General features: G+C 43.7%; 2 protein-coding genes across 5 annotated transcripts; one reads left to right on the forward strand and one right to left on the reverse strand.

Moving 5' to 3' along the window:
• Positions 1–604: 604 nt before the first annotated feature.
• Positions 605–126,307, forward strand: BORCS5 (BLOC-1 related complex subunit 5). 2 transcript variants are annotated; one of them, XM_044993306.1, is made up of 4 exons: positions 605–1,024; positions 2,908–3,051; positions 93,038–93,195; positions 125,444–126,307. In XM_044993306.1, exons 1-4 carry the CDS (start codon positions 967–969, stop codon positions 125,672–125,674), a joined length of 591 nt encoding a protein of 196 aa, XP_044849241.1. In that variant the 5' UTR covers positions 605–966; the 3' UTR covers positions 125,675–126,307. The 2 variants fall into 2 exon arrangements, with proteins under 2 accessions (XP_044849241.1, XP_044849323.1); XM_044993388.1 differs by having other exon boundaries at positions 1,006–1,143.
• A 12,517-nt stretch (positions 126,308–138,824) lies between these two features.
• On the reverse strand, positions 138,825–235,027 carry DUSP16 (dual specificity phosphatase 16). 3 transcript variants are annotated; one of them, XM_044996041.1, is made up of 8 exons: positions 234,565–235,027; positions 211,061–211,158; positions 184,385–184,981; positions 182,968–183,106; positions 160,893–161,056; positions 152,539–152,698; positions 150,428–150,551; positions 138,825–143,116 (listed from the first exon to the last, which is right to left on the reverse strand). In XM_044996041.1, the coding sequence occupies exons 3-8, from the start codon at positions 184,613–184,615 to the stop codon at positions 141,937–141,939; spliced, it is 1,998 nt and encodes a 665-aa protein (XP_044851976.1). In that variant the 5' UTR covers positions 184,616–184,981; positions 211,061–211,158; positions 234,565–235,027; the 3' UTR covers positions 138,825–141,936. The 3 variants fall into 3 exon arrangements, with proteins under 3 accessions (XP_044851976.1, XP_044851966.1, XP_044851986.1); XM_044996031.1 differs by lacking the exon at positions 211,061–211,158; XM_044996051.1 differs by lacking the exons at positions 211,061–211,158; positions 234,565–235,027 and adding an exon at positions 193,261–193,388.
• Positions 235,028–268,578: the final 33,551 nt, after the last annotated feature.

Genomic DNA, 268,578 nt, shown 5'->3' on the forward strand with positions numbered 1-268,578 from the left:
GGCTCCAGGCACCAGCTAAGGAAGCAGGTACTTGGGGTGGCCAATGCAAAGGAGTGGCACTCTGTCCACTACTGGGGTGGCGCATCTGGGTCTTCTGTAGGAATTTGGCAGCAGGTCCCTCTCTTCCTCTGTGAGGTGCTGCGGAAGAGGAGGGGAGAGAGGGAAGGACTTGCTGCTGAAGAGTGGAGTGGTGCAATTGAGGTGCTACCAATTGGCGTTCCCCACCCCCCCACTTGGGGCAGCCAAAAACCTGGAGCTGGCCCTGAGGATCAGGGCCCAAGGATGTTCAGTACTCCAGTATACTCCGGCTCCCCCATCCCTTTCCTTTCTCATCTTAGTTAGCAGTTTAAAAGGCTCCTTTATTTCCTTTTCCAGTCCTCTCTCCTAATGACTCCCCTTTTCTCTCTCAGTGCATTAGGCAGGCAAGATGCTTGTTATCACTCTTTTCCTGCTCAAAAGCCCCCCACCGAAAAAAAACCCCAGCCGAGGATAAGGATAATAATATCACTGCTGCTGTCTGTGTGACATGAGGCAGTGAAGCTGGCCCTTTAAAACTGAGCCACTGAGCTCTCGCTCCTCCCAACTACTGCATGGGCGAGGCCTCCTCCTAACCCAGGAACAGAAACCTCCTCTTAGCACCCGGAAGCCATCTCTCTGCAGCCTGCACACAGGCGGCGCCAGCTGCAGCAGGAGGGAGTTGGGGGTGTGGGGTCTGAGGTGCTGTGTATGCACCGCAGCCCCCTCTCCCTAGTCGGCGGGACCAGAGGGAGAGCCCTGTGGCTACAGCAGTGAAAGGCCCGCGGGTGGGGGGAGGTTGCCTTTCAGTGCAGTGGCAGGTGCTTGGTTTCCAGGGCAGGTTGCTGTCCTTGGTTTCCCCCGGGGGAAGGAGTGGGTGGGGTATTTCCAGCAGCGAAGTGGTCCCAGGGAGAATCCTCCAGCGCAGCATCAGCAGCAGCAGCAGCCACCATGGGAGCTGAGCAAAGTGCAGAAGCTGAGAACCGGCCAAATGATCTGAGCACTTCAGGTCGGTCTCTCTGTGTCCGCCTCTCACCCCTTTGCTAGAGTCATAACCCACCAGTCAGAGGGGCATGAGGAAGTGGGTAGCAGCAGCATAAGCTCTGGTGTGCAGTCTGGATTTCTGGGGTGAGTTGGGTAGTGCTGGTTGTTAGGAGTGGCAGGGATTTTTGTGTACTCATTGTTTATACGTGGCTGGGTGATTATATGTATTACTGAGCCCTATGTGTTTGCATGGTGTTTTACAGGAGACTAAAATGACAGCCCCTGCTTATACATGTCTCAGGGATGCAACAAACTGACAGCAAGGGGAACAAAACACAATTTCTATAGCAAGGGAAAACAGCATTTGATGGTGGAGCCTTAGGGATGTGTGTGCAGTTTTTTCCCCTGCAGAAAGCAGCTAGTATATGCTGCTATAGTTCTTCCTCTTTATTCCTGTTGTAGTGGGTGATTGTGAAGAAGCATCTGTGTACGGAAGGATCAGGATGATAATAGCGTGGGTAACTTGTATTCAAGAGGTGGGAGACTGTTTGATCCCAAGGGGTGGCAAGGCAGAAGCATACTAAAATAGCTGTTAGGACTAAGATATGGGAATAGAATCAGAGATGTTGTTCAGAGTCTTGAAGGTGAGGATCAGCGTTACATTCATGCTGCGAAAGATGAAATGAAGAGGAAATTTTGTGCTCAGAGCAGAGGGAGAGAAACATCTGTCTAACTTTATCCCTACATGTTAGTGATCATATTGTGTATACTGGCAGATGTGTCTCAGGAGAGTGGGGGAATACTGCAGGTGACATGGCTACAGAGTGTCTTCTTTGCACGCTTCATCTCTCCAGCTGTGCTGCATGCTAATCAGATGGCCATGGGAGGATGGAGGAGCTTTAACCCCAGCCAAGATTCCTGGAGAGAGACTTCAGTAGAGTTTCTTTTATCTAATTTTCATCACATTGAGTAACAATATTAGTTTAAAACAAATAGCTGAAACACCATGTACATTCAGTTAACTGCAGAAAGTGACTGTAGCAGGAAATATTTTGAGGATTTTAAAAAACCCTAAATGTAATGGGATAGTGTCACCTTCAAAATCATGTGTTGTCAAAAATATCTTTACTTGTGTTACTAATAAGCCCTTTAGATTATTAAAAATGAAAGAAATATAAAAATACTGTATTTGCCTCTGTGTGTGTGTGTGTGTGTTTTATATGTACTTTTTTACATTTCTCTAGGTAGTGAATATTAACAAAGTCAGTTTCACTTTTATTCATGCCACTCTAAGATTCTTTAGGCTACAATATTTTGAGTTTCAAACGGTGCAGAAGATTGTTCACTTGTTTGAAACTAAGCCCTTAACTATTCGGGGGTGTGGTGTGTGTTAATGAAAACATTTGTTGTTCTTTGGCTTGTTTTTAATAACATTAAAATTTTGGGCCAAATTTAAGTTGATGGTGATGCGCTAAAATTTTAAGAAGTGCAGCATTGCTGGGTCTAAGTGACGGTTTGAAATGGCCCACGGCAGTTACTTTCTGATAGCTCAGTCTATTTTTAAGTAACAAATATTCTTTGTTCAGCATTCCATTGACTTTTAAAAAACCCTGGAATAATGCTGAATGTGATATAACCCAATATAAAAGTGTGTGTGTGATCTCTATCTATCAAGCAGAACCTCTTATCACCAGGGAAAGTAGAAGAGCACAGTGAAGTCCATTTCACTTACCTGGGAGGCACCTAGGTACTCCAGTGGTAGCTGTTACAGAAAACCTTATTATAGACAGACTGCACACACCACTGTCATGCTTTCTTGGCAAAAGATGAAGCAGATCAGTAGTGATAGCGTTAGCAGTGTACCTCTTTATTCATTTAAATGTTTGATTTACTTATTTTTCCCTACAGCATCTCCTTCTCCAGCCAAGCAACGAGCTAAAATGGATGATATTGTGGTGGTGGCTCCGGGAACACAGTCGTCGCGGAACGTAAGCAACGATCCTGATGTGATAAAATTGCAAGAGATTCCAACTTTCCAGCCCCTTTTGACAGGTAAGAGAGAATTCTGCCCCACCCCTGTACTTTTCACCCTTAGGAAACTCAGCAGGGGACACAACCCCATCTCTATCAGAGTCCAGGTTCCTGATGATCTAATCACTTCTCTTCTTTCCCCAATCTATGTTTTATGCCTTGCACCCATAAGCTCTACACTGCTGTGCTGTCCTGAGAAGTGGTGAGCAGGGGCAGTGGCGTAATGGGAATGGTGGAAGTTCTGCCTCTCCCAGAGGCCGTGGGCATGCTTCTGTGATTTCTAGAGACCTGGTTTAGTTGTTAGGTTGCCCAGCCTGGTGAGGGTACGTTAAAACTGTTTTTGACTTTTTGTTATTGGAGGCTATTGGAAAATAAAATGGGTAGAGAGAAAGTACCCACCCTTTGGGGCCTATGGAACATAATAGCGTCTCTTAGTATCAGTTCAAAACCTTTATTCCCACCACATCTTCTTCCTTCCCTTCACCCCATCCTTATTCTTTTGCCTGTTCTATTCCCCTTCTGAGCTGACCCTTCCTTTGTCCCAGCCGCTCAGTTGCTTTTCCGGTACTTTGTATGAAAGTGATACTCCACAGCTCTCCTGTCTGAGTGTGTTGCTGATAGGAGCACCATGTCTGTCTGTTACCTTGGTGTTGCCTGCATGCTATATAGCAGGGGTGGCCAAACCATGGCTTGTGAGCCATATGCAGCTCTTTTATAGTTAAAGTGTGACTTGTGGAGTCCTCGCTTCCCCCCCCCCCCGACTCCTCCAATTTCCACCTACTAGCCTTGTGGGGAGGGAGTGGGGGGCACAGTTTAAAGGTTTGCCCCCCCAACAACTTGAGTCATGCCCCCTCCCTCTTATTCTCAGTGGTCTCGCCCTCCAGCTCCCAGCTGTTTGCCACTGCCTCTCCTCACCACTGCAGCTCCCAGATTGCTGGCTCCAGCAGCTGCCGTTCAGGGTGAGGGCCCTGCGGCACCATGTAACCGAGCGGGGCCAGCAAATGCTGGCAAAAATCTGAGGGGGGGGGCATGTCACCCCACGTGCATCCCCACATGTTGCCTCTGGTTTTTGCCCGGTGGGGTGGAGGGTCTTGGAGCTCCAGCCCTAAGGGGTGTGTCTGCAGGGGCTCGGGGCTGAAGCTCTGAGCACCGGCAGGTGCCTCTGGCAGGGCTGAAGCCCCAAGCCCTGGCAGGTGCACCCTGGCTCCTGAACTTCTGAAGGTTGTCACACGTGGCTCGGAGAGTCAGTAAATTTGGCCACCCCCACTCTAGAGATTGCGAGTGTCCTAGACCAGTCTCTGAGTTTTGCGGTGCTGGGTTGTCTCTGAGCTGGGGAAGCCCTTTAGAGCTCTGTATGGTTATGCTTTGAGCTCTCAGGTGAGGCAAGTGGATGAATGCAACAGAAGTGACCTTGGAAGGATCCTTTCCAGCAAAAGGGAGGTAAGGTGGGCAAGGAGGGGAAGCAAATGGGTGGAGGTGAGGGAAAGGGATAAGTGAGGACACTTCATTTGGATTGGTATTCCCAGGGGGAGAAAAGAGACCACTGTGCTCCAAATAATCCATGTTTGTGACTTGCTTCAAAGCCTATCAGCACTGCTTCATAACTGGCTACAGTGCTGCTGAGTGGTGAGAGAGAATGCCATCAAAGGGTGAAGTGTTACCAGTTTGGTGCACTCTACCCTGGCCAGTCCACGAATCCAGAGACCAGGAAATGGAACCTGGATCCCACATAAGACCATGCAGAGAACTGAACACTAGGTCACTGGTGACCAGCCCCTTCCTCCCCTTTAAAAAAAAAAAATTATGCAGTTGTTTGCTAGGAAGTCTTTAGCTGTTTAATTGTTGCGACCATGTAGGTCATGCTGACATCTGTTAGCTCTTGGGCAGAGCTGCAAACTAGATTATATTGCACTGAATAAATAATTATATCCTGTCTCTCCAGCCCAAGTGTTGTATTTGTAAAACAAAATGTGTGTGATTCTTGCATTGAAATCACCGAAAGCAGCACGGCCTAGGCTAGAGCAGTGGACTGGGACTTGGGAGACCTGGGTTCTGCCACTAGCCTGCAGGGTGACCTTGGGAAGTCACTTCCCCTGGGTAAAATGGGGATAATGATACTGACCTCCTCTGCAACATGCTTTGAGAACTACTGATGGAAAAGTGCTATATAGGAACTAGGTATTACCACCTGGCATGCATCTGGGGAAATCTTGCTCTGTGTGTGTGGTTTACATAGAGGGAAGAACAGATTTGAAACCTAGCTCAAATCAGTGAAGAAAAGGAAACTGGGAATTAATTGTTTTATTAAAATTCACTTTTATTAAATCTTAGAAAAATTTAAGAAATGCTTAATGTAGTCAGCCGATATCTCCTTTGCCATTTGCGTTAGGGTTTGCTGACCTTGGTGCATTGTAGAAGTTATAATTGTACTTGGATGACTAGTCCTTGAACAGTTTGTCTCATATAACTGACATCCATCATAGGCTCTCTGTGCAAGCAAATCTTTACCTCTTTTTATTTCTTTTTTTTTTCCCTTTTAAAAAAAACCAAAACAACCCACGTATCTGTTGCAAGGAAGACATCTGGCCTCTTGAATGTTTTCTGGAGAACGCTGATAACCATTCAGTCTTTCAACATAAAAAATAAAATGAGGTGTATTTCTGTGAAATGTCTAGGGAGATTAATGTCCACTCGTCCCCTCCCCCGTCTTCTTTAATTGCTAGTAAAATTTGCATGAAAAACCAGGATTTCACTTATGGAAGAGCCGTGCTTCTGCTGTTTAATCCTCACCTGAAATCCTAATGTTCTATACTTGTGACTTCCATTAAGCTGTTGAGAAGAAGACTTTGATTTTGCACATTGCCGGTTATTATTTCAAGGGGGGAATGAGCAGCAAGCTCCAGTGGACTCTTAAGAGGCAGAGATCCTGTTTGCATACAAATACCCCTAGTAATAAACACAGGGAATCAAAATACAGGAAATGTGTTCTATTGTAGTTATCAGAGTGGTCTCTATGCAGCATGCTTGTCAGTTTTTATCCTGCGGCATCTGCAGCTCTTTAAATTCTGTTGTGGAATCACTTTGCCATTCTCAAATATATTTTTGAGTTGTGACTTTAACACACCCAATTTACCCTCCACTCCTATTTTAAATCAGTTTCTGTTGTACCAGTTAACAAAATTTATGTACCAGTGCTTTAAACTGGCAGTACCAAACTTCTTGTCTTCAGTAGGCATCCTCTGTGAGGAGAGCTGGAAATGGCTTCCTCAGGTACAAGACAATGCCCCTCTGAGGCAGTTATAGGAGTTTCAGGAGAACATCACAAGGGGCTTGTTCCTGGGACCTAACATACTCTTCAGTGCTGCCAGCTGAGTGGGGAGGAAGTGGGACATGTACTTGCATCTCTGAAATGGCAATGCAGCATGTTGCCACTAGACTGCCTCGCTGACCCAGTATGTGGTGCACTCTCTGTCTTCTGATTGTGTGAATGTAGTGCTGGTGAAAGATGATTCTCTCTTTGTATTTATGCTAGCACCTAAGAGCCCTAGTCACAGACCAGGATCCCTCTGTGCTAGGTTCTGTACAGACACAGAACAAAAAGACAATCCCTGTCTCCAAGAGCAAGGGTCTATTCGACAACCCAGGAGACTGAAGTCTTTAGAAGTTGTGTACACAGAATTTGTCCCTTAGCCATTGTCTGGCCTGATCTTGCATGTGATTCTCACCTAAATGCTCACTGGTCTCCGTGCTCAGTATATACGATCAATATGTAGCAAATGGAATTTTAATTGGGACCAAATACAAGGCAACTCAAAGTGGCTGACATTTTCAGAGTTAGCTAACAGACCCTTAAGATTTTTCTTTTTCAGTTTTTCCATATATGCTACTAAATACATCTCTACCCCGATATAATGTGGGTTCGCATACAATGCGGTAAAGCTTTGACACGCTGCTCTGAGCAGCGTGTTAAGGGTGCTGGACCAGGCTGGGGCTGAGGGATTTGATAAGGGGCAGAGGGTCTCGGGGGTGGTCATGGGCTCCCCCTGCCAATGTCTGGGGGGCAGGAGCTGTGGGATGGCACTTTTGGGGGCCCTGCAGTCCCAGAGTGGCCAAGGGGATTAGCGGGGGGCCGGGAGCACCCCGCTCTGCTTCCCTCGCCCCAGCCCCAGCTGTGTCGCTCGGGGGAGAGGACTTGGGGGAAGGGATTCCCCCCACACTCACCAGCAGCGGCGTAAGCGGAGCAGCCTGGCCCCAGCCCGCTCCACTCCACCAGCTCCTAGCCGCAGTGCTCCGCTTCCCACCGCCGGTGACTATGGGGGGTGTCCTTTCCCCAACCTCCCTGCACTCACCTGTGGCGGGAAGTGGAGCGCCACGGCTGGGAGGTGGCAGAGTGGAGCGGACTGGGGCTGCGTTGCTCCATTTCCCACTGCCACTGAATGCGGGGGGCGTCCTTTCCTCAACCTCCCCGCACTCACCGGCCGTGGGAAGCAGAGCAGCCCAGCCCCAGCCCGCTCCACTCCGCCAGCTCCCAGCCGTGGCGCTCCACTTCCTGCTGCAGGTGAGTGCAGGACCTTTCCCCAGCCACCCCCCAGCAACATGGCTGAGGCTGGGGCAAGGAAAGCGGAGTGTGCTGGGGCCACGTTGCTCCGCTTCCTGCTGCAGGTGAGTGCGGGGAGGGCATCCTTTCCCCAACCTCTCCGCACTCACCGGCGGCGGGAAGCAGAGCGCTGCGGCTGGGAGCTGGTGGAGTGGAGCGGACTGGGGCCGGGCTGCTCTGCTTCACGCCACTGCCGGTGAGTGCCTGTCGGAGGGAGGGGTGGATAGGGCTTGGAGCAGTCAGGGGACAGGGGGGTTGGGTAGGGGGTGGGATCCTGGGGGTGATTAGGGACGGGGGTCTCTGGAGGGGGCAGTCAGGGAACAAGGAACGGGGGCGGGCAAAGCAAGTTTGATATAACACGGTCTCACCTATAACGCGGTGAGATTTTTTTGTCTCCCGAGGACTGCGTTATATCGGGGTAGGGGTGTACAAGTATGAAGGTCATTCCCTAAATTTTATGCCACTTTCAAAATCTAATGCAGATTCTACAAACCCTTAACTCACATTACTGGTTCCAATCAAGTTAATGGAACTGATTAGTGTGAGGGTTTGGAATTAGTCATGGGATATGCACCCCAAATTAGTGTTTTCACAAAAAGCTTGGTCAGCAGAGGCCGAAAGTCATTGCCGTTTAACAACTGCTTCTCAGCGGCTAGTGGGCAGATATTCACATTAAAAGTTACACTAACTGGCATCCTTGTTGGAAGAGTCGTCAAGTCAGCATGGGGCCACACTATCCACTAGGCCCCAGAGATGGGTGATCCCTGTGGGTAAAGGGTTTTGAGGCAGGGCACTGTGTGGAAACTTGCACTGCACAGATTGTACTTGTGCTATGGATAAACAGAAGGCTTCATTTCCACTGTTTATTAACCCTGCATCTTTCACCAACACACAAAATTCACTTTTTAGTGACAGTATTAGGAAAATAGTCCATACCAGGAATGTTACTATATTGAGTTTTCTATGGCAACGCTGACCTGTCAGACCAATCCATAATACACACAATGCCGAGTCCTTCCTAGCACAAGAAGAGAATTAACCATTCTGAGCTTTATTTTCTCTTCCTAATTGCAGAGAAGATTCTTTACATCCAGTATCTTCACTGAGGCCTCAAACGATATACATCAATGAAAATATCACCCACTATGAAAACTACTTAAACCCAAATAGTGTGACACAGAACCATCTCTGGGTCTATTAACATGTCTTGTACCTGTCTGCTTAGGGACTGTAATGCATTGTAAGTGCTTAAATAATGGTCAAGATTTTCAAAAGTGATTGTTTTTTAGGTGCCTTAATACCCAAAATAAGGTTCACATTTTTAATGGTGAGGGTAATTAGCCAGTGGAACAGCTCACCAAGGGTTGTGGTGGATTGCCCCATCATTGGATATTTTAAAATCAAGGGTGGATGTTTGTATCTTTTAGAAAATCTCGCTCAAACAGGAAGCAATATGGAAGTGCTCTGTTGTGTGTTATGCAGGAGGTCAGACGAGATCAGGGGTTGGCAATTTTTCAAAGAGGAGGAGCCATTTTTTTTGTTTTTCTTTGACCAAAATATTTTGAGAACTGCAGCACACGCAAAGCTACTTGTAGAGTTAGAATTTATCAACTAATAATAATTGAACATAATAAAGTTGTTATAACTCACCAATACTTTTAATGTGACTTCTGCTGTTGGACATCTTTAGAGAGTTGCTCAATGTTTGGTGAATATGCCGTGATTTTCATTTTCAAGCAGGACTCAAGACAAACATCTTGCAGTTGGTACCTCAGTTTGTTTTTGATGAAATTCGTGTTGGAAAACACTTGTTCACAGAAGTAAGTTGAACCGAAGATTGAGAGAAGCCCAAATGCCATATTTCTTCAGCAGACTGTATGTATCCGGTAGACAATTCCAAATGTCGAATATAATCTGGTTTTGCCATTTAAGAACATCCATTTCAGACGACTTGTGTTGGAGCCCTAGGGTAGATTTCTGCCTTTCCAGATTTTCAGTGGACAAGATCAGTGACAAGATCTTTCAATTTTGAATTCCATAAATCCTTGTCCTGCAAGTCCGCTAATTCAAGTTCAAATTGTGCTCGATTGATTCCCACAAATGCTGAAAAATTCAATGCAGAAGTTTCAGCTTTAAGCGGTTTCAACAGAAATGACAAAGTGGCCTTTTCCCTTCTGAACTCGTGAAATCAGTCGGCAAATGCAGCTTGATGATGTTTCTGCAAGGAACCTAACGTCAATGTCAGTCATTTGTTTGTATTGCTTCAGTGTTGGGAAATGCACTAACATGCCCGTCTCTGTGTCCCTTACAAACAAAGACAGCTTTCGTTCAAATGAAAGAACTTCTTCCAAAAGTGAAATTGCAATATTTCCTTTTCCCCGTAGCTTCTACTTCAACACGTTTGAATGAGAAGTTAAATCCACCATGAAATTGAATTTCTGCAGCCAGTAAGGATCAGTTAGCACCACATATTTAAGGCCCTTTTCTCGGAGGAACATCCTAATTTCCTCAAGACGTGACACAAACCTCACCAGGACTGTATCTCTGGAAAGCTATCTTACCTTGTTATACATGAGAATATCAGAATATTGGCTGTAAACTTCTCGAAAAAGCTTGCCAAAACTGCCGATGATTGAGAGCCAGGGCCATCCTTAGGATTTATGGGGTCCTACGCAGTATTATTAAATTGGCGCCCATATGCCTGACTTGCTCTTAGCAACACAGACATAAGCTTACAGTATTGGAAAACTTGCCACATGCACTTTATTAAAAACAGTTTAATTGTGCCGCCTTCACCCCAACCTCTGCACTTTCCTCCCACCTGTGCCTCCAAACCCATCCCTGTGCTGCCAGCGTGGCCCCTCATCCAGGGATCTCTATCACAGATCCCTATGCCTAGCGATATCCCACCCACAGATGCCTGCCCACTGCCCAGCGCCCCCTTACAGCCGCCCCCCCATTCAATACCAAAAAATTAAATTCTGTGCACAATATTTTAAAATTCTTCAGATAAGGGGACTATCAAGGCCTTGCGGGGGGTGGTGTGGGGGGTCAGTCACCGACACAGGATTGAAATCCGGCTCCTCTAGCTGTACTAAGAGAGGGGCGGGGTACAACAGCAATGGGGGGGTGCAGTGCAATAGGGGAAACTCAAACAGGGGAGAAGCACAAGCGCACTGAAGGGGGCATGGGCGCACGAGGGGAGGGGCCAATCAGGGCGAGGGAGGGGCCGCAGGGGGGAGGGGAGCAACCAGGCTGGGAGTGGGGCAGAGGGACCAAGGGGCTGGCTTCAGTGCTGGGGCGGGACAAACAAAGCTGCAGAGGGAGACGGGCGGGGCAGGCAAGCAAACTGAAGCTGGGGAGGGGTAGAAGGCTACGAGGGGCAAATGGGGCAGGCAACAAGGGGCAAAGCTGGGGGCCTGTTGCAGAGGGGAAGGGGTCAGTCCAGGGGAGGGTGCTGGGGTGCGTGCACCCACGAGCACTTGTGCAAAGTCAAATGTTTGGCTGGCTGCTGCTGCAGGCCCAAACGGTGGCAATAGGGCGTGGCAGGCCAGGCGAGCAGCTGAGTCCCAGAGGCAGGAACTGAGGATAGGGACTTGGCAGTGAGATACCTCTGGGTATGGCTACACTTGCAAATTTGCAGCGCTGCAGCAGGGTGTGAAAAAACACCCTCTGCAGCGCTGCAAATTGCGGCGCTACAAAGCGCCAGTGTAGTCAAAGCTCCCCACAGGGAGCTGGAGTACGGACAGCGCTGGGAGAGCTCTCTCCCAGCGCTGGGGCTTTGACTACACTTAGCGCTTCAAAGCGCTGCCGCGGGAGCGCTTTGAAGCGCTAATGTAGCCATAGCCTGAGTGTGCATGGCAGAAGGCCACAGGGAAGGCTTTTACATGATGGCTGGGATGTCAGCCATGACCTGAAATCCATTTGAATGACAAAAAAAGAAATAGCTGATACTAATGGCTGAGTCCAGCGGTCATCCAGGCCCTTGCCTGCCACTGCTCTGGGCCATCAACTCCCAAATTGCCTTTCATTCTCCCTAAAACAGAGCGTTTCCCTCTAATCCTGAAAAGTAAAGGGGTGCTTGGGATGTGCAGTTTAATAAGAAAAGGAATTATAGTCAGGCACCAGTCTTCCCCTCCCTCCCCCTGATTTACACACCTGGTTGCCACACACAGCTCGGTGGGATTGTACTGGGTATAACTCAGCACGCAGTTTCAACAATGCTTCAACAGTGGGGCTGGAGCCATAAGCAGCCAAGTCTCATTTGAACAGTGGCTCTTGTTTTGGATTATTTAAGGCTGTTTTTAAAGGTATTTCCCACGGGTGAGGAAGAAGGTGCTGCATTCTTGAAGGGACCTTTAAAATCCCTCTCAACTCTGCACTGTTTAGAACTCTCCCTCGTTCAAAATCCATGGATCCACAAGAAAAAAAATCATGTCCCTTTTCCCTAAATAAAAGTTTTCAACTACTCCGGTTTTGTCAAGTGCGATTTCATCTTCCTTCCCAGCTAAGAGATTGCTCCCTCCCTTGCCTTCTGCAGCCCTGATTGCTACTTTTCTGCTCCAGGTACATCCCCCTCCTCCTTTTGTTTTAGTGTCAGTTTCCTCCTGTTGACCTTGGAATAGTGTGAATGGCCAGGAAAAGCAAACACCACCTTCTTTTATTTTCCTTTAACTTTCCCTCTTTCCCAGCCAGATTGTGTGTGCGCCTCTCCCTCCTCCCAGCCCACTGCTGCTGATCCCTGCCGGGCAAGGGAGGCGAGGAAAAGGTGACCTTCCAAAGAGGATCCAAAGGAGAGAAGAACAGGAGTACTTGTGGCACCTTAGAGACTAACAAATTTATTTCAGCATGAGCTTTCGTGAGCTACAGCTCACCTCTTCGGATGCATAGAATGGAACCAAAGGAGAGAGATTGCAGGGAGTTGTGGGCGGGGCAGAGCATGTGGGCAGGAGAGGGGAGAGGTGCAGATACAGTGTGAGGCTGCTGGAGCAGCTGCTCTCCCCTGGGCCCACCAGCCTGCTCCCCAGGAGGCCCTAGCACATTTGCTGCTTGCCAGACAAAGAACGCCCCCAGTCCAGCTCCCTGCAGCAATCCCCAGCCCAGTTCCTTCTCCGTCACCCTGTTCCCCGAAGTCCCGGGCCCAGCTATACCCTCATGAGCTTGGCTGCCTCCAGGTTCCCCCCCGGCTCTGTCTCCCCCCCCCGGCCTGGCCCGGCTCCCCCCAGCCACCTCCAGCCCGGTTCCTCCTCCCCCTCCCCCGAAGTCCTGTGCCTGGCTCTACCACCCCCCCCTCGAACTCAGCTCCCCCCCTCTCTTCCCAGCCTCTGGGTATTTGCCCCCTCCCCCTGCTCTTTTCCCAGAGCTCTCAGCTGGCGGGCTGAGGAGGGAGTGGGCAGAGGGGAGCGGTCAGGGGGTTGGGGGCTGGCCCAGTACGGGGGAGAAGCCGGAGAGGATTCCGCGCTGCTGCCACTGAGGGTGGTGCCTCAGATTTTTGGGTGCCCTACGCAGCTGCGTATGCCTAAGGACGGTCCTGTTGAGCAGGGGCGGCTCTACAAATTTGGCCGCCCCAAGCAGTCATGCCCGGGAGGCGCCCCCGAGCCGCGGGAGCAGCGGACCTCCCGCGGGCATGACTGCGGAGGGTCCGCTGGTCGCGCAGCTCGGCTGGACGTCCCGCAGCTGCGGGCGGTTCGCTGGTCCGGCGGCTCCGGTTGAGCTGCTGCAGGCATGCCTGCGGGAGGTCCAGCCGAGCCGCGGGACCAGTGAACCGTCCGCAGTCATGCTTGCGGGAGGTCCACTGGAGCCGCCGGCCGAGCGTCCCCTCCGCAGTCATGCCTGCGGCAGGTCCGCTGCTCCCGGGGCTCCGGTGGACCTCCCGCAGGCATGACTGCGGCAGGTCCGCCGGCCCAGCCTGCCGCCCCCCCGGGAAAGGGCCGCCCCAGGCGGGTGCTTGCCCCACTGGGCTCTGGAGCCGGCCCTGCTGTTGAGAGCGCTTGCCATTATGTTGTTAGCAATCTGCACGGCCATTTCCATTACTTTTGAGATTTCCTCTGGAAAAGGTTTGTGCACACAGCGCCCTCTGGTGGAGTATGCAGTGAAATGAAATTACATCATGCTCCATACTCTTATTTTTAAGTAAAGAAACTAAACCGTTGTGTGCCCCCTTCATGCTCGGTACTCCATCTGTAGCAATAGAAATTATTCTGTTCATGTCAGTCTCTTCGTGTATCAGACGTTTAGTGACAACAGATGCAACATCTTTGCCCTGAGTTTGTCGTTTGAGTGGCAATAACGCAATCAGCTGTTCTTGAGGACCTTGATCATTAACGTATCTGCCGAATAAGGCAACCTGAGCGATGTCTCATCGCAGGTAATAGAAAAACCTGGTGCTGATCTCATGTCATTAGCCTGCTGGCTGGTTACGTCTGTGGCCATCTTAATAGTTCTGTCCTTTACAGTCTTTGCAGATAATGGCATTTCTCTAATTTTCTTAACTATTTTATCTTTTTAAAATCGCCAAAGAGGTGCTCAGATGTTTTAATGAAACATTCTTTCACATATTCTCCATCTGTGAATGGCTTCCCTTGTTTGATGATTTCTTGAGCTGCCACGAAACTAGCAGTAGTGGTTCTGCTTGGTGCCTTATCTATTTAGCCAACGTACATCTTGCTCTGCTTTGCGTCGGAGCTCCTCTACTGCTTTTCTTCTCACATCACCAGCTGGAGAGGTTTCAGCAAACGTCCAGAGTTTCTTTCCAAAATGTCTTTCTAGGTTTGATTTCTTATTGTTGAATAGTTTCTCGTTGCAAATGAGTGGTAAGCGCCTCCCGGCCAGAGCCTGCACCTTGCACCTCCTCAAAAAATGGCTGCCTTCAAGGGGGCAGCCAAAGAGCCGTATTTGGCTCTGGAGCCACAGGTTGCCGATCTCTGGACTAGATGATCAAAACGGTTCCCTCTGGCCTTATGTGTGAATTCTTGGGTACTCAACTTGAAAAACCATGAAGGGGCCTGATTTTCAGAAAGCGCTGAACTCCCAACCCCTGAAAATCAGGTCCTGATAAGTCATTTTGGGCAACCAACTTGAGACCCATATCACTTGAAAATCTTGTCCAGTCTACTAGATTAATTTTTTGAGTTACCACAAGGTGGCACTCTTTGCTTCTTTACTGGGACATTGCAGTCTAATTTGGAGTGTCGTTTGTACAAATATCTCCCTGCATAGCAGCTACAACAGTAGATGATACAGTGCATCAATAAGAACTTAGGCTACATCTACACTACAGCTGAGATTGATGCTCTGAGATCGATCCACCGGCAGTCGATTTAGAGGGTCTAGTGAAGACCCGTCAAATCGACAGCAAATCCCTCTCCAGTCGACCCCTGTACTCTTCTCCTGACGAGAAGATGAAGGTAAGTAAATGAGAGAGTTTCTCCCATCGACCCCCTGCCCACCCCACAGTGTAGACCCCGAGGTAACTCGACCTAAGGTACGTTGAGTCCCGCTACATTATTCATGTAGCTGGAGTTGCGTGGTGTAGGTCAATTTACCACAGTAGTGTAGGCATAGCCTTAGAGTGTGCGTGGGGGAAAGAATATACATAAGTAAGGATAGATAAGAGTGAGCATCAGTGTATGGAACCAAGAAATCAGTTAATTACTCTTTTAGCACTGCAGTAACTCGTTGGGCTAACATGATGAACCAAGTTCAGATCAATTACAAATGGGCGCAACCCCATTAACTTTAGCACAGTTGTGTCTCCTTGTACTAGGTCTGACTTTTTGGCCTATTCGTACCCAAACTTTTATCCTTGCCCCATGTCCCAATCCACCCAGTCCCACCCAGGACTACTTTCCTAGTTCTGCTAAACCAGATTTTCACAGAACTGCCCTCCCAAAATTGTCTTTTCAGTGAGAACAAGTATGAAAAATATCAGCCTAAAAAAATTGTAAGCACCTGAAAACAAGGACTTGCAGTGAGCGATACCTTCTCAACTGCTGGTTCTGCCATTGTGCTACTGATATCAGAGGAATTGCCCTAAGTTTTGCTCATTCATTGCATGGGCAATAATGAATCGTACTGAATGATATTTGCTAACTTACTATTTTTAGCCAGACTCATCTGAATGTCCTTATTGTAGGCCATGAAGTGGCTATTGTGTTTCGTAAAATACCTTCTGGACGGACGATTAATTGTATGTTACTGAACTTGTCTCTTTTGTTTGAATCTGGATTTGTTAAAGGACTAGCTTTGCAGAAAGGGAGCCCTGTAGCTGTAGTATGGTTGTGCTCTATTTCTTTTTGTTAGTGTTTTTGGATTGGTAATGGACTACTGTTTACTGGTGGTAATTGTATTGTATTAAGGAAAATGTTTTCTCAACTTCAAAGAACAAATAAAATCCCCAGAGAGTAACTTAGATGAGTGAACACAGACTCTTTACAAATGAAAACCAGGATTGGTTGTATGTGTTTGCTAGACACCAGCTGGCTCTTTAGCTGATCCAGTTGGATGGATGATCTAATGGTGAATACCTTTATGATGTGTTCATTTTGAAGTCCTGTGCTGTGTTCCATCAGGGCTGCTTGTTGTGTGAGAATGGCATACATGTGTGGAGTATTATGGCTCTCTTCTAGATGCATGTACTTGTATATTTCAATTGAAACACTTGTAACTAAAACAACATTGTTAATAATTCAAAACAAAGTGATGGGAGCCATTACCCTGTTAATTTTGGCAGGTTTGTGATGGTATTTTCCTCTCCATTCTTTCCCCTCTCATTTCCTCCAGTGGAAATTCAACTCTCCAGTTGCTGTAATGGCAGTTTCCAATATAGTGTTTGCTCTATATGTGAATGAGTGAGTGGCTTCTGCTGAACCAGGTGTCCAAGACTGATGGGGAACATTCTAACCTCCATGCAGAGCTATTTGAGTTGCCTTCTTAATGTTCCATGCTAGGTGTGGCGCAAACCTCAAATAACTTTAAATGTACTTCCCCCTCACCCCCCATGCTAGTGAAATATGCTGGAATGATGGAACTGCTGCCGACTGCTTCTCATGCAGATCAATATCACTTTACTCTCTTCTTGTGCTCCCCCGTCTCTGTTGTATCCATCTGCTGTCTATAATTTTAGAGTAGGCCAGGGACCATCTTCATTATGTTTGCACGTTGCGTCACACAATGGGATCCTGGCCTCCGGGTGCTACCCCAATACAAATAATTAGGATGGTGTTCTAGTGTGGGTGGCATTTCTTACAAGCAGAACACTCAGTCCTTGCCCCATAGTATCTACAATTAAAGTTTTAACTTAACATAAGGGTTAGTAACAGACTCAAAAGTTGGGGTGAGACAGGGTGGAGGGGAGCAGAAGGAACTTAAATAGTTTGTGGCAAGAAGGAGACTCAAGATCTGTATCTGAAGGGTAGATACAGTGTGGTTAGTGCTGGTTTTGCCATAAACTGACCTGTTGGGAAAACTTAGCAATAAAGTGTGTCTGTCAAAACTAGTATCTTTGTTGGCATTTTTAGCAGAGCAGCCAAATAAAAGGCTGAGAGAATCCCAATGATGGGGAAACATGGAGCACTTCATACTGCTGTCACCATTCTTATACCTGTCCTGAGTGGACTTGTTGGTCTTTGGCCTCCAGAGATGTCAAACTGGCGTGAGAAGTGATTGACATCTTTCAGACAAAAATCCTTGTGTTGAAAACAGACCTTTTATTGAAAATAAAATGTTCTGTAAAGAAAAACTTAATTTTTCCTTTTATTTTGCTTGTGTGCAATGCTTTGACGCTACTTATTTTTAAAATATTAAATATATATCCATTTCAATAAGGTGGCTTTTTTATTTTTTTTAAAAAAAACCCAAACCTTATTGAAATCTGTATATTTTAGTTTACCAAAAGTTTTTGTATATGAAAATTTTGATAACTTTTGAGATGACGATTTAAAAAAATTCCCAAAACATTTTGGAAAAAATGCAAATAGGTAGTTTTTGAACCTTGCAAAGTGGAAACAACTTTGGAATTTTTGTTCATGTTTTGACTAGTCAGGTGCCTTTTGCGATCTCTGAGTTCATCTTTATAAAATATAACCTTAAAAAAGGCTGTGGGGGTGGGAAGGTCTTATTAACTTTCACCTACTTCCTTTTGCAAATAAAATTGCAAAATAAAACCCTTCACATTGCCCCTTCCATTGAATGAAACTGAGGCGTTCATGTGAGACTAAGGGGTGATATCTATTTTTTTTTAAAATCAGTATAGTCTGATCAATTCCAAAGGCTGTGTGGACACTCTTAAACTGATACAAACCTTTAATACAAAATAAGCGTATAGATAGAGTATTGTATTGGTTTAACTTAAATTGATTAAGAGGTGGAACTCCTTTGTGAAGGTAAGACCTCATAAATTGATTGCCTAATGGTGAATTACTGTGCAAAATGCAAAGTCTGGCAAAATCAGGACACATTTGTGGCTTTAAATTTTTGAGGTTAGTAGCTGAAACTCATGCTGTCATGGAGGTGCAATTTGTAAAGTCATGTGTGTTTGTGGGAGGGGGGAATGGGAGCTCTTGTTTCCATGCACTGTGATGTAGCGTCGCGAGAACACATTCCTCAAAGTTTGTGCACAGAGTGTCCCCCTGCCCTCCCCTCTTCCCCCCCCCCAAAAAAAGACTAGGGGCAAAGGGGTCAGATAGAAGTATGATTGGAGTTAGAGCTTTAAGTACAGATTATTATTGAGAGGAAGGAGTTGGTGGAGGATGTTAAAGGTATTGATGGCTTGTAGGTCTAGGACTAGGGTTTTGGGGGAGTGAGAGATACTGGAGGCAAAGAAGAAAGATAATATTCTGGTCCCTAGCCTGGGTTCATGTAAAAATGTACAAAATGTCTCAATTCTTCAGAAGATGGAGTTAAAATGGAGGAAAGCATACTGCTGAACTGCCAAAAATATAAAATTTAACTGAGAAAGAGGTACCTTATCTCCAAACAAAATTTAAATTATATTGTTCATACACAGAATATCCCATTTCACATGCTCAAAAACTCTGTCTTCAAAATTGATTTATTTCACAGATTTCCATGGAGACTTATAAATAAAGCCAAATTTGATAGTTCTCCCAATAGTGGTATTTAAGTTATTCATACACGTAATGTGTGAATGAGAGATGGGAAAAATGTGGGGATTGGGTTTTTTGTTTGTTTTAAGACCATGCATTACTCAGATGACTGAACTTGAACTAATTTTGCTTAAACTTCCCCAAAATATTTCACTTGAGGGTTGAGACCAAGTATGGAATGTGTCAGGCCAAAAAGAACTTGTTAGGGGCATTTGTGAATGATTGGAAACAGGGAGGAGAGGAATCCAGAATGGAAGTTGGAAGCCAACCTTACCTATAGTGAGCACCATGGGTGCCTTTTCTAGTTAGGAGATAAATGAAAGCGTTCCCCGAGGGAAATGGCAGAGTGTACTGGAATGACTGTTCCTCAACAAAGGCTGAGCCGTGCTGAAATTTTGTTTTCTATGAAGTTACCTTATTCACGTTAATGCCACTGTCTCTCTGTACCTCTGACCAGAACATGAAGAGGACAATATGTGTGTTCTTAAAAAACCAAAACCGTCCCCTTTTGGTTTGTACATTAAAGTTTGGGGGAAAATCGGGGAGGGATAGCTCAGTGGTTTGAGCATTGGCCTGCTAAATCCAGGGTTGTGAGTTCAATCCTTGAGGGGGCCATTTTAGGGATTTGGGGTAAAAGTCTGTCTGAGGGTTGGTCCTGCTTTGAGCAGGGGATTGGACTAGATGACCTCCTGAGGACCCTTCCAACCCTGATATTCTGTAATTCTGTGAGAAAGGGAATTTGGTGAGGAGGTCAGTGACAGAGCAGTTTTGGGTTAGTATTAGGTCAAGTGACAACATGAGTGAGATACTGATCCAGACATGTAGGTCAGATGAGAAAGTGAGAGGACGTGAGGTGTTATCTGCATGGAAGTGGAAGTTTCATAAAAGAATGCTGGAGAACTGGAAGAAGCAGATAGATGCCTGGTTTCATCCAAGAGGAAGAGCTGGGAGACTAGCAAACAGCTGCTATGCAGAAGGAGAGGAGGAAGACAATAGCCGGGTATTCTGAAAAGACCGAGGCAGGAGAAGTTGGAATTAGTGGTAGTGGGAGGAAGGTGATCTCAATGCTGCCACCACCACCAGATGGGTATGGTGCAGGAAGGCAGATATGGCATTGGAGTGAAAGAGCTAAGACTCTGAGGAAGCAAGGAGATAGAAAGAGCAGGAAATGGAAAAGATCATGAGTAGTAGCCATTTTTTGGGAGATGTGGTCTGAGTTTGAGAGAGGGAAAATATGATGGAGATTGTGGGAGGAGCCAAAGGAGTGTGGATGATGACAGAGCAAATGACTCCAAAGAGAAGAGGTGGAGGTATGAAGAGAATTTATAGTAACAAGAGACATAGTAGTAGGGAGGCGGGTGAGCTGGGAAAGTGGGGTTGTGGAGGAGAAGGGGAGAGTTAAGGGGGCATAAATCAATAGCCAGGAGATGCCTTGTCACAATCCTGTCAATCAGGTTTAGAAAGGAGTGAACAGATTAGAAGCCAATCCATTAAATTACTCAAATTGTAAACACAGTTAATGGAATTAATGAAGAGGAATTGAACACAATTAAATGGCATCCTAATCCAAAAAATGGCAGTGATAGGAGGGAGCACAATCAGCAGTGCAACAGAATTGGTTACACAGCTGGAATCAGTAAGGATAAATCAGTTAGAAAGCATCACCGGAGTTGATCAACTTAGATTCTAGTTTGTTGATGTTATGTCCCATTGCTTTGGTGACTGGATGGGAATCAGGAAAAGTATTTCCTAGTCCTAAACTATGCAATTCCTTGCAGCTTGAAAAGCAGCAGGTAAATGCTGGGGATGGAGTTTGGAGGTTGGGGGTATGAAGAAGGATTGAGTAGTAGAAGCTGGGTTATTATGTGAGTGGCAGCAGGGCTGGCTTCTTCCAGTAACTGACCATTCTGTAGTCATTGCTCCTATTGCTTTTATTGTTTTGTCTCACCAGTAATATCATGAGGGGTGTGTGTATGCGCGTATGCAGTAGATCGTCCATAATGCTTTGGAATATTTCTAGACATGATGTAAACGTGCATTAGTACTAACAAGAGGATTCCAGACACATCCACCAGCAAAGGGTTGAAGTGACTTATATCTCACTGAAAGGCCTGAAGTGCTGGGCCTTTCAGAACATGACTTGGCCCCTGCGTGAGTCTCTTGCGTGTAGGCAGAAAATGTTGCTACAGACAGACACTCAAATACTGCAGTGAAGAGGGATGCATAAGTACCCAGATAGATATGAGTAAATGTCTCAAATTCTGAAGAGCAATAAACTAGGAGACTTTCTAATAGTAAATGTCTGTAGTGCTGGATGAGCAACACAATGTGTTGTAATAGCATTTGGAGCAATGTTTAACGGGGACATGCTCAGGTTATAAATTATATTGTAATAGAGCCCAGATTTCCCCATGGTAAGAGACAGTGGACACTTGAGTCAGGGGTGGCTCTAGACATTTTTGCCACCCGTCATGCCGTGGGGGGCGCTCTGCCGGTTGCCAGTCCTGCGGCTTCAGTGGACCTCCCGCAGGTGTGCCTGCGGAGGGTCTGCTGGTCCCGCGGCTTCGGTGGAGCGGCGGGACCAGCAGACCCTCTGCAGGCAATCCATCCTCTTTGGAACCCCCTTTCAGGTAGTTGAAAGCAGCTATCAAATCCCCCCTCATTCTTCTCTTTTGCAGACTAAACAATCTCAGTTCCCTCAGCCTCTCCTCATAAGTCATGTGCTCCAGCCCCCTAATCATTTTTGTTGCCCTTCGCTGGACTCTTTCCAATTTATCCACATCCTTCTTGTAGTGTGGGGCCCAAAACTGGACACAGTACTCCAAATGAGGCCTCACCAGTGCTGAATAGAGGGGAACGATCACATCCCTCGATCTGCTGGAAATGCCCCTACTTATACAACCCAAAATGCCATTAGCCTTCTTGGCAACAAGGGCACACTGTTGACTCATATTCAGCTTTTCGTCCACCGTAACCCCTAGGTCCTTTTCTGCAGAACTGCTGCCCAGCCATTCGGTCCCTAGTCTGTAGCAGTGCATGGGATTCTTCCGTCCTAAGTGCAGGACTCTGCACTTGTCCTTGTTGAACCTCATCATATTTCTTTTGGCCCAATCCTCTAATTTGTCTAGGTCCCTCTGTATCCTATCCCTACCCTCCAGCGTATCAACCACTCCTCCCAGTTTAGTGTCATCTGGAAACTTGCTAAGGGTGCAGTCCACACCATCCTCCAGATCGTTAATGAAGATATTGAACAAAACCGGCCCCAGCACCGACCCTTGGGGCACTCCACTTGATACTGGCTGCCAACTAGACATGGAACCATTGATCACTACCCGTTGAGCCCGACCATCTAGCCAGTTTTCTATCCACCTTACCGTCCATTCATCGAGCCCATACTTTTTTAACTTGCTGGCAAGAATACTGTGGGAGACTGTATCAAAAGCTTTGCTAAAGTCCAGAAATAGCACATCCACTGCTTTCCCCTCATCCACAGAGCTGGTTATCTCATCATAGAAGGCAATTAGGTTAGTCAGGCATGACTTGCCCTTGGTGAATCCATGCTGATTGTTCCTGATCACTTTCCCCTCCTTTAAGTGGTTCAGAATTGATTCCTTGAGGACCTGTTCCATGATTTTTCCAGGGACTGAGGTGAGACTGACTGGCCTGTAGTTCCCTGGATTTTCCTTCTTCCCTTTTTTAAAGATGGGCACTACATTAGCTTTTTTCCAGTCATCTGGGACCTCCCCCGATCGCCATGATTTTTCAAAGATAATGGCCAATGGCTCTGCAATCTCATCGGCCAACTCCTTTAGCACCCTCGGATGCAGCGCATCCATCCCCATGGACTTGTGCTCGTCCAGCTTTTCTAAATAGTCCGGAACTACTTCTTTCTCCACAGAGAGCTGGTCACCTCCTCCCCATACCGTGCTGCAGAGTGCAGCTGTCTGGGAGCTGACCTTGTCTGTGAAGACAGAGGCAAAAAAAGCATTGAGTACACTAGCTTTCTCCACATCCTCTGTCACTAGGTTCCCTTCCTCATTTAGCACGGGGCCCACACTTTCCTTGACTTTCTTGTTGCTAACATACCTGAAGAAACCCTTCTTGTTACTCCTAACATCTCTGGCTAGCTGCAACTCCAAGTGTGATTTGGCCTTCCTAGTTTCACTCCTGCATGCCTGAGCAATACTTTTATACTCCTCCCTGGTTATTTGTCCAATCTTCCACTTCTTGTAAGCTGTTTTTTTGTGTTTAAGACGAGCAAGGATTTCACTGTTAAGCCAAGCTGGTCGCCTGCCATATTTACTTTTCTTCCTACACATCGGGATGGTTTGTTCCTGCAGCCTCAATAAGGATTCTTTAAAATACAGCCAGCTTTCCTTGACTCATGTTATTATGTTTCCCCGTCATGTTATTCTCCCAGGTGACTTTGCCCATCAGTTCCCTGAGGGAGTCGAAGTCTGCTTTTCTGAAGTCCAGGGTCTCTGTTCTACTGCTCTCCTTTCTTCCTTGTGTCAGGATCCTGAACTCAACCATCTCATGGTCACTCCTCCCAGGTTCCCATCCACTATTGCTTCCTCTACTATTTCTTCCCTGTTTGTGAGCAGCAGGTCAAGAAGAGCTTTTCCCCTAGTTGGTTCCTCCAGCACTTGCACCAGGAAATTGTCCCCTACACTTCCCAGAAACTTCCTGGATTGTCTGTGCACTGCTGTATTGCTCTCCCAGCAGATATCGGGGTGATTAAAGTCACCCAGGAGAACCAGGGCCTGTGATCTAGCAACTTCTGTTAGTTGCTGGAAGAAAGCCTCGTCCACCTCATCCCCCTGGTCTGGTGGTCTGTAGCAGACTCCCACCACGACATTACCCTTGTTGTTCACACTTCTAAATTTAATCCAGAGACTCTCAGGTTTTTCTGCAATTTCATACTGGAGCTCTGAGCAGTCATACTGCTCCCTTACATACAATGCAACTCCCCCACCTTTTCTGCCCTGCCTATCCTTCCTGAACAGTTTATATCCATCCATGACAGTACTCCAATCATGTGAGTTATCCCACCAAGTCTCTGTTATTCCAATTACATCATAATTCCTTGACTGTGCCAGGACTTCTAGTTCTCCCTGCTTGTTCCCCAGGCTTCTTGCATTTGTGTATAGACATGTAAGATAACTCACTGATCGTCCTGGTGTCCCAGAATGGGGCAGGAGCCCTCCCCTCTTGCACTCACCTATTTGTGCTTTCTCCCAATATCCCACTTCCCCACTTACCTCGGGGCTTTGGTCTCCTTCCCTCGGTGAACCTAGTTTAAAGCCCTCCTCACTAGGTTAGCCAGCCTGCTTGCGAAGATGCTCTTCCCTCTCTTCGTGAGGTGAAGCCCGTCTCTGCCTAGCAATCCTTCTTCTTGGAAGACCATCCCATGGTCAAAGAATCCAAACCCTTCTCTCCGACACCATCTGCGTAGCCATTCGTTGATTTCCACGATTCGACGGTCTCTACCCTGGCCTTTTCCTGCCACAGGGAGGATAGATGAGAACACCACTTGCGCCTCAAACTCCTTTATCCTTCTTCCCAGAGCCACGTAGTCTGCAGTGATACGCTCAAGGTCATTCTTGGCAGTATCATTGGTGCGCACGTGGAGAAGCAGGAAGGGGTAGCGATCCGAGGGCTTGATGAGTCTCGGCAGTCTCTCCATCACATCTTGAATCCTAGCCCCTGGCAAGCAGCACACCTCTCGGTTTTCCCGGTCAGGGCGGCAGATAGATGACTCAGTCCCCCTGAGGAGAGAGTCCCCGACCACCACCACCCTTCTCCTCCTCCTCTTGGGAGTGGTGGTCGTGGAACCCCCATTCCTAGGACGGTGCATCTCATGCCTTCCAATCAGTGGAGTCTCCTTCTGCTCTGTTCCCTCAGATGTATCATCCACTCCACTCTCTGCACTAGTACCTGCGGAGAGAACATGAAAACGGTTGCTCACCTGTATCTGTGTTTCTGGTACATGGATGTTTTTGGTACTCTTTCCTCTTCTGGAAGTCACATGCCGCCAATTTTCCTCGCTGGCCTTCTGTCCCCGCTGCGTAGCCTGCTCTGAATCTTCAGAACATTGTGCCCGCTGAAGCTGATCCTGACGTCTATCCAGGAAATCCTCATTTTCTTTTATGGAATGCAGGGTTGATATTCGTTTCTCCAGACCTTGAATCTTCTCTTCCAATATGGAGATCAGCTTGCACTTTGTACAGACAAAGTCGCTTCTGTCCTGTGGAAGGAAAACAAACATGGCACATCCTGTGCAGGTCACAACAGCGGATCGCTCAGCATCCATAGTCTCTTCCTTCTAAGAGCTTCCTTACTTGTGGCAGATGCTACTCAGAGAAACCTGTGAGGGGGGGCCTCGGTAGGCTCTCTCCAGGCGAACTCCCAGGCAAACTCCTTCTGTTTGCCTCTCTGCTGTTCGCTGCTCAGCTGGTTCGCAGCTGACTGCCTTTTTATAACAGGCAGGGGGGGGAGGGATAGCTCAGTGGTTTGAGCAGTGGCCTGCTAAACCCAGGGTTGTGAGTTCAGTCCCTGAGGGGGCCACTTAGGGATCTGGGGCAAAAATTGGTCCTGCTAGTGAAGGCAGGGGGCTGGACTCAATGACCTTTCATGGTCCCTTCCAGTTCTAGGAGATTGGTATCTCTCCAATTATTACCTATTACCTTTGTAAAGGCTTGATCCTGGACTACGTGTCTCAGTTGCTAACGATCTTGCCAGAGGGTCATAGGTTCAGCTCTCATGCTGTTTCTTGGGTTTATACCTAGTGCTGATGCAACAGTCCATTGTGGGATCGGTTTAAGATGCAGTCCTTCAGCTGTGACATTGAACTTTCATTGGACTTTTATGAATAGGCGTAACTTGACTTATATTTGTGGGGGCAGCTCGCCTCAAGCCAATGGGGCTGTGCATCAGGGAGCAAATTCTACGCTGGCCTGAAGCTTGTAGGTTGGGGAGGGCAACACCCCTCAGTCTCCTCCAAACTACACCCGTGCTTCTATGATTATTTTATTAATCATACTATAGATGTGCATAGCAATTTGCAAACTAGTAAAATATGGCAGATAAGCTGCAAGATTCTAAGTGCTAAATTAGATGTGGTATAGGGAGTGAGAACATTGGACAAAAGGAGTGAGGAAGGGGAAGGAATGGGCATACGTGGTCTGAAGTTTGTGTAATGCATATTCAGGGTGAAATCCTGGCTGTGTTGAAATGGATGTAAAAGCTTCCATACATGTCAGCGGGGCCAGGCTCTCACTTTGGTGAGTATTTATGTATTTATTTAAAAATCAATTTGGCATAGTAATGGATGTCATTTGAAAAATAGCTGGGTTTTGGAACGGGAGAGGGAGGTTGCAGTGGCAAACTGCACAAGAAATGGGCAAAAAACACTTTGATCTAAGAACTCAAAACACTTCTGGAAAAGACTGTGGAGATAACACTGGATTTTTGGGTACTGTTGCCTTTCTATTTCTATACAAAAAAGCCTTGCATACTCAAGGCTACCTATCAGCTGTTGTTACAGAGTGCATAATGGCAGCTTCACTTGTCTACACAGTGAGTGCGCAACCAAAACATTATTCCACAAAGAACAGTGATGTGAGATCGCCTGTTTCACAATGACTTGGTTATAAAGTACAAAATGGAACATAATGTAATGTCTTCTAATTGCCTATTGTACTGGAGTAGCATTTGGAGTAGATTTAAAGGCCCTATACAGATAGAAGACAGACAGAAGGGTTAATGATGCAGGGAAATCTGAGTCTTTCTTCCATTTTATCAGTCAAAAGTGAGATGCATGTTTCAGAGCAAAGTCTACTCAGTGCCTTTTTTTTTTTTTTATAATAGCTGGCCTGTATTAAGACTCCCTACCTCTAGAAAATGTTAGGTATATTCTAATTCAACGAAAAGCAAGGTTTTCAGAATGAAGGCTGCAGTTCTGTTTTTAAGGCTGATTAAATCCTTGACAGAATAGGAATATCACTAACAATCAGACAGAAATAATGGACTGCAGAACTGCATTTCCGCCTTGCAATGAATTATTTGAGAATCCTAGGTAGTGAAGCGTGTTTAATTTTTCACCCTGCTATATCAACTTTGAAAGGCTTGGCCCACCCATGTGAAAGCCACAATAAAATGGTATGATATTTCAACAGTTGCATTATTGCCTTTGAATCTCACTATATTCTGCACTGTGATTGGGACAACACATCACAAGCACCCTCTAATCTCTTCTATTAGGGAAGGCATGTATATTTCATGCTTCACTAATGAAACACATCAGGGCTGTTTCGGTGCAGCATTTCAGTTTTGCTCCTACATTTCCTGCCTCTTCATTTTGTTCTGACATCCATGTCAAATACTAGTACAGTAATTCAAATTGATATTGTTTAGCAAACATTCAACCAGCAGATGTCACTATAATACAAAAAGATGGAATATGAAAATATCTGGAAGTATTCTTGAAACTATACATGAAAACTGTTTCTCTTTTAGGAGAAAATGAAAGTGTGTCTTTAACAGTTTGCAAGTTTATATTATTTTTACTAAGCTATCTTGGCCTGTGCAGCCAGGTTGGTAACTGGCTTTGATACAAGTTAGTTCCTCCTATATCTAAGACCTTTTACATAGGCTGAGCCTGCTGCATATAACCAAGACATGACTGATTTTAGGATCAGTCAAGGGGGAATGGTATGAAAACAGTACTCTCTGTGGCAGTTGTTCAGAAGTTGGAATCTGCAATGTTCAATATAGAGTCTCAGACAGAAGACTTTGCATTAATTTTCTCTTCCATTGTTGATACCCTTATTGAGTATTTTTGTTTATTAATCATACTGGTGTTTTAATATAATGATACAGAAGATTATTGGTGCTTAAGGCATTCAGGAAACCTGAGTTCAGTTTCTGTCTCCACTTCAGAGTTCCTGTGTGACTTAGGGCAAAGTCGCTTTATCTTTCTGTGTCGCGTCCCCATCTGTAAAATGGGGATAATATTTCCCTACTTCACAGGCATATTGTGAACATAAGTACATTAAAGATTGAGGTACGCAGGTACTATGGTAATGAGGGTTATGTAAGTACCTTAGATTAGATAATAGCTCTTGCAAAGACTTATGTCTGTAGTTTTGCATGTTGTGAGTCATCCCATTCACTTCAGTAAGACTACTTGCAGGGTGCAGAAATAGACAAATGCATAAATCTTTGCAGAATATAAGACTTCAGCCTTTTTTTAAAGGCTATTCTAACTGAATAAAATGTTCCTCCATCTCTAGTCATCAGACACACCTAGTCAGCTTGAAGTCCAGTGCTCTGCTAATTCCTGTCATTTACGTGTGCGTGCGCATGTGTGTAATGTCTAGAATCTTCATCTCTGTTGCCTTAGATGTGTCATAAGGACATTTTTATCCAAAATCTATAAGCCCTTCTGCTTCAAAAGAGATTTATATGCCTATCTTTCATTAACATGTTAGTGGGAGGTGTATACTAGAACATCCAGGCATCAGCTGGAGAAGTATGCTCTTTATTACAGGCTGTCCAACCTTTGCGCCACCAACAGATGGTTTGACAATATAGCAAGAATTTGAGGTTATACCTAATTTGCATATAACTGCTTGATATACATATGCAAAACCTTAATACTTACTTAGACTTGTCTTCAGTGAGACATTAACGGAAATTGTGTGTGTGTGTGTTCACAATGTGCAATTGGTTGCCTTTGTCCTGATATTGCTGTTACACAGAGAAGATAGGCATGGACTGCATTCAAAAGACTTGCAGGTTTTGCTTCTTAAGCACTCCTGCTTTTGGTATAATCTGACTAGATTTGCTCAGTCTCTCCTTAAAACTCACTACTTCTGCAAAGCCTTTCTAAACTAATTCACAAGTTAGGGGCAGGAGGGAAGCTCTGTTTAATGTTAACGCCTCTTTCCCCTCATCCCCTTCCCAAAATGAAACAAAAACAAAAAGAAGCGAAATCCCTTCAACAAAATACCCAGTCTCTGGGCTTCCCAAGAGCAGTAATCTTCTCCTCTTCTTCATGTCTTTCCCGCTATCTCTCTCCCAACAAGGTATCCTTTGTGTCTTGATTTAATTTAGAGTACAAGCCCTTGTGGAAGGCTGTCTGCAATAGCAGGGGACTGGATTTGATGACCAAGGAAAGTTCCCTTTCAGTCTTATGTCATAGGTTTTTTTTTAACTCAATTCTGACCTTCCCAGAATAACTATTGTATATACTCGTTCATAAGCCGAATATTTTTGGTAAAAAAGTGGCGCATCAAAGAGCGGGGGTCAGCTTATAAACGGGTCTACACCAAAATGTGATGATTTTAAACTCTTATGGAATCATTGAATTGAATATCTAATACATTGTCATTTTGTTTATCTGGAGTATCCACAGGCATGGAGCCCCTCAGCTTCCTGTGGCTGCGGTTCACCGTTCCCAGCCACTTCCCGCAGCTCCCATTGGTTGGGAACGGCGAACCGTGGCCACAGGGAGCTGAGGGGCTCCAGGCCTGCGGATGCTCCAGGTAAACAAAACGTCCCGACCCGCCAGCGGCTTACCCTGACAGCCCTGGAGCCAAAGTTTGCCAACCCATTTATTGATGTCAATAATGCAGCCTTTTAAAGTTGCAAAGGCTTTGTTTAGTGGACTAGATTGGCTTGAAATTAATACTAAAAGAGCATGCTGCAGATCTGCATGACATTTGACCCATGCATTTCACAAAATGCTACACCTTACAAGCCAGTCAGAAAAATACAATGAACGATATTGCTATAGCAGTGATGTCAGTCCGCTTCTGTGTAATTTGATCTCTTTATGCATTTCTACCAATGGACCTCATAAATCTCGAGCCAATATGAAAATATAACGTGCAGAATTGATGAAATCTCTAATAAAATTTAAATAGCCTGTTATCACCACAGACATGCCAATCTACAGGGCTGCTTTGAAATAAACAAACAATAATAATAATTTGACAGTGATAAAGCAGGTGACATTCCTATGTAAAGTCCTACAAAATCTATAACTACACCTTTACTCTGATATAATGTGACCCGATATAACACTAGCGCTCTGGGGGGCGGGGCTGCTTTACTGCGTTATATCCGGCAGTGGGGCTCGGACAGAGATTTAAAGGGCCCAGGGCTCCCCACAGCGGCTGGAGCCCGGGGCTCTTTAAATCACTTCTGGAGCCCTGCCGCCGCTACCCCGGGGCTCCGGCCGTGGGGCTTAGGCGGCTCTTTAAAGGGCCCAGGGCTCTGGCTGCTGCGGGAGCCCTGGGCCCTTTAAATCACCATCGGCGCCCCTCCGCCGCTATCCCGATATAACGCGGTTTCACCTACAACGCGGTAAGATTTTTTGGCTCCCAAGGACTGCATTATATCGGGGTAGAGGTGTATAATAACAATCTATTTTCATACTAGTATTTAAAATGAACAATGGTGAAATCAGAAGAAAATGGTCTGCTTATCACACAGTGTTCAAACATAAAGTAGTTGAATATGCAGAAGCAAATAATAATTGCGCCGCTGCTCATGAATTCTGTATCAATGAGAAACAAGTAAGAGAATGGCGAAAAAATAGAACAACACTAAAAGACATGCCAAGAAGCAAGACAAAATGTTTAGCGATGTGCGCTTCATTTCCTGAGCTGGAGAAAGGTCTCAATAATTGGGTTGTTGAATGTTGACAAAATGGGTACATTGTCACTAGAACTGGAATTCGTCTGCGTGTTCTGGACGAGAAATACAAGTCAGTAAAGCCGTCAATGTTTGTCGCATCAGCGGGTGGTGTACTTGTTTCGTGAACCATCATGGTCTCTGTCTTCGTCAGTGAACAAAGATAGCGCAAAAGCTGCCGAGAGATGTGGAAGAAAAAATCAAATCTTTCCAAAGGTTCATTATAAAATATTGAAAGTCATATGCATTTGAGCTGTCACAAATAGGAAATATGGATGAAACACCGATGACATTCGATCTCCCGAGCAACAGAACGGTAACCAGTGTTGGTGGAAAAAACAGTTTTAATTAAAACCATTGGCCATGACAAAATCCATTTTACGGTGGTTTTATCGTGTTTGGCCAATGGATCAAAGCTCCTTCCTGTTGTTTTTTAAAAGAAAACCTTGCCTAAAAGCATGACATTTCTTGCTGGTGTCATTGTACGTGCACATGAAAAGGGATGGATGGATGAAAGTGGGACTATTGAATGGCTGGAAAAAGTGTGGAATAAGAGACCAGGAGCACTTTTCAAGAAACCTGCTATGCTCGTTTTGGACATGTTCAGGGCACACAAGACGGATGAGATGAAAAATGTGGCCAAAAATATGAAAACTACTTTGGCTGTAATACCTGGAGGCTTAACTTCAGTTCTACAACCGCTTGATGTCTGCCTGAACAAACCCTTTAAAGACAGGCTACGCAAAATGTGGTCTGAATGGATATGCTCAGGCATGGCAAAGTTGACAAAAGGCGGGAATCTTATGAAGCCCGAAATCAATCTGGTTGCCCAATGGATCAAGGATGCATGGGTGTCCATTCCCTCGGAAATGATAGAAAAAACATTTTGGAAATGCTGTATCAGTAGTGCACTCAACGTGTCAGAAGATGAAGCAATATTTGATGATGACACAACAGAAGCTGATGATGAGAAGGAATCTGAGTCTGAAGACGACACTGTCGAAATCTACGATGACAATGCAGGTGCAGCTGTGATTGAAGCCGAGTTTAATGAACTGTTTGAATCAGAGACTGATTCAGACTTCGAAGGATTTTAAGACTTTTTAAAGTTTCATATTGTTCTAAGTTACTTGTTTTAAATATCCATTTCATGATTTTAAATATTGACAGTAATTTTGAAGGTGAATACATATTCAGTTACTATAACAACAACAGTTTTTTTGGTTAGATTACATTAAAATAATTCTAGCAAAACTTTTGAGTGTTTCTTGTTACACCAACTTTTAAAATATAGCAGGGGTCGGAAAACTTTGGCTCCTGGCCCATTAGGGTAAGTTGCTGGTGGATGTTTTGTTTACTTGGAGCATCTGCAGGCACAGAGCCCCTCAGCTCCCAGTGGCTGCGGTTTGCTGTTCCCAGCCAATGGGAGCTGCGGGAAGTGGCGCCACTTCCTGCAGCTCCCATTGGCTGGGAACGGCAAACTGCGGCCACTGGGAGCTGAGGGGCTAAGTGCCTGTGAATGCTTCAAGTAAACAAAACATCCACCAGCAACTTACCCTAATGGGCCAGGAGCCAAAGTTTGCCAAGCCCTGAAATATAGGGTTGGCTTATGAAAGGGTCATACAGTTTTTGCTATTTTTATCTATCCATCCAGTGGGATCGGCTTATAAATGAACGGGCTAATGAACGAGTATATACGGTAGTTATTTAAACAGCATTACTGCTGTTGCACACTAGTGCATTTGAAGATCAGAATCAGGCCCCCTGTCTTTTTGTTGTTTATCTGAGGAGTGCTGTTCACAACTACTGTAGTATATACTGGATTTTTTTCAAGCATTCTTTTCCCAATGTGATCTGCTTATATGTTGAACCATTATAAGGTGGGCTTCACAGTGGCCAGCAGGGGAAAGAAGCATCTTTAATTTGAAGAGACTGTAGAAATGCTGTAATAATATTCACTCAGATGTGCTGCCATGATTAGCCCTCTGCTGTTAATCAGCTTGGGTGCACCTGAAAGGACTGTGATAAGAACTCAGCCACACTAATAACAAGAGACAGATGTTGCTGTACATGTTGTTATCTCATTTTTATAATGAGTTTTAACTAAAAATCAGCTAGGCATTTAAAACATTGCTTTATTTTTTCCACTTCTATATGTTCTCTAGTAAGATAACCAAGACAGAGGGCCAAATTCTGCCTTTCAAAATCACTGTGATAAGCTGAGGCAGAATTTTATTTTTAAGAGTGACAAAAGCTCTACCAAAACAGATGTTTTGATAAGAGCATATACATCTGTTATGCCTCTTCCATTTCCCACTGTATATTAAGCCTTATTCTTATATCTCAAAATATATAACCAACAGTAAGCAGTTAATCACATAAATGGTTGGATTGTATATTCAAATACAAGCCTCATCTCCAAACAGGAGATTGAGTAGAATACCTACACTGTTTGTTTTTATTACCTGTTGTCTGGAGATGTTGCTATTGTCACGCTGTCTAGAGTGGCTCACAACTGTGTGTGACAAAGTCAGGTCAGACTGTCAGAAAATAAGGCAGACACCCCAAACTGGTGGTATATTCTATACTTAGATTTCACCAAGCCAGTAATAAATGTGCACTCCTGGATCACTATACCTGTCTTACCATGGAATCTCAAACAGTCCCCTTAGGCACTCCAGCCTATCCTGTTACCCAGACAAATTGGACTTAATAATAGTGGTCACATAAACCAAAAATCACACCACATCAGGTTACCCCCAATCCCAAAGGATTAGTCACTTACCCCAGATCAATTTGGTACTCTGGATCTCACACCAAAATGATGATGATGCCACACCCCCACAACTGAACACTCTAGAAAAGCTTCAAGAGAAAAGGGCTTGGAACGGGGATAGGGATCACAAGCTGCAAAGCAAGTGTAGCTTGTGCCTTGAGAATCTGCAAGCCTGCTTGCATCCACAATCAGGGTGAGAGATTGTTAATTCAAATCCTATCCTTCTAGTATATTAAGTTTAGTTTGCGTTTTTGTTTATTTACTAGGCGATCTGCTTTGATCTGTTTGCTATCACTTATACTCACTTAAAATATATCTTTTGTAGTTAATCAAATTATTTTATATTTTAATCTAAACCAGTAAGTTTGGAGTGAAGTACTTGGGAATCTTAGCTCAAGGGGCAGGGGCTGTTGCATTTCCACTCCATGTTGAGGGAGGGGCGAACTCTGTGAGTTTATATTGTATAAATCCCTGTGCAGTGCAAGACGGTACAATTTTAGGTTTATACTCCAGAGGGGGGAATGTGTGCCTGGGGAGCTGGGGGCTATCTTAGTTGTAGCCTCTCTATTGTTGGTTCATGCAGTAGCTGGTTAGAGAGCCTACATGTAACTGCAGCTGGGTGTGTCCCTATCTGTGTGAATGCTGGTGGAAGTGTAGGACTGGGAGTGGGTCTGCAGCTTGTCACAGCAGCAGTGTGAGAGGGAGCCCAGACTGGTTAGTCAGAAGGCTCAGTGGTACCCCAGTTCCAGGTGGCACCCCAGGGGGAACTCATCACAGATAGCACTCTTCTTTATTTACATTTCGAAGGTTCCAGTCGTTTTTGATGGGTAATTTAATTACAGGGATATATACAATGTAAAAGGTAATGTAATAGCAAACAACAATCCTTCATTAGTTTTCTTGAAGTTTACACCTCGAGTTGATTCTCATTTTAACACTCTCTCACACTTTTGGTCTAGGGTTAACTATGTAAAGGGATATACATAATATAATGTGACAGCAATCAACAGGTTATAGATAAGTGAAGACAATACCATTAACATTTCCTTTGAACTAAACTAACACACAAGTGAATTGGCCTGATTACATTACAATATCTTTTGACGCTCCTTTGATATGAGTGAATAGGCCTGCGACTTTGTCCTGAGCTGCACCAGGGTAGACAGTATCAGAATTTATTGCAAAGCTGGAGCCTTGGATGTCTGGCAGGGTGCTATTAAAATTACTCTCATTAGTCTATTTGAAATTTTCTGTTGTTTTGCATTCCCTCTGCTACAGGTCTGTCTCTTTAGTGTCCCACCATGTAGAAGGTACTATGTGAGACCTTACATTGGATATTGAACTAAGTGGTGAAGATGGAGGTCTTGTTGTTGTTCTTAAGTTCTTCCCCAAATCTGTGTAGGTTGTGTTAATTGAAATCTTTCGCAAGCTCTGAAGCACGTTGGTGTTTTGGTGGCAAGAGAGAACAGGTCACTGTATCAGCGATACCCAAGCTTTGCCCAACCTAGTGCCATGCTTGCAACTTGTCAGATGCTATGATTAGTACAAAATAGTATTGATTGCACATACCCTCTTCTTCAGCATAGAGGTGGATTCCCAGCATGCATTCACTTTGATCAAGATGGAGCATTGCATAGTGCAACCTGTATTAAAGATGAGCAGGAAATTGGGCTGTATTTTGGAATTCTGGACTGCATTTGGCTTATGGGCTGAACTTCAGCTACACTGAAATTACATAAAGTGCAAGCCCTTGGACTGCTATTCCCGGTTCCTCCAATCATTTATTTGACATTTTATCAATATAACTAAACACAATAACAAACACAAGATCATAGGTTAATCTTCACTGCCTGCAGCAGGTTTTGGCTTGTGTAATTTCCTAATAAAGACAACTGGGGATGAGAATTAGACTTGGGACCAATTTAATATATGAACCACAAATCATTTCAAGGATACAGATGGCTAGTCTGATAAATGAATTTTTCACACTGTGAATCTAATTAAATTAACTGTGATCCCTGTAAAGACACATTGTCATGCAGGCATTTTGACTGAGACACAGCATATCTCGATAGTTAACAAAAGAGAAGAGTTCAGTTCATGTCTTAAAATTAACTTTTATTTAGTCTTTCATAACTCACTGACTGTAATGTGGTATTGAGTATTGATGAGTCGGTAGATTTGTATATATGGTAAGTAGAAGACATCTGTCTGCTTCTGGCTGTACCTCTTGGATTAGTATAATAGTATTCTCTATTTTTAAGATCTGGATAGTACAGCATCTGTTGATATCAGTGTAGACCAGTGGTTCTCAAACTTTTTTTTCCATAGACCACTTGAAAATTGCTGAGGGTCTCGGCGGACCACTTAATAATCTTTCCAAATGTTGTTTATACCATTAGCTAACTATTGTAAAGCACTTTGGATAAAAACACTATATTAAAAACCCCTTAATAATAATTGTGGGTTTTTTTGTTCTACAAATAAAAGCACAGAACTCATATTTTAATATCAGTAGTCTTACCTTTCTAATATGATGGATATACCCTCTCTCCCCCGCCATGGTAGCCCCTGAGCTGGTAAGGACAGCGAGTGTCTCTCTCTCTCTCTCTCTCCCCCACCGCAGCAGCCCCCACATAGCTGAGTCTGGGAAGGAGGGCTGTCTTTCCCTGGCAGCTGCAGCCCTGGAGCTGGGGAAAGTCGCCTCTTTCTCTGGCTGCCGTAGCCCTGCACATCCCAAATTCCCCCCACCCCTTCTTCTCACCCACTGTCCCCTCCCAACTATCGCCTCTTCCCCCCAAGGCCACCACCTGACCTTACATGTGTGTCTTCTCCAGGATCCAGGCACCTAATTAGTGGAGCCTCATCTGCGTGGCTCTACTAATTAGGTGGGTGGCCCTTCATTCTCTTGTGTGTGTCCGCCCAGGCATGCATCTTAGAGGGAACTATTTGCGGACCACCTGAATGGAGCTCGCGGACCACTGGTGGTCCGCGGACCACAGTTTGGGAACCTCTGTAGATACTAACCAAACTATGAAACACAGTAGCAAAGTCTTTTGCAACACCATTGTATTTAATCCCTTCTTGGAGAGATTGCAGAAACAGTTGTCCTCATCAGATGTTACTGTAGGAGGTTTAAAAAATCTTTATTATAAGTCAGAGGGATTTTGATGGTTTTGTCACTTCTGGGCATCTGTAATTCTGAAATTTGCATGAATGTACTTGAAAGATGTGCATGTCTGTGGGAGGGGGGCCAAGTTATGCTAGAAACACCGAAAGAAGAGTTAATCTGAATGAAAATTCTAACTTTTTTTCCTTAAAAAATTTAATAACATTAAGAGGGAATTGATGAGAACATCCAGTGTCTTGTTATAACTAGTAGGAAGCAATACGAATACTACAGAACTTTCTAGAAGCCTAGAGGGAAATAGATGGAGTCACTGACTGGAAAGAGTTGTGGAATCAACTGTCACTGGATGTTGGCCAGATGACTAGTCAGGATTATAAAGTGGTATGGACGCTTAATTTGCTAGAATCTAGAAATTTGTGGAAGGTGAGCAGGGTTATTGAAAACATGGTTCTGTTGAAGCTGGCTAACTCCATCTTATGTTTTCTGGCTTTGTAGTGTGGCATTGCATATAGGTTGTATCTCATTCTAATTGTAGAAAGTACAAAAGTTGCTGATCAATATTGCAAATGGGTGACTTAGTATTTGGTAATTATCAGGTATTGGTGTGTGACTGTCAGAGTCAATATGACTAAATTTGAAGGCAGTGACAGGAAACAAGCAATTGAATAGAGTGAAGTAATGAAAACAGATACAGTCTTCTAACATAAGAGTCAAGAGTTGTTAAGTAGCAAGATAGAAAGGAGTCATGCTCCTTTCAAAAGTGCAGAAAATCTATTTCTTCTTCAAGATCAAATATGTGATTGAATGAAACTCTCTTTTCTGGAATGGAAAGGAAGACATTGAGTTTAATAATCCTGCAGGTGTGACATTTTTTATGCTATCAAAGTTGCTTACTGAGGACTATAATAAGTCCTCAGCATCAGCTTAATTCAGGAGCAGGTGCTGCTCATTTTGACACCCAAGAAATGGCAATAATTAGTCACAAGTTACACTATAGAAAGAACTGAATGGGAAAGGCTTGAACTTGATGGGAAAGTTGCAACCTTCTTTTATACTAACAATATTGCCTTCAGTGTAGCACCAAACTTGGAGTGGGGAAGAAATCGGATTTCCTTTTCATAGGAGAATCAGTGGTGATTTTTAATATTTCCTGTTCTGAAATGTAGCAAAACCAAAAATGTCTTAAATACCCTGAAAAACAAAATCTGACACCCCCGTCCCCCCAGGTTATTTCAGGATGACTGAAACATTTTGTTTCAGTATAATCAAAATGGTTTGTATTTTATATAAAATAAATTAAATTGAAATGAAAAGTAATTTCAAATGGAAAATTGAGATATTCCATTCTGAAAAGGCTGAAACAGACTGTCTTGACCATGTCACTTTTTCAGTTTTACTTTTGAAACGAGCTTTTTTTTGTAATTGATGCATTTTCACTAAATGTTTTGCTTATGACAAATCACCATTTTCCGAGGAGTGGAGTGGTGGGAGTTCTATCAGAAAATTTCTGATGAGCTCTAACCAAACTGTCAGGTTAAAGAAGCAACTGGAGTCCTTTACCCTGGATATACTTTTCCAGATAAACTAAAACTTGCAGGATCACTACTGCAAGTGAAGAAAGGGGGACCATAAGGGTATCATTATGATTATGTAGTTGTAGTCTGACCCCCTGCAGAGCACAAGCCATAGATTTCATTCTGTGACTGACTGGTGACTTAACTGGTTCACTTTAACTCGTGGCGAAGCTAGACTGTGTCTTTTTTAGAAAGACACCCATTCTTGCTTTAAAGATTCTAAGCGATGAAAATTTTACCACATCTCTTAGTAATTTGTTCCAGTGGTTTAACTACCCTCACTGTTAAAATTTTGCATTTAATATAAAGGTAGAAGTAAAAGAATCAGGACTGTCACTAATGCAAGGTGGTTGGTCAACATAAGAATTGACTCCATGGTCACAAGTATCCTAAAGTATTTCTATATAATGCTATAGAGTCTATATCTGAGTGACAAAAAACACAGAATATTGTGTCCAAGTTGAATGGAAAGTGTGGCAAATCATGTAGAGAAGATGGCAATGTAAAAATGAATGGCTTTGCATGCCAGTGTTAACTACTCTGTCAATTTATTTTTTATCAACGAAGGCACTTAATATAGTCACGTAGGACTAACTGGAGCATCAAAAGATCATGTCTCTGGAGTAATTACATTTTGCATGTGATAGACATCAGTAGGCTAGCAAGGAGGTTCTTATGAAAGGCTAGCCTGGCAAGAACCAGTCCATGTGCTGAAGTTGTACCAGTTTTGTTGCATCAATAATAATAAAAATAAAATAAACCAGCCCCTACTACACATCAGCAGACCTGCACAATGAATCAACAAAGGTGCATGGGATAGACTGTAGGTCAGTCAGAGATAGCACTTAAATGTCATCCCGCAGTAACAGGAGTGATGTGAATAAAGTAATCTCCAAAGAGAGAGATTCTGAAGTGGATAGGGGACCGGATTAATCTAGCAATAATATTCAGATAGCACAAGGTACAGGAATGGAGAGACTACAGGGTTGATGCTTGGCTCGTATAGATTGTCATAACTCTGTGGGCATCAATGGAGCTGAAACAATTTACACCAGCTAAGGTTGTGCACCTTGGAATGTATATGAAAAACATGCCATCTGAGTACAAGTGGTACTCAAAATGGTAAGTGTTAGCATCCTATGTGCTTGAGAAAAAGAAAAGGACCTAAGCCAGGAGCATTCACTAAACCAATCATGAGAAAAAAGTTAGATGGAAGCTACAAACCACAGGCAACAAATGTTTAGAAAGGTAGGACTTCAGTCAAGAGACTGTCCTGTCCTGGATACCAGATACTGAGAAGAAGTTGAGATAAAAGCATCTTGTGATCTATTGTGTCAAATGCTGCAAACAAGTTCAGTAGAATCCAGGCAGATGATGGTCCACTCGATTTTTAACTATAGTAAGATCATTATACACATCTTAAATAAGGCAGTTTTTCTTTTGAATGTATTGCTCATAACATTGATTTAAGGGGGTCAAACTCAACAAGGAGTTATGGGAAAAGGTAATTCACATTTCTGCATTCAGGACAAAGAGTAACACAAAAATCATTTAAATATCAATTCAGACGTACAGTCGAACCCATTTATCTCGACCTCGGTTAACTTGCCAATCCTATTAACTCGAGGTTTTACAAGTGGAACCGCCAAACTCCCTCTTTATCTTATGGGTTTCTCATCCGTTATGTCGATTTGCCGAACCCTAATATCTCGAGCCCGGCTCCCCGCGTCCCCAGCCGCCCGCTCCCTGGCTCTCCAGACGCGCGGTTCCCCAGCCGCCCGCTCCCCGCGTCCCCAGCCGCCCGCCCCCGCATACCCGGTCTCTGCCCGTCCCCGCCCGCCCGGCCCCGCATACCCGGTCCCTGCCCGTCCCCACCCGGCCCCGCATACCTGGTCCCCGCTTTGCCTGCCCCCTGCCCGCCCGGCTCCGCTTCGCCGGTCCCCGCTTTGCCGCCCGCCCCTCCGCCCGGCTCCGCTTCGCCGCCCGCCTGCCCGGCCCCGCATACCCGGTCCCTGCCCGGCCCCGCCCGGCCCCGCATACCTGGTCCCCGCTTTGCCTTGCCCCCGGTCCCCGCTTCGCCGGCCCCTCCGCCCGGCTCCGCTTCGCCGCCCGCCTGCCCGGCCCGCATACCCGGTCCCTGCCCGTCCCCGCCAGCCCGGCCCCGCGTACCCGGTCCCTGCCCGTCCCCGCCCGGCCCCGCATACCTGGTCCCCGCTTCGCCTGCCGCCCGCCCACCCGGCTCTGCTTCACCGGTCCCCGCTTTGCCGCCCGCCCCTCCGCCCGGCTCCGCTTCGCCGCCCGCCTGCCCGGCCCGCATACCCGGTCCCTGCCCGTCCCCGCCAGCCCCCCGCCGCCCGCCCCGCAAACCCGGGCCCAGCCCGTCCCCGCCCCCCCGCCCCGGCCCCTCCGCCCGGCTCCGCTTCGCCGCCCGCCTGCCCGGCCCCGCATACCCGGTCCCTGCCCGTCCCCGCCAGCCCGGCCCCGCGTACCCGGTCCCTGCCCGTCCCCGCCCGGCCCCGCATACCTGGTCCCCGCTTCGCCTGCCGCCCGCCCACCCGGCTCTGCTTCACCGGTCCCCGCTTTGCCGCCCGCCCCTCCGCCCGGCTCCGCTTCGCCGCCCGCCTGCCCGGCCCCGCATACCCGGTCCCTGCCCGTCCCCGCCAGCCCGGCCCCGCGTACCCGGTCCCTGCCCGTCCCCGCCCGGCCCCGCATACCTGGTCCCCGCTTCGCCTGCCGCCCGCCCACCCGGCTCTGCTTCACCGGTCCCCGCTTTGCCGCCCGCCCCTCCGCCCGGCTTCGCTTCGCCGCCCGCCCGCCCCGCATACCCGGTCCCTGCCCGTCCCCGCCGCCCGGCCCCGCATACCCGGTCCCTGCCCGGCCCCGCCCGCCCGGCCCCGCATACCCGGTCCCTGCCCTTCCCCGCCGCCCGGCCCCGCCTACCCGGTCCCTGCCCGTCCCCGCCCGCCCGGCCCCGCATACCCGGTCCCTGCCCGGCCCCGCCGCCCGGCCCCGCATACCCGGTCCCCGCCTCGCCGCCCGCTCGCCCGCCCCGCTTACCCGGTCCCCGCTTCGCCTGCCGCCCGGCCCGCTTACCCGGTCCCGCTTCGCCTGCTGCCCAGCCCGCTTACCGGGGCCCGCTTCTTTGGCTGCCCGGCTCCGGGTCCCCGTCCCGCTTCGCCGGATCCAGCCACGTGCAGGCACCGCGGTAAGGGGGCAGGGAGGGGGTGTTGGAGAGAGGGCAGGGGAGTTCAGGGGTGGGGGGGGTGGATAGGGGTTTATCTCGATCATCGGTTATCTGGACTATTTTTGGCAAAACCCTAGGCCGGCGACATAACAGGGTTCAACTGTATTTCTTAAAAAAACAAAACCAAAGAAACAACCAAAACCAAAAACCCAACAACCCCTAGAACATCTTAAAGCACCAACTAATTTAAACTCCATCAGAAAAACAGCAGACAATAAGAAGTCGATACTAATATGACTGACTACTGGTACAATTTTAAGGTGAAAGGAAGAAGAAATAGGATAACTGTCTCACCAGAAGAACAAAAAAAAAATACAGTAATTCTTTTAGGGGACAATTGCTGCACTGGCAGGAGCAGCCTAGATGACCTACTACAGCCTTTTCCAGCTCAAACATTTTATTTCATTCTGAGTTACCTCAGACCATAGACTCAGATTTAAGTATGCAAACTTAAGGCAGCATTTTCTAAAACTCATTTTTCATAAATAGTTTGTTGATGGGCCCATAAAAAATATTTTTGGCTGGAAAAAATGCAAATTGTGGAATTGGGTGGTAATATCTTGATAATCTGATAGCACTCTGACCTACCACCCCCATCAGAGGCTGCAACATAGGATGGACAGCCTTGAAATTAAGGCCAAGCCGTTCAACTTTAAAAATCATTGTTTGGTCCTGAGTGCTCTTGACAGATTTTTCAGTTCACTGGCTGTTACAATGATTTTTCCTTATGTGTTGGCAGGGCCGGCTCTAGGTTTTTTGCAGCCCCAAGCAAAAACAATTTTGGCTGCCCCCCGTCCCAGCCCTGGGCTCCCCCCCGCAGCCCCCTGCTGCCCCAGCCCTAGGCTCTCCCCCCTGCCGCCCCAGCGCTGGGCTTCCCCCTTCCCCCCCCCCCAGTGTCCTCCCCCCACCCCGCTGCCGCCTCAGTCCTGGGCTCCCCCTTCCCCCCCACCAGTGCCCCCCACACACACACCTCCTGCCGCCACCCACAGCCCTGGGTCACTGGTAACTAACTCCCAGGGCAGGTAATTCAGCAGGAATTTTGGATGTGCACAAAACACAGACAGGATTGTTTCCCATATGGTTACAGAGCTGCAGTAAAGTGGAACAATTTTCAGCTTGTGTGATTGGAGGATATCTGGATGCATATTATAAGACTGTCCTCCATAAATGAGGAAAAGTTGAGGTGCCTTTATTATTCTTTTGTTCCACTCTTTCTTTCTATGGGGAATTTGCCAATGCAATATCACTGTCTTCCTTTTAAACAAACAAACAAACAAAAAGGCAATGGCTGTTGAAAATAGCAATTCCAGTCCTAATAACCACTGGGAAGCATTTCTTGCTCAATTTTATCCTACTTTTTCTACAGCAAGTTACAGTGGATCTGTATATTTGATTTGGGAGAAATGAAGTAACAGCTGCCCAAACTGAGCTTGAGCACTCCTGAATTTTGAGGTGTTCAAATCTGGAAGGCAGGTGCTGGGTGTGTGTGTGGGGGTGGGGCGTGGGGGCTGTGGCTCTGCGGGGGAGCACGGCAGCATGTATGCAGCAGCGTGTCTGGGGGGGCGTGGGGGCTATGCGCTCCGCAGGGGAGCACAGCAGCATGTATGCAGCAGCGTGTCTGGAGCTGCGCGGAGCCAGACACACTGGTCTGAGTGGCACGGTAAGGGGGCTGGGGGGTTGGAGAAGGGGTAGGGGGTTCCGGGGGGGCAGTCAAGGGAAAGGGAGCGGGGGGGTTGGATGGGTTGGGGTTTCTGTGGGGGGGCAGTCGGAGGGAGTGGATGGTGGCAGGGTGGGGCTACCCTCCCCATGGAGTGTCCTGTTTTTTGAATGTTAAAATATGGTCTCCCTACCATTCACAGCACACTGCCGCATGAGGTCCCCCTCCTTCCTTTCCAGTTGGTAGTGGCCAAGAGAATGCTGGGAAATATAGTTCTTCCCCTGCTCCAGGGCTGGCTGTATAAGCAGGGAGCTAACCAAGGAACTACAGCTCCCAGAGCCCCCTGTTGGTTCTCAACTCCCATGCCGCCCCTGCAAATGGGCTGCCCCAAGCAGGTGCTTGCTTTCTGGTGCCTAGAGCCGCCCCTGTGTGTTGGTATCATAAAGACTTAAAAGAAAGCATCTGCTCCGATTCTGGCACTGTGCTGGTTATTAGTCAGAACCTTTGCAATAGGAGTCATGCTGGCACCGTGTTTAAAATTAATGAAACACTTACCTTAATGGTTCTTCGGTAAATATGTTACCAAACTAGATTCTGGTCTCCAGAAAGGGAAGAACAAGTTCTGCACCATCACAGAATTTATTGGGTGACTTAGACTTCAAGGCAGATGTGCCCACTTCAGTAATTGTTTTAGGACTTCAAAAATGCTGAGGAGGTGTGTCCTAAAGGAATGAGATGTGTGACCCCAAAGTAGGGTGACCAGATGTCCTGATATTATAGGGACAGTCCTGGTATTTGGGGCTTTTTCTTATATAGGCACCTATTACTCCCCACCCCCTGTCCCGATTTTTCACACTTTGTCTGCTCACCCTACAGCAAGGATTTGTCTATGTTTGCGGTGGTGTGTAAGGTATTGTAGCTGTATGCTGCAGTGAAAAGTAGGCTGCATCCACACTGAGATGTGAGGCCTTTCCCTACTGCCCCCAGCTGCTGGAGCCTTGCACTGTCCTGGGGACAGACCTCCAGAAGTGGGCAGGCAGGAGGACACTAGAGAGCTAAAATTAGCAGTGAGATGTGAGAGGCACTGCTTTGGTGTGCAGAGAGCTTTGTAGGGTATATATCCTAAGGTTCTAGTGTGTCTTTACTCTCCTAAGCAGTGCCTCACCATCTGCACTGCTTATTTATACCCATGCTAGTGGGGTGTGCAGTGTTTGTGCTCTGCATGCTGCATTCTGTGTAGACATAACCCAAGATACTACAATGAGAATTTTCTTGGCTCAATTTCAGACTCTTCCTCGGTCATTAGCATCTAATTTTGTGTGTGTGTGTGAGAAAATATTTGATTTGACTTAGATATTTGGTTCAGTTAGTCTCCACTGGTAGGAATAAATGGAGAAGTTTGATTAAACGCTTCATTTTTTTTCCCAAAGGTAGGAAAACATAATCCTATTCAAGAAGCTCTATTGTGAGAGGACTCTGCTTAAAAACCTGCTGACTCTATATGAAACCTTTATTTAGAAATTGTTCTGAAGATATCTTATTCTGGGTCTTCTTCCTTAATTTTAATTCCAAGGGCATAGCATGAAGCATTTGCTGCTTTAGCAACTCTTTCTGCTTGTTAATGATACTTTTCAGTTTTAGAGAGCACAATGTAGATACGCGGTATTGTGCTGAGCTATTTTTACTTTTTACTCTTCTAAAGATGTGGGGTGTTCTGACATCTCCTCTTTTCTATCTTACCAAATTCAAGATAACGATGTTCACTGAATATTAGCCAATGTAAGTATTTGACCAATGAGTAGAACAAATTGTATTAATCCTACAGTGTGGGAGAGAGCAGAATCTCTCTCCCCTGCTACCTCTAGGTGTTCTCTACATAGGGAGTTATTCAACAATTCCTGATTAACTCAGTCTGTGGATGCTTTTATTTTGGAATAAAAACACCTTATTCTGAATTAACTTTAATCCACTCTACCCTCTACATTTACCTTAATTCAGTAGATTAGGTTAATTTGGAATAAGTGAGTTAATCAACAATATTTAATGTATTTAAACTCACACACATCATTCCAGATTGATATTCATATGTAGACAAAGCCCTCAGCCCGTGCTCCCAGGTTTAAAATGATACTCAGCTGCGTATGTCTATTGACAGTTATTGCTGCCTATGCTCACCCTTAGCAATGCCTCTGTCCACCCTTTCTGCCTATCCTGACAAAGTAAACTTATTTCTGTCGGTGTTCTTCAGCTGGTCATTTTATCTCTAATATGTACAGGTGTGCACATGCACACACATGGACTAGAAGGGATGGCTCAGAGTTGAGTGGCAAAAATGTTTAGAGAGATGTAAAGATTTCTTTATACTGGAATTGTTCAGATATGAGATGAATAAGAGAGGGATATGATAGAGGTTTACAGAATAATGAAGAATATAGTGAAGATAAATCAAATTCTCCCTACTTACCATTTCTCATAATGTGAGAACAAGGGGAGATTGACTGACTGTATTGAAAGACAATGAACTTAAATATTTTACTCACTTTCACTAGAGATCTTCGAAGCCAAGATTTCAATAGGTTTAAAAAAGTTAGATTTTTTTATATGGATAATGAGAACATCCACAGTTACACCAGGTTAAATAAAAAGATTTTTAAAACAGGTAAACCCTAATATTTCTACATATAAACCACTTACTAACTTCTCCTGTGGGCAGGTTATTCAATAGTTGTTCAATGTGGAAATTCTTGCTCTGAAGCAGCTGCTATTGGAAACATTTAGACGTGTGTTCTATTATATTATAACACTAGTCAAAATGATAGTTTAAATAAAATGATTTTGTGGAATTGGCATTTTTCTGATGGAAGACTGTTCCCCTGGAAAATTTTTGACCAGCTCTCCTCCGTGTGGGTGTGGGTATGGGTGTGTGTTTAAATGGGCTCAATCTTCTGTTTGTTCCTTTGACTGCACTTATTTAAGGAATAATATTTACTTTGCATTTTTGCCCCTTACCTTTCTTCACCGGTCTCATTCGCTGTAGTATTTGCTGACACATGTCCTTGTTACAGGTGACTCAACAGCTAAATGGGTGCTCTCTTCTGCAAAGCCTTTGAGAAATAGATAGGTCACAGGGATTGAGTGCACACAGTTGGATTCTTGGCTGCTGCTATTCTGTAAGCACTACATGTCAGCAAAACAGAACACTTAAATAAATAAATAAAAGGCCAGAAAATTTGAATTCCTTTTCTGAACACAAAAGAGAGGACTTCTGCCAAAGTCCTAGCTGCAGTGTATCATGGCATCGTAGTCTGTTATATTTTAAAGTGCACTTGCATTCAGTGTGATAGTAAGATAAGAACTACACCTCTACCCCGATATAACACCACCCGATATAACACAAATTCGGATATAACGCAATAAAGCAGTGCTCGGGGCGGGGGCTGCGCGCTCCGGAAGATCAAATCAAGTTCAATATAACACAGTTTCACCTATAACGCGGTGAGATTTTTTGGATCCTGAGGACAGTGTTATAGCGAGGTAGAGGTGTATTTCAGTTGGATGAAATGCCATTGCAGTCCTCAAGGACAAATCTACCCCTCTAATTTCTGGATCTCTGTTTTTATACATTTCTTGCTTTAAGGTGAAAAAAGCCATCCTGCTGGTAAGAACTTAGATTAAGCTACATTGATTAGAATGTAGTAGTTTGCCCAGAGCCATTGCTTCTCCAGTTTACGTTCTCAGCTGTGAGACGTGTTCTCTTGAGGTTAAGCCATCACCTGCTCATTCGTGTAGAGCTTCTTTACAAGTGTCTTTCGCTCCTATGAGCCTCACTCTGCTGCAAATCAGGAATTCTGTGTAGCTAGTATTTTTCTGTTTTGTTTAATTATGGCAGAATAGGTTCAACAAATGTGTTTAATCATGCAAAGGAGAGATCAGAAAATTTAATTAAGGCTTTTAATTTGTTCAGTATTTCTCCAGGGAAAAAGTCCTTAAAGTGGAAGTAAGGTTAAGAACAAATATGGGTAATTTATTATTTTATTTCTTAAATTGTTGTTGTAAAAAAAACAAACCTGAATTTCTAATGGTCAGTTAAGATTAAAATTTAAAAGAAAATCAAAGAAATAAAAGGATGGAAATCAATTAAGGCAGCCAAATTACCACAAAAAGATGGGGAAAAAACATGGACTCTTGTCATGTTTTCTGCTGCTTTACCCTGTGTAACAAAGGTCTGAAATGCTTGTGTTTGTTCCTGGTTGTTGTTTCCTATTTGTTCTTTACATTAGCGGTTCATATCTTATCTACCTGAAGGGACTTGTCCACACTACAAAACTTCACCAAGTTTGGGTTGTGAAAAATAGTTAGCTGACCACAGTCTAATTAGGACAAATCACGTTCAATATCATGTTTGCTAATTGTGGTTAAACCCTGGTCCCACCAGTGAGTTCGTCAACAAAATCAAGGAAGACCAGATTTGACATTTCTGAAACTTCTGGCTTAATAAACATGCAGGGAAAATGGGTTGCTTATAGTAATAAATCTTCAAGATCTTATATACCATAAAAGCAATAAAATAGGCACAACCCTAACATTTTTTTTCCATGTCAGGTCTCCTTGAACTTTGCCCCCCAAGACACTCTCTGGATGGAAAAAAACAAGCCTGAAACAATCATAGCCAACCAAATGCAAAATTGCCTCATGTCTAGTTGAGAGTACTACTTCAGAGTAGAGGCAAGGAAGTAGTAATACTTCATTAAACATCTCTGATATTGTTTGCAACTCAAAATTGTAGATAGTACTCAATTACCTCCATTATACAAATCTCAAATTATGAAGAATCCAAAACTGATGAAGGGATTTGAAAAATACTAGGCTTCTGAATAAATGCTAATGAAATCAAATATAGACAGTTGGTGACGGCATAAAATTGTTCTTATATATGTGTGAAAGGGTAATATAAAGGTGGGGTGGGATCACTTACTCTGTCTGATTCTAGTGTCTCAAGGTGCAACAGCTGAAACTAAAAAGAAAGTATGGTGAGTTTAAAGCACCAATCCTGAAATGTACAATATGAGAGTAGGCTGTTATTTTCAGTGGCCCTTCATGAAGCTGAAGCAGTCTGCCTGTGCTTTGTACATTGCAGGATTGGGATTTAAGTGAGGATGTGCCTGGTAATGTTCTTGATGCACTGTTAACTCTCTAAAGGTATATGGAGGCGATGGTGTTTTTCAAAATCTTAATGCAGGATCATGTGCTTGACTGTCCCTCAGTGTCCAGGGTGATTGCCATAGAACCCTACTTTAACACAATTTACTACATTTTGGAACAAAGTAGTAATAAAACCGTATCCAGAATGATGATATATAGTAAAATAAGCACCACTTGCTATAGGCTGGTTCTGCTGTGGTTATAATATTACTCTCTTATTTCAGGACATTAGCACCTACATTTAACTTGACTTTTAAAATTTTTATTTTGAATACTTTGAGTAGAGTAGATAAAACGCTTACGGGACATTAGTATAAAAATCTGACTCCATTGCATAGAGTAAGTTGAACAAGCTGCCTTGGGTTATTTATTTTAATCCTATTAGTAGGCCTTCTAGGCTTCTTCTTTGATTGTACTAAAGGTATCAAACTCTTAGAGTCAGAGTGATATGGGATTTTCCTTCTGCGTGATGACAAGTTTAAATAAAAGACAAGATTTCCAAAAGTGGCTAGTGATTTTGCATACTCAACTTGAGATACCTTTACAGGGGCCTAATTTTTTTCAGAAATTGGAACCCTATAAGGTGTCTCATTGGATGTCCTGTAATGGAAATACCCCCAAACCACTAGTCGCTGCCGAAAATCTTGGCCATCATTTTCATTCTTAGTTGTCCCACTATTTTAAATACAAATAAATGGCTTAGTTGCTTAGTCATGTTCTGATCCAGGCCTTTAGAACAGTGGGTTTCAACATTTCTTCATTTGTGGACCCATTTCAAATGGAGATGCAGCTCCCTTTGGAAACCTTAGACATTGTCTGCAGACCCCCCAGAGCTACATGAACCACAGGTTGAAAACCTCTGCTTTGGAATAATGCTGCTTTCACAGAGACATGATTCAGTGCATCACTGAACTGCTGATTTCCCCTCGGACAGCTCTTCTGGAATGCAGTTCACTAAACTTTCCTTTCAGTCCCTCTCTAAAGAAACTGCATCCAATAGTTAAGTTTGATTTTGGCCACTGATAGTAAACTTGTACCTCCAGTATGGTTTTGGAAAAATAACATGGTAAGGACATATGCCCTGGGTTTTTTAATATGCATTTAAATCCTATCGGAATTGGACTTGTTGCCTTTGAATATTATATTCCTGTTCTAATAAAATAAGTGAAGCATGACAAATTGCAGTTAATGAGAGCCTTACCGTGAAAGCTTTAAGAAGGCAAAATACTAGTGAAGTGCAATGAGAGTTTGGTTTTTGCTATGGCTGCAGGATTGATCCCTTTTTGCTCTGTTTAGGGTGTTCAGAATGTGTTTGACCTTTGCGGCTGATTGGGATGTGGCCAAAATGAAGTAGCTTTCTATTTGGATGGCATCTTTTAACAGAGAGGTGATGGGGACAGTTTGATGTCTTTTCCAAGGGAAAAATGAGACCACCTGCACTGTAGCTGGGGTTTGGGTGAATTCTGCAATGTGTGCCCAACAAGCTAGTCATATTGCTTTAGGTGAAATAATGCCCTCTGTCTACTGGCAGCACTTGCAAGGCGTAATTAGTCTCAGTTTTAGGTGATACTCTTGCAGTGTATATTATCTATCTCAGCTGAACTGCCTGATCATAAAATCAAACAAAATACATTTTCACTAGCTGTATTTTTGTAGTGTATGTAGAAAAACAAAATTAGCCTTTTTTTTTAGCCATAGTTGCAACTGTTCTGAATGTCAAAGGTTATAATATGTATTAATGATTATTTTCCCAAGTCATTAAGTATCCTGTTTATCGTTAACAGATCTTTATTCCCCAGATAGGTATGCAATTTGACATTATCATTAATGATAAATTATTGATTTTAATTACTTTCAGGCTATGACACCAGTGGTGGTTTTTTGTTTTTTTGTTTTTTTTTGAGATACAAGCTCATTGTGCCGAATAGCAGACTGTGAGATTTTTATTATTGACATTTGCCAGGACAGTATGGCTCATTGATGCACAATTGCATGAAAGGGGAGAGCTAGCACTGGTTCACATCATATGCATTTTACTTGATGAATATCAACTGGCTAGGGAATGCTGGACGGTGAGAGAGTGTGCCATGAATTCAGGCATACTCTAGAAAAATCTACAAGATTGTCTACTCGCAATGAGTGTTTAAGAGTAGGATGTGGACACTAAATAGCTTTCCTGGTCCCTTCCTCTGCATTTTCTTTGGCCAGCAGAATGAGTGAATTGCTTCAGGGGGCAGTCAGTCTTGCACATTCTCATTTCACATCTGTTTATTGGTCTTCTACATGAGATTCCAGGCCCTCTGCAGAACTATTCTTAAACAGGTGGTCACCCCGGTTACTCTTGACAAATGTTAACATGTTCAAAAGAATTAGACAGTAATTTTTAATAAAAAAACAGAGGCTCAGTACTTAAGTGAGGAAGGTGACTGTTGCATTGCTCCATCGTTTGAGCACCCTAATTAGACTGTGGAACTGATTGCCACAGAAAACTGAGGCCAATAATTTTGCAAGATTAAAAAAGGGAAGGGACACTTATGTGGATAGTAAGAATATCCAGAGTTGTTATAATTTGTGATAATGAAGTTTGGAAGGGAAAATAAACCTCGTGCTTTGGGGCTTATGCCAGTCTTTAATTATTAGAAATCAGGCTGAGACCTAATGTAGAGTTGGGGATAGATTATCCCAGATCTGCCTACTGTGGGGTTGTTTCACCTTCTTCTGAAGCATCTGATACTGGCTATTGTTGGAGGCAGGGCATCTGGACTAGAGATGGCTCTCAGGTTTGATCCCGTATTTGTAGTTCTTATGTTCCTAAACCTACTTACTGAATGTGTAGATCAGTAGTAATTTGAAGATTCTCGGACACATGAGGCAACATATCAGGGTTTGATTTGCACTGTGGTGCCCATCTGAGATCCCAAAACTTTGTCTGAATTGAAGTCTACAGAGTTAACTTCCAGCCTGTGTAGCAGGACCCAAAGATATCTAAAAACGCATCTGTTTCTGTTGTAGTATAAATGACTGAGTGCACATGCATGCTTATTGGCCAATATTTTGGAACGTCTTAAAAATTACATTAGATCAGTGGTTCTCAACCTATTAATCATTGCGGCCCACAGTGTGTTACCTAGGCCGCAGGTTGAGAATCACAGCACCCCCGCACACATACTGCTATGCCCAGCTCCCCCAGTCCAGAGACCCCTACACAGAGTGGGGCCAGGAGCAGAGCCCCAGTGATGGGGCTGGGCGGCAGGGAGCCCAGATCCTGTTGGGTGGGGCCGGGCAGCAGCCTCGACCTGACCCCGCCACCAGTCCTGACTCCCACTCCCGCCGTTCAGTTCCCGGAAGCGGCTGGCACGTACCTATGGCCCCTGTGGGGAGGACAGGGGGTCTCCACGCACTGCCCCTGCCTTGAGCGCCAACTCCACAGCTCCCATTGGCTGGGAACTGGGGCCAGTGGGAACTGCGGGGGCAGTGCCTGCAGGCAGGGGCAGCATGTGGATACCCCTGGCCCCCTTGCCTGGGAGCCGCTGCTAGAGGGATGTGTCGGTCGTTTTCGGGAGCCATCCGAGGTAAGCGCTGCACCGCCCCCACATCCTAACCCCCTTGCCCAGCCCAGAGCCCACACTCCTCACCTTGCACCCAAACTCCCTCCCAGAGCCTGCATCCTGCACCACCTCCCGCATCCAAACTCCCTCCCACACCCCCCCTGCACCCCAACCCCCTGCCCCAGACTCAGCCCAGAGGCCCCCCCCCCACCTCCCAAGCCCAACCCCTCCTGCACCTCAATCCCCTGCACCAGCCTGGTGAAAGTGAGTGAGGGTGGGGGAGAATGAGTGACAGAGGGAGGAAGGGGGGCTGGAGTGAGTGGGGGATGGGGCCTTGGAGAAGGGGCAGGGTAGGGGTGTGGCCTTGGGGGAAGGGGTGGGGCAGTGCAGAGGCAATGGAATTTGGGATTGTGCGATTAGACAGTTGGCAACCCTACCCGATCTGCTTCTGGGGGCCGAGTGGCAGCCCTGACCCTGGACCCTGCTGCAGGGGGCTGGGTGGCAGCCCTGACCCAACCTCTGCCACTGACCCCCGCCATGCGGGGCCGAGCGGCAGCCTCGACTCCGAACCTTGCTGTGTGGGGCTGGTCTGCAGCCCCGAGCCTGCTGCAGGGGGGACGCCCTTTGGCACACAGCTGGGCCGCAGCTGTGTGCTAATTAGGCCATGGGTTGAAAACCACTGCATTAGATGATAGTTTGGCTTAAAGTGGCAAATGCAAATAAATACCGTGTTAAAAGTTTTTTGTCTTTAAATATTGTGACACTTCTCTTCGGGTACCAAGAACTGTGAGCCACTGTTACCCTCTCAACCTCAGTAAATGAGAGTTTTGCTGCTCCTAAGCTATGTGCCAACTTTCTGACACTCCAGCTTGTCTGCCTGGCTAGCAAACTCTACATCACCGTTTCTCAACCTTTTTCTTTCTGAGGCCCCCACAACATGCTATAAAAACTCCACGAGCCACCAGTATCACAACTGTTTTTCGGCCAGGGCTGGCATTACGGGGTAGCCAGCAGGGCACTTGCCCAGGGCCTCACACCACAGGGGTCCCCGCAAAGCTAAGTTGCTCAGGCTTCGGCTTCAGCCCCAGGTGGCAGGGCTGGGAGCCTTGGGCCTCAGCCCCACCCTGTGAGGCTTCAGCTTTCTGCCCTGGGCCCCAGCAAGCTGGCCCTGCTTGGTGGCCACCCAGAAACCTGCTTGCAACCCCACAGAGGGCCCTGGACCCCTAGTTGAGAACCTACAGGACTCTGGCAGCCCAAACATTTGTCTTGCAGGTAACAACCAGTGAACCCCAATTCCTGAGGTCTCCAGACAAGTGTCTCTCTGCAGTGTCCAGTCCTTCTCCCTGGACACTCGCAGGGGTTATTTAGTTCGCTGCCTCCATAGAGATAGCATGCACATCAACCTGTTAGGCTAGCTGAGTATTCACTCTCCAGTTTAATACACAGCAAGGAGATGATTTTGTACTAATAAACTTATTCTTGTTTTAACAAAGAACAGAGATTTAAGTGATAATAGGTAAGGATGAAAGAGACGGGTGTGGTTAAAATTAAAACAAAACACCCTTTCTAGTGACTAAACCTTCATTTCAGCAAGTTACAGTCTTTATCTAAGCAGGTTTCTCAACTATAGTCAGATTCCAGCTGTTCTTGCCTCCCAGGTCAAGAGGATCCTCCTTTCATGAATTCAAAGGGCGCTGTTCTCCTTTGTCCCCACAGATTTCTCCCTAGCTAGAAAACATGAGTCTTTAAAAATTTGGATTGATATTGAAAAGACCTACAGGAGAAAAACGTTCAGCAATTTGAACTAATTTTGAGATCCCACAACCTACCTGAGGTCCGTCCCTTCCCTCATAACTGTTGCTTATTATGAGGGTTGGCAGAAATTGGTGTGTTGAATTATAAACCTTGTTATTGCTTGGAGGAGAATTTTCAAATTTTCATTTGATTATTGTTTTTAAAAGTCTTCTTTCTGACCAAGAAGGAAGCGATCCAGTCCTTAATAATTAAGCACTGTGAACCTAAACTTCCCAACGGATTTCAATATTTACAAGAAAGCTATATGAAGAAATGTCAGTTTTGTCCTATGAAGGTCATGGATGTTATGTACATGGTTTTTATCACAGCTTGTTCTATTTAAATTGACAGTCATCGGCTTTGTGGAAGGCAAAAACTGGTGATAAGATGTTTTATCGGCATTCCTGCTGAGCTAATTAGCCCCTTTAGACAGTGTTGCAGTGTATGTGTTACTGTATGTCCTGAATAAGTGTTTGTTTTGTCCATGAGTATACAGTATAGATAGCTGCAGTAAAATAATTCGTCACCTCTCCCATTACACTGGAGTTTTATTTGGCTAAACGGGCAGCTCCAACAAATTCTGTTGTCTGCATAAACTGAGACAAAACAACCCAAGGCTGCTAAGATGTGTTGGTAAGCAATCTAATTATAGTGGCATTTGGCCTGTTATAGTCAAGCTCATTTCATTATTTCTCTGTTTCATATTTCTGTGACCCAACATCCCATTTCTAGATGTTTGAAACACTTGTAAAAATATGCTGTGAACTACAATTTGGTGGAGAAAGGTTTAAGTCCGGAAATGAACAAACCTGTGAAAATTGCCTGAATTTCTGTCAGGGATAGGGAAGATGTGTATTATCTCCACTGCCTTCCCTTTTGAAAATTGTAAAATAGATCTGTTCTCTCCCTTTTAAAAAATTAAATTACAGTAACCCCAGTGCAACAAATTGAGATTGCTAGTTTCAGATGTATTTTTGTGCTCCTGTAATTTTAAAAACATTTTCCTCCAAACTGAACTCTTATAAGGCTGTTTTGTGTGTGTGGGAAAAGCTTCCCTATCTGAGCCTCATGGCTTTCATGTAAGAATTCAGTGTTAACAATTAATGCACTCTGTCTTTTAAAAATAAATAAATTCCTGAGGCGTTTCTTCCATAAACAGATGTAAAGACCTGTTCTTGGATCAATTCCCCCCCTCCCCCCCCTCCCCGGGAGCTTATGTGCATAGCTGCATCCCTGGGGTAGTGTTGCATGTCCAGTTACGGCATCACGTTGTCCTTTCTATGACAGCCCAATGTGGTACTGGTGCCCCATATTGTCTATAGCCTGACAGTACTTGGGGACAAGCAGCATAAAAATACCAGAGGACAATTCATGAAGTGTGTGTTTGTGGAGCTGAGATTTACGGGAGCAGCCATTTGAGAGTGGAGGAGGGAGAGAGAATGTTCATTCACTTACACTAGTAGGCAGCCATCTATTCCCATTGTCTTTCTGAAGAATCAAATAGATTAATTTACTGGGCCTTCTGCTCAAAACTATTTATTTGTATTGCTTTAGTGCTGAGGAATCCCAGTCATGGACCACCATTGTGCCGGGTGCTGTGCAAATGTGTTTCTGCCAAATTAGCTGCTGGCTCTTGTTTTAAATAAAACAAAAACATTTATGTTTACAATTTCAAATAGAATGTGATGTAGAGCAGTGGTTCTCAATGACTGGACCATGGACCGGCGCCAGTCCCTGAGATCTCCCTGACACAGTTTTTGAAGGCAGCAAGCTGGTCCCTGGTATCAAAAAGGTTAAGAGACGCTGATGTAGAGCATATGAGATTCTGAAGATTCATATCTGGTAATTCCTGTGCTTCTGCCTGAAAAATGAACATTCTTCCCATCAGAAACTGTATGTGATAAAATTGGTATCATTTTGCTGTTCAGTGAGATGTTGCGTATGCCTTATGCAGCAGCCTTATTCGGGGCTTGCTTTGGAACATACCGGTCTGTCGCATCTTACGTGCATTTAACATGCGCAATTTCAGCTTTACGCGGTCGGCAAAAATTAAAAAAAAGAGAAAAATAACAATGTTAATACTGTACCTGTAGTGCGGGCGATTCCACCCGCCATTCAACTCAATGTAATTTTGACTATACGCGGTTTTCACTTTATGCGCTAACCGTGGAACTGAACCCCCGCGTAAGATGGGACTTGCCTGTACTCCTGCCTGGCCTTGATTGCAGTTGTTACCTGTACTAAGCACTTATTGCCTGATAGTCTAAAGTACTGCTGCTTCCATTGTCTTAAGTGGGAGCAGCAAGGGATTCAGTACGTTAAAAAATCAGGTAATGAGTTCAGGAAACGCTTTTGGTTGCATTATCAGTGTTACAGAGGAGATGCTAAGAACACTTAGGCCAGCTTTTAAAAATCTGTTCTTTCTTGCATTGGCAAATGCAAAGGGCCTTATTTGTGAATGTGCAGGCACAATCAGGTACTTACTTAGATGTCTAAATGGTATTAACTGCATCTGCTAAGAATGGTGGGTGTTAAAAAAATAAAGAGGATGGGCTGGTGAAGCCAGTCTGAAAATCAGGTCCCTAAAATATTTTGACATAGTAGAAAAGGGAGGAAAAGAATTTTTTTTTATGGTCCGTGTTATAGATGGGGAAAAAATAATCTTCCTAGCAATATAGACTTTCTCAGTACTTACAGACCTCAGTACAGGTGGTATGTGTTAATGATGATACTTGACAGTGATTGCGCCTGACTCTCATTTTAAAGATAATTAACTTCTGTCCCGGATTAAGCTAAAAGGATGTTGTTTGTTGTTAAAAGCTGCTCTGACCAGCTGCAACCTTTTCATGAACACCAGAGGAGTCTGCAGGGCTTGTTTCCTGCAAGAGAGGAAGCCTGTAGGCAGATGCTACCAGGACTTCTCCCTTTAATTACAACAATCTAGATTCTTTCTTTCCCTTTTGGTGAGTTATATAAATTGATTTTTTCACTCTCCGCACCGGCTGAAGACAATCAATGATTCAGGTGCACTCTCAATACACTAGTTCTGCTGGAGTATGAAGGCTCATAAAATTCCTTTTGCTTAAAGTGGGCTTAGACACAGTGTTGTCATAAGTCAGGGAGAGTAAATGGCTGCTCTTGGTCTGTTGGTTGATTATTAGGCCAGCTGGGAACCCCTAAATCCCTTTCTCAGCAGAGGTCAGGCCAAGCAGCTGCAATACCTCGGGCAGCACTGGTTGCCTGAAGGCAACTGGCTGATGGGTGCCTCAGAGTTCTACCAGGAGCAGCCTAAAAAGCTGAGGGAGAGAAAGGAACATCTTGTTCCTTCTGTCCCAATAATTGGGGCAATTTGTGGGGAGTGAGCAGGGAGAAACAAAACCCCACCCTTAAGAAGGGAGAGAGACAGCCAGGAAGGTAGAGGGGAAGGAGAATTTATGGAAGAGAAAAATCTAGGGTGCTGGTGGAGAAATGCCCCAGTGAAAGGAATAGCATCTGGGATTTGTGTCTCTTCTCTTCTCTCCCTGCTTGCTCCCACCACTGCCTGTGAATGGAGCCTTTCCCCACACACATGGGATGCAGGAAGATACAGGCCCATTCATTTTTGGCGATGCTAAGCAATCTCAAAGAAATTCAGAAGGTATCCAAAGAGGTGTGTAGGGTTGAACTCAGAATTGCTCTTCATTCTTGTTTTGTAGACTTTCTGCCTGCCCCCAGTATCGCTCTTTACCTGCTGAAAGAGAAGCAATTTGACTCCTGTTACAAAGTGTTTTCCTTGCTCTAATGTGAGCACAGTGGAATCTTATAATTTTTTTATTTTTATTTTTTTTATTTGCAATGCTACGGTGGCCCCAGGTCTAGGAAATGTGGTGGGTTTAATGTATTGTGACTTGCACAAACAACAGGAAAGTGTCAGAAAACAAACAGTGAAAACAAAACGCAGCCAGTAATCTTGTGGCGTTGGAACAGAGCAAATGTTTGTCAGAGTGAGATTCTACTGGACATCACTGAATAAGAATGAGTTGAGGTCACACTTGGCAAGATTGGGAGCTCATTCCCCTTCCCCCCCCACCCGCCATTCAAACAGCACAGCATCGCCAAGGGGAAAAGGGAGAGGAAAGAGGAAGGGGGAGAGAGAGCTGTTTGCTGTAAACTGAACTAATAAAAAATATATAAAAGCTTTGTTTGTTTTGTTGGAAGGAGTCTTGAGTCCTAGGACATAAATAGACAAAGGTTAAGGATGCGTGCGAGCCCCTCCTACACTGCAGCTATGAAGAATTGTACACAGATCTCTGCAGAATGTTGCATAACTGCTTTGAATCTTTTCCAGTAAAGAGTGCTACGGATTCATTCCTCAAATACTTATTCAAACATACCTTTAATGGATTTTAATGGGAGTTTTTGCTTGTGTGACCTTTGGTAACTTCCGTGCTTTGAAAATTTATATGATGCACTCTGTGTAACTTGCATATGCTTCTTGTGTTAAAACTTGGTTGCATGTTATATAACATAAGTAACACAATTTTAATTACAAAAAGAGATGCTAAGATGTACAGTGAAACAAAAAGTATGCCCTCTAATGTATAACATCTGAAAGCTAGGAAGCAGCAGTAATTGGTGTATTCTTCACAAGCGTACAGACAGTACTGGATGTGAATCTGACAGACAGCAGTGGATTTTAAATGGCCTCAGAAATGGGGTAGATTTGCTGAAGTGAATTTAGTAGTGGTTTATTATTAATTGTACTACTGTAGCATACAGGAGCCCTAGTCACGGAGCAGGACTCCATTGTGCAAGGTACTGTACAAACACGGAACAAGATGGTCTGTATTCTAATTGCAAGTCGTAACTTGCTCCCCTTTGTTATCCTAACCTCCCTTCTCCTAGAAGAACAGAAAAGGATTGTTAACATATAATCTAAGGGTTTATCTATTTGGAAATGTACTGGCATAACTCCCTGTATGGACACCCTCATTCCAGAATAAGAGTGCCTTTTTTCTAGTTTAGCTTATACCACTTCCAAAGTGACACAAACTAAATCAGAAAAAGGAACTCTTATTCCAGAATATCCATGTAAGGAGTTATGCCATTATAGTTTTATCAATGTAATTATTTTGGTAAATTTCCCATGTAAACAAGCCCACAGTGCCAGATTTTTAAAATCTGGCTTTCTTTAACTGACAGATCAGTTAATGTCATGTAGGTGTCTTCTTTGATAAGGTTGCAAATTGTGCCTGCAACAGAGAGGTTATTTGAGTTGCCATTAAAATCTGGACCCAGACATTACAAATATAATTACAGTGTGTCTGAAACCCCCCCAACTCTTCCTCCTTCCTTGTTTATTGTCCCATAGCAGATGATGTCATCATACAACCCTAAAATACAGCAAGGAGTGCAAGGAAACATTATCTGGTCTGTTCAAGGCATTTGATGTGTTTTCCCTCTAATGGTTAAGAGTATGGCCACCTACTCAGAGGACTCTTCATTTATTTATTGGGACTTTTCAAACATTTTTGGTCAGATTTTTTTTTTCCAAAGCTGAGCACCTCCAATGGGATTTATGGATGCTTAGCACTCCTACAAATTGGGCAGCTTGTTCTAAAAATGTAAATGATTTGTAAACAATGTGGGGATCTTAAACTTATTTTCAGCAAATTGTTGTCACTTTGTCTTTAAAAGCATTGGTTAAATTTATGCTAGTATAAGCAGGCATAATGCTACATCTGACCCCTTAGCTTTATAATTCTCTCCTATCTGGAAATGTTTTTGATTTGATGACTTCCTGACAGGCGCACACTATATCATTCAAAAGGTCCTGCTGATGTGTGATGGATTGAGTAGAAATGAGCACTTTGTTATGCTGAGTGACCTTATTAGAAATACTTACACGTCTTTTAACCTGCAATGATTCATTTGTGGGTATGGGCACAGAGTAATACATCACTTCAGTGTACACTGGCTAGACAGAGGCCAGCAGTGGCATTCAGACTCAGGGCAGTTACAAAAGAAGGCTGTGTGACTTCCAAAGAATGGTCAAGTTTGTCATGTTTTCTGTTTCCATAATTATAAGGATTATCAAAGTAAAATTCTTCACTGAGCAATTGCTCTACATGGATCTCCTTGACCCCATTATCATGGCTAAAGGAGAGAAAGAAAATAAACACTGTATATTGCATGCATAGGTGCTGGAATGAGGGGTGCTGGGGGTGCTGCTGCACCCCTTGGCTTGAAGTGGATTCCATCAAATACAGGGTTTACAGTTTGGTTCAATGGTTCTCAGCACCCCCACTATACAAATTGTTCCAATGAGAGCTGCTGGAAGCAGTGCGGGCCGAGGGACTTACTGGCCGCCACTTCCAGCAGCTCCCACTGGCCTGGAGCAGCGAACTGCAGCCACTGGGAGCCACGATTGGCTGAGCCTGCGGACACGGCAGGTACAAACTGGCCCGGCCTGCAAGGGGCTTTCCCTGCACAAGCGGCGGAACAAGTTTGGGAACCATTGATTTAAGAGGTCTGCACCACTGAACCCTAATATGTCTCTGGTACTTACAGCAATATCCCATCTCTCTGCGGTACAATGGATGTGTCCCCCTCTGCCCTATGGCTCTCCGCAGTGGGCCTGTTGTAACCCTTGGATGCTGTCATGTACAGTTTGACAGCCTTTACTCACTCATGGAGGGAGCATAAACAGACACATTCTCCTCAGCCTCCACTGCCACCATCACAACCATAAGAAGAAAGATTTGAGGAGCAGGAAGCAAGGGCTGATAAGAGTGCCCCCTCTCCCCCTTACAAATGTATCCTCATCATCACCTGATAAGGCTGTCATGTCTCCACTACCATCTATGGTGGATGACGTCAAACAGTTTTGATAAGGTAACAAATTGTGCCTGCAACAGAGAGGTTATTTGAGTTGCCATTAAAATCTGGACCCAGAGACATTACAAATATAATTACAGTGTGTCTGAAAACCCCCCAACTCTTCCTCCTTCCTTGTTTATTGTCCCATAGCAGATGATGTCATCATACAACCTAAAATACAGCAAGGAGTGCACAGTGCATTGCCGATGTGCTTCAGATTCCATTAAAGGAGGTTCAGGATTCACAGAATAAACTCCTGGACATTTTACACACTTTAGCTTCTACACACATAGCCATCCCTGTCAGTAAGCATTACTGGAGCCTGCTAAGACCTTTCGGCAGATTCCACTGTCTGCACCACCCACTTTCAAGTGTGTGGATAAAAAACACTATGTTCCAGCTAGGGATTGAGTTTTTATTTTCTCATCCTGCACTGAACTGCCTGATTAGTGAATGAAGTTACTGAACATAGTTCGACACCACAATGCTAAGTCTACTCTTTACTGCAAGGACCAAAGGAGGCTTGACCTCTTCGGTTGTAAAATTTTCTCTTCAGTTTCAAATAGCAAAAATTAGGTGCTTATGTCAAAATATGATTATATGAACTACAATACACTTAATGCCTTTATTGACCATCTACCAGAGGAACATTGTGAGCAAATCAAGGCCTTTATCCAGAAGGGCCAACTTTTAGTAAGAACATCATTGCAGGCTTCCTTAGATGCAGCAGATGCTGCATCCTGATGTATTTCAAACGCAGTTATGATGCGGCAAGCATCTTGCTTAGAGCTATTGGGCTTCCCTAGGGAGGTGCAGAGTACTGCAGAGGTGAGGACCTTCCTTTTGACGGTCATAAATAGTTTGCAAAGTCTACAGATGACTCCTTTCACATCTTGGCTTCGGCTCAGTCCTCAAACCTCCGCAAGAAGTTGTTTTGAATGTTTAGGGCACATGGTAGCTTATGTATTTATAACTCAGCATGCCATGGGGATAGCTCAGGGGGGTCTATATACCAAAAAAGCACAGTATGGACAAACAGGTGTCTGTCCCTTTCTGGGTTCTATGGTCACTTGACTGGTAGAAGGACCCTTCAAGGTCTGTGCAGGAGTCCCATTTTCTTAAAGATCCTCCTCCTGTCCTCATAACGTCAGACACATCTCTCTTGGGGTGGGGAGGCACATCTGGGGTCTCTCACAATCAAGGGCAAATGGTCATTCCAAGACCAGCTTCTCCACATCAAATTTCTAAGAAAGCTTGCATGCACTTCCTTCCTCTCATCAGAGCCATGTCTATCAAGATCATGACAGATAACATGGCCTGCATGTTCTACGTGAATTGTCAAGGCAGGGCGCATTCCTACTCACTTTGTGCCAAAGCAGTAAAATGCTGTAATTTGGTGCACAGCCAACCACATACTCATCTCAGCTTCTTACCTTCTGGGTATACAGAACATCATGGCCAATGACCTCAGCAGACACGTCTCCCAGAGTTACAAGTGACATTTGGATTCATGAGTCCTCAACAGCCTATTTTTAACTTGAGGATTTCCAGAAGTGGATCTTTTTTGCCACTGCAGCCAACACAAAACAAGAAATTTTGCTGAGATGGGAACTAGGTCCTCAGTCAAGGGGGGGATGCCTTCCTCATCTCATGGACAAGAGGTCATCTCTACATGTATCCACCAACACCATTACATTTGAAAGTACTGAACAAGATCAAGCAAGACAAGTCCAGGATCATTCTAATTGCACTGATCTGGCTGAGACAAATTTGGTATCCGTACCTCATTCAGCTGCTTCTTGTCCACCATTGAAACTTCCAACCAGTTGCACTCTGTTGTCTTAGCATTCTGGTCAGACACTTCACTCCAATCTGCAGATTCTGTGACTCCAGGCATAGCTCTTGGATGCTTTTTGTGTATGGAGGCCTCCTGTTAAATAGAGGTACAACAGGTATTATTTAATAGCAGAAAGACATCTGCGAGAGATAGTTACCTCCAGAAATAGAAGAGATTTCATCACCGATTTACGCATCGACAAGTTTCTCCAGTTCACTCTTCTCTTTCCACTGCCCTTGACTACCTGTTGAAATTTAAAAGATCAGATCTTGTCACAAGTTCACTTGGCCGTTATCCCAGCCTTTCACTCACTGATAGATTTATATTTTTTTCCTCACCCCATAACTTCAAGGCTTATCACAGGACCTGGGAACTTTTTTCCACAGATTAGAGAATCTCCCCTGTATGGGACTTGAACTTTTTTCTTAGTAGCCTTATGAAACACCTCTTTGAGTCACTAAGTATGTGTTAATTGCTTCACTTATCTATGAAAACAGTTTCCATGGTGACCATCACTTCCATCCAGAGGGTCGGAGAACTGGGGGCTTTCATGGTGGATCCTCCTATCATAGTGTTGCTGGGTTGTTTTTTAAGGACAAGGTACCATTGTGGCAACATCCCACATTTCAGGTGTCCTCTGAATTTCTCATAAACCAGACTATTCAACTTCTAGGTTTTTTCCTGAAACCACATCACCTAGGCAGGAATTTGCCTTCCATAATTTAGATGTCAGAAGAGCATTAGCCTTCTATCTAGACAGAACCAAATCTTTCCAAAAGTCTCCTAGACTACTTATTTCAGTTGTGGACAGGTCCAAGGGATCTGCAGTCTCCACCCAGAGACTCTCAAGATGGACTTGGGGTGTATTATTTCATATTATGACTGCTGATATTCAACCTCCTTCTGGAGTGTTAGCTCATTCTGCAAAGTCACAATCTACATTTGGAACATATTTAAGTAATGCAGCATTTGCTGAAGTCTGCAGAACTGTAACTTGGACCTCTGTACATACTTTCTCCAGCCATTACATTCTGGTTCATACCTTTAGATCCAAAACTGTAGTTGGAACCTAGTTCTGTCTTAAAGACAAGGCTCTGTTCTGAAGCTTCCTCTTCCTGTTGGGGATACTGCTGGGCAGTCACCTGAAGTGGGGTACCCAAAGGGACACTACTCAAAGTGGAAGGAGAGGTTACCTACCTTGTGCAGTAACGAACAACTGTTGAGATGTGTCCCCCTGTGAGTGCTTCCCGTCTGCTTCAGAGTTTTCCCTTATAGGCTTTGTGGTGCAGAAGGAACTGAGGGCAGTTCATACATGCAACCCTAGAGAGCCTTGGTATGGGGCATGAGGATGTGCAGGGTGCATGCATGGGCCATACAGGCAATGCCACCAAAAATCTCAGATCAAAGGTGCCTGGGTACATGAAGAGAAGCACCCACAGGGACATAGTTCTTGAAGAACTTCAGTTACTTCACAAGTTGAGTAACTCTCCTACTTTACTGAATTGGGGCTTATGATAGTAAACCAAGACTGGAAATAGCTTATGGGACTGCCAGAGAACCCCACAGTACATTTCTTTGCTGAACTGCTAGCACTTTCCTCATACGTGTTCTCTTTTCATATTTAAGCCATCCATATGGTCCCTATCTCCCGGACTTGAGTTTACAAATTGACTTTGTAACACTGAGAAGGTGACTTTTGTTGAAATAACTAAATATTGTTACTGTCTCCACTAAAAATAAATATATTCTCAGACATTAAATTGAATCAGAGATCCTTAACTGCAAAGGGCCAAATTCTCCACCTTATTCACATCGAGTGGGGTTCTGTGAGTAACCCCATAGTACAGTAAGGCACTACTCCAGGAGAATAAAGGTGGCACTGTAGGGCCAGATGAACTAAAAGATTAATTACTTGGTTTGTCTTAATGTTGACATTTTTGGTTTAAGTGATAGGCCTGGTGGTAGATTTCATGGTAAACATGAAAACTGTCTTGACTTCCCTCCTCTGAGATGCAACATCAGAGGCAAGTCCATTATTTATGGACCTTGCCCTCTCTGTTTCTCTGTCTCTCTGTCTGCCTGCATACAAAACCTACCAAAACAAGACAGTCCATTGCACATGCTTCTCCTCTGGGGAGTGGGTGAGAGAACAAAGACGTTACAGATGTATACTTATGTTGCTTAATGCACTACTGGAGGGCGGTTGGATACTACAATGATGCGTGTGGTATAAGAACCTATATAAAATATAATATTTAATGCTCCTAAGGCTACCATGCAGAGCATAAAGCACTCAAGACGTTAAAGGGACACTGTCAACTTGGATTTTTCTTAACCAATTAAAAAAAAAAAAGGTCTCTCCTTAAATAGCAGTAGCATGCTCTGAATTTTTTTAGAAGGCCCTTAATATTGTGTTGTAAGGGTTTTTTCTGCTAACTGATTTGGTACAGTGCCATAGTCACAGTATCGTTGGAGGTTATTGTATGCAGGAAGAATTTAGGGGAGATTTGAAACACAAGTTTAGGCTTGTGCTTCTGCTGCATGTCATGTGCAGATTAAGACATATTTCAGAATAGACTTATATTTCTTATATACTGCTCTAACTTCTATATTTGATATAGTGAACAATGGCCATGTATTTCATAACTTCGTTTTTTTTAAAAAAGAGAGAATTTGATAACATACCGCTTCAGAAGGCAGTAATAATGTGGACAGACGCACTGCATGTGCTCCAAAACATCATGAGCTTACATGAATAGAATACCTCTAAGTGGATTTCTCATGGATGCTCACATTAGAGGAACATTGATTCAATAATCAATGCAAATGTGAAGTCCATCTTGAACTGAATTTACACTAAAACTCTTGACCAACTAGTGCCTAGTGGTGCAAGTAGAAATAATTTCCTGCCGGTACTGCAGTCATGGGAGGGACACAAGGGGGGGGGCACATTACCTCCCCATGTGACCCTCCATGTGATTCTTCCCTGCCCTGCACCCAGCCTGGGGCCACCACGCTCTCTCTGGCCCCTCCAACACCCCCCTTACCTGTCTAAAATTTTACAACTCCATTTGTTAAACAGATGCAGTTGTAAAATGATTCTTTGGGCCCCTGGTGCCACCTGTACTTCCAGGGGTCATTGAGTATCCAGCAGCACCCCAAATTAAAAACTTCTTAAATGAAAGAAGGCTAGGAAGGACAATCATCTCACTTTCCCTTAACACACGATCAGCACCTCCCTTATGTCCAAACTAAGCTTCTGTGCCCATACAGTCAGCTTCTTCATAGCATTGTTTGAGGAGGACACTAAGGACCAACTCCTGTGCCTTTGACTTGGTCCTGATTTGGTAAAACAAAAATACGTATGCTAACAAACTTAAACAAAGCTTTCGTTTAAGTTTGTTAGCATATGTATTGTGCTGTTAAGAATGAATAGGATTCAGCGAACATTTCCTAGTCAGACTGGTCATTCTCCATCTCTGGTCAGCACTGGCAGCTACTGAGTCACTCAGGGCCGGTGCAAGGATGTTTCGTGCCCTAGGCTAAACTTCCACCTTGTCCCCCCCCCTGCACCCCCGCCCTGTGGTGCCCCCCTTGCGGCAGCTCCCCACCCTCTGCCCTGAGGCACCCCCCCGCCCCAGCTCACCCCTGCTCCACGCACGAGCACCCCGTCGCTGCTTCACTTCTCCCGCCTCCCAGGCTTGCGGCGCCTAAGCTGATTGGTGCCGCAAGCCTGGGAGGCAGGAGAAGTGAAGCAGCCACGGTGCGCTTGGGGAGGAGGTGGGGCGGGGGTGAGCTGGGGTGGGGAGTTCCCCTGCGTGCCGCCCCCCCTACTTGCTGCAGGCGGCCCTCCCCGTGCTCCCCTACCCCAGCTCTCTCCACCTAAATGCCGGCGGCGACCGGGGCGGCCAAAGATCTGGCCACTGCGGTCGCTGCTGAAGCAAATGGCGCCCCCTAAATCTTAGTGCCCTAGGCGACCGCCTAGGTCGCCTAAATGGTTGCACCAGCCCTGGAATCACTGCTCCCCTGCTCCAGCCCTCCCACCCCTGCAACAGAATGCTTACAGCCGCCCCCTCCCCAGCTAGATTTTCTGCTGTTGGGAGCCCTCTGCCAGGATCTGCATCAGTGGATAGAGTCCCTAGTGTGTACTCATAAATTACCAGGATGATGACTAGTAATTTGATTGTTAATTATTCTTCTAATATTTAAGGTACTTAATTTGTTTTTGATTTATTCCTGTATATAAATTAGCATAGAATTTATTTTACACTGGAGTGTTTTGCAGACCCACAGATTGTGAAATGGCATGGAACTTACATTCTGTATCTTCCACCAACACAGAAAAACCAAGAAGCCATATTTCTGACTCAGAATTTGAAATCTAAGAGTCATGCAGTCAGCATATTTCTTCACTGACTATATGCATCTCTAACATTTTAAATCAGTGTTGCTGTGGCTCCCGGGTGAGCTGTCCCATTGCCCTTTCTCTCTCTCCCAGTCTCTCATATGCAACATCTTTCAAGTGACAGGCCTACAAGCATTCTCCCAAGCATCTGCTTTACTCCTACATTGGGCAGTTGGACAGGTGTCACACATTTGACAGTACTAATTAACTGCCTCAGTTTCCCCATCTTGGATGGAAGGTGAAACACAGCATGCCTCAGCTCTGCCTGAATTTCCTTGATAAGAGCAGCCAGTGAACTGGCTTCCTTGGGGACTGAATCTGGCCTCAGGGAGATTACACTTGAGCCAGTGTGATTCACACCTCTCCTGTGGGAATGGGTGGGTGGAGACTCTCTCTCCTCCCATTCATGTGCTTATTCACAGATACTGGGGAAGCCACTTCCTTCCCATCAAATGTCTTAGTCACATTTTGCTCCTTTCCCCCTGTGGCAGCAAGGAAAGGAGCAGAGCACAGCCCCGCCCCTTCAGCCGTGTCCTCTGGCGGGGCTATGCAGTTCTGGGAGGCCACAGGAGGGGGTGGAGCTGCTGGCATGGGGCCGTCTAGTGGCCCAACATCTTTCCGGTACCTCATACCAGCTAGAACTCTCTTGCAGGTATAGGGTACTGGAGGGTACCGCCATACTTGTACTCCTGCTTGTGCCTAATATGTGTTGGGATACTTTACCAACATCCCAGTGTCTCAACCACACTGTGCAATATGGAAAAAGTTCCCCCAGGGTCAGGGCCGGCTCTAGGTTTTTTGCTGCCCCAAGCAAAAAAAATTTTTGCTGCCCCCCATCCCAGCCCTGGGCTCCCCCCCATACCCGCTGCTGCCCCAGCCCTGGGCTCTTCCCACCCACCCACACTCCCTGCCGCCCCAGAGCTGGGCTCCCCCCTTCCCCCCCACCAGTGCCCCCCCACACCACCTGCCGCCCCAGCCCTGGGCTCTCCCCCCCCCCACACACCTGCACCCTCCTTCCGCCGCAGCCCTGGGTCACTGGTAACTTGCTCCCAGGGCAGGTACATCAGCAGGAATTTTAGATGTGCACAGAACAGACAGGATTGGTTCCCATATGGTTACAGAACTGCAGTAAAGTGGAACAATTTTCAGCTTGTGTGATTGGAGGATATCTGGATGCATATTATAAGACTGTCCTCCATAAATGAGGAAAAGTTGAGATGCCTTTATTATTCTTTTGTTCCACTCTTTCTTTCTGTGGGGAATTTGCCAATGCAGTATCACTGTCTTCCTTTTAAACAAACAAACAAAAAGGCAATGGCTGTTGAAAATAGCAATTCCAGTCCTAATAACCACTGGGAAGCATTTCTTGCTCAATTTTATCCTACTTTTTCTACAGCAAGTTACAGTGGATCTGTATATTTGATTTGGGAGAAATGAAGTAACAGCTGCCCAAACTGAGCTTGAGCACTCCTGAATTTTGAGATGTTCAAATCTGGAAGGCAGGTGCTGGGTGTGGGGGGGGGGCGGGGGGCTGTGGGCTCCGCAGGGGAGCACGGCAGCATGTATGCAGCAGCGTGTCTGGAGCTGCGCGGAGCCAGACACGCTGGTCTGAGTGGCACGGTAAGGGGGCTGGGGGTTTGGAGAAGGGGTAGGGGGTTCCGGTGGGGCAGTCAAGGGTCAGGGAGCGGGGGGGGTTGGATGGGAGAGGGTTCGGGGGGGCGGTCAGGGGCAGGGAGAAGGGGGTATTAGATGGGTCAGGGGTTCGGGGGGGCACTCAGGGGACAGGCAGCGGTTGGATAGGCATGGGAGTCCCAGGGGTTTGTCAGGGGACAGGTAGGGGGTGGGGTCCTGGAGGAAGTTGGGAGGAGGTCTCAGGAGGGGGCAGTTGAGGAGAAGGAGAAGGGAGGCTTAGATAGGGAGTGGGGTCCCAAGGGGCAGTTAGGGGCAGGGGTCCCAGGGGGGGCAATCAGGGGACAGGGAGCGGGGTGTGTGTGGATGGGTTGGGGTCTTTGTGGGGGGCAGTCGGAGGGAGTGGATGGTGGCAGGGTGGTGCTACCCCCCTCCCCGTGGAGTGTCCTGTTTTTTGAATATTAAAATATGGTTCACTACCATCCACAGTGCAACTCTCCACTCACAGCACACTGCAGCGTGAAGTCCCCCTCTTTCCTTTCCAGTAGTGCCCAAGGGAATGCTGGGAAATGTAGTTCTTTCCCTGCTCCAGGGCTGGCTCTATAGGCAGGGAGCTAACCAAGGAACTACAGCTCCCAAAGCCCCCTGTTGGTTCTTTTGCCGCCCCTGCAAATTGGCTGCCCCAAGCAGGTGCTTGCTTTGCTGGTGCCTAGAGCCGCCCATGCCCAGAGTGAATTCACATACTGGTAACTCTGTATACATTACACCTGCACAGCTAAGAGTCTTCCAGGTGCAAATGACATTTCAAGTGTCAGGCTTTCCAGACCTTGAATTGCAGTATTTGAGGAGGAAAAACAATTTCTTCCACACCATATGAATTGCAGTGATTTCCAGTACTTTTACTAGTAACACTCTGACCAAGGTGTTTTTGTTGTTTGTTTCCACTTTCCCCCAGACTTCGTGGTATCGGACCCTTGTTAATTTTTATTACCCTGTGCCAATAGTATTCACTCTCTTATACCAATATTTTAACTTTTCTATGGTGATACGGGAAGGCAAACTCTCTTGTTCTATGTTACTCTTTTACTTTATGTAGCATACATTTCACTCATTATTTTTGCCTTTTACCTTTCTATAGTAGAAAAGTTACTTTATTTTGTATATTGGTGTTCCTACAGCATCTCTGTGAGCTTCGTTTTAGTGCAATATACCACTCCTGAAAAGCTCAACTCCCATGCCAATTCCGTCAAGCTCCCTCCAGTTTCATTGTGCCCCACTTTATCTGGCTTAAGCATTTTTAAAGTTTTACTTTTTTATCTATAAAGTCCTTTAATAGTTTTTAATAATTTTTGACCAAAGCCCAGCGACTGCAGAGTTGGTGCAATTTTTAATAATTCTTAGCACATTAATATAATTGAACAACATTTTAATAGATTTAATGCTGTCCTCAGTTGGATTAGTTTTTAATTTAGGGCATTTCAGTTTTTTATACAGCTGCTTTAGAGTTACCACCTGTCCAGTTTTTAGCCAGACAGTTTTTGGCTTATGTGTCTGGGTGCCAGTTAGGGTTTCCAGGTGCCCAGTTTTTGGGGACCTGGCAACTCTAAATGGCACCGGAACCAAAAGTCTGGTTCCCGCAGGGCAGGGGAAGGTGCTGGGTCATTAACCCACACCAGTCCTTGTTCAGCTGGGGCTCTCCCCTACCTGCAGGTAGGCTCCTTGAGATGATCCTGCAAGCCTTTGGGGGAGAGGAGCGGGTGAAGGGGGTGGGGTCTTGAAAGAGGCAGTGAAGGGGGTAGGGCTTTGGAAGAGGTGGTGAAGGAGTCTGGTTACTAGGAATTAGAAAGGTGGCAACCCTAAGTTCTTTAGTTTTAATACAATTATTCTTTTTCCATTTACAAAATGCTACCACACAGGTTTTTACTTTTTAATAACACTTACCATACACTACAGTTAAATAGAACTTGGATAAAATTGATAATGGTTAAGCTCCATTTTTTATGTTCACTGATCTTTCTCGGTGCTGGGTTGGTTTTTGTTTTTAAAGCACACAGCCATCTGAAAAAGAAAATACAACCTATTGTGGCTCCTCTTTGAAGCTTCTGTAGGATTTTAATTAAATAGCATATTTTATTTACATTTGTTTGACTCTTTTTATGGTAGACACTACATGCCTCATGGGAATGAACTTTTCTTCAGTAGTGCAATCCTTACCCTTTAGTTGCTGTAAAATTGTTACCTATATTAATTTTTACATGAAGTGTAAATGTTTTGTGACTATAGAGGTTTTTTTCATGTACCCCTATCAAAGTGATTGATTGATTACTTAGAGCCATGGTAAGGTTCAGTGTTCCTAATATTGTTAATCTTGTGACCCCCGCCTTCCCCCTCACCACCACTCTCCTGCAGTTACTTCAGAGGTGCACTATCTCTTTATTTTCCTCTTGCAGCTCTTTTAGCTGCTGCTGTTTTAATACAAAAGGATTTCGAGTTTTTTTCCCTTCTATTCTGGTTCTGGCTGTCCCTGCCACAGCCACAACTACAGTGTAGTCCAGGGGTCGGCAACCTTTCAGAAGTGGTGTGCCAAGTCTTCATTTATTCACTCTAATTTAAGGTTTTGCATGCCACTAATACATTTGAACGTTTTTAGAAGGTCTCTTTCTATAAGTCTGTAATATATAACTAAACTATTGTATGTAAAGTAAATAAGGTTTTTAAAATATTTAAGAAGCTTTATTTAAAATTAAAGTAAAATGCAGAGCCCCCCAGACCAGTGGCCAGGACCCGGGCAGTGTGAGTGCCACTGAAAATCAGCTCACGTGCCGCCTTTGGCACGCGTGCCATAGGTTGCCTACCCCTGGTCTAGTCCTTATTTAAAAAGATGTTGAACTTCATAATAACACCGAGGTACTCAAATTAACAAATGCTAAAAAAAAAAGAATTTAGCAAAGACTACCAGGAAATATTGTCAGCTGCTCAAAAAGTGTCTGTCAGTTTTTGCAACTTTGAATGAAAGATAAATTAATTTTTAGTGGAATTATTTAAAAGCCAGTTTATTTCTACATATAAAATGGGGTTTTACAAGCCAGGAATCTGTGTTTAGGTCCTTACCATTTTGCATAATTACACAACTATATTTGCATTTCTTTAAATATTTTGCTCAACACTCCTTGTGTTGCTCTAATTATTTTTTACACAACTGTCCTTAGATTACATTTCCTACTTATACATTTAGAGGCAGCCAAGTTAAAAGGAAATAAGGAGTTTCCATTTGAGTAATTTTGACTAAATTGTCCACTGTCAAATAATCCAAATCAGATTGTCTCTCTGCCTACAGCGGTCATTTACAAATGGTTATTTACAGACTGCTGCTTTGGGGAAAGGGCCCATTTTCCTTCAGAATGACTGTAAAGCAGTGTTTCCCAAACTTGGGACGCCGTTTGTTTAGGGAAAGCCCCTAGAGGGCCGAGCCGGTTTGTTTACCTGCCGCGTCCGCAGGTCCAGCCGATCGCGGCTCCCACTGACCACAGTTCGCTGCTCCAGACCAATGGGAGCTGCTGGAAGCAGCGGCCAGTACGTCCCTCGGCCCGCGCTGGTTACAGCAGCTCCCATTGGCCTGGAGCATCGAACTGCGGCCAGTGGGAGCCGCGATCGGCTGGACCTGCGGACACAGCAGGTAAACAGACTGGCCTGGCCCGCCAGGGGCTTTCCCTACACAAGCGGCGTCCCAAGTTTGGGAAACACTGCTCTAAAGGGTTTTAGGGACAAAAGCGTAGTGGTTGTCACCACCTGACCTCCCTTGCATAATTTGACTATCAAGGTTTCACTGGGCGAGAGTGCATTAAGTTGTACTTCCATAACCAGGTTGTATTATGAAGCTAAGCATTCTTTTTTCCCTTTCTTATTTAATGTTACATTTAATACTTTTACTACACTAGCCTGCTTAATCGCTTCAGCACTTTGTAAAGTTCTAAATGCTCCCTTTAATTCTTCATTCTCTCTCTTTAAATTACTTACTTATTTTCTAAACTGACACATTTCTCAACGGATTTTCTGTCGGGAGTTCTGAGATTATCTTTGTGCTTTTATGCACTCAGTCTTTAGCTACAATTACTGTTTTTTCTCTGATCGTCCTGCGGTCTTTTTTTTTTTTTTTATAAGGTTTAGTGGCAATTAACAGATCTTTTTGCTGGCCTTTGCCAAGCATTCTTTTACCTATGTATTCTACATTTTTTTTTAATTTCCTTTATGTTGTTGAATTTTTCTTTAGTAGAGAATTTTATAATATAATTTACTATTTTAGAAGGGCTTTCATTTCTTGTTCAATACTATTTGCTGGAGTTCCTTTTTCACCTGGTCCCAGTCTCCCCTTATCACTTCCCAGGGAGTCCATGGGGACCTCCTTTAGATCTAATACACTTCTCCAGTGCCCTGGAAACCTTCTTAAATTTGAACCCTTCCAATGCCATTGCTAAACTGTTTGGTTGCAATTTTTGATAGCAAAGCTACACACATATTCCAGACAAATGGAACCCGAGTGACAGCACCACTAGGTTGGGATTCCCTCTGAGACCTCTTTCCACTTGGCTTCCCAAGAACTCAGTTTGACTCCAGATTTCGTCACTTAGATATCTTTATTTGGCATGTAGCAAAGCAACTCTGAGTTGATCAAACTCGAGCGTAGAAGGTGTGTATAGGGCGTACCAGGCAGCACAGAAAATTTCTTCCTTTATATACATTTACACATTATGTTGCTTTCACTATATATTGCATTACACATTTTGAGATTGACTTTGTTACTTTGTAGGAACCAATCCCTGTACAGCATGCTTTGTCCACACATGACTTACTCTTTATCTCATCTTATGTTCCAGGCTTATCTTGTCCACTGTTGTTTTGTCCACTGTAAATGGTTCCTTGGGTGGTGTTCCCCCTTATCTTAGCTAGTACAGGCATTCTGTCTCTTAGGTAAATGGGTCAGTAAGCTATTTTAGTTAGCACAGACATTCTGTTTCCACCCTGCGAATTCATTTACCTCCTAATCCTGTCTCCCAAAAAATGAAGCTTCATCCATGTCTAATTACTCATGTCAAGCCAGGCCTACAGTATGCAGCCTAATAATTCCCATCTTCACAATCTTTCTGATTTTAGGACTATTGATTAAGAAATATTTGTTTTACGTGTTCCATGGAACATTATATGCTTACTCATCCATCCCATGAACGATCTAAATTACAGTGTAAACAGCCGGAGCTCCCTTTCTCCCATCCAAGTTCTAAATCATTATTTAAGGGAATCACCACATATTGTAGATCTGTACTTACTAATGTGATTTGTTTTTTTGAATATTTTCTTAGCAAAATCATTTTTAGTAATTGAGTAACCAAGACATTTTCTGGGTTGGTTTGGTAAGCATATCTGCTCCAGGTACTGTTTCTCTCCAGCCCCCCCCCCCCATTCATTCCTATGTAGATACCTGTCTACTATAGCTCTTTGTGTCATCAGAAGAAAGCAAAAATGCCTTGGGGTGTGTTTTTTCATTTTTGTTTGTTTGTTGGGCTCCCACTTCCCTTACTTTAGGTGGAATTAATACCTGTATCTCTCTCTTAGCTTGTATCAACTGCATTTTTGATTAAAAGAAGCCAGTACATCTAGTCTGTCTTAAAGGGTCATGTAACAGGGTGTGTAGAGTTAGCAGCTGACTCAACACCCTGTAACTCTAACAGCACCAACGGAGATTGAGTGGGTTCTAACTAGAAGGTCAATTAACTGAGCAGAGCTACATCTGAGGGGCAGGCAACCTCCACAGCTGGGAGCATATAAATTGAGAGGAAGGAAGTGCTGGTAGGGAGCTGAGAGCTCTTGTTCAGCTCTGTGTAAGCTCGAAAGCTCGTCTCTTTCACCAGTAGAAGTTGTTCCAGTAGAAGATGTACAGTTGAACCCTGTTATGTCGCCGGCCTAGGGGTTTGCCAGAAAGCGTCGAGATAACCGATGATCGAGATAAACAACCCCCCCCCCCCTGAACTCCCCTGCCCTCTCTCCAACACCCTCTCCCTGCCCCCTTACCGCGCTGCCTGCACGTGGCTGGATCCGGCGAAGCGGGACGGGGAAGCGGGGCCGGGCGGCCGTGGACGGGGACCCGGAGCCGGGCAGCCAAAGAAGCGGGACCCGGTAAGCGGGCCGGGCGGCAGGCGAAGCGGGACCCGGTAAGCGGGCCGGGCGGCAGGCGAAGCGGGACCGGGTAAGCAGGGCCGGGCGGCAGGCGAAGCGGGACCGGGTAAGCGGGGCCGGCCGGGCGGGCGGCAGGCGAAGCGGGGACCGGGTATGCAGGGCCGGGCGGGCGGGGAAGCGGGGCCGGGCGGGCGGGCGGCGAAGCGGGGACCGGGGAAGCGGGGCCGGGCGGGCGGGGACGCGGGGAACCGCGGGGCTGGGGACGCGGGGCTGGGGAGCCGGGGAGCGGGCGGCCGGGGACGCGGGGAGCCGGGCGTCTGGGGAACTGCGCGGCTGGGGAGCCGGGGAGCGGGCGGCTGGGGACACGGTGGGTCGGGGACGCGGGGAGCCGGGCGGCTGGGGACGCGGGGCGGGAGCCGGGCGGCCGGGGACGCGGGGCCAGGGCAGGAGTCGCGCGGCCGGGGACGCGGGGCCAGGGCAGGAGTCGCGTGGCCGGGGAGGGATGCGGCAGGAGCCGGGCAGGGCCGCCGGCGGAGTTAGTAGTTTGCCGGTAAGTGGCAAATTCGGCGCTCTTCTGTGCTCGAGATATTAGGGTTTGGCGAGATTAAAGAATCGACATAACCGATGAGAAACCGATAAGACAAAGAGGGAGTTTGGCGGTTCCACTTCTAAAACGTCGACTTAATAAGATTGGCAAGTTAACCGAGGTCGAGATAAATGGGTTCGACTGTACTTTGTGTCTCTACCAACACAGCTACAACACTGCAAACTAGAAACATAAAATGCCATTTCTGTTCTTTTCTCGATTAGAATCTATGTTTTTATCCTTGCTCTAGTGTTGTCACTTCTCTTTCTGGCAAACATTGGTTCTCCTCTCTGATCCCCACCATGGTTTGTTTTTTTAATTCCTTTCTTGTGCACCAGCAGAGTTCGTGCAATGAACCTGTGCTCTCTCTGTTAGTGAAGAACTAGCTCAGTACAAAACAAAATTGCATCCAACCTAAGCAAGGGGGGAGGCAAATCCATTTGAAGTCCCATGAAGACTTAAACTAGCTGAAGAGCTGTCACAGGATCATTACCAAAAAATCTCCGGGGAGGCAAGTTTTTGTTGTTGTTGTTTTTCTTTAAATATTTATTGTGAACCTGGCTGAGATTCCCATCACATAAAAAGTGTTAAGGTAGGTCGAATTCTGGACATGAACTTCAGGACAATATCCCTTTCACTGTTGTATTAAAGGAACAACAAAGCATTACTGTCTCTGTTAACCTTTTAAATTAGAAGTTTGCCAACATTTTATCGTCTAGCGTGAAGGGACCTTTAGTATCAGACCACCTGCTGTGATCAGATGACTCATTCCTGTGGGGCTCGTTCTGCAGTGGCTCATTCTGCAGTGGCTCTTGTCTCCTCTTCAATATCAAGAGGAGGGACAAGGGTGCAATCAACCATATTTTAATTTGAATAACTTTTTTTAAAAAAAATAGGGAACTAAATAATGGTCCAGATCTTGTGGAGCTGTGCAGCTCAAATAGCGGTGGTGCAAAGGTGGATTTAAGGCACACGGTTCTGCACTCCTGGCTTGTCTGTGAACCAGTGTGGTTCTTTGGCATACATTGTAGCAGCAAGGCTAATTAAGAGGGCTGTTCTAATTTGTAGTAACTGTCAGTGGGAGAGTTTTGTGGGTAGAGTAACTGAGGTGGGACTCGGAGCCCTGGGTGCAGTTTCTGGCACAGCCGCAGACTTCCTTGGGCAGGTAACGTAATCCATTTTGTGCCTCAGTTCCCCATTTGTAAAATGGGGATGCTACTTCTCTACCACCTGAGGTGTTGGTGGTGCATAAAATGTAGTAACGATTGTGAGGCTTTCTTTCTATCCACTTATATGCCCCTCATCACAATACCATTTGAGAGTGCCTCCAAGGGGCTGATGTGACAGCTAAGCCTAGGGAGGCACCAGCTGTGCCATCTTTTCTCCACCTACACATTACACTGACTCAAACACCAGACCTCCCCTACAGTGGAGGGATTTCCCCCATTGCGATCTATGGTGGCTTCATGGCCACCTTGCTCTCCTGGTGCAGCATAAGCAGCTGCATTGTCACTAATGCCAATTCAGTATACTTCTATTGAGGTGCAGATTTTAAAATATGATGGTGTGCAGCCCTGCCATATAGAATTCAGGGTGCTCTTCAAATTAGTTGTTTGGTGGTATTCAAAGTTGTGGTCTTTTGGAAGAGCTCAGTTTTAGCACAGTCCTTTCAGAACTTTGAATTTAAAATCCTGCTTGCTGCTTGTAAGTAGAACCTCCTGAGGTGGCTGCAGTCCTGGGGAGCAATGAGATTTGAGCCTTTTCAGCAGCTCAAGCTGAAAGCTGAGGAACTTGCCTCAGAAAATGCTGATTTTTGACCACGAACTCAATGAAGTTCAAGACAATATGAAATGTGCCTCTTCACATTGCTTTCTCATAGCACAGCATAGCTCCCACCCACTGGTGTGCACCGACAACCCATAGCTAATCACCACCTATTACTCTGCCCACTTTCAGAATGTGGAGATGAACAAAGAAAGGAAATTCTAACCCTTTCTACTTGTGAGAGAAGTGAAAAATCAAGTTACCTTGTAGACCATTCATATAGACTTGAAAATTTGTAAGGTGCTTTGGTAACTTGGTGATGGAAAGTGTTTAAAAATTGAGGTTGGCCAGAAAAAAAAAAAAGCTTTATCTCTTTTGAAAGGGGTTATTCCCACTGAAGATACAGCACTTGTTCTATTTCAGGACTATCATGAGATATCCAATCTTAAATCTGACATTTTATGTATAGGTAAACAATTTTTTGTTTAGTATAGGTGTATTAAATGGATTGGATATAATTTTCCTCTCCTAAGTCTTTATCGGTTGGACTCATGTGTCACCAGGCGTTATAGCCAGAAAAAGGCAAATACTCTGATAACATTTTGAAAAAAAATCCTGTCCAGAACATTTCTTTCTTCATTTCTGTGAAATACGGGCCATGGCACATATAGAGCTCATGAAAGTGTGGTGTTGCACTGCTAAAAGGTTTCATTCTTTGGCTTTGTCACTCTGTGACTAATGCAGCCATCCTAAACTCAAGCTGGTAAAACCTTCATAGCACATCTTCATGTAATCCCCTAAATATCAAATCTAATTGAGGACTAAGTGCTCACAAATCTGTGTTTTAAAAATAGAAGATGGAGGCAACCAAAATGTCACAATATAGCAAATCATCCAAAAACAATGGTTTTAACCAATTTTTTTTTAAGAAAGACTGTCATCCGAATGAAATCTGTGCATGAAGCTGTAGCCCATGACACAAATGAAAGTGGTTGAGTGTTAAATTACTGCAGAAGAAAAAGGGTTTAAAATGGAAAATGCCAGCTAAGCTTGTAGCATTTACAAATCGCTGCTGCTCTTCTTTGTATTTTACTGAATACATGTAATGTACCAGTAATAGGCTTAAATTACTCTTCCTAGTACTCATCATGCAAACTGCCAGTACTCTAATTTCCACTGTCTCTGCTTCCATTAAGAGACCTACCGGGTGACCATCTAGGAAAAATATTACTAAATAGAGAAAATGAAGCTGTATTTCAATATGCATACAAAAGCTAAGTGGCAGGTTACATATCACCAAACCAAAGCAGACAGGTAACTTCTAAGTCATCAGGTCTGACTGCATCCTTGTCTTTTCCCAAAGGGGGCAACAGCTGTGAATCTTGGTTAAGTTGGTTATAGGCTATGTGGAGAAATGAACCTCCTGAGGTAATGGCCAAATTCTTTTAAATAATCTTGTTAGAGAACCTAAGAGAGAGAATCAAGTGATAGTAAGAGCCTGAGTGAGTGTGTGTGTGTGAATAATGGAAAGAAACCGAGAAACGCAGACAATGATTCACAGGAAGTCAAGCATGGTGAAGTTTATTGAGATTGGAAAATGGGGGCACTTACAAAATAAAGTCAGGAACGCGGAATAAAGCTTGTAGGCAAGGCAACAGAGGAGAGTGGCTATGAACTGTAGCTGTAAAAGACTTTTAAAATGTCTTCTGTAATACATATATTAAAACAAATGAAACAATGAAAGACATTTGAAAATAATAAATTCAAAACCTTCCCAGCACCATTAGCAAGATTTTGGCTCTCCCAGTGCCAGGGAATTAACACGCAGAAAACACGCTGCTGTGCAGGCTACCTGCATTGTATATAGTATTGCTGTGGGGACAGTAACCTCCATGGGGCTGCTACGCAGCTTCCTTCACAGAGAGTGTGTGGAGCCTTGACTCTGGGGGGCCCACATCCTAAAGTGAGCTGATGTAGAGGGAGAATTAATTTGCCCCAGGTAAAGGACTGGTGCTAATTCCCCCCTGTCTAGACTATGACAGAACCAGAGACGGGGGGAGGGATAGCTCAGTGGTTTGAGCATTGGCCTGCTAAACCCAGGGTTGTGAGTTCAATCCTTGAGGGGGCCACTTAGGGATCTGGGGCAAAAATTGGTCCTGCTAGTGAAGGCAGGGGCTGGACTCGATGACCTTTCAAGGTCCCTTCCAGTTCTAGGAGATTGGTATATCTCCAATTATTACCTTTAATTGTGATTTTCATATTTCAGTCTCTGGTTGATCCTGGGGCACTGAAACTACACACTGCTCCCTACTCACAGCTAGTGACAGATCCACAATCTAACCCTAAATAAGGAGAATCTGATACTTGTAAGGATAGGTTAGAGAGTACTGCATAGCAAATTTATGAGGGAAGGGCAGAAATATTGTTTGACAGAACCCTAATAGAAAAGAGAGACCTAGACATATAAGGTAAACCATTCTAAACGAATGATAAGAAAACAATGTAGAGATCTTTCTCCACTCGTGTACCCCACTATTATTGTGAGGTACCTTAATGGGTATTTCTGTTATCCTCTGAAGCATCAAGTCTGAGCAATGGCTAAAGACAGGAATGGGACATGCAGGACAATGGGATGGGATGATCAACTCTGTCGACTGATTTATGTCAGTGCAGCCAAATGAGAGAGCACCATGACCAAACCCAGTTATCTGGTCCTGCACCTTATGTAACAAGCTGGTCCTGATGAGACTTTTTTACATGCACTTTTTAGATTGCTATCCAGATTCAAGGCCTATGTTGCTCACCTGCCCGCAGTTGGTGAGGGAAATAATTGGACTTGCAAACCAAAAGAGCTTCCCACAAGAATTCCAAGATGGTTTTGAGAATGAATGTTAATAATCCCCTCTCTCTCCTCCTCCCTCTCACCCCAATGAGGATAAATCTAAGATCTTTGTGAGATTTTAGCAGGTTTGGCCATTTCACTTAAAGTTGGAGGTCTTTCCCCTCTTCATTCACACCGGACTGCATCCAGGAAGTCTTCAGAGACTTGATGGGGTGGCAGTGTGATAGGGGACTGGTCTGGGGCTTGAGAGACCTGGGTTCAGTTCAGCTCCTGGCTCTGCCGTTCTGCCACTCTCATGCTGGGTGACCTCAGGCAAGTCACTTCCCTCCATTTGCCTTAGTTTCCCCTTCCATAACATGGGTATAATGATACCGACCTTTGTTCTGTGCTTTGAGATCTAACGATGAAAAGTGCTGTATAAGAACTAGCTGGTATTATCGTTATTATAGATAGGTTAATTTTAAGTGGCTGAGACCTTCATGACAGTTTTTTGGAGGAGGAAGGGGGATTTAAAATGTAACTTTAAAGAAAAAAAGTGTGGCGTTAAAATGTTCAGGGGAAAATGTTGTAAAAATAGTTAAATCTACATAGACATTGTCCCCCACTTCCCCCAGGAGGTACAAATAGATACATTCCTAGCTTAAGCAAGTTTACAGACATTCTTGTAATTTCTAGCTCCACGATTTCCCTGCCATTTTTTAAACTGTAGCTTGTGTCTCAGAAAAATTAAAGTGCAAACTCAAATACTAGACTAGCTGAATCTGTACATGAGTCCTTCAGTGAGTAACCTGTACATCAGTCCTTCTTCTTGCCATTGTGTGAATGTGAACTGCATTGGGGCAATTGAGGAATGAACTCCTACGACACTCAAGGCAAATCAGTGTTTAGTCCTAACTTATTTGGCAGTGTTTCCTTAAATGTTCTGTCCCATTTATCCCTAACAATCATATCTTTGTCTTAAGCTACGTCAACACTGTAATTTGCAGTTCCTGCAGACATATTTGTGTTAACTGTACTCTAGGTAGGTTGGTAAAAAGAGCAGTGAAAATGCAGTGGTGTGGACTTCAGTCTGGGCTGCATAAGCATGGATGTACCTCCAGGGGGACAGGTGGGCTTGTAGGGTGTAACTGCACTGCAATAAAAGACCACTGGGCATGGCTGCGGCTGGCCCGGGTCAATTGACACAGGCTCATGGGGCTTGGGCTGTGGGGCTAAAAATTACAGTATAGACATTTGGCCTTGGGCTGGAACCTGGTGTCTGAGGCTCTGTGAGAGAGGAGGGCCACAGAGCCCAGGCTCCAGCCCGAGCATCTACACTGCAATTTTTAGCCTTGAGGCCTATGAGCCCAAGTCATTTGATCCGGGCTTGTGACTTGGTGCCACAGGTTTTTTATTGCAGTGTAGAAGTGCCTGTAGAGCACCTGTAGTGAATCCTGTACCACTGTGTTCTCATTGCAGTTCTTAGCAAGCTAGCACAGATATATACACACACACACACACCGGTAATGCAAAGTGCTCCACTTAGGAAGGAAAAATCAGTTTCACACATACAAAATGGGAAGAGACTGTCTAGAAAGGAGTACGGCAGAAAGGGATCTAGGGGTTATAGTGGACCACAAGCTAAATATGAGTCGTCAGTGTGATTCTGTTGCAAAAAAAGCAAACGTGATTCTACGATGCATTAACAGGTGTGTTGTGAGCAAGATACGAGAAGTCATTTTTCTGCTCTACTCTGCGCTGGTTAGGCTTCAACTGGAGTATTGTGTCCAGTTCTGGGCACCGCATTTCAAGAAAGGTTGGAGAAATTGGAGAGGGTCCAGAGAAGAGCAACAAGAATGATTAAAGGTCTTGAGAACATGACCTATGAAGGAAGGCTGAAAGAATTGGGTTTGTTTAGTTTGGAAAAGAGAAGACTGAGGGGGGACATGATAACAGTTTTCAGGTAGCTAAAAGGATGTCATAAGGAGGAGAGAGAAAACTTGTTCTCCTTAGCCTCTAAGGATAGAACAAGAAGCAATGGGCTTAAACTGCAGCAAGGAAGGTTTAGGTTGGACATTAGGAAAAAGTTCCTAACTATCAGGGTGGTTAAACACTGGAATAAATTGCCTAGGGGGTTGTGGAATCTCCATCTCTGGAGATATTTAAGAGTAGGTTAGATAAATGTCTATCAGGGATTGTCTAGACAGTATTTGGTCCTGCCATGAGAGCAGGGGACTGGACTCAATGACCTCTCGAGGTCCCTTCTAGTCCTAGAATCTATGAATCTAAATCTAAATTTCATCTTGAAAACAAGGACTCTCCAATAATTTTTTCTCTTCTGTTAGTAGCTGCTGTTGATATACCAATAATGTACATAGCCGTATCTTTTTGCCTACAATCATCATTGGTTAGCCCCAATGAGCTGTCAGTAGTTTGATAATAAGACAAATTAGCTGGTGTTCCCCCCCCCCTTCCCTCCAAAGTACTGGAGAGGGAAAGGGGATGGTCTTGTGGTTAAGGCATTGGACAGGGACTTTGAAATCTGGATTCTGTTCCTGGCTCCGCTACAGCTATTCCTGTGCAACATTGGATAAGTCACCTTATCTCCCTGTATCTCAGTTCCGTTTTACGAGGATAGTCATGTTTTATTTCTTCTTCTCTGTGTATTTATAGAGTACTTAGAATAATGGGGCTCTGGTCTTGGCTGCGGCCTTCTAAGTGCTACTATAATACAAATCATAATAATGGGTCTTTGATCAGTTTAGATGTGTTTTAAAGACACTTTCCTGAATAATAAAAGCAGCTTGTTGGTTTTGTTTATATCACTTGCACATCTTGCCACTTTTCCGTGTGGCTCTCTCAAACATTTTTTTTCAGTGTTAGATTTATTTTTATATTTTCAAGTCTGTGGCAGGAAGTGGGACATACAGTATTGCAAATATGTAGAAGAAAGCACCCTTTGTAAACCACCTCTGAGCCCCAGAAGTGGAGAATCAACATGGAGCTGGACTGGGCAGCAGCTTGGCTGTGTGTGGCTGGCTTAGCACAGCTATGTTTGTGCCATCAGACTAGTGTGTGTTTTTCATACCTGTAGCTTTTAAAGAAAGGTATTGGCTGGCACAACATTTTCCAAAGTTCTGGCCACTGCTGATGACTTTTCCATGGTACAAACCATTCAACAATCTGCACGCACACAGAGACATATATAATGACTGTATGCTGGACTTATGAAGTATTCACTCTCGTTATTCACGTTTTTGTTTTTCTAATCATTATAGAGTACAAGGATTCCAATAATGCAAATGGTGAAGCGTTACCATTGTTTAAATGTGGGAGTTTAAATTCTGTATGTCTACAGCATCACTAAAATACTTTTTGGTGTATAGTAATGAGTTGGGGGTCCCATTGTGCTAAGCACTCTACAAACATAAAATAAGAGGCAGTAATCCTTGCTTCAAGGAACTGAAAAGCTAGGGCCTTGATTATGCATATGCTTAGTTTTACATTAATTAGCTCTACTGTAGGCCTATTTACCTAGGTGGATAACATTGATCACATACAAAGCTCTGCAGGATTGGGGCCTAAATAAAGACAAGATGTACCAGGTAGGTGTAGCACAGGCCACCCTGGGAGGAAGACAGAGTTTTCTGTAACTGGATTCCCTTTTACTGAAATTGTTCCAAATAGCTAATTATAAACTTCTTAATGTGACTTCCACAGTCTTGTTAGGCAGAGGTCTGGGATGGTGGTGGTGCCTTAATCAGGGGCGGCTCTAGACATTTTGCCGCCTCAAGCACGGCAGCATGCTGCGGGGGGCGCTCTACCAGTCGCTGGTCCCGCGGCTCCGGTGGACCTCCCGCAGCCGTGCCTGTGGAGGGTCCGCTGGTCCCGCGGCTCCGGTGGATCTCCCGCAGCTGTGCCTGCGGAGGGTCCTCTGGTCCCGCGGCTCCGGCAGAGCAACCGGCAGAGCGCCCCCTGCGGCATGCCGCCCCAAGCACGCGCTTGGTGTGCTGGGGCCTGGAGCCGCCCCAGCCGTAATATAATGCAGAATATGTAAAGATCACATAGTGGTCTGGTCCCCAAAAATTTACTTCTAGGGAAAAAGCGGGAGAGGGAAGGGGAAGGGAAAATAAGGGGTTCCTCAATGGTAATGTTTTTGCTGCTGAACTGAAAGGACTTGTGTTCTCACAGTGTACCAGGGAATGGTCTCAGGTTTAGACATTACAGTGTCAGCATTGAAGCATACCGTTGATAGTGAGCGGGTGCTGGTGCTCCACCGTTAGAGCTGTCACCTGTTTTAAAAAAAAAGAAAAGAAAAAAAAGAGACATGAGATGATTTCCCGTCTGCTCATCTTTGGGGGGCTACAACTGCAGAAGTTAAAGATCACAAGGTGCTTTTTCAACGAGAGGGCTGAGGCAGATGCAGCCTCCTGTTTCAATGGGTGCACTATGCTAACCTGTCAGAGGGGCACTGACCATCTACAAGAGCACTAGCTGCCCCAGCACTGCAACCCTAATCCCATCCCAGTGTAGAGAGGCAACAGGGCCAAACCTGAGTGGCGTTGCGACCCTTTGTGCCAGGTCACCACACCCGGAGCAGGAAGTTAAACCCAGCCCTGTGGGACAGGAGCTACCACTGCATGGTGAATGCGGAGGGGGCTCATTCTCCAGTCCCTCTTTGCCTCCACCCCGGGGCCTCCCCTCTGCACCCAGCTGAGAGAAATGTATGTTTTCCTGTTTAATTGATGTCAAGATTTCTGTAGGGGCAACTGAACCATGCTAAAGCTGCCTTGGAGAGGGCTAGAAATTGCTGTTCCAGCCAACATTCCTGGTCACAGTAAAAACTTGTTAAATGTTCCTGGCTGCATATAAGCTGTTGTTGCTCACATAATGGCTGCACAGTTTGCCTATAGTCATTGCACTACCTCATCCAACTGCAAAGCATTTAAAAATACATGGAGCATAAAGCCAAATTTTATTTTAGAATGGATGCGTAAGGGCCGAGATGCAGGCTGCCAGGTCTAGTGGTTGGAGCTGGAATCAGAATCAGGGAGTTGAGCCAAGGGTCAGGATTAGAGTCAGAGACCGCGGGCAAGGAATCTGGCAAGAAGGCAAGGTCCAATGTAGCACCCACTTGTGCGGACAAAATCCTGTGCCTCTCTTTGGGTTTAAATAGGAAGCTCTGACCAATCGGCGTTCACGGTGTTCCTTCAGTCAGGCTGAGGGAAGAAGCCCTTCCTGATGTAACTTCAGGTCTCATGGTCTCTCCTGCTCAGCTGGTTAATAATGGGCTGCTGGCTGGGAGCAGAGAAGCAACAGTTGGCTGAGGACCCAGGTCCAAAACCTGTGCGATCATGACCGAATCCATATTTTATTACAAGATCTCTTAAAATTACACTTTTAAGATAAATTTGTGGGTAACAAGAGTTTGCATTATCTATGTTTGAGTTTACAGATTTCTACATAATCAGCAGTGGGTTAAAGTGTGATATCTTGCAATTCTTAGTGCCTTTGATCTGGTCTACACTACATGGTTAGGTCAATGTAAGCTGCCTTGCGTCGACTAGCTGTGGAAGTGTCTTCACTTGAATTTGGCTCCCGCCAACTTAAGCGCCTCTCTGCGCTGATTTAGTAACACCACCTCCCCAAGTGGCGTAGAGTTGTGGTCAATGTAATTAGGTCAATTGCTTACATCGACTGTTACTGGCTTTCAAGAACCATCCCACAATGGCTGACGCTGAAAATACAATCAATACAAGTGCTCCTGGTGAGGTTGTGTACCACCACCACCACAAGGAGCCAAGCGCACATGTGCGCACAAGTGATTTAATAACTGTGGTGGCTGTCTGCTGATGTAAGGTTAGGTTGACGTAATTTTGTAGTGTAGATATGGCCTTAGATTTACTAACTTGGTTTTTAAGGTAAGTAATGAAAGCGGCAACATTTTAATGTTCAATATGTACATTTTTTTCCATCGCTACATGAATGTTCATCTGTCCAGGGTCTGTGGTGTGCCTGAGAGCTGGAAGGAACACAGGGATTTCCAAAGCATAGTGAGACAAGTTCTGGTGCATTATACCTGTGTCTGCAACAGTTATTGAAGTAAAGAAGTTGGACAGCCTGGCCATTTCTCCTGACTCTAAAACTGGTTAAACTTAGTATTTTGAGGCTATAAAGAGGCACTTCCATTCAGAGAACCTTTTATAGATGAAGAATACTATTTAAATTCACAGTATTTATAAGTTCTGCAAACCAGACTTCTTGTCTGTTTGGAAGTATTTAAAAACAACCGACTCCCCTGTCCCCCCATACACAGAGGACTATTTCTTTCACTAAGTTAAGCTTTAAAATAATTTAAAGTAGAGACAACAAGAGATTTACCAGCAAGTCCACTGTCTCCAATCTAGTCCAGGTCATATTGATCAAGAATTGGGACTCAAGGCTGCTGGGGAAATACTGAATGGGTCCATCAAAGCTGGTTTGTTCACCTGGACACTGAGAGAAATTGCTGTGCTGGAGCAGTTTGAAGCAGCTAAGCAGGAAGAGAAGGGGTGTTTGTGGGGCTGTGTGCTAGGAATTGACTATAGACGGTAGGATCCATAGTCATTTAATTTGTGCAGCAATGTGCGCAACTGTAGCAGGTCTTGCCTAATTGTGCTCCGAGGGTGAAATTCAGAGGACTTAACAAAAGGCCTATGCAATGCTTGAAGCCTGCTTCTCAAAGGCATAAGTGGGGCATATCCTGTGTGGCCCTCTGCAAAGGGGTGAATTTTTAGAAGAGCCTTCTATTGCTTGTTGCACAAACCAAATGATTATGGATCCTGCCACCAGTCTTCAATACTAGGCCAATAACAGGTTATCAATAAAGCATTTTGTGTATCACCATGGCTAGAAATGGGTACTACTGGATTTGCCCTTTCCAGTGAGATGCAGCCTTTGGTTTCTAGTTCTGATAAATATTGAGATAATGAACTTTAAGACAGTGACGTTATGCTAGTTTTAGATAACTTATTTCTAGTGTGTTGCTTTGAATTTTTCTGACTCTTGAGGTTCGTGCAGTTGGACTCATGATGTGAAGGAAGGCTAGCTTAACTTGTGGAGGGAGATAACAAATAGTGCCATTAATGTTAGAAAAAAGAGCGCCACAAAATGCTTCTAATATAGCTTTTCTGTAAAATATCTGGCACTTGTTGGAATGCCTTGTATAGCTCCTGAGGAGCTTTCTTCTTTTGTGAGTAATGTGTGCATCTCAAACTCTCATGCTGATTAAAATCTTCATAATAAGACCACACCATCATGTACTGTCCCTAATATCGTGTATTCTGTCATATATAAAATGTCAGCAGCAGAAGTGTTGATTCCTTTTTGTGTCCTGTCTGCTTGGGACTAGGACTAACAAAATGCCAGGATATGTAGCTAAGTGAAAATCCAGTAATTCATGTTGCTTTTCAGCCTGCAAAGTGAGCTGGCACGTCTCAGGATCGTATATTAAATCAGTTGAATGTTACTGTAATTGGTTAACGTGTTATGCACATATATTTACAGTACTGGTATTATAAGGATCTCTTCAGGAAACTCCTGCGTTGTCCCTCTGGCTTCATAGAAATGGCTTCATATTAACAGTTTTCTTCTGCTCACTAGGATGTGATTTGTTGTAACTGTAAACTGTAAAACTATAAACTGGAACCAGCAAGATGATGACTAACTAGGAGGGAAATGGTTTTAACATGCCTCTGCTTTGCCAAGGAATATGAAAACAATGAGAGCTTTGTCAAGTCTGTGGGTCAACTAGCCTACTAGTGATATATGGTGTTTTTGTAAGCATGCCACATTTTGCTTTTTTTTTTTTTTTTTTTTTAAGTGCCGTTTAGCAGCTGAAATGTGATTTCCCATCTGTTTGCCCCAACAACTGCTGAACATCACCTTCATGGTTGTGTGTTGTTTAGTGATCGGACACATCCTGAGTAACATAGAAGCTGACTCCTCTTGGTCCTCTCTGGCAGGCGTGTAGTGCGGTCTGCCTTTATTTAATTATTTTGCAGTATTTTGAAAAGCTAGGAATGTGGACAGATAGCAATTGCCAAGACATTTTGCATCCATACACTACAGCTCCTCAACCCTGCAGTAGTCCTTTCCCCTCACCCCAGTGTTTTGCTCCTTGATTCTCTGTAACCCACTTCTCCCTTTCTTTCCAGTTAGTCATGACTAAGGCTAAGTTTTTGTCACGGATCTTTTTAGTAAAAGTCACGGACAGGTCACGGGCAGTAAAGAAAAATGCACGGAAGCCGTGACCTGTTCCTGACTTTTACTAAAAAGATCTGTGACAAAATGGGGATTTGCGGGTCCCCACACCACCTGCAGCGGGGCAGCTGCGTGGCGGCTTGGAGCTCTGGGGGCCCCCACCACAAGTTGGGTGTTGGAGCTTCAGGGTCCCCTGCTGCCCAGAGCTAGGAGCTCCAGGGTCCCCTCTGACTGCAGCAGCTGGGGGCTCTGGCGCAGCCCTGCTGCCCGCAGTGCCGGAGGTCCCCCGCCAGCCATGGCAACCGGGAGCTCCGTGAAGTGTCCCTGCCGCTCGCGGCTGCCGGGGTCCCCCCGCCAGCCGCAGTGGCCAGGAGCTGTGAGGTGGCGGGGGAACCTGCAGCTCCTGACTGCTGCAGGCTGAAGTCATGGAGGTCACAGGAAGTCATGGATTCTGTGACTAAATCATAGCCTTAGTCATAATGCACTTTCCATATGCCTTGCCCCTACCTGTCTTTCAGGACAAACTGCAGCACTTCATGTGCCAAACATCCTATCTGCTGGGGCCCAAGCTGTATTAAAACTAATGAGCTTCCCTACTTGGAAGCCTTATGGCAAACTGTGTGTACACCATCCATTGCTAGTCATCAGAAGCCAAATTCTGTAATAGGAAGGGGCCTATTTAGTAGGGAGTTCAAAGCTTGGGCCAAGGCTTTAAAAAGTAACTAGTGATTTAAGAGAGACCTTAAAAGAGGCTTGCCTTTTAGAAAGTTCAGCGCATCCCTCCCCTTTGAAAATTAAGAAGTCTCAAATTGGGCACCCAAATCACTAGTCACTTCTGGAAAATCTTGGCCTTGGAACTCCCACTATTCCTCCTTCACGCATGCACTTCTAAAACTGAAGTGTTTACGGTCTCTTCCATGAAGAATTAAGGTGACTTACTGTCAACATAATCTGCTCTCTTGAAGCAATTTAGAAGTTAATAACTTGCTAAAAATGCAGTGAATTAATGAAACGTTAATATTCATAGCACAAATTCCATAGCAGTAGTCAGTAAGTTTTTAAAAACAATAAATAACTGATCATTTTATAGCTGATGGAGACTTGGAGCAGCTAGTCCAACAGAGAACATCACATGCCCATTTCAGCCTGTTGGTACTAACTCTGATTGTTTTTCAGATGGATGGAAGATTGCCATGTGAGTTAAATTTACCTGTAATGGCACACGTCATCAACCTGAGTCCAGAAATCCTAGAGAGGTGCTGAATCCTATCCCCACCCCCTCAAAAAACAGCATCCAGCTCTTCTTGAACTGATTTACACTACTTGTTTTTTTATTGCTACCTCATAAACTGGTGCTGGATTGTATTTCAACCAGTGATGAAACACTGCAGGGTAGACTAGATGACCCTTGCAGTCCCTTCTAACACTATGATTCTATGATGTATTGTTTTAATAAATAAACTCTGTCTGAACAGTTAACATTCCTCCTCTTTCACTTCAGCCCATGATATCCTGGGTAGTGAGTTACAGGCTCTTTCTTATATTTTAAGTATCTTTTAATTGCTTTTCACAGTACGGAACTGATACAAGATATGTCTATAAGCTTAAGAGCCATAAAAGGAACATGTTATCCATGTTGCAGTCTTTATCCTAGCTATCTTTGCAAATTCCAACAAACAGCTTGAAAAGAGATATTTAAGAGTAGGTTAGATAAATGTCTATCAGGGATGGTCTAGACAGTATTTGGTCCTGCCATGAGGGCAGGGGACTGGACTCGATGACCTCTCGAGGTCCCTTCCAGCCCTACAATTTATGAATCTATGAAAGTTCCCCAAATACCTATACAAAACTTTAACCTTAAACTTCAATATCCTAAACGATATGTAACTTCTCCTCTACTGGTTGGAGGTTGGTGAGTAAGCAGTAATAAATGTAAGTTTTAGGATGCATCAGGCGAGGTATTTCCAGAAAAGATAAGGAGATGTTAGTACCGTTATACAAGGCACTGGTGAGACCTCATCTGGAATACTGTGTGCAGTTCTGGTCTCCCATGTTTAAGAAGGATTAATTGAAACTGGAACAGGTTCAGAGACGGACTACTAGGATGATCCAAGGAATGGAAAACCTGTCTTATGAAAGGAGACTCAAAGAGCTTGGCTTGTTTAGCCTAACCAAAAGAAGGTTGAGGGGGGATATGATTGCTCTTTATAAATATATCAGAGGGATTAATATTAGGGAGGGAGAGGAATTATTTAAGCTTAGTACCAATGTGGACACAAGAACAAATGGATATAAACTGGACACTAGGAAGCTTAGACTTGAAATTAGACGAAGGTTTCTAACCATTAGAGGAGTGAAGTTCTAGAACATCCTTCCAAGGGGAGTAGTGGGGGCAAAAGACATATCTGGCTTTAAGACTAAGCTTGATAAGTTTATGGAAGGGATGGTATGATGGGATAGCCTAATTTGGGAAATTAATTTGGCAATTGATCTTTGATTATCAGCAGGTAAGTATGCCCAGTGGTCTGTGATGGGATGTTAGATGGGATGGGATCTGAGTTACTACAGAGAATTCTTTCCTGGGTGCTGGCTGGTGAGTCTTGCCCACATGCTCAGGGTTTAACTGATCGCCGTATTTGGGGTCGGGAAGGAATTTTCCTCCAGGGCAGATTGGCAGAGACCCTGGAGGTTTTTCACCTTCCTCTGCAGCATGGGGCATGGGTCACTTGCTGGAGGATTCTCTGCAGCTTGAGGTCTTCAAACCACAATTTGAGGACTTCAGTAACTCAGACATAGGTTAGGGGTTTGTTATAGAAGTGGATGGGTGAGATTGTGTGGCCTGCATTGTGCAGGAGGTCAGACTAGATGATCATAATGGTCCCTTCTGACCTTAAAGTCTATGAGTCTAAATGAAATTATTTGGCCTGGGGCATCAGGTTTTTGGCTGCTTCCAAGAGCAGGATGGCACCTCAGTGACCAGTGGTCTGATCTAGGATGGGGAATGCTATGTCGTGCCTATGTGAACATCCTGTAAGACACAAGCTGGCCATGGTAATCAGACTTTATCCTGGTTCTGTGTCATGAGATGTTTGCTCTCATTACTTTTAAGAAGTTTGGAGTTAAACAGATCCAGATCTAAAACATGCTTGAAGTCACACACATAAGGAATCCTATCCGCTTCAGTGAGATTAAAATTATACACAAGCTTTACTATTCGAGAATCAAGGGTGAAATCCTCCTGGGCCCACTGAAGTCTATGGGAGTTTTTCCATTAAATTCAGTGGAACCAGGATTTCACCTGAGGTTGGTTTGTCTTTCAGAATGTAAATGACAAAGACCATTACTCACTGTGTTAATATGGTTTCAGTGACATACGTTTAGTTTTTATCAACCCAAGCAACTGTATTGGGCACAAAGTTGGGGCAAAAGGATGAATTCTGACAGGCAGTGAGGTGAGGGAAGGATGATTTTGGGAGGAGAGAAACTAGACTCTGTTGAGGGAACCTCTGTTGTGGAACTTTTTTCTCTAATAGATACTGCTAAGTAGAGCTAATTAAATAACTGATGGCTAATTTAGTAGAATAAATAATTCTTTTATTTCTGATTGTGACTGATCTGTAACCAGATAAACTTGAGAAAAAATACATTTGTCAAACAAGTTGATTCTTGATCTGTAGCTTGTTCATAAACCATTTTCTGGCAAGTATTTGATATTTGAAATTCCAGCTATTTCTAATAGGCATATTGGTCATATAGCATTGTTTCAATTTCCTGGCTGGGTGGACTCTTAGAAGTAGTTTCTGATTCAAAATACTCACAATTATCAATTTGAAATCTGCCTTCTCTGTTTGTTTGCTTTTTTCAATGGATATTCCTGACAGTAAACTAGATTGCCTGTGAATACTCACAGGCAATGAGCACAAACGAGATGCAAGTGCAGTCAAACTAAATTTATTTAGCAGTTCTGACAGATATTATCGGAAAACTGTTTGTGGTATTTGCCTATCCCAGCTCCAGTTCTAGAAGGTGTGCTTAGCCTGAACAGGGAAAAAGTTTAACTAAACCAGCATTAAAACTAGAACAAAACAGTAGGAAATAGTACAAGGAGGAGTTTAGTAGTACTAGTATAATTTCTTCCTTATAAAAAAAAAGTTATATCAAACTGCCACAGTTGAAATCAGAAGAGGATCTCAAGTTAGACTCCTTTTGATACAAATAATATGGGATTGCTTAGAAGAATATTCTCTGTGAGGGCCCCACAACTCTGGAAGTTGATTTCCCAGTGTTGCCAACTCACATTTTTATCATGAGGGCAGGTCTACACTAAGGGCGGGGGTCGAATTAGGGTACGCAAATTCAACTACGTGAATAGCGTAGCTGAATTCGAAGTACCCTAATTCGAACAACTCACCCGTCCAGACGCGGCGGGGTCGAACTCTGCGGCTCCCCCGTCGACTCCGCCAACTCCTTTTGCCGAGGTGGAGTACCAGAGTCGACCGCGGCGCTTCCGGAGTTCGAACTATCGCGTCTAGATCAGACGCGATAGTTCGAACTCCGAAAAATCGAACTCTCCGCGTCGAACCGGCAGGTAAGTGTAGACATACCCTGAGTCTCAGTCCCTCGCGTCATGTGATTAGTTGAGAATCTCAACTTTCATTTAAAGAAAAAAGTGAATGTCTAGTCCTCAGGATTGTGGAGGAAAGCTTGAAAACATGACTCAATAGCATTCTGGAGTCTCAAAAGCAGAAAGCAAACAAAAAATACAGGCCCCTGCCTCTTTTGTTTTAAAAGAAGATTTCAACTCATTATTTTCTTTGTGGAGGCCTGACTTGTGACATGGAAACTCTTGTGGTTGGCAGTATTGTCTTTTTGGTCCAAAATAGCCTGAATCTGATGACCTTTTGGGAATGTTTCAAAGCTTACCTCTTTCCTCCCCTTCCAAAATTTGAAAATGTTGGGGGAATTATTAAAAGTGGGGAATTGTTTGAGGAGGAAGGAAGGGGATTTAAATTCTTAGGTAACCCACCACCAGCAAATCATGCTATCTGAAATTGTGCTGCTGCACTTAGAATATGTTTAAGTTATGTCAAGGATCCTGTTTTAGCACTTTTTTATATTGCATTATTTATTTTAGCTGCATCTTTTCAGTACACACTTTTGGTTCCCCCCCCCTCTTTCTTCTCTCTTGACTATATTACATCATCCAAGGCCATCTAATAGTTTTTAATCCTGAATTAATTTTAATTACCTCTTAAAGGTTTCCTTCTTTTTGGCAGGTTTGTTCCACTGCTGATCTTTCACAGCTCAGTTGTGTGTTATTAGCTGTTTAAGCAGTCAGATTAATTCCATTATTTCCCATCTCTTCTAGGACTGCTCAGTGGGCAGACTTCTCCTACAAACAGCAAATTGGAGAAGCTGGACTCTCAGCAAGTGTTACAGCTGTGCCTACGATACCAAGATCACCTTCATCAATGTGCAGAAGCTGTTGCCTTTGATCAGAATGCTCTAGTGAAACGAATCAAAGAGGTATGCTGTACAATAGGTGTATGCTTTCAGAGAGGGAGATAGCTGGGGTTGAACTAGGACTAGCTCAACAGCTATAGCAGTGCTTGCTATCTATCACCTTAAGTCATTTGCAGTAATCCCTTAGGTTCTTCTTTCAAAGAGAAACTTTAAAGGTGTGTGTGTGTGAGAGAGAGACACTGAGTATCCCCTTGGCTTGAGCAATGGGCACCCTAACCCTTACTGGTGAAAGATTTGTCATATGAGACTAGATCGTTGGACCAATATCCTGCCTCATGTAGTGTCCAGTTCCTGACGTTCGAGGCAAATGTACACTGACCAGCACTTCTAATGCGCCTGCCCAACATGGTTCTCAAATTTTCCTTGTTTACTGCGTGCCGTTTTGTGAGAGAATCTCTTGTGGACCCTCCTTCTCTCCCAGTGCCTGTTAACCCCAGCTGGTTAATTCTCAAAGTGATTCAATATGGAGACCAGCAAAAAGGGCTTCATGGAGCACGGCTTATAACTAAGCCAATGTTTGAGAATCAATGACCTGGTCAGTTAAGCAATGGCACACATGGGAAGGAAATTATTCCTGATGCAAACAGCATACACCTTGAAGCCTGCAATTGGATTATTCTTGTATGTATACTTACTAGTGTTGTCAATGGCCATAAGACCATACAGATTTCAGAAGTTAAGGTACAGTGCAAGGGTGAGAGAGCTCTTAGAACAGCATGTCTGTCAATAAACATATCCATGGGTGGATAATCCAACCCAAAGCATAGTGGAACTCGCTTGGGAATGTTTCTTTTGACAAGAGTAAATGGTGTCACCAAGACCAAATGCACTTTAGTACCAACGGGGTGGAGTTTGATGAGCAGGTGATTAATTTGTACCAGCTCCCCATAAACAGTGACCTTGTTTTGTTGTTCTATTGGCTCAGGATTAAGAAACCCCATAATATGAACTGGATAATAAATGTGATTAATGGGCTGTTTTGGAGAATTGCTGTGTTTTCATGATGTGCTGAGCCCAAAATATCATGGGAACCATACCAAAAAAAACAAACAAAAAAAATCCCCTTTTCTACTTTGGTGAGTGAAGATATAAAGCCAGCTATTACGCAAGATGTAAAGATACTTGCAGATGTTGGTGACTCAGATCACATAAATCCAGAACTTATTTAAATTGCCAATTTAATGACAGTACAGTGCATTAATTCAAATAGTTTGTAATTCTTTTGGCCATTAGAATGCAAGGTCCAGTATCAAACTAATTTGAACGACTGGTAGACTCTACAGCTGGCTTCTGATGCAGTTTCACTTTCTGTAGATGGGTTTATTTTATGCATGGTAGGTGGCATGGCTACCACTCGACTTAATGATTATGATGCTTTCATTTGGTTCATAATACCTTACTCTGAGGGAAGGTGTTAACTTAGGCTATAGCAGGCTCAGTAGCTGTATTGAGGCCCTGGTCTATGTACAGTTTTTTGTATCAACACGGGTATGATTGTTTTGATCAAAATAGGGTGTTTGCACAGCTGAAAAGGTTTTTTTTTTACAGCAAGATAATTAATGCAGATAAACATGTAGGAAAGAAGTTACTAGCTAAGAAAAACCCTTGGATAACAGATTAAATCATTGCTCTGGTGAGTGAAAGAAGGAAAGTAAAAGCACAAAGATTGACATCAGAAGAAGAGGAACACCAAAGACTAAATAAAATGATAAAGAATAAAGGCAGATTAGCAAAGTATAAATGGTTGAATGAGAAATGCACAAAAATTGAACAGCTGGATAAAGAGAACAAATAAAATGAGATATAGCAAAAGATAAATCTTTGATTACAGAAGAAAAATAATCAATATGTCCCTTAAGGAAAAAAGTGGATAATATATGACAGACCTTAAAGACAAGAATGAGACATGGGGAGAATATGTCAAGGAACTATATTGTGATGATAGACCTGAAAAACCTCAAATGAGCCCACCAGAAATGGGTGAAGAAATCATAGCATCAATAAAAGGACTTCTGAATGGAAAAGCATAGCTTGTCATGTGATACCAGCTGAATTGTTGGAAAGAATAGGGGATGAAGGCTTTAAAGCCCTCTCAGAGGTAATGAATGTTTGAGACAGGAGAATTGACGGAAGATTTTATAATCTCACTTTGTATCCAAATCCCAAAAAAGAACAATGCGATGGATTGTAAAGAATACAGAACAATCAGCCTCATGTCACATGTCTTTAAGATACTCTTGTGAGTTGTTCAAGGCTGTATAAAATAAAAGATTGATAATGAAATAAATGAACAGCAATACAGCTTCAAACGCGGAAAGCCACGATAAATGACTTCATGAACTTGAAGCTCATATTAGAAAGATCATTTGAAATGGGGAAAACAGTATACCATATATACTCATTCATAAGCCGATTTTTTTTTAGTAAAAAGGGCAGCACCAGAGAAGGGGGTTGGCTTACGAACAGGTATAGAGAGGGAGAGGTGGGATACAGCCCCTCTCCCCCAACAGAGGGAGCAAGGAGAGGCAGCACAGCCAGCAGAGCCAGAAGGGAAGAGGCGTGGCCAGAGTCTCTCTGCTTCTGGCCACGCTGCTCTCCCCCCAGCCTCCGAAGCAGCTGCAGCTCCGGGGCTGGCAGGCTGCTGCCGTGCTGCTCGGCCCTGCCCCCCAGAACAGGCTGTGGCCATGCTGCCTGGGCACTGGATCATGCTGCGGCCTTGCTGCCCAGCCCAGCCCGCTGGAACATGCTGCGCCACCCGGTCTGACCCGCCGGAGCAGGCTGCAGCCGCGCTGCCCAGCCTGCTGGAGCAGCTCCAGCCAGGCCAGAGACATCCTCCCCTGGCCCTCCCCAGATACGGTGGGATGGGATGGGATGGGATGGGGAGAGTGTGGGGGTCCCCACTAAAGCGCGTGAATTCGGCAGAGTGCATCCACAGTACCGAGGCTAGCATCGAATGTCGGAGCGGTGCACTGTGGTAGCTATTCCACAGTTCCTGCAGTCTCTGCTGCCCATTGGAATTGTGGGTTAAACTCCCAGTGCATCATGGGGCAAAAACATTCTCGCAGGTTTTTCTGGGTGTCTGCCGTCACTTGCTTCTCCCTCCATGAAAGCTACAGCAGACGCCATACTACCAGCAGACGGTGCAGCACGGTGCACCGCCTGTCTCCTGGTACTATGAATCCACCTCGCATGTCCTCTCGTCTTTTTATCTACTCATTCATCTAGCCATTTCCCGCCTTTTTTCGACTACCATGAACAGAGCTGCACAGCTTCCCCCACTTTTTCCATGTTGTCTGTCCTGGGCTCATGTGGAAGCTACAGAAGGCAACAAGTCCTTGCTGTTTTTCGGCCATCGTGAACAGAGCAGCAAACTCTGCTCACGCTTCCGCTGCAAACTCTGCTCTCCCACTCTTGCAGCTCTAACGAGCTTCCTGACTCCGTGAAAGCTACAGAAGACAACCATTTACCACCTCTTATCGGCCATCTTGAACCGAACAGCTCGTTTCACACTCTTTTTCCAGGATTATCCGTGCAGGCGCCATAGCGCGGCAAGCATGGAGCCCACTCAGATCTCCGCTGCAGTTTTGACCATTCTAAATACCTCGCGCATTATCCAGCAGTATGTGCAGTACCTGCAAAACCGGGCGAGGAAGCGAAGACAACACAATTACTATACTGATGAGGACATGGACACAGACGTTCCTAGAAGCACGGCATGTGGCGATTCGGAGATCATGGTGGCATTGGGCCTGGTTCATGCTGTGGAACGCCGATTCTGGGCCCGGGAAACAAGCACAGACTGGTGGGACCGCATAGTGTTGCAGGTCTGGGATGATTCCCAGTGCTGCGAAACTTTCGTATGCGTAGGGCCACTTTCATAGAACTTTGTGTCTTGCTGTCCCCTGCCCTGAAGCGCAAAGACACCAAAATGAGAGCAGCCCTCACAGTTGAGAAGCGAGTGGCCATAGCACTGTGGAAGCTTGCAACGCCCGACAGCTACCGGTCAGTCAGGAATCAGTTTGGAGTGGGCAAATCTACTGTGGGGGCTGCAGTGCTGCAAGTAGCCAACGCTATCACTGACCAGGTGCTATCAAGGGTAGTGACTCTGGGAAATGTGCAGACCATTGTGGATGGCTTTAATGCGCTGGGGTTCCCTAACTGCAGCGGGGCGACAGAAGGAACACATATCCCCAACTTGGCCCCGGCATACCGTGGTGGCCAGTACATAAACCGCAAGGGATACTTTTCCATGGTGCTGCAAGCACTGGTGAATCACAAGGGACATTTCAGCAACATCAACGTGGGATGGCTGGGAAAGGTGCATGACGCTCACATCTTCAGGAACTCTTGTCTGTTTGAACAGCTGCAGGAAGGGACTTACTTCCCAGACCAGAAAATGACTGTTGGGGATGTTGAAATGCCTAGAGTTATCCTTGGGGACCCAGCCTACCCCTTAATGCCATGGCTCATGAAGTCCTACACAGGCACCCTGGACAGTAGTAAGGAGCAGTTCAACTATAGGCTGAGTAAGTGCAGAATGGTGGTAGAATGTGCTTTTGGACGTTCGAAAGCGCGCTGGCGCAGTTTACTGACTCGGTTAGATCTCAGCACAACCAATATTCCAATTGTAATTGCTGTTTGTTGCGTGCTCCACAATCTCTGTGAGAGTAAGGGGGAGACGTTTATGGTGGGGTGGGAGATTGAGGCAACTCGCCTGGTGGCCAGTTTCACACAGCCAGACAACAGGGCGCATCAGAGAAGCTTTGAAAGCCAGTTTCCTGAGTGGTCAGGGTACGGTGTGACAGTTGTGTTTGTTTCTCTTGAAGGTACCTGCCCCCTATATATATAAAAGGAAATAAAGTCTAAATTGTTTAAAAACTGTTCTTTATTATTTGTTGCACAATACATTGAGAGAAATCAGAAGGCAGACTGGGGGAGGGGAGGGGGTTTGGGTTAGGGGGTGGAGGAGGGGGCAAGGACAAGTCGAGAAACCAAATAAAAGATTTGCATATGCCAGCTTTTTGCTGCTTGGGTGATCCTCTGGGGTTGAGTGTGTGGGTCCCCGTAGCCTCCCCACTCGTGTTCTTGGGCATCTGGGTGAGGAGGCTATGGAACTTGGGGAGGAGGGAGGACGGTTATACAGGGGCTGCAGCGGCAGTCTGTGTTCTTGCTGCCTTTCCCGCATTAGATCCACCATACAGGGGAGCATGTCAGTTTGCTCCTCCGTGAGCTTGACCATAGCATCCTGCCTGCTCTCATTGCGCGCGTCCCTCCTCTCTTCTCGTTCCTGTAACGCTTTACGGGACTCTGCAATTGTTTGCCTCCACGCATTCAGTTGGGCCCTATCAGTGCGGGAGGACTGCATGAGCTCAGTGAACGTGTCTTCCCGACTTCGTTTTTTCCACCTTCTAATCTGGACCAGCCTCTGGGACGGAGTAGATAGGGCCCGGGTTGAAACATTTGCATCTGCGGGACGAGAAAAAGGGAGAGTAGTATTTTAAAATATACATTTCAGAGAACAAAGGGGACACTTTGGTATGAGTAAGCCATCACACAGAGCCGGGCAACAGAATTCAGCTTGCAGGTAGCCTAGGGCACGCGGGGTTCTGCTTCTTCTACATTCATTTCAGTGTTTTCAAACTGGTGGGACCCCTTTCCCATAGCAAGCAGTGCCTGGTGGGTTTGCCAGAAAGGAGGGCCTGTGGGCTCTCTGGGATGATCACGTCGCACAACACCCACCGCATGGCTCCCTTGAGGCTCTGAGCAGGGATGAGCCCTTTAAACTATAAGCAAACAGCCCAACGCGGCTGAGTTTCCCCCCTGCCCCCCCACCGCGTGGCTCCGATCAAGCTCTCACTCACCAGAAGTACCTTCTCCAGGGCCATGGTCCGGGAGCCCGCCTTGAGAGTGGGGGGAGGCTGTTGGCTCCAGTGTTAAGCATAGTTCCTGGCTAGGGGGGGAAACGGATTCCCCACTTGCTGCCTGTCCACCGTCCTCCTCTTCATTCTCCAATGACTCTTCCTCCTCGCTCTGTGCAACTCCCCCCTTGCAGGTGTCCACGGACAGTGGTGGAGTAGTGGTGGCATCACCCCCCATAATTGCATGGAGCTCACAGTAAAAGCGGAATGTATGGGGCTGTGACCCAGAGCGCCCGTTTGCCTCCCTGGCTTTTTGGTACGCTTGCCTGAGCTCCTTGATTTTTGTACGACACTGCTCTGTGTCCCTGGAGTAGCCTCTTTCCATCATGGCCCTGGAGACTTTAGCATACGTATTTGCATTCCTTTTTTTTTTGGAACATAGTTCTGCCATAACAGACTCGTCTCCCCAACATGCAGTGAGATCCAGTACCTCCCGTTCGGACCATGCTGGAGCTCGTCTGCGAATCCGGGACTGCGTGATCTCTTGTGATGGTGGACTCTGCATGGTCACCTGTGATAGTGGAGTGTGCTTACAGTCACCTGTGCTGATGGTGACCAAACAGGAAATGAAATTCAAAAGTTCCCGGGGCTTTTCCTGTCCACCTGGCTAGTGCATCGGAGTTGAGAGTGTTGTCCAGAGCGGTCACAAGGGAACATTCTGGGATAGCTCCCGGAGGCCAATAACGTTGAATTGCATCCACAATAGCTTTAACCTGGGATTGCGATCTCGATTTAAGCGCTACTCCACTTGCCAAGGTGGAGTACAGAAATCGATTTAAAGAGCCCTTTAAATCAAAAAAGCCGGTTTGGTCATGTGGACAGAATCATTTTTTTTCAAATTAACTCGGCTAATTCCAAAATAACAGACTAGGCCTAAGAAAGGTCAACCATAGATTGGGGTACGTTGTTGACCTCACCTAATAACAGTGCAGTAAAAATCACCTGCAACTTGTCTTCACTGGGTTTTTAGAGTCAGATAGCTATCTGACTGTAAAAAAACAAACAAACAAAAAACTAAACCAAAAAAAAACCACCTTTCCTTTTTTGGCAATGAAGACATAACCCTAGTTAAACCACTCTGCAAGACCCCTATTAAAGATCCCTTAGGCCAACTCTATACTACAGACTTTTTTGACACAAGTTGCCTCGGTGTACAGCCATCAGCTATTGTATATTGCTTAGGCACCTGCACCTTGGATACTTGGTTGGTGTTGTGTGTATGCACGAGCGGTTGCATTGATGTAAAATATATTACACCATGGATAGGGATCCCAGTGGGCTCTGAACTGCCATCCAGCTCAGTGCCTTGTGGGACATTTTCGTAGTGCTTTGTGGGATACCATCCATTTGCCCATGGATTTCTGAGAGCTAGGGATCAAGTTCCCACCATGCCACTTTCTCCATCCCATCCTATAATTTTGTGCCATTTAAAAAAACAACAACCACCTCCCACAGTCCTGCATTATGCTTTTCAGTCTCTGCCATCTTTCTGGCAGAAGTGTGGACCCTACATAGTTCAGCACAATTCTCATGAGTGTTGCTGATACAGGACACACAATTTGCAGAACTGTGTGTGTGTGATGAGGACGATGCAGAGATGTTCAAGCACAGTAACTGGATGCTGATGGGCACAGCAAAATAAAAAAGGCGAGGCTGTTGCTGGTATTCATGGAACAGCTCCACGCCACTGCTTCTGGCCTAGAAAAATGAGCACTGATTGGTGGGATTGCATCATATTGGGGGGTTGGAAAAACAAGCAGTGGCTGCAACATTTTTGAATGCTAAAGGCCATGTTCCAGGATCTGTGTGCTGAGCTCAACCCACCCTCCAGCGCATGCACACCAGAACGACAGCTACATTGGTAGTGGAGAAGCAAGGGGGGATTCTGCTCTGAATACTTGTGACACCGCCGTATTGCTACCAGTCAATGGGTAATTAGTTTGGTTTGGAAAATCCACAGTAAGGGCTATTGTTATCCAAGAGGGTAAGGCTCTTAATTGTCTCTTGCTATACTGGATTGTGACTCTCTGTAAAATGCAGGAGATATTGAATGGATTAGGGCTTCCAAACTGCATGATAGATGGCATGCATATCCCTATTCTGGCACCAGCCCACCTTGCCATTGAGATTATCAACAGAAAGGCATACTTTCCTGTGGTTTTGCAAACCCTGTATCACCGGAGATGCATCACTGTTATCAGTGTGGGCCAGTCAGGGAAGGTGCATGACATCTGCATCCTTAAGAACACAGGACTTTGCAAGCATGGATACATCTCCTCAGCTGGTGCATTATCATTGGGGAAGTTGAAATGCCAGTTACTGATTCTGTGGGATCCAGCCTATCCCTTGTTTCCCTGGCTTAGGTAGCTCTAATTGGCCACCTCAGCAGCACCAAGGAAAGATTCAACTACTGGTTTAGCAAGTGCAGAATGACTGGAATTATGCTTTTGGTAAACTGAAGGGATGCTGTCGTTATCTGCTCACTAGATTGGATCTCAGTGAGGGAAATAGCCCCATTGTTATTGCTGCATGTTGTATGCTCCATAATATCTGTGAGGCGAAAAGTGAAAAGCTACTGCCAGGGTGGAGGAGTTAGGTGGAGTGGCTGTCTGCTGAATTTGAACAACCATACACAAGGGCTATTAGAAGAACCTATCATGGAGCTGTACAGCTCAAGGAGGCCTTAAATGACAATTTTAATAGTTAGGCACATTTAAATGTTTTCTGATGAACATGTTATGAAACAGTTCATGTGTCTGTTATTGCCTGCTGCTGTAAATTCTTTAATGTATGGTACAAACTAGGAAATCTGGGTGGGTTATTGGCCCCCGCAATGAATTCCTCAATGTGTGGTGTAAACTGGTAAAGATAATTTGAGTTTCCAGAAATAGAACTTTGTATACAAAAAACCAGGGCAACAAAAGTAAAATGCAAACAAACATACAAGATAAAAACAGCATGCCAACATGAACCATAATTTAAATCCTCACATTCAAATTTGAAGTAAACAGTAATTGTTGTGACGGGTTGGACCCCCCTTTCTGGGATGCCATCTGATATATTGGGATTTCACTGAGCCTGCTTGCTCCATTAGCCTGGGCTCCCTCTCCGTGTTTTGCTGAATGAGGCTCTCCGGCCTCTGGCAGCACACACACACAGGTAGGGACGCACCAGCTGTAGAATCACACAGTCTGCAAACAGCGCTCTATGAGAAGACTCAGCTAGGAAATCGTCCAGCACTCAAGTGCAGCTCCCCTCTCGAAAGTACATCCAAAATAATATTGTCTTGCACTGTAGAGAAATCTGTATAACGTAAGCTCATAAATTCGCTCCCTCCCTTAATGTGGAGGATGATATGCACAACTTCTCTCCCCATTAGGAATTGCACAAACTTGTTAATAATTAACAAAACAAGTTTATTAACTGTAAAAGGCAGATTTTAAGTGATTATAAGGGATAGCAAACAGACCAAAGCAGATTACTAAGCAAATAAAACAAAATACTCATATTAAGCTTAAGATCTTAAAGAGACTGGTTTCAAGAAGTAATTTCTCACCCTAAATGTTGTTTTAGGCAAGTTGCAGAGTTTCTGTAGCTTAGAATTCCAGGTATTTCTCTTCACAGGCTTGACTTCTCTGTCTCAGTCTGGACTCAGCCCTCGCCTTTCCCACAGCTCAGTTCCTTTGTCTCTTCAGGCACTTTCAGCAGTCTTTCTTCTTGGGCAAGAAGGCAATGGAGAAGTACCCTGTTTGCCTTAATCCGCAGTCTTAAATAAGATTTACATGAGGCGGGAATCTTTTGTTTCCCAGTCTTGATCTCCCCGTCCTTTTAGTGGAAAATTACTAGAAGTCCAAGCTGGTGTTTAGTACCAGGTGACAGGACCACCTGACCTATTAGTGTCACAGCTATGTCCCAGGGCACCTCTCAGGAAGGAGAGAGATTAGTATCTTTAAAGTCTTATTGTTTCTTCCTAATGACCCATCAAGGCTGATGGGGCCTGTTGTCTGATGGGTGTCTCCCAAATACACACACAGTTGTAATTGTTACATAGTTAATATTCCTAACTTCAGATTCAGAAATGATACATGCATACAAATTGGATAATCATATTCAGTAAATCATAACCTTTCCAATGATAACTTACAAGACCCATCTTGCATAAAATATACCTCAGTTATGCCATATCCATATCATAAGCATATTTCCATAAAGAATATGGGGTGTAACATCACAGATGTGTCTGAGCCTGTGTTTTCACAGGTTGGTGTATAGTTCTCCTTGTTTTTCCCAGCGTGGAGTGGTAGAGGTAGAGATGTACACCATGCTCCCATCTATTATTTTGAGTGGTATTGGGGGAATTGCCCATGCAAGTCTCCAAAGATTGGAAAGGCTACTGATTCAGGGGTCTTTGGACATGTATATCAGAAGTGCTCTGCAATGTGTTAGTTTGTTGCCTGGTACATTTCCTGATGTGCCCCTTGGTCCTTTTTCCCTTCTCATGGAACAACCGAACCCTTAATTCTCAAGCCTCCTCCATGGTCAAGTCACATGGCCACTCTACTCATTGTGCTCATGAGCTGAGGCCTAGAGGCCTAGAGGAGCTCACCAAACATACCCTCCCTCAGTCTCCTTCTTTCTTTTGCTGATAAGGGTCAGATGTTTGGAAGTCATGGAAGAAGGATCTCTCGAGGTCACCATACCAGAGGCTACTGATTAAAAGAGACAGACACACCATTGGATGTCAGTATTTTTGTGGCTGTTCCATAGTTGTGCTTGCACCGCCTCTTCTCCCCATAGGTTATGGAGATCAAAGATTACTTTCCTGCTCCAGGCAGGAACTTGTCTAGTAGCGTGTTCTCTTTGTTTGGAGCTGGCAGTTAGATGCACACAGCCGAAGTGAGCTGGTAGGTGTGCTTACCAAGGTAGGCAATCGGGAAAAGGCATTTCAAAAACAGGTAGGTGGGCGTCTTGTCTCTGTGACCCCAGGGCAATGGAGTTCAAAATTGTTACTGGAGCAGCCATTGTTATGAGGTCAGGGGCATTGTGGGAGAGCTGCTGGAGGACTCTTAGGGTCGACACAACTAATGCAGTGTTTTCACTTGCATGGCTCTGACCTAAGGAGGTCGATTTGTGGCTCTGCATCAAGGAGGTGGCTTTATTGTATCGCTGTAATGGGATGCATGTGTTGGCAGGAGACAAATTTTGGTGTAGGCACATTCATAACTAGGTCTACACAAGCTGACTTAGGTTGACCAAAGTTTGTAGTGTAGACCAAGGCTTATACTGGTAGAGCTTATTCCTGTAAAGCCACCTTTATACTGGTGTAACTGCGTCCGCACTAGGGAGGGTTGTACTGCTTTAACTAAACCAGTATAGTGAAGTGGCACAACTGTTGTGTGTAGACAAGCCCTACGGGCTTGAAGTTGTACCAGTTTAACTGAAAACTGTTTTGTAAACCAATACAAGTTTGTTTGGATGCTTTTACTTTGGCTTAAACCTGGCTTAATTTGGTTCAACCTCTTAAACTGATTAAACCAATACAACTTCAACCCGTGCAGCTTCTGTTTGTAGACAAGGCCTAGGGAAATAGCTAACATGTAAAAAATGACCTAAGATAATTTAAGCAATGTGATTTTAAACAATACTTTGCACAACAAACAGTCCTTGAATACAAACATCTTAATGTGGTTTCTAAACTCAACTTGCCTTGACTACACTAAGTTCAATGCCCTGTTTAAAAGACTGTTAGCTATCATGTTTTAAAACCAGGACAGTTTTTTCCTAATCTAGAAATTTGAGCCCTGACTCCTTTAAATTAATTCCCTGTTAAAATTATTTTTCACTCTGTGTCACACATGAATTATTGACATCTGAATCACCATCTGTCACAATATTGCTTGCATTCACCATTGCTTGTTACATGACTGCCAAACTGCAATTAAAACATCTTTCTTTCTTTTTTTTCTGACTGAAAAACTACAGAAAGAACAACTTAGATTTTTGTGTGTCAGATTGTGGAACTTTAATTCTGTGTTGTGGCACTTGATATCACCTGTCAGTTTTCCATCAAAATGACTTGTGTAGGTTTGTCTGGGTGGTATATCTGCCCTTTAGTGGATTGCAATATTGTGTAGGATGAAAACTGGCAGCTTGTTGGATTAATTATTACACAGTTGATTTCTGTGGCCATGCTGTTCAAACAGACTGGGAGCTGGTTTGCAGAAGCTTGAGTACTGACAATATGGGAATAAAATAGGTTTCTTTGTAATGTCTACACTAGGGGGAAAAGTATATTTTTAAGACAGAATAGTTAGTAAATTGTAAAATCTTAGTGTACACAGGACAAGTTATAGTTAACCTTTATTTAATAAGTGTAGGTGACCCTCCATTCCTCCCCAGAGAGAGCTGCATTTCTATGGTGGGTGAAGTTACTCTTGTGTAAGAGGTTTTTGGTGTACAGAGGTTTCAGGCAGAAATCTGTATTTTACCTTGACCTGCTAAACTGAGGCAAAATAACAACTTGTCCTGTCTACACTAGGATTTTCCAGTGTGTTAGCTATTCAATAATAAAAACACACCTTTTTAGTGCCTATATACACACACTAGGAAAAAAGAGCTTAATTGTCTTCTTTTACATTCCTGTCTATAGTAGAGAGTTAGTCTGGAGATATTTCCAACTCTGTTACTGGCTCTCTCTCTCTCTCCCTCCCTCCCTCTAGCCTTGTGGGAGTTACTAATGGTCTGATTTTCAGAGTTGCAACCCTAGTAGCTATTAAAGTTGATTCACCGCACCTTAGAAAATCAGACCATGAGGCCTCAGTTTCCTGATCTTTAAAATGGAGTAAATAATATTTCAAAGAGATTCTGTGAGGATTCGTTTCAAGACAAACACTGTCCAAGTGCTAAGTATTTATTATTTCAACCAAGCAGATTTTTTTGCAAGTTGTTCTTCTATCTGTACAAGAATCTTTGAAGCTTTGATTTTAAAAGAGAACCAAGACCATTACTGAGAGGTTTCTCATGAAGATCATCGTTTGCGTTTTAAAGTGAAAAGGTGTTTATGTAAAATACCCTGTCAAAATGAACATCATTAAGTTTGCAGGCTGCAGGTTCAATTATTATTATTCAGAGTCTCACCCCCCTGGAGCCAACAGATGTTCCTTTTCCTTTCCATAAGGCCTAGGAAAGTCTACTATAACTTTTCAAATGGAGATGCTAAGCTTTGCCACTCTTAGAAAGGGTTAGATGTACTGCAAGTCAGGAACAGACAAGAGGGGAGTGCAAGAATGTCACATAGCTCAAGTGAACAAGCTCTCCATCTCTGCTCCTTACCCCTTTTGAGAACAGAATTAACATGTTTCCTACAAACTAAGAAGTAGGAGGAGAACGAGAAACAAGTTGTTCAAATTACTGGGTATCAAGTTTGAGTGATGGAACCTCTGAATTAGTCACTTTGTCCAGCCCCTCCTTTTTCCATTCTGAGGTAAAGTCCTCTTGGGGAAAACAAACGAACAAAAAGCTCACCCACCTTCATTTCCAGAAGATTCGCCTTTTAAGATTTTATGTCCATCCTCCCTCCACTCCAGGGCTTAAGTACTCCAGCAATTTTTTCCTATGAGGCTGCACTTCCACTATGGAAGAAACTTCTTTTGACTTCAGGAAGGCCTCGTGGAAAGCTGAGGCATCCTAATCTGTTCCCCCAACAAGCTTTTCTGTGGCCACAAACAGAGGATTATGATACCATGCAAAGAAGGGGTCTCTAAAATATCCCTATTAATTGTCTCTTTCTATACTGAACAGTCCAAGTCTTTTAAATTTCTCCTCATATGGAAGGAGTTCCATACTCCTAATCATCTTTGTTGTCCTTTTCTTTACCTTTTCCAAGCCTAATATATCTTTTCTGAGATGGAGCAACCAGAACTATATGCAGTATTCAAGGGGTAGCTGAACTGTGGATTTAATTTACTCCTGAGGGAATTCTGCACCAAAAAAATTAAAAATTATGTGCACAATATTTTAAAATTCTGCAAATTTTATTTGTCAATAAATAAATGTGTCTCCAGCATGGCAGTGGGGAGCACAGGCCACTGGCTGCATTGAGGTGGGAGATAACCCTGAAGCCCCCACTTCCCCCAGTATAGGGACTTGGCAGTGAGGCTGCACTGGACCCTGACATAGTGCAAGGGCTGAGCGTGCCCCAGAAACACCCCGGGCTCTGCTCCAGGTGCACAAGGTGTGGGGTGGGCAGGCTCAGCCCAGGAGGATCCAAGTGTGGAGGGGCTTAGTGTGGGGGGGATCTAGGTGTGGGTGAGAGGTTTCTGTGTGGGGCAGTTTGGGTGTGAGCAGCTCAGTGGGAGAACTGGATGCACAGAGACTTGTTGGAGGGTTGTGGGTGAAGGGACAGTGGGACTGCAGGGGATCCAGGTGAAGGTGATGGGGGCTCAGGAAGGGAGAGCTGGGTATGGGGAGAAGGGCCTTGGCGGGGCGGGGGGTCTGGCTGCTGGGAGTGTGGGGCTTGATGGGATGGGGGTCAGAGTGCAGCTGGTTGGGGATCAGTGGGGTGGGGCTCTGGGTGTGAGGGGCTTGTCAGAGGGGTCCAGGTGGGGGTTCAATGGGCTGCTTAACAGGGGAGCCCCAGCTGCTGCAGAGGGGATGCAGCATGCCGGGCTGCTGCTTCCCACCGCGATGCCCCTCTCCCCTTTTCTTCTCCATCCCCTTCCCCTCCTCATTCCCCTCCCCCTGCCCTATTCCACTCCCTCTTCCTTCCCCACTGCCTCTTCCCCTCACCTCCTCTTCCCTCATTTCCCCCACCCCACTTTACCCATCCCCACCGCGGGCATTCACTGTTGCACAGAATAGAGAACAGGAAGGCTCCCAGCACACAGAAGGGGAGAACAACTGGCACTAGGACCCAGGAGGCGGTGTTCAGCTGCAGAGTCAGCGGAGCCCAGACACAGCCTCCTTCAGCTGGGCAGCTCTGCGCTTGCAGAATGTGGGGTGAAGTGGCATGTAACCCTGTGTGCCCCCCCATGCCTCGCCTGTTTTGAGGGGGGCAACCCCCCCCCAAAAACTGCGCCCATGGTTGCCCACCGCCTTCCCCTCCCCTGCGCGACTTCCCTTTGCTTCCCTGCCATTTTCTGCAGGGAAACACAGGGAGTTGGTGGGGGGCGGGGGAGGAGCATTTTCTGTAGGTATGCAGTTATGCAGAATCCTCCCAGGAGTAATTTATATAGTGGCATTATGATATTTTCTGTCGTCTTATCTATCCCTTTCCTAATGGTTCCTAACATTCTGTTAGTTTTTTTGATTGCCACTGAACATTAAGCAGATCTTTTCTTGATTAACAGCTAATTTAGACCTCATCATTTTGTGTGTATAGTTGGGATTGTTTTCCAATGTGCAATACTTTGCATTTATCAACATGGAAGTTCATCTGCCATTTTGTTGCCCAATGACCCAGTTTTGTGAGAACCGTTTGTAACTTCACAGTCTGCTTTGCACTTAACTATCTTGAGTAATTTAGCATTATCTGCAGACTTTATTTAGCACCTCACTGTTTACTCCCTTTTCGAGATCATTTACGAATATGTTGAACAGCACAGATCCCAGTACAGACCATTGGGAGACCCCACTATTTACCACTTTCCCTTGTAAGAACTGACCATTTATTCCTACCTTTTGTCTCCTATCTTTTAACTAGTTACTGATCCATGAGAAGACCTTCCCTCTTATCCTATGACTGCTTACTTTGCTTAAGACCTGTTGGTATGGGACCTTGTCAAAGGCTTTCTGAAAGTCCAAGTACACTATATCTACTGGATCACCCTTGTCCACATGCTTGCTGATACCCTGAAAGAATTCTAATAGATTGGCGAGGCATGATTTCCATTTACAAATGCCATGTTGACTCTTCCCCAACATACTGTATTCGTTTATGTTTCTAATTCTGTTCTTTACTATAGTTTTGACCAATTTGCTTGGTACTGAAGTTAGGCTTACTGGCCTGTAATTGCCAGGATCACCTCTGGAGTGTTTTTTAAAAATCAACATTACATTAACCAACATTTCCCCCTACAAGGATGTTAAATATAATTACATTAATTAAATATAATTAATATAATATAATTACATCATGGTTGCTATTACTGAGAGGTTCAGCTATATGCACCTCTTGGACCAGATTCTGTATTACACTTTAATGTGATTCTCTCAGATAGGTGAGTCCCAAGGTATTTAGGCCTTTTATAGATCAAAAATACTACTACTTTAATTTTTCCGTGCAGATCCCAGGGCCCCAGTGTCATGTAGTCTAGTGTGATATCTCATTTAACAAGTGAGCAGTCACATTCCATGACGAGCTTTGGTTTGAATGGATTTTAGGGGCAGCCCATGTTAATGCATCTGGAAAAGACTTGTCTCACAGATACCCCTTTTTAAGTCCATGCCGAATATTTTGTAAAAGAACTGACTGAATGGTTTATTATTTGGAATCAACTAGGGAGTTTTCCTGCTAATTTGGAAAAATCTGCAATATTAAGAATTGCAATACCTTTTTTCTGAAATCTGAATCAATTGAACAAAATCCAGTGACAGGGAGACAATTGACTGATAAATTGCTTAAGTCAAAGGACTAATTTTATGATGTTTTTGTGTACCAAATGTAGTAATCTTGTGGCAAAAAATAGCAGCAGGTAAATACCTCATAGAATTGGGTAAGAACATACTGTTTGAACTGTTCGTGGTAGCAAGTTTTGTTAACTCCTGTAATTTTGCTGAAGACAGAAAAGCTTGTTCTTTCCTACAGTAAGTAATCACCCATAACTGTTAAAATAGTGTAATTTAATACTTCCTGAAGAGGTTTAAAATCTAAAAAGGGACAATCTGCAGCTCAGACTAGGAAGTCAGGAACCTAGTGATGATTCAGATTTCACAAATCTCATGATAACAATCAAACTAATAACTTTGAGGTTGGTTATTATCCTGTAAACTGTCTGGCACTTGCACTGACAGCCAGTTCTACCCTGTGTAGATTGTTACTAAGGCTTCTAGTATAGTAATGTCCCTGTAGCATGAGTTGCACAGATTAATCTTATGATACATAAGAAAGCACTGAATTTTACTAGGTTTAAATGCTTTGCCTTTTTTATTTGAATGTGGGGTTTTATAGATGGTAGGAAGAAAAATGGAAGACCCCGAAAGGACTGTAAATACCTGGGGAGGAGAGGTGGGGAAATAGGGAATGAAGTAATTAATACTAAGTGATATTTTGTGGTGTTCCAGTCTAGATCTGAGCTAAGTGCAGTTACAGTGAAATTTATTTTGGTCCATTCTTACAATTTTGACTTTATAAATGTGTTTGAGTCAGCACTGGGTTAAACTTCCCTTAATACAGCGCTAACCCATCACTCAACAGATCCAGATAAAGGGACACTAAGTAAATGTTTGACCTTCCAGTTGTTCTTAACTTGCAACTTCACTCTTAATCACCATAATAAAAGGCAAGAAGAAGAATAGAGCTAGCACATGTGCAGTGACAGTGGACAGTGGTTGTCCACAACACACATTTCTGTGAGGCCTTCAAGAACTTGGGTGTGTTTTTAGTGACACAATACAACACTGAGAACAGGACTCTCTAACATTAGATGTATTTAAGATGTACAACACATAATTTTGTTTTCAGGAGGCTTCATAGCATCATTTAGTGATGTGAGAGATCTGTCACATCTTACTTTGAGTCTGTTTTGTTAAGGGGATGCTAGTTGGTTAGAAATATGGAAGTGCTGAATAGAGGTCATGAGAAAAAGATAGGTTGTTATAGTCAGGATTTGTGGAAGGCCCAGAAATGCACCCTGTACATGGCAACCTAGAGAAAAAGTTCACATTAAAAATTACAGAAGTTAATTTAAAAAAACCGCTTTGGTGTTGCTTTAAGTAAAATATATGCACAACCTACATCCAAAAATATGAATGACCTTGGCTAACAGACTCTGCAGTCCTGGCTAAACCTTAGCTAAGACACTCTGCAGCTCAGACACTATAATGATGAAGGATCATGTAGATGAACGTAGAGAAACGCCACTGAAATAACTGGAGCTTTTGAGGCATGGAATTTGGCCCTTTGTGTGTAGTTCAGGTTCCAGTGTACTTTTTCAAATCCTAGTAGGACTTTTACATCCAATTAGAATTAATGCTTCTTTTCCCCCTAGCTCAGATTACATCTCTACAGAGCATGGATTGAATGAGTCCTTGGCATTGTTTGCAGGGAAGATAGGTTATATAAATGGAAAAGGAGGGGGTTGAGGTGGGTTTTGGTCTTGGAAGTGGTAAACAAAACCTGAAATCATCTGCTTTGCAAATGTTGGCCTGGTAACACTCCAGAAAAAAAACTATCCACAATTGCTTTTGCACAGCAGGGTTCAGGCTTCCTGGATCTCTTGTGTGTTGTGTTATGCACTGACCAGGTTACTCACCCTGTATGTTTTTCATTTTCAAGCATATAAGATAGGGAGAAATTCCACCATCAAGAAATCATCATGATGTTGTGTTAACCTTGCATAACATTATCAGAAATGTAATTCGCCAAACACGTTTTCTCTAGCTTCTGACAGAGAGAAGGTCTGTCTTCAGCTTGGAGTGTATTTATTTAAAAGAATTTCCACACCAGCTCATCATGACTAATATTCCGTGCAGTCATGTTCCTATCTGTCATTTTCAGATGTGATTTATGTGCAGCTGCAAGAAGAAACTCATTCAGTCATAGCCAGGCACCTGACAGTGCACAGTGGAGGCCGTTTATGTTAAAGGGCATTGTTCTAATAAGTGAGTTTTGCAGAATAAAGATATGCTTCTAATTGCAGTGTTCTCTGAGCCACAGCAGGGATAGAGGTTGAAAGCCTGCAGAGAAGGCAATGGGGACAAGAGAAACCTGCAAAAACCAAAATTTTGGGCCATGTCATTGGGATCTGCAAGGTTATTACTTAAAAGAAAAAAATCTTTGTGCCACCAGGGAAATTTCAAGAGGGGTTGGAAATGACAAAGCATTTTTTTGTGGAATATGTTTTTCTACCACTGTCAACGTGGCAAACGCTGCTTTAAAAATTTGCCTCAAAGCTCAAGAGTCATGAAACTTTCATTATATTGTCTCTTCTCATATTAAATCTTGAAACTATGAAAAAAATGTGAGTGGCACAAGTGAGGACAAAATTGAGATCAAATTTAGAAGCTGTGACCTCAACCTCCCATTGCTCAAGGTGTATTCACGTAAAAGTGCTATAAAATCCCACTGGCTCAGGACTAGGAATCATTCATTTTTATTATACTATTTTTTGCACAGTGTCTTGAAAAGGAGAAGGTAGTGTCCAGTGCTGATCTGAATCCTCCCTTGACTAAGTTAACATCCTCATTCTGGTCAGCAGCATGGGTCAGAAATAATTGTGGGATGAAATGCAACTATTCAGTGTGTGCAAAATGTCCCAAAATGCCATGAATTGTGTGATGGCTGTCAGGGTATCCAAGGCTGAGAGTCATCTTGTAACCACTGCCTCCATCAGGAGGGTGTCAGCCTGTTGGCCACTCAAGCACTTTCCTCTGGGCGCTGCCAGTCCTTGTTTTCCCTTGCAAGTTAACAATAGATGCTCCCCAGTTGCAGAGGCCCTTTGAAGCATTCCCCTATAGTGGTCAGCCCCTTCTCCACTGAACATTCCCAGAAATACCAGGTCTGCCATCCCCCACATGTAGACACAAGCTCGTATGATTCATCTCAGGATCAACACCTTGCTTAATATCACAGCATTTATATATATTTATAGTGAAAACCAGAATACATTTATTCTCACAGATTCAAGTGATAGAGAACAAGAATATTGGAAACAAATGGTTACATAAAACAAAATCATGACACACTTTCTAGAGCTTAAACATAACTAACAGGCTTACCTCCTGTCTAAAGAAGTTTCTCTCATCCCCAAAGTCCTCTGCAGCATTTCAGCCAAGGTTGGCTGGGATCCCATTTTCATTAATGTAAACGGGCAGTGTGTTTATTTCCCACCTGTGGTGTTTGCTTTGCTTTCTAGTTATAGCCTCAAAGTTCCTTGTGTGTACTCTGAGACTGTGTGAGCCCACGTGGCTTCTTGTTCTTGTATGCTGTTGCCCTGTTGATTTCACATCTCTTCGATAACAATGCTGGCTTAATTTACATATGACAGGGAAAGGTGAATAAACATCTCTTATCTGGCAGAAAACCCGTTTCTTCACCTCCGCTGGTGACTCATGTCTTGATACAAAATCTAAGGACATGTTCTCAGTACATACACATAATTCCTTAAATACATTTCACAATGATATTAATGACCAGTGTGACCCTGGCTTTCATTTAAGACCTCACTTGACATTTTTTGGTGAACCAGAGTGGACATACCAATGTCAAGACATTCCTGTAGTCCCCATACCAGTTGGCATTAAGGGATTCTTGGGTCACACCTCCCCCCTTATGTTGATGTAGTGGGGTTAGCCACTGGCTGATCCATAGTTGTCTGGCCATAACTCTCTTGCCTGGACAAGACATCTTCCACTATATACTCTCTCCCTTTAATATGTACAATTGCCACATCATAGTCTTAGAGCAATGTCAGGTGTAGTAGTTTGGCACTGGTACCTGTGGTTCGATGTAGCCATACCAAAAGAGAGAATGGCCTGTCAGGATCCTAAATTTTCTGGTAAATAGCTAGGACCGTAACTGATTGATTGCCCACATACACCTCTACTCTGGTATAACACGGCCTGATATAACGTGGGTTCGCATACAACGCAGTAAAGCTCTGACACGCTGCTCTGAGCAGCATGTTAAGGGTGCCGGGCCAGGCCGGGGCTGAGGGGTTCAATAAGGGGCAGAGGGTCTCAGGGGCAGTCAGTGTGGACGTTGTGCAGTCTATATGGGTTTATAAAAATATGGTAATAAGTGAATATAATGTAACTGGAATATGCTTCATGCAAAAGGTCTCTTGTAAGGTATCATTACGAAGCTTATAATCTACTGAGTGTGTTCATCCTATTGGTATAAATGTACCACTCTTGTATCTGGGACTAGAAATATGAAATATAACTCTGAGGGCCTATTGTAATTATGCAAAGCGTGGGCCATTAATGGTGGTTTGGAATCTTAATGGCTCCCATCAACCAGGACAATTGACTGGGGCTCTGTTTGCAAGCAAGCCTGCCTGTGAGTCAGGCTGGGGCCTTGGCTACACTTGCAAATTTGCAGCGCTGCAGCAGGGTGTGAAAACACACCCTCTCCAGCGCTGCAAATTGCGGCGCTGCAAAGCGCCAGTGTGGTCAAAGCCCCAGCGCTGGGAGCGCGGCTCCCAGCGCTGTCCGTTATTCCCCACAGGGAGGTGGAGCACGGACAGCGCTGGGAGAGCTCTCTCCCAGCGCTGGCGCTTTGACTACACTTAGCGCTTCAAAGCGCTGCTGCGGCAGCACTGCCGCAGCAGCGCTTTGAAGTGCAAGTGTAGCCATAGCCTGGGAGGAATGAAGGCTCGGGGTCTTACAGTGACATGTGATCATGTCACATGAACTGGAATCCATCTTTAACCTGGTGCTTTTCGTGTGTGTGTGTGTGTGTGTGTGTGTGTGAGAGAGAGAGAGAGAGACAAAGGATTCCCGCCTTATGCAAAAGATATATAAAGGGGTGGAAGAGAACAAAGGAGGAGCCATCATGAAGAATCCCCTTGCTACCACCTAAGCTGGAACAAGAGCTGTACCAGGGGAAAGAATTGTGCCCAGGCCTGGAAGGTGTCCAGTCTGAGGAAAGAACTTACTGAAGCATCTCTGAGGGTGAGATTATCTGTATTTAGTTTGATTAGACATAGATTTGCGTGTTTTATTTTATTTTGCTTGGTGACTTACTTTGTTCTGTCTGTTACTACTTTGAACCTCTTAAATCCTACTTTCTGTATTTAATAACATCACTTTTTACTCATTAATTAGCTCAGAGTATGTATTAATACCTGGGGGAGCAAACAACTGTGCATATCTCCCTATCAGTGTTATAGAGGGCGAACAATTTATGAGTTTACCCTGCATACGTTTTATACAGGGTAAAATGGATTTATTTGGGTTTAGATCCCATTGGGAGTTGGGCATCTGAGTGCTAAAGACAAGCACACTTCTGTGAGCTGTTTTCAGGTAAGCCTGCAGCTTTAGGGCAAGTAATTCAGACCCTGGGTCTTTGTTGGAGCAGATGGGAGTGTCCGGCTCAGCAAGACAGGGTGCTGGAGTCATGAGCTGGCAGGGAAAACAGGAGCAGAGGTAGTCTTGGCACATCAGGTGGCAGCTCCTAGCGGGGTTTCTGTGATCCAACCTGTCACAGTCAGGGGCTCCCCACTAGGGTCTGGGGGGCAGGAGCTGTGGGAGGGCACTTTTGGGGGCCCTGCAGTCCCAGTGTGGCCCGGGGGATTAGCGGGGGACTGGGAGCAGCCCGCTCTGCTTCCCTCGCCCCGGCCCCAGCCGTGTCGCTCGGGGGAGGGGGCTTGGGGGAAGGGATCCCCCCTGCACTCACCAGCAGCGGCAGAAGTGGAGCAGCCTGGCCCCAGCCCGCTCCACTCCGCCAGCTCCCAGCTGCAGCGCTCTGCTTCCTGCTACAGGTGAGTGCGGAGGGCATCCTTTCCCCAACCTCCCCACACTCATCTGTGGCGGGAAGCGGAGCACTGCAGCTGGGAGGTGGCAGAGTGGAGTGGGCTGGGGCCGCGTTGCTCCGCTTCCTGCCGCCAGTGAGTGCGGAGGGCGTCCTTTCCCCAACCTCCCTGCACTTACTGGCAGCGGGAAGCGGAGCAGCCCAGCCCCAGCCAGCTCCACTCCGCCAGCTCCCAGCCGTGGTGCTCCACTTTCCGCCACAGGTGAGTGCAGGACCTTTCCCCAGCTGCCCCCCAGCGACACGGCTAGGGCCGGGGCAAGGAAAGCGGAGCGGGCTGGGGCTGTGTCACTCCCCTTCCCGCCACAGGTGAGTGCGGGGGGGCATCCTTTCCCCAACCTCCCCGCACTCACCAGTGGCAGGAAGCGGAGCGCCGTGGCTGGGAGCTGGCGGACTGGGGCCGGGCTGCTACGCTTCCCGCTGCTGCCGGTGAGTGCCTGTCAGGGGGCGTGTGTGTGTGGGGGTATGGATAGGGGTTGGAGCAGTCAGGGGACAGGGGGTTGGGTAGGGGGTAGGGTCCTGGGGGTGATTAGGGATGTGAGTCTCTGGAGGGGGTGGTTAGGGAACAAGGAATGGGGGCAGGGTGGGGGGCAAAGCAAGTTTGATATAACGTGGTCTCACCTATAACGCAGTGAGATTTTTTTGTCTCCCGAGGACCGCGTTATATCGGGGTAGAGGTGTAATAGCATAATAATCTTTTTTCTATGACAGAATAATTCTGTTCAGTAGATCTCAGTTTTTTATTAAAGAAAGCAGTGGGATGCTTTTTGTTACTTCCCTGTTTGCATCAGTACCACACTTAAACCAGTGTCTGCATCAGTATGTATTTCAAGTATTTTGTCAAAACCTGTTCTGGCCAGTCCAGGTTTTCTTGACAAGGTTTTATTTGCCTCATCAAAACCTTTCTGACAAGCTTTTGTCCACGCTACTTTATTTGTCTTTGTCTTTTTGCACAAGTCTGCCATAGCAGACACCGTGTCACTGAAACCACATACAGATCGGCAATAGTAGTTAGCCACGCCTATGAAAGACTGGATTTGCTTTTTAGTCTGCAATCTAGGCCAGTTAACAATAGATTCCACTTTCAAGATAAATTTGGCCACTGTCTACCCTGTGTCCCAAATAAGGGATTTGACTGTGCCTATTTTACATACTCTCACCTTTCATAGTGAGACTTGGCTCTCTGAGTTTTGTCAGCACAATTCCCAAGTGGTTTTTATGATCTGACCAAGACTTGCTAACTATTAGGACATCATCAATATAAGCCCATACAAAGTCTGTAACTCATTTAACGCTTTATTAACGAGCCTCTGAAAGGTGGCTCCTGCATTAATTAACTCAAAAGGTTACACTTTGAACTCATAAAGTCCCAAAAAAGCAATGAAAGTGGTTTTTTTTTCTGTGCTTCGCTGTCTAATGGGATTTACCAATATCCTTTAGTGAAGTCAAGAGTACGTAAGTAAAATTTTGCCTTGCCTAAACATATCGTCAATTCAGGGCATAGGATATGAATCAGGTACTGTGATAGCATTAAGTTTTCTGTAATCAACACAAAACCTTGTAGTCCCGTCCTTCTTAGGAACCATTATGATGGTGAGGCCCAGGATTGTTTGACTCTTTAATTAGCCCTATTTCTAGCATACTTTGTATTTCCTGATGAATTTATTCATGCGTTTTCCCAATGGTCTGATATGGCCTGCTAGGGGCAGGCTGGGGCCCCACAGAGTATGTCTGTACTGCAGTAGAACATCCGTGGTTGTCCCGTGTCAGCTGACTGAGGCTTACAGTGCTCAGGCTGTGGGACTATAAAGTTGCAGTGCAGATATTCAGCTCAGGCTGGAGCCCAAGCTTTGGGACCCGGTGGAGGTGGGGTTCTGTTTTGTGCCTTTTTACAAGGAGTAACATCAAATGATCATTCACAGGCATTGTGGTCATACCATGCTTTTACTGAGGTTCAGCTGAACCATTTCCATCAGACTTCAGATCTTTCCTAAGCTTCTGCATATGTTCAGTCACTGGTTCCCCCTGAGCCTCAGTGCCACCCTCCAGGAGTCCCTGATGAGACCTCTGACCTTTCTCCCATAGAAGAGAGCATATGGGATGAACCCAGTGGACTCTTGGGGTACTTCCCTCTAAGCAATTAACACACAGGGTGGGTAACATTATAGCCCAGCCATTTGCCCTTTTGTTTGCATATATTCCCATCATATTTTTTTAGAATCCCATTGAAGCTTTCAACTAAACTGTTCATGGGTGATATGGGGAAGAGCTCAGCTGTTTTACCTGATACATCCTCCCTAATGCAGTAAGCAGCTGAGACATGCAATTTGACTCACTATCTGATAAGATTTCTTTTGGAAAACTTCACTGAATATAGTGAACAAAGCCCCAGCCATTGTTTCAGCCTCTATAGTAGACAGAGCAACTGCCTCTGGGTATCTTGTGGTGTGTCCACCATTACTGACATATATTTCTTGTCTCTCTGAATTGCCTGGGACATTGGCCCAACAATATCTATGGCCACCCTGAAAAAGTGTTTCCTTGATTATTGGTAATGAGTGCAAGGGGCCTTGGGGGGCCTGTGACGATGCGGTTCTGGCAAGACCCAACTGAGAGTGCCAATTCAGGACCAATTGCTTAAACAGGGCAGTTACAGCCCAAGACTGGGGTTTTTCCACCTCTAAAGCAAACCAAACCAGCCAGACAAAGAGGACATTGGTTTCACCCCACTGGCTAACCACAAGTTACACAAGCAATTTCCTTAGACACTCCAGTTTCCCAGTATCACCACCAGTGCCACTCGTCCTGGGGATGGCTGGTTATGAAAACCAACACCCCAATAAAAGAAAACGGTTCTCTTGATCCCAAAGAATCAAGCCCCAGACCCAGGTCAATATACAAATCAGATCTTACCCACAAATCATGCTGTTGCCAATCCTTTAGAATCTAAAATCTAAAGGTTTATTCATAAAAGGAAAAAGATAGAGATGAGAGCTGGAATTGGTTAAATGGAATCAATTACATACAGTAATGGTAAAGTTCTTGGTTCAGGCTTGTAGCAGTGATGAAGTAAACTGCAGGTTTAAATCAAGTCTCTGGAGTACGTCCCCCGCTGGGATGGATCATCAGTCCTTCGTTCAGAGCTTCAGTTTGTAGCAAAGTTCCTCCAGAGGTAAGAAGCAGGATTGAAGACCAGATGGAGATGAGGCATCAGCTTTTTATAGTATTTTCCAGGTGTAAGAACCTCTTTGTCCTTACTGTGGAAAATTACAGCAAAATGGAGTCTGGAGTCACATGGGCAAGTTCCTGCATACTTTGCTGAGTTAAAAGGCGTATCTGCCTTCTCTCCATGGGTCAATTGTGTAGCTGATGGTCCTTAATGGGCCATCAAGCAGGCTAGGCAGAGCTAGCACCAACTTGTCTGGGATGTCTCTCAGAAGCACAGCACAAATTTGAAATACAGACAGTATAGAGCCAGTACTCATAACTTCAACTACAAAATGATACATACATATAGACAGCATAATCATAACCAGCAACCCATAACCTGGTCTTAGACACCTTATATGACCCCCTTTACATAAGATTTGGTGCCACTACAGGACCTTGGTTGCAACCATGTTCTATATGGTCCCAGATTATATCAATAACGTCACAGGACCTTACAGGCTTTTTCCACTTCTGACATAAGTCACAAGTATTTCTTTCCCTCATTCTGAATATTGGGCCATAAATACTCAGAATATTGAGCTGCCTTTAACTTTTCATACATCCTCTCTGATGCCAAGTGACTTGCACAAGGATATTCGTGGGTTAGTAACATTAATTCCCCACAATTCGCAGTGGGCACAGTCAGTTGTTTGTAGGGCTCCCCAGGCCTTCTATTTCCCCCCCAAGTGTGCTTTTCTGTACATCCTTCCCTCTTGTACAAAAAAACTTCTCCTGTTTTCTTGATTTGGGGCTTGATGAATATGGTTCCTTTTATGCTTTCTAGGGAGAGTCTGCAGGTATGTCTACACTACCCGCCGGATCGGTGGGCAGCGATCAATCCAGCTGGGGGTCGATTTATCATGTCTACTCTAGATGCGATAAATCGACCCCTGAGCGCTCTCCCGTCAACTCCTGTACTCCACCACCACAAGAGGCGTAGGCGGAGTCGACGGGGGAGCGGCAGCAGTCAACTCAACGTAGTGAAGACACCATGGTAAGTTGATCTAAGTACGTCAACTTCAGCTATGTTATTCATGTAGCTGAAGTTGTATAACTTAGATTGATTCCCCCATCCCCCTCACTCAGTGTAGACCAGGCCTGCTTCCTGTTCAATATCAAAAACTGTTTGGTTTTTGCTTGCAAGGAAGTCTGGCACAGGTAAGGGGAAAGGCTCTCCCTCCTCCTGCAAAAGGTTACACTTTGAGACACAAAACTATCATCTTCTGATAAAGAGAGAGAATCCACCTTTCCTTCCTCAGTGTTAACTTCTGGGAACTCAGAGACATATTCCTTTTTACTATGGGTCATAATAGTAACAGCTTTGGGCAGGAAGAGCATATCATTACCAACCAGCACATCAGCTGGTAAATTCTCAAGAACTCCCACTTTTAAGTTACCCCTTAAACCTTCCCATACCAATAGAATGCATGCTAAAGGCACTGTCATTTTAACCTGACCTAACAATAGCAGATTCACTTCTTCCCCAGAAAGCATGTTGCTTTCCTGAATTGCATCTCTCCTGATTAGGGAGATCTGAGCATCACTGTTTTGTTAGCCTTGACAGACTTTGCCATTTACTTTGGCCATTTTAATGAACTCTTTGTCCACCTCTGAGAAGTCAGACCTGACAGAGTTAACTGAGTTCCTTCTGCCACCACTGAAATTTCTGACTCCAGGGTAGATATATTAACTTGAACAGATTGTTGAGTGTTTGGAACTACCATTCATAGGACATTCCCTTTTCATGTGATCAGGGGAAGCACATGAGTAACACTTTCTGGGACCATCTTCTTGGGCTGGGGTCCTAGGAGGAGAGTGGTACTGGGGTCGGGTGGACTTCACTTCCCCCTTCCTTATTCCTACGGACAAACCAGGGACCCACTTTTACTCCAAATCTTTGTCCTTCTCCTTGGGGCCTGCGCTCCCTGCATTGCCTTGCTCGTACGTATACGTCAGCTGTTTCTGCAGCTGCTTCTACTGATACAGGAGTTTTCTCTCACACAGCAGTTCACACTTCTTCAGTGCAAACCTCGGAGAACTGCTCTTGAGCTATTAAATCCACCAGTTGTCACGGGTGTTTGCCCCTTTACTTTTAATCTGTTTTTTTTCTTCAAATAATCCACCATTTTATGCACATATTCTCCTTGACTTAATTTATCAATCATTTTAAGGTTCCTCAATAGGAGGCAATAAGCTTCTGGTGTAATTTGAAACCTTTTTAATGGAAACAGTTTAAAAACATCACATTTCGTATAGCTTCACTTGCATCCATATCATTAAACACTTGTAATGCTTTCCCCATCAGCTTGGAGAACACAACAGTCATTCTCTGGTCCTCAGCGATGTTCTGCACACTGCGGATCCTTTTCAAGGTGGTCAAATATTCCTCAGTGCAGCAAGTTTCCTAGTAATGAGGTCACAATTTGCCCCAGCTGTGTGATCTTTGGAGAGCACTGCTTACTGGGTGTTGTATCTGCATCTCCAGCATCCTGTGTACGTGTTCACTCTCCTCATGTTTTTGCTCGTCCATCTGCATGGCTCCCTCATGTACAGCTTCTTGGGCTAATCTCTCTGACTCTTGGTCTTTGGCGCTCTCTGCAGCTGCTCGCCTCTGGTGCTCTTGTTCCTTTTCTGCTATCAGCTTCATCCTGGTGAGCTCCAACTTCATGGCTATTTCGCTGAGGGATATGCCAGGCTGTTTTTTCCCCTTTGCTCTCAGGCCCTTTTGTTGGCTCACCCTGATCCTTTATCCATCCATCCTGCTTGCTCGTTTTATATTTTCTATTGTTCTCTTTCCCTTACCTGAAATGAACAGAAAACAACAAACTTTTCTTTGTCTATTCCCAATCTTCTCTCTTGTGAAGCTCTTAGAATCTAGTTTGCAAGTGCTGGGATTGTGATCTTTAGTTAACCAACAAACTGTGTATCAGTCCTGCTGAGTCCACCATTGTGATGGCTCTCGGGGGACCCGGGACTGAACGCCACCTTGTTACGCCCCTGCCTCATCATGAGGGAGGCTTGTGCTTAATTGGGTGTCAGTTTCCAGCCCCAGCCCATTAGCCACCCAAGCACTCTCCTTTGAGTTCTGCAGGCCCTTACTTTGCCTTGCAGGTTAACAATAGGGGCACCCCAGCCCCCGAGTCCCTTTTGAAACGTTCCCCTATAGTGTGTTCAGTCCGGTCTCCACTGAATGCTCACAGTAATACCAGGTCTGCTGGCCCCAAAGGAACAATACACACCAGATGGAATGATTCAGCTCAGGATCAGCACCTTGCTTAACATCACAGCACTTAGATATATTTAGAGTGAAAATCAGAATACGTGTTATCAACGATTCAAATGAGAGAAAGTAAGAATAAAACAAAATCATAACACGTTCTCTAGAGCCTAACCTTAACAAAGTTAATCTCCTGTCTAAAGAAGTTTCTCACCTCCAAAGTCCTCTGCAGCTTTTCAACCACGGTTGGCTGAGATCCAGTTTTCATGAATGTAAACCCACTGCCTGTTTACTTCTTAGGTGCATGAACTGTTATCTCTACATTACTGGCCCAGTGACCAGGGCACTGGACTAGAAACCAGCAGACCCAGATTCTATTGCTGACTCTGCCGTTGACTTGCAAAAGAACGTGTTTAAAAAACATTGGGCTTGTACTTGTTTTTACTATGTTATACTGTTAAGACTTACGTTTTTATGCGAGGGTGGGGGAAAAAAACCTGTTTTACTTTAGAAATGCACAATCAGGGAAGCCTAGATTTAGCAGGAGGAATTCTTTTGGACAGGAGGAGGGAAGGGAGGAAGTCTTGGAGGATGCGTATTTTGAGTTCTTGCACCCTAACTGATAAATACTTCCTTTTCCCCAAGTCCCAGTTAAGAAGGACTGTTGTGTTGCTCGCTCTCTGGTCTGGCACTTGGGAAGTTTGTGTTTAGTTCTGGACTCTGATGCAGACTTCTTATTTGTCCTTGGGCATGTTGCTTAAGACCATTAAGGTGAAGGAAAAGACACCCATTGACTTCAGAGATGCAGCTTGCCCTGTAACAGTGACAGGCCCAAATACACAGATAGGCATTGGCATCAGAAACAGATGTTAACACACAACATTATTTTTTAAACAGTTTGATCATTTCCCCTCAATCAGTTGCACAAATCTCCCCCTCTTGTGAGATCACTAGCTGTGCAGTTGCCATAGTCTTCCAGAGTAGACAAAACCTGAATTACTAATGTGGAAAAAAACAACCACCACGTGAACCCACCCACTTCTTTTGGGGGGTGGGGGACAGGCTCTTTTTTTAGCCTGTGTTTGTACATCCTAAGTAGCACAAGCCCGTTATTTTTTCTTCTTTGCAGGTCAAGTGTAAACTTTCTGTGCCTCCACTTCCATAAATGGGGATAATGATACTTACATTCACAAAGTGCCCAGAGATCTATTAATCAAGTGCCCTATATAGAAGCTAATAATTCTGATTATTTGATTGTTTACTATGTTCAAACCTTTGGTAAAGATAAGCTTTGCCTGTTGCTTGGGGTTTTGAGGCCATGTGAAGAATGTAACTTTAAACCCAGGGGCGATTTCTACTTCGGACCCCGTGTTGCTGTGTTGAATGAGGCATGCTGACTTCTGAAAGGATTCCAACTGGCTACCATACCGCAGCACTCTCATTGGGTGGCTCATTTTGAAACACTGGATTGAATGTACTTCCATCCCAAGCCGACCTGGTGGTGATCTGCTTTTACACACTACAATTTACAGAGCTCGCATCAAAGTGTTAAGCTGGAGTTTTAATGGAAACCCCTAAGCAGGCTTAAATTGTTTCCACACTATTTGGAGTTTCCTGCTCTGCTGGCTTTTATTTTGTCCCATGTGTGAATGGGTAGAGGGAGGAGTTCACAGGAAAGAACGGAGGGGAAAGTAAGGATTTCAGCCTGAGAGTGACAGAAAGCAGGCTAGAAAGAATTAAAGGTTAACTGATACAGTATCCGGCACTGGTGGAGGTGATAGAAAAAATGCTCCTAAATCTGCATGGCAGTTAAACAGACACATATTATTTTAATACTGCTTGTAACTTCAGTTCCTTAGCAAAATATTTTTTCCTGACTACTTTTGCCTCGATTCCTTCCCTGCTGTTTTTCTTCCTGAGCTCTTGCCAGACATTGCTGGTGTAGACTGCATCAACTGGATTCAACGGTCATTTAACAAAACCTTGGCTGACTCCTCCTCTCTTTTGTCTTGGAGACATCCCCCCGCCATTCACAAGCAGGACTTTGGGGCAGCTAAACAGTCTGCTCCCAGAGTATCCTTCCCTAGTGCATGCTGGGACAAGACCTCAGTTGTTAAGTGAGTGCTGTGTGGGAAAATGTACAGTGCAGACGTGATCAGCAAAGCTGGCTAGTTTGTACATCACTGTTGAACCAGTTACTGGGGTCAACACCCTATTAGTTAAAGTGAGCAATCTTGGCCAAGCTTGTTCACACCATCAGAACAACAGAAAGCAGTGCTGGTTGAGGAAACAGGAAAGGAGTTCCACGATCAAAAATGCTTTTCTTCCTCCCCATATTACAGTAGTGTGACAGGATTCCTGAAACTCACTGCAGTGATGTTGCCAATTTACGTGGCACAATGGTAACTTGAACTGGTGACAATGAGAGCAGAAGGCCTGTGGGCTAAAGTTAAGCCATCATGCCCGCTTTCTCCTCTTCAGCGGGTAGCCACCACCTAGCATTTTTTCATTCGTGACTGAGGAGGTAGTTTTCTGCGGAGACTGAATGTAGTACTTTCACAATTCTGTATATTTATCCTACTTCAGGTGATGATTGAGGACTCCCACTTACCAATGTTGCATGCCAGAGACAAGACCTGTGCCCAAGTGCTTGGAAATACCAGAGTTTGAATAGTCAGCAAACTGAAATGCGTGCAAGTGTGTGATCATATGCCTGAGCCATTGCAGGGTTGGGTATTTTGGGGTCTTAGATGGTTTGGAATGTAAATACTCCCAACTGCTGTGAATGAGAGAGATGTATACACTAGATCTGTCAATATTCAAAATCCTTTAAAAAAAAAAAAAAGGAATTATCCTGTCATGCATTCGTTATAAATGACTAACAGCTGGAACACTTAATAGGTTTTAAAATTGTAGATTAGAAAGCTGGGAGCAGGTGATGCATTGTGAATTACTTTGAAGATGAAATTACCAATATAAATGCAAAGTGCTATTTCAGCACTAACTCATCCATACCATTTCCATGATAGGTAGGTACATATTATATCTGATATTATAGATGGGCAAGAGGGAGCTCCTAGAGAAGCTTGTTTTTATAGCTACTGGGAGATCTGGCAGAGTGACAAATGCACTTGATCACTGGTAAGAGTCACATGCCCCACTGAAAGGCATTTGGAAACTCCAGCCTAACGTGGCCCTCTCTGTTTTGTTTTTAAATAGATGGATCTCTCAGTGGAAACTCTCTATAGCTTCATGCAGGAGCGCCAGAAAAGGTACGCCAAGTATGCAGAGCAGATCCAAAAGGTCAACGAGATGTCTGCGATCCTCCGCCGCATACAGATGGGCATTGACCAGACGGTCCCTCTCATGGAGAAGCTGAACAGCATGCTGCCTGAAAGCGAGAGGCTGGAACCCTTCACCATGAAACCTGACAGGGAGCTCAAGTTATAGTCTCTCCAAACTCCCTTTCCTCACCTTCTCATTCAAACATTCAGCACAACGACACGCTTCCAGCACGCCCAATTGGCAGTCACTTGGAACAGACCGCTTTGCTGCCTGACTTTTTGCCAGGCTTTAAGAGGAAGAGCTGTCTCAGCTGCCAGAACTGTGAATTGAAACAGTACAGCCAGGAATAAAGGAGCTCCCTATTCGGATTGTTTGGAGAAGAAAATTTACCCTTCCTTTATCCCCATAGCACCGCCATCTGTATTGAAACATGTGCTTCATTCCTGTAACTAGATTCAGTCTCAAAGAGGAGCGATTCCTCCACCTGATCTTTTTAGAAAAATTTCAAAGGGGTATTGGGTGTAATAAACCCTGTAATGTGCTTTCCATGCCACTGGAGAGGTGGACAATTAGATGGCTGGCAGATATTTACAACATTCCCCAGCCCTGGAAACATGTATATTTTATAGGTGAAAATGTGGAGCCAGGAACAGGCTTATTAAATCTGCCTGTTGTTGTAATTAACATGGTTTGCATGGCAAAGTTTCCCATTCAGTTCTAGTCAGCTTCTCTTTCCTTGAGGCTCCTATTTTATGGTCTTACTAATTTATGGGGCTGTAAATGAATAACTGTTCCAGTTCCATGTGTCTGTGTCATTATTGTTATACAGGCCGTGCTCTAGCCCCCCACGTAGTGATGCTAATCCAGCCCATTTACCTCAGAGCAATTCTATCGAAACCTTGGCATCCTTTGGTTTTGCATCAGGAGATAAATGTGTTGGGAGCCTTTAACATGCTGGTCAGATTGTTTGCTGCTGCCTTTAGCTGGAAGACTGTAGTTATATCTTTGAAGGGAGGCTGAAGTGTCCATTGAGCTTGGTGTGTTGGCTCAGCTGCCTTCGTTCTGAGAGCAGTTGTGAGTGCAGTGTTTCGTGACTAAAACCACACCGCCCTTTGGGATTATGCTCCGCAAACTGCTCCAAAGGCAACAGGACGTTCTCACTCTATTGCAAACACCATGCAGCTCTGCAAGGGAGGCAGTGTGCTCGTGCGGGTAGAGCTCTGCTCTGGGACATAGACAGCAGGGTTCTATTCCTGGCTCTTTCTATTCCTGGCTCTTGCCTGCTGAGTGACCTTTGGCAGGTCAGTGCACCTCTCTGGGCCATGGTTTCTCCGTCTCTAAAATGGGGGTAATGATACTTTACTCGCCTTTGTACAGTACTTTGAGATCTCTAGATGAACGGTGCTGTGTAAGCCACAAATATGTAATGATCTGAATAGCTGCTTCATGATTAGAGTTAACTGAAAAGTGAGGAACCCTTCCCTGCTTTTGGCTTGTAGCGACCTGAGAAAAGAAATCAAGGCCTACAATCAGGCCCAAACGTGTGCTTGTTACTTTAATCACAAAATGTCACTGAGGGTGAAACACACACCTGTACTTGGCTTGGGTAGTCACTACACCATTCCACAGGGCGCATGCTGCAGCAGGCCTGGATCTTGGAATCCTGAAGCAGGGTGTGATTCCTGTTGGCTGCTTTGAATGCTAGTAGTGTATTCGCAGTTCTGTTTGAGAGCCTCCTGTGACAGCCTCCCCATGTAGTGGATGGTTAGGTTATTTACCCAAAGGTTTTTTTGAATGCTTCCTACGGGGCTTTGAAAACATTATTGTGTAGAGAATTTACTCAGCCAAAGTTTGTGTCTAAGCACTGGTGAATAAGAGTGACTCAGGCTCCTGTCAATATTAATTGCTGCCTGTTGGCAGCAAGCTGCTTATTGTTCTCTTTTGTTGCATCACCTAAGGCCAGGTGGTTTGTATTGGTATCCATATTGCAGAGTGCAGCCCACTTTGACTTATATTTGAAACATAGCAATGGTTGGACTCAAGCCCTCTGAACATTGTGTGGGAATAGAGTCCCTTTGAAATGAGGAACAATTAATGGTTCAGATTTGGCAAAAGATTTATTGGCAGGATACATGCAAGTAAAGGCAGCTTAACGGACCCAGTTCTCCACTGTTTTATACCGTGTGTACTTGTGAGCAAAACGCTGCCAAATCAGAATTCTCCCCTTCCTCACACCAATGGTAGCATTTTACAACAGCTTTGCACTAGTTCTAATGACAACAAAGTTCAAGGCAAGGGGGAATCAGGCCCCAAGGTCCTGGGCTTTTTCCTAGATTGTCAAGACACAAGTCAAAAGCCATATAACACACATTGCCTCTGTAGTGGAGAGATCCATTTGCTAAATTGGGGAGCACTGTAATAAGATCCCTTATGCACCTTGGCGCAACCCTGATCTCTGCCCACTATTCCATCATCCCTGGGTGTCTGACATTCCCTCAAGCAGCTTCAGACAGCTGCCATATTTCCTTAAATCAACCTGACACACAAGTATTACCTCCTCTCTCAAGTTACACTGGCTTGAGATCGAGGATGGGCAATATTCAGTCCTAAACCAATGACGAGTTGAATGATCGATATCCCACAACTGTGCAGAGCTAGGAGCAGGAGGCTTATACCACTGGGTAGGTCACAAGATACCAGAGCTTACATTTTGTTAGGTCTTTTTTTAGAAGGTAGGTACTGTAAATGTTTTCTCTCCCATAAAGGCCTGGACAGTTGGACTCCTGGTATTAAGGTATTAGGTCAAAGAGGCAATATATCCTGTGGCTCCTCAGTCTATTTTGTCTCTCTAAGTGTGGTGCACACGCGCATACACAACACTTACCATCTTCTAAGTACTTTCCATTATTGCTCCTTGCAGCACAAGTGAGGCAGGTGTCTTGAGTATTCTCTCCGTTTTACTACAGCTGCAGCAACTAAGGCAGTGATGTAATTTGCTGCAGATGACACAATGTTCCCTCTAATTTTTAACGTCCATGTGCTGAATTAATTTTGTTACGTGCACCAGTATGGAGGTGATGTGTGATGGGGGTGGGGTTGAAGGGTTTGGAGTGTGGGGAGGGGGCTCCGGCTGGGGGTGCGGGCTCTGGGGTGAGGCTGGAGATGAGAGGTTTGGGATGCAGGCTGCCCTGGGGCTGCAGCGGGGAGAGAGGACTCCCCCCAGCCCTTGTCACAGCAGCCTGGGGCTGAGGGAGAGGCACCTTTCCCTGGCCACAGCAGCTCCGGGACCGGGGGAGAGGTGCTTCTCCCTGCCTCTGTGGCGCTTGATAGCCTGCCGTATGGCCGCACAGCTTAGAGGGAACTTAGATGCCACAGCAAATCAGCAACTTCTTAATTTATGCAAAGTGGTCTGATTGTGAAAAAAAATCTTATTTGTGAGAATCTGGTTGTATAGCTCTCTGGACGCTGCTGAGCACCCTGTTAATGCTTTATAAATAGCAAGGAAACAACAATGTGGCAGGCAGGCATCAGTGTCGGGTATCAAAACAAACCAGTAACAATAGTAGCTTAATTGGAAAATATAACGGCCCTGATGCCAAACATCTTCAAAGTGTCAGCCATTCTATTCAATGGGTGGCACAGAAAGCGTACGTGTGACGATTGCTTTGTAAAATGTTCTCCAATCGTTCACAATTTTATTTCATTTCTCCACCTTTAGATTTTGTAACCCATAAGTCTTTAGACCACTTGCGGTGGGAAAGCTACTCCTTTCTATAGCTCCATAAGCTGCTGCTTTGGTCATTTTGCTGCTGTTGGTTTTCTTAACTGTTGCTGCTCTCCAGTTTCCTCCACATCCTGCTTATTGGCTTCATCTCAGACATATGCGATACTCAAGGTGTTAGATGCTCTTTTCTCCCTTCATGCTGTTTAGTATGGCATTTGGTGTAAGCCTGGAGTCCCCAGCCTACTAATGCAATTCCTTTTCCAAACCTCCTCCCAAACAGCATCAAAAATAGTCCCAATAACGCTCTCCGTTATGCCATCCATGAACCACAGCTGGCCAGTAGTTCTGGAAGAGATTCAGCCCCACACCCTGACACTAGTCATACTCAAAGGTGACTGTAAAAGGAAAATAAACATTCCTGTCCTTTGCTGCTGCATTATGATGTTAAAAAAGGCTGATGGTTGGGGGTTGCTAAAAAATTCTTGGTGCATGTTTCTTTTGTTTTAAACTAGAAATATTAGTCCTTGGCCTCCTGTTATTGATTGAAAATCCTCTGGAGAACAAGGTGGGTTTCTGATATCATAGGGCCGTGGTTCTCAGCCAGGGGTATATGTACTCTAAGGGTACACAGAGGTGTTCCCGGGGGTACCTCCGCTCATCAGATACTTGCCTAGTTTTACAACAGGCAACATAATAAGCACTAGCGAAGTCAGTGCAAACTAAAATTTCATACAGACAATGACTTGTTTATACGGCTCTAAATACTATACACTGACATGTAAGTACAATATTTATATGCCTATTGATTTATTTTATAATTATATGGTGAAAATGAGAAAGTAAGCAATTTTTCAGTAACAGTGTGCTGTGACACCTTTGTATTTTTATGTCTGATTTTGTAATCAAGTCGTTTAAATGAAGTGAAACTTGGGGTACACAACACAAATCAGAATCCTGAAAGGGGTACAGTAGTCTGGAAAGGTTGAGAACCACTGTCATGCGGGATTGAAACTTGAGTAGATTTTCTAAACATTGTGTGTTTTAGTAACACCTATTTAACTCAAACTCTTTCCTTTTGGAGAAAGGAAGGTTACTTACTTTACAGTAACTGGAGTTCTTCGAGATGTGTGATCCCTATGGGTATACCACTGTGGGTCTGCATGGGCTCCATGCACTGAGACCGTCCATGCCTTTGTCACCTCATGCTCTGACCCAAGGGCATAAGGGATGGCGTAGCCTGACCACCTCTCCAATTCCTTTTCTACTGTGAATCACCTTAGGAAAGGACCTGAAGCAGAGGAGAAGGCGGGTAGGCAGCGAAATACCCATAGGGACCATACATCTCAGAGAACTCCAGTTACTGCAAGATAAATAACCTTCTTTTCTTCTTTGAGTGGTGGTCCCTATGGCGTACTCCACTGAGGATGACTCACATAGTATTCATAGAGGAGGAGGGTGCGGGGAACCATGCTGCACCACAGACTGCAGGACCACTGTACCACACTGAAGGATGTGCTTGTACCAGACTGTAATATCCAGGAGGGGAACACCCTGAAGAGAAGTCACTGAGGTAGCCTGAGCTCTAGCCAAGTGAGCCCTCCACCCCTTGAAGGGAAAGAGTCTCTCCATCAGCTCATAGCAGAGCAAGAAGCAATCTGAGATCTATTTAGAAAGTCTCTGTGAGGAGATTGCTTCCTCTTCCATCCTCTCAGTAATGGAAACAAAGAATCTCAGAGATTTCCAGAAGGATTTTCTCCTTTGCAGGTAGAAAACTAAGGCACAGCAGACATACAGAGACTGGCGCTTCCTGTCTTCTTTGGTTGGTGTTGTGAGGGTTTTGGATAGAAAACAGGCAGGTATATGATCTGAGTCAAGAGGAGTTCAGAGGGAATGCTGGGAATGAACTTGGGGTGGAACCTCAAAGAAACCGTCCTTATGAATGAACTTGTCTGGAGGGTCTGCCATAAGGGCGCCGAGCTCACCGAGTCTTGTGGAGGTGATTGCAGTCAGGAAGGCCACCTTCCGAGACTGATTAAAAGGAGCAGGAAGCCAAATTTTCAAAAGGAGGATTTATGAGCGCTGACAACACCAGATTGAGGTCCCGGGTTGGTGCCAGTTCTGGTACCAGAGGAAATGTTCTAGTAAGTCCCTTTCAAAAACCTTAAAGTTGTAGGGTGGGTGAAGACTGAATAGTATGGAAGGTGTTGATTGCTGTGAAATGCACACAGTAAGCTGAGAGATAGGCCTGAGTTCTTTAGGGAAAGGAGGTAGTCCAAAATGCTAGGGCTCTGAGTGCTTTGGAGGTATTGGACAACGTTGGCACCAGATAGAAAATCTTTCCATTTAACGGTGTAACATTTTCTCATGGAGATCTTCCTGCTGTTATTAGAAGATGTGTTGTACCCCTGTGAACATGTCACTTCCTGGGAGGCTCATAAGTTCTCTGATGGTAAAAGGGGTGAGGAGCAGGACGTAGTTTATAAGGAGATAGTTTGGAGTACTTCTCCAAGGTGCTGGGGTGTAAATACCAGAGGAGTAGATGGTTGCACAGGAGTCTTTAAGAGTGTGAAGAGACTTATCAGTTTTCTCACTAAGTAGATTGTTGCTGTGACTCATCTCTTGTGAGTACCTCTTGTCAGCGAGGTGCAAACCTGCACTCTCTGCTTGCGGTGCCCCCTGTCAGCTGTTGCCCTCATTAGGTGGGTCTTCAGTGGCTCAGCCCTACAACGAAGTCACACACAATCTAAACACATGAAGGAACCTTTCCTGGGGTGAAAGGTCCAACAGGACCTGTCCCTGTTACCTTGTTACTGTCTTTAGCCCTGTTGCTGGGCTCAGTCCTCAGCCCATTCTGGGCTACCTTTAAGTCTGTCTCTGCCCTGGTAGAGAGCAGTTCCCGCAGGGCTTTCACCCTGGAGATTCTAAGTCCTGCCCTTCACTTGCGCATCTAAACAAGCCTTATCCCCTTCTCAGGGCTTTGGCCACACCAGGCCCACCCAGTACTCCAGATCCTGACCCAGGGACCCTATAAACAGCAGCCAGGTGATGCTTCCTGCAGTAGTTGCTGCCGCTATTCCCTAGGCCACTTCCCACGTAGCCCCTTCCTCTTCTTGGGTTCTTGGTCCCATTTGAGCAGGGTCTGTCCTAGGGCTCCTTGTCTGGAGAGTTTCCCAGTCTCTATCATGATTTCTCAGGGTCTTCTCTCAGGCATTTTTGCCTGGCGAGCTTGTAACAATCCTATCCCTACTTGAGCAGGGATTCTCCCTAGTCTCTTTACCTGTGGAGTTTTACAGTTCCTTAGTCCATCTTCACCCTTCTGGTCCCAGCCAGCAACTGAACTGCTCGGGCCCTGCAGTGCCTTTCAACTGAGCCTGCTGCATTCTGATTGGCTGCGTTCCTGCAGCCTTTCTAGGTAGGCCTGGAGGGTACACAGCCAAAAGTTTGCCAAAGCTCTGGAGAGGACAGTGTGTAAGTCTGGCCTGCCACCATCCCTATGCTGTAGAGGAAAGATGTGGTTGGGCTTGCTTGAAGTCACGCGGCACTAGAGTGTGTGAAACCCAGATAGATGTCCGAGCAGGGGCTGTGGTAGTCAGGACCAGCTCCAGGCAGCAGCGAAGGAAGCAGGTGCTTGGGGCGGCCAATGGAAAGGGGTGGCAGGTCCGGGTCTTCAGCAGCGAGTCCCTCAGTCCCTCTCTTCCTCTTTGAGCTGCTGCCGAAAAAGAGGGAAAAAGCTGGAGCCGGCCCTGGTGGTAGTGAGACATTGGACAAAGTTCAACATCGTGTTGCTTCAGCCACCAGAGAAGTGCTGGCCTATGGCTCCTTATAATTTTAAATATTTGATTTAAAAAAAATTAAAACCATTTGGAGGAGGATTAGCTCAACGAATGATTAGTGAGTTTATCCTTCCACTAAGAAAAATAGTTCCAAACTGGAGGAGAAAAGAGCAGGGGAAGGTTATAAACAATGTTTAAAGAAATAGGGAAAAATACTGAGTGTTTTCATTTCTCTTTTCGCTCTCCATTTGGAAGGTTCCCTGGTCGAGTTGGGTCCCCTGTCCAGCCCTCCAGAAGCCAGGAAGCCTTTCAGCAGCAGTTTGTCTCAACAGGCACCTGCAGCTCCTGCTCTAACAGCCATTCAATAGTCCAATTTTAGTTAAAGTAGCACAGAGGTAAAAGAGAGTAGAGGGCCAGAAATGGCTGCTGAAAGGGAATCCTAGCACTGTTGGGTTGGAGGGTGCCCCATTTTTGCCTCCTCCCCTTCCACAGTCTGCCTCAGATCTTTGTGCCCTCAATAATTCTGCCCCTTCTTTCTTCAGTTTAACATAAAGGGCATAAGATCATTCAGTAATAGTCACAGCTGTGGGATGGATAGGTGAATGTGTCAGCAGTGACTGGTTTACAGCTTTGAATGAGCCATCTGATGCCATACTGATTTCTGTTCAATCTGTCTGCACCTTACTAGCCTGTGGTCATCTGGTACAGATAGGGGTGTCTAGTATAGCTTCGGGAGTGAAAAAGTCTGGATGGGACATTATTATAGAACTGTATTGGGAAGAGAGGAAGGGTGGCTTAATGCTTAGGGTGCTAGCCTGGGACTTGGGAGACCAAGGTTCAATTTTCTGCTACACACAGACGTCCTGTGTGATGTTGGGCAAGTCGCTTATTCTCTCTGTGCCTCAGTTCCCCATGTGTAAAATGGGGATAATATCCCTGCCCTACCTCACAGAGGTACTGTGAGGATAACTATGTTAAATATTGTGAGGTGCTCAGGTACAATAGTAATGGAGGCCATAGGAGTAGCTAAGATAGGGGATGGTCATGTTCTACCATAACCTAACTGTGCACTGGGATGGTGAAACAGGTAGTGTAGATGCAATCCTGGCCCACCAACACTTTAGTGTTGCTTCAGTGGTTTATGTTATTAGGTATCTCTCTCTCTATATATATATCATAAAGCTAGAAGGGACCCTGAAAGGTCATCAAGTCCAGCCCCCTGCCTTCACTAGCAGGACCAAATACTGATTTTGCCCCAGATCCCTAGGTGCCCCCCTCAAGGACTAAACTCACAACCCTGGGTTTAGCAGGCCAATGCTCAAACCTCTGAGCTCCCCCCACTTATTGAGTGAGGTTGATTGTCCAGCAGTTTATTTAAGGCCATAAGAGAGTTGTGTGTGTTTGTTTACTAAATGCAGCTTCCTCCAGTGCTAGGCAACAGGAGGATTTCTCACGGTGGGCTGTTGTCTAAGGACATTTTCAAATCGCTCTAGCCCAGGAGACAACCTTGACTTGAAATATTTATTTGGTTTGGCACTGTTTAGGTTTTATTAATAAATGAAGGATGTGTGATTCATGCTGGAACCTCCCCTGTGGTGACTTCTTCAGGGGGGGAAAACTTTTTATCTTTAGACATACTGTCCAGTTCCTGTACGTTATCCTGGGGGTGGAGGTCTTTAACCCTGTTCTGTGTTTTATGACGCATATCCTTTGAAGGTAACCGTCTCATTCTGAAAAATGCTTGGAGTTCAGCTGTGGGGTAATCCTGTAGTGATTCAGCCAGCAGCCATCTAAGCTGCAGGAGAGTGCTCTAAGTACAGAAGTGTTCATTAATCACACTAGGTCTGTATTAGCTTTTCACACATGCACTATTAGTTTGGCAACAGGTTTTCTGCATGATAATTTCTAGCTTCAAACTACAGCACTGGGCCTCTAGCCTGTTCAGCAGGAGGGTTGACCATTGACCCCTGGCATTTGCTACTATAAGCATAGTTAGCTACTACTGTACTGGTGGTGTGTTTATCTCCTGGTGTAAAGGTGTGTTACTGGGCAATGGGTTTAGTGTCATACGTTTAGGACTGAATTGTGTGCAGCTGAAGGACTTGAAACATCTGCTAAAGTTCTTTCACTAAGTCTCATTTCTGCTGTGGAGGGAGGGAAGGAGATGGAGTAGGATTGTTCACGGAGAGACAAGGAATTCACAGGTGGGGAAATGCAGGCTGCACCTCCCTGATCAACCCGTAACAGCGACCAGCCAGCTAGAAGACCAAGGGCTAAAAGGAAAAAGCGAGTGAGTCTGCCTGCATACATTGGGCTTGAGATAGGAAAACGGCAAACAATGCAAAAACTCCCCTTGGTGCTGGGGTTTTGAACAATACAGAATACAAATTGGTTTAACAAATATTTAAGTGATTGTGGGATGTTACCACAATTGTAGTCCAGGCACCTGGAAGTCCTATTTTCTCACAGGAGTCTGTCACTGTAACCCAGCTGTGACCTGGAATGGCCATCTTTCAAGGTAGGGTCCATTCCTGAACTGAGAACCACTCAGGCAGTAAGCCCCCTGTACCCACAGAGCCCCAGCACTGTTCAGGGCACTACATGTGGGGTAGGTGTGTGTTCGCATGGAGTCAGTTGCAGTTTCAAGGCCTTCATTTTTTTCTCCATGCCAGTTCAGTCTTTGACCTCTCCGACCCTGCCAGAGCAAAGCAGTGACTTAATCAAAGGCTCTGTTGCTGTAATCTGTAGTACCATCGTCAGAGCTTTACCTCGGCCAGTTCCCAAACAGTAAGTAGAATTACATGTTCAAAAATTTCCCATAAGCTAAATATATAATGTAAATGACTAATTGTCAGCACCTCCCTCTAATAGGACAACTCTATAATCTTTCAATCTCTTTTGCAGCAGTTGATAAGCCTAATTACACTCCAGCTTTTTAAAAAGGCAGCACTTTAAGGGAAAGGGTGGAACTGCTGAATACTAGAAATAGCCCCCTTTTTCTTTTCTGTTTATAACAGCTGTCCTTAATAGTCTGGCAGTATAAACTGTAATGGAAAATTTGTTTCTAGAAACTCTAATATGTCTTACGTATGACAATTCCACCTCAAAGACCTGAATTCCAGTTGAACTTCAAGTAGTACTCTAGAGGGGTAGTTTGCCAGGAACTCAGTTGTCCAATAAGGATCATTAGGAGCAGAATTCTTTTGGGCTTCAAAATAAATTGTGTTGTGGGATGGGTGTTTACTGTGATCACCACAGTATTACAACAATGGAATATTCTTTACCTCAGCAGGAATTTAAAGGTTAAACAAATGCAAGGGAGTTTGGTGAGGGAATAGCATGGTAACTAAAAAACCCAACTATTGAATTTAAACTTCAGATACATTTTTGCTCAGCTTTAATGTGAGAGAGAGGCAGGAGCTCCTAGCGAGAACTCTGATTTTCAGAACTGTTCAGCCTTGGTCTAACTCTGCTCCTACTGAAGACAGGGGCCATAGAGTTAGGCCAATACTGAGTGCTTTTGAAAACACCCCCCCTTGGAGATTTTTCATAAACAAGATAAGCACTGATCAAATCAGGTTGTGTGGTTGCTGTGTTCATAATTAGCAGCAGCTTGTTCCACTGCCCTTCACTGCTTACAGCAAGTTACAGTTTTGACAGATGAACACACTGCACACACACACTTTGGGAAGCTTGAACAATCTGCAAAAATGTCTCTATAGAAGTGTTAAGAGAGCAGTAAGTAATACCTATAAAGTAAAGCATTTCAAATTTGTTAAGTTCCTTACACTCAACAGCACAACATTGCCTTTTTCTGCATTATGGAGTTCTCTTGTTTGTGACTGGAGATGTAGACCAAGTCATCCACTAGAATCTGGACTGAACAACCCAGGTCTGAAACTTGGCCTTGAGATGAAGCTAAAGGCATGTCTACACAGCAACTAGACAGCCAGGGCTCAGGCTGCAGGGCTGGAATTGGAGCCTGGGCTCCAGAGCCCTGAGAGGTCAGAGCATCCCAGAGCTTAGGCTCCAGACTGAGCCTGGAAATCTACACAGCAATGAAACAGCCCCATGTTTTTCTTTGCTGTGTAGACAGGTTCCACAGGTGAAAAGGCAGTGCATTTAATCAGTAGGCTACCAGACCCCTGAAATAGTAGGAGGCAGATTTGAGAATGTTGTTAGAACTGGCTTGTGGCACCATGCAAGCTGCTGATGCAGCTGATGAAGGTTTGGTGAGTCCAATTGTATTTCATCTCCTTCCTTTCTGCCAGAGAGGGCTTGGGGGTCTCTTGGTGCAGTGCTCTGATGGCACCAGCATGGAGCACAGGAGGGTGGGTGTGGGGAGAGGAGTACAATAAATCATGCAACGGCTGGGTGGTGTATGCAGAGTGGGTGTGAGGAACAATTGGAAGATAAGCAGACTCATTTTGAAACTACTCTTGTTCCTTTTAAGGTCTATTTCTCAAGGAGAACTCAAGTGCAAAATGTTGTTCTATTTAAATCAGAACTTGACTTGCTGGGGGCAGAGTGAAGTTGAGTGAGAGCAGACACTGCAAGGTTTTCAAAATGTGCATTTTTCTTCATATAAGAACATGAAGCAGTTTAGATGAGACGTCGCTCTTGCCCTATTTTTTTTCCTGTATTGGATTCAGGCATTTATTTAGCACTGGCTGTTTGTTTTCAGAAAGCCAGCACAAAGTAAGATTGCTAGTTACATGGTGCTACTACCTCCTAGGGAAGGGGAAATACAGAAACTTTACCGTTTCCCTTTTAATATTGTAAATGGAACTTGTCTTAAAAAAACAAACAAAAAAACCTGCTGAATTTTGGGTGGATAGTTAGGAATGATTTTAATAAGCTGGCAAGCAAGGGTTTGTAGGAGTCATTATAGCCTCCAGTGGCATCACCCTTGACTCAGGGGTGCTGGAACAATGTGTGTAGTGGGGGTGCTGAGAGCTATTGAACCAAAAACTGTAAACCCTGTATATGATGGAATCCACTTCATGCCAGGGGGTGCAGCAGCACCAACGCCTTGACCAGCTGGTAGGTTGACATCTCAGCCAAAGAAACAGCCTCATCCTCAGTTCAGTACTGGAAGAGTTTAATCTTACTTGCTTTTCCCAGAAAAAAAGCAGCACACTTACTGTATAACTGCTACCAAAGGTGAGGCCAGGCTGGCATGTCCACTGTCCCCTCATGTGTCTCTCCCCCTCAGCAGCAAGAAGGTACTGTGTGCACACACCTGCACATGCAGCATCAGTCAAGGCAGTGATCTGTCATGCTAAACAAACTCGGGGAAGGGCAGCATGAGAGCATAGCACATGAGGCATGCCCTTGGCCCCTAGGTAATTTAAACAGTGAAATAGTTGCTGCAAGACCAGTAGCACAGCTGTTCTACAAAGCCTCAGACTATCCACTTGGGGGACTGGATTACTGCCTTGTAAAGCAAGTACCACTGGGCAATTGTGTTTAACAATAATAGACAGTTGAAAAGGTTAACACAAGGATACAACAGCTGTTGCTGTTCTAATGGGTAGAGGGGGTGTGGTAACAGGCAAGAACACCAAATGATTACTGAAGATGTAGAATCACTACTGCCTGCTAGGTGTGACTAAGCTCAGTTAAAGTTCAACATTTGTTCGCCTCCACTTCAACAAAGCTACCCAGTCTGTAATTAATACGTAGATGACCAGAAGCAGCCGTTGGGAAAGTTCACAATGCATACAGGAGATCCAGCCTCCTGGTTGCTTGGAGCTGTGTTGTATGCAGACAGGTTGTATGCATGCTCTGCAGCTGACTGCAAAAAGTCTCACAGCCATTCTATAGAAACAGGTACCACTTCTGATTTTATTTCATCATAACATACAAGTAATGCTCATAACACATCAAGATGAGAAACTCATCTTTGAACCATTTAAACAGCTTGCCATACACCAAAGAACATTATATTCAGATTAAACATTTACACACACCTCCCCCCAGCCTCCATCTCACTTTCCAAACTTCTTAAACCCATTTTCTAGCATCTCTCAGGTACAGGATACGAGTACAGAAATGAGCTAAGGAGATACCACTACTAGACAGGCTCCAAGGCTTCTTTCTCCCATGGTGGTGTGCTCAACAGCCCAAGCCAATAGACTGCTGATCCTGCAGCCATGACTTAACTGTTGATTGGAAGATGTTTGGAATTATGAGGAGTTGCAATGAGACCAGATTTCAGTTGCCAAGAAAGAGGGTTTAAAAAAAAAAAATCTAGCAGAAGCCTGGAAGATCTCAGCTTTGTTTCTGCTGGCAGGGATGTCTTTAAAATACTTTCCAAACCCCATTCTTATGAAATATTTGATTTGAAACGATTACTTAAAAAAAGTGGTTGTAACTGAAATCTGGTTTACATGAGATCTCATAAATGGATCACATGTATCCTGTATATTACACACATTGTGTGTGTTTATATGCTGAACAATCACTTTCACTTGCTATATCAAACAAGTGGCAGTATGGGCAGTGATTAGCCAAGACCTGATATGCTCTACAATGTGGTATTAACCTACATGCTTGCCCAAACTACCCTCTCTTCCTGCATTTCATACACACTAACAAACACAGTCTATGGATTCAACCATTCCAGTTGCAGTCTGTGTGTCTCGCACTCTTTAGGATCAAGTTAATCAACTCTGTAGCTTTCTCTCAGTGCTAGTTTTAAAAAAGTCCATCATAGGACATTTAAGTCACATCCTAGCCACAAACAAAACGAAAAAGACACAATCCTGTCCATTTCTCAATATAGTAAAACCTGAGATTTGAGTCACCAACTAGCTACTCTTAAAGAACAAAAACAAGCTGCTGACTTGAACTAGGGCTTCAGTGACTACCAGATCTTAACTGACAAAACCTCAGCCAACTGCTTTAAAAAGCAGTTAATCATTATGAAGTATTTTATATTTTCAGCTGCCTGCACTGAAACTGTACAAACAGTGGGTCCTACACGTCTCCCTCTCCCCTACACCTACTGCAGGACACTGTAGGGATCTGGAGAATTTTCACTTTGTGATCTTTGTCACAACACTGGACTGAATGACGAAGCAGGTTAGACCCCTGCGTATCATCTGTTGTTTTAATACCATAATCCTCTAACAAAGCATATAAAGTGGCTGGGGGAAGTGGCAGCCAGAGTACCACAAGAATCACAGGCTGGAGAGAGAAAGCAGCTGGTTTTCTCCCTCTCAGAATAAATAAAAATAAAATAAATGAACAAGCCCTATCTCTGTCCCCTCTGACAGCAAGGATATGACAAGATCTTCCCTAGCAGGAATCTCCAATAGGTAGTTAAGGCTCTGAAACAGGTACTGGCCAGCAACAACAAAAGCAGCAGTGGCAGGATTTACAACTCTCGCCATCAGCAAAACTATGTTGTATTAACACAGAAGGCCTACAGTGGGGACAGAGACAGAACCGCAATGGCCAGATTCTCAGGTTAGCTTAGAACATGTCATGGGAAATTCTTTTATCTCCAGCACTTGGTCTTGATTTTTCTTTTTAAATCTTATTTCTTTAAATGCCATCTTCTATCCCCAGCCCATGAAGGATAGTAATGTGGAACCCCTTCTGTCCCTCTTGGATGATTGAGACTCTCTCTTATCAGACTGCCCCACTTCTCATCTGAAGTTCGTGGGTCCGACAAGGTTTGAGGATTGAAGAAGGGATATGTACATGACTAGGTATGTGCGAATCCTCAAGATTTGGGCAAGGATGTGGAAGCAATTACTTTTTTCTTTTTTTAAAAAAGGTGGGAAGTAGAGACTAAGCCTTCCCCTTTTGGGAAAGGGAAAAGCACAGATGGGGCAATTCTCATACTGTTGCTACATTTGTAGAGGACAAATCCAAGGCTCCTACCAATTTTCTTTAAAAAAAAACAAAAAACTGCTCTCTCCTCACCAATTAATTTTCAGTAGACAAAGGGATGGTGCTACTTGCACCCAGCCACTTATCTCTTGCACATAGCCCTAAATATTATCCACCATTCATGCTACCAGCATTCAGTTCTTCCTTTAGTATCAGGTTTAGAGGTGACAGATCCACACCTCAAAAGCCAACTTCATAATCACACACTAAAAAAACCCTGTCTGGTTTTGTGTTAAAAGGAACGGGGGAGTGAGCACATTTGAGAAGATTAAATTTTACCACTGGTCTCTAAGCCAACTGAGAAACTTGTGCGTAGACAGCTTTAAATCAGTCTCACTGTGTGGCCAGTCATCTATTCACACTGCTTGCAAACTGACTACCAGAGAATGGGTAGCCATGAAAGCTTTATTTTATGAGGTATGATTTTGCTCTAAAGCAGCTTTCTGGCAAGTCACCTCAAACCTGTCCATTAGAATGATAGTTACATCAATATTTACATTGTCTGAGCTTTGTTTTTAGCCCAGCCCTGCTGTGATCAGTCATCACTTGTTTGGATTCATAACTAGACTCTGTCCCTAAGGAAAAGGATCTCTCTCCAGAAGTCGGCTCAGTCTCAGGGCTAGGGTGCATTGTTGATTTCGGGGGGAAGGGAGGGTTTGAAGAGGGGTGCTAGAATTCATTTTTGTGATTTTGAGTCATGTGTGTCAGTGGAACCAGGGAGATGGCCTGTCAGTCACTAAGAAAGCTTTGTTTAAAGGAGGTGCAATTTGTCACGTATAATTGCTTCACCTGTCAGGGAAAGCTTCTGAAACATCTGGCCTTCCACCTTAAGTGGGAGGGAGAGAAAAAACAAAAAAAATACAGCGGCTCTCCCCCATGCAGATTTTAGTTTGTCATGTCTGGTATAAATCTATTCATTGCCTTCACACTGAAGCCCCAGTTTTTAAAAAAATTTCAGATTTACAGGGAATTGTTTTAAACAACGGGAAAAATAAGCCAGCTACAGTGTCACAATTGTCTGCCATTTCTCAGGATACCTCAATGATTTCCATGCTGCCCGAAAAGCTAGACTGGCTGCCCACTTTCCCCAGTTCCTCTCGAGATCGGTTTTCTGACATGATGCTCTCCCCAAATTCCATCTGGCAGCTTCTTCGCTTAAACTGCTTTTCAAAGGAGCTTTCCTCATGCCAGCTGCGCCTTGAGTCACCTCTGTCACTCTGCTTCTGCCTCCTGCGCACAGCACTGGCCTGGTCACAGCCAGTGGGCAACTGGCTGCAGCTGTAAGCAGAGTAAGTGGCGCTGCTCCCGTAGATTGCAGAAGCAGAGTAGAAGTGTGAGGATTCCGTAGCAAAATACCAGCTGTTGGTAAGGGATGTGGTGGATGTCTGAGGAGCTAAAATGTCAGAGTGCCAGCCTTTCAGGCCCAGCCCAGCAGCAGACTTTCCCACATGTTGCTGACTGGTGGAAAGACCAAACAGGAAGTTTGTTCTGTAGTTGTCTTCCATGCTCCCACTCCGATGCAGTGGGTACAACAGTGACCTTTGAATTGTGCTGCCGCTGCCGGTCCTCCCCATGTGCTGCCGCTTGCTCTGGCTGTCCAGCTGCCAGGCGTTTTGAGGTTTCTCGGGAGGATTGGCCACCTCTTTATCGGGGCTGGTCTCTGGTGTCTGTTCTGAAACTTCCTGGACAGGGGAGAACTGACACAGCTTGTTGCCGCCATCTAGAATACTACAAACATTCAACTGCTTTAAAGTGTCCTCTGCCGCTGCAAAACCCTGCACCGATGCAGTCACACAGCTGCTGCTTGCTGAGTAGGATACTGATTTGATATCCAAAGAAAAGGAGCGCTTCAGTCTGTTGCTATCTTCTACCTTCTCAGAGGACACATGGAGTCCATTTATGCCCTGTACCAGCAGGCTATCCTCAAATCCTGGCAAGTGCGAGCATGGCAGACTCCCAGAGTCCATTGGCTTCTGCTCCACAGGCTCGGAGGTAGAGTTAGTGCCAAGCTGATTAGTGGAGAGGCCACTGCTCTGTCCACTCTCGGGGACCAGTCCATGCTCACTGCTTTTTTCCAAATGCAAACGTTTCAGCTTGCTAATTGGTCCAGGCTGCCCAGTCTGGTTCTTAATCTTCTTCTCAAAATCCAGAAGCTGGCCCAGGAAATTGAAGTTGGGAGAAATTGTTGCCCTTTTTTCTTTCACAAATCTAAAGAGAAAATGCAAGAATTATTTAAAACCCCTACTGTTTAAAATGTGACTAATATTCCCACTAAGAGTACGAGGCTTACAGTCCTTGGGGTGTCTTGATCCTTGTTAAGATCACTTGGAGTTAAGTTCAAAGAAGCACTACTAATGGATGCATGGGAGAGGCAGGGACAGCAATGAATTGAACGACTCAAACGTAAGCAACTAGACAACCCAAAATATTCTCTCTCCTTTTTACACTTTACATAGCTCTTTTTGAAGAGGGGGGAAAAGGTGCCTTTATTTTTGCTTCCTCACTATATATAAAAGTGTTATTCTGTGCAAGTTTTTACTTCAGATTCTCTGGTTCTGGATACTCTGTTTTGCTGGGATTTTTTTTAAGAGCCTGTCAGACCTTCTTCGTATATTAAAAGAAAAGAGTTCTTCATTCCCTCCCCCCTGGTAGATCACCTTTAACCCCCTCTCAATATTTTAAATTAGTTTCTCTTGCTAATATTAGCATTGTCTGACCACCTCTCTATCCTGTTTTTATCTTCTTGTAGGCAGGGTCAGCCTGTTCTGCAATATGTTGGGCCTAATTTGTGCAACAAGGACCACTGGTTTCTATGATGCATCAATCTTTCTATCTTCAGCCAACTGAACATTAATTGACTTTTATATCATTTGATTAATTAAATCTAAAAATGCAACACAGTTGGGCTATGTCAACATTTCAGAATTTTTCAGAAATAGATTCTCCCCAGCTCCTTAGCTGGCAATTTTGTAAAAATTTGCTTCATGCCTGTTCAGTAAAGCACTGAAACTCCTCCTTACATCCTATTGAAATCAATGGAATTTATGTACATTCTTAAATTTAAGCATCCAGTATTGAACCGGATGAACTTAAAATATATAATGTTAAGGAAGTATATTTGCTAAATTAGAATCCAAAAGTAAACAGAGGTTCAATATTGAAGTTTTGGCAAACACTTCCTCAGAAGTTATATACAGTTACTTCTTGACAACTTGTTTGATTTACATTGTAGGCCATGAATACTACCTGTTCTTTACAGGCTCTAAACAGTTACCATTGTCAATGTACGTGCCAACATAGGAGTCCAACCCCACCTTCCCACCCTTGTGTGATTCCAGGAATGAAAACACAAGTAACAAAATGGCAGGAGCAATCACAAAAAGACAGTATAAGTGGGAGTGGCAGCAAATGCATCTGTCCCTGTGATCATGTATTTGGGTGGGAAGAGAAAATATAAAAACCCACCAGGGAAAGGCAAAAATCTGGAAGTCTAGGAAATAGGGCGAGGAAGAGTATTAAAAGAGGAGCAAAAACCATCAAGGACTGGTGAACTCTAGAGGAAAGTCATTGTCTCTTACACACATGCACATGTGGAAAAGTAAAACACTCAAAATATACTACGATATTAAAAAAGCTAAACACAAAGAAGTCTCAAGAAACTGTTCCAGTCCGACTAAAACAGAAAAATCCATATAACTAAGTTATAGAACCATGAAATAACGAACTACAAAAACACAAGAGAGATTGCTTTTTTTGTTTGGTTTGCAGTAGCCACCGCTACCAGTCATGGAGAGGACCTGGAACCTTTTGATTACAGTGTATGCGGACCCTTTCAGTGCTAATCCTGTGACTAGTGAAAATAGGCATAATAATAATAATAATAATTAATAATACAGTCGAACCCATTTATCTCGACCTCGGTTAACTTGCCAACCCTATTAAGTCGACGTTTTAGTAGTGGAACCGCCAAACTCCCTCTTTGTCTTACCGGTTTCTCATCGGTTATGTCGATTCTTTAATCTCGCCGAACCCTAATATCTGGAGCACAGAAGAGCTTTTGCCACTAACCGAGGTCGAGATAAATGGGTTCGACTGTAACTCCGGCGGCGGCCCTGCCCGGCTCCTGCCGCATCCCTCCCCGGCCACGCGACTCCTGCCCTAGCCTCCCCGCTTCGCCGCCCGCCCATCCGCCCGACCCCGCTCCGCTTCCCCGTCCCGCTTCGCCGGATCCAGCCACGTGCAGGCACCGCGGTAAGGGGGCAGGGAGGGGGTGTTGGAGAGAGGGCAGGGGAGTTCAGGGGTGGGGGGGTGGATAGGGGTTTATCTCGATCATCGGTTATCTGGACTATTTTTGGCAAACCCCTAGGCCGGCGACATAACAGGGTTCAACTGTAATTTGAATTGGAAGATCAGACAATGAGCATAAAATGGCAGCTGACACTACCACCCTCACACATGCATCCTCTGGCAGCTGGGAGAAATGGTACATCCTGCAGACGATTCTCCAGCTCTAAATCTCCTGAGCAAGGAACTTGAAGTATTCATTCTAATGTGTTCAGGAATTCAGTCATTGATGTCATACCATCTTTGTTCTAATTGTTTTCCTCTCTGCTGGTTGCTCTGGTTGGATTAACCCAGTAGCTTCTTTCCATCTTGTTGGCACTTCTGCCCTGTGTGCTGCTAGAGGCCCTCAAAGCTGTTTTTAAAGGGACACTACCACCTTGAAACCAGTCAGTTAAGGAAAATATAGTAGTTCTGCATACATAGAAGACAACATGCCAGTTTGGGGTTTTATAAGCATGTTCATTGTTTCTTTAATCAGACAAAATGGATTGATTTTAGTCATTTTTGCTGTTTCTGCTTATACAGTAGTCAGATGTGCAAAATAAACTAGAGAAAATACTTTGATCCTTCACTTGGATTTTACTTGTAACAAATGTAAATCTAAGGTTTCAGACAAGTTATTTTATAGTTGCTTATCTTCTATCTTTCACTAATTCAGAAAATAAAATATGCACTTTGTAGATTTTTAAAAGCTTTGCACCAAAACCAACGCTAACCAATTGCGTTAAAAAAAAAAAGTCCTTTACCACAACTCTGCACAGAAGTTTTAGACTTGATTGACAGTGACATGCTAGAATTCATTGCAAAAGTTTGGAGAAAGCACTCCTTCAATTGACTGAGTGCTTATAGCCAATAAGAAATTTCATTAGAAAAGGTGTTAGACTTCCGTCATGCATACAACTCCAGTTTAATTTCTCCCAATGTTGCCAACCTAAAGTGACTAACAGAATCTCAGTCTGCCTTGTAAAACAGGTAATCACTGCACATAAACCATGTATTTTTTGTCTCTGTCCTGTCTAATTTCTAGTTTGTTCATCAGCATCCCGTATTTGTGCCACTTTCACCATATCTAATGGAAGTTCCTTTGCATTAGTAGGTTTCTAACTAGTTCTGAGGAGATGCAGTGTTCAGATCTTACATGATACATCTCCCACATTCTGTAAAGAGCAGCCTTTAAAAACTAGAGTTTCTATCCCTCCCTAATGAAATATTGGTTACATCCAGAAGAAATTCTGCCACTCAAATAGAAGTTACTCACAGGCAAATTTTCAAATACCCTTCTTCCCATCACAGCGACACCTGTAGTAATTTGCAAGGTGTGTCTACCAGCTCGGCAACAGCTGTTCAAAATTATGTTCTTGGGAGCTTAAAGTGCACATTACAGGGTATGTCTACACTACGGGATTATTCCGATTTTACATAAACCGGTTTTGTAAGACAGATTGTATAAAGTCGAGTGCACGCGGCCACACTAAGCACATTAATTCGGCGGTGTGTGTCCATGTACCAAGGCTAGCGTCGATTTCCGGAGCGTTGCACTGTGGGTAGCTATCCCGTAGTTCCCGCAGTCTCCCCTGCCCATTGGAATTCTGGGTTGAGATCCCAATGCAAAAACAGTGTCGCGGGTGATACTGGGTCAATGTCGTCACTCAATCCTTCCTCCGGGAAAGCAACGGCAGACAATCATTTCACACCCTTTTTCCCTGGATTGCCCTGGCAGACGCCATAGCATGGCAATTATGGAGCCCGTTTTGCCTTTTGTCACTGTCACCGTATGTGTACTGGATGCTGCCGACAGACGCGGTACTGCACTGCTACACAGCAGCATTCATTTGCCTTTGCAAGATAGCAGAGACAGTTACCAGTCATATTGCACCATCTACCATTGTAAATTGGCGATGAGATGACGGTTATCAGTCGTTCTGTACCGTCTGCTGCTATCATGGGTGCTCCTGGCTGGCCTCGCTGAGGTTGGCCGGGGGCACATAGGCAAAAATGGGAATGACTCCCCGGGTCATTCCCTTCCTATGTTTTGTCTAAAAATAGAGTCAGTCCAGCCTAGAATATGGGGCAAGTGTACTAGAGAACCAGAGAGCACAGCCGCTCCGTGTCAGAGCCCCAGACATCCCGCAGAAATGATGAGCTGCATGCCATTCTAGGGGGTGCCCCAGCAACAACCCCACCCGTTGCTTCCCTCCTCCCCCAACCCTCCTGGGCTACCGTGGCAGTGTCCCCCCATTTGTGTGATGAAGTAATAAAGAATGCAGGAATAAGAAAAACAGACATTTTAGTGAGATAAAATGAGGGGGAGGAAGCCTCCAGCTGCTATGATAGTCCAGACAGGACATTAAAGGATGGGGGGGGGGGGAGGAGATCAGCCTCCCGCTGCTGTGATAGTCTAGGCAGTACAGAATCTTTTCTTTAGACATGACGGGGGGGGGGGGAGGGGCTGATGGAGCTCAGGCCCCAGTTGCTATGATGAGGACGGTTACCAGCCGTTCTGTACCATCTGCTGGGAATGACCAGGAGTCATTCCTATTTTTACCCAGGCGCCCCTGGCAGACCTCACCGAGGCCAGCCAGGAGCACTCACAGGATGACGAGGAGGACGGATACCAGTCCTTTTGTACCGTACCGTCTGCCACCGGGGAGGGGAGGGGAGAGGATGCTGCTGTTTAGCGCTGCAGCACCCCGTCTACCAGCAGAATGCAGTAGACATAAGGTGACACTGAAAAAAGGCGAGAAACAATTTTTTTCCCTTTTCTTTTTGGGGGACGGGGGCGGGGGGGGAAGGGTGTAAATTGACGACATACACCCTGAAACACCCGGGAAAATGTTTTTAACCCTTCAGGCATTTGGAGCCCAGCCAAGAATGCAAATGCTTTTCGGAGACTGCGGGATAGCTGGAGTCCTCAGTACCCCCTCCCTCCCTCCCTCCCTCCATGAGGGTCCATTTGATTCTTTGGCTTTCCGTTACGCTTCTCACACAGCACTGTGCTGAGTCCCTGCTGTGGCCTCTGTCTATCATAGCCTGGAGATTTTTTCAAATGCTTTGTCATTTCGTCTTCTGTAACGGAGCTCTGATAGAACAGATTTGTCTCCCCATACAGCGATCAGATCCAGTATCTCCCGTACGGTCCATGCTGGAGCTATTTTTGGATTTGGGACTGCATCGCCACCTGTGCTGATCAGAGCTCCACGCTGGGCAAACAGGAAATGAAATTCAAAAGTTCGCGGGGCTTTTCCTATCTACCTGGCCAGTGCATCCAAGTTCAGATTGCTTTCCAGAGTGGTCACAATGGTGCACTGTGGGATACCGCCCGGAGGCCAATACCGTCAATTTGCGGCCACACTAACCCTAATCCGACATGGCAATACCGATTTCAGCGCTACTCCTCTCGTCGGGGAGGAGTACAGAAACCGGTTTAAAGAGCCCTTTATATTGATATAAAGGGCCTCATTGTGTGGATGGGTGCAGGGTTAAATCGGTTTAACGCTGCTAAATTTGGTTTAAACGCATAGTGTAGACCAGGCTACAGATAATAATGTACTCACAAGTGAATGAAAAGAAAGCCAGGTTGGCTTTCTGTGGCATTGAGAACAAAATGTTTGTCAAATGAAGTACAAAAATGGTGGTAACAAGCCTGTGTTCAACCTTCCCGAAGCATTCACAGTCAAACTAGATTCCAAACTTGCCGACTCATGTGAAACAGAGCTCAATTCTTGTACAAAATCCTTGGCTGCCCAAAGAACGGTTACTTCAAAAGATTTTCAGAATGATCGTTGATGGACTTCAGTGGCAACAAATGATTCATCTTTCAGTTTTCTTAATTCCTAGAAGACCTTCACTGCAGCCATTTGTGAACATCATCCAATACCACCGGTAAATCATTAGATTCAATCTAGCATTTTAAAAAGTGCACACACTAGATAAACAACATTTGCTATTCTGGTTTCTCTCCTCTCTCTTTGTGGCTTATATTGGCACAGACTACTAGATGGTGGCCTATATGTGGTCTCATCTGTGTATTCTATTTCTTCCTAGCTATTACTACTATTTAACATTCTACCCCTTACCTACTCTGAGCAGAGGCCAAGACTATATTCTGCAGTTGGGAGCTAACTGCCACACACCCACATCAATGGGTAGGGGAACTTGATGGGGCCAGTGGTGAAAGGGGGATAGTCCCAGGAACAAGGGAGGGAGACACTCACCGAGGGACAAGAGGTAGCTTCTCCCTCTGGGGTCTCTGACACCCATTGGCAAGCGGGGGGAGAAAGGTACTGACTGGCCACCATTCCCCAGCTCTCAGGATTTAGCTCAGCACAGGGCTCTTTTGGCTCCATTTCAGCAGCTCACCCTACCCACCCGAAGCAGAAATGGGAACCTGCTCCGACAGATGCTGATAGACTAAACAGGGTCTAGGCAATCACCTGTTTAGGGGATCAGGAAGGAATTTTTTCTCTCATGGACCAACTGGCAGAGGACCAGGGAGTTTTTTGCCTTCTTTGTGGCACCTTCAAGCCACAGTGGGTTAACTAGCAATGTGCTTAGTACCTAACCAAGTAGAGTTTATTTGTTGCAACTTGCGGCCCATTTCCAGTGCAGTTAAAAGAATAAAATGAATGGTTCCCACAAGTAAAATAGCTGGAATTTTGGTGGTGGGCCTTGGGCTCATGTGATAGGTAAGACCTTGTGGCCCTCGCAGGCCAAGGTCCCTAGCCTGCTGCAGCCTCTGTCCTCCTTGTGGGGGTGGGGTGGTGGTGTAGGGAGGCTAGGACTCAGAGCAGGGAGTAGGAGGGGTCGGCTGAAGAAAGCCACCCCACGTTATGGGTTATATGGTAAGAAGCCCTGTAACCCCACACTGGAACCAATTAAATGCCTGGTATAGGAAAGTATGGGTGATGGGTGGGTAGTGCTCCTCCTGTATTAAAAAGTTTAATAAAAGTTGCAGCCTGCTGCTTCATTCCATGCATGTGTCTGTCTACATCAATGTTAGGTTTTTACTTCCTACAAAACAACGGCAGGGCTGAGTCTGCAGGAAGCCCATATTTAAAGCAAGAGCAACTTCTGGCATTCTTGGATGAAGAGGAAAGAGTACATGATGAAATAATGTTAATAAGTTTCAAGCTGACAAGCACAAAAGCTCATTTAAAAGGAAAAGTCTATCCTTACCTGTAGGCTTCATCAAGGGACATATCCATTCTCTTCATGATGTATGCAATTGCAATTGTGGCAGAGCGGGAGATCCCCGCTAAACAGTGCACTAAAACTCGCCCATTTGAGGCTTTTGCTTTCTCTGTACAATAAAAAGAAAAATTCACGAAGTGTCACTGTCAATGGCACAGGGTGATGAAATATTTAAAAGCTCCCTGTTGAAATGACAGAACTTTAAAATTCATTCTTTATACCAGATCCCATGGAAGCTTCAAGCAGAAATCAGTGTTATGACTGATACATTCTCTTTCATTGCATGTACCCATGTTGATCTGTTCTTGTATTAAGAATATTACTGTATACTTACAGCATTACAGAAACCATCTCATGATGCACTAAATAATAATCCTGACAAGGACTCAGTGGGAGGGATTTGTTCCCATTTTATATATGAATAAAATGCAACACAAATTAAACGATTTGACCAAGTTCACGTGGTGGGTCAGTGTCAAAGCTGAGAGCAGGACCTGAAAGTGCAGCTCTCTTGGCTTCCTCCCTCTTGCTCTAAACACAATGCTCTCTCCTCAAAAAAAAAAAAAGACTGATGGAGCAGTAGCTTTGTTGTCCTGCACCCAATGAACTCAATGGGAGCTTAATCATAGTTCAAGCTCTTCATGCAGATTTAAAAAAAAAATTATAAATAAAAAATAAAGGAAACCTGTAACATTTACAAACACAAACACACCCACACCTTTGTTTTGGATCAGAAAGGAGGTGATACAAGAGAAGGGAAAAGAGAGGAGCTCAAAACTTTTATCTTTCCATTTCCTTTGAAGCCAAAATTTACGTTTATACTGAACTCATACTTAGAGCAACGATTTAAAAATTTTAGTTGCATCACATGGTATGTGACCCGGGGGAATTCTATGATCTAGGCTAAGACTTATGCAAAAGCTAAGTCGGTGCCAACTGTCCTTTTACTCTGTGCTGGAGAAAGCAACAGCACTGTAAGGCTTTCAAAGTCACTATAAAATTGTTTATTTGTTTAAAGCCTTCTGTCCAATTGTACAGAAAATCTGTGGTTACGTTTCTTAGCTTTTGGATAAGCTTATTTTTACAAAAATCCTAAATCTGAAGCCAAATTTGACCCACCTATGTCCCTTTAAGAAAGATTATGGCAGAGTTCTTTGTTCACACATGACATTTATGTAATGCTACATGTGTGTTCAGCAGGAATCTGCAATTGGCGCTTAACTCTACTTTCCTTTTTATGGCACTGCTATGGTATGTGCTGATGCTCTTACTGCTTCCAGGACCTTAAAAATCCCCTCTGCAAATTGTCAGCAGAAGTACCTTTCTTAACTGTTAGTGTGATGGAGAGAGGCAGGCTGTTTTCTAGCCAACAGAGAGACCATGTAGGTAGGGTACAGCATTACTTATTCCAAAGATTACCAGCTAACGAACGTTTTCTGATGGCAGAATGATTGCATATATTTATATATTTTAAACACACATGCACACTTATATTTATACATGTAATTTTGTTCCTGTATGTGGCATTGCCTTTTATGCTGATAAATGCAGCTGAACTACTTTAAAACCCAACAACGTTTCAACGTAACTGTAACCACTTAGGAGAAAGTCTTCTGTGTCAACTCCATAAAAACATCTCTTTCCCCTCACCCCACCCGCATAAGCAAAATGTCAGTATATACAGAGAATGAACAAAAATAATGAAAATATTATTGTGCTATTATATAAAGTTGATGGTGCCTGAATAGCATGTTCAGATCTACTCATTCTACCTCAAAATAAGTATAGCAGAAAGGAAAGGGGTTCACAGATAGGCAAGAACATAATTAGAGCCAGAGAGACCTGAGTTGGAGCAGAAGTTGAAGGTTTGGGACTGCTGAGTTTAGAGAGGAGATGTATGGGTAGGGATACAAGAGTGGTATATAAAATGACAATTGCAATATGGAAGGTAGATCAGGTGCTTCTGTTTACTTTCTCATAATAAAAGACAATGAGACACTTAGCAAAAAAAAATAATAAAAGAATTAAAATGGATAAAAACGCTTTAAAAATACATGGCATAATTAGCATAGAACTATTTTAGCTCATCTTCTTACCAATAAAATCAACTGATTTGTCTAACCAAGGCAAAATTTTCTCGCAGAAGCTGTCATTCACGGGAACTCTCAAGAAATGAGACTCCGGGATAAAGTCAGGCTTTGGACAGGTATTGCTTGCGTTTAATACATAACCAATAGCATTCTGCTGCATCAGCTCCTATAAGAGACAAAGATCAAGAGTGAAAAAAATACAGCCCTATCTCTGGCAGGTAAAAAAAATTAAGCATATAAAAGTAATCCTGAGCCTACTTGGAGTGTTACTTAACTGGAAGCTAGATCAGACTTCCTATTTGCATAATTCTAACTATGTTAGACATAAGAATGGCCATACTGGGTCAGACCAAAGTTCCATCTAGCCCAGTATCCTGTATTCCAACAGCGGCCAATGCCAGGTGCCCCAGAGGGATTGAGCAGAACAGACAGACAATCAAGTGATCCATCCCCTGTTGCCCTTCCCAGCTTCTGGAAAAACTTCTGTGTTGGATTATCTTGCTAAAAACGATCTGATCAAGACACACTTAAACGGATGGAATGATTACATACTCATAAGGGGAGACTTACAAAAGAAGGAGAGGGGAAACCCCTCCACTATTCTAAAGTGTAAAGCGTTGTTAATAGGAGAGGTGGAATTCGCTGCCATTTTTGTTAAAATATATGTTCGTTTGGTGGCAACAGAACTGGCACTCCCAGCATGTCCAGTATTAACTGGCTTACTTACCATATATGTAGTTCTGGGTTACCTGTCACAGAATAAAGTTACCCTCTCAGTGAGGGCATAAAAGAGGGGTCAATGAAAAGTGTGAAATGAATCTGATAGCTCTCATACTGCTAATACAATAGAAGAACGATCCCTAAAATGCATGTAACTTATTAGCAATTCCAATTTTTTGTTGTTGCAGTCAATATTCTCTGCATTTTTGCACGTATAATGGCTAAAACTATGTTTATGTCATGGAGGTTGTGGAAGTGACGGAATCTGTGATTTCTAGAGTCTCCGTGACATTTTCTGCTTCAGCCCCAGGAGCTAGCAACCAGCAGGGCCCTGACAGGGTTCCAGTGACAGGGGGCCCCCTGCAAGGTTCCAGCGACAGGTGACAGACTCCTGAGATGGCCCTCCTTGGGGTTCCAGTAACAGGCAACAGCCTCGTGCAGGGGGAGGGGGACACCTCGAGTGAGCGGCTGGGGGTGTCTCGTTTTCTCTTTGGGAAATATGGTGACCCTGCAGCTCCCAGCCACTGTGGTGGAGGGGGGGCCCCCTGCAGCTTCCAGCTGCGTCAGGCAGAGAGGGAACCCCATAGCTCCCAGCTACCCAGGTGGCGGGAGAAACCATGGAGCTGCAGCAGGAAAAGTCACAGACAGGTCACGGCTTCAGTGAATTTTTGTTTATTGACTGTGACCTGTCCATGACTAACAAAAAACAACCATGACAAAATCTTAGCCTTAATAATGGCAAGTGAAAACATCCCTGCTAGAACGAACACTTTCATCACCAAATAATAAGTTAACCACCTCCCCAGTTGGCTAGGATATCCCTGGCTTCTAAGAGTTGTATGAAGGTAGGTTCTGCATATAAATCAGTCTACTCTGGTTAGTGAAGAGCTAAAGGCCCCGATCAGGAATACATTTTCCCAACATCTGTCAGAATCGGGGCTTTTTCATCCTAGCTTCCTGGCTCTGCCACAAACTTCTTTTGTGAGCTTGGGCAAATCACAGCTAGATCCACAAAGGGACTTACACACTCAAGTCCAACATTTAGGCAGCACTGAGATCCTCAAATCTCCCATTCAGCTGCTGCCTAATCCTATAGGCATTTGAAGTCCCCATGCACCTAAGTTTCTGCTGGTGGCCTGTGCAAACCTGCCTAAATCCTGATGCTGCTGAGCTGCTTGGTGCTCTAGCTCATGATTAAACCCCAGGGGATTTCAAAAGTAGGCGGTCCCCACCTGTCTCACCTGCAGGGCCCAATCAGGCATGCTCTGAGCTTGCCTACCAACTGGATTGGGCCCTAAACCAAAGACATCTGACACGTGACCAGATCTGGGGAGAGGTTGGGGGGCGGTGGTAGGGTCAGAGAAAGAAAGAGTGTGTGTGTGTGATGCGCTCACCTTATTCCAACAGAACTGTCGAGAGGCTAGAGGTAAAGAGAGTGTGAGCTAAAGAGGAAGTCTTCCCCCATTCTGACTTGCTGTACTGAGTAAAATTCAGCCTAAAACATGAGTTATAAGTGTGGCTTCGGGACTTGTGCAAGCTCTCTGCTGCGGGGTGAATATTCTCCAAAGAACAGTGATGAGCAGCACGCTTATAAGCACATTCAAACCCTTCCAGCTGGGATTTTCAAAAGGCAGATTGGGGTGGAGAGGTGTGTGTGTGTGTGTGTGTGTGTGTGTGTGTGTGTGTGTGTGGTGTGTGTGTGTGTGTGAGAAATTAATTGCTGCACAGCTTTATATGTGTTTAAAAATAATTGATACAGCTGTCACATTAAGGCTGGGATTTACATGTAAGCACATTCAGTAAGAAAAATGTTGGTCTAGCAATTTAAATATTTTTAAAATATACAGTTTACAGCAATTAGTGCCCCCACCCCCCATTACTGTATCTTCCCAAACAGCTGGCTCTTAAGATGTCTGCAGACTTGATCTTTTGTCCATTAAATTCATTTCTCTCTTTTCCTGTTTGCATACCCAGTTCTATTTTTAAAAGAGAAATCAGTTTGGCAGTAGTAAACTTGTAGGTTTGTGTAATTGTATTTTTTGGCGCAGTAGAAGGATATAACTTCTTAGGGATTAAACAGAACACAAACACATACTTGGCAAGTTGCACACTTTAACTATTGATCATACAACCCTCTTTACTACTATATTTGAGACTCTTGTGTAGCCAGGGACCTAGAGAAATGTGAGGAATACAGCACAATGTTTCCAACAGGGAGCATGTATCAATGTTTCCTCCACAAGAGTCAATAAATAAATAGTTTGCTTAAAACACACACAGAAAAGACATTTGTCCTCTGAAGAGTTACTGTGCCAAATCTGGAAGTTAATTCAGTCATTCCAACATGAAACAGACATTTTAGTCCTGATGTGCGTGCCAAGCTCAATGCTACCCTAACCAGGGGGTTGGGAATGGGGTCTGGCAGGGGTGGGCATGGGCATGATATTTTTAAGTTTGAGTCAAGGTTGCTTGACTCCCCCATCAATGCAAATGCTAAAAGAAAAAAAAATTACCAAATTCAGATCACTAAGAACAACACAGGTCACCAACTCACGTAAGTTCTCCTAAATGTTACAGGAATGCTGCTGCCATTTGCAGTTCGACAGTGTACCTCACTTACTTTCACATGCCTGTACAAAAATCACACACAGAACCACACTCAATATAATTTATAAAAGCCACACCGGGGGGGGGGGGGGGGGGGGGAATGAATTTATTGCCAACCACCATTGCTGGAGTTTGAGATGGTTTGTTCAGGATGAGGGAAGAGATATACGAGCTGTGGAAGGGGAACTGCTGAGTGAATGTAGATGGGGTGTTAAATGGCTTCTTTTTTAGCTTTTTCATAGGGTGTTGGTGGGCCACTCACTCTAAGATTTTTGGTGAGGAACTGATTATGGAAATTGGAATGGAGAGGATGGCATAGAACAGCGCATTCCAAGCCTATGTGTATTTGAGTTAAAAGAGTTGGTGCTCATCTTTGGGACTAGGCCTAAAGAAAGAAGTTACGATTCCCTGTGTTTGGGATATCAATCATTCACAGAGCTGCAGACTATAATGTAATAACCAGAACAGTGACTTCACTGTAAGGCACCCAAGAGGAAGAAATGAATTATGATGGGAGGAAGATCCAGAAATCCTAATATTAACTATTACGTGAAAAGGAGGTAAAGGCTCTTTTATCAAGTTATTTACATTTTGTGACTTAATTTTAAGATTAAACAATGACTACCCTAAAATGCCATATTTTTCCAAGACACAAAAGCCAGGTCTAGAAAAACAAAAATAGTTTTGTAAGGAGCAAAGCAAAAAGCTTTTACAGTTACTTATATAAAATGTGCTTATGAAATATACATGAGCCTGAGCAACTCTTGCTTACACCTGAAAACACAGACTTGTACGTTATATGCCATCCTTTGAAAGAGACACAGGCAGGTAAAATGTAGGTTGTGTCCTTACACAAAAATTTAAGATTAACAAAAACAGAGTGTGTTTGGATCTAAATACCCTCTTGTAACACTTTTGCAAATACTCAACTTTGCCTTAAATGTTTTGAGACCCAGAAAGTGGAACTGACTAGTCAGTTTTCATTATCCAAAAATATAAAGGGTTAACAAGAGCCTGACTTTACAAATGTTTATACCCAACTTTGCTTGCATGCACAGTCTGACTGATTTCGATGGGTCTGCTCATACGAGTAAAAGATAAATGCCTAAATATTTCCAGTGCCAGGCCTCAAGTACTAAATTCATAATGGGTACACGAGAAGCATTTCTGAACTTTGTACCTATTTCTAATTTAAACCCTAAAAAACTATCCAATATAAAATCCTAAAATAGAAATAGGTGTTCTCTTAAAATATTTGTTTAAAAAAAACTGTAACGTCAATAAAGTGAACATGTAAAGAATCACTGTGACTTTGTAAAGAAGCTGCAAATTTTTATGACTAACAAAAATTGAAACTACACATTTCTGCATGCCTTACCTTTACATAAGTGATACTATTTACCAACTATACATATGAATCAGAAACATTGTGAATATTGTTTTAATTAGTCTAGGTTGGGGATTACTGGTAACTTCAGATTGCAAGGTACAAAAAACTTCTGCAACAGGATAAAATGTTTAGTTTCTCCCAGGAGTCTCACATAAGACTACAGAGGACAACATTCAGCAAGCTTGCCAAGTGATGTGTCAGAGACTCCTCCAGCCCCATAAACTAGACTGAATCATCTACAGGCTCCAATATCCACAGCTGAATCTTATGGCAGATTTATAATTCATTTTGCAGAATATTTTGGATAAGTTTCAGTGATGTAGAGATCAGTTGGTCTGGTTGGGACTGCTCACAACACAGACAATCGATGATCAGAGAGCACTTAGAAGGCAAAAGCAAGATCAATAGAGGCCCGTGAATTTTATAGAATTTGGGATTTCCCTGCAGAATTGCCCACATATTTTCCTGCACTTTCCACAATTTAAAAACGTGAACAAGAAGCCTATCTTCTCATCCTAATAAGGGCCTTGTCTTGTAACCTGAAGTAGCAGACACAGAAGCCGAGCTGTCAGTCGGGGGCATGCAATCCTAATGGCTGCCTCAGAGAAAGTTCTTCTGCCACTTGTCACTAAGTTTGGTTCCCTTCCTTCCTTCCTTCCTTCCAGCAGCGAGTCCTCATTTTCATCCCTTTAGAATTTTTTTTTTTAAATAATCCGTCTCTTCTAGATTGCTCTCCTTATAAGCACACTCTCAACAGTCATATCCTGGCGCTAGAGAGAGGCTGTGAAAGTGGCCCTTTCATCTAGGCAATCAAGCATTGGAGGTTCTTATCACGGTGAGCCCTCTTCCAACTTGTTCTCTGAAACGTAGTACCTCACATGTCCATCACTGTTGGTACTAGCAGACTGCCAGAAAACTGAGGTGCTCAGGAAAGCTAAATGAAGAAGGCTGTTGGCATCTCCCACCAAAGAGAAGGAAAGTCTCTTTCTGCTGCTAAATCACCTGGGAAGGTGTCAATGGGATTCCAGATGCAGAGATCTTCCTTTTGCTCTCTCAGCTACATAGAGAAGGCAGAAAAGGCTACAGATATTCAAGGTGAAAGCCTTGGTACAGACTTGCCCGAAGAGGCAAGTCACCAGGACAATAAGCAGAGGGCCATCAATACCCTTAAAAACTACCTACTTACTGCAGGGTAAGCCCCATCAGAGATGTCTAGCTCACAATAGGAGTCTTCCACCTTTTGTTCAGAGAAAGAGAGAGAGAGAGCGCGAGAGCGAGAGAGAGGACAACGTATGATGGACAAATAGGTCTGAGATCATAAGATGCAGCTTTGCCCTGGAACTGATAAGAAACCCAAAAGACAGTTCCTAGTTTCTGCTAGAACTTCTAGCAAACTGATAAATGAAGAAATTAATAATCTATCCAGGACGGGGACAGAAGAACCAATTGGGGGGAGAGAGATTCTGGAGACTTTATTCTACCTTTTATGTGGCTCTCCAAAGGAAATGGAAAGTGGATAGTGATTATACACCTGAATTCCCTCAACAGATAGATGAAGAAACGCAGGATTTGATGGAATTCTATGGTCCCACTTTAGCTCTAGTCATGGACAACTGAAGGACTTTTATCAATCTAGTGGCCACATACCTTTACATCAAGATCAGCAATTCTCATGGCATGTTCCCCTGCTTCTGCTGAACCAAAAAAGAAAAGAAAAGAAAAAAGAAAGAGAGAGACAGACAGACAGACACCCACCCAGGGCTCTCACAGACAACCCCTCCACTCTGAAAGGATTCACTCCCCTTACCCCACACCCATTTCTCACCACCAAAGTTAACCCAAGCTTTGTCCTTGAAGATTACACATACAACAACTGTGCAAGTACTTTCCTCCCTTTACAGGCATTAATTTATTGTAAGTGTGGAGAAGAGCTTCTTTTTTCCCCTCCAGGATTATTCACTGGCTAGGGGCCACTACGGGCATAACAAATAGCAAAGCCTTTAGTGTCTCAGAACCAGATGGATAACATGAGAGCAAGAGTTCTGTCCCTCATCCTGAATGCAGGGACCTTGATCAGGAACCTGGTGGGGCTGCTGAGCAGGACTTTGCCATGTCTGGACATGACCCTCCTTGGGGATCATTGTGTATTTAAAATAATCAGAATAGAAAATAAAGCCTCTTGGAGAAGTTCCATGGGTTTGTGGCAAGGCAAAAAAGAAAATCTTTGATTTGTACTGTCCTGGGACCACTAAGAATATACACGCTAAGAAAAATGATAAATTGCTCAGACATCCACCAAAAACAAGTTGGGTCTAAACTGCTGGCTTGTTGCACAGTAAAATATGTGCAAGTTTTAAAAGAAATATCTCAAGTGAATATAATCGCCATGGACTATCCTCCATACTGGCTGCTTTCTTTATGTGTTGTGGAAAAAAGTAACTAGTAAATTGCCTGTACTGCAAGGACTCCATTAAAATAATGGATCTAAAAAGCCATGAACAATACCTTATTAAAAACAGACTGAAAAGCAGATAAAAACAGAAGGAACTGGAAAGAATCTAATTATGGTAAAGGGATCTGAATGTGATAGAATTACAGGCCTGTTAAGACTGGAACAAGTTTTTACACGCATACGAAACTGGACATTCCTTACTTGGGTGAAGAGGCAACCTGTTAGGGACAGGGAAAAAACCCCTTTTGTGGGTCTTAGATAGTTCTCACAGCTCAATATTTAAACACCTTGTAAATAGCAGTTGTCAAATGGGAATAAACTGGAATTTTGAGAAAGAGGGAAGGTTTTGTCCCCCCTTAATTTCAACATAAAACAAAAGTTATTACCTGGTGAGGTGACATGAGGGCTGAAGCACGAGCCAGGGACGTAGATAGTTCATGTATGCACATAGGGCAATAGAAATTAGATATTGAGGAAGCTTTTAGATAAATCATGAGCCTGGCCCCCTGCAAGAACATTTAGTTCCCCCACAGAAGGTGTAATTGGCTAGTTTAAAGACACTGCAGAGCTGCTGATTTTAGGAAAGTAGCCAAGGAACAGCGATCTATTAAACTTATTTATACTTGTGATCAGTGTTTTACCGTGATTACAGTGCTATAGTACAGATGAATTTAAAAGGCCCAATGGACTGTCCAAGACTTTATATTTTATAAGGTGACTTTACAGAAGGATATATACAGTAATATCTCCTTACAAGATGCCCGGTGATTCAAAGAGATTTTTCCTAGCACTTCTAGAAAATACATGAAATAATTTTTTTTGTCCTGTACTTGCCATCAGTACACTTGTGTTCATGACTTGTATGTTTCCCAGAAGAACTAGTTGGAGCCACACATAAAGCTAGTTCAACTTCTTCAGTGACAGATGATTGATTTCCCGTTGGTTGGTAGATTGCTGAAATAGGTATCACATAGCTGACTGAGGTTAAGCCACACAAGTCTGCCAATTGCATTTACGCAAGGTGTTTTGCAGTTGTACTGCTGTATCACCACAATGCACTCACAAAACACTGAGACGCAATTATTTCAGAAAGCGTGATCTGTATATTTTTTTGTTTTGTTTTAAAGCAACTCTTTTCACTCCTGAAAACTACACATCCATGGCCGTAAATAATAATTTCGAAGTACCCACCTTGTTGAGGACATCTCGCTGGCAACCAAGGTAAAGATGAGGCAGGATTCTGGTTGGACCAATGTTGGAGACAGGTAAGCAAGGTTGAGAAATACAAGTAGGGACTAGAACAGATTTTCCTTCACAGAGGCCAGGGAAACAGCCAGAGAATTCAGCAAACCCACCTAAGAAAAGCAAAAACCCGAGTTTCAGTTCAGTGGGGAAAGTGCAAGTCAAAGCCATGTAAAAGTATTTTAGTGTACCCCACTGTCAATTCTCAACACACACAAATAATCTGGGGGTGGGGAGCAGTGATGGGATGCAGCTGGAAAACCCTAGAGAAGCAAGTTGATAGAGCTGAATATGCATCTTTGCCACAGCTGCTGTGACTGCCTGTATATAATCCAGCACAGAGTCTTGCCTCATATGCCCCCTCACCAACCAATTATATAAAGATCTAAAAGAATCCTGCAATGTTTCTTCTCTTCATTACCTTAAAAACTTGAGGTACCTCTCAATTCTCAACATTTACTTGTGGAATGGAGACAACAAAAAATAGCCCCCCAAAAGATATCCGATCACCTAGAATTAGCAATGACATTGTCCCTTTCCCCTTGAGCCAAGGCTTTAATAATTCACTGCAATCACTGTCACAGCAATGGAAAGGAGAAGGATGGGTCATCGGTACAGGGTTTATAAAGGTGTTAAAATGCATGGTTAGCGGAATGAACACTGACTGCAGAATTTTTCTATTATCCTAGCCTTGTGCCCCAACAAAAAAATTCAGCCCGTCTCCCTGCAGACCTCACATTTCAAAGCTGCAACAAGTAGAAACTTCTAAGATTTTTTTTTTTTTAAATAAAGGAAGAAAGTAAAAATCTAGATTCTGGGATTCCCCTGGCAGATGGTCAGTAAAAGTAACAAGAATCTTGACTAACTGGTCCCTCATTCATTCTGGTTAATGCTTTAGATTCTCTGCACATTATGGTTACCCTAGTATTTTTATTAAAGTTTTCTCCTTGTTACATTATCACATATGTAGACTGGCTGCTAGTGTTTTAATCACAGTATTGTTTAAGTCTGCTCAAAGAAGGTCTGACCGACACTAGGACTAAAACCCCAGTGGTTACCACTGACCTGTCTACACTAGCATTCCCACCATTCATGTAGCTCTGCTGGTAGGAAATATGAAGATAAATGCTGGTGCAGACAAGGTTAAGACTGTTAGCCACAAACATGTAAGCACAGTTCAAGATCTATTCCTTTCTCCTGTGTGGGCAGGAGAACTGTGCTAGTGTTAAAAACCCATGCTATATGCTCCATCTGCACTGGCCTTACAGAGTTTAAAAATCATGCTTCAACATAGTTGTTGGCAAACATGTGCTAGCAAAATCTGGCTAGCTAGCATGCTGGAAACCAAATTAAACTAAAGCATGGGCTTTTTACTCTCATGCCTCATGAACAAATTTACATATTACCATTAAAAAGTACTCAGCCACTTATTCAGTACACCTGTTTATTTGCCAATGCTATATCAAAGTTAGACAGTAAGTATGATACAAATCAAGATAAAAGAGAAGTCTCATTTTGTTATGTTAGGAATAGAGTATTAGCCAAAGATCTCAATCAGTCTTCAATAACTGAGTGCTAAATATTAGTCTCCAAAATATTATTCTTTATCCAAATGACTTGCCGGTAACAAGCTCAGCTGAAGAGAGGTTTACATTAGAAGAGTTTCATTGATGGTATTCTCTTAGAGCTTGTCTGCACTGGTAAGTTACTGCGCAGTAAAGCAGCTTTTTGCACTCAAACTGCAGACGTGGGTCCACACTGCCAAACCACTTTGTGCGCAGAAACTCCTCTGTTGCAGCGCTGCAAAAAAACCACCTCCATGAGAGTCGTAAGGTTATTTGCACAGAGGCTCCAGCGCTCTATTGCCAGTGTGGACACTTGATTGCTTTCTGCGCTGTAATTGGCCTCCAGAGCTGTCCTATAATGCCTCAAGTGACCGCTCGGCTCATTGTTTTGAACTCAGCTGCCCTGGAGACATGCGCTCCTCCCCCATTTGTGGGGCAGCATTCAGAAGAAAGAAAGCAAAGGAAGCTTTTCTATCTAATCAGGAAGGAGCTCTCCTGAGATAATAGACACAAATGTTCACGGTGAGCCTTCTAGCCCCAGTGAGGATGTGAGTGGTGAGGAGATGCCTGATCTTCCAGTTAGTCAGAGTGTAGGTGACCTGGCAGCTGCTGCAGCATCCATCTCTCCATCTCAAATGGATGTAACCATGCACATTCCTGAAGAAAAGTGTAGATCAGAGAAGAGTGTGGTGGTGGCGCAAGAAACAGCTGCTGCTGAGTTTAGTTCCTTAAGCCTAGATGATCCAGGACTGTGGACCCACTTGAGCAGTAGCCCGAGGGACTTCCTTGTACTGCATGGGCCACAGCAAGTGAAAAACTTCATGTTCCCCAAAGACAATGAAAATAGAAGTTTCCATCCAACACATTACTGGCGGGAAATTCCCAATGGTGACAAAGTGGAGAGGCCGTGGCTTATGTACTCAAAAACCCAGAATGCTGCATACTGTTTCTGTTGCAAACTCTTCCAGTCTAATGTTCGGTTCTACAGGAACAAAGGACTGGAAAAATCTGTCTAGAAATCTGGCATGCCGCGAGAAGGCAGCAAATCACCAGAGAGCATTCCATAGGTGGAAAGAGCTTCAGATGAGACTAAGGTTAAAAGCCACCACAGATGATCAGCATCAAGAGAAGATTGCATCAGAGTCTCTTTACTGGCAAAATGTTCTGAAAAGGCTCATTTCCATTGTGAGAATGCTTGCTACCCAAAATCTAGCACTGCATGGCACTTCAGATCAGCTGTATGTGCCAAACAATGGAAAACTTCCTTAACATTTTGGAGCTGATGGCTGAGTTTGATGCTGTACTCCAGCAGCATCTAAGAAGAGTCACCACCCAAGAAATGTACACACACCACTACAGTAACTCCTGGAACCTAACACCTTCATTTACATTAATTCTTATGGGGAAACTGGATTCGCTTAACATCATTTCACTTAAAAGTTCCATTTTTCAGGAACATAACTACAATGTTAAGTGAGGAGTTACTGTACTTTGGAAAAACAATTCAAAATGAGATCATACAGTTACTGGCAACAAAAGCCAAACAGAAGATTTGAATTCAGCAAGATATTACTCTGTTATTCTGGACTAGACACTTGACGTCAGCCATACGGAACAAATGACTTTAATGGTGCGTTTTGTAACAACAACAGAACCTAGTGAAAATGTCCCTGCAATGCAGCAAAGAGTCCTGTGGCACCTTATAGACTAACAGACGTATTGGAGCATGAGCTTTCGTGGGTGAATACCCACTTCATCGGATGTATTCACCCACAAAAGCTCATGCTCCAATACGTCTGTTAGTCTATAAGGTGCCACAGGACTCTCTGCTGCTTTTACAGATCCAGACTAACACGGCTACCCCTCTGATACTCGTCCCTGCAATGGTAACTGTCACGGAGCATTTTCTAATATTTATTGACATTGATGATACTACAGGAGCTGGTATGACAAATGTGCTTCTTAAAAAGGTGGAAGATATGGGAATTGCGATAGCTGACATGAGAGGTCAGGGCTAAGTTAATGGTGCCAACATGAGAGGAAAGAACAGAGGAGTGCAGACACGGATCCAAGAGTTAAACCCTCGATCTTTTTTTGTCCCATGCAGTTCTCATTTATTGAACTTGGTGGTCAGTGATGCAGCATCAGCTTCTAGTGAGGCTGCTGAATTATCGGGACAAATTGCGTCCCAACCAAACATTGATCAGGGCGTGGGACAAATGCCTAAAAATCGGGACAGTCCTGATTTTATCGGGACATCTGGTCACCCTATTCAAAGCATCTATGTATTTTTCTCTGCATCAACTCACGTATGGCAAATTTTGAAGCAACATCTGCAAACATCTTCTCTGACACTGAAACCACTGTGTGCCACACAATGGGAAAGTCGAGTGGAGGCGATAAAGCCTATCAAACACCAAACTGGGAAGATAGATGATGCCATAGTTGCCATTATGGAGGATAATGCTATGACAGGAACTGTTCATGAGAAAACAGTGGCAGAGGGAAATGGAATCACCAGAAACATACATAACTTCAAATTTCTGTGTGGCTTAGTGTTGTGGCATAATATAGTGTTGTGGAGCAAGAGACTCCAAGGTGTTGACCTTGATATATCTAGAGCAATGGAACAACTGGACAAAGCAAAGTCATACCTACAGTCTTACCGGCCTCCCGATGTGCCAAGACTACTACTATCCCTGTTTTCCCTGCCAGCTCAGAACTCCAGCACCCTGTCTTGCTGAGCCAGACACTCCTGTCTGCTCCAACAAAGACCCAGGGTCTGCCCCAAAATTGCAGGTTTACTTGAAAACAGCTCACAGAAGTGTGCTTGTCTTTAGCATTCAGATGCCCAACTCCCAATGGGGTCTAAACCCATATAAATCCGTTTTACCCTGTATAAAGTTTATACAGGGTAAACTCAAATTGTTCACTCTCTAAAACACTGATAGAGAGATATGCACCGTTGTTTGCTCCCCCAGGTATTAATACATACTCTGAGTTAATTAATAAGTAAAAAGTGATTTTATTAAATAAAGAAAGTAGGGTTTAAGTGGTTCCAAGTAGTAATAGACAGAACAAAGTAAGTCACCAAGCAAAATAAAATAAAATGCACAAATCTGTCTAATCAAACTGAATACAGATAAGATCCTCACCATTCCAGAATGCTCCCTTTTACAGACTAATTTCCTTTTAGCCTGGGTCCAGCAATCACTCACACCCCCTGTAGTTACTGTCCTTTGTTCTAGTTTCCTTCAAGTATCCTCCGGGGGTGGAGAGGCTCCTTCTTTAGCCAGCTGAAGACAAAATGGAGGGGTCTCTCAGGGGTTTAAATAGACTCTCTCTCTTGTGGGTGGAGACCCCCTCCTCACCCTGTGTAGAATCCAGTCACAAAATGGAGATTCGGAATCACATGGGCAAGTCACGTGACCATGCATGACTCAGGACTTGCAGGTAGTAGCTATTACCCACATGCTACCTTGAATGTCCTCAGGTAGACTTCTTATGTGGATTGGAGTCTTCCAAGCTCTTTTGTCTGTTAAGTGCTTCCAGATTGAGCACCTAATTTGCACATTCCTTTCCCAAGAAGTGACCAAATGTCCTAAGGCCACTTAGAAATCAAGCAATTATACAGCCAATGTTCATAACTTTGAACACACAAATGGTATCTGCATACAACTAGGATGAACATAACCAGTAGATCATAACCTTTACATAGATGTGTTACACGGCATATGTAGCAAAACCCTATTCCAGTTATATCATACATACATTTATAAGCACCACACCCATAAAGCCTTATGGGGTACACTGTCACAGAGGGATTTCAAAACTTTCTGAAGAGTGCACAGAAGTTGGCAGAGGAACTTCACACTGATGCTATTTTCCCACCCATTCAAGAATGCAAGAGTCACGAAGAAGAATACATTTTGATTACGAGGCACGGAATAATCCCATAAGAGACCCCAAACAACAATTCAAAGTTGAATTCTTTAACCAGGTGCTAGATTGTGCAATACAGTCAGTTGAATGTTTCATGCAGCTCAAGGAACACAGCAGTATATTTGGGATGTTGTATGATATTCCAAAACTCCTCACTATACCTGAAGACGACCTACACCAGCAATGCAGGGCACTAGAGACAGTGTTAACACATGATGACATGCGCGATAATGATGCAAGTGATTTCGGTGATGAACTGAAAGCCCTTTCAAGATACATTTCAGCAGGATCAACTCCAAAGGCTGTTCTGGAATATATGTGCACAAATAAGATGACCATCCTCTTTCCAAATGCTTTTGTTGCTCTGCGTATACTTCTAACACTTCCTGTAAGAGTTGCCAGTGGAGAACGCAGCCTCTCCAAGCTGAGGTTAATAAAAAACACATCTATGCTCCACAATGACACAGGAGAGGCTGGTCGGCCTTGCAACCATCTCAATAGAGCATGAGCTGGCCCAGACTGTGGACCTTCAGCAGGAAGCAGTTCAAATCTTTGCCACCAAGAAGGCACGGAAAGCACCACTTTGATTTTTCAAACAGATAAAAATGCCAGTGTTTACTATGCAGACAAGAAAAGTTACATTTGCTGTTCAGGTGTTTGAAAGTTAAGTGTTGTTCAAAAATTTTAAGTAAGGCATTTTAAGTTGTTAGTTCTCCTTTATTGGGGTAGGTAGCAGAGCAGTACCATGAGAGGAGTAGAACAGGAAGAAGGCAGAATTGAGACCTTTCAAAGTTTTGGCCCAAGCGAGGGGGCATGGGGGCATCATTTGAGCTCCCCGCCTCAGGTGCCAAAATGCTGTGGGCCAGCCCTGAATGTGTGCATCACCTTTCTGCCAAGACAAACTTAATCTCCATAACTACTTCAATTGGAACTAGGCTACTGGCAAGATCAGATTTGCAGCACCCTGCTGTTTGTCTTAGGAAGAGAAAATGTGCTTTTCTTTTGGCACTCATTTCTAAACACCACCCATTCTCCACTACCACTCCAGCCCTTGCAAATAGTAAATCAATCACATGGGCATGTTGAAACTGTAGCAAGAAGATCTACAGGCCATTAACAAAGCTAGTAGTTTAACAAAGTTTCACTGAAGCTTTTGATAAACTTGACTGGGCCTAGGTCCTAACCGCCTAGGCAAGTTTTGGTAAATCTCAGTTCACCTTCTAACTAAGGGTGCCTAAACCACAAGGGTAATCCTCTGTTTGAAATATCTGGCAAGCTATTCTTTGTAGCCCTAGCAATTAGGGCAACTGCCAAATGCACAAAGGACTGAAATTAGAGAGAGACTGAAAAAGTCAAGAAGAACTTTGAAATATTTGTTTTTAAATAGCATTATTGAGCCATTCAGGTTCTTCCGTGCTTTATTGTGAAATTGGAATCAAACAAAACAAAGCCTCTTATTTGTTTTAAAACTATCGGGGGGGGGGAAGGGGGGGAAGAGGGGAATTTCCTAGAAGTATAAACTGTGCACCAACAACCAACAATCCCTCCAATACGTGCAGAAATTTGAAGGTCTTTTTAAATGAAGGTTTTGAAAGATTACCTGTGCCCTCCAAATAAAAATATGGTAACACAGATGAGTTCACCTTATATCAATAAACTAAATGGAAATCTGTTTCTATTCATCAAAGCTAAATTGCAATTTCTTATTTATTGTATGAAAAAATGATTGCCAGTTCCAAAGGAGTACTTAATGTCAATTACTGTACTGTCAAAGTGGCTTTTCACCACAACCTATTTGCAGAGTAAGTATGGACAGACAGACAGACGCAGAATGGATTTCACTTTTCAGCACCAAATAAGTGCAAAAATATGATTCAGCTTTGGCAATTTTATTTTTTTTGGTTTGGAGAAAGGTCTGGTCCTATAGAAGAAGATATTAGATGTCCCAAAAAAAAAAAAAAAAAGAGTCTGGTAAATGGATGTTGACATTAATTCAGTTGGACTGTACCTATCTGAAAAAATAATCCATTATAGTTGAGCTTTTTGTTTTGGCTCTGTAAACTTATTAACTGAGTTTGGAAGATACAGCTCTACGAGAAATTACAATTAGACATAATTGGCTAAACCTAAATCAATTCATTAGGTAGCTTGTTAGAATGAACTGGATTCTCCTCAATGAGTTCACAGTTTTAAATAAAGCATCAACATCCGTTCATTTTAGGCAGCAGTCGCAGCACTCTCAACAGATTGATGTACCACAGTGCGTTCTAGTGCAGACTTGTTTAGTTCATTACTTGTGGCTATGATTCTCAAATTGAGTTTCTATGAAACTACGTTACAGTGCCAAAAGCCTTCAGTGGTTTAGCAGCCCAAATGCTTGTGGGTGGCAGAAAACTCAGTTGCCTCCCCCCCCAAAAATCTTTACTGTAAAGCCAGCTTTCCTTGCATACATGCCTCCACTTCCATTCACAGACTTCTGCCAAAATCCAGTCTCCTATTTAATTACCCTGTTGCTATGGATCTGAAAAGTGGTGGCTGCTCAACCTCCCTTTCATCAAAACACTTAAGATTCCCAATACAGTTTACATGTGTTATGATTGTTAAGGAATCCTAATACCAGAGGCGTTTCAGCTCCCTTCCTAGCTAACTCAGGAAACAATATAGGGCCAAACCTAGAAGGGATAAAAAGTTTTCACAAACTCCTTCAGGAGGAGTTATTTTCCTGTTCAAATTCATCATCATCATCTTGGCACAAAGAGAGGCCTGTACCACACACCTTGACCACGGGGTACCCGAATGATGGGAAAATTGGCACTGCTAATGGTCACAATTAGTTTGTAGGAGAAAACTGAGACGGGTCCTTAAAACCACTTAGTTTAACATGCAAAGACTGAATAGGCATAGACAGGGGCGGCTCCAGGCCCCAGCACGGCAAGCGCGTGCTTGGGGCAGCATGTCGCGGGGGGGCGCTCTGCCGGTAGCCGGGAGGGCGGCAGGCAGGCTGCCTTCGGCGGCGTGCCTGCGGAAGGTCCGCTGGTCTCACAGCTCCGGTGGAGGTCCACTGGAGCTGCGGGACCAGAGGACCCAGCAAAGCGCCCCTCGCAGCATGCCACCATGCTTGGGGCGGCAAAATGTCTAGAGCCGCCCCTGGGCATAGAGACAGAACTACTCTCACAATCCTAGAATTGGTCCCTCTAGGTCAGAATTAAAAGGGAATTAAAACCAATAGTAAAAGGTTCTATAGCCATATAAATAAGAAGAAAACAAAGAAAGAAGAAGTGGGACCGCTAAACACTGAGGATGGAATGGAAGTTAAAGATAATCTAGGCATGGACCAATATCTAAATAAATACTTTGCCTCAGTCTTTAATAAGGCTAATGAGGAGCTTAGGGATAATGGTAGGATGACAAATGGGAATGAGGATATGAAGGTAGATATTACCACATCCGAGGTAGAAGCCAAACTCGAACAGCTTAATGGGACAAAATCGAAGGGCCCAGATAATCTTCATTCAAGAATATTAAAGGAACTGGCACATGAAATTGCAAGCCCATTAGCAAGAATTTTTAATGAATCAGTAAACTCAGGGATTGTACCGTACGACTGGAGAATTGCTAACATAGTTCCTATTTTTAAGAAAGGGGAAAAAAGTGATCAGAATAACTATAGGCCTGTTAGTTTGACATCTGTAGTATGTAAGGTCATGGAAAATTTTTTGAAGGAGACAGTAGTTCAGGACATTGAAGTCAATGGTAATTGGGACAAAATACAACATGGTTTTACAAAAGTTAGATCGTGCCAAACCAACCTGATCTCCTTCTTTGAGAAGGTAACAGATTTTTTAGACAAAGGAAATGCAGTGGATCTAATTTACCTCGATTTCAGTAAGGCATTTGACACGGTTCCACATGGGGAATTAGTTAAATTGGAAAAGATGGGGATCAATATGAAAATTGAAAGGTGGATAAGGAACTGGTTAAAGGGGAGACTACAGCGGGTCGTACTGAAAGGTGAACTGTCAGGCTGGAAGGAGGTTACTAGTGGAGTTCCTCAGGGATCAGTTTTGGGACCAATCTTATTTAACCTTTTTGTTACTGACCTTGGCACAAAAAGCGGGAATGTGCTAATAAAGTTTGCGGACGACACAAAACTGGGAGGTATTGCTAACACAGAGAAGGACCGGGATATCATACAGGAAGATCTGGATGACCTTGTAAACTGGAGTAATAGTAATAGGATGAAATTTAATAGTGAAAAGTGCAAGGTCATGCATTTAGGGATTAACAAGAATTTTAGTTATAAATTGGGGACACATCAGTTGGAAGTAACAGAGAAGGAGAAGGACCTCGGAGTATTGGTTGATCACAGGATGACTATGAGCCGCCAATGTGATATGGCCGTTAAAAAAGCTAATGCAGTTTTAGGATGCATCAGGCGAGGTATTTCCAGCAAAGATAAGAAGGTGTTAGTACCGTTATATAAGGCACTGGTGAGACCTCATCTGGAATACTGTGTGCAGTTCTGGTCTCCCATGTTTAAGAAGGATGAATTCAAACTGGAACAGGTGCAGAGACGGGCTACTAGGATGATCCAAGGAATGGAAAACTTGTCTTATGAAAGGAGACTCAAAGAGCTTGGCTTGTTTAGCCTAACCAAAAGAAGGTTATGGGGGGATATGATTGCTCTTTATAAATATATCAGAGGGATTAATATTAGGGAGGGAAAGGAATTATTTAAGCTTAGTACCAATGTGGACACAAGAACAAATGGCTATAAACTGGACACTAGGCAGTTTAGACTTGAAATTAGATGAAGGTTTCTAACCATCAGAGGAGTGAAGTTCTGGAACAGCCTTCCAAGGGGAGTAGTGGGGGAAAAACACATATCTGGCTTTAAGACTAAGCTTGATAAGTTTATGGAGGAGATGGTATGATGGGATAATCAAAGATTAATTGCCAAAATTAGGCTATCAGCAGGTAAGTATGCCCAGTGGTCTGTGATGTGATGTTAGAGGGGTTGGGACCTGAATTACTACAGAGAATTCTTTCCTGGGTGCTGGCTGGTGAGTCTTGCCCACATGCTCAGGGTTTAACTGATCTCCATATTTGGGGTCGGGAAGGAATTTTCCTCCAGGGCAGATTGGCAGAGGCCCTGTAGGTTTTTCGCCTTCCTCTGCAGCATGGGGCACGGGTCACTTGCTGGAGGATTCTCTGCAGCTTGAGGTCTTCAAACCACAATTTGAGGACCTCAATAACTCAGACATAGGTTAGAGATTTGTTATAGAAGTGGATGGGTGAGATTCTGTGGCCTGCATTGTGCAGAAGGTCAGACTAGATGATCATAATGGTCCCTTCTGACCTTCAAGTCTATGAGTCTATGAGAATGTGGTAGTTTGATAACACAGGGAAAAATATTGTTGATTGCTGCTGCAGGTACTATATCAGTTCTGTAGACAGAATTTCCCTTCTCCGGGGCCATCAAACCAGCATCCATCACTAAAGAGGGACAACCACCTCTATTATAACAACAAATTCTACTAGGTTCTGGATCTATGATCTGTATTTGTAAAGTACAAATCACAGAAATGTGAAACTTAAATATTTTACCAGTACGATCTAATACCCATTTACACCATTCAAGATGAAATCCTACTGCAAAGGCATTTTAAATTAGGAAAATAAAATTAGAAGCTTCCTCTCCCCAGACTATGTTCCAGTGACTTATTTTGAATACGGTGTATTCACGCCTTAGTTCCTTCAGCTGGTTCAAGCTAGGCCTTCATACACACTTCAAGGGGTAGTGCTGACAAAAGATAACCAGGAAGATTTCAGCAAAAGTGTAAATGTTGGCACATTCTGATTAAAAATACTTAATTTACATAATATGTTTGCTGAGAGCATCTCAGAAGCCCTTTAATAAAGGCTCCTCACCCCTGTGAGGTAGGTGTTTATCTCCATTTTATATGTGGAGGACAAAGGCACAGTGGTCACACAGGAAGTCCCTGGCAATATATTATAACTCAAAATCCAGATGATATAACTCTTGGTCTCCAGCTACCTCAAACATCCCCTTTTCACCACAAGCACAAGCGACTCATCTTCAGTTTTAAGTACATACATTGGTTAGCCCTGCCCTAACTCCTCTCTTACCTGGTCATAAGTGGTCAATCCCTGCTCCTGCTCTGCCAATGCCAGCCTTCATTGCCCAGCAGTCCAATTTCATGGTTGCCCTTTCTTTCACGCAACCCCTTTGGCATGGAAGGAAGTTCCTGTAAAGTTCCACAAGACCACTACGCTAACCTCTTTCAAATCTTTCTGAAAAAACTCACCTCTGCTGTGATGCCTAGAAAATACTCAACAATAAGTAGGCAGCTGGAGGGCTGTAATCACTGACTTACGCTAATCAGAGTAGTCTCTCTGTTACCTTGTACTCCCCACTGTCTCTTGTATCCATCTCTTACAATCTAAGTGTGTGACAAGAAACAATTCTTTGGGGCAGAATTAGTCTTTTAATTGAATGCCTAGCATAATAGGGCCCTGTCCTCAGCTCAGACTTCTAGACATAACTACAATACAAATAAATCAAACCACTAGACAATCCTTCCTCCTAACATCCCTTTAAAGTTACTTTGAGAAGATTAATACATACTGCACACTAATTATTTAATGCCCTCAAGTGCTTTAGGGGCTCAACAACTGAAATTTTCCCATAAGTGTCTAAAGATAAGTGCCCTTTTTAAGTGAGTTGAAAACACGTGGACAAAGCACAAGAAAGCCAGAGTCATGTGTGCATGTGTTAATACCGTATCTCCTCCCAAACCAAAAAAAAAAAAACCACACCTCATTTTTGAGATTGTCAGGAAATTCAACTTGAAATAGGAAAAGTTAGTAAGAACAGACAGTTCCACTCATCACTTAATTTACTCCTCGCACTTCTGTCAAAGATGAGCAACATCACAAGCTCTGAAGGGAGCCCAATGCAGTTCTTCTCTGCCAAAAATCTGGTAGAGGAGCTGTAGGGTTGCCACCTTTCTAATTGCTGGTAACGGGACACTCCCGCCACTCGCTGGATCATCTCAAGGAGACTGCCTACAGGTAGGAGGCAGCCCTGGCTGAGCAGGGGCTGGTGCGGGTTAATGACCCAGCCCCTCACCCCACCGCGTGGTAACCAGACTTGTGGTTTGGGAGCCATTTATGGTTACCAGGTCCCATTTTTGACTAGACTTTCTGGTCAAAAACTGGGCACCTGGCAACCCTAAATGGCATCTGGACACAGAAGCCAAAAACCAGACTGTCTGGGTAAAACCTGGATGGGTGACAATCCTAGAAGCCCAGGAGGAGAGGAAGAGAGAAGAAATTTAATTTGGGAGAGGGTGAGAGAAAACTGACTTTTATAATGAGGCTCCCCTGTTGTGCGAGGTTAAAATATCAAAGGAATTCAAGCTGTCTCTTTCTCAAACTAAGAGAGACTAAGTTAATTTTAGATACCACAGTTTAGAGCAGCAGTTCTCAAACTGTGGGTCAGGACCCTAAAGTGGTTTGCAACCCTGTTTTAATGGAGTCCTCAGGTCTAGCATTAGACTTGCTGGGCCCAGGGCTGAAGCCTGAGCCCCACTGCCTGGGGCTGAAGCCGAAGCCCGAGCCCAGGTTACATGCCCCCTGCCTGGGGCTGAAGCCCTTGGACTTCAGCTTTGGCCCCCCTGCCCAGGCAGCGGGGCTTGGGTGGGCTCAGGCTTCAGTCCCCCCTCCTGTTGTCAGGAAGGGGTGGCGGCGCAATGACGTTTGAGAACCCCTGGTTTAGAGGTGTGAATGAGGGTATTGGAAATCCACAGAGAGCACCTAATAAATTAAGTCCAAAGAAACAGCACATCCTTTTTAAAAAAAAAAAAAAGATTTCTCTCTTGTAATATCCCAGCAGTCTGGCAAACACATCCGGCTGGAAAACCAAAAGTCAGATATATGGTTACATGGCAAGATTCACAGAAGAATTCCTTCCTTAGCTACTCGATTGAAACCAGAGATCAATCAGTAACAGTGTCTGTTTGAAACAGTAGAAGGCCTGTTGGAGGAGCCCAGAGACAACGCATACTGGGGATACCCAAGAAAAAGCAGTTACAAAGATTGTATCACCCTTTTTAGTGTCATTCAAACCGTCTGATTTTCCACAACCTCCCTGCCCTCCCCATCTTGGATTCTTGTTAGAGATTATCTGAGTTAAAAGGGGAGACAGAACTTCTCTTTGAAGTTTTCTTCAATGTATTCTCTGTCAACATGGGCAGGTGGGAAAAGAAAAAACGACTCATCTTTCTGCCAGTTTCTCAGCATTGCCAAGCTTGACTTAGATAATATGCATAGCCATTCCCAATCTCAGTGTTAAATATACATTTAATTGATTTTAGGTCAGGAGGCATGGGAAGTGAGAGATGGTAGAATCTAAATCCCAGGTAACAGACCAAAAACCAAGCAGCAAGCATCCACTAAAGAAGGAGCAAGAGATAGCATTTGACTGATGAAAGGTGTCCCACTTAACCAAAAAACTTCTGGTTTGTTCTTCTTTTCCTCCTCCTCCTCCTCCTCAGCTAGGGCCACTTCCATTTGTAAGTGGGACTCTAGTACTCCTTGAAGCAAAAAGCCCATTAAAAAATTAAAGCTATGTATCAACATTAAAGAATGTTTTGCCTGATAACCAAGTCTAACTTATCTATTTTTATCTACCTCATTTCTATTTTCACTTGTGGATTGTTTCAGCACAATTGCTAAGACTATGTAAAAGACTAGCCTAGAACCGAAGACCATAAAAGCAAACCAGAATTTAAGAAGTTGTTGTCCTGCAAACAAGAGCTGAACTGAGACTGAGGGCGTGTGGGAGTTGTAGAGGTGCCTTATGTACCATTCAATAGCAAAATTAAGCATTAATCTAAAAACCTGTAAGTATACAAATACCTAAACTTTAGTGAAGTGGTACTTTGCTTCATGTAGGATTAGATATTCTTCAAATTGTGGCCTATGAGTAGCACCTTCAAAACTGTGTTCCCATTCCATATTTTCCCCTATACATATTAAAATGCTTATCTAAAGCTACAGCAGTTTTTTTCCCCAAAGAAAAATAAGTACCAAAGAAAATAAAGTTGTCAGCTTTCTGACTTGAACTTCTATGAATCTGCAATGTTTCCACCTTGTTTAAATGAACTGCAAATCTACTCAGATCATTACAATTCATGCATTCCAGCTCAGCTAAACAGGGATGCCTGCCATTTTCCATTACATAAGTTCACGCAACAGAGCTCGGTTAGGAACACTGCCATTTCAGCAGACATTTTTCCTTGCACTCTCCTGTTCTATCCCTTCACACAGATTTTTGTTGAGTTCTTGGAGCAGATTAAAAACCAAATCCATTATATTACAGCAGTGAGTAGAAGGCTCCTAACCAGATCATGGCCCCATTACAGCGCTCATCCTGGGGGCCTAGGCCAGCACGTCCTACTTCTGTGTAGGGGTAACGGAGAGCATGCCCAGGAACTGTGTGCCAGAGAGGCCAAAAGACACAGACCAAGGGAAGCTTAAGAGCACACAGGTCTTTACCCAGGCTGTGCCAAAAGTAAAAATGTCTTCAGGAAAATATTTTCAAATAGCGATCAGGCACCTATCATATGTGCCTTTGAAAATCTCCCCCCTAATTCTGTAACTCTTCACTCACATGAGTGGCCCTATTCATTTCAAAGATAGGTTACAATGACAGGCTGTATCTATACTGAGCTTTTTCTTAAAATTTCCTACTCTTGCACTACTGCAGATGCAGCTCCACCCGTGACAGAAATGGTGGGAGCTCTCGTGTGAGCAGAGTACAGTAGAACCTCAGAGTTATGAACAGACTGATCAACCACACCCCTTATTTAGAACTAGAAGTACTGGCAGCTGCACAGACCAAAGAAAAGAGTACAGCACTGTGTTTAAATGTAAACTACTAAAATAAATAAATGATAAATAAAAGGAAAAGTTTTTTTAAAAAAAGATTTGACATGGTAAGAAAACTGTTTCTGTGCTTTTCATTTAAATTCAGATGGCTAAAAGAAGCATTTTTCTTCTGCACAGTAAAATTTCAAAGCTGTATTAAGTCAATGTTCATTTGTAAAGCTTTGAAAGAACAACCGTAACATTTTGTTCAGAGTTACAAACTCCTCCATTCTCAAGGTGTTCATAGCTCTGAGTTTCTACTGTACTAGTGTTTTTACTACCATCTCATCCAACTCTGCTCAGAACAAGTGTAGATGGTGGTAAAGATGCCAGAAGCCAAGCACATCTTGTTTACACAGTGTTACTGCCACCAATGGAGCTCTATGTGGCAAATGTTAAGAATAATCTGTGAAAACAAGGCCATAGAAAGAAGTTTTTTGGCTCCATTTTTGTGTCTTGCATACAACTAAAATTAGTCTGAATTCTCTCTTTTCTATTGAGATGGGGCAGGGCTAGGGAGAAAACGAACAGTTACTATGCACTGGCTGTAGGACAGGACACACTTAAAAAGATACTAAGTCACAAAAAGCATGTCAGTGCATCTCACTTGAGTAAATATCAATAAATTCTCATACCTTGAGAATGAAACTCACAGATGCTAACAATCCAGTTGGAGGAGTAGACTGAAATCATAAGTGATGCTGGCAGAAAAGTCTGTAGCTAAAATTGCCTGTCACTTCTCATTATAAAACTGTTTTCAGTTTCTTATAATTTTGTCAAACTTCAGCCATTCAGGCTGAGCTTTTCCATGCAGGAGTCTTATCAAAAATAATTCAGCCATTTCTCAGATGAGGGAAGAATACACTGCTTTGCCCATTTAAAAAATAACCCTTAAACTGTTTGAAAAGCTCTTGCACCTCCAGGCTTCAGAGCAAAGAACTGAAGTGTGAAGGGGGCTGGCCAGGGGAAAAGGATGAGCTTTTTGCTGCCCCCGGGCAGGGGGGTGGAGGTGGAGAGGGAACTGTCCGATTTTGGCCAAGTTATAAGCTTCTGGGGAAAAAAAAGATAGAGTTTTGCAGCTAAATTCTCCAAAGATTTTATCTGCACTGGGCATGCTCCAGCTCCTGTCTGCAGCTAACTGCACATGTTCCCTCCCAGGGCTTCAGGGGCCAAGCAGGACTCTTGCAATTGCTCCATTTAACTGCTTGAGGCCAGTGTGGTGCCAGACACCAGAACTGAAAGCAGAAAGACCATCTGTCCTATGCTCCCAAATCTCTTCCAGTGGTGCCCATGCAACAAGGAGAAGGAGGAAGCTGCTTGGCTTGAATTCCAGAGATGGGTGAGGAAGCAGAAGAGTCTATAGCAACTAGATCACACTCCTCCACAGAACCTAAAATTGAGCCACTGTTCCCAGGTAACACATTCTAGCAAATAGCTGTGAAACCCACTGGCAAAGTGCATCTCCATCCCACTCCATTAGTCTAGTCACATAATAGAAGACTGTTATCTTCTAAGACTTACACCATTACTCAAGTGGCAGTGGACAGCTCTGGGGAACTACAGATCCTGACCCTGCTGATGATCTATGTGTGCATGGGTGAAGGATGTGTCCAATAATGCATGGAGCCACACACTGAATGGAAAAAGATACAAAAATAGTTGCTACACAGGCTTAATTCACATAAGGCAGAGGTCCTATGGAAAAATAGTATGGGATCATGTAATTAGCTATTATATCATAATGCATATGTACAAGGGGGGGGCAAATTAGGGTTGCACAGGTAACCTTAGTAACTAGGAAATGCCAGAAATGAGTGCAACCTTAACACCCTTCTAATGTAGTGTTCTAGCGCTAGTGTACACACTCTCTTATGCAAGTTTTCTAGACCAGCCACGCTCATGTTATGCGCAGTTGTAAGATGCCAGTTACAGTGCTACATTGGTTACTCCTGGGGCCATTCTGCACCAAAATATTTAAAATATTGTACGCAGAATTTTTAAATCCTGCACGTTTTTTGTCAAACCACCACCACTACATAAATCACACCGGTTTCAATTATTTTGGTAATTTATTTAAAAATACCTGTTACAGATATACTTGCTGACAGTACAGACATACGCAAATTCCCCCAGCAGCAGAATTTTAAAGAAACCCCTATGACAACCCACTTCCTGTTTCTCTGCCTCCTTCCCCTGCCCCACGAGCCCAGCAGCAGGGCTCCCTCAGCCAATACACCCAACCCCCCGCCCTCGCTCCCTCAGAGCTAAGCTACAGGACCTCCCCATCCCAGATACACACACCCTCCAACCCTCCCACAGGCCAGCCATAAGCCCCCCAGCCCAGACAACTGCTCTCCCCCTCCCCCACCCCAAACCCAAGGATCCTGAGGGAGAAACAGCCTGATGCTCCAGGCTTGCATGAAGTTTCCTGCACGCTGCCCTCTCCATTTCTCAGGGCATGCTGATAACTGCAGCTACCAGGAGCCCTCTATCTCCCTTTCCCTCCCCTCAGCAGTATCTATGTGTGAGCTGAGCTACGCTGGGTCTGGTGGCCCCTAGTGGTGGCTAGCAGCACTGCAGCCCATTTCAGTGGGGGAAAGAAAATTCTGTGTGCATAACATTAATTACTACAAAATTCTGCATTGCACAGTGGCGCAGAATTCCCCCAGGAGTAATGGGCGCATCAAATGCATGTGGCAGTTCAGCGACTGACCGAAGTAAAAAGTGGCCCTTGAGACTTACCACCAAAATGAGCCCTATTGCTGCCACCCTTCCTTACCCAAAAGCAATCCCAATGAAGTAACTGGAACTATGTTTGTGTCAAAGGATTACAGAATTAGGCCTGGATCTAGACATTTTTACATGTGTATTATGGATCTGCTCCTGCAACAAGCAGCATCAATAGTGGCTTTAAAAAAAAAAAAGATCTTGGCTAAGACACGGTCCACTTTTAAGAGGTAGGAACAGAATGTCCAAATCACAATTTTTTTTTCTTTTTTAAAATCCTGATCCAATTTAAGTCAATGGGAGTTGTGCCACTGTCTGCACTGGGAAAAGGGATAAGCAGTGGGTGTCCATTTTTCAATATCATTAGCACAGTAATAAATTTAAAAGTCAAAACAGATCTTTAGAATGCTAAGAATGTTGCCTACAAGATTAAGTGTTTTTACTAGGTCAAATCAAGGGTTTTAGCTAATAGTGTCCCTTTAAGGAACTTTCCATCTGTAATTTCAATTAAAAGTAATCTTCAAAGGGGAGCGTGCCTTTATATTAAGCCTCAATTTAAAAAAAGCCAAACACATTGAACACTCAGCAATGGATCCCACAAAACATTTATTTCAGGTCATTGTAAATAAGCTACATGGTGATTAAGAAAAACCTTTAGACTTAAGTTTTTCCTTTCTGCAAGGTGCATTGACCCCTAAGCTTGTTATTAGCCATAAATGTTATACAAGGATTTGTCATCAACTTGCTGAAAGAACAATTGTATCCAGTCTTCTACAGAGCAAGGCACCAGCAAGCTATTGCCTTTTTTTTTTTTTTAAACTAAATTTTACACTAATTTTTTTTTTTTTTTTAAAAACAGGCAAAAAGAGATTCATTCCATTAGACTCATACTTAAAATACTCTCAAGCAGGGAAGGCAACTTTTCTAAGATTACATTTCCTACTGTGGCCTAATCTATAGCCTTGCCCACCACTTGTGTAAGACTTGCTCCTTTTTTAGTTACAAACCTTCTATTAAAAATAAACAGAATTTTAGACTGGACAAGATATTTTCCTACACAAATACTAAAAACAGAGGAAGTTGGATATAAAAGAAGGAACTTGGCGATGAAGCAGTGTAGTTTGAGTATACAAATAGTTATAGCAATTTTTTTTCCATAGTCGTTTCTTATTTGGCTCATCTTTCCTGAAATAGCACAGTTATTAATCTACTACATGTAGTAAATATTTCCACCTCTCAACTATGTTTATACTCCGCAACCACAAAAACCAGATTATCCTCACTTTACGTGAGGGTGAATCTACAGCCTCACCTTCACTAAGAAAAGAGGTTTTTAAATACATGTTAAAGTATATATTGTCCTGTCTACACTAGGGTAGTCACACATTAGCTGGTCAGGGCTCAACTTCAGTGGGGAGCCTAGGTTTACGTTGATCAGCTAACACTTTAATAGTTTAGACCAGGCCAGGCAAGTTTTAATTTTAAACACATAACTAGCATGCCAATAATAAACGTTTATTCCTAGTGTAAACATGACCTACACAAGTGGGATTTGCCCTGGCCATGGAGAGTGGGGATGCTTTCCCTCTGCACTATCACTCACTCTTCACCTAGACGCCACAGAAGAGTCTATTTGGCTGTTCTTTGGGGTCTTCTCTCCACGGAGATTAGGAGGCACATGGAGGTTGGGGGTGGAAGAAGAGCAGGAGACTGAACATGCTCCTCTGCTCAGCACCCAGCTTTTCGTGTTTCTTTTTCTCTCTCTCTCTCACACACACACACACACACACCCCTACCTGTTTCCAGCAGTACTGAGTCCTACTGTGCTTCCATCACAGCTGACACAAGCAGGGGCGGCTCTAGCAATTTCGCCGCCCCAAGCACAGCGGCACGCCGCGGGGGGCGCTCTGCCAGTCCCGCAGCTCCGGTGGACCTCCTGCAGATGTGCCTGGGGAGGGTCCGCTGGTCCCGCGGCTCCGGTGGACCTCCCGCAGGCACGCCTGTGGATGCTCCACCGAAGCCACAGGACCAGCGGACCCTCCGCAGGCACGCCTGCGGGAGGTCCACCGGAGCCGCCTGCCGCCCTCCCGGCGACCGGCAGAGCGCCCCCCGCGGCATGCCGCCCCAAGCACACACTTGGCGTGCTGGGGCCTGGAGCCGCCCCTGGACACAAGCGATATCACCAGTAGGAAAACAACAATAGATGCACAGAGTGTCAATCTCCACAGAACTTAGGTGTCTTTTCCTCACTGATCCCATGACTGATCTCCCCACTCCCATTAGAGGATGACGGTTCCCTGAAAAAGCTGGGAGGTGAGCCTCATGGAGTTTTCTCTGGCTGCCTCCTTCAGGTTCCTCTGCAGGTGATCTGTCCCATAGTTATTATGGAGCTGTATGGCATTTCTAGAAGTAAGAATTTGGTACGTCTTCCCTCTGGGTGCATTAAGTATGACTACTTTGTATTGTGGCATGATGCAACAGTCCAGCGTATGTTTAAAAAAAAAGAAAAGGGGGGGGGGGGAGATGCAGCATCCTCAACATAGCCAGTTGGACAGGTTAGACACTTGCCACATCATGAAATCCTTTTTCTGATCAAATGTTACATGAACTGCTTCTAATAAGTCCATTGTAAACAAAAACAGTTTCAATTTTAATAAAGCATTAGTCACATATCTCAGCGTTTCTCAATAAATGTATCCAGTGCCCTGAGGGTAAAACTATTCCTGTTTACTGGGCTGAGGGGGGGGGGGGTCCTCAGACAAGAAGAATTACTTGGCTGTAGAGACAGAAACTAAAGCTCAGAAGCATAACTCTTTATAAGACAGTCAAGAAGTAAAACTAGTCTCCGAGCACTCAGACACAGTTAAACAAGTCTACTCTGTGTCTGTGCATAGCTCCCACTGAAGTCAAATAACTATAACTTCATTTTGCTTCAAGCACTGGAGACTTTTCACTGCATCAATAGCAACAGGCATTTAGCTGAGTTTCTCTCTGTTGGAAGATCTCCCTGAGATCCCCACACCCCGCTTTCAAATTAGAGTTGGCAATTTCCTCAGTTTCTATCAGCAACCAAAGCAATTCACCACCACTGTTGGATGAAGTCACTGAAAAACCTCAAATGCAGCCTCCTGCTACTAGGAAATATTTCTTTAGAATTTCTTCCCTTTCCCCCTTCCCTCTGCATTCCATTTTCTTATAACCATTTTCTCCCTAATTTCTATGCACCTTTCCCTTCCCAATGACTCAAGTAATTTCTCTGAGGGTTTTTGTTGTGTTTTTTGGAGGGCAGGTTTCTGTTTCTCCGATTCAGACTTGGAGAGAATTGAGAGCAGGGGAAAGGGGAGAGAACAGATTTTAAAACCACACAAGACTGAGAATATGGTGTTTGTTTCCACAGTGTGGACATTTTAGTTCTATGCTCCAGTTCAGCGATGGAGGGACACTCCTCCCCCCAAGTATATACAAGGCTTTAAGAGCCAGGAACTGCATTCTTAAAGCTGCTTCAGGGTCAAATATAATCAGCATTTCTAGCTAAAAAGGCCTAGGACCCAATTCTCATTTTACAGAGCCAGAATACTGTAAAGAGCCCCAGTGTAAATAGAAGTCAGGACCTTAAGCTTTATAGAGATGCTTGCATGTGCAGCATATACATCTGCACATAGTACTGTGACTATTTATTAAACCTACAGTTACATGTATAAACTTAAGTGAACTGACTACAGCAGGTTCAGTATAACACTTTTCTTAATACGTGCAAAAAAAGCGAAAAGTGTGCACTCTCTCTACATATAAAGAATTACACCCTCCCTCACTGAAGTGGTTTTCTTGCATCCTACCTGAAAGCAGGTGAACAGAGTTGAAATTGTTCTCCAACTTGCCCAGTAGTACAGTAAGAAAGCAGTCAGATGAGAGAGAGGCAACATCCTTGGAACTTTGATCATATACCACCACCTCCTGCTTGCAATCAATCTCAATCTGAAAAGCAAATAATTGCAGATAAGGGAAAGGATAGGAAACCTTCCCCCTTACCAAACAGAATTAAGAGACCCTACATATTTACTGTACAGTGGTTCTAGTATCTGGATTTTACATACAGGTTTAAACAAAACTGACATTTTTACACCTCTTATTAGACCTGACTGTACTGCATCCCTTCAGGGTTTAGTAAATGGAATATCTGATCAGGGCTGAAGCTTGTTGCATGAGGTTCATCCACTGGGCAAATCTGAGCCACTTTAAAAAAAAACAGTTTACCTGAAATTAAGGTGTTTTGCATTCAAATGTAAAGCAACAAACCTTTAGTTTCTTCTCCCAAACGATTTACCTATCGAAAAAACCTTGAACTGCTACAAAGTATATTTTATTACATCTATAAAATTTGATTAACTTTTTTGAAAATTAGACTTTCCAGATTACACCATGTATAAAATGTCAACCTGAGGCAAAAAGTTTATGCAAACATTCACTCCCCCCCCCCCCGCCGCCGCCGCCATCCCCCTCCCCTGCCATCTTTTCTGCCCAACCCAAAATATTTTGGAAACATTAACAGACCTCTTAAATAAAATCCACAAATAGATTCACTTAAGTTACACTTCAAATTCTCTCTCATTGGCCTAACTCTGAAATGCTTACCTTTTAAATCCAAACAAAAAAGATATTTTACAGTTACCCAGAATGGGTGGGTTTTTTCTAATTTACACATTTCCTTCCACAACATACAGTGAAACCCCTTAATAAGCAATCCTTGCTGCCCGAAAAAAAAGACCATCCCAAACAATCCTTGGAAGTATTAAATATAGTTCTCTTCCACATGTATAAAAGAAAACAACTTCCAACAACTGGATTTTTGTGTTGGTCTCTCGGGGGGCTCCTTACCATAGCATTCACTGTATTTCATACACCAAGAAGTTTGAAGTTTAATTTGCAAAAACATATACTTGAAATACGAATTAGCTACATATAAGGACCATACTACATGAAAAACCCTTAAGAGGGTTATAGAAAAGTAAACTGATGGGGAGTTTTATTTGAGTAATTCTTAAACCTTATTGTATCACCTATAGCATAATTCCACCAATAGTTTATTTACTGTAGCTCCTGGGAACTAGATGATAATGTTGTGGAAGACTGCAGCTCATCATTACTCATTTCACTACAATGTAGGTTAATTTTTTTTTTTTTTTAAGTTTTACTTCCACATCGCCTTAAAATAAAAACAATTTAAAAAAAAAAGGGGGCAAAAAACATCTTTACCTTGTGTTTTGCTGAATGCTGAATGAGTTCTGTAATCAACACTTTGTCCTGCTGCAGCCTCCGCTTCATAAGCTTGGAGCAGTTGATATTGATAGCATCCAAGATGTGGGATGTATTGTATTCCACAAAGGGACGGCTATCAATCAGTAGCAATTTTTCTGTGCCACTTTCCAGTAAAGCCACCAACCTCTCAGCAACCATGAGTTGAGTCCTGATCATCTCATCAGCCATGACAACAATAAGGCCTCTTTTACCACCTCCCTCTCTAATTTGCAGAGATGATGTAATGGCTATGTACTCAAAGGCTTAGCCACTCCATTGTACTGAAAGTGTATGAGGTCATGCTGGTAGTGACTGGCAAAAGAAAAGTTAAACCCATTTTCAGAAAGAGCCCTCCAACTGAATGTCTCCTTCTGCTTCCAGTTGATGCGCTGTTACAAAGGGCTCATTCCACAAAGCAGCCCCTCACATCTGATTCATCAGGAGGAGACGACTACGGAGTAGCCATTTCACAATTCAAACAAAAGATGCTTTTGGGCTGCCACGGCATTACATCATTCTTTACCTATGCTCCCAGCTTTGCACCGGACTGAGGGCCTAGAAGACAAAGAAAGAAAAAAAAAGAAAGCGCTTGCAGTATACAGTATTTGACATTATCACAATCTAGCCCATGCTCTGTGGACATTACATTTTTAATATACACTTGAAACTTCACATTTTCTTTGCTGTACATTCCAAAGAGCTAGGGGTAATATCTGGAAGTGTGGGCTCTGACTCTTTTCTGACTCTACTCCAATTATCCCGGGTGTACAATTACCCTGTTGGGGCAAATACAATCAGTCAGTCTTAACTGAAGAATTTTGTTGCCACTGGAACAATCTCTTCGTAAGACTGTGCAATAGAATAGAATTATGCGACACTGCTCTAAGCACTGGTGTTCCTGTTCAAAGAAACTTCTCACTAAATCTGCTGCAACACACCTAGAAGAAGATCTACAATTTATTAGGGAAATGTAAGACCTTGATACTTTGAAAAGGATTTTTTGTGTGAGTTTGTGCATTGTCTTTCTTGAAAATTTCACCTTAAGGTGAGGGCAAAAATTTGAGTGGAAATTGTCAGGAGCTAAAATGGAATATCGTCTCCCCTTTGGAGAAGGTGGGTGAAGAGAACAAACGAGCAACACACTGCCTTCAGGACCCAAACTTTTTGGTTTTATCATTCAACATACAGTACCAATGACATAATTCTTGTCTACACTAGAGAAATTCACCTTGCTAAGCCTTGTTTGTTCAGTCTAATTGGAGCACTTGTGAGAGGTGCGTTACAAATAGTTTACATGCATGCTAAATACCATTTGGAGGGGACTTCAGCAGAGCTAAATACTGGCTTAACCTGAACCAACCCAGCTTAAACAGCTTTAGTGCCAGAGTGGTGGACAAACTAGATGAAATGGTTCAACTTTGCCTCCCGATACAGTCGATCAGTTGCTTTTTGAAGTCTCCCAGAGGACACTGCTTCTGGAACCTGTGGGATATGTACACAGGGCACAGCAACTGACACAGTTTAGGGTTAACAGACAAGGGCAAACCTGCCAGAAATTCAGCATGGCTAACGGGACCACAAAGGGTATGTCTATACTGAAATAAAAAACCCACAGCTGGTCCGTGCCAGCTGACTCAAGCTTGCAAGGCTTGAACTAAGGGGCTGTTTAATTGCAGTGTAGATGTTCAAGTCCCAGAGCTCGGGCTGCAGCCTGAGCTTGAATGTCTACACTGCAATTAAACAGCCCCTTAGCCCGAGCCAGCTGGCATGGGCCGTCCACAGGTGTCTAATTGCAGTGTAGACATACCCAAAATGAACCATTTGTTTTTAAATCTGTGCAATATATCCTTCTCAGATACAAGTGGTTGCATTCTCTAGTTTATATGTGGTTCTGCAGTGTAGTGCTGCTGTTTTCTGTTGTTTAGGGAAATGTCTTATATGTAAAACTGAAGTACCTCTTTGACACAAAAGCAAAGTACAAATCTTTGTCATGTCAACTAGCTATAGCCTAGGCTTCTAGTATCTGACCTGCAAACCAGGCAATTTTAATTTGCTAGTGGTTGTACCAGACTGATGATACGCAAGCAGGATAATCCAACCATCAGGCTTGTTAGAGAAAAGGGGCAGAGGGAAGAGGTTTAAAAAATAAATAAATAAATAAATAAATAAAATTGAAATCCCCAGAACGATCAGTCTCTTAGGACAGAGGTGGGCAAACTACGGCCCGCGGGACCGTCCTGCCCGGCCTCTGAGCTCCCAGCCAGGAAGGCTACTCCTCTGCTCCTCCCGTTGTCCCCACTCCTCCCACCACAGCCTCAGCACTCTGGCCTGCTGCTCCTACCGGGCAGTGCGGCGGTGTGGCTGGCTCCAGCATGGTAAGGGGGCATGGAGCAGGGGCGGGGGTTGGATAGGCGCGGGAGTCCCTGGGGGCCTGTCAGGAGGTCAGGGTGTGGATAGGGGTCAGGGAAGTCAGGGGACTGGGAGCAGGGGGGTTGGCTAGGGGGTGGGGTTCCAGGGGGGGCAGTTAGGGGCGGGGGCCGTGAGGGGACAAGGAGCAGGGGGCTTGGATGGGTTGAGGGTTCTGAGGGGGGCAATCAGTAGGCGGGATGTGGGAGGGGGTGGATAAGAGCGGGGGCCAGGCTGTTTGGGGGAGGCACAGACTTCCCTACCCGGCCCTCCATACTGTTTTGCAACCCCAACATGGCCCCCGGGCCAAAAAGTTTGCCCACCCGTCTTAGGGGGGGGGACAAATTAAGCACTGAAACATTTCTATAAACTTCAAAGCACTAATTTTTGAAAGAAAAAAAATTCTGAAATTTAATACACAATGCACATGCAAAGATAAGAGGCTTTGAACACAACTCCACCTGCAATACTAAGTTGTTGGATTTAAAAAAAAATAAAAAAATAAAAAAAAAATCATCTTACCTCAAATTTCTTTTAGTGTTCATCTAAATCTAGCCATAATACATCCAGGGTAGAACACACATTTTACAGCCCTAATCCTGAACTACGAACAGTGCAGAGATAGGGATGGGCCTGCAGATTTCCCAGGGCAGAATCAGGGTCTAAAGTAGCACGTTATACTTGCAGACCAAGGTACAACACAACGCGGGTTCCAATTGTATAAGGTGGTGAGTGCTTTTAAATCCCACTGATTACAAGTGGAGTTAAAGGAGCTCAGCACCCTGCAGGAGGCACTTAACACCTTGTGGAGTCAAGTCTGAAGAAAACAACAACAACATCTTTATTGTGATAAGCTCATGAATTCAAAATAATTCAGAAATGGTTGTATACATGGCTTCTGTTATAGTAACAGGTCATTTGTGTTTAGCGGTGGGAAATCCCACAGCAGTAGGTGTTCTATTAATTAGACAAAGATTATTCAAACACATCCACCCCCGCCCCATATAGCTAAGCTCAATTCAGAAAAGTGAACAAGGTTCAGTCTGACAGAAAGAGTTAGTCTTAAACATACACACACAACCAACCAACCCTAGGATAAATAACTTGTTTCACGTTTTAAAGAGAACAGCGTTGCATTTACCAGCACAAGAAAAATGCCAGACTTTTACATAAGCAGTCACTGGGTTGATAAAATGTTGTTTATCTATTTGCCAAGACCCCACTGTTTAATGGCAAGTTGCCACCATTTCTATTCAGACCTAGTGAAATACATATTTCTCTAGAGGCCAAAATAAGTAGTGGGGAAAATTACTACAGCAGACCTTTAGGAACTAGTGAAATCCTATCTATGCAATCTGACTGGCAGATGCTTTTCCTAAATAGAATACCCACTATTAAGTAGACGCTTATTTTAAAAGTAGGTGGAAGGGAATAAAAAAAGCTAAACTAGTTAACAGGCTTTAAACTATCTAGTTATAAAAGAACATAAAGCATGGCTGGAACTTGTTAACCTAGTGAGTTATGCCTAATTTCTAAAACCAGCAAGAAAAAAATAATTTAGATTTTTATTAATATATTGTACCCTGAATTTTGGATTCACCCCTCTGAACACAGACATACCAGAGCCTGATCCAAAGTTTGGTGAAGTCAATGGGTGCCTTTCCACTAGCTACAATGGGATTTGGATCATGCCCTTACTGAGATAAACCTTCTGCTTGGATAGGTAAAGGGCTGAGTTTAAGTCTGAATAACAAAGAAGAAATACAGTAGGTAAGAAGTTTCATGAACTTGCAACATTCTTAATTTTACCGATTTACAAGTGTTTAAAAACATTCCTTCAGAAAAGGATTATTAACTAAGTTAGGAGGCTATGAAAAAAAGAAATATTCCCAGGCAATTTATTCCATCTTGCTGACTCAGTCAGCCCCTTCTCTCACAGTGTGAGTTTTTCTAAAGCCACAAATTCTTCTTAAAGACCCTAAAAATTTGATAATAGGGACTGCCCCCCCCCTTAAAAAAAAAAAGAGGAATGTCTCTCTGAATCCTTTTAGTAAATTTTCTAATACAGTTTTGTAATCTGCAAACTTCTGGCTGTGTTTACATAGTAGTAATTTGAATGTTACAAGCACTTTGACTTTAGTTTTGTCTCATTTGTACAGCTGCCAGTTTCATGTACTAAATTGCATCATGGAGTGACTCACTGTCAATTCGTTGTGCTCCACTGCAACATAAGTGACATCGTCATGAGGCTGCACTTAATTGCAGTGTCATAAGCAGGCCATTATATTGCTGATCTTTGGACCAGGAAACATCTTAGAAAATCCAAGTTACAGGATGATCACAGGTATTGAAGTTAGCTGGAACTATAAAACATCAGCCAGTTATGAGGATGTTGTATTAAGCTGTCAACATGGAATGTCACCATACTGTGACAGATTTCAGAGTAGCAGCCGTGTTAGTCTGTATTCGCAAAAAGAACAGGAGTACTTGTGGCACCTTAAAGACTAACAAATTTATTTGAGCATAAGAAGTGGGCTGTAGCCCACAAAAGCTTCAGATGCCTAGAATGGAACATATAGTAAGGAGATATATATACATACAGAACATTAAAAGGTGGAAGTAGCCATATCAACTCTAAGAGGCTAATTCATTAAGATGAGCTATAATCAGCAGGAGAAAAAAAAACCCACTGTAGTGATAATCAAGATGGCCCATTGCAGACAGTTGACAAGGGGTGTGAGGATACTTAACATGGGGAAATAGATTTTTGTTCTCCTGCTGATTATAGCTCGTTTCCAGCATAGGTAGTAAAATACGTAAATTGAACCTGGGTCTGTTGCATAGCAATGGCACTACCTGAACACTACTCAGGTTAGTAATAATTAGTTTACAACTTCAGCAAAAAGAACTAGGGAGTATTTTCCACTGCATGCATCTGATGAAGTGGGTTTTAGCCCATGAAAGCTTATGCTTAAATAAATTTGTTAGTCTCTAAAGTGTCACAAGTACTCCTCGTTCTTTTTGCTGATACAGACTAACATAGCTACCACTCTGAAACCTTTACTACTTCAGTGATGCCTGCTATACCAGGTACTGCCAGTGCTGCCGGCTCTTACTGAAGTGACAAGGTTCCACTGAAATGTTGGTACTAAAGCTTCTGTATTACTCTGAGGAGATCTGAAAATGTAGGCACCCCACATGAGAGACTCAACTTTCAGAATACTGGTGCTCATTTCCAGAAAAACCCTCCAAACCCACAGACAAAGAGAAGATGCTTAAAGTACATCACATCGGACACCCAAACCCCACCCCCAAAATTGCTCATGTGGTAGAACTGTGTAAGGAAGGCGTTTCAAAATGATGTTTTGTTTTGTTTTTTAAAGTGGATTTTCTCCTCTTGCTGTTTGCAAAAAGATTTAAAAAAAAGAAGTCTGAGGTTTAGTCTTGGTCATGGATCCAAACAAAATAATATATGGGCAGAGGTCAAGCATCTATAGGTCACAGGATAAATTCTACTTTCTGCAACCTGTTTTACAAGTTCTCTCCTACCCACGTGATCAATAGCATTCTAAAGAGATTATCTGGGGACTGAACAAGACATTCCAATACTCGAGGCAAAAACCTTTGCTGTTTTGCTTAAACTGCATCAGAATCAAGTTTCAAATTATGGGCCATATACCAACTAGAGGTCTCCCCACACTGACTGCAGAAAAATGGGAACAAAATTGTTCTGGAAAGGAGTCTAATACCCACACAGTTGGAGGTATATTGCAATTCAAGACCAGCAGAAACAACAGTAAACGGCTAGATCCGATTGTTACCTACCAGTAGTGAGAAGCTGTATGTATGTGGGGGAGGGATGGATAATTTACAGTGAGGAGTGGGGCATAAGGGATCCTGCTCAAAGTGAAGTCCTGTGGGGAAACTCCCATCAACTTCAATCAATGGTGTAAGACCAAACCTATTAACTCTATAGGCCAGCCACGTAAAAGAGCAGAAAGTCTGTATGTCACGTACATAACTCATGCTAACAAGTTATGGTTCTCTATTTCCTCCCTAGTACCTAGACCAGAGGTGGGCAAACTATGGCCCGTGGGCCACATCCGGCCCAGGGGACTGTCCTGCCCGGCCCTTGAGCACCTGGATGTGGAAGCTGTCCCTGCCCCACCGCAGCCTCAGCTCGCCGTGCTGTCAGCGCTCTGGGCTGCGAATTCCTGCCGGGCAGCACCGCTGCGAGAGCCGCTGGGGTGTAGTGTATTAAATTGCTCCCCATAGGAATGTGCTACTTACGGAGCACTGGGACTGGCAGCTGTAAATAGTACACCATAAGTAGCACATTCCTACAGGGAGCAATTTAGTACACTACACATGGGGAGAGAAGGCTGTGCCTCCCAAACAGCCTGGCCCCTACCCCCTATTCACCCCCTCCCACTTCCTGCCCCCTGATTGCCCCCCTCAGAACTCCCAACCCACCCAACTGCCACCCCCCCCCACACACACACACTCCTTGTTCCCTGACCAGGACCCCCTGACCCCAACCGCCCCCCCCCCCCGGATCCTGACCCCTATCCACAACCCTGCCCCAACAGGCCCCCTGGGACTCCCACACCTATCCAACCCGCTGTCCCCTGACTGTCCCCCCGAACCTCCATCCCATCCAACCGCCCTCTGCTCCCTGTCCCCTGGCTGCCGCCCCGACATCCACTCCCCACCCCCTTATGCCACTCAGAGCACCAGAACTGGCAGCTGTAAGTAGTACACCGTAAGTAGCACATTCCTTTAGGGAGCAAATACAATACACTACACCAGCCCTCCAATACATTTTTGGAACCCCGATGTGGCCCTCAGGCCAAAAAGTGTGCCCACCCCTGGCCTAGACCACGCAGTGGGGATGTCTACACTGCAGCTGGACAGTGAGCCTCCCAGCTCAGATGGACAGACTCGTACTAGCTCCAATAGGAGCTATAGCGCTAAAAAACCAGCAGCAGCATGGGCATTGTGGCTCAGGAGGCAGACTAATGGTCCATCTAAGTATCCTGTCTCTGACAGTGGCCAGTGCCAGATGCTTGAGAGAGAATGAATACAACAGGTAAACGTAAGATTTAAGATCAGCCAGAGCATGGAAAGTAGGAGGTTTTGCACTACCTCACTAGGGCATTCAAAATTGGCTTAATGGTAAAGAGCAGTGAGGAAGACAGTGAGATAGAGAGGACCTCAAGTAAAAATTTTCAAAAGCATCTCAGGCCCACAGAACCAAAGTACTATTTTCAAGAGTGACTTAGGCACTTCTGAAAGTTTTATCTCTGTGCTCAACCACATGCTCCTGCCTGCCCTTCCTCCAGTCTATCTGCAATTCATGTCTGTAACCATCTAGAGCCAGAATGCCAGTGCGTTATTGTCTCGGTCTTAGTAAAGTGGTATGGTTTGTATGAACAGAGGGTGCCTATAAGTGAAAATTTGACCCTGTGTATTTTTTTTTTTAAATTAATACTTCCCCCTTTCGGCTGATTTTGCAGCGAAACCCAGGATTTTTGCCCAACTCTAATGCAGGTAGCATGCATTTTTGATTAGCTGATAAACAGAATGCTCGTTTATGATAAAGGGAAGTACAATTAATTGCAAGCATGCATTACAGACAGTTTTCTGTTAATGCATCATTGCTCAGCAAATTGTTTGTCATGCTATTTGATCTGTAAGTGCTAGTAGTTGCGATTAGTACTTTTAAATGAGTTTTGGATAAATTTTGTTCTGCCCAGCTCAGACCAGGATGGAGGAAAAGCACCTTCTTTGCACAAATAACCTGCAGAACGTATCTGAAATTTATATTTTAAAATTATAATTTGTATTCCTGACACTACTGCCAATAAACGACCATATTCTAAAGCATCACATCAGTAATTAATGAAGTTCTTGTCCAAATTTTTGAATCGGTATAGAAAGCAGAATAGAAACATTTGAAAAGACCTCTTACAATTTCTTTTTTATTTTGGGTATTTATTGGAAATGTAGTTAGTCTCATATGCTGCCGTCTGAAGCCTCAAACAGTATCATTTTTCAGAAAGCATGCCATTACCAGCACTAACTGGAAAGCTGTAGTTACAAACCTTGGACCGGCGCTAGGTTTTTAACAAGTATTTAGGCCCTAACAATGCGAAGTGCCTTTTCCTGTGTAGAGCTGATTTTTTGGGTTCGCTGGCAATTTCAGAAATTGGAACACAAATTGGTGTGGGTCAAACTGAAGCTTTTTGGAATTCTCATTTATTCTGGGGTGGGGCTTGCTCCCTCTCTCCTGTTGAAGCTGTTCCACTTTGTATAGAATAGACGGAGTACTGGACACCCAGGTTCCAGTCTCTGCTCCAATTAATATTTAAGTATTTTTTTTAAAAAGAGTAGAACAGCTTCAACAGGAGAGACTGAGAGGGACTTACCTCAGAATAGCTGGAGCAGGGACTTGAGGCCAGTTCTCCCCCATCCAGGTGAGTGCCATAATCATAGGGCTGTTTGGTAAAAGGGGGCACCTCACCTCCACCACCTCCTCCTCCTACATTTTGTGAATGGTTCATAAATCCCCTAGCCTGAAAAAAAAAAAATCAAAGCTTTGATAGTGGTTCGTTTTGAGACTGACAGTTCTGTTTTTTTTTCGTTTTGACCAAACCAATTGCCGCAACTGACACAAATTTGTGAACTGTTTCATTTGACCTGGATCAGCTGAAAAGTTTCACTCACATTCACACTCAGGTCCCCTTGCAATCTACAGTCTGCAAAGTCTTGCCCTTTATTTTCAAAATACATGTTATTTGATTTCTGCACTGAAGTGCTTTTCACAACCAGCATATTCAGACAGCTGAGCTAAGCAAGATGGGCAGGGTTTACTTTTAAGCAACAGTGGGATATTGAGCACTATACAAATGTCATTTAAAACAATGTTCACAAGTGACAATAGCACGCTTCTCAACCACTGGTTGTTACTGTCCTATTTATCTCTCAATCCACATGTAATGTTATTGAGAGGCCTCCTAATGCACTAATACCAACTCAGAGTGGCCATAACTGATGCTCATAACTGATGCTCTTATTGAGAAGTCAAGCTGTTTATTTCATTCCAAAGATCAATTAGACTTGTTTACAATGTTTATTATAGCAGAGAAACCTGATTGCTAGAATATGAAGTCATGGGAAACGCTGAAGAATGTGCTGATATAGTGCTTCGCTCAATAATCCGAAGCTCACACACCCAGTTTATTTCTTGGCCTCCCTCCCCACATCCACCCAAGCAATAAGTTGTTTCCAGATGGAAACATTTCTCATTGTTGGGTGAGAGCATGTGTCATTTGCACGGACAGCTTATCTAATCTGCTTCAACGCCAAATATCAGAGTACACATTTTTAAGCTTCCCGTCTTCAGGGAACTGCAGATAACCAGCAAAGACTAGAATTCACTTCAGAAGTTCATTAGCCCAACATGCTCTTTAACATAAGAACATTCAAATTTCGCCTCATTCTAGACACTAAAAGGTACCTGGGAGCTAGTTCACTTCCACCTGGCAATGTTACAATTTATGAAAAAGTTTAAAGGAATGTAAGAAGTCAAGAGGTGGTATGAACATTATCAATTCACAGTTGCAATTGCCAACGATTACCCAAATCTAAGCCAATTTCTACATTGGCCAGGTGGGATACTCCCTCACCCTGCACACCATTGAGAAGAAAGTACCTAAAACATAAAACAAAGTAAAGCCTTTAAAAAAAAAAAAAAGTCAAAAGCAAACACATTAATTTGCAGTACTCTCTCCCCACAATTTGCTGTAGATCTAGAAATTTTCCCATTAAAACGGAAGAGATTGTGGGGGGATTCAACTGCTATTCTCTAGAGACAAACATCTTAGCCTTTGACTACAATGAAAAGCTGGACATTAAAGCAGATTTAATGCTGACCCACTTTCCTGCTGGGTTCTTAAATTCAGACCTGTACAACTGCATCCCATATAAACATTTACAAGGGCCCTCAGAGGTGCATGTTTAGCATCTATTAATAAAGTTAACTGACAGTCTTTTGGCTACACATGAATATGAAATGGTAACTAACTGCTCCCAATTCCATCACGTTGCAACTTAGTCCAATAGCAGAAACTGCCTAGAACCAATATTTAACTTATTCAGAGTTTAAGGCATATGTACTAATTTCTATATAAACTCTACAAGTACCTGTGTTTATTGCAAGATGATTAAGCGGAAGTAAGGATCATAACAAAATAAAAATCAAGACACTAATGCTTATTCCACACTCAACAGATCCTGGGAAGTTAAACAAAACAAATATCACTATCTACTGTTGGCAACTCTACTTAATTGTCGTAACAAACCATTGCCAAGTATTGCCTTATGAAAACCAGAAGTGGTTCTCAACAATGTAGCATATACAATCTAACAAAACCATAAGGAGTCATCGCAAAAGAGGGCAGAGATCATTCTGAAAGACGCTACAGATTCTCTCAAATTAATGCCATCTTGCATTGGAAGGACCTGCAGGAATGGCCTCTCCACTTTTTTGTGATAACAGGGATTAAAATCTTTGCAAAATATGGCATGTTTGCACATGATACAGTAAAACAAATACCCACAACCTCTAACTTGTTTTGTTAGCAGGTAGTTTGTACCCAGGAGCACTGTGTAGGTAAGTATGTTAGCCACCAACAGCTAAGTTTATGCCAGCAGAGGTTCCCCGGTGACAGAAACTCCTCCAGAGTTCCAGGCTAAGGATGCAACACTTGCATGCACATACACGTGTGTAACAGAGAAAGGGGATGGGGGAGGGGGGGAGGAAGGGCAGCACACACCAAGAGCAGCAGCACAAGATAATCTATTCAGTGTTGTGCCAATTCAACATGTCCTCACACCTGCTCTCTCCAGCAGAGCTCCTTTGAAGCCCACACAGGAATTAAACCTGCAAATCTCTTCCCTTTGCACCCCCCCTTTTCCACCCCACCACGTGGGATCCCAATAGCAGGCAGCGGGGTAGGGACAGAGGCAAGGAAAGTGAAAGCTCTTTCTGCAGTCTTGGTTTAGCATTTGGCTGGAAACGGCCTATTAACAATTGGTCCTAGTGCTTAACACACCTTTGGTTTTGCTTAGAGAAAACTTATTAGAGTCAGTATTGGAATAGTCCCAGGACACCTTTTGCCACGGTGCATGGTTGCCAAAGTCTTGACTTAGTCCCTCTTGTGCAAATTGCCCCACAATGCCTCATCATAATAGCGTAGTGACCAGATAGCAAGTGTGAAAAATTGGGACAGAGGGGAGTGGTGGGGGAGGTAATAGAAGCCTATATAAGAAAAAGCCCCAAATATCGGGACTGTCCCTATAAAAATAAATAAATAAATAAATAAAAATTTGGGACATCTGGTCACCCTAAATGAGGCACAGAGAAGCTAAGTATCCCGGCCAGGCATGTACAATGGAACACAGAACTCTTGAATTCCAGCATACCACTCTACAACTAGACAACATTCACTCTGCTGAAACCCAGATAAAAAAACCAAACAGACACACTTAGCAATTTCAAAGCACTTCACCGCCTTCCAGTAAAACATGTTTAGAATAGGAATTGCTCATGACTCGAGACTGCTTGGGCCCCGGCAATGTTCATAACCACATTTAAGTACACTTGGAAATTCCCTGGCAGCGTTCTTGCAGGAACAGACATTTCCTGTAATTTTCGGAAGCATTTTATTCTCTTTAGCCTGTTGTGAGGGGGGAGGGAGAGGAGGATGCTATATTATAATTAAGCAAAATGTGAGAGACCCCTGAATATAAAATGCAAACTTCAGCTATTCACACTTAAACAATAGTATTTGTTCATTGGGACAAAGAGGGATTTTTCTGCTGACACTAGAAAAGTTAATACACAGTAAATAAAGGTGACTTGTAAAAAATAAACTTACTATTTTGCTTATTTATGGTATATAAAAAAAAGCCATCAAGCCTTTTAAAATTATTATTAATACAGAAGAACCTCAGAGTTATGAACACTAGATTTACGAACTGACCAGTCAACCACACATCACATTTGGAACAGGAAATGCACAATCAGGCAGCAACATAGACAAAAAGAAAAAAAAAAGGGCATTTTTCTTCTGCAGAGTAAAGTTTCAAAGCTGTATTAAGTCAATGTTCAGTTGTAAACTTTTGAAAGAACTACCATAACATTTTGTTCAGTTATGAACATTTCAGAGTTACAAACAACCTCCATTCCCGAGGTGTTCATCACTCGGAGGTTCTACTGTACTACATTCTGCTTGTATCTTGCATCAAAAATTTGGGTATTTTCTACCCGCTGCTACTCAGAGCTTTCCCGAGCTGGTTAGTTTTTACTGTGCTGCAATCTTGTAACAAAAAGAGAGACAGAATGCTCCTCTCCCTCTTAGCCGCCACTAGGGTTGAATGGTGTGGCTTCAAATGTGTCACTCACTAACTAAAAGCTGTTGTGAGACACCAAGCCTCCTAGCATGGTTCTGGGACAGCAGCCTTGTAGGAATCCCAGCACCCTTTCCTCCCCTCGCAGCCAGAGGGGCACTGCCTCTTGCCAATGAGCTCTGTCATCTTTTGTCTTGGTCCATGTAGGTTTAATCCTCTGCCTAGTAAGGGTCTGATCAGGGCCGGCACAACCCATTAGGTGACCGCGCTAACATTAGGGGGCGGCGGCCACATCTTCCGCCACCCCTGTTGGGGGTGGCATTTTGGGGGCGGGACCTTCCGCCGCCTAGTGTGGCAAAAAAGCTGGTGGCACTCCTGGGTCTGATATAAAGTTGGTCAGTCTGTTTAGCTGGAGCAGAATGAGCCAGCCTTAAGACTCATCTGCCTGATTCCACACAATCCTCTCAAGACAATGCTTTCAAGACCCAAGTTCCAGGATGTAGGGAGGATTTAAGGATTTACAGTTACCCTCAAATATCCAAATTGGGAGCTCCATGGTAGTTGCCTCTTTCCTGTTATAAACCCTACATAGAATACTTAAGAGTCTTATTTATGGGATCCCACAGGATGTGGAGACTGGCCACATACATTCCAAAAATGTAACACTGTGGTTTATCATCTCAAAATTTTAGCATATGATTCAAAAACCTAAAATGCATGAATGAAGACTAGAGTTACCAACTACTCTGCAGTGCTACCAATGGCTCTGAGCTCTTTACATTTCAGTAACCCCCATGTCTTAGCAGCATAGGCCACACACTCATTTACAGCGTGGGGGCAATTCCAATTCATTCCAGGTTTTAATATAGAAGCAATACAATCAAATTGCATACAATTGCTCCACAAGAACCACCCTGATTGGGTAGACCAATGTAGACAGTGGTTTTATGTAACATCTTTACGAGGGAACAAGTTAAAAACAAAAGCCAATGGATTGAGGAGGAATGCTAGATTAAAAATTTAAGTACTATATTTCCAGTTTTATCCAATACAATCCCTCTTTCACTAGTCTGTCTTATCCAGCATGACCTCTGAGGATTTAAATAATGTCTCCCCCCTTTAAGATTAGGATCGCAGGTATAGTAAAAGGGTGTTGTGATTAGCTTTCTTTAAAAAAAAACCTTGTAGACTAATGTAATGATGGATGGATGTTTTGGGAGAGAGCGGATCAGAGGCAAGCCCCAGTAATGATCCAGCAAAAGTAAGTATCCTTTTCTGTGGCCACTTCAGGGAGCAAGCGGAAGGATGGTGCTGAACTCTTCACCAAGGAGCCTAGAGCGCATAATGGTGGTTTTATTGTGGGAGAGAAACAGAATAACTCTTTTGGGGGGGAGGGGTGACTTTTCAGGAATTAAATATCACAGTTCTAAACAAAATATCACCTTCACAAGAGGAGCGGGCCTCATTTAAAAACTGAAAAAAATGCATTAAACGCTGTCACTGTGGTAAATGGTGGGTTAATTTCTATGATCTTTCACCCATTTGAGGAAGTGACACTAGTTCTCAGAGGGCAACAAACATTCAACTCATTCACACCAGGGCATGAGAAAAAGCTACAGGGTTTTTTTGTTTTTTGTTTTTTTAAATGTTAGGTCAGCTTTAATAGCTTGCTTCTTCCGGCTTGTGTTTGGAAACACAGTATTGCACGTGTCTAGTCAGCTCTCAGGCACCCAAAAATGTACTTTAAAAAAAAAATATCTTATTACAAGTAACATTTTAGACAGCTATTAAATGCAAGTTACATCTTATTGTCAAACAAGTTCAAGACACTCCACAAGTCTACCCCAAAATGAAGATTTTTGTAATTTTTTTTAAAATGGAGGCGAAGGCCATGTCTATGCTAGAGAGCTTACAGCTGCACTGATGCAGCTGTGCTGTTATACGATCTCTCATGGACCTACTCTATGCCAACAGGAGAGAGTTCTCCCACAACACAATTAAACCATCCCCAATGAGCGGCAGTAGCTGTGGTGGCAGGAGAGCGTTTCCTGCTGCAGAGTGCTGTGCACACCAGCGCTTCTGTCGGTGTCACTTATGTTGGTTGGGGTGTGTTTTTTCACACCCCCGACAGACAAAAATGTTACCAACAAAAGTGCTGGTGTAGACAAAGCTGAAGTGTTAGGCAGAGCCCAGGGGAAGTCCTCTGTTAACAGAGCACCTAGAGCAATGCTGCTGCAAGATGTCTGTATCCAATATGCGCCATTGTGATCTGAAGGGATATTTTTGGGTCCAGCAATTGCACTTAAGCATGTGCTTAAGCCCATCCCTACCAAGCAAAGAAATGAAGCTGCTTCTTATTGTCTCAATTCTATTATACGAAACCCCCAAGCAAAAGGTGTTTGGGGAGCACCAGCAGATGGAGAGTGTAACAAGTCACTGAAGCATGATTCTCTTGGGAGCTAGAAGGCAACGCAGCAGGGGTGAAAGTAATGCGGTACAGGCCGGTACACAGTACCGGAAAAAGTGGCCGCCGGTACCGGCCCATACAACTGACTTTAAAACACTTTAATGTCACTGCCCCTTTTGTGCCACACGATGGGGGGGGGGGCGGGCACAAAAGGGGAAGCGACGTTAAAGCGCTGCCACGCAAAGGCTTTAACAATGTTGCCTCTTTTGCTCCCCCCCCACAGCCACCGACAGGAGGGAGAGGGGCAACAAAAGGAGCAGCTGCCCCGGGGCGGCGATTTCAAGGGCCCAGGGCTCCAGCTGCTGCTGCAGTAGCAGCGGCGGCAAGAGCCCTGGGCCCTTTAAATCGCTGCTGGAGCCCTACGCGGTGCGGGCCAGACAGTGCGGATGGGCTGGCTGGGGGACACTGACCCCCCAGTCCTGCCCTAGTCGCTGGCCCCCGTACCAGTAAGAGATCAATTTTACTTTCACCCCTGCAATGCAGAGAGTCTACATGAGGGTCCTAGGATCCAAGATTAGGGGCCAAACTCCTACTATTCCCCCTTCCAACACACACACACACACACACACACACACACACACACACACACACACACTTCTGAGAGGATAATTCAGAAAAATCAGAACTGAAAACATTTTCCTGGAAAGTTTATCCCCATGCACATCATTTGTAGGGATGCTTCTTGTTCCCATCAGCCATTTACTTCCAATTTGTCATTTGAATGACATTGTACTAACAGATTTTTCTATTACTGGACATACAGAGGGCTGTGTCAGCACACAGCATATATTTATTGTAACGTGCTTGGAGATGCTTGTATGAAAGGTGCTAGGAGCTTATTTGGTATTGCAGTTAGGGTTCAAGTTTAGCAGTAGTCTCAAAGCCACAACAGTATTTAACTTGCCGGAGCACATGGCACAATGGGTAGGTCAATCAGGTAGTCAGAATGCTAAAACACAGAATTTGTACTTAATATTTAGGGGTTTACTGTTTCCAGCCATATGACTTCTGCTTTATGTGCCCCACCTGCACCTCTCTATGGCACCATATATATAGGCTTGCAAGGATTACATTTTTTTTAATCAATAAATGTCAGTAGATGTTTATTTCACTGGGCATAGGCAATGGAAATATTTTGTCTGTGTATCTGTAAATTTCTGTTACCAAAGAAATTAAAATGCTGCTTAAGAACTTATAGTTTGATTTAAAGGATATTCACTTTGTATATTGACATGTGATGTTAACCATTAAAACAAATTGTCATAATGCTTTAACTTTTTGAATCTTAACATCTACTGTCAGGAAACATGTGTCATGCTTTTTTACTGTCTGACTCTTCCCCCCATACTTTCCCACAACTGTGAAAGTTAAAAAGATAACTTTAAAACAATGCTTTAAAACAAGCATTGCTATTATCCTTCAATTTATCAAAAAACACAAATTGAATTTGTATATCAGTGATTCTCAAGCTTTTGTACTGATGACACCTTTCATATAGCAAGCCTCTGAGTGTGACCCCCCCCCCCCCAATAAATTAAAAACACTTTTTTATATATTTAACACCATTATAAATGCTGGAGGCAAAGCGGGGTTTGGGATAGAGGCTGACAGCTCATGACCCCCCACGTAATAACCTCATGACCCTCTGAGTCCCGACCCCCAGTTTGAGAACCTCTGATATACAGTAACAGATATATACAGAAGAATGCCATAACCACACAATTTCCCCCTACAAAATATCTGCTGGGCTCCCTTACTACACTTTCAGTGTGGAAGCATTTAATATTTTCAAATGTAGTGTTTTCTAGAGCATCTATTACCCACAGGGATTATATAATTTTGCAGCAGATAACACAAGAACGTTGCCACAGAGCTTCGAAGATGCAGGGAACACTGTGGGCTATTATTCATTTACAGGACATCCTCATTGTCTGAAGTGCGCTTATAAGTGTCTACACATCTATACAATAGATATACACAAAAGAATTTAAAAACAAAAACATTGGATTTAATGACATTTACTCAGAGATTCCTTCAGCTACACAATGAATGATTTTACAGATCCCTTTAAATAGCAACTGTAGGTCAGCAGCTGTTATTTTGTTGAGCATTGCTCGGTGACAAATGAAGCAGCACTGGACTTCTTACTAGCCCAATGGAGTCCTGATCCATTGACTCATGCTCCTTGGTGCAATGATAATACAAATAAATAATAGTTCTATGCTATAATTAGTAGTTCAATGTCTTACTTCTACAAGAACAAATAAAATAGTGAAAGGAAAAAAAAGAAAAAGTAAACATTAACTTCCATGGAAGCAGAGTAAAGCCAATGCAAAACACTTTTAAAAAGCTCACCCTAAATTGCCAGGCCCAGCTACTTAGCAGGCAATTAGCAAATGGGGGAAGGATTGGTTGTTCACCACCAGTGGCAAGTTTTTCACTCTCTCTAAAGCTACCTCACATATACCTTTGTGTTTTATTAACTTGACTATACATGACCTGAACACCCTGGGAAGAGTGTGATTTTTAGAAGTTAAAAAAATAAAAGCAAACAAAACCCCAAAGCAGTTTCATAAAGAAAGATCCCAGAATACCGGTGCCAAAATTCATGTGTATTTAACCTGTATATTTATGATGAAGGGAAACACAATTTAGGACAGAAACGTTTCAGAGTTGAGTTTCCAGAGGAGTTATTACAAACTGTAAGAAGATAAAGAGCTTCTTTGACAATGTGATTCAAGAAAAGTTTGACTGAAATTTGTTTCACAAAAGGTGGGAGTATTTTACACCTTTTAAAAAAAAATAATTTCCAGTTACACTCTAAGAAGCTGACAGGCATGTATGAACGGCATATGCCTTCTGTTATACCTCCAGTCACTACTTCTTAGGGCTTGGCTACACTTACAAATTTGCAGCGCTGCAGCAGGGTGTGAAAACACACCCTCTCCAGCGCTGCAAATTGCGGCGCTGCAAAGCGCCAGTGTGGTCAAAGCCCCAGCGCTGGGAGCGCGGCTCCCAGCGCTGTCCATTATTCCTCACAGGGAGGTGGAGTACAGACAGCGCTGGGAGAGCTTTCTCCCAGCGCTGGTGCTTTGACTACACTTAGCGCTTCAAAGCGCTGCCGCGGCAGCGCTGCCGCGGCAGCGCTTTGAAGTGCTAAGTGTAGCCACAGCCTTAGAGACTGATCCTGGAATATCAGGTATGCCACAAGTGGTCATTCTAATCATGTCTTCCATCTGGAGAATAAGGCCAAAATAGAAAGAGTTGAGGAGGGAAACCTATGAAAAAAGAAACTAGAAAGTTCTGAGAAATGGATGACTTGTTGCTTAATCAAGAGGCTAAGATGGAAATAAGCAGCTTATAAAAGCTTCATGCTGTACTAATAAGTTTTCAGAAGTGACTTAAAATTAGGTCAGTCCAATTTGTGGCTGATACTTTGTTCTTTGGTGACTATGAACTCATAATGATGTCAGTCTCGTGTTCAAACATGCCACATTTAGCGGCATATAGCTTTCCTGAGAGCCTAACTTTCAGCCTTCACACTGCTGCCAGATTCTTAGCTCATACTAAGCTGACTCAGGCATGCCACCTCAGTTTCGAGGGAGTTACGTTGGCTTCCTGTCCAATACTGTGCAGAGGGGTTAGTGGGGGGTGGGGGGAGGGTTTCGTAGTGCTTTATTGTCTTAAACCTAAACTGCTAGTCTAGAGCACCTAGGAAGCAGGTGCTTCCAGTTGTTTTTAACCTTTAGGTCCTCATCTAGTGAAGTTCTGAATGAGTTCTGAAGGCATACAGCATCTCACAGGATTAGGCCCTTAGTTTGGAGACACTTCGCATAGAGGCCCCCCAAAAAGAGGCAAACTCAGTTGATTATATAATGTTTTAAAACCAAAACACAAAATTTACTTTTTCAATCTTTATTGTTTCGGACACAGACCTTGCCCAGGTTCTTGTAAAGTACTTAGCGGATTCTAGCATAAGGGATGGCTTATGAGGCTGCAAGTATATTGTGAAGTTTGGATTTAACAGTTAAGCTTTGGTCATTGGTGGCCTGGTCTAAAGCCATTGAAGTAAATGGAAAGACTCACAATGGCCTCAGTGGGCTTAGGATCAGGCCCTAAGGCAGCAAAATACTGTGGTTATCTGGCCAGTTACAAGTAGAGCAGCAATTTTTTGGGAGGGGGGGGGAGAGATTATCTATTGCTGTAGGCATCTTAAAAACTGATTTATTTGTTTCTAATGACAAAAGCAGCAGAGGCTCCCAACACTGAAACATACACGAAGGTGTAAAGGAAAGTGCAATAGAATAGTCCACTAATCACCTTGTCCAGGATCCACACCAGTAACGAAGAGATGCTAGTCCAGGTTTTTCTGACCAGTGGCAACATGGAATTTTTGTTTTTCCTGACACAATGTCATAAATCCATACCATAGACTACTCTGTGGTGCAATGCTATAGTATGGGCTCCTTAGCACACAATTGGGGGGAAAAGGTCCCTTCCCACTATATGCAGAAAAATCCAGGCTAGGTCAGGGCTGTTTACAGCACCAGTGTCAACTGAAGCATGGATAAGATTTAAGTTCTCTCTTTCATTGGTAGAGTGGTCAATGAAAACCTGTGGTCTTGCTAAACTACATTACAACTAGGACTGCTGGAAAAAAGAAAAAGGGTATTCTCTGAAAAAAAAAAAAATCTCAGAAAAGAGAATTGAAAAATATTTGTTTCCTCTGAAAAACTGACCAGCCCCAACAATAGCAGAAAATACAGAAATGGAAACTAGCCGTACAGAATAGAAGGAAACCAAGACCCAATAACCTGGCTCTTCCAAACTAATAACATTTCATGTTTTTTCCCCCTATTTCAAGGCTTCATTATACAGTATCAACAAACCAAATGACAAGACAGATTTTCCAAGAGCAAGTACAAGGGAGTGTAAAAAAAAAGTGTGCCTTTTAAATTGTTACAGGAGAGAAGTACCCTGGAAGTACTTGGCCAAAATCTAGTGAATAAAATATCAGCTAGACAGCTCTCCATCTATTCAGATATCTTCCTGGGCTTCTCTGATGGGAATTTTGCAGAGGATGGAAAGTCCAAGATTGCAGTCCCCAGCAGTGACTGTCAGCTGGTTGTAGGGAAAGAAAAATGGCATTATTGGGAGAACCAGTCTCTCCCTATAAATGCCAGATGCCTCTTGGATGGGAAAGTCTGGGTGAGGAGGTCCTCTTGGAAATGAGAGGTTGTCTCCTCAGCTCGGCTCTCCCCGGACTCAGAGGATGGAAGCCTGAGTGATATATTTGTGGAATGCATCAAGACATGCAAGAGGGAAGGGGGAAGTCATTTTCTCCTCAGCCACAATTCCAGCAAAGCTCACTGTCTGGTCTCCCTGGGAAGAGGTGCAGAAAGAGCAGGTTTTTCCCTTCAGGCTTCTTTTCTTGTTTGTCCACCATACTGGGACTGAGAAGCAACATGCCAGGGCACATGCTGCTGGAGGCCAAGAATTAAGTGACCCAAGCGCCACAAACTGAATGTCTGGCACAGATCCAGCCAAATTAAAGCCCAATTGCACCAGAAATGTAAGATTTTGGTTTGTTTTAGTTCAGAGAAAAAAAAAACAAAAAAAAAAACAAAAAAAACTTTTCAAGCCAGAGGGAGGTCTAGCTAACCTGCCTGCAGCTGTGGATGCAGAACAAAATCAGATGGTTCTTCAGCAAGAAAAGTATATTCCTGATTTTTTATTAAATCCGTAGTTATTTATTTGTACCGTCATCCACACTTTCCCCTGAGCTTGACTGCCCTATTAGAAAGAAATCTTAATACCAAATTAGTTATTACAGGCGGAGTGGTATTGCTGCCTATTATTAGGAGGTTACCTGAACTTCCTATAAAACCCTGGCTTTTAGTGGCTTGTAACTTTGCCAAATGTAAACCATTTGGGCTGAAATCTCCCATGCCAGGTGTCTGTCTCAGGCTGAGCTTTTTTGGAAAGTTTCAGCTAAAACGGTTCAGCTGTTTGAGAGAACAAGATTATGGAAAAATGTGTTTTGCCCATGTTAAAAAAGTCTTTCAACCATTTTGCTGAGAAACCCTAGAGCCTCTGTGCTTTGGAGCAGGGCCTTGACATATGGCAGGGAGGTCATGCTGGTGTTCCGTGGTGGTGCCTTTTGCCATCCACGTGAAAACTCAGCCCAGTTTCAAGTCTCCAAAAAATAAACTGCAGTTGGTAATGCTCCTTAGGGACTTAGAGTTTTGCAGCTAAATTCTCCTAAGATTCCATCCGGACAAAGCATGTGCCAGCTCAAGAGCAAGGACTTTCCCTGCAGTTGCTGCTCCTGGGAATTACTTAAGAGAGCGACATTAAAAAAAATAAAATACCACAGTTGTAAAGTCAAGCATTCAGAAGTTAGGCCATGTCACAGTTTAAGGTTTTCCATACAACCTTAATTCAGCCCCCCTGTGCATATGCAGTATGATAGTTTAATTACATGATTACATACTACTTTTCCTAAGAACCCTGCCCAATTCAGTGAATGGGTAGTTATGTAACCAAGGACCCATCTGCTCTGCACTCACATTAAAGATACCACTGAGCCATACAAGATAAGAGATGCTAAGGTTCCAAAGCCCTCGTAATTTCCATGACATTTATTTGCATTATTTGGCAGTCTGTTTTTAGTACCTGAGAAAGTGATCTGCTTTAGAGACTAGCATTTTTACCAGTTATAAATCTATGCAAACAGCGAAAGCATTTGCAATTGACAGGAATATAGAGCAAAACAAATGAGACGACAGAGTACCATACAAAAAGCTTCATTAAAGTAATGTTGGATTGCAGGTGCATCTCTATAATTCTGAGTGACTCTTTCAAAAACAAAGTTAACAAAAACAAAACAAAAAACAAAAAGCAGTAGGAAAGGCAGGAAATTCAGAGCCAAGGTTCATTCAATTCACCAGAAACCAAGCCTCTGAAGGTCTGAAAAGTCAGTTTAACTATCTCAATTCTGCCCCATAGAGATGCCATCCTATCAGTGTCTTACAAAACAAAAAACAACCCACTCCCCAAACAGAGTATATGCACCACAAAAAATATATGATAGTAACAGCATCCCAAAAGAGATGAGGTCGTATGTAACAGAAGCAAGTTCTCACAAGCTACTTTTTGGAGACTGGCAGTAAATTTTCTCCTTACTGGTTTAGTGCTCCATGTGACATTGCTATCAGACTGTCTCAAAAGCTGGCTCTGTAACAACTACATATCACAAGACTGGATTTGGCTAAGGACACGTTCACTTCTTGCAATAACAGACTGGAAGGAGGATTGATGGAAAGACAAGAATTAACCTCAGGAATCATGGCTGAGGTTTTATTTATTTATTTATTTTTTAAAAAGACATTGAACGTAAATCTTTTAGAAGTTTAAATGGTTGTGAGTTTTCCCAACCTTAGCAAAAGTTTCCCTTTGTTAACTAATGGAGAGTGGTGAAAATTGTCACTGTACCATTGAAAAAAAAACAAAAAAACCAAACACTTCTTTTGGATTTTTAGTCATCCGGTTGTTTTGCAATTAAATAAAGGCAGTGAGGGGAAAAAAACAAGACTGAGATCACTGGCCAATCTAAAAAAATTTCATTAGCTAATGACATCACCATTATCTCAAAGTTTGATGTCAGTTAGGTATAAAAAAGGTCATTAAATCTGCAGTCAGGCCGGTTTCTAATCTTTAGCATTCACCACTCAGACTTAACACACACTTTCCTCTGGCTCTTTCCCCTCACAGTAGCAGACTGTCATCTCAAAATCGGATCTTCAAAATCTCACCTGTCTCTCCAGCTACTGCCCCATTTCCCTTACATTTCTAAGCTCACTGAACATGTTTCTCCAATCTCTAGTTCCATCCAAGACCCGCTCCAGCCTTGTTTTCACCCCTAGAAGTCCACTGAAATGTCTCTCAAAGTTTTGAGCTACCTCTTCCTAGCCAAAGATCTGAACTAGTGCACCATCCTCTTTGACTTAAATTGTCAGGCACCGATGACGCAGAGGACCATGCTCCTCTTCTTGAAATCGTGTCCTACTTTGACTTGTGACACTCTAGCCTCTCCTAGTTCTGCGCCTACTTCTCTAACTGCTCCTTCTGTGTGTCCTTTGGGGAATCCTTTCCAACCCCCTTCCAACTTTCAGGGGCAGGAGGGGTTGGGGGAGCAGGGTTCCATAGGGCTTTGTCCCTTGATCCCTCTTTTCTCCCTGTACACCTTACCACTGGGTAATCTCATCTGCAAACACAAATTCAGCTACCAACTCTGTACAGAAGACCCACAGCTCTACATAGCCCTTCCCACCTGCTTTCTTGTAATTTGGACATCAGCTCAACTCAAAACTCCCGCTAGGTCCTCACAGCCAGGCTACGTCAATCTTGCCAATGCTTTCTGCATCACATATCTACCATATGGCCTTTCCTATCCATCCACACAGCTGAAAACCTCTTGTCCAGGCTTTCATCTCACATTTTTAATTACTGCAACAATCTTTTCTCTGTCCTTGACAAATATAATCCATCTCCATCAGAATGCAGCTGCAAAAATCATTTCCCTAGCGGTCACTTGGATCCCATCACCCCTGACTTTGCATCCCTTTATTGGCGTCCCCTTCTTTATCACATCAAAGGTAAGCTGATTGTCTTCACTTTCAAGGCTCTTCACCGCCTACTCCCACACTACCCATCATCTTTCATTCACTATTAAGATATCAGCTCCTGCCTCCAAATCAGCCAATGACGCCAGTCTTCATCATTCTCTTGTTACATTTCCAAATGAGCACCTTCGTGCTTTGTCTCATGCTGGAAGCACTTCTTGCAACCATCGACAGAGCTACCTCCTCCTCCAAAATCTCTACTTAAAACCCTTCTTTGCCATGAGGCCTACAAAAAACAGACTTTTGTTAGGCTCCTGGTATGCAAAGACCACTACTTATCATGCTGTCCAATGCTGTCTCGTTTCCTCGTACTCCCGTCGGTATCCTCCTATTATCTCATACTTAAGACCATAAGCTCTTTGGAGCAAGAACCATCTTTGTTCTGTGTTTGTACAACAATTAGCACAATGGGGGTCCTGCTCCAGGGCTGGGGCTCATAGGTGCTAAATTAATAGACACATAAGACAGAAAAGGAACATATAGAAAATATACATTAATTTTAAAAAACCCAACAACTTGTGACATTAGCTTTTTAGCCCAAAACAAGTAATATCTATACCCCCCCAAACACAATCATCCACACAGGTATTTAACGCTTTGGAGTTCTACCAAATATTAGTGATATATTTAACTCAAGTCCATTCTGAAAGGATTGTTTTATGGTACCAGGGGTTTTCATCATAGCCATTTATTAGAACTACTATACTATAACCCCCACTTCCAAAAAAATTTCAAGCCCCACACATTTATTCAAACTGATTTTAAAATTTGCTGTGTTTTGAAAAGACAAATTTCAGTCCCACTGATTTTAGAAGTGACATGCAACAACAACAACAACAAGTGTGGTGTGGGTATAAACTAGGCCCAGACCGTTTATTTTATCCCCTTCAAAAGAAAAGGAAACAAGATGGAGTATTTTTTTTAAACATTCCTGATATTTCTAGTAATGACAAGTTTGTTCTTCCCTGGTTTTGCTGGAGAACTTCTTTGGGGGTGGAGGGGTTCCTCAGGAGAGGTGTACTGCAAGTCCCCAGGCTGGAGAAGGAGCACATGTGTTGCACTGCATTTAACAAAAACAGCTTTCCCCCGACCCTCAGGTGTTAATTATGCCTTGGAGTGGAAGGAGGCCTGGTGTACACACAGTTTTTGTACAAGTATAATTGTGTCACTGGGATGTGTAATTTTTAAATAATATGCAGTTATACCAGAGTACATATGCCTATAATGATGCAGCTTATTTCTGTATGGGAAGAGGAATAAGCTATACTAGTAAAAGCATAGTTACACCAGTGCAACTACATTCGCACTAAAGGGTGGGGTTTGTACTGCATTAACTATACCCGTATAATTAAAGTGGTACAACTTGGGCTTTGTCTAAACACACAAGTGGTAACAAAAAACCCCAAAGGAGCCTTCCCATTTCAAAAGTGGTAGTGGTAGGGCGGGTGCTTTTTACATGGAATTTCTTGCGGCAATTACTTCAAACTATTTTGCCGGGGGTGGGGTGTAGACAAGATTCTTTCTAACCTGGTAGGTCTCCCTTCCCTCCCCCCGCCCCTCCAATCTGTGTGATACCAGGAACATATATGGAGGCCCTGCACCAACTTTGGTCACTGGCAGCACCCCCTCCATTCTCTAAGCTACATATCTGGCCTCTTTTACCATAGTATCAGAGCATCTCACAGTCTTTAATGCATTTATCCTCAACTCCCCTGTGAGGTAGGGAAGTGCTGTTATTCCCATTTGACATTTGGAAAAACTGAGGTACAGAGAGACTAGGCGACTTGCCCCTGGTCACACTGGAAGTCTGTGGCACAGCAGGCAACTGAACCCAGGTCTCTCAAGTCACAGGCTCTGTCCCCCCATGCCCAGCACAGATCCATTGGAGTCATGATACTAGGGATTACCATCTGGCTGCACAGTTCCCAGGGAATCCCATGGTGGGGAAAAGCTTATGTAGTCTTTGGTTGTATTATCTATCCATAGGACTTGGAAGGGAGTGATGAAGGAGACTCAGCCTGCACTGACTGCAGAGGGCTGGCTGGTGATTGAGTGATGGTATCATGAAACAAGACTCCTCATTCCACCTGAAGGAAAGGAGTAGAAGGACCATTCATCCTGATTTAAGATGAGCAGTCCTGTTTTTTTTAAATCGTTCATCCCTTGTCTGGTACCAAGACAAAACTGAATATGATTTTATTGGGTTTCATGCATGGAAAATGCCCTTTTTAAGAGAGTGCCCTGCTCCTGCTGGCAGGATCAATCTCTCTTTCTCTCTCTCACACACACACACACCCCCGCATGAGAGGTCCTGCTGGCAAGGCGCTCTTCAAAATGGCATCCTCTGCGTGGTGTGACCTCACACGCAGCATTGAAATCAATGGGAGTTTTCTCACTTTGAGAGTGGGAAGAGACCCTTTAAATGTCATAAGGCTGAAAAGACACAACCCTTTTAAAAAAAGAAAAAGCCCACAGTGACAAAGTAACAAAGACAAAGCAAATCGGGTGCAAAGAGGAGCCATTAGCTAAAATGCAGCAAGGAGAATGTTTCCATTTACCAAGTTTCCTGAACCATGGTCAGTTTCCATTTTTAAATCAGAAAAATCTGCTAAGGAAAGCAAGTTACTACAGAGTGATTGAAAACTTTTTAACTATAATAAATACCTAGAAATGTTGATCTTCAAATAGCTTTACAAATATCAGTCAGTCACTTGGTGGCTGTGTGAAGTATTTGTTGTCCCATTTTTTCACTGAGGCGGCATCTGGAGATGCAAAGGTAAGCAATTTACTCTAAGGCACAGAGATTGTGTCAGAATCAATAGCAAGATCTAATCTAGACTGAAGGGATGTGTCTGAAAAGGAGAAGATTATTTTTCTTCTTTAAAAAAAATAATAATAATTAGCTTACAAGGTTTTAAACACCACTAAGGATCTAGGGTATGGCTACACTTACGGTTTGCAGCGCTGGTAGTTTGCAGCGCTGGTCATCCAGCTGTGTAGGAGCAGCGCTGGTGTGTGGCCACACTCACAGCTACCGGCGCTGGTGTGTGGCCACATTTGCAGCATTAGCAGCGCTGCTGGGAGTGATGCATTATGGGCAGCTATCCCAGCATTCAAGTGGCCGCAACATGCTTTTCAAAAGAGGGGGTGGAGTGGGGTCTAGTGTGACAGGGAGCGCGGGGAGAGAGAGAGGGGATTTTTGGAGCCAACACTGTGTGTTTAGCTTCCTGACTTGAAAAATCAGAACATGTTTCCAACCCCTTAGTCTTAACTCTTAATTGCAAACAGCCTGCAGCCAACACGACTCCCCACTGTTTCATTCCCTCCCTGCCTGCAATCTCATTTGATTGTTTACAGCCAGGTACAGATGATCACAGCAAACAGGAGCTCTGTTTGTTTTTTAGATAAGCAGCAACGGCAACGGAGCTCCGATCGGAGCTCGTTCACAACAAAACAAAGAGAGGCTGCATAACAAAACAAAGAGTAATTTATAAAAGCATTCTGGGATACACCTTATACCCTGGAGGCCAATCACAGCGCTGGTGTGTGGCCACACTTGATGACCAGCGCTGCAGCACCAGCGCTGGAATCCTTATTCCCCATGCCGAGTGAGGTGTACGGCCAGCGCTGCAGCCAGGGAGTTGCAGCGCTGGAAGTGCCCTGCAGGTGTGGCCACTTACTAATTGCAGCGCTGGTGGAGGCTTTCCAGCGCTGCAAATTGCCAGTGTAGCCATACCCCTAGTTAAGATGAGGTTTAAAACATGTCTTCCCCTAGCATTGACCATGAAACAGAAATATTTTTACAAGGTGGTGTTAAATCCGGTCTACACTAGGTGCTAAAAGATGCTTAACATTCCGTTAGCCAACACACATGCACACACACACACACACAAATGTTTTCCTATGGTTATCTACACAGAAAAGTTGCAGAGGTTTAAACTTAAATTGATTTTTAAAGGATTTAGCTAAACTGTTACAAATCCCTGCCTGGGCACTGTTCGACTGGTTTAAACCTGTAGCTGTTTATCTTGCTCTGCAGAATACACCTTTTGTTAAACCAGTGCAACTTTATGTGTAAGTCCGGCTCTAGTGTAGATCAGGCCTAAAATACTGGAGTTTCTGGTTTCTGCTATTGTGTTCACACCACACCTGTCAGGTTTTACAGAAAAAAAACACAAACAACAAAACCTTGTGTGGGAGGGGAAGAAGATGGGTGAAGTGGAACTCATATGGAAGACACACTCCCAAGCTTTAGAAGCAGGCTGGATGATTTAAATTGACTTTAAATAAATTAAAAAGGAAAAATATATATACTCCATCTGTGGTGATAGATCACTGTTTTGAAAGGACTTGGAAGATGCCAATAAAAAAAACCACCACCTTAAAAAAAAAAAAAAAAAAAAAAAAAAAATCCACACACTGCACAAAGCAGGCTCCTTCTCCATTCCCTTTCCCTAAAGAGAACCAGACACATAAAAGAACTCCCGCTCCTCCAAAAAAACCACACCTAAGATTTTACTTAATATTTGCTCATATGGGGCCAGATCTTCAGCTAGTGTAAACAGGCATGGTTCCATTAAAAATCAAGTGACTAAATCAATTTACGCCAATTGAGGGTCTCTACACAAAAGAATAAATGGACACAAATCAGATGTCAAGAATTCTAACATTCAAAAACCATCCGGAGAACACTTCAGCCTCCCTGGTCATTCAATTACAGATCTCAAAGTCGCAATATTCCAACAAAAAACCCTTCAAAAACAGACTCCAACAAGAAACTGCAGAATTTGAATTAATTTGCAAACTAGACACCATTAAATTAGGCTTGAATAAAGACTGGGAGTGGATTGGTCATTATACAGAATAAAAACTCTTTCCCCATGCTAATTTTTCCCCTACTGTTACTCACACCTTCTTGTCAACTGTTGGAAATGAGCCATCCTGATTATCACTACAAATGTTTTTTTTTCCCCTCCTGTGATAATAGCTCATCTAATAGCTCACCTTAATTAATTACTCGTTACAGGTGGTATGGCAACACCCATTTTTTCATGTTCTGTGTGCGCGCGCACACACACACCCCTTCTTACTGTATTTTCCACTGCATGCATCCGATGAAGTGGGTTTTAGCCCACGAAAGCTTATGCTCAAATAAATTTGTTAGTCTAAGGTGCCACAAGGACTTCTAGCTATTATGACATCCCAGTGTGGAGATGCAGAAACAATGACATCATAACTAAATTATTTAGAAGCTTATGCGTGATCCCAGAAATTACAGACCAGTAAGTCCAACAATTGTAAAGAATAAAATTGTCAGACACATAAAAGAACATAACTTGTTAGGCAAAAGTCAATATGGTTTCTGTAAAGGGAAATCATGTATATATTAGAGTTCTTTGAAGGGGTCAAACAAACATGTGGACAAGAGAGAAATCGAGAGGACATAGTGTACTTAGATTTCCAGAAAGCTTTTGACAAGGTCCCTCACGAAAGGCTCTTACATAAATTAAGTTGTCATGGGATAAGAGGGAAGGTCCTTTCATGGACTGAGAACTGGTTAAAAGACAAGGCACAAAGGTAGGACTAAATGGTAAATTTTCAGAATGGAGAGGGGTAACTAGTGGTGTTCCCCAAGGGTCAGTCCTAGGACCAATCCTATTCAACTTATTCATAAATGATCTGGAGAAAGGGGTAAACAGTGAGGTGGCAAAGTGTGCACATGATACTAAACTGCTCAAGATAGTTAAGACCAAAGCAGACTGTGAAGAACTTCAAAAAGACCTCACAAAACTAAGTGATTGGGCAACAAAATGGCAAATGAAATTTAATGTGTAAAGTAACACACATTGGGAAAAATAACCCCAACTCTACATACAATATGATGTAGCTAAATTAGCTACAACTAATCAGGAAAGATCTTGGAGTCATCATGGATAGTTCTCTGAAGACGTCCATGCAGCGTGCAGCGGCAGTCAAAAAAGCAAACAGGATGTTAGGAGTCATTAAAAAGGGACAGAGATTAAGGCGGAGAATATCTTATTGCCCTTATATAAATCCATGGTATTCCCATCTCTTGAATACTGTATACAGATGTGGTCTCCTCATCTCAAAAAAAGATATACTGGCATAAGAAAAAGTTCAGAAAAGGGCAACTAAAATGATTAGGGGTTTGGAACAGGTCCCATATGAGAAGAGATTAAAGAGGCTACGACTTTTCAGTTTGGAAAAGAGGAAACTAAGGGGGGGAATATGATAGATGTATATATAATCATGAGTGATGTGGAGAAAGTGAATAAGGAAAAATGTTATTTACTTGTTCCCATAATATAAGAACTAGGGGCCACCGAATGAAGTTAATGGACAGCAGGTTTAAAACAAATAAAAGGAAGTTCTTCTTCAAATAGCGCACAGTCAACCTGTGGAACTCCTTGCCTGAGGAGGTTGTGAAGGCTAGGACGAAGTGGGTATTCACCCATGAAAGCTCATGCTCCAAAACGTCTGTTAGTCTATAAGGTGCCACAGGACTCTTTGCTGCTTTTAAAGGCTAGGACTGTAACCGGGTTTAAAAGAGAACTAGATATGGAGGTTAAGTCCATTAATGGCTGTTAGCCAGGATGGGTAAAGGGATGGTGTTCCTTAGCCTCTGTTTGTCAGAGGGTGGAGATGGATGGCAGGAGAGAGATCACTCCCTCTGGGGCACCTGGCATTGGCCACTGTCGGTAGAAAGGATACTGGACTGGATGGACCTTTGGTCTGACCCAGTATGGCTGTTCGTATGTGTATATTGGACAGAGTGCCACCTCACACAGGCAGAAGACAGAAAGACATAACAAGGACTTGGAAAATTTACGGTGCATCTCTAGCCTGAGGAATAAGCCAGGGGAAAAGAAGTTGCTTGTGCTGATCACCCTCTCCCCAACTGCAAAAGTCATAGCAGTGCAGCTGAAAAGGCTATATGCTGTTTATTCTGTACTATATTCAATTCTTTTTAAACAAATGTTTAAAAAAAATGCAACTGACTACTAAGGATTGTCAGATAACTATTTCAGTGTAGGAAAGGCTCACGGACAAGAGGGGAAACAGACTACAGACATTGCACTTTCAATGCACAGTAACCACAACTGAAACAGATTTTTCTAAACGTATAGTAATCGTAGGTGTTACTTTGCAACAACTGATGAAAAACCTCAGACGTTTTTTTAAAAACTGGGTGGTGTCCCTTAAATAGGGATCCCAGTACAAGAGAAGTGTTGCAAATTAATCAATAATTCATGCCATGTTACTGCACACACCTAATTCTGGGCTCTAATTTCCCCAGCTGCAAAACCTGTATGCATGCATACATGCAGGAATCTCTCCATCTCCTCCAGGGATAGCGAGCAGGTTGTGTCACTGCTCAGCACACCTACCAGGTGACACAAAGTGGGTTACAACAGCAGTTAAAGATGCTACATGATGGAGGCGAAGTGACATTACAAATGTTACAAAGAAGAGACTGTAGGGAAATAAAGTGTGAAGATTTTCATAGACGAAAGCGTAGGGAAAACCCCAGTCTCTTCCCACCTTGTCTAGTGTGACTGGTAATTCCTGCTTAAGGAAGGGGGGAGGAGGGGAAGGAGGAGGAAGAGCATTTGAATGATTTAAAGAACACTGTGCTTAACCTGCACAAGAACTAAGAGGTGGTTTCAAGAGTCTTGTTTCATTATGATGTATAAAAGACAGCCTGAAATGTTGTGGGTTTTCCCCATTAAAATTCATGTTTTACCTACTCTGATTTCCTGAAAGCTTATGGATAATATCACAGGCTTATGATGCCCCGAAAACCAACCAAATTGACTGGGTGTATTAAGAGAAGTGATTTTTACACAGACCATTTAAAAGGTGAGGGAGGTGGGGTTGCACTACAGTATTTAATTCCTATGATTAACAAATAGTTAGGAATGGCAGTGCCCCCACGCCATATCTCTGGGGCCTCCAACTGAGAGCTTCAGCAAAAAACATACTAATTTTTAGGAGTAAAATGTGGGGGTGGGTGGAAAACATACAGACACACACACAAACTTTCAAACCTTCTATAAATCAAAATGAAGCCAAAGAAGTGGCACAAATCTGCTCTTCCTTCCTCCCCCCTCCCATTTCAGGTCACCTTCCAAATTGGCTTGAAAGTCAATATGAGTAAGCTGGGAAAGGGGTCACAGTTCACTGTTTCTCCCGCTATCTATCTGCATGCTGTTTCAGGCAAGGTTGGGCAGTGATTACACCAACTCATTTAATGAAGGCTTTTCTTGCAACAGAAAAGCAGTAACATAGGGTTTTTTTTTAATGCCATTCAGGAATGGTTTAACAAGCTACAAGAATGAGAAAATCTGCTGTGGGGTTGATGATTTCCCCCCCCACCCCCACCCATCTATGCTCAGAATAGAGGCAAGTCTGTACACCTGCCATACTGATCCTCACGAGATTGTTTTGCATGTTTTGCAGTTTGCTTACATCTCCACCACTGGGCCCTGTGTGCACAACACACTAACCTAGTAATATAAGCTGCCCAATTTCAAAACCATTGTCTCATGACCTGTTTGTAACTTGCCATATAGGCAGAACCTTACCCAGGGCTCCTGCATGACAGCTTGGTTAGGGATTTTAGCACATCTTCATTACAAATGTAGTTGTGTAACAGAGGGCCTTGACTCTCCTTTTTTAGTAGCATGGGCTGCTCAATATATTCTCTTTATTCTTTCACCACTGCCAGACTCTGCACATCTATTCACCCTGCAGTAGAATCTCCTTTCTAATTAATGAAATGTCAGGGTCTACTAGGTAAAGCAATTTCCACTAGAGGAGGGCTTCTTGGTCAGGGGTCCTTAATATCAAATGCATTAAACACCACAAATAAAGATGGAGCTATTCTGGTGACAGTGCAGTACAATTCTATTTTGAATGTATGAGGTTGGGAAGAGATTCAAAAGTGAGGAAATTAAAACCCTTAGTCTCAGCATGAAAGCTACTTAAACAAACCATAAGCATTATAGAAGGTGTGCATACCATTTAACAAGGAAAAGAAGCAGGAAGGCAAGGGGGCGGGGGGAAATATTATGGTTAAATGGCAACATCCAAGGGGTTATTCATGACAAATGAGTATGCCTCAGAAAATGACAGGTTTCAGAGTAGCAGCCGTGTTAGTCTGTATCCGCAAAAAAAAACAGGAGTACTTGTGGCACCTTAAAGACTAACAAATTTATTGTAGCATGAGCTTTCGTGAGCTAAAGCTCACTTCTTCGGATGTGAAAATGGAAATCCAAACCCAGTGGAGCAAATAGAAAGGAGCATAATTAAACCACGGCTGGTGAAATGGAAGTGTGGGAGACCAAAAAGTTAAAGATATAAAAACACTAGCATGAAATTCTTTAAGTGTACAAAGATTAGAGAATTAACAGTTGCACTGGATCACAAAGGGGCAGTTAAGGAGAACAACAGTATTGCTGAGAAAGCGTGTGGGTTTTTTAAAATTAAGCTTTACCACACAGGACACTGGGAAAATGCTTTCCTGAAAATAGTAGGCCCAAGGTAGGTTAGATGAGGTACTGTTAGACATCAATGTGTTAAAACAAATTGATTAACTAGTAATAAGTCACCAGATCCACAGGATCTACATCCAAGAGTTATGAGGGAACTAAAAAAATGAAGCGACTGAGCTGAGAAAAATATGCACTCTCTCCTTAAAAATCAGGTACTTCAGAAGGATTGGAGAGAACATGTTGTACCTATGTTTGCAAATGTACAAAAAGTAATCCAGAGAAGTAAGCCAGTGAGCCCTTCTTCTGTACCAAGTGAACCGGCTAATTCTACTTTTAGTTATTTCATAGACCATTTAGAACATAAGACAGGAACAAATTGAAACCACTTTGGCAAAGGAAAATCATGGCCCTCTAACATATTAGATTTCGAGTACGTCAAGTGTCTTAAAAAAAAACAAAAAAACCCCACCATTATTTGATGGGATTTATTTGGACTTTCCAAAAAGTCTGACAGAGTCCCTAACAAAAGGCTATAGAAGGAATCTAAATCATGGAGCAAGAAGTAAAATATCACCATAGATTAGATACAAAGAGACAAGACAAAGTAGTTAACTTGGCAAAAAATGTTAACAGCAGGGTTAATGTTTTTGCCACATGCCTCTGTTTTAGACCAGTGTTGGTTAACATTTATTAATGACCTGGAAAAGGGGACAAGCAGTGAGGTGGCAAAGTTTGCTAGTGACAAAATTTAGATTAGACAAGGCTACTGTGACGAACTTCAAAGGTTCCTAACCAAACTAGGTAAACGGGCAGCATAATACAGATGAAAGTCAATGTTTACAAAAGCAAGGTTGGAAGGAATAATTTTAATGACCAGTTTCTAAATTAGCTGTGGCTGTCATGGAAAAGAGATCTAGGCATCATTGTGGAATTGCTCAATGAAAAACGTCTAATCAAATGCAGCAGCATTCAAAAACCAAATGCTAAGAAAAAAAACTAAAAGTATTATCTGTTTTATCAATGGCATAGCCTCACCTGGAGTACTGTGTTCAGTTCTGTTTTCTCTCTCACACACACAATATTTTATAGACAGATATAGCTATAGCCAGAGACCTAATATTTAATAATATTTTACCGTCTGTCTCTGACCATTTTTAATATGGTCAGAATTAGATAAGAAAAGTTATTACAAGTATGGAAAGACTTCCAAATGAAGAGAGACTAAAAAGATTGGTACCATTTAGTTTGGTGAGGGGACATGGGGTATACAAAACAATGGTATGGACAAGGTAAAGTCAATCACTCCTATTTACCTATTCTCAAAATGCAAAGACACAGGGAGATTTCATTTTCATTCAAAGTCAAATCAAGTCTGATATTTAAAAAAAAAAAAAAAAGAAGACGACTTCGTTGTCTTCTCTGGGGTTTCTTGCACATTCTTCTGAAGCATCAGGTGCTAGCCACACTCACAAATAAGATACTAGATTAGAGGGACTTGATCCAGTACACCAAATTTCTGTATTTCTACCTATGGAATCACCAACACCATTTCCTAAATGTTCCTTTGAGACCTCATATCCAAGTGCTCTCTGAATCTCAGCCCAACCCTGCTCAGCTTGTGAAATGTGAAGAGAACACAACCCAAGAGCAACCGCAAGACAGTTAAAAAAAAAAGTTTAAATAAACTAATAGTAAACAGTTTCTAGTAACATGCTGTCCCTAGATCTATTTAAACTATGGTTTTATATAGCACTAATTCAAAAATATTCCAAAATGCTTTATATATGGTAAGCAAAGAGCAGAAAAGCCAGTAATTTTAACTAAGGCAGTGAAACTGAAATTCATCCTCACATGAAGACTATTTGTAATATCTCTTGGGAGACCAAGAGATTTAAAATGGATTATAGAAGTCTTCAGACTTTAAAGCACAGCCAGTTCAATCCAGTCCTGATGTGTAGTGACCAGTAACAGTTGTCATTTTACAGCTTTTTAGATGGACTATGTGAAATGAATTTGTTGTTTCAGTCTCATTTCTAGCAGACATGTCCAATCACAAAGCCACAACTGCAACTATTGGCTGTCTCAGCAGAGAGGCAAGCACTGAATAGGTATGGAGAGGGGAAAGCTTTCATGCCTTGATGGTCCCTCCAGGACAGACTAGACACAAAGCGGGACAGACTGTCAGCTGGTGCACTGAAGTTAACACAGTCATGTTAATTTACCTCAGTTGAAGATCTTGCCCATTGATCTTTGGTCAGCAATAGAAGAGCAGGCTGGTTAGAGGTCAGAACAGAGAGGGGGAGAGAATGGTTTGAGGGATATTTATTTTAACATGTAGAGAAGTTTTATACCTTTGATATTTTGCTTATAAGGAATCGATCAATATTTTTCTGTTTTGTGTGTTGAGATTGAAGCTTTTTGGAGCAGTGACCATTTCTTCCTATGTGTTTGTACATCACTCAGTGTGAACCCTAATAGAATACTAGATTTAAATAAAAAAAATTAATAAATAATGGCGGGTGGTCTGCTGAAGCTAACACAAGCACCACTGTGCCTGCTGTGACTAAAGGGCATCAGTCTCCTGGATTGGACATACACCTCTACTTCGACATAATGCTTATAATCGAACTTGCTTTGATCCACCGGAGTGTGCAGCCCCGCCCTCCCCCGGAGTACTGCTTTACTGCCTTATATCCGAATTCGGGTTATATCGGGTCACGTTATATCAAGGTAGAGGTGTATTTTAGAAGCACTCCAGATCACTAGTCACATATACTGTATCACTTAAACTTTAAGTCATGTTAAAGGCAAAATTTCTCTTCCATCTGAACTAACCACATACTTATGTTCTGTACAGATGTAAACATCCAAGGATAAATGGGGATGAAGGGGAAGGAAGTAAATCATGCATTCATCAGGGAATCAATTAGTGAAGACTAATAGATGCACCGTAGAGGGGGGATTTATATATGATACTTCTTTACAGGTGCCTGAGAGCAAGCAAGTTATTTGTGGCCTACTGTCCTTGGGTCTTAAATAAATAGAGGCCTCTCCAGATGAAGAGGTAGGCTGTTTTTATGGTGTAGCATTTAAAATGCAATTAATCTGTTGGTTGCCTTTCTAAGCTTTGCTGTTTAAAATCCATAACACAAGGCCAGGAAAAATATAACCTTCCCCAAAAGCAATCATATATCCCAATTCCACACGCAGGATTTTGAGTGTGCCTAGGGTGACTAGACGTCCCGATATTTGTTTGTCCTACGTCCTGACCAAACATCGGTTGGGACGCAAATTGTCCCGATATTTTGCCTTCCGGCACACAGGGGGCTCATGCCCCCCCGCCCCTCCTTCCCCCATTGGATCCCTCCTCAAATCCCTGCCCTGGCCCCCCCACTCCCTCCCTCACTGCCCTACTGGATCCCTCCCCAAATCCCCGCCCTGGCCCCGCCTCTTCCCCAAGCATGCTGCATTCCTCCTCCTCACCCCTTCCTCCCAGGTTTGCGCTAATCAGCTGTATGGCAGCACACGCGCTGGAGGGAGGGGGGAGAAGCAGGACAGAGCAGCCAGCTCAGGGGAAGTGGAGGCAGAGCGGAGGCGAGCTGGGGGGGGGCATTGAGCTGCCGGTGAGTGCTCAGCCCCCACCAATTTTTCCTATGCTCCGGCGGCTCTTGGTTGGGGTTTTTTTTGCGCTTTTGTTTTTTCCTCCGCCGCCAGCTCTTGGGTTTTTTTTTGTTGTTGTTGTTGTTGTTGTTGTTGCTCTGCCGCATCCCAATATTTCACATCTCTCATCTGGTCACCCTAAGTGTGCCTATTATATTATGATGATTTAAATTGAACTAGGACTACAAACTTACAAAAACAATATGCTCTTAAAAGTAACTCCCACTCAAAGCAAGCTAGTATTAAAGTTTTTTTACATTCTCTAGTTGGACCTGTAGTATTTGCAATACTGAGCCTATCAGAAACTGTATCTTCCTATACTTCCTAAAATATTGTTGGACTACATCTACTGATTACCATATATGAATTGCAAAAAGCCTATGTTAAAATACTGTACCAAAGTTGGGCTTTGGTTGTTGTTGCTGGGCTTTTTTTTTTTTTTTTGTTGGGTGTGGGGGGGGGGGGAAATACAACCTTACTCGATACCTTCTAGCACAATGCTACTAATCACAATGAAAATACCTAGTCACCAACCTAGAACCACACTCTCTGTAGTTTAAAAGAACAAAGCCCAAATTGTATTACAACACTCAAACATTCCATTTTAATAGCTTTTCCACCACCCGCCCCCCCCCCCAAAGTGCACAACCTCTCCTTTCCCCACCAGGTTTCACTCTACTTTTCCTCCCCATACTAGATCATAGTGCATCTTTTCCTGCACTGTCTCCACTGTCTGTATCTCCTTTTGTCTTCTTCCTTCTGTCTCCTTATATCATGCCTTCTCTTCCTCTAAATTGTGTTCCCTACTTGTTCTCTCCCCCGCCCCCCCTTATTTCATCCCCATTATCCTAAACAGCAGCAGCAGCAAAGTCAAACTGGCCTTATTTTCATCAGTTTCACCGCTGACCACCTGGCTGTGGACAGCCACAGAGGAAACTGGCAAGACTGAGCCATTTCTACCCACTGAAGGTTGGAACACTCTAAGCAGCAGCATAGGCATTGAAGCTCAGTCTGCAGACATGGGAAGATGGTACGATACATCAAGGTATATTTGGTTTATGTTGGCAAAGTTATCTATACAACCATAACAGCTAGAATTTTTTTTTGGAGGGTGGGAGGGGGAATGGAGGTAAAAGAATATGGTAGCAGTTCTGTTTATGTTTTTGATTTGTTGGGAGGGCAGATGTTTTGTTTTTAATTACTATAGCTTACATTCTGCAAAAGCTGATGGTATCTGATGGAGGGGGTACTTTTTAAAAATCCTACTTTCCACAGGTAAGTAGAATTTTCAAGTCCAACTGTAACATATGACAGCCTACTTCTGACAGCAATAAGAGACATTTCAAGAAGAAATAAGTTATTTTCCCCCATATTAATATAAGAGTGTTTTAGGAGGGATAGAACAGAAAAGTAGCAAATATTTCACTAAAAATAATGGCTGGCGCTCCTGAAAGGAGAGGTTACCAGATAGGACAAACAACACAGAACAAATCCACCAATGCAAGAGATTTCTGACATAACTGTTCCAAAAATCTCTGTGTCCTATCCCCCTAAGCATTGTTTATTTTCAGATACATCTCAAAACAAACATTTTCTCCCACTTCAAAGATACACCAATTCAGCAAAGAACCTATTATACCTAAGACCCACTGACTTCAATAGGACTTGAGCACTTTGTTTAGTTAATCACAAGCTTATGTGTTTTGCTGAATCAGGGCCAGAGACAGCACTTGTCCATATTAAGGACAGACTTTTGCTAAGGAATTTTTAAAACCCCTCACCCAGACCCCCACAAAAATTGCTTATTTTAATTAAAGTATTTCAGTAACCTAAGTCTTTAAAGATTTCACCCTGGTTTAAAATGCCCTAAAGGCCATTTTTCTGGCAAAGCAGATGGAGTTCTGTAAGAAAACTTGGTACTCTTTAAAATTCCTAAAACAAACATTGTGTCTCTTTAAACTAGTGTTTGCTAACAAAATGTCACTATACTCAGCTATTTTTAGGTGCTGCTAAGTGATGGCCTCATAAGTGCCTACAACCCCAAACAATACAACCCAGAGGTTTCTTATTAGAACAAGGGTTGTAGGCTAGCTCTCAATTGTTGGGTCAAGTGATAAGATTTCACCACCATCATCCCCTATATCCTTTCCTACTCTACAACATGTTAATTATAGACTGAACATGAGACCTAAAAGCCAAAGGATCAAGAAATATCCTGCCTATTTTGTGCATAATCTTGAATATTTGTGCCACAGCTGGATTAGAAAAAGAGGTTAGTCATTCAATAAATTTCAGAGAGAAAAAAATTATCAAAATACTACATCCCCACCTCACCCCCTCAAGGTTTGAGTTAAAGGAAAGATGTGTTCTCATTCAGCAATGAAGACATTTCATACCCACCTAAAATCAGATGTTGCCATACAGACTGTTTGGACAAAAATAGCTACATATGCTTGCTTACTACACAATTAAATACGGCACACAAAGGACTTGCCATTAACTTTTTTGTCCCTTAACAGTCAGAGGTCATTAATAACTCATAACACTATTAGAGACAAAGAAAGTACCTAAGCCTCCCCATTGCTTTTCTATAGGTTTCATCTCAACAAAAGCAGCAGATAGAATATTACTGTGCATTTCCTCATACCAGAATAGGTCACACCTGCACTATGTTGTCAAATCACACCACATTGGTTCACAGGGTAAAAGATTTAAGGGCTACTCAAGTTTGTCCAAAAAAGGCAGAAAAAAAAGCCACTGGGTTATGTTGTTTAGGCCCAAAACGTGTGTCTCGCTTAATCAGTACAATGTCACCCTCCCACACCAAAGGCAATAATGTGTGTTAACTTTTTCAAAGTGCCTGCTACTCTACAGCATGAATAGCTGATTTTCCATTTGTCTTCTGCTATTCTGGATTTGATCTTTGGACTGTTATATGGAACTCACAATACGTTAAGCCTCTGTGCTAAGACTGGACATCTATATTTTCTCTTAAGTGTTTTTCTCCCTTGCTCAGCAGTCAGGACATCTTTATGAGTTACATGAGAAGGGAATAGTTTTGTTTTGTTTTTTTAAACAGAGTTCATGTTATACTATTTGCTCTATAAATTTTATTTGCAAGATGCACTAAAATTGGAGAAAATTAGAGGTAACTCTTCCAATGAGGGCAATTAATGTACTGATGATTAACATCCTACCACTACCAAAGGAGGATTTTGGAGGGAGGGGGCACAAGTCAGATCTAACTCTTTTCTCCAAACTATTTTGGTAATCAGACAAATGGCTGAAAGCCTTCAAAAACAGATTCCCCTGGATCATTACAAAATCCAGAACAGACCGTGAACATGGTGCTCTTCTCTTCAAAAATATTCAGGAAGGCATCATATGTTTTTTAACTCTGTCGTCATCACAAGGGAAGGTGATTGTTCTGAGGCAAAATTTTAAAGTTCTGGCTCTTAAGAAAAAATGACAAGGCAGCACAATGACTAAGCAGGTTTAACTATATAATTGACAGTATGTGGCTGACACAATGAAGTGAGGTGATATTTCTTGGAAGTGAAAGGAAGCATAACTAGGTGTTCCTTAACCACCCCTTCTGGTCTGGCTCCTCTTTAAATAAGAAAGCACACATTGAGCCTAGAAAAACAAAATCCAACACGAATGGAAGCTATTGGATTGACAGCTCTACAGGAAGTTAGGCAGGCTCTTAAATGTCAATTGAGATGATTAAATTTAGCTGTTCTTTACATTTTGGCCCCAATGTGCTTTGTAATTTTAAAATATTTTTAACAAGAGTACAGACGCCCCCCCAACTTACGCAATCATCCCATTCTGGAAAGCCTTGCATAACTCAAATTTTGCATAAGTCGGAAATGTATATCCGTATGTTACGCAAAAATTTCTGCAACTCAAAAATCCTATTTCTGGCTTATGGAACTTTTTCCGTAAGTGCGAATTTGCATAAGTCAGGTCTTGCGTAACCCGGGGAGCATCTGTAATAGGATAATACAAGGATACTGTTGTTTTGCTGGCCATGCTCTTTTGCTCTGGGAAGTATCTAGTCCTACTTTACTTGTGTATTGATTGCTGTGTTAGGGTGTAAGCAGGGTAAGGCAGAGACGTGACCCAAACATCAACTTTTAAATCAAGTGTAGCTGCAGCTAGTTTTTCTTTTAGCAACTGGTTGCATTGAATTCAAAGGTGGAAGGAGGATGACTAAGGTATCATTAAGCACATACATCTACTTTTTATAGAATTATTTCTCATTAACTGATGTGGCTTTATAAAATTTGAATTGGAGTGCAATTTAGATTTTATATAGTACCTTTCATATATTCTAAATAGCATTACAGTCATAAACTGGAAATTGGTAGCATGGTTGCTGTTTAGGGAAACACTGAAGTCATAACATGCTCTTAAACAGTTCTCACACACAGCCTTCAGAATTAGAACCCGTTCCAACAGAGAAGAGAACAAGTTAGTCAGAACAGTCGGATTTATCTTAGACTGCTAGAATATATTAGGGGCTCATCAGCTTTTTACTTACAGATACCCAGAGTCACGCAAGACCTTAACATCTTATCTGAAATGTGGCACTAAACTTGCCCCCAACCCTACCTTTCCCCCCATGCATACTACACTGCAGTAGCTTCATTGGCCTGAAACCCAAATCCTGGCATGAGACAGGAGCCTTTCAAACCAGGAGTGAATTATACAGATAGGATGTCGTTTCATATTCCATAGAAGCAACAAAGAATCCTGTGGCACCTTATAGACTAACAGACGTTTTGCAGCATGAGCTTTCGTGGGTGAATACCCACTTCTTCGGATGCAAGCAGTGGAAATTTCCAGGGGCAGGTGTATATATAAGCAAGCAAGAAGCAAGCTAGAGATAACGAGGTTAGATCAATCAGGGAGGATGAGGCCCTGTTCCAACAGCTGAGGTGTGAAAACCAAGGGAGGAGAAACTGGTTCTGTAATTGGCAAGCCATTCACAGTCTTTGTTTAGTCCTGAGCTGATGGTGTTAAATTTGCAGATGAACTGGAGCTCAGCAGTTTCTCTTTGAAGTCTGGTCCTAAAGTTTTTTTGATGTAGGATGGCCACCTTAAAATCTGCTATTGTGTGGCCAGGGAGGTTGAAGTGTTCTCCTACAGGTTTTTGTATATTCCCATTCCTAATGTCTGATTTGTGTCCATTTATCCTTTTCCTTAGAGACTGTCCAGTTTGGCCGATGTACATAGCAGAGGGGCATTGCTGGCATATATTACATTGGTGGACGTGCAGGTGAATGAACCGGTGATGGTGTGGCTGATCTAGTTAGGTCCTGTGATGGTGTTGCTGGTGTAGATATGTGGGCAGAGTTGGCATCGAGGTTTGTTGCATGGGTTGGTTCCTGAGCTAGAGTTACTATGGTGCAGTGTGCAGTTGCTGGTGAGAATATGCTTCAGGTTGGCAGGTTGTCTGTGGGCGAGGACTGGCCTGCCACCCAAGGCCTGTGAAAGTGTGGGATCATTGTCCAGGATGGGTTGTAGATCCCTGATGATGCGTTGGAGGGGTTTGAGCTGGGGACTGTATGTGATGGCCAGTGGAGTCCTGTTGGTTTCTTTCTTGGGTTTGTCTTGCAGTAGGAGGCTTCTGGGTACACATCTGGCTCTGTTGATCTGTTTCCTTATTTCCTCGTGTGGGTACTTTAGTCTTGAGAATGCTTGGTGGAGATTTTCTAGGTGTTGGTCTCTGTCTGCGGGGTTAGAGCAGATACGGTTGTACCTCAGTGCTTGGCTGTAGACAATGGATCTTGTGGTGTGCCCGGGATGGAAGCTGGAGGCATGAAGGTAGGCATAGCGGTTGGTAGGTTTTCGGTATAGGGTGGTGTTAATGTGACCATCACTTATTTGCACCGTGGTGTCTAGGAAGTGGACCTCCCGTGTAGATAGGTCCAGGCTGAGGTTGATGGAGGGGTGGAAGCTGTTGAAATCATGGTGGAATTTTTCCAGAGTCTCCTTCCCATGGGTCCAGATGATGAAGATGTCATCAATGTAGCGTAGGTAGAGAAGGGGCGTGAGTGGACGGGAGCTGAGGAAGCGTTGTTCCAGGTCGGCCATAAAAATTTTGGCATATTGTGGGGCCATGCGGGTGCCCATAGTGGTGCCACTGATCTGGAGATATATATTGTCATTACATTTGAAATAGTTGTGTGTGAGGATAAAGGCACAGAGCTCAGCAACCAGTTGTGCTGTGGCATCATCAGGGACACTGTTCCTGACAGCTTGTATTCCATCTGAAGTGTGGGATGTTTGTGTAGAGAGCCTCTACATCCATGGTGGCTAGGATGGTGTTTTCTGGAAGGTCACCAATGCATTGTAGTTTCCTTCGGAAATCAGTGGTGTCACGGAGATAGCTGGGAGTGCTGGTAACATAGGGTATGAGTAGAGAGTCCACATATCCAGACAGTCCTTCAGTGAGAGTTCCAATGCCAGAGATGATGGGGCGTCCAGGATTTCCGGGTTTGTGGATCTTGGGTAGTAGATAGAATAACCCTGGTCGGGGTTCTAAGGGTTTCATATTCCAGTAATTAATAGCGATTTAGCCTTTAACAAGTCATACTATAAAACTAAGGAAAAGAGAAGAAAAATGAAGTACAGAATCTAATTTATCAGGAGTAAGGGGTCGGGGGGAAGCTGCCTACAAATTCTCTCCTCTTTTGAGAGCAACATCTATGCTATCCATGCAGAGCCAAAGCCGCCTAATCCAGCAGGCTGAATACATACTAGTCATTCAAACCCAAGAATGTGTGCATAAAAGGAATTTCATTCAATTAGTCTCTGTTGTCCTCTTCATTTTATGCTCTCTGCAAAAGTTCTCAGTCACATGTTGCTACCATTTAGCACTCAGGTCAATCTTTTTGCCTCCCATCACCACTAAATACTATCAAACACTGAAGACAAATATGCAAGGGCATTTAAATGAAAGACCATATGTGCAGAAACCCATTAATCTATAATTTAGTCACTAAACAGCCCCATTTCACTCACAGAGCAAAATTAAGTACAGCACAATGAAACTAATTATCAATAGCTTGATTTCAACATTAAGAGATCTTGTCCAGTAGTTTAGGGCTGAAATTTGACCTAACTTAAAATAGTTAGTTTTATGGAGAATGTCTATTTCATATTCTATTTTTTGTAGGTTATCATTCAATATTTTAAATGAGATTTATCATAAGAAAAATAGGATGTATTTTATATTTTATCTAAAAAATTAAAACTTATGTGAGAAAAAGATGGAACACAAACAGATCAATATTTGTTACATGTAAAAAGAAAACAGTCTTGCCTTAAACATGAAATATTATAAACAAAAGGGTGTGAAAACACATTTGAAAGAGTCTGTGTAGTGGGTTTAGTCGAGTCATCGAGAATGGGTAGTTATAGTTTTGATGATCCTATCTGTTATATAACTATTCTAATATTGTGACTGAAGAGAAATGTTTAAAAGTTTGCTGAAGGTGCATGACTCATGTTGTGTTAAATAAAGGTATAGATTTAACTAAGGATTTTCTCAGCTAAAGCACTCTGTTCACCAATTCATTTGGCATATTTATGGACCATAAATGCTATAGCTAATGATTCAGTTGGTTCACACAGTGCAAGAGAAGAAAAATCAGAAGAACTGCAGTGTGTGGGACTGGGAAGATGGAGGAAAGGTAAAAAGACTAAGAAAGGATCATTCTGCCTACCTCACTGCACCTCAGAAGTTTAAAAAGATACAACCACACAGTGCAGTGTCATAGCAAACCTTCTAGCACCAATGGCAACTTTCTTTTGCTCTCTTCCCTGCCTCTCTAGCCTGGCCAATTATTTCACTTAGTTTCTAAATCGCAGGAGCATTTCATAGGGACACAAAATGGAAAGAAGCCAATCTTCTCAGAGCCAATTCTGAGTAGGTCAGTCTTGGCTCAGTAGCAGACTACAGAGTGCAGCAGGAGACGCAAGGCTTCCCCCCCACCCTTTCCTCCCCTAGATGCCGACTTGCTTCTGGCACTGAGGAAAAATAACGTACTGGTGGCCAACAAGGTCATCACTAGAAATGCCAGCAGCTGCCAGCAAGCCAGATCCCTAAGCAAACTAAGAGATGCTCTGACTAAACTACAGAAATTTAGAAAGGACAGAGCCAAACTTTCCCTTAAAATACATGTTTATTTTTCTTCAGACATTAAATGAAAGTACTAGAGAGAGCCCGAAAGACCAAAAAACATCTATCCAGAGGTACAGCAAAGGCAGCAGTAGTGGGAACATTCCTAGCCCAGCAATGTGCTTCAACTCAGAACCACCTCTAGTAGTGAAGGCAGTTCCGATTCCAGGCCTGTTTCTCCACTCTGTTGCACCAGTTGTAGCCTGGTAACTTTACTGAAATTAATGGAGCTACACTATTATATAACTGATGTAACAGAATAGAGGATTTGGTTCTTCAAGTATCTACTAGAAACATGACAAAGACTCACGCTTCACTCACCTCAGAGAGATAGCAATGACTTCCAATCATTACTGTGCTCAGCTGGGTTGAAACCAGAGCCGGACACAAGAGGCTTTACATCAGTGTCAACCAATAGCCACATCTTTTGACCCCACCTTTTATTCATGCAGAACTTACACACATGCCACATGTGTGTTAGGCCAACAATTAACAGTCATGAAAAATGAATTTGCCATTTCCTGATTATCAGTTTACTCAGAAAACCAGGGCATTATTATATTTTTTAATAACCACACATGCCCAGGCAACACAACAAAATAGCCACAACAACTCAAGAGATTTAAAAATAAAAAATAGAGACAGACGCAAGCTAGATTATACCCTTGGAATCGGCACATAAAGGGGCCCCTCTATACACAATCCATGTGGCTCGTGGGACGGAACCCAGGTTTTTTCACTGTGTAGTAGGGGAGGGTATGTGCAAATTCCGACCCCTCAACCCACTGGTCAAACTCCCCCAGTAGAAGAATACAGAGGGAATTCAGATACTCTCCTACATGGAATTTTCTGGTTCCTATATGGGCATTTTCACAAAGGCATCTGATCTGGCCCAATCTCATTGTTGGACAACATGTTTCTCAGTTTATTGTTGTTTTTTTTAAAGTAGTCCAAATGAATTATTTGGCGGGGGGGGGAGGGAGAAAGGGAAGAGAGAGAGTGTTATGTTCGGTATCCCCTCTTAGAAGAGAAAGCTGCTGGTCTGACCTACCTTAAAATCAAAAGGTGCACTGACAGCCTGGAACTTATGACTTAAAGGTGACAAGTTCCCTCTGCCAGGAACCGTCTCCCTCAGAAATGCACTTATTTTAGCTTGCCTTACTTCATTTCTCTCTGCTCTGGGGCTAGTTGCTCCCTTGATTATATGATTTTAAAATACAACAATGACTAATAAACCAAGCCACACAGCTTAGTAACCAAGGAAGATAACTCTGAACCAGTACAGCTAGTTTGATTTGGTTCGCCCTAGCAACTCCATGGTCTGTCATGTGATTTGTCCACTTGAGATGGTCAGCATTCAGGGCAATGCCCATGATTTCCTACTTGTTAGTACAGCACCAGGCAATAGTGGAGTGAAAACTGGCCTCCCCAGCCTCAGTTTCCTTGTGAGCACCACTGAACGCTAGTTAGGCAATCACAAAAATGCAGTATGGGGCACATCGCTAATTAATCTCTCTTCTCAAAATGCAGCATGGGGATGCACGGGACTGAGTATAGACAGAGAAATAATTTAACAGAATACCCTAATGGTGCAATGAGCTGTGCCTGGGCAGAATCCGAAGTCCTAGAGCTCATTTCAGGATCAGAACCTAGGAAGGGAAACGATCCATTTCTTTTGCCATTCGGTAGGATTTACATGAAACCTGAGGTGGGGAAGCCAGTTCTCTTCTTCAGCCTGAAGTCAAAGGTACTGGCCAGTCACCACAGCCACAATTTTTTAAGTGCAGGTCAGTATTGTGCCTTATAGCAGTAAACAACAACATTTCACTTGTCCACATCAGGTTTTTGTTTGCCTGGCAACAGGATTTTGATTCACCTCCAGGTACAGGAGCCTGAAAATTAGCTGGAATTAGTTTATCAGCTGGACAATACATTTGAGACATAATAAGGTTTCCAGAGATCCTAAGGGGACCCTAAATTAGCTCTCCAAAGCCTTAGTGAGCTGAATTATTTAGCTCCGTCTCCGATAGAGAGAAAGAGGAACATATTCTGCTCTTGGTTACACCAGTATAAATCCAGTAACTTTATTTGGCTCCATTCACCCTGCATACCACCAGCTTCTGCTGGAAGAAAACTGAAGCATAGACTTTCTGCCATGAGAGTCCTGTTTGGTGCTGGAGCTTGCAATTGCATATGGCAGCTATAACCATAACTCCACCCTTCTACCAAGGTCAAATGCCCCTGCTAGGATAGCCATCCCCACTGGACCAAGAGTGTGCACTTTACACAATCAAAGATGAATCAAGCCCATTTATTTCCATAGTTACTCTGATGCAACTATGGAGTGATTTTGTCCCAGTACTTTCATTTAGAAACAGAAAACTAGATCCATCAGAGTCAAAGATATTTATTTTGAGTAAAAAAAACCCTGATCTAGATAAGGAATAAAGTACACTGGATTTTTAGAACACTTGAACTGTCTTTTGAGACATTAGCACATTTAATATTAATTCCACCCCAAAAAATCCTGCTGCTGTCACCTAGAACTTACACTTCCTTCTCCATTACTTTTGCTGTATTTAAGAAAACACACACACTATCAGGATACGTGCAAGCACCACTGTAATAAGAAGCTTACTGCTTAATAGAAGCTTAATAGAATATATTAAACCTCTTGCAAATTTCTATTTTTGTATGGAATGTCTGCCAACGCCAACAAGCATATCTGGTCATTGTATGAACTCTTTGGGAATAGCATATTCTTTAAAATTTTCTCCAGTTTCCAGAAGCTGAAGCAAAAAAAAAGAGAGAGGGGAAGTTCCTCCTCCTTCCTCCCACCCACCACCAAAAAAACCCTATATGCTTTTTAAACATACACACTTCCCTCATATTTCATCTCAGGAATAGGCTTGTGAATGCTCCAATTTCAAGTGAGCCAGCAAGGTGAACACCACACAAAGAAATTAATCCTTAACATTTCTCCACCCTCCCTAAAAATACACTCCTTTAAAATCCAACTCCTCTTGTGCAGTTGTGATTTCATAAGTTCTGTGTCCACCGAACCACATGCTGCCAGGAACAGAAACACATTCTAAAAGCAAGATCACACACACACACACACAAAATCAGAGAGAACCTGAAAACACATATTTTCAGTGAGAAATAGCTCAAAATGCCTCCAGCAAGTTTAAAGTGTGCATATATATTTATGTTATAATGGATATACACCAAATGTTTCGGCAAAAATTAGCCATAGCCGAAACAGTAAAATGTACTAGTGATGCCTCTTTCATCTGGTGGGTGGAGGAAGATGAAGAGAAAGAGGGACAAGAGAATACACATATAATCAATTTGAGCTGCAATAACTGTACAAAAACATATTAAGATTTCTTAACATCTTAGTGCCCTTCATCTTAGATGTAGTTTACTAGTTTTGAACACTGATAACACCACTGCTGGTCAGGTTATGCAACAGAGGTGTCACATACACCTTATTCAGCACATGTTGATGTGTGGAGGTGTTTCCTTCTCCCATGGCTTCTTAAAACATTCAGAAAATGATTCCAGGGAGGGCTTGAAGTAATATAAAACACCAATCAAGCTCTTTTCAAAATCACTATATTTAAAATGGAATCAAGCTAACGTTTCACAGGTAACTTTTTTTAAGATTCTACCTCAACCCTCCATTTTGTTGGCTTGCTTAGTTAAAATATTTAGTAAAGTTCAAGGCAGTACTTTCACTCATGTTTAAAGTTTTGGATAGTACTGTAAAACGAGATGGTTTTTAAAAAAAACCTTAATTGTTTTAAATAATTCAAAACATTTGAAATCATGAATTCAAATTACTGTTTACTAAATTTGAAGGGGGGTCAGAAGCACTTATTGTTTCTGGAAGCAAAAACAAACAAAGTCAAGAAATTCCCAAAACATCCTCCAAAGGTTGTTTTATTTAATACACTTAATGTAAACAAACTACCTAACTTTTTGCTTGTTTTTAAAATCATGCTTTTTCCCTCCTCACACAAAAGGAAGCCCTGCTTTCTCTCTCTCTGTCCCTCTCCTTTAAAATCTGGGATTTAAGACAGGTGGCTATGTACTTTTTCCAAAGGTGAATTTAAAAACAAACCAAACCAAACCCCATACAACCACAAAACAGCTTGCAGTGTTTAAGAGAATCAAAAACACACAACAGTTAGGAACTGGTACTTTTTTAAAGCCTAAAAAGTGTCTCGGACTGGCAGCTCATCTGTCCCCCCTTTCTTCCCATATGAGGTGGGGAAAGGGACTGTAGACTAGTGAGGACCAGAGAAACAAACCTTCCAATAAAAAAATAAGGGGGGGGGGAATAAAAGGATTGTGGGGAAGATGAGGAGAGAGCATGGAATAACATCATAACCCCATCACTATTAGCAGCTTCCACCACCTTCCCTGACCCCCAATTCATTTAGCTGCTATCTCCCTCTGCTCCTAGGGCCTACACGCTGAAACACACACACCACCACCAGAACACAAGTCAAGAAAACTACAAAGCAGAACACTGGGGAAGAGGAGCAACCCACCCCGGAGATTTTAAAGATTGCTTGCAAAGAGATCACAGATCGTATCTCCAGCCCACCCTAGAGTGGTGTCCCTATCGCACTGGAGGGAAAGAGGGGGTGACTCTTGTGGGGGGCTGCCCCTAGGAACCCGGGGAGAAAACTCCCCCAAACCCTTTTGCCAGCCCCCTCCTTCCTCTACTTTCTTTTCAACACTTACTCTCCCCCACCCCACGTTTGTTTCCTGAAGAAGGGAAAAAAAGTTACCACCAGCTTCTTCTCTACTGGAGCTGCTGCCAGACCCAACTTTCTCTCCTTCCAGCCGCTGGGAAGCTCCAGGCTGTTCTTCTTCTTTAAAACTTTATTCTGATCTATTTAAAGGGGGGGGGGGAAGAGAGAGAGAGAGAGAGGAAACGTTTGGAGCTTTTCTTCCTCCCCCCCCCCCTCCAGATGGCTTGAGAAAATGAAGGGGGGGAAGAAGGGAAAAAAAAGCTGCGAAGGGAAAAAGAAAGTTAAAAAGGCTGAGGTTTCCAAAAGGAACCACACAATTACTAATAAATGGCTAGAACAAACAGACACAAGGAGGAGGAGAGAGAGAGAGAGAGAGAGTTTTGCTGGTCAGTAAACTTCAAGCTGCTGGGATGAGGTCATTGGTGTAAAAATAAAGAGATGGCGTCATTTGAAACCAATCCCAGTGAATGAACTCAGCCTGGGGGAGGGGGGGGCAGAGGAGCAGGGTAAGGAGACAGCAGCAGCCACCTCTGGCAAAGCAGCCCCTGCTCCTCTCTCTCTCTCTCTCTCTCTCTCTCCCCCCACAGCAGTAGCTCCAGCCCCCAACTCTGGCTGTGTCTCCCCCCCCTCAGCACATGCTTCAAGTGAACCTAATGCTGGTATCACGCCAGCGCTGTCTGGCTTCAGCTTGAAAGGGGGCGGGATTCACATTTCTTCCCCTTGGACTCCTGTTTGAATACTTTGTTTCTGAGGCAGCCCCTGGGAGGAGCCTGGAGAGCGGCGATACAATGAGGGAGCTATTCAAATAAGTTGCTGCTGCTCTCCCTCCCTCTTTCCCGCCTCCTCGCCTTGCTAGCTCTCCTTCCTTCGCTCCTCACTCCTGCTCTCTTCCCCAGCCCCGGCCTTCTGCTTTCTTCTCTCCCTTTGCTTCTCCTGCCTCCTACTGCTCTATCACCTTCTCCCTGCCTCTCCTGTCTCCTTTCTCTTCTCTCTCCTGGGCTTTAGCTAGCCCCTTCTCCATCCTCCTCTGTCTCCCTTTCCTGCCTTCTCCCTCACAGGCCCATTTAAACCAACCCTGCCAAGTCTCGGCTGGGCACCATGTCTATGCTAGGGAATTTTACCACCAGCACCAGCCCCAATTCAATTGTACCCTTAACACAAGCAGGAGCCCTTGTATTATATGCTCACAACACCCCTATAAGGCAGGGGAATGCTATTAAGCCCATCATAGAGATGAGGAATAGAAATACCAAGGGTATATCTACACTTAATATGCTGCTGCTGCAACTGTGGTACTGTTGCACTTCAGTGTAGGCACTATCTACACTGATGGGAGGGGTTCTCCTGTTGGTATGGTGACCAGACAGCAAGTGTGAAAAATCGGGACAGGGAGTGGGGGATAATAGGACCCTATATAAGACAAAGCCCCAAATATCGGGACTGTCCCTATAAAAGCGGGGCATCTGGTCACCCTACACTACCTGTTAGTGTAGGTAATCCAGCTCCCTGAGAGGCAGTAGCTCAGCCAATGGAACAATTCCTCTGTTGACCCTAGTGCTGACTACACTGGGGGTAAGGTCGGTATAGCTACATCTCTCCAGGTTGTGAACTTTTCACACCCCGGAGAGACGCAGCTATACTGATGTAAGTTCTTAGTGTAGATCAGCCCTAGGTCATTTGCCCAAGGTCACATATGAAGTCAGTGGTGGAGCAAGGAATTGAGCCCAAACACTCCCAAGTCCTAAACCAGTGCCCTAACCACTGGGCCATGCTCAGGAACCCTAGTCCTGGTCTACACTAGGAAATTAGGATGGTATAACTATATCACTCAGAGGTCTAAAAAATCCACACCCCTGAGCTACGCAGCTAAACTGACCTAGTCCCTGGTGTAGACAGCACTAGACTGACAGGAAAATTCCCCCATTGATCTAGCTACCATCTCTTGGGCAGGTGGATTACCTATGCCAACAAGAGAATCCTTCCTGTCAGCATAGGCAGCGCCTACTGAAGCGCTACAGCGGCGCAGCTGTGCTGCTGCAGCATCTTAAGTGTAGACACGCCCCTAGTGTAGACAAGGTGGTGTAGACATTGGTTCAATGGGACTACTCATGGAGTAAAGTACAACTCATTATGAACAAGGATCAAGCCCTAGAAGGAAGAATTAATTACCTTTTCTGTTCATTCTTCACATTTTTTTAACTAATTGTTTTATTGTGACACAGGTCCCAAAACAAATTCAAAATAACCTCACGGTACACTGCACACTGTGCTAGATAAATGATAACAAATCATAATTGTCCTACCTGGCAATAATCGCTTCAGGTGACTTTTCAAAATGTGTACTTATCAATTTTAAATGATATTACATCAAATTATAAGTAAAACAGAAAAATAGCCCCAAGGCTCCTGGTTCCTCGGCTTACTTCCCAGTAGAGCACCCTTGCATCTGTGGGGAGCCCTTTTGACATCATTGCAAGATCAGGGCCAAGATCTTAGAAATACTCTTCTTTAAAGAAAAATTCCTTATTTAAAACAACAACAACAACAAACCTTGAGGAAAAGAAATTGAAAGTTAAGCTGGAACATCTAGATATACTTTTTATATCACACAAAGTAATTACACATCATGCCTCTGCTATAAGAACAGATGCAAAACCTGCAGACTTATCTCCCCTGCTATGATGAACAAAACCCCCACAAGACACCTTTCAAGATCCAAGGGTCCTACACATGCCTATTACCACGTGTGGTGTACCTCATCCAGTGCACTAAATGCCCCAATAACAACTATGTGGGTGAAACCAGACAATCACTATGCGCTCAAGTGAACCCTTGCAGAAAAATAATAAAAGACAAAAACACCCTATCACTTGTGGGCGGACACTTTTCACAAAACAATCATTCCATATCTGACCTCTTAGCCCTCGTCCTCAAATGAAACCTGTGCAACAGATTCAAAAGATAAGCCTGGGAACTTAAATTCATAACTCTGCTAGACACCAAAAATCATGGTCTTAATAAAGACACTGGATTTACAGCTTATTACAACAATTTGTAACTCAATAACCCTCCTCTGTCCTACGACAGTAGAGATGTTATCTGGTTGTTTCACCTTTGAATGGTCTCTTGCAACATTGATTAGATTAGATAAATTAATGGAGAGTAGGTCCATCAATGGCTATGAGACAAGATGGTCAGGGACACTACCCCATTCTCTGGTTGTTCCTGAACCTCTGACTGCCAGAAGCTGGGACTGGATGACAAGGGATATACCACCAGGTAATTGCCCTGTTCTCTTTATTCTCTCTGAAGCATCTCACACTGGCCTCTGTTGGAAGACAGGACATTGGGCTAGATGGACGATTGGTCTGACCCAGTATGGCCATTCTTATGTTCTTAAAAAGAATCAATAGTAGTGCCTGATTTATCTTCTATTATTCTGAAGCACCAGCTTTGTATGGTCAAGGTTGAGCAGCAGGTTCTGTTTAGAGGTAGATACTTCTAAGTACTCTAAATTCTGCATGCTTACTTGGATTGTCTTGAAACTTTCGGTGTCTCTTAGGGGTGCTTAGTAGTGTTAGTGGTCCAAACTTGGGGGTTCATTTGAGCAAGGTGCTCCTGAGATAAAACCCCTGAAAGAACAGCATTTTACAAAAACGATTGGTTCTTATGTTATAATGCTTTTTTTGCATACATTGTCCCTCAATTGATCTCAGTTGCTTGACATTTGTCTCACTAGTGCATGCCACTGCCCCTTTGGAGAAGCAAAATTGAAAATGTTATTGACCATAGAATTTGGCTCTCGAGAACAGTAAACATGCTAAAACTCATGAACCAGAGAGATTGAATGTGCGTGTGCAGCATGACTACAAGATGGTTTCCAGGCAGCTTGAATGTTGCTACTATCTGTTTCTGTTAAGGGTTTGTTTTTTTGTTTTTATTTTAAAAAATGTGCCTTGATCATTTACACAACAAATTTAGAAGGGATTCTAACTATTTTCTGAAAGATAATAAATAACACCTGCGCTACACAGATATATCATTGCTGGGCATGTTGCTACTTTCGACCTGGGGCATTATTGTAGCGGAGTACCAACATTGATTAGTCAGTTGAGCACTGATTAACTAGATGGTAGATAAAAGACAGTTAGGATAAATGCAATCATGTTTCCTGAACAATGTAACTGAGTCAGGGGCATAAGCTTTCGTTTGTTGAATACCCACTTAGTCAGACGCAAGTAATGGAAATTCCCAGAGGCAGGTATAAATATGCAGGCAAGAATCAGTCTGGAGATAATAGGTTAGTTCAATCAGGGAGGGTGAGCTAGCAGCTGAGGTGTGAACACCAAGGGAGGAGAAACTGCTTTTGTAGTTGGCTAGACATTCACAGTGGACTCTCTGCTCAGACCCTACGCCACCAGCACTCCCAGCTATCTCCATGACACCACTGATTTCCTGAGAAAACTACAATGCATTGGTGATCTCCCAGAAAACACCATCCTAGCCACCATGGATGTGGAAGCTCTCTACACAAATATCCCACACACAGATGGAATACAAGCTGATGATAACACAGCACAACTGGTTGCAGAGCTCTTGCCTTTATCCTCACACACAACTATTTCAAATTTGATGACAATATATACCTCCAGACCAGTGGCACCGCCATGGGCACCCGCATGGCCCCACAATATGCAAACATTTTTATGGCTGACCTGGAACAACGCTTCCTCAGCTCTTGTCCACTCACGCCCCTTCTCTACCTACGCTACATTGATGACATCTTCATCATCTGGACCCATGGGAAGGAGACTCTGGAAAAATTCCACCACGATTTCAACAGCTTCCACCCCTCCATCAACCTCAGCCTGGACCAATCGACACGGGAGGTCCACTTCCTAGACACTATGGTGCAAATAAGTGATGGTCACGTTAACACCACCCTATACCGAAAACCCACCGACCGCTATGCCTACCTTCATGCCTCCAGCTTCCACCCCGGACACACCACATGATCCATCATCTACAGCCAAGCACTGAGGTACAACTGCATCTGCTCCAACCCCTCAGACAGAGGCCAACACCTACAAGATCTTCACCAAGCATTCTCAAAACAAAGATATCCGCACAAGGAAATAGGGAAACAAATCAACAGAGCCAGACGTGTACCCAGAAGCCTCCTGCTACAAGACAAGCCCAAGAAGGAAACCAACAGAACTCCACTGGCCATCACCTACAGTCCTCAGCTTAAATCTCTCCAATGCATCATCAGTGATCTACAACCCATCCTGGACAATGATGCTTTGCTTTCACAGACCTTGGGAGGCAGGCCAGTCCTTGCCCACAGACAGCCTGCCAACCTTAAGCATATTCTCACCAGCAACCACACACTGCACTATAACAACTCTAACTCAAAAAGAATAGGAGTACTTGTGGCACCTTAGAGACTAACAAATTTATTTCAGCATGAGCTTTCGTAAGCTACAGCTCACTTCTTCGGAAAGCTCATGCTGAAATAAATTTGTTAGTCTCTAAGGTGCCACAAGTACTCCTGTTCTTTTTGCAGATACAGACTAACACGGCTGCTACTCTGAAACTCTAACTCAGGAACCAATCTATGCAACAAACCTCGATGCCAACTCTGCCCACATATCTACACCAGCGGCACCATCACAGGACCTAACCAGATCAGCTACAATATCACCGGTTCATTCACCTGCATGTCCACCAATGTTATATATGCCATCATGTGCCAGCAATGCCCCTCTATGTACATTGGCCAAACTGGACAGTCACTATGTAAAAGGATAAATGGACACAAATCAGATATTAGGAATGGCAATATACAAAAACCTGTAGGAGAACACTTCAACCTCCCTGGCCACACAATAGCAGATGTAAAGGTAGCCATCTTACAGCAAAAAAACTTCAGGACCAGACTCCATAGAGAAACTGCTGAGCTTCAGTTCATTTGCAAATTTGACACCATCAGATCAGGATTAAACAAAGACTGTGAATGGCTAGCCAACTACAAAAGCTGTTTCTCCTCCCTTGGTGTTCACACCTCAGCTGCTAGGAGAGGACCTCACCCTCCCTGATTGAACTAACCTATTATCTCCAGACTGATTCTTGCCTGCATATTTATACCTGCCTCTGGGAATTTCCATTATATGCGTCTGATGAAGTGGGTATTTACCCATGAAAGCTTATGCTCCAATACATCTGTTAGTCTTAAAGGTGCCATAGGACTCTCTGTTGCTTTTTACAGATCCAGACTAACATGGCTACCCCTCTGATACTTGAATCAGGGGGTTCCTGATACGCGGTCCCCTTAACATGAGATGCTCATAACCTTTTTAAATTCTTATACCTTTTTGGGGGCCAAGCTAGGGAACATGGAAGTGCCAGACCAGCACTGGGTGTCTGAGGGACCAGTGCTGAGAGTGTGACGGTTGGGAGAGAGCAGGGAGAGGAGCGGGGGCATTGGGAGTGGGGGAGTAGCAGGGAATAAAGGGAGAGGGATTTGGGATTGCAGAGAAAGGAAGGGGATTAGGGGGAGAGGAATAAATTGGAAAGGGCGATGAGGGAGAGGAGTTGGGGTAGCTCAGGCCAGGGGTAGGAGATGGGGATGAGGGGAAGTGGGAGGGATAGAAGGGGGTGATAGCAAGGATGGTGGGGGGATTAGGAACACCACTATGGCTCCTCTAAACTTACCAGGGGCATGGAGTGGCAAGGAGAGTGGAGTTGGGGGATGGGTGGGTTCGGAGCTGGAGTGTGTAGCCAGGCTTAACGCACTCGGGATGTGGGAGTGGGGCTTGCACCAGCAGTTTGTGCGTGAGGGGCTCAGAGAAGTGGACATGTTGGAGGGACTGTTGGAGGAGCTGGAGCAGTGACAGGGGTTTCTGAGCTGTTGGGGCAAATAGGGTTTGGAACAGTGTGGGGCAGGGAGTGTTGGAACAGTGCAGGGAAGAGTGGGGTGGAAAGGAAGTGGTCAGAGCTGTGCAGAGATGTTGGAGGGGCTTCAGATCTGTCTCCCTGCGTCTCACATATCCAACCATCAACCAATGACAGCTACTCCTTTTTTCTATGGCGGCTGGCCCCAAGTGCCATAGGAGCTGAACACCTGACTCTGTAGTGTATTTATCCTCACAACACCCCTGTAAGGTGAAGTGCCATCATCCCCAGAGGTCACAGAGGAAATCTGTTGCAGATCAGGGAATTTAACCCAGGTTTTCCAAGCCCCAGGTCCTACCTACTGGGTCATCCTTCTTCTCATGCCCCTGTGATGTCTGCTCCCACCCACTTCAAAAAGTGTGCCCACTGACTCCATGCTACTCCCTGCACAATTCCTGCAGCTTCTCCTCCACTCCTCAGTCTGTGGATGCCACATTGACACTTGCCTGTCAGTGAGGAGGACCGCTGGGGGCGGGGGAGAACCAGGCTGTGCCTGACAGGCAGAGAGATGGGAGACAAGACGATAATGCAGGGACTGAAGGGACTAACATGCAGCCAGTTCATTCTGTGACCAGGGTAATCATTGCCAAGGAGCCAGAGGCCATGGAGGGGGAGAGCTGGGCTGTGGTAAATGGGGATGCTGAGAGAGAATTTTTTAGAAAAAAAGGAAATTGAATGCCCCAAAACTGTTAACACAGAGTTAAAGTTGCCCAGTGGTGCTTGGTGCCTTTCCAGAATGTGGAAAGTGGCTAAACTTAAACCTCTGAAAACCAAGAAATACAAAGTTAAGTTACACACCACCTCCACAACACAATCTTAACTGTGCCCTCTTTGAGCAATGCTCCCAACACACCTGTAACACACATGGTAGCACTCTACTCTCGCAGATGTTACATAACACTTTTGGGAACAGAGCACATGAGCCCTGTAGGATACAGTCTAACACCTTCTCTTTGCAAAGGCAAAACTTTGGTTTAAGTCAGGCATAGCGAACGGGAGCTACCTATACCTGGCCTATACTCAGATGCTGAGCCTACTCCTCACATACCACCCAGACTTGATATATGTTATCATCCCCTCACCATGGGTGGCAAGTCTGTAGAAATTTTGGTGGTGCCCAGAACCTGCCCCCCAAACTCCGCCCCCACCTGCCTAAGGCTCTGGGAGGGGGTTTGGATTGGGAGGAGGAGGTCTGGGGTGCAGGTCCTGGGCTGGGGATTAGGGTGCATGAGGGATGCAGGGTGCAGGCTTTGGAATGGAGTTTGGGTGCTGGGTGCAGGCTCCGGGCTGGGGCAGAGGGTGGGTGTGCAGGAGGGGTGAGGGGTGCAGGCTTTGGGATGGAGTTTAGGTGCAGACTCTGGGCTGGGGGTGGGGGTGCAGGAGGGGGTGAGGGGTGCAGGCTCTGGGAGGGAGTTTGGGGGTGGGAAGGGGTGCAGAGGGAGGGGGTGCAGGCTCTGGGAGGGAGTTTGGGGGCAGGGGGTGTGGGAAGGGGGAGGGGTGCACACTCTGGGAAGGAGTTTGGGGATAGGAGGGAGTGCAGGGGTGAGGGCTGTGGGGCTAAGGATGAGGGGTTCATGATGCAGGAGGGGGCTCAGGGCTAGGGCAGAGGATTAGGGTGTAGGGGGATGAGGGCTGTGAATGAGGGGTTCATGATGCAGGAGGGAGCTCAGGGCTCGGGCAGAGGATTAGGGTGTGGGGGGATGAGGGCTCTGGCTGGGGCTGGGGGATGAGGGGTTCATGATGCAGGAGGGGGCTCAAGGCTGGGGCAGAGGATTAGAGTGCGGGGGGATGAGGGATCTGGCTGGGGCTGAGGGGTTTGGGGCATTGGAGAGGCTCAGGGCTAGAGCGGAAGAGCAGGGTAAGGGCAGCCTGCCTTGCCATTAGTGAAAGGGGGGCGCTAGGACCCTGGGGCAGCAGACAGCAGTTCTGCCGGGACCGGGGCTCTGTGTAGGAATGTGCTACACCGGCAGCACAAGCAGGCATGGGAGAGGCACATGCCCCTTTCTTTCAGGCAGGGATGCGGCAGGGGGGCCGATCCAGGCAGGGCCGAGGGAGAGACCCAGCTCCAAATATTGGTGGAGCAGGGCCCCTAGCCCTGAATATTCCTGGTGCCTGAGCCTGAGCACTACAAAAGTATATAACCTGCCGCCTATGCCCCTCACCCTTGCCTAAAGGATTCCTGCTGAGACACTGCCTTCACTTACCCATCACTAAACCCTGAAGGCCTCTGTCCTGTGTGCCATTAAACTGCCACCAATCTCCATGGCAAGAAGATCACCTCAGCAGATCTACAAAACTCAGTGCTGAAAGGAGGAATATTCACTCCTTCAAAGTGCATGTACACTGCTTGCAATGTCACAGTAACAGCTCTGTCAAGCTGCTTCAACTAATCCCTCCACCCTTCCATACAGCTAACCTAACACAGTGAAGGCAGTTGGAGTGCATGTAAATAAAAGCTGGAATTCAAACCCATGGAGCACCATGCAAATAATGGCACATTCTCTTAGAATTTCCTCCTATCTACTTATCGTGGCACTCTCCTTACTGACCTGTTCCCAGTGGTTACTGCCAGCTCCAAGGAGAGGAATTAAGGTGGTGTATAGCTTAACTTTGCATTTCCTGGTTTTCAGAGGTTTAAGTCTAGCCATTCCCCACATTCTGGAAGGGTACGAGGCACCACTAGCCAACTGTAACCCTATGTTAACAGTATTTTGGGGGCATTTAAAATAACATTCATCTAAAACACTATAACAACTTATATTTAACAGCATCTATAGCACTGTAAGAGACAGTCTGTGCCCTGAAGAATTACTTTACTTGCATGAATAGTCCTATTGAAGTCGATAGGATTACTTATGTTAATAAAATGGAGCATTTAAACAGGTGCTTGAAGGATCAGGGCCCAACCTGAGACAAGAAACAACATGTAAGTGTGACAAACAACTGCAGGTGGGAGGGAGGATGAGGCTAAAGAAAATAAAATCACGTGATTCTATACGTTTACTATGGGGATTTCTAATGGTTCCCTATTATCTTAGATTTTGAAATAAATAAAAAGAAATAATCATCTGCTCTGACTGATGAACAGTCAAATCATCATTGATCATCACGGTTTCTTGTAGGTATAACTGCACAACTGCATCTGGAAAAGGCATTTGAAGGTGAAGAGTATAGCAAACATTATTTACAAAGAACAGCATAATAAAGAATTGTTCTTAAGAAAAGGCATGTACAAGTACTTTATGGAAATAAATCTACTGTCACCTGATAAATATATTAACACTTCTGAGAGACATAGTTGAGCTGACCTAAGCCCTGGTGGAGATACCACTAGGTCAATACAAGAATTCTTCCATCAACCTAGCTACCACCTCCTGAGGAGGTGGATTTACTACAGTGATGAAAAACTCCCTTCTGTTGCTGTAGTAAGTATCCACACTACAGCCCCGTAACAAGAGCGCTGCAGCTGTGCAACTGCGGTGCTTGTAGTGTAGACATAACCTCAGATCTATTTAAAAAAAAAAAGAGTTACTGTTCATGGTTAATGTGGGAAAGAAAGGCATGAATTCCTCTGAACAGTAACTTGCTTTCATTTGTATAAACAATAAAGGAGAGAACACCCAAAAATCAGTATTATGACCTCAGCAGCAAAAACACAGTAAGAAAAGGTCACTGTTCTCTCTGAAGAGCACCTCATTGTGTGAATGCATCAGCAAGAACATTTTCAATTTGGTGCCAGACCAATTGCTAATAACAGACAGTAGAGCATGTCAGGAAAGACAGGTGAAAATATCAGGTTACATGGAAAAAAAGCTTGTGAAGATTTTGGAGTTGGGAATTTTTTTTCTCAGGGTGCAAGGCTAACTCATGTCTATTTTAGAAACATTCAAGAGTTCAAAAATCTAAGGTGGAGGTGGGGTGAAGGACTGATCATTTATTTTTACTCTCTCTTCTTGATTGCCATTCAGATGTGCAGGAACTATTTTACTCCTCTGTATTAGAGACAGATACTCTTATCTAGTGGCTAGAAAACTGGGTTGGAAATACCACAAGAATGGACTTTATCAAGAGATTTTCAGTACTCCCTGCTTCCAGTTAGACTATATATCTATATAGCAAGAGAAGTCTTTCTGGTTTTATATTGATACTTGTATTTTCATCTCTGGCTAGAACCAAAAAGTGCAGAGGTGTTAAAAAATGAAAAACAGTGGGGTACAAAAGTAGATCTTTATTTATTTTATTTAAAAACCCTTATAAAGGGTTGGCTTGAGTTTTGGGTGTAAAGAGAAGAGAAAGAATGTCCCTTTAACCCCCAAGGTTAAAGTACAGGACTGGAAGTTAGGAGCTCTATCTTCTATTTCTGGATCTTCCACAGACTTCCAATTACTTTACTGGGGTTACACATGCTTACCTCAGATCTGAATTTGTCCCATTGACTCTCCAGTCATTGAGAATTAATTTCAGCCCACTGACCAAATGAGGATGAGTTCCAGATAAAAATATGTTGACTAATATCCCTGTGAGTATCAAAAATCCTAATTAAAGTACTATGAAATCAACTGGGAATGGGGAGTTTCCGAGATGGGACATTCCAGCTGGAGCATAAGGACTTTTTAAGGTGTTTATTGGGTACTGTGGACACTGAAAAAATTAGACTCAGTCAGCAGATGCATCAAAGAATACCCATATAAGGATAAATCCTGTTTGTATATGAATCAGTTGGAATAGTAAAGTAAATGTAGTTTACTTGGTAAAGTAATAGTAACGTAAATGTCAAGTAAATATAATTTGGCTCCCGACGTGTAAATGGAAAAAGAATTCTCTAATGGAAATGTTTGGGGTGGTCTCATCTAATTATTAGTTTCAAGTAAGTACATGTTGAATCACTTCTTATTTTTATAGATGGAACTACGGTCAAACAATGTCATATTTTCAAGTTCAAAAAACCATTCATTGTTATAACTGAGTTTGGCATCCTAAACAAAGTTTTATCTAATGGTTTCAGCAGGGGACTGGGAGTCTGGGTTCCTGAGTCTATTCCTGCGTTTGACACCAACTCACTCAGTAACTTTGACAAGTCCTTTACTCTATGCCTCAGTTTCCCCACCTGAAAATGGGAATAATATTTACCTACCAAATGTTACAGCAGTGTTACAGGAGATATATACATATTCTCCAGACAAAAAACAATGTTAAGATGGAGTTAAGGTTGGGGGTATGCACCAGTAACTTAACAATAAAAAATATGGGAGGGATGGTGTTGTTATCCCCAAACCAAGCATTATAAACTCAGAAAACACAGAGTTAAATCAATACATAAATGGAATTCAAACAAGTTAAGGTAAGAAAGGCCCAGCTAGACAACCTTAACTCTGTAGTGAAGTGAATTATGCAATAATCATAAAATGATGAACCATTTTAGTATTAGTGGTTCCAGATTAGAGTAAATTGATTTTTAAAGACACATTAGATTTTTTTCCATATTTTTTTCCTTTGTGGCATCTCAACCATGTAGTGTAGTTCCTGGGGTTTTTTGGACCAATATAACTTCTTGTGTTCTATAATTGGGCCTTATAGTGGTAGTAAATTATATTTATATCCCCTTTAAGGGCCCTGTTTGAGAGGTGTAAAGTGGACTGAGTCTAATATAGAGACATCATTAGCATATCTAAAGAGTTTCTGGGCCTAATTTTCATTTACATCAAGGCCCCTTTATACCGCTCTGGCAATATAAAGGGGTTTTAAAATGGTTATAAAATTCTTATATATTTACATTCACTTTAAGGCCCCTTTACACTGCTGGCATGGTGTAAAAGGGTCTTAGTGAAAATTAGAAAATGGCCCCTTTCTTTAGTGTTTTACAGTGAGAGTTCAGTCTATTGGTGTGCTTTGTAAGCTAAATACATTTGAAGATGAAGCAACAAAATAGTATATTTATGTAAAATGAAGATGATTTTTCTAAGACACTTAGCCTGTTCTAAATGTTTTAAAGAGGCATTATCTAGCAATTTTAGGCCCCAATCCTGCAAACATTTACTTTAACTTTAAGTATTTATTTCCAATGGCTGCAGTGGGACTACTCATGTACTTAAAATGAAGCACGTACATGTTTGTGGGAACAGGGCCATTGACTTCAAATTTGGGTTTCAAAAGAAAACAAAGAGGATTTTACAAAACATCATATAAATAGGAATGTTTGCATATATATTTTTAAATTGTTAATGAAAACATTTTTTTAAAAATATTCCTGACATGTTTTGAACATCAAGGCAATGGCACTTTCCTAGTGCAGGAAGTGAAAGAGACTAGAAATAAAATCAGCTAACAACTCCTGTTTCATTATCCAAGCTGAGGAGGTGCAGAATAGTAAACCACCTGGTGAATTCTTTTTATTTTAATAATTTAACATTAAATTAGTAACACAAGCATGGATTGCTTTTTTTTTTTTTTAATTTCATTTTTAAAATCCTGACTCTCTTTAAACAGGTTGGGCCAGACGCTTTGCCAGTTTACACCAGCTGACCCATTGGAACTGATTCTCCACTGTAGCTAGCATAGTCATTTACACTTGTATTGAGTCCAAAGTGGGTGTAAAATGCTGATATAATAGAGTACAGAATTCTGACTTGGAAGCTTTTTATGCCCAGTTTGGTGTAAGGGTTAGATTTTCCACTGTGCCTGAGCAAAGTGTAAGTGGCACAAAGTGAACTAGGCAGACCAGAGAATCTGGCTCTAAATCTCTACACAAGGGGCAGGGCAATGGAGAATCAGGCAAGTGATTTCAGCTAGTCTATCTGCAAATAGCTACTGTGCACTACAAACAAATGCACATAATAACCCAGTTTATTTTGGATGATTGATTTGTGGGCACGTTACTCATGCACTCAATGCATGACATTTCCAATTACATCTTCATTTCATTTATGAGTTAAAAGATATAAATACTTTGGAATTTGCCACCAGTTGGGTTGCCACCTGTCTGCTTTAAATATTACAGGGGGGAAAAAGGGTGAAATGTGTCCCCCTTAAGAATGCTGAAAGCTATCTGAGAGACTCTGAATGACATTTCTGAGAGGGTCAGAGGAGAATTTTCCATAGCAGCACTGCTAGAGATTTAGCAATGGGACCTTCCCTTTCTAAAATAGACAGGATTTTCTAGGAAGTTTATAGAGAAAAAAAAGGGAATGGTTCCACTGAAAATGGGAAAGTTTGCAACTCTACATGGTTGGCTCTTATTTTGGTAGGATGAAAATACTGTATGTCTTCACCTGGCAGATACTGTATGAACGATGAACATTTCAAGCTGAAAAGTCAGCATTCAACTGTGCAACTGTTCATCACTTCCTTGGTTAATGTTTATATACTGGACATTGTAGCAGTGAGGTGGCTGGTTAATAAATAGCTCATTCAAGTAAAGAACTGAAAAAGAGAAAACAACTACTTGTATTTCTTACGGCAAAATACCCATCTGACTGGTGGCAATCCACTCAAGTTGGCCATTTGAAGTATTTGAAGTGACAACTGAGTGACACTCTATGTGTATGGTGTGCTTCTTCCTCCAGTCCAGCTTTCCCCACAGTGGTGAAAAGATCCATGGAGAAAACTCAGTGAGTTCCATTCATGGAGCACCCCCCAATTTCTGTCATCAGCGTGTGGGAGCATCCTCCAATTTCTTCCACCAGAGTGTGGGTCTCAGGGGATTCTCTGGGTAAAGGGGCCATCTATGCATAGGCCCTGTGCCTCTACACTGTCTCATGGGACCTTTTAGCTTTCTTCCAGCTCCCTATTTCCTTGTGAGGAATAATTCTGGTACCTTCATATGGGGTGTGTGGCGGGGGGCAGGGAGGAGGGGCAGAAGAAGAGGAGGTATGGGAATACACCATACAGAGGGGGATCCATTCAGGAGTTAGTAAAGCTTCTCCATATGCAGTTCCTGGTCCTGAACCCTCCCTGGGATCCAGAGGAAATGCTATAGACAGCCTCTTCAGCGGGCAGATACACAGTGTGCAATTTGACCATGACTTACCTGGCACACGGTGGGCAGTGTGGGTGCAATGGGCTCTGCATATTTTTGTACTTAAACTTGGACACCTTTAGGAGCTCATAGTAAGATCATCTGATGACTTTTCTGTGCCCCTTCCCACCAATAAAATGTGCCTTCCTTAAATTCTCCTGAAGTTGATGGCAAGACAGCACCAATCAAAAACCAGGCAGTTTTATTCTAATTTACATTAGTTTTTGGCAAAGCCTACTGTCCTCCTTTTGACCAAAGCTTTGGCTGAAATTTCAGTTAGGGGTATTTTAACTTTGAAAAGTCAAAAGTGATTCCACAGTTGACTCTGTGGTTTAAATATGGTCCTTTTAGATAAGGAAAGAAGAAAAAAATCAGATGGTTTATTTCACTGTTGCTTGCAAAAAATTTTTTTAATGTTGAGCGTATACCATAATTACATTTAACTCCCCAAAACTGAAAATACACCTCTAGCAAATTAGTTATGCTTTCAAGGTTCAGACAGTCTGGAGGCTAAAACCAATTAAAAAAAGAAAAAAAGAAGAAAATAAAGTTAACAGATATTTATGCACATTAATACTTCATTTTCCTTGTATCTGACCTTTTTCATCTGACAATTTGGGAGCTAGAATTGACTGGTGATTTTAAATGTCAGATGCTACTTGCAGTGAAATCAATACATTTTCCGGAGATGGTTGTACTACTGGGTTGATCCTGCATCGTTGAGCATATAAAATTAATCCTTGTTCACATCAGTAGCCCCATTGGTGTCAATGGACTACTCATGTCAGAAAGGCTTAATCCCATGGATGAGGACTCATCTACAATTACAGTCGTGTCAGGCGACACAGTTACAGTGGGTTTGACTTCCCAAGGAAATCCTATCAAGCTTAAACATGATTGTAAGGAGTCTAGTTCACACGGACCTGATGCCCATTAAGATGGACTAATCAGTGTAGACAAAGACAAGTTACGTTAAGCATAGTCTTGCATTACTCCACTCCGTACAAATAGTACAGAAACATGATAAGATTTCCTAGTGAAGGCATGCCTAATATGGCATGACCTGGTTACAACACAGTTCCATCCTGCAGTGTGGAGGGAGCCTTAACTCTGTTTCCAAACTACATAGAAATCTTGGACGTGTCCTTAGATCGGATTGCAATATTAGACTCAGGCTTTGTAAATATTCTGAGTGTAAACACAGCCCATGTTACATAAACCGTGTTTGGGAAAACTGTGTTCAAAATAGTTTTAAACATGGTTACAATACAACCACAAGCACTACTACTGAAAGGGCTAGTTACAGACCACAATATTTCTCTGGCACTAATAGGTATGCATATGTAGGCATATTTGTCAGCGTAGGCCAAAGGAGTGAAAGCATGTTGCAAAATATCTCTAGAACAAAAAACACTGAGATGGAGCAGATTTTTAAACCTCTTGAGAATGAACAATATGCTTTTTACAAAACAAGTCACACAGAGAGATCCGTGTACACAATTTTAAAAGTGACTAATACTTCTGCTGTGAGTTCACCTCAAGTATGTCATGAATTTCACATGACCCACCCACTTTTTTCTATACCTCTGCAATTACCATATCAGCCGCAATAATTCTCTGTTGTTTGAGTGCCAGATACACATATCAACATGGCCAGGACATTCCTGAATGTGGCATATTGTACGGCTCTGCTTTGTTCGTAGTTTCAGCAATGAGATTAATTTTTGTTCCCTTAACTACCTCATTGAGCTTCAGACCACCCTTTCCGTCAATGATTTGGTTTATTCTTTGCTTTATCTCGTTATCTTTGAGTAATTTCAATTCTTAACAAAATCCACATTAGTAACATGTCTTTCTCTAACAGCTCCAAAGATGCTGGGTCTCATTCGCCACTGTCTTTTACTCAGAGTGACCGTGGTTTACACCAGCTTCACACTTGTATAAGTAAAAGTGCAAGGCAGTGGAGAGTCTGACCTTGCTTTTTTGCTTCTGGTAGCTAGTTAGTGAGTGTGAAGCAGCTAATTCCGGCCGCAGGATGTAGAGATTTTAATTTGCAAGTAATTTCTCTGTTTAACAATCTACAACTTGCAACAGCCCTGTTTTTGTAGTCAGATTATCTGAGTGGACAAGAAGGCCAGCTAGTTGCAGCCCAGAAAAATCACCACAAATGAGACCAAAGTCATTTATTATTAAGATCCCTCAGTTTACATCATGGGGATTAAAAAACCCAACCAACCAAAAAAACCAAGCAAACAACAAAGCCTTTACAATGTACAAGATCTTTAAGCATACAACGTGTAAGGCTAATGTCTAAAATTTCTCCCCATCAATAAATCCTGCCCATGAACTGAGTCTGCAGGTTTGGCTAGTCAGGTGTTCTCTTAAACCCACTGCAGAACTTCTGCATTTTAGGTGCTCACGTGCACTTGTTCTCCTTTGAATTTCCTGAAAATTCTCACAGTGCCTAGGGTGACTAGATGTCCCAATTTTATAGGAACAGACCCGATATTTGGGGCTTTTTCTTAAGTGCCTAATAGTGCTACTATCTTCTGGAGGTCACTGATGGTGATGTCTTGCGGTCCTACCACGTTATTGAGCTGCTCATTCATCCCCTGGGGGATTGCTCCAAGTGCTCCAGCAATCACTCGGATTGTCTCTGTTCGAGTTTTCTGTAATTGTTGCACTTCGTGGCAGAGTTCTTCATTCTTCACCATCTTCTTTTCTTGTTTTTTTTCGATTTTTCTGTCTGTTGATATGGCAATATCAATTAACATGGTCTTGTTTGTCTTCATTTCTATCCACAACTATGCCTGGCCTGTTTGCACCATCTAGTCTGTGACAATTGCTAGATGCTATAAATCTTAGCCTTTTCATTCTCTAGAGCACTTTCAATTCAGTGGTCTTAATACCACATGGTGTATATAAAGCCATACTTGCCATAGATGCTCCAAAGCAGACACTTGGCTACCTCATTGTTTATATATTCTCTCCCAGCCACACTGCTCCAGGTGCTCAAAATATGCTTCCCGATCTCTTCTCCTTCAGAACATGTTCTGCAGTTTGCGGAGCAGTTCTGTTGGTCAATTTTGTTTTGAACGTAATTAAGCCTTAAGGACTGCTTTTGTGAACTCATAATGAGTCTCTCTCTCTTTGAGGTATCCTTCTGCCAGCCATGAGTTTAATTTTCGATCACCAGTGGGTTAGATTTCTCTCCACCACTGTCTGTGCATTGATTTCTGTGTAAGTCTTTGGAGATCCGTTTTCTCCTTTCTTTTATGCTTCTTTGGGATGCATGTTCAGCCATCACTTGTTATCGCGATCAGATGATCTTTTAGTCTGGCTATATCCTCATATATTTTGATGTTATATTCTTCACTGTGAATTGCTTCCTTCATAGATAGCAGACCATTTCCCCCATGACATAATCAGATGTACAACCTGTCCACGTGTTAATTGCTATTCATTACTCTATGCATCTCCAGGAGTTTTCTTGTTTGGATGTCACATTTTTCTTCCTCTCTTGATTCGACTTGATCACTCCAGCCATGTAATGTACTACCAATATCGCCCACATATTAATGACTTGGATAAAATTATTTGAGTTGAGTTTTGTCCTTAGAGTACTTATTCATCTGTAATATTTTCTCCTCACTTCTTCTTTGAATTCCTTATGTTGAAATACTGGCAGTTTCCTGATTCCAAAGTATTTCCAGGGCCATGCTAAGAGACATTTTGGAAAGTACCTTTGTTAACTTGTATGCCATCTGACTGTAGCAACTGGCTCCTTTTTACAGATGCCAACATACATTTATCCAAGCCAAGCCATAGCTTTGTATCCTCATCAAACTTTTCTACACATGTCCTCAATCTCTGTATTTCCCTTTGTGGCTATCCATGTATTTTCAGATCATCTATGTATAACAAATGGCTAACTGATTGTTGCTCTTTGCTGTTATGACAACCACAATTTATCTCAAGGAGCCTCCATGTCAGCAGCAGCATCGCTACCATGAACAGTATTCGTGTTATGAAATCCCCTTGAAACATTCCTCTTCTAATTTGGACCTCAACAATGTGAGTCCCTTCCAGGTAGAGTCCAATGTTCCAGTTAGTCATAGATTGCTGCATTAAGAAATTGTCTCTGGGTGAATCTCGTGCATTTGCAGTGTCTCAATGATCCACAAATGTGGGAAGGTGTCATATACTTTTTGGTAGTCTGTCCACACTATCTCTGAATATTTCTTTTGGGTTTTTTTGTTTTGCAACTTCTGTGATCCTCCTGTTCAACTTGAGGTGATTTTTTTTTCTGTTTCATGTTTACTGTGAAGCATTTTTGCTCAGGAGGCACTATTCTATTGTGAGCTAGCACTATCTAGTTCTTCTTTCCCAGAATTGCTGTTAGAAGTTTTGACATAGTTGGTAACCATGCGATCTGTCTATAATTCGTAGGCTCACTCTGGCCTTCTTTCTTTTTTTTGTATGAGGACCGTTGTCCCTGTCACCATCCATCTTGGACATCTGTTCTTTAAACATTTATTAAGTTATTCAAGTAAACAATTGTGGGAAGTTGTTAGGCATTTCAGCCAGAATCCCTGCACCCCATTTGGTCTGTGTGCTTTCCAATCGTAACTCTATTGCCCTTGTGGGCAAGATGGAGTCTGCTCTGTGTGGCATCTCTGGACAAGAAAAGGCAAACTCAGGAACGCAGCAAGGAAAATCCCCTCGACCCCAGGGGCATCTGTTCCAACCCCTCCCAGAATAAACACACATACACCCCAGAATACTACAAATAATATAGGAAAGATAAATATGTATTTATAGATGGGTGAATGGAGAAAAACAACAGGGGGGAACTGATAGGGGGAGTGGTAAAACCAGGTTACATCAACACAAGGACCCACAGGCCCAGTGATTTCACAATATAAAAGGCTAGACACCGAGCATTGCATCTAGACTCATAGTTCAGGAGGCAGAGTTCCAATCCGATAGTGAGTCTTGGGTGCTCCTGGTTATCTTTGGCACCAGTAAACTTTCCCCAGCAAACCCCTCTGGTGCCCTTTTTTGCTGCATTCTGCAAACCCACACAGAGCGACAACCTCCCACTGAGCTAGCTACAGCCTCTCTCCTTATTTCCAATGCAGAGTCACAAGCCCCAGTACTCACGGCCCCACAGTTCTGTGTGGTGGTGACAGTGGGTCTAGCTCCGGTTTGTCCTTCTCAGGTGATTCTTTCCTGGCACAGTGCTCCTTCTGGCTCCCATTCTAGGGTGTCCCCCGTGGGTTGCTCTGTCCCTCCCAGGCTTCTAGTTGGTTCTCGGGGGCTTCACTACATTTGGGCCTCTTGTCTGAAGCTATAGACACTCACAGGCCCCTGTCACTTCTCTCTCTCTTGACTTCCTTCTTCCAGGAACAACCAGCACTTCCTCTGCCTCAGGATGAGGTTTTAAAGGGGCTGTGCTTTCTAAACCCCAAGAGGTTAGGCAATTTTTCATCCTTCTCAGTATATCATCTATTTCTTTCTTTGATATTCCTATGTATTCCCTTACTGTGTGGCTTTTACATTTTTCTCTCACATTGTTAGTCCAGTCCACTGTCTGTTTATGTTGTACATCCTCCGACCAGATTTCCTTCCAGTAGCACTGGAACTCTTCCACATTATTTATTGGCTCTCTAATTTTTTTTTTATTCTGCCTTTACTGTTGATCTGATCAAAGTATCTCTTCAGATTGCTCACAAAGAGTCTGTTCTCTTGATACTGATAGCTTTCTGCTGAATATCTTTCAGTCCTCTGAGTCTGTCCAATCAGTTTCTGTTTACATTGTTGCTTTACAACTCTCACATCCCATTCATTCCGTGGATATTTTATCTTCAGGGTTGTTTGCTTCTGTTCTCTCTTCAAATGATTTTTCTCAAATTCATCCAATAGGCTAATATCTCAATTTAAAAGCCTAATCTTCTGGTCTAACCTTTGTTTCCATGGAGGTTCTTTGAATACAGGGAATTTTCTGATGGGTCACTTCCTCAGCTGTCTTGATGTTAAGCTGATGAGCTGTAATTGCAGGGGTTTTGGAACAATTTTTGTAGTGGGGGTGCTGAAAGCCATTGAACAGAACTAAACCCTGTATATGATGGAAACCACCTCAAGCCAGGGGGTTGTACTGCACCCCGAGCACACGTAGTTCCAGCACCCCTGTGTAACTGTTGCTGTAGCATAAATTATATAATCAATCTGGCTAATATTCATTAAGCTTCCTTAAGCGCTTCATTCAATGCTTGCACTGTATCATCCAGTCTTTGCTCATCTACAAATTTAATACATGGTAGCTCTGGTTGGTGCTCAATGTCTCTTACACTCTGCATGATTTCAATCAACAAATCATTTATATTTCTTGTACTTTCTTCAGGTGATGTTTCACTCAAATTTGTCCTTGATATTTCTTCCATTTGTGGCTGCTTTGCTTATCCTGTATCACTACTTCTACCAATATGTTCACATGTGTTTCAACACCACTAATCTCCCTTTTCAGACTTTCAATCTCCATTTGCATAAATTCTCTTCTTTGGAATAAAGCTCTCTGTTATCCAGTGAGTCTATGCTCAATCATTTCTTTCTCCATGTTGTTGTTGTTTCTCTTATTCCAGTGTTGGAGCATTAGTTTCCTCCAGCCTCTCTCTTTTGATTTTGCCAAAACCCAACATGGGGTCATTTCTTGATTTGCACTCTGAGTCGATTTCACTCTTTGTCAAAATGATCTCTGGTTTTCTTGGGTTGGTTGGACAGTTGCATGCTACTGACCCATCTCAACACAACAAACCCTGCCAGGACCCCTTTATGCTGTTCATAATAATTATTGATTTGCTTGTATTTTCCATATTGAGTTGCGTTGGCAGGGTATACTCCTCTGGGCACCAAACCAATATTTCTAAGCCTTGGGGTTTATAAGTTATTAATATTGTTTATTATTTATTTTATTATAGTAGCACCTAGGAACCTTAGTCATGAAGTAGGTGATTTACAAACACATAACTTAAAAATGGTTCTGGTCTCAACTTGCTTACTTTCTAAGTAGAAACCCTTATTGACAGTACCGACTTGGTGCTCAATCACATCACGCTCTTCTCCCCCACACTGCTCCCTTCAGTATGAACTATACATGTGTTTATTTAGACTGTTAGCTCATTGGGCCAGGGACCTTGTCTTCTTACTGTTGCTAAAGAGCCTGGTACCCTTTTAGCCTACTTGTATGAATACAAAAAAGTGTGTATGAATATTTTTGTGCCACTCCCGAGTGACTAGCAATATGAACCTTGAACCTTCTAAGCCACCGAAATCACAGTAAATGCAAAGATTCCTCCATCTTCTCAGTGTCAATAGATTCTGAAAAGTGAAAAGGTAGATTTTTTTTTTGTTTATGTTCAAAAATGAAACCAGCATAGGGTATCAGATTTAAAGATATACAAAATTTCAACTTCTCTTCTCAGTCCCATGAAAAACAATGGCCTTGATTTTCCACTGCCTTTCAAGGAAAAGAAAGAGAAAGGCCACAAGGATTGCGTGTGTGTATAGTCTGTTACCACCTCTGTTCAAGGAATTAGGATCTGTGTACTTTTTGTAAAGGCCTCAAAATCTGTTTCTGCTCAACAATGGGGCATCATGAACAAGTGATTTCCATCAAGTTCAGGATGTTAACATTAATAGGTTAAAAGAATTATGCTTATTTCAGTTTCTGAGGTGAGGGACATGTGACCTTCCATCTACTCAAATTAAAAAAAAAAGATTGAGTGAATAGTAATAATAATAAAAAAAGATGAAAAATGTCTCTATAGTGTCAGGGCAATGCAAGCACACAGTGGCAAAGCTCCCAATGAGTTATATCTCATTTCAGTCATGCTGACACAGGTAATGATTTTAAATGGTTGTGCCACTGCTGAACCCAACTCAATTATATACCTCAAAGTCTCTTTAGATCTGCAGTCCCAAGTGAAAAGCAAAACTCTGAGTTCAGGAAATGTAATTTACTTGAACAGGGGGCTGCTGTAGCTTGACAATAATTATTGCTTATGACATTTGTGTCATTGGGATTAATGCAAAGCAATGTTTGGTATGAATCACTCCAGCTAGCTTATAACCACCATATGCAATCCATGGTGTGGAAGTAGAGAAAGAACTGACAGGGATTTGAAGGTGATTTCAGATTCAAACAGTCCCCTTATGTGAGCAAGAGTCAGGCTAGCTGTAACCCTAATAATGCGAGATTTGTAGACGCAAGGATTCTGCGAGTGGGAAAGAACTGTAAAAGCAGCAAAGAATCCTGTGTCACCTTATAGACTAACTGACGTTTTGCATCCGAAGAAGTGGGTATTCACCCACGAAAGCTCATGCTGCAAAACGTCAGTTAGTCTATAAGGTGCCACAGGATTCTTTGCTGCTTTTACAGATCCAGACTAACACGGCTACCCCTCTGATACTTGGGAAAGAACTGTATGAGAAGTTATTGAGACCTTGTGTTAGATAAGTATGGAATGCAGACTATAGTCTAAATTGTGGAGGAAAATAAAGATATCAGGATGACATATGTATAAGCAAAATGCAGCTGTCGCCCATTATTGTATGTAACAAAAAGTATAAATGCTTGCTGTAATTGTTTACCTGGAGAGAGACCTGTTTTGCTCTCTCCCTCCATGCAATTACTAGAGAAAATAAAGTATCTGACTTGCTGCACCCAACCTGAGAGTGAGAAGTCTGTTTGTTTTTCTCCGACAATTTATAAGTGTAATAATTCATACATAATTTTTTTTGTTAACTTGGAGCTAACGTTGCTCAAAATAAATTCTTATCAGTGCAATTGTAACCTACTGATTAGTGGATTTTATGTGTTCAATCCACACACTATGAGTCTGGCTGTTTAGCTCAAGCTGTAGAAACTTGTGCTTTTAGCTTTACAGTGCCTATTGAGTCCCTGGTGCACTGGCACAAGTTAAGGTAAAATTACAACCCAACACACACCAATCTCAATTCACATTCCATGTAAACCTAAACATCATAATATCCAAACCCACCTGCAAACTTCTCAGCTCCATGACAAACTCATTTTCAATTTTAATATACATGCACATCCACAACCACGCTACACACATCCAGGTCTGTAAAAATCACATTGAAAAAAACATCCTTACCTTTTCAACGCTGAAAAGTTTAATCATTTGAAGTTTTGTCACTCAGGAAGTCTCTGCTTAGCCTGGCCTAAGGCTGGGGGCTGTGCTTCTGAGTTCTGAAGGGGGCGGTTCGTTGGCAGGGAACAGTGTAAGGAGCATGGGGGAGCCTGTTGAAGGCAACTGAACTGAGGCTGCTTTAATTTAAAGTTAGTGGCATTTGTGCATCAGCACTCAATCTATGGTCCTTTCCCTGGTCGTGCTTTAACAGAGGCTGTGTCTATCCTGCACACCGAAAGAAGTGTGCAGTACAGATGTAGGGTGGGCTAGAGCTGGGTATGTTCACTCTCTGCCACCCAGTAATTCTTCCCCATCTGGCTTGTTACACCAGCCTTCATGGTGCTTATAGAGTGGGGTAAAATGGCCAGAACAGGGCCAAGGATCTGGCTTAGTATATGTACACACAATCAGAGAGGATTAGCAAATGTATAGTCCAAATACTTTCTCCAAGTGTGGTCAAGTGCTTGACCTGGTGCTCCCTCAGCTGATACCCTTTTTGTTTGCCACATTGACCATCCATTCCCTTTGAATTTCCTTAGAGTTGGGATGGCGTAAGCAGAATTTCTGGAGAGGCAAACACTGAGCATGGTACAAAGTACTTGGCCTCTCACATCAGAAAAACATTATATATGCCTCCCCTTCATGAAATAGGTCTGCAATTCAGGGGAAAATCCCCTGTTCTTAAGCCCTAACAACTGTACATGTGACATGAAGAGTTAAATTATGGGATGTTATTGTGAATAGAGTTGTGTGAAAAGTTCACAGATAAAAAGCCATCCAGCTAAATGCAACATGCCTACAGTCCATTTTGTTGCCAACTTGAAACACAGGCTACATTTGTGGAATGTGTCAGCCAAAACATGTGCATCTTTCAAGCAAGCAGAGGCCTAGTTTCTAGTGAGTCTGGGCCAATGTATGGTTTTGGATCAAAATCACACAACATTCACCTTCTTGTGATGTTTGTACCTGAGAGGAAATGAAACTCAATATTTTCAAATTATTATTACTACCACCGCTACTTCAACTACAGTTCCCAAAGGCCCCACTCAGGATTTGAGTATCAGAGGGGTAGCCATGTTAGTCTGTATCCACAAAAACAAGAAGAAGTCCGGTGGCGCCTTAAAGACTAGCAGATTAATCTGTTAGTCTTTAAGGCGCCACGGGACTCCTCATACTCAGGATTTGGGCTCCAGTGTGCTAAGTGTTTTACAAATACACCCAAGAAATGGCTTAGGTGCCTAACCTCCTGGACTCCAGAAGAGGGGTTCCCATCTGTGGATTTCAAGCAGAGACAGGTGCCTCCCTCCAGTATGGATTTAGGCACCTAAAGCTAAGTCTCGGGGGGCAGGGGAGGGGAGACTTAGAATACACCCCTCTCGTCAGCATCTCACATTGGCTAGCTCAGGCTACTCCTTGCCCAGAGTGCTGGCTTATATGGATCCCATTCTTAAGTACATATAGGGTATGTCTACACTACAGTGTAAGTCCAGGGTTTGAACTGAGGTTCACGCCTAACCCCCCTTCTATCCACACACAAAACATACTAACCTAGGGTTCAGGACCCAAGGGGGTGGACCCAAGGGGGTGGAGGGGCTGAGGACCCAAGTGGGTGGAGGGGCTGAGCCTGAGGTCTGGTCTACACTACAGAGTTAGGCGATGCAAGGCAGCTCCCACTAATGTAACTGCCTCGCTACGCAGACTTTATAACTCCATGAGCAGTGTAGAGTCAAGGACAATGTAGTTAAGTTGATGCTATATCAATGTAGACACTGCATTGCTTATGTCAACTGTTATTGGCTTTCAGGAGCCATCTGACAATGCCCCACACCGACAGTACAATTCATAAAAGTGCTCCTGGTGAGGACATGCACAACCAACACAAGGAGCAAAGTGTAGACACGCACAAGCGATGTAATTACTGTGGTGGCTGTATGCCGACATAAATTTGGTTGACTTAATTTTGTAGTGTAAATATGGCCTGAGTCAAGCTGGGATCCAGGATTCAAGCCCTATTGCTTGACAATGCAGACACAGCCCCACTGGATTTGTGCTCTGGGAATCTGCCAAAACTATTCCACAATCCCACAGGCTGACTTTCTTTATCGTCTGGACAGTCAAGTTTTCCCACACTGAATGACAAAGGGCTAGAGCGGCCACATTTTGGGAGGGCATAAGGAAGTCTGAATCTAGGCACATTTTCAGTTTGTTATAACTTTGTATAACTTTAACCATTTGCGCTGAAATTTTCCATGGTAGGTATCTGCCTCCAGCTGATTATTATTTTTTTTTTAAAGATTTGGCTAAAAAGATTCAGTCATTTCCAAGAATGAGAGGAGAGAAAAATATGTTGTTTTGCCCATGTTAAATTTTTTTTATAGTCATTTTGTTGAGAAGCTCTAATGGCTCCATGTTTTGGAGCACGGACTTGAAAGTTGGCAGGCAAAATTCACCCAAATTTGATCAAGTTATGAATCTTTGAAAATCTCATTTCACACATGCTTAGAGTCTGGCAGCTAAATTCTCCAAAGATTGTAACTTCACCGGGCATGCTTCCACTCCTCACAGCTCCTACATGCTGACCAGACTGTGCATGTTCCAGCCATACATAGTGTCTGAGCATGCTTCATCCTGGGAATGCAAGAAATGGGCAGGACTTCCTCTGTAATTGCTCCTCCCACCTGCTGCAGGCTGCTGTGATGCCAGGCATCAGAACTGGGAGCAGGAAGATTCTCTGCTGATGCACAGGCAGCCTGGAGGATAAGGAAGAAACTGAATATAATGCAGAGGGGTGAGGAGCAATGTGGGGACAAGGAAAGGAGCTCAGGGTGAGTATGGGCAGGGGTCAGGGCCAAGAGCTGGGGAGGCAGATGGGAATGGATAGGACCAGAAGAAGGGAGGAGGGATAGGACTCAGGGAGGAGGGGGAATAGGAGCATAGGAGTGGGGAGGATAGATACAAGAGCTGGGGAAAACTGGAGCACTGGGGTCCCAATGTACCATGTTAATTTGTTAAAACCATGGAAAGATCGAAAGGCTTATTTTGTTCACCTTCTCACAAAAGAACTGTACTTAGGATCCCAAATGGTGGTCCCAGAGCCACACACCAAGGTACCCCTTCAGGAAAATCTCTCTCTGGCATAACAGTAGGAAGCCAGAGAGCTGGTTAGGGACTTTGCTGGTGTTTTTTCTACCAGGCCTGGGAGAACCCATTTGATTGAATATCATATTCATCTTAAACCTGGAAGCTCAGTCCAGAACAGCCACTTCCGGATGCCAGGGTGCTTAAGGGACACTGTAAAAAGGGAACTGCAGGGTATGCTCCATCTGGGGGTAACTGAAGAATCCCATAGTGAATGGTGTAGTCCAGTTGTGCCGGTCCCAAAACCAGATTACAGTATTCAGTTTTGTATTGACTTCAGCAAAATGAATGTAAATGTAATTCTAAATTTGACACATATCCTATGCCTCAGATTGATGTTGGATGGATTGAGGGAGGTCCAATACTAAAGTATATTGTCAAATTCCATTAGCCCCAGAATCCAAGGAATCAATTGCGATTGCCACACCTTATGTCTTCTACCAATTTCAAACCCTTCCGTTTAGTCTCCATGGGGTCCCAGAAACATAGAATCATAGAAATGTAGGACTGGAAGGGACCTCGATAGGTGGTCTAGCCTAGTCCCCCGTACTGAAGCAAGACTAAGTATTATCTCGACTGTCCCTGACAGGTATTTGTTTAACCTGTTCTTGAAAACCTCCAATGATGGAGATTCCACAACCTCCCTAGGTAATTTGTTCCAGGGCTTAACTACCCTGACAGTTAGGAAGTTTTTCCTAATGTCTAACCTAAATCTCCCTTGCTGCAATTTAAACCTATTACTTCTTGTCCGGTTTTTGGTGGTTAAGGAGAACAATTTATTACCCTATTCTTTATAACAACTTTTTACATACGTGAAGACTACAACTATGTCCCCTGCAATCTTCTCTTCTCCAGACTAACCAAACCCATTTTTTTCCCAATCTTTCCTCATAGGTCATGTTTCTAGACCATTTATCGTTTTTGTTGCTCTCCTCTGGACTGTCTCCAATTTGTCCTCATCTTTCCCAAAGTGTGGTGCCCAGAACTGGCTCCAGTTGAGGCCTTAACAGTGCTGAGTTCACAGGCTAATGGAAAAGATACTGCTATTCTACCAAGCTTATGCTGGAGCCTACCTGGGTAATATAGTGGTATACAAATACCTGGGCAGAGCATCTCCAATGAGTCAGAGCAGTACTCCAATCCCTCAGGGCAGCAGGCCTCACCACAAACCCTGCTAAATGGCCGATAGGCTGAGCATAAATAAAATACCTGGGATACACCCTGGGGAATGGGAGAATCAAACTGATCCTAGACAAGGTAAAGGCCATTGCAGAATCTCTAGTCCTCACCACTAAGTGACAAATGAAATCCTTTTGGGGCTGGCTGAATACTATTAGTAGTTTATACCCCAGTTCTCAAAAATCACAGCTCCTTATAATGGATCTTCTGCTCAACAAGATACCTCAGAAGGTATATTGGACTCCCATGTGTGGAGATTCATTTGGAGAAATAAAGCGAATCCTTTGCAGCACACTGTTTTTACATAGGGCCAGGCTTTTCTAGTGACTTCATCCTATAGGTTGGATGCCTCTGAATGAGCGCTTGGGAGCTGTTGACTCTCAGGTGTCTGAGGATGGCGAGCACCCCATATTATATGTGAGCAGAGAATTTCTAACCCATGAACAAAACTATGTGGTGATTGAAAAGGAGTGACTGGCAATAAAGTGGGCCAATGAGGCCCTGACATATTATTTACTTGGGGCACCCTTCACCCTCATCACCGACCATGCCCCACTGCAGTGACTGCATGCCATGTGGGAGACGAATCGCAGGCTGACACAATGGTACTTAGCCCTGCAGCTAAATATGTTTACAGTTCACCACCAGCCTGAAACCACCCATGGGAATGTGGACTTTTTTTCCACAGGATGGGGCGGAGGGGAAGAGATTTGGTATACCTGATGCCATGCTTGGGGTAGAGGTGTGTAACATGGCAATCTGCCCCTTTAATAGTCCAGTGGGGGGAACAGGGAGCAGCCAACCCAGTGAAGCCCAGCAGACAGGTACTGGGAATCAGCTGACAGTGATAGCTGATCAGCAGCTCACGGATTGGCTCAGAATTTCATCTGCACAATATAACAAAGACCTCAGCTTTACAAAGGGGTGGAGGGAAGACTCAGCTTGATTCTCCATCCTGGTAACCAGGGCTGTCTTGCCTGCCCTTGGGTCAGAGATGCCTTTACCTGGTAACTAATGGAGGTCAGATGGCCCCAGTCTGAACTCCTAACAGACTGTTGTTTGCATTGCTTTTTGCACTCTTTTCTTTCTTTGGTTGTGAAGGCAATAAACACAGCCCTGAAGAAAGGGACAGAAACCAAACCTGGGCATCACTGACTGGCTATCTCCAGTTTTCCCCAATATCTAACCTAATCTCCCTTGCTGCAGATTAAGCCCATTATGACTGGTCACTATCCTCTTTATAACAGCCCTTAACATATTTGAAGACTGTTATCAGGTCCCCAGTCAAGGTATATCCACACTTAAAATGCTATAGCCGTGCAGCTGCACCACTGTAGTGCTTCAGTGTATACTCTTGCTGTTCTTCTGTAGTTAATCCACCTCCCCAAGAGGTGGTAGCTAGGTCGACAGAAAAGTTATTCCATTGATCTAGCACTGTCTACACTGGGAGTTAGGTTGGCATAGCTATGTTTCTCAGGGGGGGTGGATTTTCCTCACCCCTGAGACCTATGCTGATGTAAGTTTTTAGTGTATATGAGCCCTTAGTGTTCTCTTCTCAAGACTAAACATGCCCAGTTTTCTTAACCTTGCCTCATAGCTCAGGTTTTCTAAACTTTTTGTCACTCTCCTCTGGACTCTTTCCAATTTGTTCAGGGGAGAGGAATAGCTCAGTGGTTTGAGCATTGACCTGTTAAACCCAGGGTTGTGAGCTCAGTCCTTGAGGAGGGCCATTTAGGGAACTGGTGTAAAAATTTATCTGTATATTAGGCCTAAGCAGGGGTCTAGACTAGATGTCCTCCTGAGGTCCCTTCCAACCCTGATATTCTATGATTCATATCTCTAATGAAGTGTGGTGCATCAGCTAAGGCCTCACAATTGCCAAGTAGAGCAGGACAATTACCTCCTGTGTCTTACATACAATACTCCTGTTAACACACCACATGAATGATATTAGCCCTTTTTGCAACTGCATTACACTATTGGCTCATGTTCAATTTGTGATCCACTATAAATTCCAGATCCTTTTCAGATGTCATTTCCCATTTTGTAGTACTTTGCACTTGGCTTTATTGAATTTCATCTGGTTGTTTTCAATTCTCTAGTTTGTCAAGGTTATTTTGACTTCTAATCCTGTCTTCCAAAGTGCTTGCAACCCCTCCCAGTTTGGTGTCATTGGCCAATTTTATAAACCCTCCTGTACTCCTTTATCTCTTAGATTTTCTTCCCATGGGACCTTACCTATCAGTTTTCTGAATTTGTTAAAGTCTGCTTTTTTGAAGTCCATTGTACTTATTCTTCTGCTCTCACTTCTTCCTTTCCCTAGAATCATGAAGTTTCACCCAAATTGCTGTCCACCTTCAGAGTCACAGTCAATTCCTCCCAGCTGGTCAGAATAAAGTCTAAATGGCTATGCCTCTGGTTACTTCCTGCACTTTCTGAAACAAGATTGTCCCTAGTACCTTTCAAGAACTTATTGGAAATTTTGTGTTTTACTATATTACTTTTCCAACAGATATCTGTGGAATTAAAGTTCCCCATTACTACCAGGTCTTGCTTTTTGGGTATTTTTGTTATTTGTTTTAGAAATGCCTCATCCACCTTCTCTTCCTGATTTGTTGGTCTATCATAGACCTCTACCATGACATCACTCCTAATTTTTCTCCTTTTATTTTTACCCGGAGACTTTCAACTGGTCTGCCTCTCACCTGCTTCTGGACCCCAGAACAAGCGTATATATTCTTGATGTATAAGAAAACACTTTCTCCCTCCCCCCCCCCCGCCTGTACTTGTTAACAAGCTATACCCCTCTAGACCAATACTCCAGTCATGAGATTTATTCCAGGTCTCTATAACACCAGTTGTTGGTGTCCCTAGGCCTAAGTGAACCAAAGTTGTGACTGTAGGCCTGAGTGAACCAAAGTTCTTCCATGCTGTGAACTTTAACCAGCCTAAGATGCTAATAAACAGCAAGCAAAATGTGTAACTGTCAGCTTTCTTAGCTTGCAGCTGCAGGATAGCTCGAAACAGCAAAAAGCGGCAGTATCATAGAATCATAGAATCATAGAATTCAAGATCAGAAGGGACCATTATGATCATCTAGTCTGACCTCCTGCAAGATGCAGGCCACATTAGCCAATCTACCCACTCTTTTAGCAAGCGACCCCTGCCCCATGCTTCGGAGGAAGGCGAAAAACCTCCAGGGACACTGCCAATCTGCCCTGGAGGAAAATTCCTTCCCGACCCCAAATATGGCGGTCAGCTGAACCCCGAGCATGCGGGCAAGACTCTCCAGCCATACCCTCTGAAAGAGGTTAAGAATATCATATCATTGACCCAATTTGACCCAATTAAGTACCAGTTTGGCACTTAATTGACCTATTGACTAAGCCCGTTATCCTATTAAACCATCTCCTCCATAAACTTATCTAGCTTGATCTTAAAGTCATGGAGGTCCTTCGCCCCTACTGTTTCCCTCGGTAGGCTGTTCCAGTATTGCACTCCCCTGATGGTTAGAAACCTTCGTCTAATTTCAAGCCTAAATTTCCTGACTGACAATTTATATCCGTTTGTCCTCGTGTCTACATTAGCACTGAGCTGAAATAATTCCTCTCCTTCCCTGGTATTTATCCCTCTGATATATTTAAAGAGTGCAATCATATCTCCCCTTATCCTTCTTTTGGTTAAGGAAAACAAACCGAGCTCCTCAAGTCTCCTGTCATACGACAGGCCTTCCATTCCTCGGATCATTCTAGTGGCCCTTCTTTGTACCCGTTCCAGTTTTAACTCATCCTTCTTAAACATGGGAGACCAAAACTGCACACAATACTCCAAATGAGGTCTCACCAACGCCTTATATAACGGGACTAGCACTTCCTTATCCCTACTAGAAATACCCCGCCTAATGCAACCCAAGACCGCATTAGCTTTTTTAACGGCCACATCACATTGCCTACTCATAGTCATCCTACGATCAACCAGGACTCCCAGGTCCTTCTCCTCCTCCGTTACTTCCAACTGGTGCGTCCCTAGCTTATAACTAAAATTCTTGTTAGTCATCCCTAAATGCATAACCTTACACTTCTCACTATTGAATTTCATCCTGTTACTAATACTCCAGTTTACAAGGTCATCCAAATCTCCCTGGAGGATATCCCGATCCTTCTCCGAATTGGCAATACCTCCCAACTTGGTGTCGTCCGCAAACTTTATCAGCCCACTCCTACTCTTGGTTCCCAGGTCAGCAATAAATAGATTGAATAAAATAGGACCCAAAACCGAACCTTGAGGAACTCCACTGGTAACCCCCCTCCAACCCGACAGTTCCCCTTTCAGTACTACCCTCTGCAGTCTCCCCTTTAACCAACTCCTTATCCACCTCTGGATTTTCATTTCGATCCCCATCTTTTCCAATTTAACCAATAATTCCTCATGCGGTACCGTATCAAACGCCTTGCTGAAATCCAGATATATTAGATCCACCGCATTTCCCTTGTCTAAAAAATCTGTTACTTTCTCAAAGAAGGAGATCAGATTGGTTTGGCACGATCTACCTTTCGTAAATCCATGCTGTAATCTATCCCAGTTGTCATCGGCCTCCTGCTCCTTAACCACTCTCTCTTTCAAAATTTTTTCCATTACTTTGCATACTACAGATGTTAAACTAACAGGCCTGTAGTTACCCGGGTCACTTTTTTTCCCCTTCTTGAATATAGGAACTACATTAGCTAATCTCCAGTCCAACGGTACAATCCCCGAATTTAGAGATTTATTAAAAATCATCGCTAACGGGCTAGCAATATCACTCGCCAATTCCCTTAATATTCTAGGATGAAGATTATCCGGGCCCCCCGATTTACTTCCGTTAAGCTGTTCAAGTTTGGCCTCCACCTCAGATACCGTAATGTCTACCCCCATATCTTCATTCCCATCGGTCCCTCTATCACTATTCCTTAGCCCTTCATTAGCCTCATTAAAGACCGTGGCAAAATATTCATTCAGATATTGTGCCATTCCAAGATTATCCCTAATCTCCACTCCGTTTAAAGTTTTAAGCGGTCCCACTTCTTCCTTTTTGGTTTTGGCAGTAAGACGAGGGGGGAGAAGCGGGAGGAAAGTCTGCATGCGTCTGTGCTGTGAAGGCCATAGATAAATATGCGAATAAGAACAGTTCTAACAAGCTACATTATAGTGTTAAGTGTAACTGTTGCAAGGGGGAGGGAGAAAGGGGGAAAAACAAGGGGGGTATAAATGCTGGGACCCCGCCTGCGTGCGGGTGTGCAGGATTTGAGATTGCTTTTTCTCCCTGGCACCTTATTTGAGCTCAAATAAACTTGGTTTGCTTCTCCACCCTGGGCAACGAACCACACCGTTGCCCCCCCTCGGGCCCTCTGGGCCGGCAACACAGTTATAGGTCATAATTTAGTTTACATACTAATACATAATCCATACATTCAGTGAGAATAGACAGAAATATTTCTCTAAACTTTATACTGATGTGAATTGTGATTAGTTTAAATTATTTAAATCACCCATTATTATTACTGTTTTATTACA

The sequence above is a fragment of the Mauremys mutica genome, chromosome 1 (assembly GCF_020497125.1).
Source record: "Mauremys mutica isolate MM-2020 ecotype Southern chromosome 1, ASM2049712v1, whole genome shotgun sequence".
NCBI classification, from domain to species: Eukaryota; Metazoa; Chordata; order Testudines; family Geoemydidae; genus Mauremys; species Mauremys mutica.

What these genes read in the sequence shown, in the direction of transcription:
- DUSP16 (XM_044996031.1), bottom strand. Translation starts at nt 184,615, where the DNA reads ATGGCTGATGAGATGATCAGGACTCAACTCATGGTTGCTGAGAGGTTG. An exon ending in CTCTGTTCACCTGCTTTCAG is followed by an intron (nt 161,057 to 182,967) that starts GTAGGATGCAAG and finishes TGCTTTTCTTAG; the next exon opens with GTGGGTTTGCTGAATTCTCT. An exon ending in AGCGAGATGTCCTCAACAAG is followed by an intron (nt 152,699 to 160,892) that starts GTGGGTACTTCG and finishes TGTCTCTTATAG; the next exon opens with GAGCTGATGCAGCAGAATGC.
- BORCS5 (XM_044993306.1), top strand. Translation starts at nt 967, where the DNA reads ATGGGAGCTGAGCAAAGTGCAGAAGCTGAGAACCGGCCAAATGATCTG. An exon ending in TTTCCAGCCCCTTTTGACAG is followed by an intron (nt 3,052 to 93,037) that starts GTAAGAGAGAAT and finishes CATCTCTTCTAG; the next exon opens with GACTGCTCAGTGGGCAGACT. An exon ending in TAGTGAAACGAATCAAAGAG is followed by an intron (nt 93,196 to 125,443) that starts GTATGCTGTACA and finishes GTTTTTAAATAG; the next exon opens with ATGGATCTCTCAGTGGAAAC.